Consider the following 279,340-nt stretch of genomic DNA (forward strand, 5'->3'; position numbering starts at 1 on the left):
GGTTTATCTATCCTGGCTGTCCTGGAACTGGCTTTGTAGGCTGGCCTCGAATTCACCGAGGTCCATCTGCCTCTGCTTCTCAAGTACTGGAATTTAAGGTGTCCACCATTAGCTCCTGGGCTGATTTTTCTTTCTTACTATTTAAAAAATTTTTCTTATTTCTTCCAATAGTATCCCTTTCCTAGACATCAATTGTAAAACTCAACATTATTTTATGCCTCACATCTTAAAAAGCAGTTATACTTGTGATTTTTTTTTTCTTTTTGTTTTTTCTAGACAAGGTTTCTCTGTAGCTTTGGAGTCTGTCCTGGAACTCACTCTGTAGACCAGGCTGGCTTCGAACTCACAGAGATCCACCTGCCTCTATCTCCGGAGTGTTAGGATTAAAGAAAGGCATGCACCATCACCGCCCAGTGTGATGCATTTTCTTAGCCCTGGAATTTTTAATTTACATTTATTGAAAGCTTGGATTTGTCTGCAGTGTAAATTTTTATCTCACCCTTGGGCATTCATACAAAGGAAAATGGAAAATAATAACATAATAATGGAACACCTACAACTTCACATTCAGAGGCTTTTTTATTTATTTATTTTTTTAAAGAGGCTTGTGTAGTCCAGGATGGCTTGGAATATGATATGTAACCAAGAATGACATTGAAATTCTGGTCCTCCCTACTTCCACTTTCTGAGTGTTGGGATTACGGACGGACACGTACCACCTTCCTTGCCAGAGTGTTTGGGTCACACTCAGTTTCTTTTACACACCAGCAAATCACTCTGCCAACTGAGCCACGGCCCCACCCCCAAGCCCAGTTCTCAGCAATTTATAGTTTCCCCTTGGGTGGATGTTCACATGGTAAGTCTTTAGTGGTGCAGCATTTCCCAAGCGGCTAAAGATAGCCCTCCTCTCCCTCTGGAATGTTCTTTCAAGCCTCTGGCATCCATTTTCCAAGGTTTAGTGCTCTTGAGCAGGTATGACAAACACAGTGTGGTTACTACCTAAGAGCTACAGCAAAGCACCCCAGTTTAATAGATGCCAAAGAGCCAAAAGAAAGAAAGGAAAGGGGGACACGCTAGGCTCAAGCCTGTGCCCAGTCTTGTTATCAGGGTACCTATCTAAATACCATAATCACTATGCGTGGCATTTATTTTTCTTTTTTAAAATTCTTACTTTAAATCCTATTTTTGGTTTGTTTTTCGAGACAGGGTTTCTCTGGCTGTTTTCAAGCTCAGAGATTCAATTCCTCTGCATCCAGAGTGCTGGAATTAAAGGTGTTCGCCACCATGCCTGGCTTTTAGATCTTTTCGCCTCAGGCAGGCTGTGACTGAGTTTGGTTTTCTGAGCTGGATCAAACGATGCTCCGGCTTCAGCCTGCCCAGTGCTGGGATGACACTGAACGTCTTCTTAAAATGATGCTCTTGAGCTGACAAGAAAGTCAACATGGTCTCAAGACCAACACGAGCAAAAGCTGATGATCCTCCAAGAGGCAGCTGAACATGGAGCACGGCGGCCTCGTGGGTGCCACTGTACCATAAGAAACAACACGAAGGTCTTTCTCAAAGTTAGAAGTCTAATAGCAAGTCCCTGTGTGAGGCAGGAACCCCTACGTTGGCAACTAAGAGGTTTTAAAGAGATGCCACTCAAGTGTTCTGCAAATGAAATTATTGGCAAACTAGGTGCCCGTTTAAGCTCTCTCTCTCTCTCTCTCTCTCTCTCTCTCTCTCTCTCTCTTTCTCTCTCCCTCTCTCCCTCTCTCCCTCTCCCTCTCTCTCTGCCTCTTCTTGTCCTTTTGAATATCTGAATTCATAACCTCGAACTGTTTTTAATACTTTTGCCTGAAATCCTTGTTTTAGTCACTTTTGAAAGCTTTAGCGCTCCTCTTCCTAAAACCAACATGGCAAGAATTTCCAAGTGCTCTGGGGTTGACAAGCACCCAGCACCAGAAGGAGCAACACACACCTCCCTGGTGAGCTCCCTTGCAATAGAGGCCTTGGGGAATTTCCACAGAGACAGTTCCAAGAGAAATAAACTGTGGTCAGATACTTAAAACAAATCAGGGAAGAAATGCCAAGAATCAGGGAGGCAGACACAGGAATTAAGGAAATTAAAAATATCATGCCAAGCAGTTCAATGTCTGAGTAATAAAGGATCTAAAAAGGAGAAAACAGGATATATGAGAAAAGAAAATGAATGGCTATGGATTTAATTATAAAATAAATGCAACAAAAACTTTCAGAATTAAATGAGATTTTCAGACTAAATAGTGGCTTCTAGCTACCACAGTGAAAGAAAAATAATCATACCAAAGACACATCTTTCTGTAATCTCAGAACAAGGGAGGAAAACAGAGGGTCTTAAAATCTTTCTTTTTTTTAATATTTTACATATGAAGAGCAGGGGGTTTTTTATATTTATTTATTATGTATACAATATTCTGTCTGTATGTCTGCAGGCCAGAAGAGGGCACCAGACGTCATTACAGATGGTTGTGAGCCACCATGTGGTTGCCGGGAATTGAACTCAGGACCTTTGGAAGAACAGGCAATGCTCTTAACCACTGAGCCATCTCTCCAGCCCCTTAAAATCTTTCAAAAGGGGAATACAAATGGAACAGAAAAGAAAATGGCACCCCAACATGGCAGTGGCTCTTTTAAAAGCAACAATTTCCAAGGGCTGGAGAGATGCTCAACAGGTAAGAGCTGCTCTTTCAGAGGATGCAGATTAGTTCCCAACACCCACATGGTGCCTCACAACCATCTGCAACTCCAGTTTCAGGGGATCTGACACCCTCTTTTGGCCTTACAGGTACTGCACACGCATGCACATACATACACAGAAGCAAACATGCCCACACATATACATAAAATAAATACTTTTACCTGGGCAAAATGATTATTAGCCTAGAATTCTATAACATCTCAAGTATTGATGAAAATGAGAGGAAACGGGCTGGAGTCATATCCCTGTAATATCACCACATAGGAGAGAATGGATAAGAGAATCACTTGAGGCCAGAAGATCAAATCAGCACCACCTGCCCTGACTAGATTAGGAGGAAGTACACCCTATGATGAACAGTTCCCAGGCAAGTATCTGACAGCTTAGATATTTGAAAGCTGTTTTGGTGGTTTTCTAAAGCCATTACAAAACACTATGACCAAGGCAACTTATAAAAGAAAGCATTTAATGTTTGGGCTGTGGTGTAAAAGATATGTTACATTGTTTGTGTTGTGAAATACTGCTTTAACTACGTAAAGGTGTGTTACATTTGCTTAACTATGTAAAGATGTGTTACATTTGTTTAATTCTGTAAAGATGTTACTGTTTTATCTTGCCTGCATAAGGAACCTAATTGGTCTAATAAAAAGCTGAATGGCCAGTACTTAGGCAGAGGAGGCATAGGCAGGGCTGGCCAGCAGAGAGAATAAGTAAGAGGAGGAATCCAGGCTCCAGAGAGTGAAGAAAGAACGAGTAATAAGCCAGGGGTCAGTCAGGCAACTGCCAGACAGAGAGACATGGAAGAAGCCAGAAAAGTAAGACATACAGAATGAAAGAAAGTTTAAAAAAATCCCAATGGCAAAACATAGTGGAAACAGAATAAAGTAAGTTATACGAGCTAGTGGGACAAGCATAAGACTGAACATTCAGAGTTCGAGACCAGCCTGGTCTACAAGAGCTAGTTCCAGGACAGGGTCCAAAACCACAGAGAAACCCTGTCTTGAAAAACCAAAAAAAAAAAAAAAGGACCGAACATTCATAATTGATAAGTCTTTGTGTCATGATTTGAGTGACCCAAAAGGAAGCCTGCTACAGGAGTCTCACAGTTCCAGAGGGTGAAAATGACAATCATGGCAGGGAGCATGGCAACAAGCTAACTAGATCCTATGTCTGGCCCACAAGCATAAGGCAGAGATAAGGAGAGAGCTAAGTGGGAATGGCTGGGTTTTTTAAACTGCAAAGCTCACCCCCAGTGATATATCTCCTCTAACGAGGCCAAACCTTCAAATAATTCCCAAAGAGTTCACCAACTGGAGACCAAGACTTAAAATACATGAGCCAGTTTTGCCAAGAAGAAAACAAGCTCCAAGTGTAGTGTTTTCAGTGCCCAACATTCTCTTAGGAATAGATTGGTGCTGCCCAGAGCAATCGTGTCTCATGTCAACAGAACCCTAAGTTATTTAAATGCCATATTCTACAGTTCTTTAAAGTGATTGAAGACTGCCTATCTATGCAGAATACAATTTATATGTATCTAAAGAACCTGATTATTCTAACTATAAGTATGACAAACATGAATGACTATTGACCTATAATTATTAATACCTATATAGCTTAAAGACTAAGACTTCCTACTAGAATATTAGATAATCCTAAACAACTGTGCAGCAAATGAGGACAATGACCTCAAAATGTAAATAATGTGGAGCCGGGCGGTGGTGGTGCACGCCTTTAATCCCAGCACTCGAGAGGCAGAGGCAGGCGGATCTCTGTGAATTCGAGACCAGCCTGGTCTACAAGAGCTAGTTCCAGGACAGGCTCCAAAACCACAGAGAAACCCTGTCTCAAAACACCAAAAAAAAATGTAAATAATGTATAAGTATCTTGATCAGAGGTAGAAATGTATAATGCAACATGATAAATATATCCTAAAATTGTATCAATAAACAAACTGTCTTAAGCAGAGGTAGAAACATGCATGCACACAATATGACAAAATAACTTTGCATAGGTGTACAAATATTGTAGACAGCCGGGCGGTGGTGGCGCACGCCTTTAATCCCAGCACTTGGGAGGCAGAGGCAGGCGGATCTCTGTGAGTTCGAGACCAGCCTGGTCTACAGAGCTAGTTCCAGGACAGGCTCCAAAGCCACAGAGAAACCCTGTCTCGAAAAACAAAAAAAAAAAAAATTGTAGACAGAAATAGGAGCAGATTTATATAACAAATATAATTTGAATTTATATTAACATATAAGAATCTATACCAATGTAAATTGTCTATAAATAATAGCTCAGAAGTATTCACTCTATTACTCACTATTATTTTTAATGTGAGTAAACTCACACTAATCTACATATTATCCCATCCAATTTCCTATTTTTTCCCCAAAGGAGATCCATGTGCCTACATAATTTCCATCCCAACCCCCAACCTTATACCAGTAATAATCAATCCCTAATTGATGTCCCTAACCCTGAAGACAAACTTTGTTGGGAGAAGGGACGTCATCTTCTAGAATTACTTCCAGCTGTCATGGGGCAATGTTCTTTCTATGGGATCCTGTAAAATGAAAAGATAGTGAAGTTTTAGGATTACTGTCTTGTATAATTTTGCAAATAGTCTCTGAGTTTTGATAGGGTTTTTCTGAAGTTCTTATTTGAAGTTCCGGCCAGAATGTTGTAAGAAGGTACACCATTTCAGCTAACTAAGTTGGAGTCACTTTGAGAAGCTGGTACCCAAAACCGATCTTAAAGTAGTGCTATCAGCATCATGATGTCATATCAACCAGGTAGAACCATTGTTGTGGGGCCCCATCTTCTTCCCGGAAACTTGGGCACCAAATGTAGAGGATTGCATAAGTATTCCCACACTAGCTCAGAATGGAGTATAATAAAAGGTTCTTTATTTAGGGATAGACTCATAGATCATCAGTCCTCTGTATGAGTGTGGAACAGGAACCAAATCCAGCAGCCAAGCAAGAGAGCACACACTTCTACATCTGTTTTTATAGTACCTAAGACCACGCCCAAAGTGGGCCAGCATCTCAAAGGCCATTGGCTGAAGAAGTTCCCCCAGCAGCATAACTTGAGGAAAATGTTACCTTATTAGAAATAATAAGGCTAATTTGTAAAAAATTTTAAATTGCAATGATGTATTGTTTTTCTTTATTGTTATTTTATGTGTATAAGTGTTTTGCCTGCATCTGTGTCTATGTACCATGTGAATGCAGTGCCTATGAAGGCCAGAAGAGGGCGTTGGATCACCTGAGGCTGGAGTTACACACAGTTGTGAACTGCTCTGTGAGTACTAGGAATTGAACCCAGGTCCTCTAGAAGAGCAATCAGGGCGCTTAGGGACTGAGTCCTCTCTCCAGCCCCAAAACTTAAAGCTTTAGTCTTTCAGACATAGGAATAAAAAAAAAAGTTATTGAGTAGGAAAAACATTTGCAGATAATAGATCTGATAAAGAACCACCTCTGCCTCCCAAGTGTTGCGACGGGATTAAAGGCGTGTGCCACCACCGCCCACTTAGGAAAGTTATTAATGTCATAAAAAGGCATCATGGTGGGCCTCTAAGGAGCACTCATGCCCTAGAAGGTTTTAGCAGGTCGCCTCTTATAGGTTTCAGAGATGGGAGGAGGCTGATGAGTAACCTATGGTATGACTTACAGTCAGGTCGTCTCTGATTCCTGGGCAGCATGGGTGGTGGGGAAGGTTCGGTCCTTTAGTTAATGTGTGCCCATCCTATGGGAAATGGAGTGGTTTGAATGAGAAGACCCCATAGGCTTATGTATCTGAATGCTTGGTCCCCAGTTGGTGGAGCTGTTTGGGGAGGATTAGGAGGTGTGGCCTTGTTGGAAGAGCTGTGTCGGCCAGGCGGTGGTGGCAGTGCACGCCTTTAATCCCAGCACTTGGGAGGCAGAGGCAGGCGGATCTCTGTGAGTTCAAGGCCAGCCTGGTCTACAAGAGCTAGTTCCAGGACAGGGACCAAAAAGCTACGGAGAAACCCTGTCTCGAAAATAAAAAAAAAAAGAGAGAGAGATGTGTCACTGGGGGTGGGATTTGAGGTTTCGAAAACTCACACCTTTCCCAGTTAGCTATCTCTCTGCCTCCTACGTGTGGACCAGATGCAAGTTCTCAGCTGTTGCTGCAGCGCCATGCCTGCCCTGTTTCCATGCTCCCCACTGAGATGATCATGGACTCCAAGCCTCTGAAACTGTAGTCAGGCCCCAGTAAACTCTTTCTCCTGTAAGCTGCCTTGGTTATTATGACTCTTCACAGCAATGGAAACATAGTTTAAGACAGGAGGTGTCACTTACAGCCCCTGATAGCTTAGAGTCCTTGTTAAACTTGCTTTCAGGAAATTAGGGTTTCAGAGTCACAGACAGTCACGGTATTGTGCCTGCCATTTCTTTCACAGAATCTGTGAGAACAGAGACAGAAAGAGGCTGCTGCAGGTGACCGTGATCTGAATATCCCTTAGTCCAAATCAACACACAAATGTTCACAGTACTATTTAGAATATCCCCAAATTGGACATATTGTCTGTCTACCGAGACATGGGTAAATCATATAATGTGGCATATCCATACAATGGAATGTTACTTGGCATCAAAGAGGAATGAATTATTATTTGTACATGCTAGAGCATAGGCGAGCCTTGCTGAGTTAAAAAAAAAAGTCCCAAGTGGTCATATATTTATGATAAATTTACATAAAATTAAATATTCATAATACATGAGAACGGGGATGGTAATAGTTATGGAAGGGAAGGGTAATTGGAAGTGATGGCTAAGAGAGAGACCATGAAAAGTGTTTTAAAATCAATTATGGTGATGGGTACACAGCTCTAAACAGTCCTTCCTTCCTCTTTGAGGTCTTTCCTCTCGCAGTCAGGCAGCCCTCACCATTAAGGCTTCAGCAGATGTGAGATCCAACCTGAACAAGGGCCAGGCTGTCCGAGGACTGATGGGAAGGTTTTCTTAAGGCAAAATGCGAGTGCAAGCTCCTTGGCATTTAAACTGCCATGGAGTCCTCAGCAGATAAAACTGGGCTGTCCACTACAGAAGAAAAATTTTATGCCCAAATCCGTGGGTCCCCACAAAAGGCAACAAAGGAGCCGGGCGGTGGTGGCGCACGCCTTTAATCCCAGCACTTGGGAGGCAGAGGCAGGCGGATCTCTGTGAGTTCGAGACCAGCCTGGTCTACAAGAGCTAGTGCCAGGACAGGCTCCAAAGCCACAGAGAAACCCTGTCTCGAAAAAACAAACAAACAAAAAAAAGCCAACAAAGGAGACAGAGTCCCATATGTGAAAGCAAAGAGCCTTTATTTTAATCAAGTTTGCACACTCAGTCTCTCCGCATGTCCAACATATTGGAATATCCGGAGAGCCCCAAGCTCAATTAGAATTGGGTTTTTATAGTAGTAAAGTGGGGGTGAGGGGTCTCTGAGGTCCAGGACCCCTGATTGGCTGACATTTGTCTAGGGGTGTCCTGGTGAAGTGCTGGCAGGTGTTTCTATCTACAGTGCTTGGAATGCCAGGAATTTCCTTTGAATGGTCTGCTCTTGAGTGGGGGTCAGGTAATCTTGGCCTGCAAGGCAACATCTCAGGGTAAACTATTGAGATTCCAGACTCCATTTAAATTTATCGATGGCCAGAGTCCCAGGTGATAATGTTTGGAGGAAGTAAAGAACTTTCTTTCTGCCCAGACTTAGATTATCATGGCTGGCTCTCACAGAAAACACACAAACAAAAAAAGGAATAGTCGGACCCGGGTAGTGGTGGTGCACGCCTTTAATCCCAGCACTCAGGAGGCTGGCAGATCTCTGTGAGTTCAAGGCCAGGCCAGCCTGGTCTACAAGAGCTAGTTCCAGGACAGGAACCAAAGCTACAGAAACCCTGCTGAAAATCAAAAATCAAAAAAAAAAAAAAAAAAGGAATAGTCGGATGAAATTTAAAAGAACCAGCTGCACAGTCAAAGTGCTGCAGTCATCACGGGTGCATCTCTTGCAGATATGAGGCCAAGAGGGAGCAGAAACCAGAACTTAGAAAAGCTCAGCTTGAGCAGGCTCTCGGAGCTGCCAAGGATGCAAAAAAGGGCTAAGCAGACATCAAATCAGACAGCGCCAAAGCAGAAGGCTGATGCCAGGAAGATCTAGGCTCCTCGAGTTGGAGGAAAATGTTAATTAGGTAAACCAGTTTCAAATAAAGATCCATCAGTGACTAAAATACAAAAACTAACAAACAAGTTTTGAGAACATAATTATTCCACTGAACACTACTCAGCTCAAAATAACATTTATAAATTCCTAATCATTCAAACACTGCTTGCTGATGGAAGCCAGAAAATGATACAGTAAAATGAGGAAGAGAGAGATGTGGAGCGAAGGAGAAAAAGAGAGGGAGGGGTAATGTGGTGTCCTGGCAAAGATGAGGTCTCTTGTAAAATCGTGCCTGGGGTTGGGGAGATGGCTCAGTGGATAAAGCTCTTTCTGTGCAAACACAAGGGCTTGAGTTCAGATCCCCATGACCCACATAATAAGCCATATGCTGTAACCCCAGTGCTGGGGCCTCAGAGGGAAGGGAATCCCGGGCCCTCGGTGGCCAGCCAGTCTAGCCAAAGCAACAAGCTGCAGCCTCAGTAACAGAGTGGAAGAGTCAATATGGTGGTGGCGTATGCCTTTAATACCAGCGCTCAGGTGGAAGACACAGACAGATCTCTAAGATCTTGAGGCCAACCTGATCTACATAGTGACTTTCTAGGCCAGCCAGGACTACCTATACAAAGAACCTGCCTCAAAAAAAGAAAAAAGGGGGGGTGGAGAGATGGCTCAGAGGTTAAGAGCATTGCCTGCTCTTCCAAAGGTCCTGAGTTCAATTCCTGGCAACCACATGGTGGCTCACAGCCATCTGTAATGAAGTCTGGTGCCCTCTTCTGGCCTGCAGACATACACACAGACAGAATATTGTACACATAATAAATAAATATTTAAAAAAAAAAAGAAAAAAGGGAGATTAGATGACTCAGCAGTTAGAGTACTGGCTGCTCTTGCAGGGAACCCAGGTTCAATTTCCAGTACCTATGCTGCAGCTCAAAACAGACTGGAACTCCAGTTGCAGGAGATCCAGTACCCTCTTCTGGACATAAATAAATAGGGGCTGGAGAGATGGCTCAACAGCCAAGAGCACCAGCAGCTCTTCCAGAGAACCAGGTTTGATTCCCAGACCCCATATAATAGTTTACAACCTTCGCTGGGTGGTGGTGGCGCACGCCTTTAATCCCAGCACTCAGGAGGCAGAGGAAGGTGGATCTCTGAGAGTTCAAGGCCAGCCTGGTCTACGGAGCAAGTTCAGGACAGGCTCCAAAGCTACAGAGAAACCCTTTCTCAAAAAACAAAACAAAAAATAGTTTACAACCTTCAAAACACCAGACCCAGGGAATCCTATGCCCTCTTCTGGCTGCCAAAGGCACTTGCATGGTGCACAGACAGACAAGGAGGCAAAACACTCACACACATAAATAATAAATCTTTCTAATTTTCTAGGCATTTGCTTTTCTATGTTCATTTTATTGTAACTGAATTTTTGTTTGGTTGGTCTTATGCACTGCTGAGGATCAAGCCCAGAGTCTTGTGCAGGCTGAGCAAGAACTCTGCCAGCTGAGATAAAACCACAACCCTATTACATAAATCTTTAAAAAAATAAAAATAAAGTTGTATATGTTTATGATACACAGCTCAAATGATATGTCTCAAAGATATATACATTGAGGATAGCAAAATAATAATAATAATAATAATAATAAATGGCTAAAATGAACATTGCCTTATGTTGCGGGAGGTCCTCCCGCTCCTTCAGCCAATAGCCGTTGAGATACCAGCCCATTGGGGTGTGGTCTCTCTCCCTTTAAAAAAGCGGCCACTTCCCTCTCCTCTCTCTTGGCTTCCTGCTCTGCTTCCGGTGACTAGACTCCTTCCTGATTGCGCAGAGGGCTGTTGTCTGGGACCATGATCTGTAAGTTTTTTCCCCTTTAAATAAATACCATCCTATTAATCATAATTCCAAACTGGTGTGGGATTGTTTGTGACTTACGCCTTCATCTGGCGCCAAAACATTTGGTATTAGAACTCCCCCTTCCCACAGCTCGCTCGGCTGCCTGCTGCCAGCTTGGTTTGGCACGAGCCCTCCCTCAGCTGCGGCCTGTGCCCTGTGTGTGGAGCCAGCAGTTCAATATAAACTATCACGCAGTGGCCTTTCCTGCTGCAATTCTTTATATATTCTCTTTACACGCCTCAGACTGGCTTCAAGTCCCCACACATCCTATCGTTTGCCTCCCCGAGTGGATTTAAACTTCATTTAAACTCCACAGGCCCAGACAGTCTCTGCCCACCTGGTTTGCTCTTTTCTGAGTCGTTTTTAAATCTCCCTTGCAAACGCAGCGCTTAAGTGGCTCGAACCAGAGCGCAAGCGGTTGCAACCCCTTGGGGCAACTCTGTCACGTGGAGGCATATGCGGCTTCCACGGCTTCCTGGTTGCTCTTCTCTACCCCTGGATTCTGGGTTTATGGTTCTGTGTACGGAATTGATTTAATTACATTAACTTTGTTGAGCAACTTGCATTTCCCAGTTTTTAACAAATACTAAGGCAGACACTGAAACAGGACCCCGTTTTTTGTCGGGACTTGGTGACAGCGCCACCTGCTGGATAATAGGTAATATGGCAGTTTTCGTTTCCAACACAAATTTTACTGTTTTGTTTACTAATACAATGGATTATATCATGCAAGGTTTATATGACTATGGGGATAACTTAATTTACTGGTTACTAGGTTTTAGTATTCTTTTGCATATTCTATCATTTAGGAAGATCATGGCACTCCTAAGAACCATACAATCTTTACTAGAAACTCATGCAGGTCAGGAGATTCAGGATTCAAAAGAGACAATAATAAAAAGACTTGAAATGATTGAAAAAATTATTGGAGCTGGTGAACAGAGTAAGAAGGCACAAGGACAGGATACAATGCCACCACCACCTATTAGAACTGGCTTACCCAGGGTTTTAGCGACATCCCCTGTAATTTATTCTGACAAAGCGTCAACTTCTAAAGGCTCAAAGGGAGTCAAAGAAGCTAGATGGACGCCAATAGAAATGAATGATCTAAAAGAAATTAAGCAAGCTGTCGTTAATTATGGCTTGCATTCTGCATTTGTTAAGGAAATGATAAGGACTTGGGCTTCTAATGTCAGAGCCACCCCCCATGATTTCTTTCAGTTAGTGTCTGCAGTTTTAGATGATGGACCTTTCTTGATGTTTGGAATTTATTTCAGAGAAGAATCCAAACATATGGAACAGCAAGGAAGAGCAAAAAGTATGGAGGTTTCCCAAGATCAAATTCTTGGTGTAGGAGCGTATGCTGATCCACAGGTCCAAGCTCTTTATGATGAAGAAGTATTGTCATTATGTCACAAAGCAGCCTTAAATGCTTGGAATAGGATACAAGATCCAGCAAAAAGGGTCGAATCATATACCAGGATTAGGCAAGGACAGAGAGAACCCTTTACTGACTTTTTGCAAAGATTAATTAAGGCTCTGTACATAGGGGTAACAGACCCAGGAGCTAGACGAATACTTCTTGAATATCTAGCTTTTGAGAATGCAAACATAGAATGCAAAAAGATAATTGGGCCTTTAAGGTCTAGATCAGCACCTATGGATGAATGGATTCAGCATACAATCCCATATGGGTCTGCCAGATCCTCTAGCACAAGGTAATGCTGAGATTGATCAATTATTGATTGGAAGTGTGTTGCAGGCCTCAGAATTTCATAAAAAGATCACGTCAATAGTAAAGGCTTAAAGAAAGAGTTTTCCATTACATGGCAACAAGCTAAGGATATTATAAAGAGATGTCTTACTTGTTCTTTCTATAATCAAACACTGTTGCCTGCAGGGAGTAACCCAAAGTGTACTCAAAGGAATGAAATCTGGCAGATGGATGTGTTTTGGTAAATTAAAACATGTACACCACACCATAGTCACGTATTCAGGTTTTCAATGGGCTACTGCCCTGATCTCAGAAAAGGCTGATTCGGTAATCATACATTTATTGGAAGTTATGGCCATCATGGGTATACCTGCACAAATAAAGACAATGGTCCAGCATATGTATCTAAGAAAATTAAACACTTTTTTGATTATTATAATATAAAACACATTACAGGTATATCAAATAATCCTACAGGTCAGGCAGTTATAGAAAGATCAAATTGTACTATAAAGGATATGCTCAACAAACAGAAAGGGATGGAAAATACCCCCAGAAATAGATTGCATAATGCTTTATTAACCTTGAATTTTCTTAACGCTAATGAGAAAGGAACAGTGGCAGAAAGACATTGGATAATGGAAAAGTCTGCTGAACTAAATCAACCAGTTTATTTCAAAGATGTACTGACCTCTCAATGGAAGCCAGGAGATGTGCTACGTTGGGGAAGGGATTTTGCTCTTGTTTCCACAGGAGAAAAAAAAATTGTGGATACCATCAAAATTAATAAAGGTTTGATTTGAAGGGGAGAAACTTCTTGGAAAGGAGAAATAACAGCTCATCCACAATGATGATATTCATACAGGTGGTAAGAAAAATATATAGAATGGGGGCAGGGTTCTGTTCTTATCTCCACAGGAAAGCACTCATCTTTGAAAAATTCAAGGGACCCTGAATGTTTGGATACTGACAGATGGAAAAATACTTGCCCAATAGGGACTATCAAGAAAACTGAATAGGTTATGTAAGTAAAATATACTAAACCATATTTCTAAATTTATAGAGCTGGTTTTGGAGTTGGACTCTGGCTCAGTCCCTCTCTAATTCCAAGCCTGTTGTTAAGAGAAAAACCCAGAGTTTCTGGAGTTTCTGTCTCATGCCAAGAGCCATGATATGGGACAGAAAGAAATATGAGTTTAGAAAACATCTTTGCAGCCGGGCATTGGTGGCGCACGCCTTTAATCCCAGCACTCGGGAGGCAGAGGCAGGCGGATCTCTGTGAGTTCGAGACCAGCCTGGTCTACAGAGCTAGTTAGTTCCAGGACGGGCTCCAAAGCCGCAGAGAAACCCTGTCTTGAAAAACCAAAAAAAAAAAAAAAAAGAAAACATCTTTGCTTTTCTTCATATCTATCATGCCTTTCATTGAATATATGTATGTCTATACATGTCTATATGATTAATGTTTAAGTTTGTGAAACTTAACTTAGTTTTCCTGCAGTGACATTTGAAGTTTCCAGGAAGAAGATGGGGCCCCATAATAACAACTCCACCTGGTTGATATGACGTCATGATACTGATAGCGCTACTACAAGACCCGTTTTGGGTACCAGCTTCACAAGACGATCCCAACTTGGTTAGCTGAAATGGTGCACATCTTGTACAACATTCTGGCCAGACCTCCACAAAATACTCAGAGACTATTTGCAATTTTAAAAGATATTGATCTTGAAATTTAACCATCATTTTACTTTCACAGGATCCCCCAGAAAGAACGTCGCCCCTATGACAGCTGGAAGTAATTCTAGAGGACGACATCCCCTCTCCCAGAAAAGCTTGTCCATGGATTTAGGGACATCATTTAGGGCTTGATTATAATTAGTATATGGTTGAGGGCTGGGGGAGGAATTTTATAAGCTCAGGGATCATTTTGGAAAAAAAAGAAAAAGAGGAATGATGGGATAATAGATTTGTAATTGTGAGTTACTGTTTTTAGACAAATATATTGGTATCAATTCTTGTATATTGATACAAAGTTAAATTATATTGACTATTGTATGCATGCTTCTACCTCTGTTTAAAACATTTTATGTATTGACATATATTGTATTGATATATATTGTATATATTTACCATATTGCAGTGTACATTTCTACCTTTGATTAAGATACTCCTCATTTGTTACACAGTTGTTTATTTTCTTAGTCTTTAAGTTAGATAGATATTGAGAATTATATAGATCAATAGTCATCTAAGTTTGTCATCTATAATTAGACTAATCAGGTTCTTTAGATACATAGAGATTATACTCAGTATAGATAGATAATCTTCAACCTCTTCAAAGAGCTGTAGAAAATGGCCTTTAATCTAACTCAGAGTTTCGTGATAGTGAGACACAATTGCTCCTGGAAGCACCGATCTATTCCTGAAAGAATGTTGAGCACCAAAGATACTTCACCTGGAGCCTCTCTTTTTGGCAGAACTGGCCTTTGGGCAAGGAAATGCCCATACCTCAACCACTGACAGAGATACAGAGCATGCATCAATGGATAAAACAGGACTGTCATATCCTGCCAAGACAGGGTAAGATAGTTTTGAAAAGTTGCTTGCCTTTGAAAATGGTATGTCAGTTATGTTAGGCAATAGCCAAAGTTGGTTGCTTCAACGCTGCAAAAGTGACTTTGGGTGATTGCCCAGGTAGCTAGTTGTCTCTGTGATTTGTTGCATGTTTTGGAAGTTGTTTTACTGAACTTCCTAATTACCCAGGTAACATTATTTCCCTTCTCAGATCTTCGATGGGGTTGAAGATTATATAAATGTAGTTACTTTTCTCTCATGACTTGGCCAAGTTATTTATTATACAAGACCTAAGCTAGTTAGAATAGGATATTTGTACTTATTGTATATAATTTCGTAGTAAGTTTAGAACTCTCTTACTTAAACAAAAGGGGGAGGTGTTGCGGGAGGTCCTTCCGCTCCTTCAGCCAATAGCCATTGAGATACCAGCCCATTGGGGTGTGGTCACTCTCCCTTTAAAAAAGCAGCCACTTCCCTCTCCTCTCTTGGCTTCCTGCTCTGCTTCTGGCGACTAGACTCCTTCCTGATTGCACAGAGGGCTGTTGTCTGAGACGGTGATCTGTAAGTTTTTTCCCCTTTAAATAAATACCATCCTATTAATCATAATTCCAAACTGGTGTGGAATTGTTTGTGACTTACGCCTTCATCAGCCTTACATATGTCTTATTTACGTTTCTGTTGCTGTGAAGAGACCATAACCAAGACAAAGAACATTTCATTGTGAGAGTTTTTATGGTTCAGAGGTTGAGTCCATGAACAACCTAGCAGAGAGAACGGCAGCAGGCAGGCATGGCGCCGGAGCAGTAGATGGGAGCTTACATCTTGTCCACAGCAGCAGGTAGAGACACACACACACATGCTGGGCCTGGCATGGGCTTTTGAAACCTCAAACCCACCCCCAGTGACACACTTCCTCCAACAAAGCCAAACCTCCTAATCCTTTCCAAACAGTTCCACCAACTGGAGACCAAGCATTCGAACATATGAGACTGGGTGGGGGGGGTTGTCATGCAAACCACCACAGTATATATATCTTTAACTTTTTAAATTATATTTACTTATTGTGTATCTTCATATGAGTGAGCCTATGGGGGCTGTTGCCATTTAAATCACACACACACATATGTTTACAATCTATTTAACTGCATATGAGGTTATGGGAACCATTGTCATTCAAACCACCACAATATAGTTAAATTTTAAAATTACATTTATTTTGTTAGTGTGTGCGTATCTGTGAGTGTCCATGTGGTCAAACTCTTTTTGGGAAGGAGTAGGAGGTGTGGCCTTATTGGAGGAAGTGTGTCACTGGGGGTGGCTTTGATGTTTCAAAATCCCATGCCAGGCTCAGTATCTTTATCTGCTGCCTATGGATAAGATGTAAGTTCATAACTCTATATATGTATATATGTATGTATGTGTATGTATATAGTATTGAGGCCCTGTCATATGTATATACACGAATACTGAGACAGTGTCTGGTGTGTTCCAGGCTGGCCTCTGGCTCACTTTGTATCCAAGGATACCCTGGAGCCTCCGGAATGCTGAACTCCTGGTGTGTGCCCATGCCCAGTTTACTCAGGGCCGTAGAGTGAACTCAGAGTTTCCTGCACGCTAAGCAAGCAGTCTATCATTTGAGCAACGCACTCAGCCCCAACCTGACATGTTTTCTTCATTTTTGTGGTCAGGATGTAAGAATATTCTCTTAGCAATCTGGTATAGTGGCACACCTGTGTAATCCCAGCACTCGGGATAGAGAAAAGAGTTTAGGCTAAACTCAGCTACATTGTGAACTCAGGCTCAACCCACTCAGCCACCTTCACACATAATAACCTGTTGCTGTTAACTTCCAGGGCACCTTCACGCCTTCCCTGGAGACCTTGTGAATGCTAAAGCCACTCCCCAATGTAATCCCAGCCTCTGTCCGTCTTTGGAAACCCCTCCCCTGTGTCCTTTGAACCTTGACCCCTCCCCAGGAAAGGTCAAGAACACTCCCACAGGCTATTTAAACTGCTCTCCAGAAAATAAACATGGGTGGGTATTTTGGTGGTGGTGTTTTTTTTGTTTGTTTGGTTGGTTTTCGGTTTTTCAAGACAGGGTTTCTCTGTAGCTTTGGAGCCTGTCTTGTAGACCAGGCTGGCCACGAACTCACAGAGATCCACCTGCCTCTGCCTCCCGAGTGCTGGGATTAAAGGCGTGTGCCACCATCGCCTAACCTAAACACGTGGTTTTCCCTCTTCTTCTCCCACGCTCAAATTGGCAGCTTTCCGTTTCCCCTGGGCCACCCGAGAGCGCAGGTGTCTAATTAAACCTGAATATCTTTTTAATTTGGTCTGATTTTGTCTGATTGGGATTATTTTGCCTTTGTGGAGAGGCACAGTTAGGAAATATTCCTAACACCCACCCCTTCTCACGCGTGGCAGCAGCAACAAATCCGCATTCTGCTTCTGTAGATACATCTATCCTGCACGTTTCGATGGGACAGTCTTACAGAACTGGGCACTTTATTTTTTTTTAATTTTGTTTTTTAATTTATTCATTCATTTATTTATTTATTTATTTATTAAAGATTTCTGCCTCCTCCCTGCCACCGACTCCCATTTCCCTCCTCCTCCCCTAAACTGGGCACTTTATGACTGGATTTTTTTTTTTTTACCTGTTTCCAATTTCCATCCATGCAGCATAAATGGGTACTTCATGCTTTTGGTAAACTATAGCACAAATAATAAAAACCCAGAGACAGATATTGGGGTTCAACCTGAAGATCAGAAAAGCAAAGCGGCCAGCCACTGGCTCTTACCTCTACCTCAAACTGAAATGGCGATCCTGCCTCCAGAAATCCTCAGAATGAGACTGAGTTTGAGACCTGTCTTATCCCATTTTATTATATTCCTCTCTAGTGCTGGATTAAAGGTGTGCACTACCACTGCCCCGTCTCTATGGCTGACTAGTGTGGTTGCTTTGCACTGGCCTTCAGGCAAGCTTTATATTATTATTATTATTATGGATGATGATGATGATGATGATTATGGCAGTGTTTCTCTGTAGCTTTGGAGCCTGTTCCAGAACTAGCTCTTGTAGAGCAGGCTGGCCTCAAACTCACAGAGATCTGCCTGTCTCTTCTTCCCGAGTGCTGGGATTCATGGCATGTGCCACCAGCGCCCGGCTAGCAAGCTTTATTTATTAAAACACAAATAATATACTACTATAGTAAATGAACAATGCATTCTGTAGTTGTATAACATCTTGGTTACTTGTTTATCAACTGATGAACATTTGTCTTTTTTAAAGGATTACATTTATTTATTTGGGGGCCTTTTTTTTCCGTCAGCTTAGTGGCAGTGCTGGAATCTACTGATACTTTTTTTTAATTTTCGAGACAGGGTTTCTCTGTAGTTTTTGGTGCCTGTCCTAGAACTAGCTCTTGTAGGCCAAGCTGGCCTCGAACTCACAGAGATCCGCCCGCCTCTGCCTCCGAAGTGCGGGGATTAAAGGCGTGCGCCACCACCGCCCGGCTAGACGGTCATTCTCTTGGATGACATCTAGGAGTGGCATTACTAAATCACATGTATCTCAGTATTTAACCTTTGATGCAAATGTGGATTTTCCAAAGACGCCACACCATATTACTAAAATGTTAAAAAGTCCTTTAATTTTCTTCAGGACCTACCTGACTCTTACCTTGAGCTCTTGGCCTGTCTTTAGATATACAAGGTAGCTCCCTCCGCTAACAAACACCACTTCCTCTCACAGCTTTGCTAGGTATGCAGTGACTCCATGCTATTTCTCTCTTCTGGGCCATTTTTCTACATTGTTTGCTTGAAAAGCCAGTTACCCTCTACTCCTTAGCAGGCTGTCTTTTGGGCCACCAACCAGCTCCCAAATCACGGCACAGTATTAGTTATGAATGCTTAGCCTAACTTAGGCTCATTTCTTGCTAGCTCTTATAATTTAACCAGTTTCTCTTTAACTATGTTTTGCCTTGGAGCTTTTAACCTTTCTTCCCTTCCCTTCCTTCTTCTTTCTCTTTCTTTCTTCCTGTATATCCTACTGTTCTGCTGTCTCTGTGGCTGGTTGGTGGCTCCCTGTCTTTCTCGCTTGAGCCTAGATCTCTCCTGCTTACTCTGCCCATCAGCCCCACCTATCCCTCTCCTGCCTAGCTACTAGCTGCTGAGCTTTTTTTCCTTCTTTTTTCTTTTCTTTTTTTCTTTTTTTTAAATATTTATTTATTTATTATGTATACAATATTCTGTCTGTGTGTATGCCTGCAGGCCAGGAGAGGGCACCAGACCTCATTACAGATGGTTGTGAGCCACCATGTGGTTGCTGGGAATTGAACTCAGGACCTTTGGAAGAGCAGGCAATGCGCTTAACCTCTGAGCCATCTCTCCAACCCTCATGCAACTTTTTAAAAATTTTTTTAATTGATATTTATTGAGCTCTACATTTTTCTTTGTTCCCTCCCTACTTCTCCCCTCCCCACTTCAACCCTCCCCCAAGGTCCCAATTTACTCAGGAGATCTTGTCTTTCTCTACTTTCTACTTCCCATGTAGATTAGATCTATGTAAGTCTCTCTTAGTGGCTGCATTGTTGTCTAAGTTCTCTGGGATTGTGGTTTGTAGGCTGGCTTTCTTTGCTTTATGTTTAAAAACCACCTATGAGTGAGTACCTGTGATAATTGTCTTTCAGTGTCTGGGTCACCTCACTCAAAATAATGCTTTCTAGCTCCATCCATTTTCCTGCAAAGTTCAAGATGTTTTTTTTTCTGCTGTGTAGTACTCCATTGTGTAAATGTACCACATTTTCATTATCCATTCTTTGGCTGAGGGACATTTAGGTTGTTTCCAGGTTCTGGCTATGACAAACAAAGCTGCTATAAACATAGTTGAGCACATGTTCTTGTGGCACAATTGAGCATCCTTTGGATATATACCGTAAAGTGATATTACTGGTCTTGAGGAAGGTTGTTTCCTAATTTTCTGAGTCGCCACACTGACATCCAAAGGGGCTGTACCAGCTTGTGTTCCCACCAGCAATGCAGGAGTGTTCTCTTTTCCCCACAACCTCTCCAGCATAAGTTGTCATCAGTGTTTTTGATCTTGGCCATTCTTTCAGGTATAAGATGGAATCTCAGAGTTGTTTTGATTTGCATTTCTCTGATGGCTAAGGATGTTGAACATCCTTAAGTGTCTTTCAGCCATTTTAGATTCCTTTGTTGAGAGTTCTCTGTTTAGGTCTGTACTTCATTTTTTTTTAATTAGATTATGTGTTCTTTTGGTGTCCAATTTCTTGAATTCTTTGTATATTTTGGAGATCAGACTTCTGTCTGATGTGAGGTTAGTGAAGATCTTTTCCCATTCTGTAGGCTGTCGTTTTGTCTTGTTGACCGTGTCCTTTGCTTTACAGCTTTTCAGTTTCAGGAGGTCCCATTTAATTTTCTCAGTGTCTGTGCTGCTGGGGTTATATTTAGGAAGTGGTTCCCTGTGCCAATGCGTTCAAGTGTACTACCCATATTCTCTTCTATGAGGTTCAGTGTGGCTGGCTTTATGTTGAGGTCTTTGATCCATTTGGACTTGAGTTTTGTGCATGGTGATAGATATGGGTCTATTTTCATTCTTCTACATGTTGATGTCCGGTTATACCAGCATCACTTGTTAAATATGCTTTCTTTTTATCATTTGATATTTTTTGCTTCTTTGTCAAATATCAGGTGTTCGAAGATGTGTGGATTGATATCCGGGTCTTCTGTTCAGTTCCATTGGTCCTCCTGTCTGTTTTTATGCCAATACCAGGCTGTTTTCAGTACTGTAGCTCTATAGTAGAGTTTGAAGTCGGATTGTGATGCCTCCAGAAGTTCTTTTATTGTACAGGATTGTTTTGGCTATCCTGGGTTTTTTGCTTTTTCCATATGAAATTGAGTACCGTTATTTCGAGGTCTTTAAAGAATTTTTCTGGGATTTTGATAGGCATTGCATTGAATCTGTAACTCTACTTTTCTTATGCAATTACCTTATTCAACTGTGTGCCTGTTTACAAACATTCTACACCAGAAGTATGAAGTCTATGTGGAGGCAGAAAATAGCTCTGCTGTTGTGGTTTATATGCCTACAAGATTCTTACACACAATGCCTCAGTGTTTACTGAAGGAGAATGTTGCCTACTGTTCTGTACCAAAAACAATACAGCTCTGTGTTTGAAAATGAGACCTTTTGCATCTTAGAGCAGGAAGTCTTTTATACAGTCGTTGGAGTTGAATTGTTAATTTCCTCTTCTCTAAGAAGCATAGATTCTATTAAAACATTTTCTTCTTCCTTTCCTACCTTTTTTTTAAAAAAAAAAAAAGTGTGTGGGGGGGTCTTCATTGTGCATCCCTGCCTGGACCAGAACTTGCTCTGTAGACCAGGCTGGCCTCAAACTGACAGATCTGCCTGCCCCTGTTCAGGGATCAAAGGCTTCTATTTTGCTACCATGGTTGTTGACACCATGACTTGTTAGTCTCATGTTATCAAGCCTTGTCACTTCCATTTTGCCCTTTGGGATCAAGTCTTTAAGTAAACAAGGCCAAGAGAGACTGAATAATAAAACCTTGTGCAAAAAGAACCTCAGCTGGGGCTGGAGAGATGGCGCAGACTTAAGAGCACTTGCTGTTCTGGCAGTGGCCCCAATTTGGTTCTCAAAAAGGATACCAACTGACTCAGTGTGAGTGAAGATGCCTTAGGGAAGCTCCCTGCTGAAGATATGGCCTCATGACAACAAAACAGAATTAACTAGCTGAACCCAGAAGAAATGAACTAATGCTTTCAACCACATTTCAGAATGGACTGCTATGTAATAAAGATCATTGAACTGACACAAGACTTAATAATTTCAATAAAATAAATCACCCTAAAACCGGTGGTAGTGGTTGTTATTCCTTTAATCCCAGCACACTGGAGGCAGAGGCAAGCAGATCTCTTTGAGTTCCAGACCAGCCTGGCCTAGAGGTAGTTCCAGGATAGGATAGCCATGGCTACACAGACAAACCCTATCTCCAAAAACAAAAATTACTTTTATGAACTCAAGTTTTGCTTGCATGTATGTCTGAGCACCGTGTACATGCCTGTCTCCATGGGAAGCACAGGAACTGGAGCCAGACAGCTGTGGGTCCTCTGGAAGATGGCTCTTTTTGTGTGTGTGTGTGTGTGTGTGTGTGTGGTTTTTTGAGACAGGGTTTCTCTGTGGCTTTGGAGCCTGTCCTGTCACTAGCTCTTGTAGACCAGGCTGGCCTTGAACTCACAGAGATACGCCTGCCACTGCCTCCTGAGTGCTGGGATTAAAGGCCTGCACCACCACTGCCCGAATGGATTACCTTTTTGTAATTTCCAGACTTCTCACTGAATTGTTTTTTTGTTTTGTTTTGTTTTGTTTTTTATTTAAAAAAAAAAAGTATGAAAAATGTCACAATGAGCCCAAGCATGGTACCACAAGCCTTAAATCGCAGAGCTAAAGAGGCAGAGACAGGTGGATCTCTGTAGAACAGAGCTAGTTCCAGGCCAGGCTCCAAAGCTACAGAGAAACCCTGTCTCAAAAAACAATAACAACAAAAAACAAAAACCCCAAAAAGGTAATTCCCTTTGGTTTTTGTTTTGTTTCTGGGGACAGAATCTGGAGGCTGGAGAGATGGCTCAGCAGTTAAGAGCCTACTTCCAGCCGGGTGGTGGTGGCACATGCCTTTAATCCCAGCACTTGAGAGACAGAGGCAGGTGGATTTCTGTGAGTTCAAGGTTAACCTGGACTACATAGTGAGTTCCAGGACAGTTGGGATTATATAGAGACCCTACCTCCAAAAAACAAAAAATAAATGAAAGAAAAACATAAATTTTTTTTTGCAATTAATATATACTAACAAAAGCAAAATCTAGGCAGAAGGTACAGTTCACTGTGGAACAAGTACTTGGTATATTCAAGATCCCAGCACTATAACACACATAAGTCTTGAAGAAATCCATTCATGCTTTTTAAGAGTTTTACTTTCATCTCATCATCTCTCTCATAACCCTGGTGCTTACACCCATATTAAAATATCTTTAAGCCGGGTGGATCACTGTGAGTTCGAGACCAGCCTGGTCTACAGAGCTAGTTCCAGGACAGGCTCCAAAGCCACAGAGAAACCCTGTCTCGAAAAAAAAAAAAAAACACTTTATTAAGTGCCACCTTTTTTTCTTAAAAGAAAACAACAAGAATAACAACAAAACATGCATGGTAGCACACACCTGTAATCCCTGCATTGGGAGGTGGTGACAGGATTGGGAGCTCAAGCACAGCCTCAGCTACATCATAAGTTCTAGGCCAATCTAAGCAACGTGAGACTTTACACCCAGAAAACAAAATAAAGCCACATATGAAAGTCTAAGATTCATCTCTGCCAACGGATGAGGCTTCTGATGACTTCAGCTTCACATCCCGTGTGCTCTAATGTGGCACTTACTATTATTAAAAAAGTGAGAAAGCCAGGTGTGGAGGCACATACATCTATCTCAGCACTCAGAAGACAGAGGCAGAGGCAGGAGCAACTCTGAGTCAGAGGCCAGCCTGGTCTATATAGTGAGTTCCAGGTCAGAATTAGAGAAACCCTGTCCATTCCGTTCCCCCCACTACACACACATTTTTTTTTTTAAGTAAGGAAGAGGTACTCAGTTGGAGGAGTGCTTGCCTAGCACATAGGAAATCCTAGTGTGATCTTTAACATTCCATAAAACTGGATGTGGCTCACCAGGTGCTGGTGGCACACACCTTTAATCCCAGCACTCAGGAGGTAGAAGCAGGCGGATCTCTGTGAGTTTGAGGCCAGCCTGGTATATAGAGCAAGTTCAGGACAGTCAGGGCTACACAGAGAAGGCCTATCTTGAAAAAAAACAAACAAAACTGGATGTGGTTAAAGGTCATCCTCTGAAATACTTCTCTACTCAGAGAAGTTAACCTCATTTATTTTGATGAGCGCAGTACAAGTGTAATTTCACTTTCCCACTTCATTTTGGTGTCACAGTCTTTAGAGACAACAGCATCATTGCACTTCCAAGGGGCCGGGGAGCTCAGTGGCAGAGCATTTCCCTAGAATGACAACGTTCCTGGGTTTTGTCTCTAAGATTACATAAAAAAAAAACCAAAAACCACCAAACATGAAGGGCCAAGGTCAGAAAGAGCCAACAATAATGATTCTAATTGTCGTACTTCTAAGACGTAAAGTATGATTGGGTTGTAAATAAGTAAGATCTTAACAGAAGAGCCTACGACTCAGGAATGAGAAACTTGAGTCTACAGGAGTGAGCAGAAGTAGCACTGAGGGAACACACAGTGTGCATATCCCATCCCAAAGACAGCCCATTTTATCAGAGAAAGCACACTGCGTTTCCTCGCAGGGATAGGTCCTGTTCCCCTTCTCCAGGGTGACAAGCGCATCTCTTCTCGAGTCCCCAGTTCTCTGTTCTAGCGGTACTTCCCATGCCGGTTAAAGTGTTTGTAGAGATAGCGGATCCGTTTGTTGAGGTTGTGCAGGTCCTCGGCGAACATTCTGCTTCCAACCATTTTCTTCTTTCGGATACAGCGCTGCAATTCATTTCCTCTCCAGCCTCGAAGCCATACCGGGCCCTTGATCAGTTCCTTCGGGTGCTTTTCGAAGTTCCCTGTAATGCGAGAGAAGGTTAAGCTTGCAGAGAAGGGAAGGCAGCCTAGGCCAGCTAAGCCTCCATCCCATGGCTGCAGGTCCCTGAGCAGAGCTTATAGACCAGGCACGCCCGTAATGCTACTAAGAACAGTCTTCGGGGCTCAAGAGATGGCTCTGCGGTAAGAACACTTGTTCCTGCAAAGAGCCCGGGACCCAGCACACACATCTAGAGGTTCACAACTGTGTGCAAGGCCAGTTCTAGGGAGCCTGACATCCTGTACCTGCCGGCTTTGCTTGAATAACACATGGCACACGTACAGTAAAACAGGCAAGCGCGCGCCAGAATGCTTGGGATCAGATACTGACACTACCATCCAGCTCTGGGCACTCAGAACAACGCACAAGTGTGTTATTCCGTCTCATCACCACACAATTCTCTGTAACTTAGACTGGTCTTGTCTGCCTTAGTCCCCAGCTTATGCCACCAGGCCTGGCCTGAACACACTACTATTCTCCAAGCAAATAAAAACAAAGTAGTCAATACAGCCTACCAGTCCTTCTGAAATTAGCAATCAAGTCCTACCCAGGATCCCGATGTTGTCGTAGACACCAAACAGAGCCCTCTTCTCGTTCCAGCGGTCAACCACTCTCGGGGGCGGCAGCGTAAGCCTCACACGGGTCAACAGCGGTACACCTAGGAATGGAAGGGAGAAGAAAGAATCAGCACCGCCTATCAACAAGCAGTTCGCGGGGCGCCTGTCTTATCTGTACCTTAGTCACTTACCCAGAGAGAAGCTTCTGCACGCCAAGGGCATCCAGCCCCACAGGCTCCTACTTGCCACCCAAGGGAGACTCCCTGCCATTAGTCTAGCGCCCGTCTACCTCGACAGGGCCCTGCACTAGCCAGAAAAATGGGGACCAGGTGTAGATTTCAAAGACCAGGTAAAGGACACAGTCTCAGCCGGGGCTCACGCAGGACTGACAGCAGGAGACGCCATCTTGTGCTTTACCCAGCTAGCTTTGGGAGCGGACGCCCCTCGGCTTGCACCGCCCTAGCCACAATCTCCGCCCCCCAAGTTCCGGCCTAGCATGCGCGCCCAGCTCAGACACTTCCGGTTTAGCCAGGGGACGTTTTTAGGGCTGCGGCACATTTTCTTGTCGCAGGGTAGGACAGCTCCAACCCGGAACTCCGTGTCAGTGCAAATAAACCCTCTCCTGTTTCCCTGGGCGTCCTCCACTGTGAGGGAGGTGGAGGATGGGAGCCCGGCGCCGCGACAAGATCCCCTTGCACCTCGCCACACGGTTTTGCTGAGACAGTATACTCTAGCAGTTTAGAGGGCAGGGATTTGAGGTCCGGGGCCTCCCGGAGGGATATCAGGGTCGCCATTCCGGGGACGGGGCACTGTGGAGGAACCGGAGAAAGCGCAGACCCATCTTGCTCCGCCTCCGGTGCTGTGATTGGTCGGCCTCTCCAGCGCGTCACGCTCCGCCTCCTGGCAGCCGTTGAAGTTTGAACTCCGATTCGCGGGCTCTGCGAGCGCGGACTCCTGACTCCGAGGCGGATTTCCGTCCCAGCCTGCCGAGGATTGGCTGGTTTCTCCGCAAGCTTGAAAAACATCTAGCTGTTTGGCGCGGATGGTCCGCTGGTGTTTTCTTCCTTCCTTTTCAGCGGGGTCGATCCCAGTCGAAGGAGCGGCGGGTGAGCGGTGTCCAAGTGTCCAGGTGAGGTATGGTAGGGGTAGGAAGCCGGAAGTGAAGGGCTGAGAAAATCATGTCCGGGACAGGACGCAGCCTTTGCCTGTGTGCAGTCGGTAGCGACGTCTGGTAGGGATGCCCTTGAAATCCAAAGTAGCAGTGAGTGATAGATCAGAAACGGAACGTGTGATGTGGGCAGATCGCATAACCTTGCTACTCACTCAATCCGTCAACTTAGTTGTTTCGTTATGCACCCCGAGCGGCCAAGATTGGAGACTACAGAATAAGTAAACGCTAATGTTCTCTCCTCCTGCATCCTGGAATCCCGTGCCGTAAGGATCGTTTGAATTTAAAATGGAACTAGTAAGGCTGTTTGTACAATTGATTGTCACTTACTGATTCATTAATACTTAAATTTTGTTTTGTTTTGTTGAGCTAGCTCTTGGCAGCCTAGTTACTCACTGCAGCCCCGCCTGGCCTCAAACTCAGCAGTTCTCCTTCCTCAGCCTTCCTAGTGTTGAATTTATAAGCCTGTACCACCACACCTGGCTCTTTCCGAATTTTTTAACCCTGATTCATTTGAGCCCCAGAATAATATCATTTTAGAGATGAAACTGTGAGGACTCAGTGACCTACCTAGTGGCAGAGTAATAACAAGAAATAGATTCTTGTCTGGAGTTGCTTTTATATTGAGGACTGGAGGTCTTATATAGCCCAGATCATGTAGAAGAGGCTGGCCTTGAACTGCATCCTTCTGCCTCCCTAATGCTGGGATACTAGGAATATAAATACAACCGTGTACTACTTTACTTGGATCTGATATTATACCTCACAAGATGTTAGTAGCTTGTTGTAAGACTGAAAAACATATTGTTGAAAGTGGGGGACATAATTGAACCAGATAATTTCTGAGGCAGGGGTTATATAGCTCAGTGGTAAAGTACCTGCCTACCATACCAAAAATGCTAGGTTTAATTCCCAGTACCACCACCACCACCACCACCCCCAAAAAAAAGAAGAAAAGAAAGAAATGCTCTTACTACATAATAAAAACCATAACACTCTTATATTTAAACTTGTGGTTCCAACCTTCTTAATGCTGTATTAAGTGCTCTTTAAACACAGTTCTTCATGTTGTGGTAATTTTCAATCATACAATTATTTCGTTGCTACTTCATAACTGATTTTGCTACTGTTATAAATTATAACGGTGTTTTGATGGTTTTAGGAGACCCCTGTGAAGAGGGTCAAGGCCCACGAGTTGAGAACTTCTGGTTTAGACTGAAGTTTTTGTTGTTTGTCTTCTAGGCCTGTGAACCGATAGAAGGATGTCTCCCCAAAACTTTGAATTCCATCTGCCCTTAGCCCCAGAGGAGTTGCTGAAGAGTAGAGGCGTGAATCAGTATGTTGTTCAGGAGGTGTTGCCCGTCAAGCAGCTTCCATCACAACTTAAAGGTAAGACACCATGGCTGCCAGTGAGCTCCAATAGAGAAACACCCCGTGTGTAATTAGCGTCTCTGTTCTATAGCTCTGACATTCCATCGGGGCAGGGAATATCTTTCCTACTACTCCCTAATTTTATTTCACTTGTTTATTTGTTTGTTTGTTTGTTTAGTAGCTCTGTGTGGGATTCATGATGCAAATGGCTGTCCTCCCTGGATTATTCGAGAAACAGTGTTGCTTAATCTAGTTACTCTAGATTTTTTGGGGGGGGTGGGGTGGGGATGTTTTGTTTTTCTGTTTTGTTTTGTTGTTTTTTTGATTTTTCGATTTTGGCTTCTCTGTGTAACGGTCCTTGCTGTCCTGGAACTCACTTTGTAGACCAGATTGGCCTCGAACTAAGGCATGGACCACCACCACTTGGCTGTATTTTTACCCTTTACCATGGTAAAATTAAGAATTGTAGGCTAGGGACTGGAGAGATGGCTTAGAGGTTAAAAGCACCAACTGTTCTTCTAGAAGACCCAGATTTGATTCCCAGCACCCACATGGCAGTTCACAACTGATTGTAACTTGTGCATGTAGTGCACAGATATGTATGCAGGCAAAACACCAACCTGCATACCATACATGAATAAATTAAAAAATAAAACATGCCGCAGTTGTGGACAGTATTTGACTTGCCTTTTCTTAGGGAGTACTCTTAAATCTAGATCGTGTTTCCAAGAAGTGTAATAAAGGAGAAACATAGCTGTAACAACACACAAAACAGTCATCTGTCACTTAACAAGTGGGAGACATGTTTTGAGAAGCCTGTTGCTAGATGATTCATTATTATGAAACCTCATCATAGAGTATACATGTACAAGTTTTTAAAATGGCATAGTCCACTCAGGAGGCAGAGGTGGGTGGATCTCTGTGAGTTCAATGCCAGCCTGGTCTACAGAGTGAGTTCCAGGACAGGCTCCAAAGCTACACAAAGAAACTCTGTCTCAAAACACCAAAATAAAATAAAATAAAAATGGTGTCATGTACTCCCAAATTACTTGTCTAGTATACACAAAGTCCTAGGTTTCATCCTCACCGCCAGATGAAGCCAGATGTAGTAGTGCACACCTGTAACCCCAGCAGTTGGGGTGAACAGAGCAGGAGGATTGCTGAAAGTTCAAGAGCAGACTACGGCAGAGTAAGACCTTGTCTCCAAAACAACAAGAATATATGAGGCTACTGGTAGAGTAACCCAGCATTAGCATTTTATAGTAAGTTACCAGGAGGAATATACCCTAAATAACAGCTACAGCACTAACTAGCCAGTAACATAGTCTTTTATTGTCAAGAATTATCTACTGTTCATAACCGTCTGTGCCATGCTTTATGGGATTTGAAGTGTAGAGTGAGTGTTTGCACTACACACCTTATAGATGCAAACGTCGCAGTGGCTAAAACGTCACTAGGCAGTAGGAAGTTTTCAGCTCCATTGCAATAGAGGAGGATACTGTATATGTGGCTGTTCACTGGCAGTGTGGCGCCTGTGATTGGATGCACAGTGTAGTTCCTCCTGACGTCTATGAACAACTAAAAACAACGTGTATATTATCGGTCAGACCCCACAGTGCCACTGTACTTCTTGGAATTGGTTCACACTGGGTTGCTTTAGGGAATTACATGTAGACCAAACTGCTGGAGCCAGACCTGGGCTTGTCTCCTCTGCCACCCTGAGCTTGAACAAGTGACCTCCTACTGGAGATGGCAGCTCCTGGATGTAAGGTTCAGAAATGGGAAAAGGCATTTCTGTCTTGTCCTTTTTCTTTTTTCAATTTTTTTCCTAAGTTTTTTGAGACAAGGTCTTAATTTGAGCAGTCTCAAACTGAATACATAGCTAAGGATGATTTTGAACTTCTGCTCTTCCTTGCCTCCTTCTCGTCGCTGGGTTGGTTTCTCCTTTTTCAGGACTGGGGATTGAACCAAGGCCTTGCATATGTCAGATAAGTGCTTCTCTGAGCTACATGGCTGCACCTCCTTTTTGTTTGTATTTTCACATGGTCTTGCTAGTAGCCCAGGCTAGCCTTGAATTCACTTTGTAGCCGAGTGAAGCTTTTGAGTTTTTAATCCTCCTGCCTCAGCCTCTCTAATGACTGGTACTATGGGCCAGGACCAACAGTTAATCTATGTAGTGCCGAGAGTTTGAGTTTTTTTTGTTTGTTTGTTTGGGTTTTTTTTGGTTTTTGGTTTTGGATTTTTGAGACAGAGTTTCTTTTTAGCTTTTGGTTCCTGTCCTGGAACTAGCTCTTGTAGACCAGGCTGTCCTCGAACTCACAGAGATCCACCTGCCTCTGCCTCCCGAGTGCTGGGATTAAAGGCGTGCGCCACCACCGCCCGGCTGAGAGCTTGGGTTTTTATAAACTGTTCTTTCATACTACTAAGAATTACTGATTTCAGCACCAGGCCACGGAAAGTAGAAGGTAAACCTGGAGCATCTTGTGGTGTGAGGAAGTAAGAAAATAAATGCTCACTCTAGCAGCACATGTACAAAGTTGGGGTGACACAGGAAGAAGTGTGCCCCGTGAAACATTGCTGCTTTTTATGACAGAAATGTGGTTCATGTGACTAAAGTCCATGATGTTTGTGTATGAACAGGGAATGAGCCGGGTGTGGTGGTGCACACCTTTAATTCCAGCACTGCAGGAGGCAGAGGAGTGGTCTACAGAGCAAGGAATCCCCAGGACAGCCAGGGAAACACAGAGAAGCCCTGTCTTAAAAAAAAAAACCAAACAACAAAATTATGAAAGGCAAAGATTGAAGATTCAGGAAACATGTCTGCTAAATGCCTTGTACATAGAAATAGAATTTACAAAAAAAAAAATCTGTCTTTCCTCTAAATTAAACAGCATCCTTCATTTTCTAGCATTTCAGTCTGCTTTCCGGGCTCAGGGGCCTCTCGCTATGCTGGAGCACTTTGATACAGTCTACAGCATTTTACAGTAAGTGCTTTTAAACACCTGGTGGCTGTTTCTCTCATTTTTGCATGTTAGTTTTGAAATTCCAAATTATAGGTTCACTGATTATTGGTTCTGGGTACTGACATCCATAGTGAGCATTGATCCAGCTTCCACCGTGTTTATTTGACAATTGTGGGATATTTTCACGTGTTGGATCCTTAGATTTGATCTAGGAGAATGGGCTCTGCAGGCTCCTGTCTCACTCCCACACTTTCTTTCCCTCATAGTCACTTTCGAAGTATAGATCCTGGCCTCAAGGAAGATACCCTGGAATTCCTGATAAAAGGTGTCTGTGGGTCTGGGGGTAGGGGGCTGGAAGGTGCTTGTTGTGTATAGCATTTCCTCCGTTCTCTGAGCCATGTGATGATATCAAGGCTGTTGTGATTCAGTTGGTTTGGCTAAGTCTGGGGACCTCTGGCTTATCCAGGTCTGTAATCTTGGTGGTCGATACAGAGTGATGTGCGATCGCTGTAAGGGCGGACCAACAGAAATTTTCCTGCTTTTGAACCACCTCCCCAAGTAGGGGTGATTCTCCATTGCCTGCGAGGACTTGTCATTGGAATGAAAGTAGGAACAGGCTCTATCTCGATACAGGGGTCAGGGGTCCCAAAGGACTTAGCTGTGTCATGGCCACTGAGAGATGATACACAGATCTTTGGTAATCTGATGGCTACACGTGCTAAGTGTTTAGAAGTCGGGGTACCTGAAGAAAGTCAACGAAACCAACTCCCAGATTCTGCCCCTCACAGTGGTGTCCTGCCACTCCCAGGAACTTCCATCCATCCTGGATGATGCCACTTTGAGTGTATCCGATAGAACTGCCCATCTAAACACCCTCAAGATGAACTGCTACGCCCTGATCCGCCTCTTGGAGTCCTTTGAGAATATGACCAGCCAGACGAGCCTCATCAACCTGGATGTGGGTGGGAGGGTAAGTGAGAATGCCTGGCCATTTTATATTGGTGGGGGAGAAGCCCGGGATTCTAGGATGCTTTATGTCTTGCTTGGGGTTTTAGGAGAGAGTCCCCAAGTACTGGATCCCCTTCCCTGGCGAGTATTTCTTTTGCATCCCAGCACCTGTAATCCTCTATGGCCTTGCCTAACCTTGTCTTGATCCTGGATAGTGTGGGCACACAGACTAGATGATCTTTACTTTCTGATCCACACTCCACCCCACCCCACCCCTGAATGTCTGTATGATCACTTTAGGGTAAGAAGGCCCGGGCCAAGGCAGCCCTTGGCTTTGATTGGGAGGAAGAGAGGCAACCAGTTCTTCAGCTCTTAACACAGCTACTCCAGCTGGATATTCGTCACCTATGGAACCACTCAGTAATTGAAGAAGAATTTGTCAGGTGGGTGGTTAAGATGGCTGGAGATAATCTTAAACTCTGAGGAATGAGGTTCTGGCCTTTTTGCTTTGTTTCGTTTTCTTATTTTTATGAGACACTGTCTCATTGTGCAGCCCATCTGGCCTGGAAGTTTCTATGTAGACCAAACTGGGTTTGAACTCACAGAGGTTCACTGCCTTTACCTCCCAAGTGCTGGGATTAAAGGTATGTGCCACTACAATGAATTTCTCATTGCTAATACCTATATTTGTGGAAATGTATTTACTAAGAATCCCCTAGGTGGATGGTGGCATTATTATAGACACTTTCTATTTTAGTTTTGGGGTGGTGGTTATTCTTGTTGTTTGTGCTTTTAGGGGGGGAGTTGTTTTTTTAGGTTAGTCTTGAAATGTAGCTCAAGTGGTCTTGAACTTACTATTACAGTCCAGGCTAGCCTGGAACTCAGTCTTGCCTCAAACTTCTCAAATGCTGGAATTACAGCCATGAGCTATCACTCTTGACTGGCAATGTTTAAAGTAAGGAAAATATATAGCATGTATGGTGATATGGGTATGAAATTCGAGAGAAGGGTACAGTCAAGGATGACTGTTCCAGGGATGTGGCCAAGCGTTTGGCGAAAAGGAGTTGCTGATAATGGAGGTATAGGGAAGTTGGGGTATTTGGCAGGGAAGATCAGAAGTCCTGCTTTGGACATGCACTTTGAGGTGCTTGTTAGACATCTGAGTAGAATTAGATTCAGCTGTTGAAAGGAAGGCACATGTGGACTAAAGAGACACCTTTGGGGATATGATGGTGGTTAAACCCTTGAAATCGAATGACATCACTAAATCAGGAACTACAAGAGAGCGTAGATCTAAGGACTATATACTAAGGTACACCATGACCAGTAGAGTGAGCTGAGAAGCAGCCAGGGAAGCTGAGATAGGGGTCCATAGTCCAGAAGCCAAATGAAGTGTGTGTTTGAAGGAGAAAGTGACCAGGCATTGTGGTGCATGCCTATATACCAGAACTTAAGAGACTGAAGCAGGTTTGCCAGGAATTCAAGGCGAGTTATGCTGTACTGTGAGCAGCCAAGATTACATAGCAAGACCTTATCTCAAAATATAAGTAGCCAGGCATGGTGGCACACATCTGTAATCCCAGCACTTAGGAAGCAGAGTCAGGTGTCTGAGTTCAAGAGTATCTTGGTTGACAGAGACTTCCTGGTCATCCTGAGACCTGTCTCCAAATAAATAATGGCTGTAGAGGTGGCTCAGTAAAGTAATTACCATGCAATCATGAGGACTTACGATCATCAACACTGATGAGCAACACTCTTGTCAAAAGCCAAACATGGCGCAGTGTTGGGGATGTGGAGACAAGCAGATTTCCGGGATTGAAGACTGCCAGCCTAGCCTATTCAGTGAGCCCCAGGTGAGAGGCCCTGTCTCAAAACTAAGGCAAACAGCTCCTGAGAAATGAAACCCAAGGTTGACCTCTGGTCGCCACATGCACATACAGGGAAACACACACACAGAGAGAGAGAGAGAGAGTAAAATCAAAGTAAATGATCAGTCACAGCAGATGTAAATGAAAAGTCTCTTCAATAAAGATTCAACTGGCCATTTTTAACAATGAGAAGTCTTCAGTAATCCTGCCCTACCATCTTGATCATATGTTCAGGTTTCTTATTGGCATGGTACCTAGCTGAAATTTGATGATCAAAAGGTAAGAATTTCTTCCAGGATTGTTTCCTCCAAAGCGCCTTGATGTGGAAGGTGCTTAGACAGAAAGAGCAGGGCTCTAGAAACCTCAATTCGGACATGGTAGGGACAGAATGAATAAGGGGAGCTGCTGGTGACTCCAGAACTGATTGCTTTCTGTCCATCTCTTTTCTTTTTAGTTTGGTTACTGGCTGTTGCTACCGCCTTTTAGAAAATCCCACCATCAGTCACCAGAAGAACCGCCCCACGAGGGAAGCCATAGCACACCTGCTTGGGGTGGCCTTGGTCCGTTATAATCATATGTTCAGTAAGTTGCCTTTCGCCTGGCGCCTGCTCCCTGCATTGCCCTTTCTGTCTGAATGCCACATGTTGGTGCTTCCCAGGTGCAACTGTGAAGATCACCCAGATGCTGCAGCACTTTGAGCACCTGCCGTCAGTGCTAGTCGCTGCTGTGAGTCTGTGGGCAACAGACTATGGAATGAAGAGCATTGTGGGCGAGATTGTAAGGTGACTCCTGACCCTCCAAGCTTCTGTTTTCTTGGAGGTGTGGGTGGGGTAAAGGAAAGTTAGAGGCCTTTTCTCCATGTGATGTTGGGTTCCTTCATGTTAGCTGCCTGTCTTGGCTTCCCTTATTGGGAACTCAATAATTAACTTTCTTGCCATATCTGTGTTTTCTTCCCTCTCTAGAGAGATTGGGCAGAAGTGTCCACAGGAGCTGAGTCGAGACACAGCAGGGACAAAGAGCTTCGCAGCCTTCCTCACTGAGCTAGCAGAGCGAATCCCTGCTGTCCTTATGTCCAGCATGTGCATTTTGCTAGATCATCTGGATGAAGAGGTGGGCAGTTCAGATTTGTCTAGGCTTTAAGCCCATTTCTGAAGTCTTGTCTCTCTCTCCCTTCGCTTTAACGTGGTTCTGGGTAACAACGCAAGGACTTATACATGCTAATAAGCACATGCTCTAAAAGTTGAAAAATTTGTTTCCTTAAAAAAAAAGTATGAGCTGGAGAGATGGCTTAGCCGTTAAAGGCTAGGCCTACAGCCAAAAATGTAAGAGTTCGGTTCCCAAGCACCCATAGCTGTCTCTCCAGCCAAAAAAAAAAAAAAAAGTGTTTATGATTTTTGTGTGTTTTGCCTGCATGTAAGTTTGTACAGAGAAAAAAGGGCAGAGACTGACATCCAAGGTTATACTTTGGTTCTGCAAACGTTCCATGGTGCATGCATGCGCCCATATAAACACACACATATGCAACATATATGCACAACAAAATAAGAAAGAAAAGACTGGCTCCCAGGTTCCAGAATTATAGGTGTCACCATGCCTAGCCAAGGTGCAGATTAAGGTTGTTTCTTTATTTTTGTTTTTCTAGACAGGGTTTCTCTCTTTGTAGCTTTGTAACCTGTCCTGGAACTTGCTGTAGACCAGGCTGGTCTCGACCTCACAGAGATCTGCTTGTCTCTGTCTCCTGTGTGGTGGGATTAAAGGTGTGCACCACCACCGCCTGACCTCAAGGTTGTTTCTTGAGAAAGAAAGTAGCTTTTAGTTAAAATGAAAGTGTACCCTGGAGTCTGAGACCCAGAGGGCCTAGACTACAAAGTAAGACTGTCCCCAAAATACATTTTCACACAAAGAAGACAGGTTGTCTAGATTTATCACTGTGACAGTTTGTACAGAGAAACTCCCCCCCACCCCCCCACAAGACAGGGTTTCTCAGTAGCTATGGAGCCAGTCTTGGAACTCACTCTGTAGAGCAGATTCGCCTTCCTCTGCCTCCCAAGTGCTGGGATTAAAGGCATGTACTACCCATGCCCAGCGAGAAACCCTTTTATGAATCTTGTTTTTATATCACTTGGTTTTATGCAGTTCTGGTAGAGATGACCATTCTATACCAGTCTAGTGAGAAGAACTCAGCTTTGGTTCGCAGTCCCATCCAGTCCCTGGGCTCGAGCCTCTTGTTCCCATCTGGCTAGCATTGCTTTCTACAGACAATGAGCTTTCTCAACCAACCTGTTCTACTCCTCTAAGTTCTCTTTCCTGGATGCTTGCTTGGCCTCTTCCCAGACTAGTGTTGGGGCTTCCTAGAGAAATGTCGAAGACAGTCTATTCATTGATCGAGTTTTCTTTAACTTCTTTTATGAGACTAGTTTCTGGCTCTTGGCCTAGGCAGAGGGAATCCCCTGCCCTGTTTTCTACCAGGTTGTATAACAGACTTCTTGGCTCCAAAGCTAATTAACCCATATTTTTAAATCTGTGGTCTGCCACATGGCTTGTTACCTCTCCTTTATACTGCCCCACCCATCCTGCTTCCTCCTCGTCTCACTGGTGATTTTTTTCACATGCTTAGCTTCCTTCTCCCAGTTTCTCTCTCTGCCCAGAAGTCCTGCCTAGCTATTGGCCATTCAGCTCTTTATTTAACCAATCAGAAAGTCAGTGTGATCAAATATCCTGCAACATTTTATGGCCTTATAGATAAAGGATAATAAGAAATGTTTCTTGCCAGGCAGTGGGAGCACACGCCTTTAATCCCAGCACTCGGGAGGTAGAGGCAGGCCGATCTCTGTGAGTTTTGAGACCAGCCTGGTCTACAAGAGCTAGTTCCAGGACAGGCTCCAATGCTACAGAGAAACCCTGTCTCAAAAAAAAAAAAGATAGAAAAAATGTTTCTCAAGTTTCTCAAATGTGCCTTGATAGACAGATCTGATTTTCTTTTTAATATTATTTGCCAGGCATGGCACATGTCTTTAATCCCAGCGTCCAGGAGGCAGAGACAGGTGGACCTCTGTGAATTGAGGCCAGTCTGCTCTTCATACTCCTAAGCCAGACAGTGCTTCATAGTGGGACCCTGTCTCGGAAGAAAAACAATTATATTCACTTACTTTGTGTGTGTGTATAGTATGTACAGATGTGGAAGTCGGTTCTCTCCTTGCACTGGTCCTGGGGACTGAACTCAGGTCTTCAGGTCTGGTGGTATCTAAGATTACCCTGAGGCTCTGAGTGTGATATATTTGAAACATAGATGTCTTTCACATTTAGATTTAGTTTCCATCCCTACGATACTATGTATACATAGATAGACAAAAAATACTATGTCCCAAGCATTTCAGACTAGGAATCACAACCCTTTGATTTTGACTCTTATTTACTTTCTGACATTCTCTGAGCCAACAAATCCCCTTGGGATTTTGTATCTTCCTGTTACCCTGGGGATTAACACCTAGGCAATTGGCCAGGAAAGTCAGTTTAGAACAAGCAATCTTCACCTTGACTAAGGGCAGGAGAGTGCGGGAAAGAAATGAAAGCCGTTCCAATTGATGTCTCTCTCAGAACTACGTGATGCGCAATGCTGTGCTGGCAGCCATGGCCGAGATGGTCCTGCAGGTTCTAAAAGGTGACCAACTAGAAGAAACAGCCCGAGAAACCAGAGATCAGTTCCTGGACATCTTGCAAGCTCATGTCCACGACGTCAACTCCTTTGTGCGAAGCCGTGTTTTGCAGCTCTTTACCCGAATTGTCCAACAGAAGGTAAACAACCTTCTCTATGCTAAAACTCTGAATATTTCTCTGTATACTTGGCAAAGTAAAGAGAGAATCTAGCTGAGCACTGTGGCATTGCCCATGATACCAGACTTGGGGAAGTAGAGGTAGGAGGGTCAGTAGTTTGAGGTCATTCTCAGCCACATGGAAAGTTTGAAGACAGCTGAGCTATATGAGACCTTGTCGCAATTTAAAAAAGCAAGGAAAGATGTTTTCCTTTATTTTTATTATGTGTGCATGAGTGTGTTGCTAGCTTGTACTACATATGTACAGTACCTGTGGAGGCTGAAAGGCCTCTTATTCCATGGGTTTGGAGTTACAGACAGTTGTGAGCTGCCATGTGGGTGCTGGGAATTGAACCCAGGTCCTCTAGTTGAGCAGCCAGTGTTCTAAACCTCATCTCTCTAATCCCTGAAAAAGGTGTCTTTTGTTTGTTTGTTTGTTTGTTTGTTTGTTGTTGTTTTGTTTTTTTGTTTTTTATCTTGTTTTTAAATAGACACAGAATCTGGTAACTGCCCCCAAAGAAGAGTCTATCTAGACTTGAGATTTTTACTACCAGTAATAAAGTCTGCCATGGGGGCTGAAGAGATGGCTCAGCGGTTAAGAGCACTAGGTGCTCTTCCAAAGGTCCTGAGTTCAATTCCCAGCAACCACATTGTGGCTTACAACCATCTATAATAGGATCTGATGCCCTCTTCTGACATTCAGGTATATAGGCGAGCACTCATACATACAATATAAATAAATAAAGTGAAATGAAAGTCTTCCCTTTCTAAGGACCAAGGTGCCTGCTCCAGTTAAGGACTGCAGTGTGGTGTTGCTCACATAGTTTATAATCTCACAGAGAAGCTGCTTTACAGTGAGGCTCAGGTTAAACTCACGAGTGTGTCCAACCTTTGGACATTGCAACTTAACACTACCATCTACCAAGTTCATACCCATTACAATAAGAGAAATCACCGCAAAATATCACAGTATTTTAAGTAGGGTTAGGATCTTGTGTTGAGCCACATATATAGCTACCCTCCACTGGAAGTGACCCATAGGCTGTAGTTGGGTGGTGCTGAATTTATGCTGATTCTCCTTCTGCTCATCTAGGTGCTTCCCCTCAACCGTTTCCAGGCAGTGGTGGCCTTAGCCGTGGGACGTCTGGCAGACAAGTCGGTGCTAGTGTGTAAGAATGCCATCCAGCTGCTGGCCAGTTTTCTAGCCAATAATCCCTTTTCCTGCAAGGTAAGTCAACATGGTGCATGCAAAAGAGGAGTGAAACGGAGGCAGAGATGGCATTCTATCACTCAGTGACCTGACACTCATTCTACCTGACAGCTCAGTGATGCTGACCTTGCTGGACCACTGCAGAAGGAGATCCAGAAGTTACAAGACATGAGAGCCCAGAGGCGACCCGCTGCTGCTCGTGAGTATTCAGCTGCCCCAGGAGTCTGAGCTGCTTTTCCCCGAGGTTGGTCACAAAGCCTGAGAGAGACTAAACAAGACTCTCTTACAGCTACAGCACTAGACCCAGAGGAGGAATGGGAAGCCATGTTGCCAGAATTGAAGTCTACCCTGCAGCAGCTTCTAAAGCTTCCCCAGGAAGAGGAAGATCAACAAATCGCTGGAACAGATACTGTGGAAGAGGTGAAAGGACGCATCCGCCAGCTGCTCGCCAAGGCTAGTTACAAGTATGTACAAGATTAGGATGTTCTCTGCAGGTCTGTGCAGGTGAATGTTTCTTTGGGCTGCCAGCTTACAAAAAAAAAAAAGACAGAGACTTATTAATGATGAAAGTTCAGCCGATAGCTTAGGCTGGTTTCTAATTAGCTCTTCTAACTTAAATTAACCCATCTGTTAATTTACTTTCTGCCTCATGGCTTTATTGCCTCATCTCCATATTCCCCATCCTGCTTGCTCTGCATCCGGCTGGCAACTCTGCCTTCTTCCCAGCATCCTCTCTGTCCTGAAAATCCTTCCTAGCTATTGTTGTTCAGCTTTTTAATAAACCAGAGTGACCCATCTTCACAGTGTACAAAAAGATGATTTCACAACAGGCCTGTGAGGATTTAGAGTTAACCTTTGAGAGACTTATGATGAGTCCTTAAAAATGATTAGTACTAAACAGGCAATGGTGGTGCATGCCTTTAATCCCAGCACTCAGGAGGCAGAGAGGTGGATCTCTGTGAGTTCAAGGCCACCTTGGTCTGTGGAGCGAGTTTCTTGGGCAGACAGCTACACAAAGAAACCTTGTTTCAGAAAACAAGAAAAAAAGAAAAAGAGAAAATGATTTGTTCTTAAGTATTGCTGCTCCCAGAGGTGATAGGCATTTTTACTGTAGTAATATCAGACCAAAAGCATAATCCACAACTGCTTTTCTACTTTTTAAAACTACTCCAGAGGCCGGGCGGTGGTGGCGCACGCCTTTAATCCCAGCACTCAGGAGGCAGAGGCAGGCAGATCTCTGTGAGTTCGAGACCAGCCTGGGCTACAAGAGCTAGTTCCAGGACAGGCTCCAAAACCACAGAGAAACCCTGTCTCAAAAAACAAAAAAAAAAAAAAAACTACTCCAGAGCCCAGTCTATGGCACAGGCCTGTAAGCCAAACTACTTGGGAAGCTAAGTCAGGAACAATTACTGAGGCCAACTTAATGAGAGTTTAAAGAATGGGAATGTGTCAGTGGTAGAACACTAGCGTGCACAAGGCTCTAGGTTCAATCCTCAGGGCCCAATAAGCAAAACAAGACAGAAAGTTACTCTCAGGCCTGGAGGTCTAGCCCAGTGCTAAAAAACATTTATTTGGTCCCTAGCACTTCACAGACAACTAAGTGAACCTGGTATTGTGGTGCTTGCTTATAACCCTGGCACTCCGAAGGCAGAAGCAGGAGGTTGCTGCAAATTTAAAGCTAGCAAGGTCTAAACAGCAAGTCTTCCTCACAGCCAGAGCTGTGTAATGAAACTTCATCCAAAAGGTGAAAGGGGATGGAGATGTAGCTCAGCTGCACCTGAGGTGGGTGCTCGATCCCTAGCCCTATATAAACCAAGTGTGGTACCACCTCTTGCTTTTTTGTTTTTCCTGCAAGACTTGGCACCCAGGAGCTTTGGTTTGCTCAGCACATGCTCTACTGCTAAACTGCGCCTCCCAGCCATGGCCTGGCTACACAGATGTTACTATGGGGCAGCAGCACTTGTTTGGAACCCCAGGATTTAGGGAGTCTAAGGCGGGAGGATTAGGATACATAGTGAGTTCATGGTTGTTCTGAGTACATTGTAAAACTCTGTTTCAAGAAAAGAACCTCATTGTGTGGTTATGTCATAAAAGTAACAAAATATCGAAACTCTGTTGACTACAAACACAGTAGGTTTTTACACAGGTGTTTGGAGTAGGCTTTTATATATACATAAATATATATTTATTTATGGGAATGTTCATGGGATATAGCACATGTAAAGATAAAGGACAACTTTGGGGAATCAATTCTAAGTCGTTAAGCTCTGTGGTAGGTACCCTTGCTTGCCAAGCTCTCTGGCTAGCCCTGGGTTTATGATTTTAAAAAGTTTTAAAAAAAAGATCCAACTTCTTTGAAGACTACAGTAAAGGCCTGGAGTTTGGGGCCTGATATCCTAGTAGGTACTGCTCAGCTCTTAAAGCATGAGACATATCCCTTTTCTTTAGGGTACCGCTTGTAGGGGCTGGATGGAATCATAAGGTGGGATCCCTAACAAGGGCTTTGGTGACATTCTTCTGGGTGCTGAATTGGTGACAGACTGGTATTCTTTCAGGCAAGCTATTATTCTCACTAGAGAAGCCACCAGTCACTTCCAGGAGTCCCAACCTTTCAGTCACACAGACCTGGAGGAGAACAGCTTCCTGAATCTCCTGGGAGTTATCTTCAAAGGTAATCCTTTCAGTCAGCAAGCACAGCTTTGGGTTGAAGGAGGCTCGGGGAGGGGTTGACACTGCTGATCTGGAAGGGGAGCAGCTCAGTCATAGGGATCTACTAAGAAACGAACCAAAGTGTGTTAGAATAGGTTCTAATTTTATACCTTCAAATTGTTGAAGGAAATATCCAGGGATGTTGGTAGCCACTGGCCTGTACCTCTCTAATTCCTAGGCTCTGCAGCTCCCACACAGGAGTCTCATGGGGACAGTGTCCCTGTGCTAACTAACAGTAAAGACACTCCCAGTGCGTCCGAGCCTGAAGGACCCCAGAGGGACGATGAGCTGGTGAAGCAGGAGATGTTGGTGCAGTATCTGCGGGATGCCTATAGCTTCTCCCAGAAGGTTACAGAGGCCATCGGCATCATCAGCAAGATGATGTATGAAAACACAAGCACAGGTAAGCCAGGGCTCTTCAGAAGGAATTGGTCGTGGGATTGAGAAATTGTTCCGCCAGCTCGTAGTTATTGATGCCCATACCTTTCTTTCTTTTTTTTTTAATATTTTATTTATTTATTATGTATACAATATTCTGTCTGTGTGTATGTCTGCAGGCCAGAAGAGGGCACCAGGCCCCATTACAGATGGTTGTGAGCCACCATGTGGTTGCTGGGAATTGAACTCAGGACCTTTGGAAAAGCAGGCAATGCTTTTAACCTCTGAGCTAACTCTCCAGCCCCCACACCTTTCTTATTGCTATATTTTTAAGATTTTATTGTTCACGTGTATGAGTATTTTGCCCTCATGCATGTGTATCACATGCATGTTTGGTGCCTGCAGGAAGCCTAAGAGGGAGTCAGATCCTCTGGAACTGGAGTTAGGATTTGTTGAGCCACCACGTGGACACTGGGAATTTGAACAAACAGCGAGTGCTTTTAACCACAGAGCTATCAGTCATCCCCTAGTGCCTGTACCATTAAAAGTCAGGACCACTGGTAGCATTTTGCAGTTTACCTAGTTTAGCCAGTGTCATGAGAAGGCATCGTAGCAGTCATTCTCTGGGACAATGACAGTGACCTCACATCAATGTTACTGTGTTAGCAGGGGTCCCATCTATGGGTGTTGTGATATTTGTCAAGTTGTCAAGTAGATGGGTGACATTTGTATTTGTTCTCAGTGGTGCAGGAGGTGATTGAATTCTTTGTGATGGTATTCCAATTTGGGGTACCTCAGGCCCTGTTTGGGGTTCGCCGCATGCTGCCTCTCATCTGGTCTAAGGAGCCTGGTGTCCGGGACGCTGTACTTAATGCCTACCGCCAACTCTACCTCAGTCCAAAAGGGGACTCAGCCAGGTATATGGGGTTCCTTGTCTTTGTTAACTTTTCTGAGGTCAGCTTCTCAGAGGATTAATCCTAGTATCCTGAAAGATATTTGTCTGGGGGAGTCTGAACTCATGGATGGGTCCATACCAGGCTTAAGGTGGATTTCTGCTGAGGCCTCCTACTCCACGCAGTCATTTAACCCAACAGCTTCCCGGTCATAGTGACCACTGATCTCTGCTGTTCCCACAGAGCCATGGCCCAGGCCTTGATACAGAACCTCTCTCTGTTGTTAGTGGATGCCTCCGTCGGGACCATCCAGTGTCTTGAGGAAATTGTAAGTCTGCTCTGTCCTCTTCTCATTCAGCAGGGTATAATTAGTGGCTGTTTCCTGTGTGCAGAGATCTATTCAGCCCCACAGAGAGATTGAAGATTAGTTGCTTCCCATTCTCGACTTAATTTTCATTTGCTTGCTTGTTTGCTACTGTTTGTTTGGGGCAGTTGTCTCACTGTGTAGTCCAGGCTGGCCTCCAACTCACAGTCCTGCCACCGCTTCCTCGGTGTTGAGATTCCTGTGTGCAGCAGTGCTCAGCTCGCATGCCCAAATTTAAAGACGCCAGTAGTTTGCTTAGAGTAAAAAACCAAAACATGTTTAGAAAAATGTAGCAAGTAAATATTCACCTACCCTTAATCCCAGCACTCACGAGGCAGAGACAGGCGGATCTCTGTGAGTTCGAGGCCAGCCTAATCTACAAGAACTAGTTCCAGGAGAGCCGGGGCTGTTACACAGAGAAACCCTGTCTTGAAAAACAAAACAAAATTCACTTGTAGAATTGGTGGCATAGGTAACAACTGTAATAGCAGTAATAACACATGCTGTTTACTATGTGTTGGGCGCTGTTGTTAACACCACTGGGTGACTCTGGAGTAGAATGGGGTCTGTGAGGGAGGCTTAAGGAGAGGCTCACCTTGCCTGGCTGCAGCAGTTACACTGTATATGGCCAGAAAACATGAGCCTCCGTGCTGTAACAGACCAGAGCTGCTTACGGTAGAGGTCAGGGATGTGCCCCATCACGGTGGTTGGTGCTAGTTAGCAGGGATCATGGAAGTTCCGTGAGATTGAGAGATAGAGAGAGAAGAAGAGAGAGTTTCTGGCAAAAATCACGGAAAGTCCACTCTCCCAGCCCAAGAATGAAGAGTTCTGTGTTCTGTCTCGGAGTCATTACCTACACAAGATAGTCAAGTTGGGAGCATAGGCTGGTGCCTTCAAGTCAAAGGGACCCCTGCTTTTTAATGAGTTGAATTTGCACTGTAGGAAGTGTTGTCCCTGCCAGGCCTGTCTCCTGGTTGCTACTTTTGTTCCTTTCTGTGGAAAAAGAACCTGGGGGAGGCAACTGCCTTGATATTTCCCAGGCTGCCTGATGCTCAAAACTTCTACAGTAGGCAGAGAAGACCTGGAAACAGATGCTGAGGAGACGCCCTGCCTGTCACACAAGCCACCTGAGAGCTGTGGGCAGGGCAGAAGTGCGGCCTGGGGCTCCTGTAGGTGGGCAGGGATGAGAGGACAGGAGTGAGTGGCTGAAATGGATGCACATGTAAAGAAGAAGAAAAAGGACAGTGACCCTCTCAGAGACGGGTTGACCTTGTTCTCACAGTAAGAAAAATTACCAGAAATATCCAGAGTGTAGTCAGAACGGTGGTCCACACAGAACTCAGAAGACCCATTTGAATGTGTTACTTTAGGAAGTGTAGCCTTGAAGAAAGACATGACATAGGAAAATAGAGACTGGAGCGAGAAGTGCCTCCCCACACTCCTTCCTCTTCTGTTTGCCAGCGTTAGTTCCATCCAGATAAGTAGACCAACCGGAGCTGTTATTCTGAAGCTGAGTTCTTTGTCTTTCCTCCTCAGCTGTGTGAGTTTGTGCAGAAGAATGAGATAAAGCCAACAGTGACCCAGCTGCTGTGGGAGCGAGCCACAGAGAAGGTCGCCTGCTCTCCGCTGGAGCGCTGTTCCTCTGTCATGCTTCTTGGCATGATGGCACGGTGAGGCTCAGACCTGGGGAAGGAAAGGAGGGTCTGAGAGGCCTTCCGTCCAGTCACAGCCCATTGAGCTTTCCTGGTCGGCTGCCTGGGTAGAGAGAGCACCCGCCTGTGTAGCAGAAACAGTCACTAACACAAGTGGTCCAGGGACCTGGCCCTGAGTCAGGGCCTTTCTGTAGTGCTCCAGGGCTCTAGGAACCCCAGGGCGGGTTCTGGGGCTTTCCCGCACTGCCCTCGTCTCCCTGGAATCCTGCCCAGGGCTGCCTTTAACTCCGTTTTCCTTTCTCTAGAGGAAAACCAGAAATTGTAGGAAGCAATTTAGACACGCTGGTGAAGGTAGGGCTGGAGGAGAAGTTCCCACAGGACTACAGGCTGGCCCAGCAGGTGTGCCTTGCCATTGCCAACATCTCGGACAGGAGGAAGGTAGGTGATCTGGCATGGCCATGGCTCAGCTGAGAGAGTGGAGAGCCTCTCTATCTGTCTTCCCCACCCTGGCATTTTGTTTTTTTCTCAGCCTTCCCTGGGTGAACGTCAGCCTCCCTTCCGGCTGCCTCGGGAACACAGGTTGTTTGAGCGACTTGGAGAGATGGTCACAAAGGGGTTTGCACATCCAGATCCCCTCTGGATCCCATTCAAAGAGGTGGCCGTGACTCTGACCTACCAACTGGCAGAGAGCCCTGAAGTGATCTGTGCCCAGATGTTACAAGGCTGTGCAAAGCAAGCCTTGGAGAAGCTTGAAAAGAACACCACTGAGGAGGACCCCAGTAAGTGGGCAGAGGTTTGAGTGTTGGGGACGGAGTGGGCAGCCGGCTTCTGTTGTTTCCCTAAAGGGTAAAGAGCCTCAGCCCACGCTCTTGTTTACCCATGTGTCCACCCCACCTCCTGTTCCTACTTTGAGTAGCACATGAGGAAGGAGTAGGAGTTGATGGAACTTTGTGTGCCTTTGCTCTTTCCCTTCCCTCTACATCAGAGGACAGTGTCCCCATGCTCCCCACATTCCTGCTGATGAACCTGCTGTCACTGGCTGGGGACGTGGCCCTACAGCAGCTGGTACACTTGGAACACGCAGTTAGTGGAGAGCTGGGTCGGCGGCGAGTTCTCCAGGAAGAACAGGAGCACAAGACCAAGGACCCCAAGGAGAAGGTGAATGAGTGGCTCGTGTCCCCAAGCGTTTCCCAGATTTTCATAACCTCAGCTCAGGACATTTTCTAGGGAAATCTCTGCTTTATTAGTAAGTGAAGACCCTGCCTCTTTGTTGCTGCTTCCCTGGGGAAGATTAACATCGACAGAGATGGCATGGTCTCCCCATGCTCATCCAGTGGTGGGGTCTAGGATACAGGCTCCATCTGAAGTACTGTTTGTTTGAACACACACAACACCCCCTCTTCTTATCAGCTTGTGTTACTAGTCTGTCACCTGGTGAGATCCTTTGTCCTCTCTGCTAAAGCTTATTTGCTTGTACACAAAGAAGAGAGTCTTGCAGGTGGAGTAAAGTGACCTTGAGCCAAATTTACCATTTAGAGTCAATTATGTTTTCAGAGGAAGAGGTGTAGGGACCTGGTTATTTTCTCCTCCACTCAGGAATTCTTTCTCTTTATGGACATACTTGGCACTTCTGTGGATGGTTTTATAAACCTCATCTTTAGATCTCTTCATGCAAATGAAGTGTTATGCTAGAATCAAAAAATGCTGTCTTGTGAGTAGAGAAATGGAGGTTAAGAGCACTTACTGCACTTGAAGAGAAGCTGAGCAGATGTCAGATTGTACACAGTAACTCGAGCTCCAGGGGAATCTGATGCCCGCTCTGGCCTCCATGTGCATTGCACACATATGCTGTGCCTATATACATGCAGGGTAAAACACTCAAAACCAAAAAAAGTTTGTTTCTTTTTCTCAGAGCAGGGTGAAGTGACATATGCCTTTATCCCTGCTTAGGAGACTGAGGCAGGCAGATCTCTGTGAATTCATGGCCAGCCTGGTCTACATAGAAAGTTTCAGGACAGCCTGGGCTACATAAGAGCCTGTCTCAAGAAAGAAAAGTGATCACCCTGGCTTCTTTCCCTCCAGAGTACAAGCTCTGAAACGACCATGGAGGAGGAGATGGGGCTGGTCGGGGCCACTGCTGATGACACAGAGACAGAGCTAATCCGCGGCATCTGTGAGAAGGAGCTGCTGGACGGTAAGAAGCACTGCTGTGTGCCTTTCTCCCCACTTGTTCCATCTGCCCCAACCCGGAGCTCTTCTTCCAACAGGCAGTCAGGTGCTAGCTGCCTTTGTTCCGCTGCTGCTTAAAGTCTGCAACAACCCTGGCCTCTACAGCAACCCAGACCTCTGTGCGGCTGCTTCGCTGGCCCTTGGCAAGTTCTGCATGATCAGGTAGCCCCGTTGGTCTCAGCTCTAGGAAGATGAGATGACACAGCTCTCCTGCTTCCCTGATGATTTTCTCTCTTTGCCCTCAGTGCCCCGTTCTGTGACTCCCAGCTTCGTCTTCTGTTCACCATGCTTGAAAAGTCTTCACTCCCCACTGTCCGCTCTAATCTCATGGTTGCCACTGGGGATCTGGCTATCCGCTTCCCCAACCTGGTGGATCCCTGGACTCCTCATCTGTATGCCCGGTAAGAGATCTCTCAGACACCTTGAGAGTTCACTCTGCAGTCCATTACTGCAGCGAGCCACAGCTCTTCCCCTGACTCGTGGCAGAGTTCAGTATCTGCTGGCTGTTCACCTTGTACGAACGAGCTCCAAGTGGACACTGGGAACTGAAGTAGCCTTCTGAAATCTGCCTACAAGCCTTCCATTGTCCCTGACTCCAGTCTTCAAATCAGAATAGCCTTCGAGCTGCTTCCAGAACGGCATGCTGTAGAACAATAGATCCTTACATCGGGCCTTCATGTCGGCCTTAAGGTATAAAGGAGTTCTTGATCTCTGACTACAGCTTTTATTCCTAGTCTCCGAGACCCAGCTCAGCAAGTGCGGAGGACAGCGGGGCTGGTGATGACGCACCTGATCCTGAAGGACATGGTGAAAGTGAAGGGGCAGGTGAGCGAGATGGCGGTGCTGCTCATCGACCCTGTGCCTCACATCGCTGCTCTGGCCAAGAATTTCTTCAATGAGCTCTCCCACAAGGTGACAGAAGCAGCTTGGAGCTTTCTGCAGAGGAAGTGGGTGGGTCGCACTTCCCGCCCCCATCTCATCTCTTTGGTCTCTTCTACAGGGCAACGCAATCTATAATCTCCTCCCTGATATCATCAGTCGCCTTTCGGACCCAGAGGGTGGGGTGGAGGAGGAGCCCTTCCACACCATCATGAAGTATGGCTTTCTACATAAACTTACAGGGATGTAGTGTGGTATGGGGGGGTGCAGCACACAGACTGGTTAGGAACCAGACATGCTTTTTATCCCAGCTCTGGTTGGTTGGTTGTTGGCTATGATAGGCTAAGAGTGAACAAGAATGAACCCAGGGCCTTGTGTACGCTAGACAAGCACTCTTGCCACTGTTTTCAGCCCTAAGTGCCCATTTTAGCTGTACCTTCTCCAAAACAGCTTGGCCCATTTGCCTGTTTTTCCCTCTCTGAGAGTGCTAGTACTTGCTTCACAGTTCTCTAGGCTCCCAAATGGGTATGACTCCCAGGTTGTCGACACATAGCAGGAGTCACCAGATAGCAGCTGTTCTTATCTGCATTCTCAGTAAATGGAAGGAGACAAGAGGAATGGGGGGAGGCCTTGGCCACGAGCATTCTTGTAAAGCAAGGACAGAAAAGGTGGGGTGGGGTGAGGTGGATTCTGTATGGTTGAGAACTTTGCTGGCTAGTCACACACTCCCTCCCACCCCCTCTCAGGCAGCTCCTTTCCTACATCACCAAGGACAAACAGACCGAGAGCCTGGTGGAGAAGCTGTGTCAGCGGTTCCGCACAGCCCGGTATGCTGCCGTTTCGGGAGGTCTTTGTGCCTAGAGGGGCTCTTCAGAGGGACCGAGGGAGACTGACGCAGGAGGACATGCGAACCTCACGGTGTCCATTCCTTGTGCAGAACTGAGCGGCAGTACCGGGATCTGGCCTACTGTGTGTCCCAGCTGCCCCTCACAGAGCGAGGCCTCCACAAGATGCTGGACAACTTTGACTGCTTTGGGGATAAGCTGTTAGATGACTCTGTCTTCACTGCTTTTTTGTCAGTCGTGGGTAAACTGCGTCGGTGGGCCAAGCCTGAGGGCAAGGTGAGTGGCATAGGGTCACTGGCCCACTGGGTAAACACAGTCCTACTCTCCTGTGTGCTGTGGGACTCGTACTTCCTGCCTCACTAGCCTCACTACAACCATTTAACCAAGGTGACTTGAGGCCAGATCTCTCTGTCCAATTCCTGGTCCTTTCTCCCGCTCCCGTCCCTTTTTAAAAGGTCATTTTATTTATTTATTTATTTATTTATTTATTATGCATACAATATTCTTTCTACGTGTATGCCTGCAGGCCAGAAGAGGGCACCAGACCTCATTACAGGTGGTTGTGAGCCACCATGTGGTTGCTGGGAATTGAACTCAGGACCTTTGGAAGAGCAGGCAATGTTCTTAACCGCTGAGCCATCTCTCCAGCCCCAAGGTCATTTTTTTTAAAGACTTTTCTTTTCATTTTTTGTGTATTGGTGTTTTGCCTGTGTGTGTGTGTGTGTGTGCGCGTCTGTGTGTGTCTGTGTGAAGGTGCCAGATCCCTGGAACTTGAGTTAAGGAAAGTTGTGAGCTGCCATGTTGGTGCTGGGAACTGAATCCAGGTGTTCTGCAGGAGCAGCAAGTGCCATCTCTCCAGCCCCCAGGAAAAGCCAATTTCTACTTGAGACATTGTCTTTCTGTGTAGCTCTAGCTGACTTAGAATTTGATATGTAGACCAGGCTGGCCTCAAATTCACAGAGATTCCCCTGCCTCTGCCTCCACATGCTTGGCACTAGACTTTTTTAGAGCGGTTTCATGTTTAAAGAAAAACTGAGTAAGTAGAGTTCCTGTTTGCTTCTGTTCCAATCCACGTACGTCCTCTCCCCATCAGCTCCTTGTCCTCAGTGCTGTGGTCTTACAGTCTCCACTAACCTGCATGAGTGGATATGATTGACAGATGAGTACGCAAGGGCCACAGTGTACACTGACACTGGCTTCCCTGGATACAGTGACGTGTCACTACAGGGTCATACTAGACATTCACTGCCCTCCACAGCTCACTCCTGTGGTGCTCTCACCATATACTATATAAACAGATAGAGATGCATGATATAGGTCACTTAGAATAAACATTTCAAGTCTTTCTGTTTCTTTCACGGCTGTTTTTAAACAGGGAGACAATATCTCCAGCCCTGTTTTTAACTTAATTTTCCTCTAGTCTACAATAGATGAATTTGAGCAGAAGCTTCGGGCCTGTCACACCAGAGGCATGGATGGAGTCGAGGAGCTTGAAGCTGGCCAAGGAGGCAGCCAGAGAGCCCTGTCTGCCAAGAAACCCTCTGCCGGTATGAGAGGCAAGCCCACACGGGGCTTCCCACAAGCAGTCTCCACCATCTTTTATGTTTTTCCTTTGTGGTTTGTTTTTGTTTTTTGAAATCCCGTCTCCCTTCCACCTCTAGTCTCAAGGCAACGGCCTCTGGCTTCTGTAGATTCCGACAATGACTTCGTCACGCCCAAGCCTCGACGCACCAACCGCCCTCTACCAAACACTCGGCAACGGAAGTCCAAGAAAAAAGCCAGAGTTACCTTTTCAAGTGATGAGGCCAGCGAGGACGGTATGACTGCCCTCCTGACAGCCTTGGGGTCTCAGTGGGGCTTGCCTGGGTGTAGTCATTCCTCCTGGTAGTGCCACCCCGCTATGCAGCCTGGCTGGCTTCTGCGGTGTGCTTTGCAGCTCTGGTTATGTTTTAAGATTGTTTTGCGCCATCTTGGTGACTCAGTTTTTGTTCCTATGATTCTCTGAATAGAACTTTCAGCAGAGATGACAGAAGAGGAGACACCCAAGAGAACCACCCCCATCCGCAGAGCATCTGCCCGGAGACAGAGGTCCTAGGAGTTGCTTTCACCTATTCCCATCCCTGCCGTGCAGGGTATCTTGTTGGATGCCTTTGAATTCAGTTCCTCCCTTGTAAAAATGTTTGTTGCCTCTTTGTTTTTTAACATGTAAATGGTCTTTGCATTCAGTGTCTTTCTCTGAGAGCCCATCTAATGGCTGCTTTCACTTCACAAGAGATACTTAACTAATCGTCATGTTTTTTAAGAATAAATGTTTTTATATACTTTTAAGTATTTTGTCCTCTGCTGGTCTCTGTTTCATCTTTCACCTTCGCCCAGGTTCAGGCAGCAGATTGAGGGTTACCAGTCCAGAGAGAAGATAAGGAAGCCCAGGTACCCTCAGGCTGTCTCTGGATCTTCATGATCCGCATTGCTTCATCTTGCACAACTAGTGAGAGATTCCACTGTAGAGAATTACATGGTCTAGGTTCGTATAAGCACCTCTCAGTACCCAAGACAACATTTGACAATACCCAGAGACCTATTCCTGTCACGGCCTTGTGGGGCATGGAATAAGCACTCTTTCAACAAAAGCCTTGGGAGGGGGGTGTTGACTAACATCCTTCATGCACAGGACACCCCAACACAGCGTGCCAGCAGTGCCAACTTGAAAAATGCTCTAGACCTAAGGATTGTTTCCTCCATGTGCTCCAACCCAGGAGAGATCATGAGCTGTGCCCCCTCCCCCCAGCTCTGTGGGTGGCAAGGTCTACCTCCCCTGTCCTTCCTTCTCACTATAAAGGGTCTGCAGGAGGTCCAGCCCCTCCCTCGGCTGCAAACCCTGCTGTGTGCTGCCCACCCTCCCCAACTCCTTCATCTGCTGAGTCACTTGGAAAAGGAAGCACACTGATGTTTCTGCTGCCATGACAACAGCACATTGCCTCTGAAACGGTCCCTACCTCTTATGTGTGTGGTGGGGGAACAGTACTGGCAGAGGATAGGCATGAGGAAAAAGGGGAGATGGCTCCTTGGAAACATGCTTTAGGTTAGGGCAGGACTGTGGAGGGGCTCCTGAGACCTGGGGGAATAGGGTCAAAGCCGCTTGTGGAGCCTCTGTTGGAAGAAAGGCAGAAAAAGGACGGGGCTGAAGATGCCTCTGCTCCCAGCAGAGCGCTATGACCACGCTCCCACTCTCCATCGCCCCACCCCCACCCCGTTCTCTAGGCCTGGTCTCTGCTCATGGAAAGCCTGGGCATGGCCCACACAGTTGTCAGTCCTACAGCCTTGGCTCTGGGACCCCAAGGAAGTAGGGCAATCCCAGAAGGGCAAGGAGCCAGGACTAGGACTGTTATTTGGGGTGCAGTCAGCATGCTCCCTGCCTTTTAAGCAAAGGTTATCACCAGGGCAGCTAAACTTAGCAACTAGGCTCTTCAGCTAGAAGAGCAGGGGGCTGGCTGGTCTCATGTTGCACTGGCCTAGTAAAGAGGCCCCAGGATCCCCCTGTCCGGCACCTGTTGATGCGCTCCCAAGCCCTTCCAAGCGCTCAGAACCCGCCCTTTCCACCCTCCCTACCCTTCAGACGAGTGAGAACCCCGGGCTGGGGGCCTGCCTGCCTGTTCTGGCTCAGGGCATAATACCTCCCCTTCTACTTTCCCCCGTCTCTGACCTCACCCGGCGTCCACGAGGGCAGCCAAGGAAGGAGAGAGAGTCCCTGGCTGCAGGGCTAGCAGGCACGTCCCAGGACGGGGAGGGACTTCCGCCCTCACGTCCAGCACTCCACCCTGGGGCTGCAGTGGGTGAAAGGGGCAGTGTCTCAGCCTGGGCGGCAGGTTCCGAGGAAGGACACTATGGAAGGCCTCTTAACCTCCTCCAACCCAACCCACAACCAGGGTACTGTCCTCATCCCGGGGCCCCAACCTAGACCTTAGTTGGGGAACACAGAGGCGTATTTGTGAGTCTTAATGATCAGGTCTCCAGGTTGCAGGGCATCCCGACCTATGGCGTAGGGACCGCCCCTTCAGGCCTCTTCCCTTGCTCTCTCACAGTTCAGTACACAAGCCTGGCCTCTGGCCCAAGAAATGGAAGCCAGGAGGTGGAGGGGAGGTGGAGTGGGGGTGGAACCGCAAATGCGAAGGGCCCCCGCAGGAGGCAAAGCGCCCCTCCCGGGCCTTTTCTTCAGCTCTGCTGCTTTAGTCTATGTCACTACCGAAAAACAACGAGAAGATCCTCAACTTTTCCGCACCCTTTTCAAAAAGGGGAGAGGGTCGATGGTGCAGCTGTGGGCAGACCCACACTTCTGCTCTGTTTCCCCCGTTCCTGCAGCTCCCAAGGTCCTCCCACTTTTTTCCAGCGACAACTTTCAGGTCTCTGGGTCCTGGATGTCCTGGGTGCACACTCCACGTCCTTAAGTCCATAGTCTATATTCCCTCGGTCTTATCCTGGGACCCATCACCAGGTCACCTCCCCAGCGAGGCAATCTCAGTTCCCCTCCCCCTCTCATCCCCGAGCCCACACGTTTGGTGCGTGCACATTTCAAAAACGAGGCGGGTCCAAAGAGAGGGGGTTGGGAGGAAACGAGAGAGGCCCAGCTACTCGCGGCTTTACGGGTGCACGTACCTCAGGCCTCAGCGCCCTTGTGCTGGGACTGGTTGAGCGGGGCGGGAGGCGGGGCGCGCGTCATCATCTCCCCCCCCTGCTCCGGTCTCTATAAATACTGACTGCAGCCCTCCCCGGTGCTCTCTGCTCCTCCCTGTTCTGGAGACAGCCGCTTCTTTTCGTGCAGTGCCAGGTGAAAACCGCGGAGTGGGCCCCAAAAGGCCTGGGACGGTCGGAAACCGGGAAGGGGGTGCGCGCTGTCCGGGTCTGGGAGCGCAGGTGCGAGCTCCGCTGTCCGAGCCGGAGCTCCGCATTGCAGGGGCTGGAGGAAGACGTGATGGGGCGAGCGGCGGGAATGGTGGCGGGTGGGGGGGAGGTCGCCTGGTGCACCAGGCCACGCTGATTTCACTTTCTTCTCCCGCAGCCTCGTTCCAGAGACACGATGGTGAAAGTCGGAGTGAACGGGTGAGTTCGGGGCTGGGCTAGGGTGGGGCTCCGGACCCCACTCCGTTGCGTACGCAGGTCTACCTGACCCGGGGACTTTGCAGTAGTGTCGGGGGGTGGAAAGGTGGCCTTAGCACACAAGGAGACCTCAAGGTCAGCGATCTGACCGGACGAAGGCTCCGGCTCCGCCCTTGCGGGGGATGAGCAGCCGGGAGTCCTCACTAGGAGGACCACCCCACCCCCCACGCGCACGCCTGCTCAGGATCTATCCCCTAATCCCCTGGCTGGGGCTTCTTTCTTTACTTTCGCGCCCTGAGTAGTCACGTGTCTGAGGGGAGCCCCTCCCCCCATCACCCCCTTCCTCCCGTTCGGGTAGCACGGGGATGTATGGTTCGCCCTTCTTGGCGCATCATCTCCCAAGGGCTTGGCTTCCCTTAGGGTAACTGGCCGCCGCCATGTTGCAAACGGGAAGGAAATGAATGAACCACCGTTAGGAAACCATCCTCGGGCCTTCCTCCTTTCTAGCTTGTGACTAACCTTCCCACTCCCTCTTGCCGGGTGGAGTCACCTCTATCCTGTAAGCCAGGTGATGCAAGGCTTCCGTGCTCTCGGGAGAGCTGTCTCCCAAGCCGTCTCGTCTTATTAGCCTCCAAGTAGCCTGATTCTCCTCGGGCATAGGATGCATTTTCTAGATTGTTCTCTGAGAATTTAAGCAGACTTAGGTCCGCTTGTCCTTTTCCCAGCTCCAAAGGTGTGGTAGCGATGGCGTAGTGCGGGGGGGGGGAGGGAGGCGGTGGCTGAGTCATGGTGGTTCCGAAGAGAAAATTTCCACCAGAAAAAGGCTCCGGAGCTGGCAGCCCCTTCCCCCCATAACCTCGACTTCCCAAACCCTATAGGCCAGACTGTAAAGGTCACTAAGTGGATTGGGTGTCTCTGAGCCTGGGGATCCTGCCCTTCTCCCTATTCCATCCTCCAGAAACCAGATCTCCCCACTCCACCCTAATCGGAGGTTAAATTTAGCCGGCTGACCTTTCTGTGTCTGGGGTCTGGGCTCTTCCACCCTGTTGGCCCCTACACACATCTGTTGCTCCTGCTTCTGATTTTTAGCTAGCAAAGACAGGTGCTGGGATTAGGGGTTGGAGAGCCCAGTGGTTTTCTCGGTCTCTTTCCCTTTAGGAGGAGGGACTTGGGGGAAGCAGGTGGGCTGACCCTGTGCTGTTCATTCTGACCTTTAACCTTGCCCTTTGAGCTTGGTGATGCTGAGTGCACAAGTCCTTCCTGTCCAGGGGTGTAGCCTGAAGCCAGGCCAGCCTGGAACAAACTTCCCAGAGCCTGCTGGGTAGTGGGGGTGATGGGTGCCAGGCTTGTGCCCAGACTGGGGTATGGAGGGGGGGTGTTGGACAAGGCTTTGAGCCTGATTTCACCTCTTGGACAGGAAAGAAAGCTCCACTTTATGGCTGTGCTGTAAAAGCCCAACCGGCCCTCAGCTGCTCATGGAAGATAAAATTAGGCCTCGTGGGGCTTCTAAGGATGCATGTGCCCTATATTTGGGTTCTACATCTGAGTATTCTACCAGCTTTATTAAAGGAAATTCTAAACAAAACTTGAATTTCCTGCTTCTTACATTCCAATACTGTGCTGAACCTCCATAGAAAGAGCCGTGCCTTTGTTCTTAGAGCCGCACAGTAGGCTGGGGTTTCTGTGAGCATTCGTTGACCCAGCCTGGCTGGAGACCCCTGACACTCCCCTTGTTCTCTTGCCTCAGATTTGGCCGTATTGGACGCCTGGTTACCAGGGCTGCCTTCACTTCTGGCAAAGTGGACGTTGTTGCCATCAATGACCCTTTCATCGACCTCAACTACATGGTGGGTGCTGCTCCTGCAGGTAACGGGAGGGGGGAACCGTCTGCTGAACCAGTCCCTGATGCCCATGCTTGTTTCCCCAGGTCTACATGTTCCAGTATGACTCCACCCATGGCAAGTTCAAAGGCACAGTTAAGGCTGAGAATGGGAAGCTTGTCATCAATGGGAAGGCCATCACCATCTTCCAGGAGCGAGATCCCGCCAACATCAAATGGGGGGATGCCGGCGCCGAGTATGTTGTGGAGTCTACCGGTGTCTTCACCACCATGGAGAAGGCTGGGGTAGGTGCCTGCTAGGCTAGAGATGAGGGGAACCCTGCAATTTGGTGCCTTAAAAATTAGGAAGAACCGGGTCTGAAACCAACTTTCTCTTACACAGGCCCACTTGAAGGGTGGGGCCAAGAGGGTCATCATCTCCGCCCCTTCTGCCGATGCCCCCATGTTTGTGATGGGTGTGAACCATGACAAGTATGACAATTCCCTCAAGATTGTCAGCAACGCTTCCTGCACCACCAACTGCTTAGCCCCCTTGGCCAAGGTCATCCATGACAACTTTGGCATTGTGGAAGGACTCATGGTATGTAGTTAATTTGTTTCTCTCTCCTGGCGGTGGAGCCTTCTGTGGGTGCCCTGCAAGACCTCACTTACTCCATGTTTTCCAGACAACAGTCCATGCCATCACGGCCACCCAGAAGACTGTGGATGGCCCCTCTGGGAAGCTGTGGCGAGATGGCCGTGGTGCTGCCCAGAACATCATCCCTGCGTCCACTGGCGCTGCCAAGGCTGTGGGAAAAGTCATCCCAGAGCTGAACGGGAAGCTCACAGGCATGGCCTTCCGCGTTCCTACCCCCAATGTGTCCGTCGTGGATCTGACATGCCGCCTGGAGAAAGCTGTATGTCTGCCGTGGGCTGGGGGTTGTCGCTGACTAGCGGTGGGGTTGGGGCTTGTAGTCACCTTGATTTTTGCCCTCAACAGGCCAAGTATGATGACATCAAGAAGGTGGTGAAGCAGGCATCCGAGGGCCCACTAAAGGGCATCCTGGGCTACACTGAGGACCAGGTTGTCTCCTGTGACTTTAACAGTGACTCCCACTCTTCCACCTTCGATGCTGGGGCTGGCATTGCTCTCAATGACAACTTTGTAAAGCTCATTTCCTGGTATGTGGGGATCAGAAACTGGGCAAAGCAATGGCACCCCTGGTAGCCAGCCCAGAGAGTAACTCTTAACTGACTGTCCTCCCAATGTGCTCCAGGTACGACAATGAATTCGGCTACAGCAACAGAGTGGTGGACCTCATGGCCTACATGGCCTCCAAGGAGTAAGAAGCCCGCCCTGGACCACCCATCCCAGCAAGGACACAGCAAGAGAGAGGTCCTCGGCTGCTGAGCAGTCCCTGTCCTAACCCTTAACACTGAGCATCTCCCTCACAGTTTCCATCCCAGACCCCCAGAATAGCAGGAGGGGGCTTAGGGAGCCCTACTCTCTTGAATACCATCAATAAAGTTCATTGCACCCCTCTTCCTTTGGTGTTCTAAAGACAGGGTCGGGGGAGGGAGGCAATGTTGGGAAAGTTTCCGTCTTATTTGTGCATATGGCTGTCGCTTGTCATAGTCCAGGTGGCCCTTCCTGAGGTGTCTGGCACAGTTATGGGTAGGGCTTGACAATGGAACCATAGGGTAGGGTCTGGCCCGAGTTTCAGGGCTGTGTGTGCCTTTTATCAGCAAAGGTCAGTTGTACCTGGCTCTCCAGACATTAGATTAGGTGAAATTGGAAGGGTGCCCAATACAGTAAGAATGTATCAGTCAGGGGAGCCTGACACAGCTGAGCTGGATATTCGCCAGGAGTCTCATGACGCCCCCTGGTGGACACTTGAGGGTGCTTTGGTTCTAAGGCAGTGAGTGGCTTGTATCTAGCACCTCATTTCCTTTAATGAAGATCTCAACATCAGGCCTCTGGTGGGACAGTGGTGGCCCATACCTTTAATCCCAACAATCCCAGCACTGGAGTGGCGGAGGCAGGAGAATCTCTGAGTTCAAGGGTATCCTGTGCTGTTAGCAAAAACCTTGTCTCAAAAAAAGTGCTTAAAACAACACGAAGTGCTCAATAAATATCCTTCATTAGTTGAAGATTCCACGGCCTCTCCCGAGACGTCCTGACTGTCCCCTGCTTTCCAACGTCAAGAACGTCTTGACCTGTGGGTTTTGTGAGACCCTCCCTCAGCTGATCCCTAGAGAGAAGGTGTGTCCAACCACACTTGCGTGCAGGCCAGGCCGGGCTTCACCTTCGCCTCTGAGCAGAGTCTGCCTCCTGGACCCCCTCTCAGCTCAGGCACGAGTTCACTTCCCAAGGCCAGGTGCCCTGCCTCCCTCTGAGGCCTTACTGGTAAAGTAGAGCCTCCTCCAGATGTACAGGATGCACGAGCCCTCAGCAACTCCCAGATGAACCTGCTTCACAAAAGTGCCTGGGCCAGTTAGCACCAGTACCAAAGTCCAAGATGCCCCAGGAGAACAGGCAGGTCCCAGAATCGCATTTCTTACAAAATGGGGAAGGGAGGATCACAAGTGGTCTGGCAGCATTTCAAAGGTGGACAAGTAGCAAACAGCCCCAAGTGAAGGCAGGAGTGTCCCCACTGAGAGAGCTGTCCAGGAAGGGTGGGGTCAAGCCTAGCTCCAGATACCCCGGGAACTCTGGGGAGGAGGCAGCTCAGGGCCAGGCTTCATGCAGCAGCACAAGACAGTCCTCTGCACACCCCACCCCTGCCTCAGTGAGCTCTGGGGAGTCAGGCAGTGACCCCTATCTCATGGAGCTATCAGATGAGACATCGCGATCGGAGTCCTCAGTTTCGCTTGGCGGTGGCGGCGGGTCGCTAACCGGGACCGCAGTGAAAGCAGGAGACTTCCTAGAAAAAAACAGCAGATGTCACCTTGGAGCAAGCAGAAAGCCTAAGGAGGCTTGCACGCTCTCCGGCTCATAGCCTTATCATTTGGGAGGCAGCAGCTGGATGCCAGGCAGGGAAGCAGGGAAGCGGGGTGAGAAGACTCGTCCCTATTCACCTTGATGGGGAACAACTCCCCTCTTAGAGGCTCTGAGAGGCTTGGAGATCAGAAAAGTCTCAGATCACAGCCCGGAGCCCATACTTACTGACACTAGTGCCCAGCCTCTTGTAATGGGGGGGGGGGGGATGGACGGGACACAGATATCTCACTTTTGCCAAGGCTGAACCCAAACTCCTGGGTGCAAGCAATCCTTTTGCCTCAAAAGTAGCTGGGGTGACAAGCAAAGGCCACTGAACCCAGTAAGCACACACACTGTGCCCGGCTTAGTGGAATTCGAGGGAGTGGGCTGGGGTTTTTGATTTCTCTGAGACAGGGTCTCAGTATCCATCCCTTGCTGGCCTGGAACTCTATATAGAGGGGAGACTGGCCTAGTACTTGTGGCAATCCACCTGCCTGGGACACCTGCCTGACTGTGGTTCCGTAGGGTAGGCCTTATCGTTACTGTTGCTTTTTGTTTCCTTTTGTTTGAGACAAGGTTTTGCTACTGCGGTCCAGGTCAGCCTCTTGACAATCTTTCTGCCTCAACCTTCCAAGACGGGGACTGCAGACGTGGGCCACTATGTCTGAGTTACAGATTTATTTTTCTTTTCTTTTTATTGAGCTCTACATTTTTCTCTGCTCCCTTCCCTGCCTCTCCCCTTCAACCCTCCCCCAAGGTCTCCACGCTCCCAATTTACTCAGGAGATCTCGTCTTTTTCTACTTCCCATGTAGATTAGATCTTTGTAAGAAGTCTCTCTTAGTGTCCTCATTGTTGTCCAAGTTCTCTGGGATTGTGGTTTGTAGGCTGGTTTTTCTTTGCTTTATGTTTAAAAACCACCTATGAGTGAGTACATGTGATAATTGATGGGGGGAGATTTATTTTTTATAGAATTTATTTTTGTGTTCATTGGTGTTGGCCTACATGAATGTCTGTGTGAAGGTGTCAGAAGTCCTGCCTGGAACTGGAGTTACTGACAGCTGTGTCATGTGGATGCTGGGAATTGAACCCAAGTCCTCTGAAAGAGGAGTCAGTGCTCTTAACCAGTGACCCCTCTCCAGCTTCCATATTTTTTTAAGTTCTCTCTCTCTCTCTCTCTCTCTCTCTCTCTCTCTCTCTCTCTCTCTCTCTGTGTGTGTGTGTGTGTGTGTGTGTGTGTGTGTGTGTGTGTAAGCGCGCATGCACAAGGCCTCAGACAGGCTACATAAGTACTCTACAACTGAGCTATATCCCCCAAACCCAAATTTACTCGTACATAAGGTCAAGTACACAAATCATGATTTTTGGCTTTGCAGAAAAACCTGCCTCTGTATCTCTTCCTTCCTGGTCAGGTTTTGGCTCTCAGACACTCAGAGTTGGGACACTGGTAGGCTTCATCTGACCACCAGAGCAGGGAGAGGAAGCTATCAATCCGGGCCACGCCTACAGGTGAGCCAGTCACTGGCCACAGGTCATCAGGGCAGCCCCTTACCGGTCCCCCGACTGTGTGATGAGCCGGCGGCAGGTCTCCATCTGCACATCCAGGCCCCGCTTCATGCTGCACATCTCCATGTACTCGTGCAGGTGGCGGTTCATGTCATTTTTGGCTGTGGCCAGCTCCAGCTGCAGTCAAGTAGGGCAGGGCGGGATGAGGAGGTTAGCGAGCCCAGGGCAGACGGGATTAGAGCACCAGCTGGGCCCCTGGATGGGGCAGTCACACAGTGGCAGAAAGCATCAAGTACACCACAACTGCCTGCCTTCCCACTGGGGGGTGGGGCAGCTACTGGCAATCGAACTCCAGACCTTCACTTTGGCTAGGCGAAGGCACAGGCACGCGGGATGGGTGCTCCGCACTCACCCCTTTCCCGGGGATCTCTACTCTCTCTCCCACTCCCAGAGTCAGTTAGATGCCTCAATTCTTTCTAAGGGAGCAATAAGAACATAGCACACTGAGCATGTCCATAGCTCCACCCTCGGCAGCCAAGTCAGAGGACCTTGATTTCAAGGGCAGTTTCATGTAAACCTAAGACCTAAATAGTAAAACCTGGTCTCAAAAAGGGGAAAGAAGCTGAGCATGGTGGTGGAGCATGCCTTTAAGCCCAGCACTCAGGAGGCAGAGGCAGGCAGATCTCTGCGAGTGTGAGGTCAGCCTGGTCTACAGAGCTAGTTTCAGGACAGCCTTAGCTGTTACACAGAGAAACCCTGTCTTGAAAAACCAAAACAAACAAACTAACTAAAACCAAAGAAAGAAAATACTGGGGATGGCGGGGACACAGGACAGGAGTAGCCAGATGTTCAGCGGATAAGGCACCTGCTGCGCAGGCCTGGCAATCTGAATTTGATACCAGGGACCCATAGGGTAGAAGGGCAGAACGAAGGCCATATTGCTCTCTGACCTCCACACATGCACCATGGCATGTGGACACGGACATATAATAATAATAAATTTAATTTTTAAAAAAGCATTTATAGGTGTGGAGAGGCTTGCAGTGTAGCTCAGTTGGCAGTGTGCTTGCCTTTCACGCAACAAAACCAAAGGTTTGGTCCCCAGCACATTAAACTGGACCTGGTGACATGTGTCTGCAATCCCAGCTAGGGAGGTGGAGGCAGGAGGATCAGAAGTTGAGGATCAGCCTGGTCTATAGCAAGTTTGAGGCCAGCTTGAACCACAGGAGAGGCTGTCTCAAAAAACAAAGGAGTCAGGAGATGTACCTCTGGAGAGGAGTTGCCTCCGTTAGCGCTACTTCACTGTGGAGTGGCCCAGAGTCACCGCAGTGGAGCAAGGCTGGCTTGTGTTTAGAGCGTTCAGTCCATTTCGTTCCTCATTCATAACCCACCCCCCACAACAGGAGAGACATTCCACACTGAGTGATTACAAGATCTATCTTGATTTCAGAAGTTTCGCGTGGAACAAATGGGATACCTGCACCAAGAAAAATCTTCCTCCCAGAGCTGCCTCAGCAGCCAATGTTGGAGGCAGAGGAAAAGTGGGCTGAGGCAGAAAAGAATCTAGGCCAGAGACAAATCTGCTGCCTCTTTGTTTTGTGTGCAAAGGCCAGGGGCCAGAAGGGTAGGCCCAAACGCCATGGGGTGATTTGCTTGGCTGCCTGGGAGCCAAAGAAAGGCATGCGAATAAGGAGTGGGGAAGCCACCCGCAACAAATGCAAACGGGCCGGAGGGTGGGAATGGGCAGAAAGAAGGAAACGAGGAACAGGAGCAGACAAAGGGGCAGCCAGGACACTGGCATTCTGGGTCATCTAGTGGACAGCTGGCTTGAAAGGGGTGCTTGTTCCCACAGGAGTCTGTGTACCAGTGAGGAAAATACGATACTCCAGGTCAGAGGTCAGCTGCCCTGTACACACGCGTGCATGCGCGCACATTCTCTCCCTCCCTCCTTCCCCAGGAAGACTGCAGGGGATAAGGCTAGAACCCATTCTTCTAGGCAACGGAAGTGAAGCACAAATGGCCTCTCAACACCCAGGCAGCACTACCAACAACAGCCTCTGTGAGTCCACACTTCACCCTAATTTAAACACTGAAGGGGAAGATGCATATTACAGAGGACGTCTTCAACAGGTCACACACACACACGCACACGCACACACACACGCACGCACACACACACGCACACACACACACGCACACACACATATGCACGCACACACACACGCACACACACACACGCACACACACACATACGCACGCACACACAAACACGCGCGCGCGCACACACACACACACACGCGCGCGCACACATACACGCACACACACATACACACACACACACACACCCCGCAAGTCCAGACTCAGCGTGGGAGATCAGAGCAGTGGAGGTAGATGGGAGAGATGGGAGGAGCCAGGGCCATGGGAGAAAACTCCAACCTATCATGAGTTTACCATCCAGTAACCGGGCTGCTCTTCCTCAGTAACAGGGATCAAGGGTCACAAAGATAAGCTACTACAGATACCCCAGGAGCAGCCCTGCCTCAAAGCCACCAAGTGAGCTTTCTTCACCTTTCTTCCAGGAGAGGACAGAAGTCCCACAGCTTAGAAACAGCTCCAGATCCATGTTTCCCCTTCAGATTTTTTTTTTCTAAGACAAGGATTATGTAGCCCAGGCTGGCCTCAGACTTGTTACGTAGCTGAGGATGATGCGCGTGGACCTCTGGTCATGCCCCTGCCTCCCAAGTGCTTGGACTACAGGCTCGCACTACCACATCCGGTTCCATGTGGTGCTGGGATTAAACTCAGGTTTCACACGGTTAGAGTCCCAGCCCAGGAGGCTCTTGTTTGTCTCACCAGGTCATGTTGACAACTAGGCATCTGTGGCCCAAGGGCAGCCCCAGTCACTGTGCTCAGAGCCCTACCTGGCTGAAGGCCTGGAATCCTGAAAAGGTTGGCATAAGTCAGGGAGGGAGGGCAGGGAAGGGGAAGGAGGAGGCAGGCAGTAGGAGGAGTATACAGGAGTAACCTGTCCCCACACAAACCTCAGCTAGGGGCAGAACACTGGCTGGGCCTCTGAAACTCAGAATTTCCCTCGTTTGCTTAGGAGAGTACGACCATTTGACATGCGCTGGGACATGAGAACACAGGAAAGTAACTTCCAAAGTTCATTCTCAGAAGGCACCCTATAGGCATGGGAATGCCCCAGAGGACCTCCACGGAGGCTGGACGCACACGTCTCCAGCCTCATTCATAGAGAAGCCCCACCCGAGGCTCCTCTGCCAGGGACCTCCTCTCTACAAACCTACCTCAGCAGGCCAGTCCAACCCCTACTCTATCACCATTTATAAAGGACTCCCCAAGGCTCAAGACCAAAAGAGAGATTCCCCCAGGAGCTCAAGGCTGAGCAGGAGCTCCTCTGAGCAGTACAGGACTTAGGGTGTTCCCAGTCAACAGTGCAGTGCGACACACCAGGCTGCCAGACCCTGCCCTATGCGCCACGTGTCTCACTCTATCTGATCGTCCTACTAACCCAGCCTGCAGGGAGAGACATCCGTCTCCATCTGACAAATCAAGAGGCAGGCCCAAGCTTAGCATGGCAGCAAGCATCTGTAACTCCTGCACTCAGCAGGCTGAGGCAGGAGAATTGCCTCCAGTTTGATACCAGCTTGGCAGCACAGAAAGACCCTGTATGGGAACCTAGAGAGGTGGCTCAGTAGTGAAGAGCACTCCCTGCTCTTGCAGAGGACTTAAATTTGTTTTCCAGCACCCATGTCAGGCTCGCGGTCACCTGTGAACTCCAGCTCCAGGGGGGCTGAGGCCTTCTTCTGACCTCCAGGGGCGCACGCACACACACACACACACACACACACAAACACACAAACAGTAATAAAAAAAGACACTTAGAAAAGAGGAGAGAGAGAACAAGTGTGTGCACGCATGTGTGTGAGAGCCTGTATCAAAGAACTAAAAAGGAACAAGAGCTGGCTAGCTAGTACACCTCACCCAGCAAAGCGCTTATCTGATGAGCTGAGACCTGAGTGGATCCAAAGCCTGTGTGAGAAAAGCTAGACAGTGCAGTGCACACTGTAATCCTGCAGGAGGCACAGACAGGTGGAGTCTAGAGTCTAGAGCTCCCTAGCCAGCCTGCATAGCCTACTCGGGAAGTTCCAGACCAGCAAGAGACCATCTCAATTTTTTTTTTTGTCTTTTAAAGTTAACCACACCTGGGCTGGAGAGACAACTCAGAGGTTAAGAGCACTGGCTGCTCTTTCAGGGGTCCTAGTTCAGTTCCAGGCAACCACATGGGGGCTCCGAACCACCTATAGTGAGATCTGGCGCCCTCTTCTGGCCTGCAGCCATACATGCAGGCAGAACTGTATACATAATAAATAAATCTTAAACAAAAAAAGGACAATGGCACGGGGTTTTGATCCTACTTCATGTTCTGGCTTTGTGGGAGCCTAGCCAGTTTGGATGTTCACCTTCCTAGACATGGACAGAGGAGGGAGGACCTTGGACTTTCCACAGGGCAGGGAACCCTGACTGCTCTTTGGACTGGAGAGGGAGGGGGAGAGGAGTGGGGGGAGGGGAAGAAGGGTGGGAGGTGGGGGAGGGAAATGGGAGGCTGGGAGGAGGCTGAAACTTTTTTTTCTTTTTCTCAATAAAATTAAAAAAAAAAAAAGCTAACCACACCTAAAGCACAACATTAGGTTTGTCTTCTGGTCTCTACACACATGTGTGTGCACATCTGCATGCCCCCCCACACACACATTGCAAAGCTGAAATGTTGTAGCTCACACCCATAATCCTAGCAAATGGGGATTGGGGGCAGAAGGACCAGGAGTTGGAGACCAACCTAGACTACAAGACAAGAACTTATAAATAAATACATAAATAATGAAAGAGGTACTCAAAAAGAACAAGGGAGCCAGGAGTGGGGGTGCACACCTTTAATCCCAGACCCAGGAGGCAGAGGCAGGTGGGTCACTGAGTTCGAGGTCAGCCTGGTCTGCAGAGGGAGTTCAAGGACAGCCAGAACAACAGAGAAACCCTATCACAGCCCGCCCCAAAATTAAGAAAGAATAAGGGGCTGGTGAGTGATGGCTCAGCAGGTAAAGGCATAAGCCACCAAGTCTGACAACCTAAACTTGATCCCTGAGACCCACACGGTAGAAGGAGAGAACTCACTTCCTCAAGATGTCTCCTCCTCTGACCTCCACACACACCCACTGGCAAACACATACATGAGTGTAAAGTGATCAGAAAAGAAGGAAGGAAGACAAAAGATCTGTTCCAAGTGGTGATGGAGCCAAGACTTGAACCCACATCTGCCTCTAGAGCCTGAGGTCTCAAGGGTCCAGCAGAACTACCACAACTGGGGGTTTGCACGCCGCCTGTCAGCAGTGGAGGGGTCCTGGTTGTGGGGTCTAGCAGGGACGAGGCCAGCAGCACACCTACAGCCTGGCTTGTGAGCCCCAGGAACGGAGCCCCCACTGCCGACACCCTTACCATCCCTACAGCCTGGCTTGTGAGTCCCAGGAACGGAGCCCCCACTGCCGACACCCTTACCTCTATCTGGTCAATGGTCTCTTGATATTCCTTCTCCCGGGTTTTGAACAGGGATTCAGTATCCTTAATCACCTTCTCCAGACTATCTTCCTGCTGCTGCTGGAGAAAGAGAAGTGGGGGGCAGCCAGCCAGGGAGGGACAGGAGCGGGGCATTCCATGGGCCAAGGAGGGAAGAGAGAAAGTCTGGTTAGAGGAGAAGAAGAGAGAGAAGGATACAGAGGGGAGTGGGGAGGAGCCGAGGGAAGAGGAAAGCCACACTGGGGACATAGCATGAGGCGAGGCAGGGAGGGAGACAATGTGGCAGGACACAGAGGCAGAGCCTGAGGGGCCTAAGGCCAGAAGGGGAGGAGGTTACCTCTCCCTGGGCCTCTGTGGCTGCCATGGCATAGCCTGAGAAATCCTCCCAAAGCAGCAAGGTCTCCTCAGTCTCCTCCCAAGTCAGGCTGTCACAGTCGTCCTCAAAATCATACTCCCTCCTAGAGACAGGGAACCTGGGTGTCAAGGGCACTGGGGCCTCTGAGCGGGCGGGCACAGGGCACTAGGGGAGCTCCGGCCTCGGGGGACTGAGGACATCTGGTAAGGGCAGCTGGGATGGACCTGCTGGCTGGCTTCAGGGGCCTGGGAGAGGCCTGGGGTATATGTGATGAGGGCAGCTTCTGGTGTGGGCAGCTGGGATGGCCCTGCGGGACTCACAGCTGGCTGAGCATGCGCTGCATCTCCTCGTTGATGCTGAGGGCTGTGCTCTCCTCCTCGTCCCCCTCGGGCTGGCGGGGGGGCCCATCACTCTCCGACAGGGAGGTGTCCTCCTCCACAGCGGCCTTGCGCTCCCGCTTCCGCCCCCCCATGGACGGGACCTTGATGGGAGACAAGTGTAGAGACTACAGAGGCGAGGCCGGGTGCATGAGGAGAGGGTGGGCAGGGAGGCCGCAGGGTGGCGCAGGGCCAGCAGGAAGGGAGGGGTAGACAGAGAAGACACACAGTTACATGACAGGAACAGAAACAGGACAGTCACCGAGACATGGACAGACACACAGACAGGGCAGGGCTGCGGACAAAGAAGGAAGGAGAAACAGAACAGAGCAGTAAGCTAAGGAGAGAAATGGCTTGTGGTGACTACATTGTGTTTAATGGGGGCTGGAGAGATGGCTCAGCAGTTACGAGCACTGGATGCTCTTCCAGAGGACCCAGGTTCAATTCCCAGCAGCCACATGGCGGCTCAGAGCCCTCCATAACTCCAGTTCCAAGGGATCCACTGCCCTCTTCTGGCATCCTGGGGCACTAGGCACTCCCCTGGTGCACAGACATGGAGGGAAAAGACCCATACACATACAGTAAGTCTTTACAAAAAGAGAAGAGGGGTTTAATGGCTACAGAGGAATTGGGTTTGCTTAGTTTTGTAGTCTTTCTCATGAAAGGACTCCAGGGAAAACAGTCTGGGTTTCGAGGAAAATGCTGAGGTTTACTACGGAGAACTTGAATCACATCCAGATCCGAAGGGCCAGTGGGTGAAGGAAAGGGAAGAAAAACCAACGAGGAGGAGACTAAAGACGGGAGGAGCAGGGAAAGCAGAAAGAGGACATCTAGCTGAAGAGCCTAGTGGTTCAAAACTCAGGGTGGGGCGGCTTAGAGACGGGACCAGGACAATAAGCTTGCGTGAGTTCACACTAACCAGCTTCTTCTATGGAGAAAGCAAGAGAAAAGATGAGAGGAACAGAGAGGAGAGAAGCAGACAGAGGAGGGGGGAGGGGGAGATGGCGTTAGAGACGGCTTCCGAAATCTCTCTCCTGAGGCTGTCCCTTGCCCCCCAACCTAGTCCCACCAAGGGCCCCAGGGGCCAAGATGTGTCCCAGCGGTGAAGGGTCGCAGGGCCTGAGATTCAGGCCAGCTTTGACAGAGGCCTCTCTGCCTGCCCAGCCCCTAGGAGCCGTGGCCTTCAGGCCTCTCACCTGGAACATCTGGATCATATCCTCACAGTTGCGCTGCTGAGCCAAGTCACATAGCTTGGCCGTGATGTCAATTCGGCGACAGATGTCCATGTCGACCTTCATGGCCTTTTCCTGGATCTTGGTGTCTAGCTCTGTCAGGTTCTGTACCAGGAACACAGGGAAGGAAGTGTGAGGAGATGCTCAGCACCCTCAGCTGGGACAGATAAGACCTCAGCAGGATCTTTGTCCTTTGTGGCACACCACTGCCCCCTCCTCCACAAAGTCCCTGACCTGCTGGACCAGCGTCCCTTTCCCCGGGGACCCATCCTACACCGTGCATGTCCACAGGGCAGCTCATGATAATAGCCCCTAAGGCAGTACAGACATGGGAGGGCTAGGCTGAGGCTGGGATGAGTGGGGCCTCCCTTGAACCAACCACGGTTTTCTCTCCTACAGAAACGTAAGCTCCCACAGATGAAAGACACCACTGGGGTAAGAGTGACAGCCAGGTGGTGTGCACACCTTTAATCCCAGTACAAAGACAAGCAGATCTCTGTGAGTTCGAGGCCAGCCTGGTCTATAGAGCGAGTTCCAGGACAACCAGGGCTATTATACAGAGAAACTCTGTCTCAAACAAAACAAAACAAAAAAGAGTGGAGAAAGTACTGGCAGATGACACTCATCTGAGCACCAGCCAGGGCACTATCCTCATCAAGGTAACCCTGAACAGTCTTTCCTTCTGCTTTCCATTCCTCAGATGAGGTCAGAGAGGAGGTACAGGGAAGGAGGAGGAGGAGGCTCAGGGCCACAGAACTAGCAAGTGGCAGAACTTGGAAAGGAGCCTAGGCAGCTGGCTTCAGATTTGTGCACATTCTTTTGTTCTGTTTTGATGCTGACCTTGAACCCCTCATCCTTCTGACAGTTCTGTCTCCACCTCTCAAATGCTAGGGTTACAGGTATGAGCCACCAGAGAGCACAGAGTTGTGCTCTCATTAACTCCTTAACAACCTCTTGTAACGGCGAGGCCACCCACCCTGCTTGTGACGCGACAACAGCTTCTTTGTCTGCTGGAAGAAGACAGTGACAAAGAGCAGAACCCTGAAAGGGTGGGAAAGTGAGGGGAGAAGGTGGCACACGGGACACCGACCACCAACGGGCAGGGGTGGCAGGCCACCGGAGGGTCCCTGAGAGCCGAGAGGCAAGTCTGCACTCACGTTACTCATGAGGCCCTTGAAGACCACCAGCTCGGCTTTCAGCTGCTCCACCTTCATGGCCAGCTCCTCTTGGCAGGCATCAGCCTCTTGGGCCTCCTACAGCCAGGAGGAAAGGGGGGGCACGATGTCAATGTGGGAAAGTATGGGAGGGGCAGGGCTCAGGCTCAGTGGTGCTGTGGGGAAGCAGGGGCTGCAGGGTGGCCGCCCTCACCTCCTGGAGCTCGTTTACTCGCTCCTGCAGCTGGATCCGCACTGTGTACTCCTCTTCCCACCTGACAGACATGGGGAAGGGGGAGAGAACAGACCTGGAGTCCCTCCTGCCACTCCAGCTCCTGTCCCCCCCCCCCCCCCAGGCCCAGATCAGACCCCAGGTCTAGCTCCCTGGATGGGAATTCGTGGAGACGAGAATACATGGGCCGCCAGCCAGTGGACAGCTGCAGCTGCTGGGTGGCTCCATACTTCCTGGCAAGGGCCGAGCTCACCAACTGTCTGGCCAGAACCTCCGGACCGTGTACCAGGAACTATATTTAAGAACAACTGCCACCACTTTGGCTCTCTGCAGTACCCATCCCCACGTGGGCCCAGTTCCGCCAGCTGCCTGGCTGGACTCATCCCCCCTCCTCCTGCCCACACCAGTCTACCATGTCCCCCGCCTCAGCCCAGTCTCCCACCTTCAGTGGCACAGATCCGGTCTCCCGTTCCTGCCCGCACAGAACAGAGCTTGCTAGCCTGCTGCCCTGCCTCCTGGGTACCACTTAAACCTGTGAAGCATCTGCAGGACACAGGCAGGATCAAGAGCTGCTCAGCAGTCTTGTGGGGGACAAAGTCTTTCCCCACCCAGCCCCTTGAAGTGAGCTACAAGAAGGTCACAGGGCTGGCGTGATGTCCTCCCAGCAGTGTGAAAGAAGTGGCTATCAGAAGCTAGGGGTGGCTAAGTAGTCACACCCAAGGGGCAGGGAACCAGAGGGTACGAAGGCCCCCATAAACAGCATAGCATCTCTCAAGCCTGGGTTCAAACCAGAGATCAACAGGAGCTTGGAAGACACACTTGCCATGGGGCAGAGTCTGCGGGGCATTACCCAGGGCTAAGTGCACGTTCCATCCTGTCATAGAGATGGAAGGTGGGGCGGGGTTTGGCTCTGTAGATTTAGAACCCGAGGTTGGCTGAGTCAGTGGCCGGGCTAAGCCTCAGTGCGTGAGCTCATCACTTCCGGCTGTTTTCCGCATAGAATCCTTCTGGCCTCAGAAAGGAGGGCAAGGGAGCTGAAGGAGAAGGCTCAGCATAAGAGGAGAGGGAAGGGAGCAGCGGAGGAGAGCCTCTGCAGTCTGTGGCCCTTCACGCCTCTCCTTGCCCCTCACCCTCTCAGGTTCCATGTCTCTGCTCTCACAGCCACAGCCGCACTGCAGTGTCCCTAATAATAACTCCGCAGCAGCTGCCCCTCCCAGCTGGCTGGGGGAAGAGGCGGCCAGCCCAGCACCACCCTGCTGACCATGCGGCTCAGCTCTTGTCCTCCCTCAGCCCCTATCCCCTTCCCCGCCAGCCCGCATCTGCTTCTGCTTTCGTCCTAGTGATGACAGACTGACAGCCTTATGCCATACACTTTCTTAGATGAGACCTTCATCTTTGCTGGGCCTCGGTTTCTTCATCTATAACATGCAGGTATGGGAAGGGGCCTCCCGTGCGCCCAGAGTCTGTGCGTCTCTGGAGGAAGCCCACCGGACTGACAAGAAGTTAAAACCCTGGCCAAGACGCATCAGGGAGCGCCAGAAATCCTATTTAATAAGGAACTCAATAAATCCAAGTAAGACATGCGAGCGTTAGGCAGGATGCTGAGTAATGAGCTGGACCACACAGGAGAGATCTGAAAACGACTCATCTGGGCGCTCAGGAGAGTTCTCCTTGCTCTCCACCCAGACACAAATGCGTGCAGTCAGACGGCCATCCAACTCTTGCCTTTTTCTTTCTTTCTTTTTTTGCAAGGTTCCCATAACTTGGGTAGAATTTGGGCAATTTCTGTACATCCTGCATTTACCAGAGGCCTCACTTGCAAATAAACCCTATCTCTGCATTAAAGAGAAAAAGTGAGGGTCTCCTCTTGTCTTGGAAAAACTGAACCCCAGGAAAAGGACACACAGGCAGAGGAGCTAAAAACAGGACTTGGGGTGAGGCTTCCCGCCTGCCCTGTCTAGAACTCGAGCTTCCCAAGCTGTCCAGGCTGAAGATGCGGAGCCCAGTGTTGCTATAATGAGCCCCGAAGGAAGGCAGGGGCTGGGGCAGAAGGCTGTCGCATACCTCGCAAGTGTAGCCACGGGGCCCTGCACGTCTAAGCAATGTGCTGCAGGGCAATGAGACAATCAGTCCCCAAGGGATAACTCTGCTGCCCTGAACAGCTGCACCAAGGACAAACAGCCTCTGTTTTAAAAGCTGCCCTGGGGAAGAGCAGCTGTTCCTAGGATTATGGCAGAACCCTAGAAATACCAGTGTTCCATTCTGGGTTAAGCTCTATGGGGTTAGAGGCAGGCACAGCCTAGTTCTGGGTGGTACTTAGATGCTGGGGCAACTAAAAGCCCAAAGACGGGCCAAAGTCATGGACACCAGTGTGAGGGCTGAACTTCAGAGAGCCTGCTGCTGCATGTAACTGGGTGGATGCTCACAGGTTACCAAGCCCTGAAGGTCATCCCAGACCCAGCACTGTGTTCTCAGGGCCTCCAGATGGTCCCCACACACAGCTGACCAAGAACAATCCCTGCCACGTTGGCCTGCACAAGTAGTGCAGGCTAACCCCAAAAGGGTCATATTAGATAAGAAACTGGATAAGCCTAGGTCTCTCTAGCTGCCATCTCCTTCCTCCTCAGTCACAGCCTGGTCAGTCTTCCAAGCACTCGCTCTGCCTGTGATCCCGTCCTATGGCCTGGTTACCAGCCACCCAGTGAATCCTCCTGGTATACAGTCAACATTCCAATGTGACATCCCTTCCTCCTAACTCTTGTGCTAACCTGTTGGGGGCGGGGTTCCTCTCTGAAAGCCAAACCTTTACCCTCTGAATACACTGGGCTGGCCCTGAGACACCCTTATTACTGTAGGGTGTGCCCATGTTCCCCAACTTTTTTTTATTCCATCCCCCTGCTGGCTCTCTGTTCCCGATTTTTCTGAGATGACCTCTCTACCAGCCCTATGACGACAGCCATCCCTTCTTGTCCTAGGACAGTCTGTGCCCCTTCCTTCTCTCTTTTCCTGTCTGTTTGGTCCAAGCAATCAATGCCTTTAGGCTCTGGAGCCCCTGAATCTCTCATACGGAACCAAGGTGAGACCTGGTTTTGCCTTATGGGAAAAGTCCTGGGCAGATGATCCCTTCCTCACTACCACCTTCCGGTTTCACTTACTCTTCCTCCAAAATTAAAACTACATCCCTCGCCTCAAGTGTGGAGTTTATATTCTGAAACTGTCCCAAGGTCTGAGGCTGGCCAGACAAGACCCACAGAGGTGAAGCTCTCTCGGCTCTGTCTCCCTTTCAGACAACACAACACCCCACAGTTAGCAGAGTCATGCAAACACTGCAGCCTGCATGAGACAGGGAGACGTGCCAGAAGGAAGAAAAGTAGCAGATCCCAAGGTCCTTCTAGAATGCTTCTAGTCAGGAGTCTGATGGGAACTGTCTGTGGACTGCAGCCCCTGCATCCAATTCCTTCCAAGCTCCTCGCTCTCACAGCAGGAACTTCACTCTTGTTGCCATGACTGTTGGGCCCCCAGTTCCCGGGTCTGGGACACCCCCCCCCCAACTCCCTGCCCTTTCGTGTCTATATGTGGCATGTCGTGAACCCTGTCCCTACTTTTCAGATCCCTACCTCCGCTTGTATTCGTCCCGCTCCCGCTTCACTTTGGCCAGCACGTTGTACAGTGCGCGTATCTCAGGGGTGATGGTGTCGATCTGAACGCCCACCCCGTCGGGGTGTACCCACGACAGGCCAGGCCCTTGTACCAGCGTGGGTTCCAGTCCCGGTCCAAGCCGGCGGGCGTGTGAGAAGGACCAGATAGTGCCGGGCATGAAACGGGTCGACGAGGAGAAGGAGGTGGAGGTAGAGGTGGAGGTGGAGGATGATGTGTGGCAGGCCGCAGAGGATGCGAGGGGTCCGGCTGGCGAGCGGGCGGGGGAGCCCAGCACCCGCGCTGACGGGGGGCACACAGCAGCCGGCCGGGAGCTCAGGGGCAGCCCCAGGGGCCGGATCGGGCTGATGAAGCCGGTCTGTACCGCCTGGTCGCGGCGGGCCAGGCCCCGCCTGCCCTGCTTACCCTCCTCCAGAGCCTGCTGCAGCTGCTTCTCCAGCAGCCGGTTCCGGCGCTCTAGCTCGTGTACCTTGGCTAGGAAGCAGCGAAATCGGAGGTTCAGGGTCTTGAGTACATTGATGTTGGAGCCCAGGTCGTTGCGGAGAGCCATGGCTGCAGGGGGCGCCGGACCAGGCCCGGGAGGCGAATAGGCAGTGGGACCCGCCGAGGCAAGCGGAGGCGGGGGCAGGTCCCCTCCCCCGGCAAAGTGGTCACCTCCCAGGGGGTCCCCCAGCGGCCCGGGCAAGCCCTGCTGCTCCTGCTGTAGGAGGAAGAGATTAGGACCGAATAACGGATTCATGGCTGCGCCTACTGCTGGGAGATGGAGACCAGTGCAGCAGAGGGAGAGGATAAGAGCCAATAAGGCGCCTGCGGGATACAATCAGCCAATCAGACAGGCCGGTAGGAGGGCAGAGGTTATGAGGGCGGGACCAGCGGAAGCCAATGAAAGGCCCTCACTAGAGGTTTAGCCCTGGACCTTTCCGGGTCTGAGTCTGGGCGGGCGTGGAGTCAACACTAGAAGGAAGCCTGACTAGCACTTCCCTAGGGAGCTGGCCACAGCCTAAGATTTCACCTCTGGTACCCAGTAGACACCAGCAGCGGAAGATCGTCTTCCCTACATCCCTGCTGTCTTCTTCTCCCCAGTAACCCTGGATATGATTCTTTGGCTTTTCCTCCGGGAGACCAAGAAATACAAGCAGCCTATCATTGACCTATATAGACCTATGATTCAAGCAATGCCCAGCTGTTTCCCTCTCAAGAGACTCCCAGGCCCACAAGCTGCCAATACCCAGCACCTTAAAAAACACAACAGTGACTAGTGGAGAAAATATGTATATTAAATTTCATATGTATGCACGGTAGGGAGGCCATCACTGCAGAAGGATTTAAGAGTCTGCTTTGCAAGTCCATCTAAGACAACAGTGGCTGGCTGCTGCCCTTTGTCACAGATTTCCTCCTTTTTGCTGGTGGGGGCCTGGTGGAACTGTGGGGGGACCCAGTGGGGACTGAGGGTCCCTTGGGGGCACCATCCTCTTTTAGGGAAGCAGCTCTCTTGGCAGGCTGTCCTGGAAACTGTTGCTTTCCTTTTTCAATCGCTTTGGTTATCCCAAGGGATTGACTGCAGTCCTTAAGCCTTGGGGCCATGGAATTCTCAGAGGGTGGCGGCACAGCAGGTGAGTCCACACCGTTGGGAGGGGCTGTGTGCTTTGAGAGAGCAGCTTCCTTGGAGGACTTTGGCTTAGGTCCTCTTCGCTTTTGTTTCCTCTTCCCACCAGGCTGACCACTCTCCTGGGGCCTGGCAGACACTTGGGCTTTTGGGACAGAAGGGACAGTGGATTTTGAGCTTGGCCCTTTGGAGGTGCCATTCATCTTGTGGAAGGGCTTTCTGGAACGCTGCTGTTTCCCCAGCTGCTGCTTTGGTGCCCCACCAGCTCTCTTGGCTGGCTGACTACTGTTCTCAGACGTGGGGGGGACTTGATCCTTCAGCTCAGGCTCCGTAGGGGTAGCTGCTGCTGTGTTTCCTGAGGTAAAAATTAGAGATGGTTTGATCATTAAGAAACAGGGAGGTTGTTGGGTAGTGGTGGCGCACGCCTTTAATCCCAGCACTTGGGAAGCAGAGGCAGGTGGATCCCAGGGGTTCTTGTTGCAGACAGTTTAACTTAAAAAAAAGAAACAAGGAAGGAAAGAGTGAAGTGAGGTGTGTGTGTGTGTATGGCAGGGGTTATGAAGTGCTATTCTTAGGAGCTCCTGGCAACTGATGGCTGCTGGGGATGGAGTCTGGCTCCAGGAGATGGCCTCATACCATCCATATATAGTCAACACTAAATGGATTCAGGGGAGAGAAGGTGGTGAGGAAAGAATTAAAGACTTGATCTAAAACACATTATACAAATAAAAAAATATTTTTTAAAATAGTCTTTTTGGCCGGGCGGTGGTGGCGCACGCCTTTAATCCCAGCACTCGGGAGGCAGAGGCAGGCGGATCTCTGTGAGTTCGAGGCCAGCCTGGTCTACAAGAGCTAGTTCCAGGACAGGAACCAAAAGCTACAGAGAAACCCTGTCTCGAAAAAAATCAAAAAAAAAAAAAAATAGTCTTTTTAAAAGTAGGGGTGGGCCCAGCAGGTGTTTTTACCTGCTGGCAAGCCTACGTTGGGTCAGGAGCCACACAGTGGGAAACAGAGAACTCACAGAAATTATTCTGACCTCCACAGGTGTTCTGTTGCATGCACATGCCCACACATATATCCACACACAAAATAAATAAATAAATCATAAGTAAGTAAGGTGGAGAACAGAGGCCAATGGCTGAAGTGAGCTCCAGCTTCCCCACATGCTCAGGGGCACACCTCCTCCACACAGGCATCAACTGTGCACACCACACAGGCATCAACCCGTGCACACCACACAGGCATCACACCGTGCACACCACACAGGCATCAACCCGTGCACACCACACAGGCATCACACCGTGCACACCACACAGGCATCACACCGCACACCACACAGGCATCAACTGTGCACACCACACAGGCATCAACTGTGCACACCACACAGGCATCAACCGTGCACACCACACAGGCATCAACTGTGCACACCACACAGGCATCACACCGTGCACACCACACAGGCATCAACTGTGCACACCACACAGGCATCACACCGTGCACACCACACAGGCATCAACTGTGCACACCACACAGGCATCACACCGTGCACACCACACAGGCATCACACCGTGCACACCACACAGGCATCAACTGTGCACACCACACAGGCATCAACTGTGCACACCACACAGGCATCAACTGTGCACACCACACAGGCATCAACTGTGCACACCACACAGGCATCAACTGTGCACACCACACAGGCATCAACTGTGCACACCACACAGGCATCAACTGTGCACACCACACAGGCATCAACTGTGCACACCACACAGGCATCAACTGTGCACACCACACAGGCATCAACTGTGCACACCACTCAGGCATCACACCACACACCACACAGGCATCACACCACACACCACACAGGCATCAACCCGTGCACACCACACAGGCATCACACCGTGCACACCACACAGGCATCAACCTGTGCACACCACACAGGCATCACACCACACACCACACAGGCATCAACCCGTGCACACCACACAGGCACCACACCGTGCACACCACACAGGCATCAACCCGTGCACACCACACAGGCACCACACCGTGCACACCACACAGGCATCAACCTGTGCACACCACACAGGCATCACACCACACACCACACAGGCATCACACCGTGCACATCACACAGGCACCACACCGTGCACACCACACAGGCATCACACCGTGCACACCACACAGGCATCAACTGTGCACACCACACAGGCATCACACCGTGCACACCACACAGGCATCACACCGTGCACACCACACAGGCACCATACCACACACCACACAGGCACCACACCACACAGGCACCACACCGTGCACACCACACAGGCACCACACACCACACAGGCACCACACCGTGCACACCACACAGGCACCACACCACACAGGCACCACACCGTGCACACCACACAGGCATCAACCTGTGCACACCACACAGGCACCACACCGCACACCACATAGGCACTACACCGTGCACACCACACACACGTACTAAGGAAAGACAGAAGAGCAAAGGAGATGATGGGAAAAGCAGAGCGAATTAATTACCTGCGTGGGGCTGGGGAACAGAATTGGAAAACTTCTTGAATTTGGCAATAAAAAAACCATCCATGTTGTGAGTGTGAGGGTAGAAGCGTCGGGTGGAACGCAGCGTCGGGTGAAAGCGCCTTTCTCGAAAGCGGGTAAAACCTTCCTGGCCGAAGTCCAGGCCAGTGGGCACCAGTCGCACATTCCTCTTTTTCAAGGCGTAGTCTACCACCCACTCGTTCTCCTCCACCTGGACGAGGGGAGACAAAGGAGTGGAGTTGGATCCAGATCTGAGACGCTTGCTCTCAGAGGCAAACAGCCTTCCTTCCCACCCAATCTCGGCTAATCTGCCCCTGCAGAGATCTCACCGTAATGGAACAGGTACAGTAGACCAGGTAGCCCCCGGTCTTGGAGGCCGCATTGACAGAGTCAATAGCACTGAGCAGCAGTTCCTTCTGAAGGTGGGCACAGCGTAGGACATCCTTCTCATCCTGCCCAAGAGAACAGGAGTGGAGACTCCATATAACAGCCTCAGGGAGGGACCTGCTGCCTACGGGTGTTCTGACTTCAACACCCCAGCCCACAAGATCAGCCAAGGCCCCTCACCTTGTTTGTCTTCACTGCAGGGTCCTTGGAGATGACTCCTGTGCCACTGCAGGGAGCATCCAGCAGCACTCGGTCAAAGCCCCCCACCACCTGGGGAAAGGAAAGGTCAACCCGGTGCTTGCTGCAAAGGGCACTACCAACTTCCCGAGGACAGCACTAAAACACAGCAACATTGCCAAGGGCAACATAACCCGAAGCCTCAGGAAGACAAGAGGCCCACCTTGGGGAACTGGCGTCCGTCGTAGTGGCTGATGATGGTGTTGGTGACGCCCAAGCGATGCAGGTTGCCCACGACACTCTTGAGTCGCTCAGCACTGACATCATTGGCAAGGATCACTCCAGTGTTCTTCATCAGCTGAGCTGTGGGCAGGAGAGGGGAGCACTAGGGCTCAGCAGCAGCTCCCCTACCTCACACTTGCTACCTACCCTCCAGCACAGAGCCTGCAGGCCAACTCCCCTCTGCTTATCCAGCCTGTCCAGTGGGGACCACACCCACCCACAGGGCTTCCACTTTTGCTGACCAGCTTTCTGGCCCTACATATAAAATTACTTTTATTTCTTTCCTTTTCTAAGTAAGGTTCTTCTATAGCCACGGCCTGCCTTGACCTTCTAGTGTTCTTGGAGTACAGGATTACAGACTTACAGTACCACACCCAGCTCAGAGTGCCAAGGGCTTCTACAGGCATTATGTTCACCTTTTAAAGCCAACCATGGTAAGAACGATGTTACCAAAATTACTATCCAAGTCAGCCAAGGTCAGCTAAAGGGTTAAAAAACAGAGCTGAAAGCCGGGCGGTGGTGGCGCACGCCTTTAATCCCAGCACTCGGGAGGCAGAGGCAGGCGGATCTCTGTGAGTTCGAGACCAGCCTGGTCTACAAGAGCTAGTTCCAGGATAGGCTCCAAAACCACAGAGAAAAAACAGAGCTGAAACCGGAGCCTAAATCCCAGAAAACACCATGAACCCTATATTCTTTCTTTCTTTTTTAAAAAAATATTTATTTATTTATTTGTTATATATACAATAGTCTATCTGTGTGTATGCCTGCAGGCCAGAAGAGGGCACCAGACCTTATTACAGAACGGTTGTGAGCCACCATGTGGTTGCTGGGAATTGAACTCAGGACCTTTGGAAGAGCAGGCAATGCTCTTAACCACTGAGCTATCTCTCCAGCCCCCCCTATATTCTTTCTAAAGCGCAGTCAGATGACACCCACCCAGCCTGCCCTTTCCATACCTATGTAGCTGGTCTTCCCTCCAGGAGCACAACACATGTCTAAGATCCGCTCATGCTCCTGAGGCGCCAGGGCCATGACAGGTAACATGCTTGAGGCTCCCTGAAGCATATAGTGCCCGGCCAGATACTCGGGAGTAGCTCCTGTAAAAGAGGACCTCTGTGGAATGTGCTGGCACAGGGATGCAGAGCAAGGGCTACTGCCGGGGACACTTACCAATGGGCACCGAAGAGTCATAGACCACAAGTCCAGACTTTGACCACTTTCCCAAGGGATCCAGATTAACTCCACGATTGATTAGAGCCTGAAAAAAAGAACGAAGATGTCAAAACCATATATTCTACCCAAAACCAGTCAGGCATGAGAACCTGTCCACGCAGGTCCATGTCACTGCAACGCCAAGCACGCCCACTCAACAACCAGCAGACTCTCTCCTCAGACCATCCAGTGCCTTATAAAGACTGGACAGAGAAAGGGACGATTGCTAGCTATTCTAGTCCTCAGCCTTCAAGTCCCTTTGTTTTGAGACAGGGTATTGCGATGTAGCCTGAGCTATCCTGCCTCAGCTTCGCAAGTGCTGGCATTTACAGGTGTAAACTACCAGATCTAGCCACACAGCCCAGTTGGGGATTGCTGTGGAATAATTCTTCTGTACACTGTGAAAATTTGTTGCTGTGATTGGTTTAATAAAGCAGCTGACCAGCCAAGAGTTGAACAGGATAAAGTTAAAGTTAGGCAGGAAAGCCATTGAGAATGCTGGGAAGAGCAGGCGGAGTCTGAGGAGGCTGAAGCAGGAGGAGGGAGAAGCAAGATGGACATGCTGTACTGAGAAAAGGCACCAAGCCATGTGGCAAAGAATAGGTAAGAACTATGGGTTGGGGGGCTGGAGAGATGGCTCAGTGGTTAAGAGCATTGCCTGCTCTTCCAAAGGTCCTGAGCTCAATTCCCGGCATGGTGGCTCACAACCATCTGTAAAGAGATCTGGTGCCCTCTTCTGGACTGCAGATATGCACAGACAATATTGTGTACATAATAAATAAATAAATATTAAAAAAAAAAGAACTATGGGTTAATTTAAAAGTAAGAGTTAACTAGTAGGGCTGGAGAGATGGCTCAGAGGTTAAGAGCATTGCCTGCTCTTCCAAAGGTCCTGAGTTCAATTCCTAGCAACCACATGAGGTCTGGTGCCCTCTTCTGGCCTGCAGGCATACAGACAGAATATTGTATACATAATAAATAAAAGAGTTAACTAGTAATATTAAGCCTCCGTGTCTATTTGAGAGCTGCTGGTAGGACAGAAACTTCCGCTTACAGGGACTGTGGCTAGGACTTGTGACTGCTAAAGCAGAGGGCTCTAGCACAAGCCACATCCCCAGCCCCTCTGCCCCATTCCCGTTTTTTTTTTTTTTGGTTTTTTGAGTCAGGGTTTCTCTGTGGTTTTGGAGCCTGCCCTGGAACTAGCTCTTGTAGACCAGGCTGGTCTCGAACTCACAGAGATCCGCCTGCCTCTGCCTCCCCAGTGCTGGGATTAAAGGCGTGCGCCACCACCACCTGGCTTCCCACTCCCATTTTTTAACTCCAGGTTTCTAACTCAGTCAAGTACATTCCAAATAAGCAGACTACTGTCTTCTGTTAAATAACAGCTACAGTATGCATCACTGGAGAGATGGCTCAGCAACCATGCTGTTAAAGAGGACCAGGATTCAATCCCAGCATCCACATGTGGCTCACACCAACATTCCTTAATTCACATGGTGCACGTTCATAAATAAAATAAATCTTCAAAACGAATAAACAGTATACAAGATAACACTGATTCTGGAAGACTAAAATTGTATGGCTGTGTTTTACTGGGGGCTTCTTGTGGCCTCCTCCATCCCTTATAAGGCAGCAGTTCATCCTGACACAGATGTCTCAGCCCAGTCACAGGGAGCAGAGGTGGCAAAGACAAGGCCCTGCTCTACATGGCCTAGGCCCTTAGACCCGAGACAGAGAGCAGGTTCTTCTAGCCCACTTGCTGGGGCCAGGTGAGCAAAAGCTGGTCCAGTCCTGAATTAAACGACACTGACTCCTCACCTGAGCAAGGTCTCTGCGACGAGTTTTCAAGGTGTTGGTCCGAAGGGTGACTGGCCGGGGCACCTCATTGGCTTCTAAGAACTCTATCAACTGCAATGGAGACAGTGTTTGGGGACTGGGTCAAGAGAGCCACGGGTAGAGTTGGGGGTGGGGTCCTAGATGCCTTCACACCCTACAAATGTGAGAAAAGCAGAAGGAAGAGACTGGCAGGCGGGTACCTCAGACAGAGGGAAGATCTCCATGAGTTTGCCCAGCAGGAAGTCTCCATATGAATAGTAAGTGGCCAGATCCTTCTGAAGCTGATTCAGATACTCAGAACGAGACCGTCCTTCTTCCCGCTGAGCCCCAAAATTCCGAAGCACCTCCACTATATCCTGGATCCGCTTGTGAACTCCTTGCAGGTCTGGAGCCTGGGCATGTGGGCCCATTAAGGAAATGTTGCCTCAAGTGGTAGGCCTAAGAAACCCTCTTCTGGTGCCTTCCTCCTCCAACCCTCACTCTGCACTCCAAGGATATCCTGCTCCACTTCCCCAGCAGGGGGCAGCACAAAGGCTTCCTCATCCTCCACATTGATCTGCAAATCCCCCTCTGCTCTGCCAGCCTTTGGGGGACCGGACTCAGGGGGAACATCATCTTCCTCTTCATCCGTCTCCTCCTCACTCCACTGACCCCTAGAAACAAGCCAGGAACAGAGGTTCAAGCCAAAACAGATACCCTCCTTCCTCACCTCAAATCTCTTCCGCCCAGCTGCTGCCAAACTCACCCAGCAGCAGCCTCCCGCGACTTCTGCTTCAGAGCGGCTCTTTCGATGGGCAGCAACTGCAAGGAGAGAAGGGCTGAGGCGAAGGCTCCCTTGTCATCCTGCCTCACTCGTCTTTCCCATAATCTAACTGCAAGGAGAGAAGGGCTGAGGCGAAGGCTCCCTTGTCATCCTGCCTCACTCGTCCTTCCCATAATCTAACTGCAAGGAGAGAAGGGCTGAGGCGAAGGCTCCCTTGTCATCCTGCCTCACTCGTCCTTCCCATAATCTAACTGCAAGGAGAGAAGGGCTAAGGCGAAGGCTCCCTTGTCATCCTGCCTCACTCGTCCTTCCCATAATCTAACTGCAAGGAGGGAAGGGCTAAGGCGAAGGCTCCCTTGTCATCCTGCCTCACTCGTCCTTCCCATAATCTAACACTCTCTCAGAAGCAAACAGAGAAGCTAAGGACACAAGTAAGCTCTGACAGAGAATCTATGTTACGTGTATTTCCTCTCGTTTTCCATTCTTCTGAATAAACACATCCTAGTCATATAATCGCTGGTACCACAGAAAACAAACCTTTACCCTCATTATATACCACCTCCCTACCAATAAATATAAATAAATAAAAAGAAATCTTTTTTTCTCTGACAGGATCTTACTATACATCCAGGCTGCTCTTGAACCCCTGGGCGACTGGCCTGTCCCATCTGGATGGGAAACTTCTTTTCCGTGCTGGGTTCAACTATCATGGCCTCACATGTCAGGTGAGTGCTTTTACTACTTCAGCCCTGCAACAACTGCTTCATTAAAAATGAGCATTCAATGGGGCTGGAGAGATGGCTCAATGGTTAAGAGAACGGGCTGCTCTTCTAGAGATCCTGAGTTCAATTCCCAGCACCCACATGGTGGTTCCCAGCCATCTCATCACTGTCATGAGATTCAGTGCCCTCTTTCTGGTGTGCAGATGTACATGCAGACAAGAACATACATACATAAAATAAGTAAATAAATTTTTTAAAAATATTATTTAGTATGTATACAATATTCTGTCTGTGTATATGCCTGCAGGCCAGAAGAGGGCACCAAACCCCATTACAGATGGCTGTAAGCCACAATGTGGTTGCTGGGAATTGAACTCAGGACCTTTGGAAGAGCAGGCAATGCTCTTAACCTCTGAGCCATCTCTCCAGCCCATAGTAAATAAATCTTTAAAAAAAAAAAAAAGAGCACTCAAGCTGGGCAGTAGTGGTGCACACCTTTAATCTCAACACTTGGGAGGCAGAGGCAGGCAGATCTCTGAGTTCAAGGCCAGCATGGTCTACAGAGCCAGCTGAGGCTACCCAGAGAAACCCTGCCTCAAAAAACCGAAAGAACCTTCAAGGACAGCAGGATAGCACTCATCCCCAAATTAATTAAGTAAATAAAAAGTGAGTAAGTAAAGAGAGACAGCTTGGTGGAAGAACTCCTGGAAAGCTGTTCTCTGACCGCCACATGTGTGCTTTGGCGTGTGTAGACGTCTGCACTCACACACTCACAAGTAGATAAAATTTAAAAAATACTTAGGGTCAGCGGGCAAAAGCACTTGCTGCCAAGCCTGGCAACTTCAGTTCAGTCCCGGGGACCCAAATGGTGGAAGGAGAGAACAGACCCCAAATTATTCTCCAACCTCCACATTCACAGTATGTATGTGCATATATACACTAAATAAATGTCTAAAAAACTTCAAAATGTGTGCATGTATTTACACTCAGCAGGATATCCAAGTATCTACCGCCTTACATCTTCATCTGCCAAGATCCCTCTCTTTAATCCCATCATTCAGAAAGCAGAGGCAGGTGGATCTCTGAGTTAAGGGGCTAGCCTGTACTACACAGTAAGACCCTATCTCAAACAAACAAAAAGATCTGAGAACACACAGAAGTGATTCTCACCTTTCCCTCTTCATCCTCCGAGCCAGAGTCCGCTCCATAGTCATCCACCATATCGGCATCACTGTCCTCAGAGCCCCAAAGGTCCCCCTGGTTTGCCACAGTCTCCTCCTCAGATTCTTCCTCCTCATCCCCATCACTGTTTTCAGCTGGTGCTGGGCGCTTCTTACCTCGAGCCTGAACTGCTCCTGAGAACAGTAAAGTGTTTGACACATCCTGAGCAGATGGCTGCCACACTCCCTGTCCCACACTTCTGGAGCCTGTCGTTATAGCCCTGAGAATGACCTTTGGGGGCTGGAGAGCACAAACTAACCTTGTCCCGGACCCAAGTTCAGTTCCCAGAACCCACATGTGACAATTCACCACGACCTGCATCTCCATCTCCAGTAGAATCAGCATCATGTGCACACACCCACACCCTCCCTCCCACCCACACACGTAATTAACAAATAATAGAAACAGAAATAGGACTGGAGGGAAGGCTCCGCGGTTAAGAGCAGCTGTTGCTCTCGCAAAGGACCCAGGTTTGGTTCCTAGCACTCACATGGTGGTCCACAACTACTGTAATTCTAGGGGGATCTGATACCTTCTTCTGACCGCCATGCGCATCAGGATACATGCGATACACACTTATACATGCAGGCAAAACACTCATGCACATAAGATAAATTGAGTTTTTTTTTTTAAATAGTAAGATAAAAAGCAATCTTAACCAGGCATGGCAAGACACACCTTTAATCCCAGTACTAGGGAGGCAGAGGCAGAAGATCTTTTTAAGTTCGAGGCCAGCCTGGTCTACAGAATGAGCCCAAGGACAGTCAAGGCTACAAAAGGAGATTCTGCCTCAAACAAACAAAAAATAGATTTTATATTAAAAAACAAAACAAAAAAAAGCTTTTTGTTCTTCCTTCCATTCTAGAAATCCTAGCCTATCTAGGGTCCAGAATGTTCTTCACACAGCAACTGATTCTGTTTTCACTGACCTTTCGATAGCGCTCCAGGCAATGTTTCGATTCTAGGAGACTTATTTGGCTTAGAGACTTCAACAGACCTGGATCGCCTTTTGGCTGCCCTGTAGATACAGAAAGTGAAGACATGGGAACACGCCTCTAGGTTCTGCTACCTCCCACCTTAACAAGGAGACATGGCAACGCACAACTGGCCCTCTTCATCCATGTACCAAGCAGCTCCAATTTCTGCTAAGCCTGGGCATCCAACACTCACCTTTTCCGAGCACGACTAGACAGCCTCTTGAAATTCTCATCGCCAGCTGTTAAAAAGGAGCAGATTAGGAGTTTAAGAGAAACACACAAAAAGGAAGCACAAATGTAACTAGGAAGAGGGCTGCTACACTAACTAAGGTGTTACAGACAGAATTAGTGATGTGGCTCAGTGGTAGAGTGTGCTCTTGGCAGGTACAGGCCCCGGGGTTCACCCAGTGACAGGAAAGAAAGACACAGGGCTACAAAGTATAGTCAGTGTGCAACACTCTGTAACACTTTCCTGGGAGTTAAGGGGAGATATGGAGGCGGGGCTGATGGGACAGCTTGGGCCAAGAATGGGAAAAACCCCGGGTTCCATTCCATAGCCTCCAGTAAAGGGGGGGGGGGAGGTGTAGAGGCGATGAAGAGGTCATCTACCTGACTGTTCAGCAACCAAATCAAACCAAAAGGGACATTCTGATGACAGCAGAACCTCAAAACCTTTTCTCTGCCCTTTCCTTTATTCTCAGCTCATTCAGTTATCAACTACAGCGGAGTTTTGCTAATGTTATTATATATATATACACACACACACACACTCTACAAGAAATTGCAGCGCTTTCCATTGTGTGTGAGACACCCAACTCCTCAGCATCCATTTCCTAACGAAGCCTCTCTCCCAGAATTCCAAGATCTAACAAGCGATACCATGCGTCCATGGACCATGGAGTTGAGGATCTCTTTCATGGGGCTGTGACTGGCCAATGCTTCAATAAACTACACTTTCCATTCAAAACCGGACACCAGCTCCCTACGCAGTCTTTTCTCCCAAGCAGTGTTTCACTACACAGCACTCAGACCCCTGCTTTTCATCCCTTCTTCCAGACAATTCATGACTGGCCTGTCCCGTTTCCAACTCCTGCTTGCTAAAACCAGGCTCGGCAAAACCTTTCTAAATTCTTCATGAGAGCCCCCTTTCTGGAAACGGAGAACGGAACCTCTCCTCGCACACCCGGGTACCCGTGCCCCAGTGGCATCTACCCTATCTTCCAACACGGATGACTTCTGTCCTAACAACTCACATCTACGCAGCAGGTGAAGGCGGACGCGCAAACGGGTCGAGGTTATGATACAAAATGGACCAGGGGCCAGGCGGGGTCAGGGAGCTACGACCCTCACCTGCAGGCAGGAACCTAACCAGTTCGGTCTCTGCACCCTTCTGTTTCCGGGCTTTTCGGCCAGGTCCACGCTTCTCCTTCTTCGTAGGGTCCAACTTACGCCCCATGGTGCTAAAGCAAAGAAAAACGGGGGAGGGCAGCGTTGTGGATACTGAAAGGGGAACGCAGGCCACAGGCTCGGCGATATTGCCCGGGAAGGAGACCCGCCCGGCCCAGAGCCATGCTCGCGACCCCTGATGGGCCCCCTCAAGGCACCCCCACCAAACCCTGGCACCGCGCCCCTCTCGGTGCGCCCAGGTCGAAACTCTTTCCCGGGATACCGCACAAGCACCTGAAGCCTCCGCCTGGCTAACCTGGCTCCCGGAGACTAAGCGGCTCCAGCAAAGGCCCTCTCCACGTGCACTCGGGGAAGAGGTCCCAGACAGCGAGCCGACAAAGTGTACTGCGCACGCGCAAAGGTCCTCCGGGCAGCGCACCGCCTTTTCCGGCAGGGGCGCCGGAACGGACCAAGTTTAGGAACACACGCGTCACCGGCTCCAGCGGTTCAGGGAGGGAAACGTGCGGCAGCCTGCTCCTATTCGCTCCGCCCTCCCGCCGACGTCGGCTTCCCACCGAGGGTTCCAGTTTAGGACGCCCGAGGCCGCCAAGCTTCTGTCTAGAACCGCAGCACGACCCCTTGCCCTGGCATCCTGCGGATTGTCTTAGATCTCAAGATCGCGAGGTTCCACACTCCTGCTCCCAGGTTTTGATTAGAACCGCTTTCCTTAAGGAAGCTAATCTTCCCCTCTTCATTTAGCCAGAAATACGTACTCGCCCTCCTCCAAAGCAGTACTAGATAAGAGTAAAGAACTTTCCAGGCGGCTAAGCCTGACAACCAGAGTTCATTACTGGACACACTCATATTGTGGACGTCGGGAACTAACTTCTGCAAATTGCCCTTTGACCTCCACGTGTACAGTAGTCCTCCCCACAATTGTATGTAATACAAAAAGGTTATGAACAGTAAGTTGGGTGTGGTGGTGGACTCCTTTAACGTTAACCCAACTCTCTCGAAACAGAATTTGAGGGCAGCCTCAAACACACCTCCTTAGTGCCCACTCAAGAGGCAGACAGGCAGTTCTTAGTTCAATGCCAGCCTGTCCAAAAAAAAAAAAAGCAGGTGGTGGCTCACATCCACTAGGCACTAGGGAGGGAGAGGCAGGCGGATCTCTGAGATCGAAGCTACAGAGTTCCAGGATAGGCCCAAAAGCTACAGAGAAACCCTGCCTCAAAAATCAAACACAAGCCGGGCGGTGGTGGCGCACGCCTTTAATCCCAGCACTCGGGAGGCAGAGGCAGGCGGATCTCTGTGAGTTCGAGGCCAGCCTGGTCTACAAGAGCTAGTTCCAGGACAGGAACCAAAAGCTATGGAGAAACCCTGTCTCGAAAAATCAAAAAAAAAAAAAAAAAAAACACACAAAATGTGCGTGCATTTGTATTACACATTCCCATATAGAATGCTTCCCTAGCACTTAGGTGGTCATGTTGGCCTTATTTCACAACTACCAGGCAGGTAACTATTGCATGGAGGACTCTGCGGGAATGCATTTGCTCCAGGTTAGAGGCTACAAAGGGACGGTGCAGCAGCCTCTTGTTCTCTATAATAGCAGCACCTGGCACCCACTCACCCACACTGAACCAGATCACTAAAATACAAGGAAACTTTTATTTTCAATTCTCATGAAGAAATTTGTTGTGGTTTTTTTTTTATGCTTTTGGTTCTTTTCCTTTTTTTTCTTTTTTCTTTTTTTTTTCCAACTTTATTTTAGCCGCTCAGTGGCTGGAGCCGCTGGGTTCCTGGTATTAAAAAGATGCCAACAGAGGTAGCTGTGTCTCGCCCAGGGGCCCGGCCCACTCTGAATACCCCCCAAAAGGAGAAAACACAAAGTAAACCAACAAAATAATAAAACCAAAAAGAGGAAGAAATTCAGATCATTTTCTTCAAGCCTGGCAGAACCCACAACAGTTTGTAACAGGTGCGCGGTGGGGAGAAGCCAGGGTCCAGAAGGCAGCCAGCCTGCAGCTCCTTGCACATGGCGCCGCGCTATTGCTGCTTGTCTCTCCAGCAGGAAGGGCACCATTGCCCCTCACTCCCTCCCTGCCCATAGTGCACAGGGCTGTTCCTTTACAACTCAGAAGATGGGCAGAAGGAAGGCGAGGATCTCTCCGGCCCCCCAGGGGGCAGCCGGGACAAGAGAAAGTGAGGAAGGTCACTGCTCAGTGGTGGAAGTGGGATCATCGCTGGGTCTTCACTGCTGTTGGGCTACCTAGAAGGATAAACAGCCAAGAGTCAGAACACAGAACCGAGGTAGGAAAGCCAAGGACACAAGCAAAGAGCTGCAACTAAGAAATTGGTCCTACCTGCTGTGGGGGAGGTTCTGGTGCCCTGTTTGCCAGACGGCTGAGAATGTTCCGCTCTGACATCTGTAACCTCACAGCAACTGGGGGGATTCGGGCAATGGTAGCTGGGAGTCGAGTCACATCTGCTTTCATGTCACTCAACAATTCTTCCAACTGTTTCAGGACTGCAGAGGGGAAATAAAAGGGAGGGGAGGCCGTGAGCTGTGGTCGTCAAGGGCACAGTTCTAAGCACTGGCTGCTCCCCAGCATACACCAGGATATGCTATTGCCTCTTGACACTCACTTAACCGGCCTGGCCCAGATCCCTACTCTTCATATTCTAGTTCCAGTTGGCTTTTGTGGCCCAGGCTAGGCCTGGAACTTGAGTTCAGGTGAGATTCCTGCCTTGTCTCCTAAGTACCTGGGGCTCTAAGCATAAGCCACCACAGTTGGCTGATTCTGATCTGTTTAGTGCATCCTTTCTATTCTCTCCGTTTTTTTTTTTTAAAGGTTTGCCTCAAACTCACCCTGGCCAAGCCTGACCATGATTTCCTCATCCTCTTGCCTGTGCCTCTCTGTGCTGGATGACAGGTGAATGCCAACACAGAGCTTTATTTCTTACAGCTTTTCTTCTCAGCATCAGGTATCAAACAGCTAACGCCTATGATCTCCTCTTTTACACGCATGCTTTTCTACTTTCTGGATGTCTCCTACCACCTTTATGACACCCATCCGTTCATATTTTACCCTCTACCCCTCATAATGTTTTACTGTAATCAGAAACACAATACTGAAAGGGGTCTAGAATTTGAAGGGATCTAAAAATCAACTGAAGTCACCTCTAAAATATCCCAGGTGACACTATTATTCTCAAGAACCCGAATATACTAAGAGTTCAAAGAGCAAACTGTTATCCTTGATTGCCGCAAAAAAAAGATCCTCAGTAAGAAGTTATGGATGTTGGGGACGGAAGAGTAGAGAGGGAGGCTGAAGGAGCAGGAGGCAGGGGAGCCACTGGCGACCTTTGTGTAAGACTGCATTGGCTGGCTTATTTCCTGCCATCGACTCCTTGGAGAGGTGCTGGTGACTTTCTGCCAAACACTCCACCTCAGCAAAACGAGTGTTAAGGGCCATAGATGGGTGAGAGGGGTCTTCTGACATGTTTAGGTAAGCTGCTCTTCGAAGCTGCTCCTCGATCACCAAGGCTTGCTCCAAGAGCTGCACGGGAGGGAAAAGAAAGAGGGGTTGGACTAATTGCCACTTTCTCACTGACGGGCCTCTCAGGTGAACTTGCGGCTCCTCAGCACTACCCCTTTCCCACGTTGGATCACGGCACACCATCTCCTTCCCATTAGAGGCCCACACGTTTTACAATTCCTTATTCTTTAGAACCTCATAGAGAAGTAATAAAAACTCAACTTAGAAAAATAAAATAAAGTTGGGTGGTAGTGGTTCATGCATTCAAGAGGCAGAGGCACGTGGATCTCTGTGAGTTCAAGGCCAGCCTTGTCTACAGAGTGAGTTCCAGGACAACCAGAGCTATTAGAAAGAGAAACCCTATCATGAACAATCAAAAACCAAAAAAGAAAAAAATAAAACCATAGGTAATCCCCCTGCTAGAGAAAATGTTAACTTTTTGAGAATTTTCTTCCAATATCTTCCTATGTATACATCTTTTACAGCAGTTAAGTCATATATTGATGACCATGCACATTTAAGTTATATACCAGGCACTTCCTTTGCTCCTCAAAACCATAGGATGACTAGTTTCACTTTCAATTTTTTGTTGTTGTTCTTTGACAATGGGTGGTGATGGCGGCACACACCTTTAATCCCAGCAATTGGGAAACAGAGGCAGATGGAGCTCTGTGAGTTCAAGGCTAGCCTAGTCTGCAGCAGAGCTAGTTAGAAGGCAGACAGGACTACAAAGAGAAACCCTGCCTAAAAAAAAAAAGTTTGTTCTCTGACAGGGTTTCAGGTAGACTAGGGTAGCCTTAAACTCACTAGATAGCCTAGGATGACTGCACTCCTGATCCTCTTACCTCTACTCCCCGAATGCTAGGGTTACAGGAATGTGCACCATTTCTGGTTTGAGGGGACAAGAGGTCAATGAAACAGAATACTGCTGTGTTGCCCAGACTGGTCTTGAAATTGCAACCCTGGGGCTGGAGAAATGGCACAGCACTGAAGAGGGCTTGCTAGACAATCACAAGAGCTGGAGTTCAGATCTCAGCATGTGGCCCGAGCTCTCAGACAGGGAAGATCACTGGAACTTGCTGGCCCCAAGTTCAGGTAGAGACTGTCTCAAAGTAAGAGGGCAGTGTGAGAGAGCATCAGATGCCTGTGCTAGATGCTGGGACACTTGGAGGCACACAAATACATTACAAGTAAGTAAATCTTAAATTGCTTCTCAAATACCTGGGAGCAGATGGGCCTGCAGGCAAAAACCAGCACCACCATTACCACACCTTGTTTTTTGAGGCAGGGTCTCGTTCTGTAGCTCTGGGTAGCCCTAGAACTCACTTGCAAATCAGGCTGGCCTCAAACTGGCCACGATCCATTCTCCCAGGTGCTGGGATTAAGGAAAAAATAGTTTTGTGGCACAGTAATCTATCCTATGCAGATAGGAACTGTACCAATCAGGTTATCTGGATCTCAGAAACAAACAAACAGCAAAGTTTCATAAACCCAAGACTGGCCATGAATTCATGATGTAGCAGATGACAACCTTACATTGGCTAGCCTGGAACTCACAGAATTACACCTGCTTCTGCCTAAGAAATTTTTTTGTTTTTGTTTTTTTTTGAGATAGTGTTTCTCTGTAGCTTTGTGGCCTGTCCTGGAACTAGCTCTTGTAGACCAGGCTGGCCTCAAACTCAGAGAGATCTGTCTACCTCTGCCTCCTGAGTGCTGGGATTAAAGGCATGCGCCACCATCGCCTAGTGAATGTTAGTTCTTAAATTACAAAACGTATCCATTGTTTGAAAGTTCTTTCCCTAGTACTCAAGATCAAGCTCATGGCCCAGTAAAGTGCTGTGTGACTAAGCTACATCCATACCCAGCCTTATATACTGTTTTGCTGTTGCTGCTGTCAAGCAGGTTGGTTTTTATTGTTTTATTTTTGTTTCAAAGGCAGGGTTCCTCCCGCTTTAGCCTCCTAAGCACTAGAATTACAGGTAGGAGCTCCCAACATGCTGTTCCTGTTGGTTCTTACACAGACCCACTAGGGATAAAGGATGTTATAAGAATGGGCCTATTTACATATGACTTGTGTTAGTCAAGATGTACGAATTTATGCCCAAATAGACATCTACTTCTAGTCTATATACCACACCAACTTACTCCCCCACCTCAGGTTATAAGCATTCCAAATGTTTAGTCTTGCCTTTTAGGAAGGGTTGTTTAAGATAGAGCCAACTGTGACCAAACTTAGCTAAGGATAACACTAAACTCCTGATTCTCCTACCTCCACCATCCAAATACCGAGATGACAAGCATGCATCGCTGTAGTTCTTTTTTTTTTTTTTTGATTTTCGAGACAGGGTTTCTCCTTAGCTTTTTGGTTCCTGTCCTGGAACTATCTCTTGTAGACCAGGCTGGCCTCGAACTCACAGAGACCTCCCCTGCCTCTGCCTCCCGAGTGTTGGGATTAAAGAAGTGCACCACCACCACCTGGCTCCGCTGTACATCTTTTTAAGTTGTCTTAGTTTGCCCTGTACTTAAACTCCTGCCTCAAATTTCTGAGTGCTAGCTAGGTGGCAGGCATGTGTCAACACCCCTAACTACTGCCACTCTTTTCAAACTCAAGTGATGTCCACAGTAGCAGGCAGTACTGCTATGCAGGTGACGGATGTCCCTCAATGTGCCTCACACTGAGGATGTGGGCAGTGGTAAGGAAGGTAGCTGAAGGGTATCAATTGTGAGAAATGCTAAGCAGCTTTCCTCAAACTGAACACCTCTCTGCTCTCACAGGAGCACCTCTCTCTGACTCTAACTGAACACCTCTCTGCTCTCACAGGAGCACCTCTCTCACTGACTCTAACTGAATATCTGTCTGCTCTCATAGGAGCACCTCTCTCACTAACTCTAACTGAACATCTGTCTGCTCTCACAGGAGCACCTCTCTCACTGATTCAAGGTCAGTCAGCTACTTTTGGGTCTTACTATGTACACCAGACTCAGCACTCACCAGTTGCTCATGGCAAGCTTTGGTATAGCCCAAGAGTTAAGAATTAAGTTTTGTTATAGATAAATGGCTGTGGGGAAATTAAAAAATAAGAATACATGCTTTCTTTTGAAAATTACCTGTAATTCCCATCTCAGCATCCACAAGTAGAATTGGAACTAACTATGTGTCCCTATTCCCACTGCTTTCAATGCCAAAGCTGTGGATTCACAACAGAAGCCATTAGGCCCACTAAGCATTACTCGCTCTCTCTGCCCTTTCCTCTCTCCCTCTATTTTTTTAGATTTCCAAGACAGGGTTTCTCTGTGTCTTGAAACTTGCTTTGTAGATCAGACTGGCCTCAAACTCACAGGGATTCACCTGCCTCTGCCTCCTGCGTGCTGGGATTAAAGGTGTGTGCCACCACTACCCAGCTCTCTCTGGCACTTTGACAGAAAAGTTTTGCTAACCCCACAGTAAATCACAAAGTCCAGAAACCCTTTGATGTTATTTTCTTCCCTTTAACCGTCACATGTCCACAGTCAGCATCACAGGTCAAGCTCTTAATATCTCATAACTATATAATTACAATCTTGTCAATGTGTTCATTTCCCTTGGTCCTATCCAAAGACCTTCAATGGTTGCCTATGAACTAGAGGAATAAAATCCATACTCTGTTTCTGGTACAAAGACCCACTGGCCTTCTGGTATGATGCCTACTGTCCTCTAATTCCTAACCTCTTTCTAACCTATCTCCCACCACTACTCAACGCAAATCTATAAGTCCCTCTGCTCCTACTCAATAATCTCTATTATATATATCAAAACTTTTATAGTCATTCATGAGCTACCTCCCCAACTGCCCTGTAGAACTTCCTTAGGGCATTAAGTAGCCTCTTCCCCCTAACACACAATGTCATCTATGTGAAACTAAATGCTGGAAAAACAAACACATTGCTTATCTCTTCTTATGTCTCTGTGCAATTCATTGCTTAGTATATAACACCTAAAGGCATACAATTATTAGTATAATTTTTTTCTTTCAAGATTAATTTATCACATATACAGTGTTCTGCATACAGGAATTCCTGCATGCCAGAAGAGGGCACTAGATCTCATTATAGATGGTTGTGAGCCACCCCGTGGTTGCTGGGAATTGAACTCAGGACCTCTTAAACCCTGAGCCACCTCTTCAGGCCTAATAAACATTTTCTTTTCCCTCAAATACACTCAACTTAGGAGAACTGCATCTTATTTCCATGGTATCCTATTTGATATCTACATACAAGATATACCAATAAATAGTTGCTAAATACTTGAATGAGGCTGTCTTAGTGGAATATTGAAAACAGGGTTCACCCTGTATCTTCTCTTTGCACTCAGCTTTCCGTTTGTCCACACAGAAAAAAGAGACCCCAGTCTACCCACAGCCCTACTTCCTCAGGGATCCAATTCAATCCCTTCCTAACTTTGCTGAACCCCTGAACCTATAGAATTCGGCACCAAACCCACTGAACTAGTCTGTGTCACTCATTAGGTACAGCTACAACTCTTGTACAAATCATTAACTTCAACTCTGTATATGTCTCCTTTGTTGGTATTTGTTTGAGGCAGGGTCTGTGTAACATTGGTTGGCCTGGATAAAGCTCGCTATGTTGACTAGGTTGGCATCAAACTCACAGAGACCTGCATGTCTCACTCAGCCTCCAAGTCTATGTATCTTGATCCCTGTGTCAAGTCATGACTACAAAAGACAAAATATAGGGCTGGGAAGACGGCTAGGTTAAAAGCACTGGCTGCTCCTGCAGAAAACCCAGTGCAGTTACCAGCAAGGACAGGGTGGTCACTACCTTCTGTCAATCCCAGGGGATTTGATGCCCTCTTCTAACCTCTGTAGACATCAGGCACAGAAACAGTACACAAACATGCATACATATAACATAAAAATAAGTATCCTGGGGCGGGGGTGGCACAAGTGGTTGAAAGAATGGACCTTACAGAACCTTCAGTCTCATTTGTCCCATCCTGCTCACCTTGAATCTTCGAGCTAGAAATTTATTCTTGATCTCTAGAAAATTGCCACGGTTCATTTCACCCTTGAAAGGCTCATTGAGGATGGCATACCGTGGGTCATTCTGGATATCCTGCCATCGGGCATAGCCATGGCTAGTGGAAAAGTGCTCAGGAAAAACAAAGGAAATAAGAGTCTCAAGCTAAAGCCTTAAGATCCCAGCACCTAGACACAGTCTTGACTCAGGCAAGGATACTTTATAATGCCAGCTAGCAGCCAGTAGTCATGTCGGCGGTGCCAGATCTCGTAGGTCTTCTTAGTGACTGTGGCTGCACGCTCCTCATTCTGCCAAAGCGAGTGCAACTCTGAGAAGGAATCGAGAGGAAGGTTAGAGAGTGGAGAAGGCAAACACCCATGAGAATTAAAACCACTGAGGTGTGCAAGAAAGGTGGAGCGCACTATCGTCCATATACTAAGTCCCAGAGTAACCAGGGCTACATAGTGAGACCCTGTTCCAAAAAACACGAAAACAAAAGCAAACAAACAAACAGTTATTCTTGTCCTGTCCTCCCCCATCCATCTTGGTATGGTCTAGTTCTAGCTCCCTAACACAGAACCAAGAGATGTTCATAGCATGTCCCCACCACACACTGACTTCACCTCAGGTCCCCGTTCCCATACCAGTAAAACCCCCATCTGCGATGTTGAACATGAAGCGCTGTTTGACATTTTTCTTCTGCTTCTCATCACTGAGATCCTTGGGGGTTTCTCCATTCTGAAGCATTACCTCCTTTTTCTCTTCTTCCTCTTTCTTCTCTTCTACACGATACCACAAAGGCAAATGTCAGGACTACAGCCCTTGTATGCTGTATCTGTCTACATCCACCTCCACACTCAGGTCTCCCAGACCCAGAAGAAGTGTCACCAGCCAGTTCTCTAACAAGTCATTTATCTTAGAATAAAATGTCTATAGTAATAGGTAATGAGGTGAGGGTGGGTTACGATTGTTTCTGGTTTTAGTACAAATTTAGTCCAAGTAATAATCAGCTTCTCAGAGGTTAAGATGGCTCAAAGGTTAAGAGCACTGGCTGCTCTTCCAGCGGTCCTGAGTTCAATTCCCAGCAAACACATGGTGGCTCCGAACCACCTATAGTGAGATCTGGTGCCCTCTTCTGGCCTGCAGCCATACATGTAGGCAGAACACTGTATACATAATAAATAAACACTATATACATAATAAAAAAATAAATCATAAGAAAAAAAATCAGCTTCTCTACACACTGACCTTTATCTTCCACCACGATAGGGGTCAGGTCTATTGCAGACTTTTCCTCCACCTTCTCCGCCTCAGCAGAGCCTAAAGAAGAAGGCACTGAGAACACCCTAAAAAAGACAACTCCACTCTGACCCCCATAAAACTTGGACAGTGTTACACATCTATACTGCTATAAATAGAGTTTCAAAGATGTCAGAGGCTGGGGATAATTTAGAAGCAAGGGTCAAGGGTCCCAGGTCTATCACTTCTTCCTGATACTCCAAAAACGTAGAAAAGTCTAGAACTACACAGCAACCTGGAGTGCTTGTAAACATATATATAAATATGTATACCTTTGGGCTCCGTCTCCATAGGCTCCTCTGTTCTCTCCTTCACCTCTGCCTTCTCCACTTTCTCCTCTCCCTCAAGAGGCTCAGCAGGAGCCTTATCATCCTCGGAGGCAGGGGCAGGGGCGGAGGCAGGGGCAGGGGCAGGGGCAGCAGGCTGTGCACACTTCAAAGGAACAGAAGACAGAAGGTGAAGCAAATGGGCCTGAATCTCAAGAGCCATCTGACGTTAGCAGAGCATCCAGTCACCCCATCTCTCACCTCCACAGTCACCTCAGGGGCTGTAGATTTCGCCTCCTTTTCTCCTTCTGCGTTCTCTTCTTCCTTAAGGCTATTTTCCTCTATTTTTATCCCATCCTCTGCAGACCAATAGAAGACAGTCAATTAGGGAGGTCTCAGGATCAGAGGTCAGGCTGTTTGTCTCTTTCTAAATTGTCCTCTCGTGCCTTTAAGAGCCAGCCCTATTCTTAGGACAGCCCTCCTAAACTGAGAGGGAAATTGCTGTGTGTCCGGCCAGACTACCCTGTTAAGACTGAGCACAGGGGAGTAGAAAAAGGCACAGGACAAAGTTTTTAAAAAAGGACAGAAATGACATAACAGGCCGACTTACCAGCAGGTGGTGCAGGTGCAGGAGTATTGGGTTGTGTGTCCCCTGGTGTGGAAGGTGTAGGAGTCTTTGGAGAGGGTGACCCTGGCTGCGACATTTTCTTGTTTTCCTCTACTTCAGCCAGTTCGGGCATGCTCCAGCGCCCATTCACGTGTTCAAACTCCTGCACCTATAGCAAAGGATGGCAAGTTAAAGACTCCTTCCAGCTGCAGATTACTTTCCTATTGGCCCCCAATTTCTCTAGAAATCCTTAAAAATGAAAACAGGCTTGGCACTTACCTTCTTGCGAATCAAGGACATGACACCAATTCTAGTAAGAACGTGCTGCCGAGACAGGCCTTCACGGGGGACGCCATCGGCAAAGGTTTCTGCCCCATCTGCCCCAGGCTCACATAAATGCCGCATGAAGAGTGACACATAAGCCCTGTAGGAAGTCAAACAGAGAGCCCGTCAGACACTGGGGGGCCATAAACATGGCTCCATCTCAAGGTAAGGCCCTGTAATGTCCTGGAATGCTGATCTCCAGATCCACACTATAACCCAAAATCTCTTTCAGGGAAGCCAGGAACACAACTCTCATGATTAACAGCTTCACTTAGCAACACCCCTTTCCTTGCACAACATGGGTTAGGCCCTGGCTCCAACTGGTATGCCCAGCCCTGAACTTACTTAAATTCTTTCTCTGACTTGCCTCGAAGATCTCTCACAAGCCACTGAGTGGTAAAAGCATCCTGAGGTGGCATGCCATATCGCATAATTGCATTAAGAAATGCTTTTCGCTGACGAGCATTAAAACCAAGTACCTAAGGAGAAAGAACCACCATAAGAGAAAGCAAGCCTCTTCCCACCAAAGACCCACTGAATGACATTTTCTCGCCCCCTTTCATCCCACTAAAGGATCTACGGTACTTACTTCAATATTTCCACCAACACGAGCCAGCAGAGGAGGTAATGGTTTATCTTTATCATTCCGCAGGCCCTTGCGACTGGGCCTGCGGGGAGCTGTAAGCAGAAACGATGGATGAGTGACACTGATGACAGTAAACACTTGCAACAGCTACAGAACTGGCAAGATGGCACCACTCTCACCTTCTGATCGTTCATCAAAGTCTTCATCACCTTCCTCTGAGGCCACTGAGTAATCGGACTGGTTGTCGGACTGGTCGTCCTGCCAATCTGGAGGGAGAGAGGGCAGATGAGCGGGGCCCACTGCTCTAGTAGAACGGCCCGTGGGTGGGGGGCGGGGCCGGCCACACACACCTCGGTCCTCCTGTGAGCCATCATTGTAGTTGACCTGTTTACGGATTCTTTTTCCTTTGCCCAGATTTCGGGCTAGATCTTCTTGCTGCTGCTCATAATGGTGCCGCAGCAATTTCTCCCAGTAGTCAGGATCCACACTTTCTTCCTGTTTTATGATTTCCCGTTCTACCTCCTCTTCCTCCTGGGGCAGAGGGAGGGCCAGGACTCAGGGGTGCTGAAGTCAGCACCACCAGCTACCCCTGGTCCTCACAGTTCCCATTCTGATAGCTCCTTTGCATGGCTGATTTGTAAACCCTCGGTGTGCCTGCTTGGACCTAAAAACTTGGAAGAAATTTAACAGACAGGAGAGAGCTCCTCAAAGGTTATGTGTAGATTAGCAGTTAGCCTGATTAAAGAAAAATATAACAAGGAGAACTATTCTGACGAGACAAAAGACACTGTGCAGCTTCTATCCCTTCCTACTGGCAACATCCAAAAGCAGGAGAACAAAGAGAGGAAGGTTACACCTTAGCCGGCAGGATGGAGGCTTCCAAACACTGCAAGAGATCTTCAAAGCATAAACAGACCAGAAAACAATCTGGTCTTAATTAACCACATAAAAGTATCAACTGTTTGAGAAATTTAAAAAACAAAAAAACAAAGTCGCGCGAGTGCACATACACACACTTCCTCACATGCATATATACAGAAACACACTTAAGTATCTTCTAAAGGTCGCCAGATTGTTTTTGTTTTGTTTTGTTCTTTGAGCAGGGTTTCTCTGTGTAGTCCTGGCTGGCCTTGCACTCATAGTCATCTATGTACCTCTACCTCCTGAGTGCTGGGGATTAAAGGCTTGTGCCACAACTGCCCAGCTTGGCTCTCTACGTCTTATTACCCAAGTTACTTTCCCCCTTAGACACTTCAGAAATACTGATTAAATACAAATCCTGGGCTGAGGATACTTGCTTAGCAAACACAAGGCCCTAGGTGTGACCCCAGCAATGCATAAGTCATGCAGAGCAGCATGTGCCTCTAACACTAGCCTTGAGAAATCAGAGTTCAAGATCAACTTCAACTACATAGTGAATTCAAAGCCAGCTTGGAATATATGAGACCATGTCTCAAAAAAAGCAAAATCCAAGTCCCTCAAGACAAAGTAAAACCATTATTCATAGCCTAAGTACAAACAACCTACATGTCAGAGTTGACCCTGGGACGCATATGGAAGGAGAGAACCAACTCTTTGCGTCTCTGTCCTACACACACACACAAACTCTCTCTCTCTCATATAAATGTACAAAGAAATAACCTAAATCCCTATGCAACTAAATTATAGAATAGGGTGGTCATCCCTAATGAAAGAAAACAAAATCTAAGATAACTGCCTTTAAAATTTTTAGTTCCAAATTTTTAATTTTATGTATATTCTTTGGCTGCATGTAAGTCTGTGTGCCACAATCACACCTGGAACCCAAGGAGACTAGAAGACAGCATCAGAGCCTGGTAAGACAGATAGACACACACACCCATATGTATGCATACAACACACATACCCATATGTACATATATATATATATATGTATACAACACGCACGCATGCACACACGCGCAGTCAAAGTGAAAACAATTGTCCCAGAAGAGAACTAGACAGGACAGGGTGGAAGAGATATTTTTTTCTTTTAAAATTTGAGCCACGTTGCTCAATGGCTTGGATAAGCAGTCCGTGGTGTGACCGAAAAGTGGTGGAATCTCCATGGAATAGAGACCTAATGGGAAGAAGTCAGATCACTGAAAGCATAACGAGACATTAAGACAGCAGCCTTTTCTCTTTTGGATCCTCCCTTTTTCTTCTTCTTTTTGGTTTTTCGAGACAGGGTTTCTCTGCGAAACAGTCCTGACTGTCCTGGAACTAGCTCTTGTAGACAAGGCTGTCCTCAAACTCACAGGACCCACCTACCTCTGCCTCCTGAGTGCTGGGATTAAAGGTGTGCGCCACCACCGCCTACCTTTCTGCTTTTCCCTGCCCTCGAGCAGTTTCCTCAGTGCAGCCACCCTGCTAGGATAGACGCGTTGCCCATAAGCAACAGTACCTACTATCCACTAAAGCTGCTGAAATGTGGAAGACAAAATAAGCTTTCTTAAACTCCTCTTCCCTTCCAATCTGACTTTTGAGATACACTCTAACTTTGTAGTGCTGAGATGCCAACTCCCTACTAGACCAGGATGGCCTTGAACTGAAGAGATGTTTGTTTCTGCCTCTTAAATGCTAGGGGTTAACGGCATGTGCCACCGCTGCCCAGCATTAATATTTATGTATTAAATTGATCACCACACACCTATAATCTCAGCGCTCAGGAAATCTGAGGCAGAAGAACTGAGCCTGAGGCCAGCCCGGAATTGAATTTCAGGTCAGAGTGGGCTATATAATGAGGCCTGGCCATTAAAATAAAATTTTATGCCTAATAGTACAAGTCTTAGCCAATACAGAAGCTGAGGCAAGAGAACCAAAAGTTCAAGGCCAGTTTGGGCAACAACTTATAGAGGGGCTAGGGATATGGCTTGGTTGGTAAAGTGCTTGCCTTGCATGCACCAATTCTTAGACTCAATTCTCAGCACCATATACAACCAGGTGTGATGACAGATGCCTATAATCCCAGCACCTGGGAGGCAGAGGCAAAGGGGTCAGAAGTTCAACATCATCCCTGGCTGCCTAAATTCTATCTTGGGCTACACAAGACCCTGCCTCAGGAGGACAGTGGTAGTGCACACCTTTAATCCCAGCATTTGGGAGGCAGAGACAGGCAGATATTTATGAGTTTGAGGCTAGGCTGGTTTACAGCCAGTATGAGTTCTAGGACAGCTAGGGCTACAGTAAAACCCTGTCTCAACAAAAACAAACAACCCTGTCCCCAGAAATATTTTTAAAGTACATAGTACTATGTATAATGAATATACATAATAAAACATTTAAAAGAAGGGACTGGAGAAATGATTCAGCCGTTAAGAGCACTGGCTGTTCTTCAAGAGGTCCTGAGTTCAATTCCCAGCAACCACATAGTGGCTCACAACCATCTGTAATGAGATCTGGTGCCCTCTTCTGGCCTGCAGGCATATATAAAGACAGAACACTGAATACATAATAAATAAATTTTTTAAAAATATTAAAAGAAAACAAAAATTCTTTTAGTATGGTATATAACTCAGTAGCAGATTAACTACTTAGCCCCAGGTTCCATCTTCAACAACCCCACCAAAACAGTCTAAAAAGAAATACCCAGGTGTGATAGTTGATGCCTTTAACCAACACTTGGAGGCAGAGGCAGGCACTCTGTGAATTCCAGGCCAGAGCTACATAATGGGACCCTGTCTCCAAAACAACAACAACAACAACAAAAAAAACAGAAAATAAAAATAATGAACAGAACACATATAATTGCATATATGTGTGTAAGTATCCTTACATATACTTGCATAGGTCACCCCCTAACACGTGCTCTGCTAGGCAATTTCACTCTCTGCCACTGAAAGGAGTAAGATTTCCTTCCTATCAAAAAGCAGTTTTTGGTTGAATTTACTGCTGATTTATATAAAATTTCCCCACCGGTTACACATAAACCATGACTAGAAGCAATATCCCAAGAACAAGCTGGAAAGAAAGCACAGTGCGCAGTGCTTTTTCACGAGGGCAGAGGTCATAGTCAACCCCAGCACCACATGAACAGGACACAGCAGTTGCACACCTGGCACAGGTCCATCATCCCAGCACTTAGAAGGTAGAGGCAGGAGGATCCGAAGCTCAAGATCATCCTTGACTACAGGATGAGTTCCAGGATAGCCTGAGATATATGGGACCCTGTGGTTAACATGTGTAATCTTACATTTGGGAGGCTAAGGTAAAAAGGCCATGAGTTTAAGACCAGGCTGCGCTACACAGGGAGATCCTGTCTCGAAAAAAACATAGCCAAAGTAAAACTGGGAAGCAGTGGCACACACCTTTAATCCCAGCACTTGGAAGGCAGAGGCAGTTGGATCTCTCTAAGTTTGAGGCTAGCCTGGTCTACAGAGTTCCAGGAAAGGCTCCAAGAATAGCCAGGGCTGTTTGTTGCAGAGAAAGCCTGTCTCAAGGGTGGGAGGGTGAACAACCCAAAACTAACATATCAGGCAGAACTGATCTTAGTTCTACAAAACTCACTAAAAAAAAAAAAAAAGCCCACAATAATCCTGCTAATCAAGATCTGATAGACAGGGGTAGGGCTATGAGTCAGATGGACAGAAAGCTAGCCTAGTATGCAAGAAGCTTTGGGTTCAATCTCCATCACCACACACACAAGGCCTGGTGGCCCATGCATGGAGGCAGGTTATTTTCAGTACATAGGAAGGTCAGGCCAGTCAGGATACCCAAGACCCTGCCTCTAAGATAAAACAAACAACACATACACAAAATATTAATAATAATAATAAAAATTCTGCTAGATAATCAGACATGATATGGTAGCCAGCACATGCTTATAATGCCAGCTCCTGGGAGGTAGATGCAGGAGGATCAGGAATTCAAAATCAGTTTAAGCTATAGAGTTCAAAGTCAGTCTAGGTTTCAGCTAAAATAACACCCAAGCCTGTAACCGTAGCAACTGGGAGGTGTATGGAGGAGGAACAAACAGCAAGACTTTGTTTAAAAAACAAAGGAGAAAAACGCTATACTACCAGAATGCAGCAAGAGCGTTATTCTGATGAGAAAGCATGGTAAAGACATCAAAAACCCATGCCAACTTAACCCTGAGCCAAGTGGTTTAAAGAGAACCAGCAAAGAAATCAACATTTTAAAATTACTTAAAGGATGAAATATATTACAAAAACTCCACACATTCTCTTTTGGGAGTTTTTACTTCTTAGTGTAAGACCAAGGAGGAAAAAGGAAAAACAAAAAGAATTCTTACTTTGAGAAAACAGCTACCTAATAAAGTATGTATCTCATCTGCTTTTTCCAAGGTAGCATTCCAAGATTTATGTGGAGAATTAATAAGCTACATAAAAGTAAGACTCTAGGAGAGCACATAATGGCTATGTGAAATCCGACTGTGGAGCTCCCGACAGTCAAGGCGAAGATGATAATGGAAACTGAGCAGGTGACATTCTTTTCTGTTATTTCAAGTACCATCCTGATCTCAATTCCAATTTTTAGACCAATAACCAAGAACAGCATTGCCTTGGACTCATACTCACCCCCATTTCTTCTTCCCGTACCACATACTGGGCCACTTTAAATGAACTCAAATATTCATTCATGCCCTGCAATTCTGTGTCTTCGGTCTCATCCTGGTTGCGATCCAGCAGTCGTTCAATGGCCTTGTCATCATAATGGATAACACTGCTATCTTCTCCCTCTTTGTTGTCTCCTCCTATGAAGAACCAGGGGGCCACAACCCTAAAGTCAATTCAGGTGCTGCAGAAGAAAAACAGCTCCTAGCCAGGCTGTGGTGGTGTACGCCTTTAATCCCAACATTCGGGAGGCAGAGGCAAGCAGATCTCTGTGAATTCAAGGCCAGCCTGGTCTACAAAGTGAGTTCCAGGACACGCTCCAAAGCTACAAAAAGAAACCCTATTTTGAAAAACCAAAGAAAAAAGGAAGGAAGGAAAAGAGAGAGAAAAGAAAAACCAGTTCCCTGTGGCACGATTAATAAAAAACCAGACACAGAAATTGGGGTTCAACCTGAAGACCAGAAAAGTAAAACAGTCAAACACTGGCTCTTACCTCTACTTCAGTCTGAAATGGCGATCCTGCCTTCATGGTTCTCAGAATAAGACTGAGACTGAGAACTGTCTCCTCCCGTTTTGCAATCCTCTCTAATTCTGGAATTAAGGGCATGCACCACTACCGCCTGGTTTCTATGGCAAATAAGTGTGGCTACTGGGATTAAAGGTGTATGTCATTGCTACCTGTAAAACTGGCCAGTGTAGCTGTTTTACTTTTCTGATCCTCAGGCAAACTTTAGTTATTATAATACAAATGAAATGCTACTACAGTTCCCATGGGACCCTTGCTATCAAAAATACTTCTCTACCCTCTAGGAAGCCAAGTTCCACTTAAAATTTAAGATCCTGATCAACTCACCTCCGTCTGTCGCTTCATCCTTGAATAGTTCCTCAGTGCCAAATTTGAGGATGTCATCAAGCTCCTGTTTGGACATTGAGCCAGTCTTGGAGCCTAGCCCAGGCCGCACCACTAAATGTGTCAGCATCATCTTCTTCTTTGCCACCTGCGTAATGCGCTCCTCCACTGAAGCACGAGTCACAAAGCGGTAGATCATCACCTTCTTATTTTGCCCAATACGGTGGGCTCTACTAAAGGCCTGGATTTGATCAAACAAAATCAGCAATCTTATGTCCTACCGTCTTTCACAGAAATCAGAGACGATACTAGTCAGAAGCTGAAGCTAGTCTTCACATAACATTTCTTTCTGCACCTCTCCCTCCAGATACCACCTCTCATTACATCACCCAAAAGAGGACTATAACTAATCCCAATTCTCAGATGACATTCGAAAAAAAAAAAAGAAAATAAGAAAAAAGTCAAAGTCAAGTATTAAATTTTAAATAACAGAACATTTCCTGGAGGGCAGGTAGGGGCTGCTGGGACCTCCTAGAGTTTCTCTACTCACCTGAATGTCATTATGGGGGTTCCAGTCAGAATCATATATGATAACTGTGTCAGCAGTGGCCAGATTGATCCCAAGGCCTCCAGCTCGAGTGGAGAGCAAGAAGCAGAACTGTTGAGCACCCGGTGCTAAGAAACAGAAAACACTATGAGTTCTCTCCTGAATTACAACAAATAAGTAGAGAAGGAAGGTAAGAAACAGCCTTTAAAAAACACCAAACGATTGTCATAAACAAGGTACCCTGAAGGATACTGAAATCAGCATCAAAATCTATAGTCAAAATGACATTAGCATAAAAAATATCTGCTGTAATTTATTTATAATCAGCTGGAAAGGAGTAACACCATACAATAGGGCTCACACAGGAGATTTACTGGAAGAGGAGTGAGAAGAGACAGAGAGGAGGCAGAGAAGGGAACAAAGAAGAAATAACTGACCAGAAATTCAAGCACTAATATCATAAAGGAAGGGGTAGGGGATGAAAAGTCAGTTAAGAAGTTTCCTATCTAACCATGGTGTAAAGAGTAGGATCTAGGGGCTGGAGAGATGGCTCAGTGGTTAAGAGCACTGGCTGCTCTTCCAGAGGTCCTGAGTTCAATTCCCAGCAACCACATGGTGGCACACAACCATCTATAATGAGATCTGGTGACCTCTTCTGGTCTGTAGGCATACATGCAGACAGAATACTGTATATATAATAAATAAATCTTTAAAAAAAAAAAGAGTAGGATCTACCCTTGGATCTCAGTGTGCACCTGGGACTGGATCCTCAAACAGAAAAAGAACATTAAGAGAAAAACTGGTGACACTCAGGATCTATAGTTCTTTGACAGTATGACTCAATATTAACTTCCTACAACAGTCACATAAATTCTTTGATTTTTGTTTTGTTGAGTTTTTGGGGTTTTTTCATTTGTTTTTTTGAGACAGAGTCTCATGTAGATCAGACTGGTCTTGAACTCTCTAGACAGCTGAGGATAACTGAACTTCCTGTTTTCACCTGCCTCTGCTTCCCAACCATACTTTAAGTAGTGCTGGGAATGGAATCCAGGGCCTCATGAAGGTTGGGCAAACATTCTAACAATTGAGTTACATCCCCAAACAGCCCCTCCCACCTCTGTTTTGTGTGCATTTGTGTGCCAGTATATGTGAGTGTACTCTTCAGCACCTACATGGAGGTCAGAGGACAAAGCTAGTCTTCCCCTTCCACTATGTGACTCCTAGACATAGAAACTCAGGTAAACAAGCTTGGCACCTTTACCTACTGAATCATCTCACTGGCCTTTTATAAAAGTATTTTTAAATTACACTTATTTTGTATATATACATGCATGTGCACATATGTATAGTCAGAGGACATCTTGCAGAAGTTGGTTATTTCTACCCATGTGGGTACCAGGATAGAAATCAGAGAGACATGCTTGGTAGCAAGTACCTTCGCCTGCTAGCCATCTCACTGGCCCTTTTCCCCCACTTCTAGACAGGGCTTATATACTACATGTAGCCCAGATATCCTTGAATTATTTTTAAATATTTTTACTATTATTTATTTATTTATTTATGTACTTGTTTGTTTACTTTTGGTTTTTGAGACAAGGTTTCTCTGTAGCTTTGCAGCCTGTCCTAGAACTAGCACTCGTAGACCAGGTTGGCCTCAAACTGCCAGTCCAGATCTGCCTGTCTCTGCCTCCTGAGTACTAAAGGATTAGTACTGAGGATTAAAGGGTGCACCACCATTGCCCAGCTATTTTTTTATATGCATGTTTTCCCTTTGTATGTCTGTGTACAGCATATGTGCACTGCCTGGAGAAACCACAAAAGGATGCTGAATGCCCCGAAACTGGAGTTAGAGAGTTGTGAGCTGCCACACGGGTGCTGAGAAATCAAACCCAGGTCTTCTGGAAGAACAGCCAATGCTCTTTATCAAGTGCTGAGATTACATGCATATGCCACCAAGCACTGGAAGTTGTTATTATTAAGAGCAGCAGGTTAATTCTGTATTGTTTTACAACTTTTAAGTCTAAAATATTTTACATAACCAGGACAGCCAAAGACCCTGTCTCAAAAAATAAAAAAGTTTGGGGAAGGGGTAGTTGCATCTACTGAGATAGAGAAGTCTACCACATATTTGAGCTTCAACAAATCTGACCCTTGGGGCTAGAGATAAAGAGCACTCTCGGCTCTCACAGAGGACCTAGGTTCAGTTCTTATCAGGTAGCTCATAACTCCAGACACCTCTTCAGGCACCTGTACATACATGCTACATATACAGACAAGTAGGTACATAAACATATACATAAATAAAAATAAATTGAAAAATAAAACTAATCTATCCCTTCTTTCAGTCTTGGGATATAATTAATAGAGAAAAGACTCCAAGGGGAAGGTAAGAAAATAGAGCTAATCCAATTCTTTCTTCAAAAGCTTTCCTCCTCCATATCAATTGACCAAGACCCAAAAGAACTACTGAGAAAACAGGTGCACAAGAATAAGCTGGCTTCACAGTTAAGAGAACTGGCTGTTCTCCCAGAGGATCTGGGTTCAATCCCAGCATCCACATGGCAGTTCACAAACAGCTATAACTCCAGTTCAAGGGGATCCAATGCCTTCTTCTGGCCTCTACAGGTACTACATACCTGTGGTACACAGACACACATGCAGATAAAACACCCACACACAAAATAAAATCTTAAAAAACAAACCAGTGGGGGGCCAGTGAGATGGCTCAGCAGGCAAAGATGCTTTGATATCTGTGTTCAATTCCAAGGACCCATATGGTAGAAGGGGAGAACCAATTCCTGTAAGTTTTCCTGTACTCCCACATCTGTGCCATGGTACACAAGTGTGCAGACGCAGTTGTAAGCGCACATGAATGCATGTACACATTACAGAAAATAAAGTGATCACTCCAGAGATACAAGAAAAATGACTGAGACTGGACGGGTACATGCCTTTAATCCTAGCACTTAGTTAAAGGCAGTTTCATCTCTGCATTTGAGTCCAGCCTGGTCTACAGAGTTTCAGACCAGCAAAGGATACACAGTAAGACTCTGTTGCTCTTACAGAGAGAGGACTTGGGTTCAATTCCCAGCACCGAGATGGTAGCTCACAACTGTCTGTAACTTTAGTATCTAGGCACACACATGGTGTACATACTTACATGCAGGCAAAACACTCACACACAAAAAGTAATCTCTGTTGTTTTTGGGGAGGTTCTGAGAGAAAGGATTTCGACATAATCTACCTGTTTTGAAACTCACTATGTAAACCACCTGGCCTGGTACTCAAGAGATCTGCCTCCCGGGTGCTGGAATTAAAGGCATGTGCCACCACCACCCAGCAAACATATATGGTGGCACATGCCTTTATTCCCAGCACTTGGGAGGCAGAGGCAGGCAGATCTCTGTGAGGTCAAGGCCAGCCTGGTCTACAAGAGCTAGTTTCAGGACAGGCTCCAAAGCTACAGAGAAACCCTGTCTCAAAAAGCCAAAAAAGAAAGAAAGAAAGAAAGAAAGAAAGAAAGAAAGAAAGAAAGAAAGAAAGAAAGAAAGAAAGAAAGAAGTTAGCAAGAAAGAAAGAAGGGAGGCGAAGAAAAAGAAGAAAAGAAAATGATTGCTTGGAAATAAGCCATTCCTCTCATACCATTGAAGCGATCAATAGCCTCCTGACGCATATTCCCAGTGATCCCACCATCAATGCGTTCATATTTATAACCTTCATGTTCTAAAAAATCCTCTAGCAAGTCCAACATCTTGGTCATCTGTAAAAGGAACAGCTGAATTAATTATAGAGCTGGTAGGTGATAATCCCTCTTCTCAGTCACTAGGGCTGTCCCACCACTGTCTCTGCACTTCCCACATACCTGGGAAAAGATGAGTACACGATGCCCTCCCTCCTTAAGGTTCTTAAGCATCTTCTGTAGCAGCAACAATTTCCCAGACGCTCTGATTAGGGCACTACCATCATACATGCCATTAGGCATCTTAGGGGCTTCCTGATGACAGAAGCAAAGGAAAGTATATTGAAAGAAAGCTCACAAGGAGGAGTTAGCAATCGAGGGAAAACAAAGAGGTGGTTCATCTTACCATTGCCGCCACAGGGAAGAGGTAAGGGTGGTTGCAGCACTTCTTAAGATCCATTACCACATTCAGTAAGGAAACCTGGTTGCCACCACCTCGAGCATTAAGTGCTTCAAAATTCCGCGTGAGAATATACTTGTAGTACTTTCTATATGAACAAGACGCAAGGACAGGTTGGACTCAAGGCTTTAAATGACTGCTGCAACCCAACAGCCTGAGCTCATCTTTCGGCACTCCTCCCTGTGGGGCTAAGTAACAAGCACTAGCCACACCATTATCATGTTAGACACAGGAAGGTATAACTAAGAACTACAAATGCCAGCTCCCAGGAATCAGGTTTCTTCAGGCCCTGCTTGCTCCTGTCATCAGATGCCTAGAGGTTACATGGGAGAAACCCTTGGCAAAATGGCAGTGTCTAACTGGATTACAAGACTGAATTTGGGCTTCCACACTTCACACTCACTTCTGCATAGGGCTCAGCTCCACGCGCACAATCAGTTCTGTCTTGGATGGCATATTCTTGAATACATCAGCTTTGAGCCGCCGCAACATGTGAGGCCCCAGCATGTCATGTAGTTTTTTAATCTGGTCCTCTTTAGCAATGTCAGCAAACTCCTCCAAGAAGCCTTCCAAATTGCTTCAGAAAAAGAAAAAAAATAGAGTTATCGGTGAGAGAGAAACGAAGAAATGAAAATAATAGAGGAGATGGGCACCAAGAAGAATTGAGGCAGAACCATGGACTGACTATGATAAACACACTTACTGGAATCTCTCAGGGGTGAGAAAGTTGAGCAGATGAAACAATTCCTCCAGATTGTTTTGTAATGGAGTCCCAGTTAGCAACAGCTTGTGCTGTAGTGAGTAACCATTCAAAACTCGGAAGAACTGGTGAAGAGAGATGAAATCAAGAAATCAGGGTACCAATATACCTCGACAAAATCCCAAGCTGTCTTACTGTTTGGTGAAATGAGTCTCTCAGCCCACGGCCAGCCACAATCTTAAAGGCCTGGCCACAGAAGTGCTACCACAGGTAAGGAAGGAAACAAAGTCCATTTTTCCTTTCTTCTTTACTTAGGTTTTGTTCAAAGAGATGATGCTCCCAAAGACTAAATCTGGAGACTATCACCTCCCTACCTACTTACCTTAGATTGATTATTCTTCAGACGATGGGCTTCATCCACAATGAGGCAGGCCCAATCAATAGAACCTAAGATGGCCATATCAATGGTGATCAATTCATAGGAGGTCAGTAAAACATGAAATTTCACAGATGCTTCTTTCTGCAAAAGATGAGTTGGTTATTCATTACTGTCCACTCCTCCAGTGTCAGCACATCCAGGGACAGGTGAGCTTTCCCTGGTCCCAGAGCTATTGTTTTTTGCCTTACCCAGAGATCAGGTGAGGCAGCAAACTAAGCCCAAAGCACTGAATCCCTCTCACACACTACCCTCTTCCTCCCCCACTGAAATACCTTCATTCGGGAGGCCTTCTTGCCACCACGAATGGCATTGTCTTCAAAGGAAAACTCATTCTCCCTGATGATAGCACGGCTGTCCTTGTCACCCACATAGGTTACCACGTACATATCAGGAGCCCACATCTCAAACTCTCGCTCCCAGTTGATGATGGTAGAAAGAGGAGCACTAACTAAGAAGGGGCCTTTGGAATGACCCTAGGAGGAAGAAAGCAGGCAGAATCAGAACTAAGAGAACCATCATCTTAAACCCCAGACTCACATCTCTCCCTGACCCTCAGTCAAACTGAGGCCTGACACCTGCACCACTGCCCCCACCCATCATTCTCATTACAAAAGATATCTGATCCTCTTTCCAAAAAGCAACGGCTCACCTTGACCTTTAAAGTCACACTCTTCCACCAAGACTTTCCCTACCACTAAGTCCAAACACAATTCTGTTTACCTCAAAACGCATGCATTCCCCATTCCCCAGGACAGCAGATATACTAAGTCTACCATGGCTCCATTCCCATAATATTTCCGCCGTAGGATCTAGAGAGATGGTTCACTGGTTAAGAATACTGGCTGCTCTTGCAGAGGACCCCTGTTCAGATCCCAGGACCCATATGATGGCTCACAGTCTGTAACTCCAGCTTTAAGAGATCTGACAATCCTCTTCTGGCCTCCACAGGCACTGCACACAGGTGGTGTACAGACATGAATGAGTGAAATGAAATTCATGCCCTGGCAATGCTGAACTTGTCCATATTGGGTTTCATGGTCTAAGTTGATAAGGGCGACTGACCAGGTCTCTTCCTCAAGAGGGCACCAGATCTCATTACAGATGGTTGTAAGCCATCATGTTGTTGCTGGGAATTGAACTCAGGACCTTTGGAAGAGCAGGCAGTGCTCTTAACTGCTGAGCCATCTCTCCAGCACAGATATACTAAAGGTACAACACCCACGCAAATAAAATTTTTTTAAAAAATGTTAAGGAAAAATTTTCCATTGCAGACCTATATCTTCTTATCCCTGAGCAGTGTTCAAAGTCAGACTCCCTTCTTCCCTTCCTCTCCTCAAAGTATAAGAAAAGAATACAGCCACAAAATCCCCACACTAAAAACTAACATCTCTGCTGTCCTCACCTCCTTGTAGAGGGAGTAGAGAAAGACTGCTGTCTGCACAGTCTTCCCAAGGCCCATCTCATCAGCCAAGATGGTATCAGTGCCCTGAGCCCATGAGAAGCGGAGCCAGTTTAAGCCTTCCATTTGGTAGGGGTGCAGGGTTCCACCTGTGGCATCCAGGTACTCCGGCTGTCGTTCATACTTCACTGTTGGCTGCAGGACGAGAAAGAAGACAAGAGCTGGTAAAGAATTCCCTTTTTCCCATAAGACAGCAGCTACTTCCTCCTTTACATGGCCTCACTAGATATTTTTTCCCCAAGAGCTAAAAGAAAACAACAGCAACAAAAACCCTTAATGAAGCCAGGCATGGTAGCACCTGCCTGTATTCTAGTACTTCAGAGGCTGAGACATAAGAACTGGGTTCAAGCCAAATGGTGGTGGCGCACGCCTTTAAATCCCAGCACTCAGAAGGCAGAGGTAGGCGGATCTCTGTGAGTTGAAGGCCAGCCTGGTCTACCAGAGCTAGTTCCAGGACAAGCTCCAAAGCTACAGAGAAACCCTGTCTCAAAAAAAAAAAAAAAAAGAGGACTGAGTTCAATATGAAAAGCAGGGCTGGAGATATGGTGAGCAGTTAAGAGCACTGGTTGCTCCTCCAAGACCCAGGTTCAACTCCCAGCACTCACATGGCAGCTCACAACTGTAATTCCAAGATCTGACACCCTCACACAGACTTACATGCAGGCCAAACACCAATACTATTAAAAGAATAAATTATTAAAAAATACTAGTAACAAAAACTCACTACCCATACACTAATTCCATTAGATCTGCCAGATAAGGAGGTGTGATGGCTGTACACTTCAGCAATCAAAGAACTTGGGAGGTGGAAACAGGAAGATCAGGAGTTCAAGGCCAGCCTCAGCTATAAGAGACCCTGCCTTTCTCAAATAAATAAACCCTTAGCCGGCAGATGGTGGCGCACGCCTTTAATCCCAGCGCTTGGGAGGAAGAAACAGGTGGATCTCTGTGAGTTCGAGACCAGCCTGGTCTACAGAGCTAATTCCAGGACAGTCTCCAAAGCCATAGAGAAACCCTGTCTCGAAAAACAAAATAAATAAATAAATAAATAAATAAATAAACCCTTGTGTATAAGATCACTCCCTAGATAATATTTGCCCTCACACACAATATCCCTTTTGTGGGTTTTTTTTTCTGATAGTGAAGAAAGAAATCCCAGCGTATTCTGGTTTATAGACCTGTGCAGAGGCAGGATATTAAGCCTCTAGAACACCAGAGCTAGAGCCATCTGCAGACCATGAGACTATAGCTGGCAAGACTTCTGCCACCCAACAAATGATGCCCTTCCTCTTCCACCCCAACTCACATCAACAGTTGGAGTCTCCGGAGGCCTCTCCAGTTTCCGAAGCTTTACCTTCTTGAGCTTCTTTCCCGGCCGTCCTTCCTCACCCCTCATTAACTCCCTGGGAATGAGAACATACCACAGCTGCCTAGGGGTCCTTGCAGGAGAGCAGCTCTACTCTTCTCTCCAATCACCTACCTGTGATTCCAGTAGCTCTGCTTGAACAGGTCATAGTCCTGTATCTCCACATCCTCACTCTCCCAAGATGCCTGGTCATAGGGTAAGTCTCGCCACTTGATTAAGTAGTGAACATGGCCCTTCTTGTCCACACTACAAGGTCAATAAAGAAAAACTCCTCAGAGCCAGAAAGCAACTTTCCTCACCTCTTCAGTCAGCTCTTAAAACGCTGGCAAAATCATTCTAAATGTGCAGAATCTACAGGTCCTCAGAGCCTCAATGATATCTGTCTTTGTACCACTAATCTCTAATTTATACTCTCCCTATAGGCCAAATTCCAGGACTCAGTCACTGAATTATAGAATGTCTCCTGAGCTTAAGTCAGGGGCAATGTCCACTCTTAACCCCGTTAGTAAGAGCCACTCCTCCATGGGCACACTACCTCCGTGGAGCCAAAGTAGTACCTGTGGTTGAGGATTCGGTGGATCATCATCCATTCCGGTTTTATTCCATAGCGATAGAAGCGCTCTTCCATTTCTGCAAACTTAGGGTCCTTGTTCTTTCGCTTTCGGCTCTTTTCTTCATCTCCACCAAAGTCCCCAGAAGGTGGCTCATCCATATCATTCTTCCGCTGATAGTTTCGGAACATCACCTGACAGTGCAGCTCCAGCTGGGAACAGAAAGAGAAAGTAAACCATCCTGCATCTCTATCTAGTCTCCTATTAAAAGGCTGTTTTCTCACTACTTCTGCAGTGTCACCCCACATGGACAGCCTGTCCCAGGCTTACCTGCAATTCTGATACCCAGGAACAGTGCCAGTAAGACATGCCTTGCCATTTCACAAAGAACTGCCTCTCTGGCCGCCCCTCCAAAGGTTTGGGAGAGGGAGTATTAGGATCAGCATCTGGAGGCCGAGGCACTGGAGTGGGAGATGGTGGCTGGCCCCACTTCCAAATTAGGATCTTCTGCACTTTGCCCTTAAGAGCTGGACACTGAAAAAGAGACCACTTTATCTCACTTTAAAACCACAGAGAGATGTATGAAATTTCCCAAGAATTAATAAACATTAATGTTTATGGGTGGATGGGTAAGAGCACTTGCTGCACAAGCAAGAGAACATGAGTTCAAATGGCCAGCATTTGGAGAGATTAAACTTGCTGGTCTTCCAGAGGAACCAGATTTGATTCCCAGCATTCACGTGTGGCTAACAATCACTTCAGTTCCAGGGGATCTGACGCCCTCTTCTGTCACATGGCATACACACACACACACACACACACACACAGCGAAACGCCCATCATAAACAAGTCACCAGCACCCACATTGACAGCCATACATAGTCATGCACTCCAGTACCAGGGGAGCAGAAACAGGAAGGATCCCAGGAGCTTGGTGGCTGCCAGCTAGGCTTATCAAGATTCTTTTCAAAGGAATAAGTGGAATAATAGAGTAGAACACTGCAGCTCTCCTGACAGGCAGAGGCCTGGATCCCTACACACACACACACACACACACACACACTGACTTTTTTTTTCTTTTCAGATAATTCTTAACTGTAGAGCCCTAGCTGGCCTCAAATTCAATATATAGACCAGACTGACCTTAAACTCAGAGTTCTGACTGTCTCTGCTAGAATTAAAAGATTGTACCATTACACCCAGAAAATAAAAATTAAAAACTATAGGGAGTCTGGTGACCTAAGTCCTTTATACCAGCACTGGGAAGGCAGAGGTAGGTAGATCTCTGTTCATTGAAGATCAGTCTATCTGTTTTACAGTGGGCTTCAGGTCAGCCACGGCTATAAAGTGGGACCCTAACAGAAAAAACTTTCTAAATAATTAAAAACAAATTAACAGTCAATCCCACAACTTTAATCTTGTCATTAAGTCATTAAGACCTCATGTCAAATAAACTCTAAACCCATGACCCTCCCTAGGTAAAAAACTCTAGAATTTTCTCTCCCTTTCTGGATATCACAGAGCCTTAAAAATAAACAAACAAACAAACAAATAAATAATAAAAAGCCAAGGGCCTGGTGGTGGCAGCTTATGCCTTTAACCGGAGCACTTGAGGGGAAGAGGCAGGCCAATTTTTAAATTCGAGGCCAGCCTGGTCTACAGAATGAGTTCCAGGATAGCCAGAGCTGTTACAAAGAGAAACCCTGTCTCAAAAAAACAAAAACAAAAAAACCCAAAACCAAACAAACAAACAAACAAAAAGGCCAAGAAACCATACTTTAAACAATAACCCAGAATAGCTGGGCAGAGAAAAGTCACAGAACTAGAGTCAAGCAATTCCCCATCTTAAGCAACCTAAATGCAGTAAATGGGCTCTCGAAAAGTCTATGTCATCAAGAATTGAGGTAAGACATTAGGACTGAAATGAAGCTGGGCATAGTAATCTGAGCTTTACTCCTGATACTCAGGAAGATGAGGTAGGACAGTATGAGTTCAAGGCCAGCTTGGGATACGTAATGAGGTCCTTGTCTCAAAAATAAAAGTTTAATGCAGCACTTGTGTACCAGAGCCAAGTTATGGGGCCAAACTAGGCTCTCATCAACAGAAGAATGAAGAAAATGTAGCATCATTTATACAATGCCATTCTTTTAGCTATAAAGAATAAAGTTATGTCATTTACAGGAAAATGGGTAAAAATGGCAATCATATAGTCAAATTAAGTCAGTCTTAGAAAAACAAGTTTTCGCCGGGCGGTGGTGGTGCACACCTTTAATCCCAGCACTCAGGAGGCAGAGGCAGGCGGATCTCTGTGAGTTGAAGGCCAGCCTGGTCTACCAGAGCTAGTTCCAGGACAGGCTCCAAAGCTACAGAGAAACCCTGTCTCGAAAAACCAAAAAAAAAGAAAGAAAGAAAGACAAGTAAGTTTTCTCTAATCTTTGAATCCTAAACTTAGAGGTACATAAAATCCTGTATGTACAGAGGACACAACAGTAGACACAATCCTATTAAAGAGGAACAAAGGACTGAGGGGTGGGAAGGGGAAGAAACTTCAGTGCAGCAGGCAGGCAAGGGGCAGTGGCAGGCAGATCTGAGTTCAAGGCCAGCCAAGTCTCCATAGTTAAGTTCCAGGACAGGCAAGACATATAAAAACCCCTTCTCAAAACAACAATAAACAAAACAGGGTCCTGCAAGAGTATCAGTGCTCTTTATCATTCTCTCCAGCTCCCAAAATTAAAGTTTTTAAAGACAGGATCCTGTGTAGGGTTCATACCTATCATCCAGCACTCAGGAGACACCACGAATCCAAGGCCAGCTTGAGCTACACATAGTGAGTTCAAGGCCAGCTTGGACTACATCACTTCAAAATACCACCAAAACAAAACAAAAAAACAGGAATGATTACTCTAAACAAACTAGAACAGTACTTCATCCTGCTTCAGAGGACTATCAACCAAGACACTATCTCTTCTCTTCAGTTAATTTCACAGGAAATGGGGTCCCAAGACTAACTGAGAAAAGAAATTCCTGCCTCAGCTAGAAAATGTGTAGCAGGGGCTGGAGAGATGGCTCAGCGGTTAAGAGCATTGCCTGTTCTTCCAGAGGTCCTGAGTTCAATTCCCAGCAACCACATGGTGGCTCACAACCATCTGTAGTGAGGTGAGGTCTGGTGCCCTCTTCCAGCCTGCCGGCATACATGCAAACAGAATATTGTATACATAATAAAGAGATAAATATTTAAAAAAAAAAAAGAAAATGTGTAGCAGGTCTCCAATAACCTCTCCCCAACCTCAGTCTCACCATGCTTACAGAGAGCAAACCCTTGTGAGATATATGATACTGCTCCCACATCCCACCTTCACTGAAGTCACTTACAGTACAACGGGGACAGAGCCATTCGCCATTTGGGATCTCTGGCAGTGGGGGGTTCAGGCAGTGGATATGGTAGGAAGAAGGGCAGGTGTCACAGCATAGCAGCTCCCCGCCATCTTTGCAGACTCGACAGAACTCCATATGGTGGTCATCTTCCTCTTCTGGGTCTCCTCCAACTTCCTCAAGAATCTCCTCACCCTCAGAATTGTCCTCTTTAGCTTCCCACTGGATGCCCTCCTTCTCCTACAATAAAAAACCAGAGATCAGATTATTACCACCCCCACCCCCTCCCCAAGCCAGAACCTACTCCATTGTTCCTTTAGATGTTTCCCAAAGCCAAGGACACTGCCATTTCTATTTCTACTTAGGCTTAAAGAAGCTTATCACCCCACCCTTTTCCTTAGGGGTACCCAGGGGCCACAGCAGCCAGGTACTCACACAATGTGGGCAGCTCCACTTGCCCTCGGGGGCCTTCTCCATGTCTGGGTCCAGGCACACCATATGGTAGGCTCGGGGGCAGGTATCACACAGGATGATCTCACCGCCTTGCTGGCACACCTCGCAATAGTCCTGGTGGTCTGTCTCATAACCATCCACAGCAGTCACCTCCTCCTCGCCTGGGCAAGGAAGAGGGAAAGCCCAATTATTAGAACAAAACCACCTCCCCCCAACCCTGATCTCCTAAGGGAGATTCTTCCATGGCCATTCATTCCCACCTTGTCCCATCACACATAAGTACAGAAAAGAAACACACCTTTCTTTTTCTTTTTAGTGGTCCGGAGTTTCTTGCGGCTCCGACTACTGCGGCTGGTAGAACCATCCGAAACAGAGTAGCTATTGATGCTGGCATCATCGAAGTCAGATTCCACATCTAAATCATCATCCTCACTCTGAAAAAAATGAGAAAAGAATAAAGTTAAAAGTCCAAGCCCAGGAAAGAATGGAAAGAACCCCAGCAAGAACTGTACAGAAGGAGCCTAGTCACACCTGTCTAAGGCAGTAAACCCCCCATTCTTACGTACCAGACAGAAAGTAACATCCTTTCCACCACACAACTCCCTCCTTCCCCAGTGGGATGGATCAGGTGCTCACCGAGGATCTCTTACGCTTGGAGCCGAAACCTCCCAACTTGATTTTCAGAGGAGCTACCTTCTTGGGTTTAGGCTTCTTGGCATCAGGCACTCGAGGGCTGCCTTTGGGCTTCCTCCGAGCGTTAGGACCTACAGTCAAGATACAGCCAAAAATGTGCATCGTAAGGCAAGTGATGGGAGAACAAAGTCTTCACCTAAGCTTGCTCTACTCTACCTTATCTTCTAAATCTGAGGCTTACTCCTGCCTCTTGCCGCCTACCTTAGGGGCAATACAGCATTCCTATGCTGTCTTTTGTTTCCCAAGCCCACCCTGAACTCTTCATTAAATTCCTTTTCACCTTTGCCCTCCTTGGTCTTGGCCTTGCGAATAGGCACCTCCACAGGCGGAGGGGGAGGTGCAACTTCAGTAGCAGTCACCATGCTTTCCACCACAGCCACAGCTGCTGCAGCTGCAGCAGCCACTGAAGCTCCAGAGCTGCCTTTGAAGGGGTTGTTGGTACTGAACTCCCTCCACTTTGCACCCAAGACCATCATCATCTTGGAGACAGCAATCTTGGGATTTTTAGCAGCAATTAGGGGTCTGGTAAAGAAATGAACAAGAATAAGATGGACAAGAGTAAGAAAGATGGCCATGTATAAAAATAAAAGAGAAAAGGAGACAAAAAGAAATTCTAAAAGGAATCTTCTCCCTTTCCATTCCCTAAGATCCTCCTGACTTACCGGACAAACTGGCTGAAGGCCTTATAGTTGGTGAGGGTACGGTAATCTTCCTCTGAGAAAACATGGTCAATGTCTTCCATGCCCCAGTCTTCCAAAAGCTGGGCAGATGATTTCGGCTCCTGCAGAGAGAACACAGTCAAGGACCTGCCTCCTACTACTGTCCACACTTGCTAAGAGAATGTGAGTTGAAACTATGGCTTGCAAGAGCAGGGTAAAAGAGGGCTAGGATGAAATAATCACAACTATATGGAGAGATTGTGTTCTGAGGGCAGGATCTGGGAACAAGGGACAGGCACTAGCAGGAAAGAGGACAGGACAGCAGTCTTGGCACCTTTGAGTCATCGTCATCATCCTCTTCTTCTTCCTCCTCCTTCCGCTTGGACTTGCTCTTCTTTTCTTTCTTAGGTCCGAGCTTCTTCTTCTTCTTCTTGCCAGGAGTGTAGTCGCTGCCCTCACTGTCTGATCGCAGAGCCACCTCCTCCTCCTCCTCCACAAACTCTGGCCCTTCCCCAGAGCTGTCCCCCAGCTGCCGGCATAAGAGTAAACGCTGGAGCAAGGAAGGGGGAGAGGGAGACAGACACACATGCTACACACATGCTGACCTCAGGATAGTCCTGCAGCTCATTCCAGAACCTGACCCACAGCTCCAGAAGGAGAAACACCCTCAGGCCCACAATGGCTCTCGGAGTACCTCCTTCTTCCTTCCTCTCACTCCCCAGAACACTCAGTCACCCACTTACCTCCTTCTTTTGGCGCTTGCTCTTAGGGATTTTAGGGTCTCGAGGTTTCTTAGGCTTTTTCTTCTTCTTAAGCTTTGGAGTCTCCGCTTCTGACAAATCTTCTTCTGGGTCTTCTTCATTTTCTACATGCATTTGGCAAAGTGGGGCAGACGGGGAAAAGAGCAATGGCAGAAGGTTAAGGATCTAATTCAGAGGGTTAGACTGTCTCTGCCCATTTCTCATCCCAGACTCTCCTAAAGAGAACAGAAAGGAGCTGACAGCCAGCACAGAGACAGACAGGGAGAGCTGGCTAGCCCTGAAACAAACCTGCCAGGCTAGAGCAGGCCCACCTCGGCAGCTGTCCAGGCCCCTACCTCCTCTCCTCACCACAGAACTGCCTATAGAATTGGATCCAGGTCTCCCACAAAGTGGCCAAACGGCCCATACAACAGAGGCAAGGGAAGACTAACCAGAGGCACTGAACACAAACTCAGTTCTCACCACATCACCCCAGATCAAATACCAGGTTCAGGGTCTGAGAAATTACACCCTTACCAAACCCCTTTGAGATTATCACTGCTCAGAACCACCAGAATCTCCCCAGTCCAGATTCAGTTTCCAGTTCAACTTCATACCCATTCCCAGTTTCCTTTCTCCATCTCTAGTTCTACTGTTTCTTTCCAGCTTTCTCCTGGGTCAGGCGACTCTTCTCCCTAGGGGCCCCGGAATCAGCCCAGCTGTCACCATCTCCCCTTCCCAACCCCCCTCCCATCTGGCTCCACCTCCTTCCCTGGCTAGAAGCACACACAAAGCCTGGGTAACACAGGGGCTCCTGGGCAAGAATAGGTAGAAAGGGGCACAGAGGGAAATGGCTAGGAGGTAGCATTCTTTGTACCAGACATGTACACCAGCTACCAGTTCCCTCCTCCCTCTTTTCGCTCTCTTCCCAAGCCACCCCCGCCCAAGAAGGGGGGAGTAGGAAAGAGAGGAGAGAGAAGGGAGTGCCTCACCCACTGAAGAGAAGGAAAATGGCTCCTGACCGCAGAAGCCAGCCCAGGGCACCTAGTGCCAACATAGGACAGACAGGAAGTGGCGGGGAGGGGGTGGAGCCGACAGAAGTACACAGAGCAAAGAGTACCCTCAAAGAAAACTTCTCAAATTATTACCTGGCCCTAGGTCCAAAGCCAATGATCTCTACTACCTACTCAAGCACGGCACCGTTTGTAAGTGTTCACCCTAAAGCTCCAGGCAAGCAAACCAAGACAGCATGAAGAAGGATACTATTTGAAGGACTGTACTCAATCTTTTTGGGGGTTTTTTTTTGGTTTTTTGTTTTGTTTTGTTTTGTTTTTTGCGAGACAGGGTTTCTCTGTGGTTTTTTTAAGACATTACAACTAAGAAATAAGAAGGACTCAGTGGAGGCTATCAAGCTATATAACCTTTTTCCCTTGAAGGTACCTAAAAGCTTTAGCCTGAGGAATGAAGCCTACAACCAGTCTCAAAGTTCAGATCCCCAACAAAAATCCTATCCAATATATGGAAATCATGTTCAGACCCCAAAAAAGTAGTAGGACCAAGAGAATAGCGGCAAAAAAAAAAAAAGTTCCCTTTAATCCCACACATACTCTTAGCTCATGAGCCCCAGAAGTAGCCCTAAAATGATCCTGGCTCTTCCCTTCTGGAGTAAGGCAGCACAAGCCTCTGGTGTGCACTCATCCCAGGGTCCAGACCGCTTAGAAGGTCCCTCTCACTCTCAATCATTGTCTTGGAGGCTCCTCCCCTAAGACCCTCACACTACCCTCATCAGCCACATTTCCCTTCTTCATCTTTGCCTATAGAGAAGGGAGACAAGGACAAATTCATGGAAGCTGAGCAGATACCTTTCCATCCATACACAACCCTCAAACTCCTCAGGCAAATCACACGCCGAAATGATAAGCAACACGCTGTGTGAGATTGAGGGAGATTTGGGAAAGGGGCAGATTGGGTGTGTCAAGTGGAAAAACTGGGTCATGCTACACATTGGGGCAGAGTTCACACTGAGAGCCTGCAGCGCTCACACTAGACTCGGGATAGCAGAGGACTAATTTGGGGACCAACACCAGTGGGACAGCTCTCTCATCTCGCCCTCACAAAGAACAGGCCTCCTCCTCCCCGCCACCATCCCAGAAAGACGCAGAAATGTGCAGCCTTATGCCTCAGCGATGTGATGAAAATCTAAGTCTCTTATCCCAGTGGCCAAAGATATGAAGACTATCAGCTCTTGCTGAGAGTGGTGGCGCAGGCCTTTAATCCCAGCACTCGGCAGGCAGAGGCAGGCGGTGTCTGTGAGTTCGAGGACAGAGCTAGTTCCAGGACAGGCTCCAAAGCTACAGAGAAACCCTGTCTCGAAAGATTAAAAAACAAACAAACAAAAAAACAGCTCTCTTAAATGGTCTCATACTGAAGTGAAGAATTCCAAGTTAGAAAATGTCAAATTTGCTGGGCAGTGGTGGCAAACACCTTTAATCTCAGTACTCGTGAGGCAGAGACAGGTTGATCTCTTTGAGTTTGAGGCCAGCCCAACCTACAAAGTTAATTCCAGGACAGCCAGAGCTACACATAGTGAGACCCTGTCTTGAAAGAAAAAAAAAAAAAAAGGAAAAGGCAAATTTGAAAAGCTTTTCTTCTGGAAACCTCAAATTCCAGTTGGATCTAAGGAAAAGGCACAAGTAGAAACCATGTCATAAAAAAACAAAAACAGGCCAGACTGTGGTGGTGAATGTCTTTAATCCCAGCACTTGGGAGGCAGGGGCAGGTGGATCTCTGAGAGTTCGAGACCAGCCTGGTCTACAGAGCAGATGTCAGGACTACTACACTGAGAAAATCAGAAACAACAACAACAAAAAACCAGGACCACCAGACTCGAGAATGATGCAGCTGTGTGTATAAAGAAATGGTACTAGTGGAGAGAGGCTTGCTTTTTTTTTTTAATTTAAATTTTAATTTTTGAAGTGAACAGAGAGTCAAATAAAACAATAGGTATCTTAACTAAGGGGCTCTGAATAAGTAGACAAGTGGAAGACATCCACTTAAAAGCATGACATCAACCATCACTTGAGGACAGGCACTCAGGCAGGCTAGTTATAACTATACGGGTTTGGCCAGTCCAGGGAGCCACCCCAAAACACTGATAGTGCAAACCCTAACACACCCACACAAACACCTCACACCACAAAGCCAGACCCCAAACTACCTCAGAGTGGCCGAAGCCTCTGGGGAAGAGGCCAGGCTTATGTCCACACCAGGGAAAAGGAGTCCCTTCTCTCTGCCTCTCCTCACTAGTCTACTGCATTCTCCCTTTAACCCTCCCCATCCTTTCCCCACTTAAAAAATTCCAATAATCTGCCTAGCTCAAAGTTCTCTAGATCCGATAAGGAGCGAGATTCAAACTTCACACTCTTGAAACAGCGCAAAAAACCGGTAACTGATTACAAGCTAAAAATAATCGGACAGAGAACAACCAACACTCCCCACTTTCTTTTCTCGAGAACAACCGCGGGATCACAGGCGCCTGGCAGGGCTCTTACAACAGAAATCTTAACGCACCCCATGTCACCAGCAGAGTCTCCAAGAGTCCCGGCCACCTGCATTCCTAAGAACCTGCACCAGGTACTGCCTGCTAACCCAGAGAGCTCCCTCAACTGGGAACTGCGGAGTATTCCAGACGGCCTTGAGTACAGCCAGCTTATATCTGGGTCCGTGGTGCCCAAGAGGCACATGGCTTCCACCCCCCCAACCCCCCCCCCACACACACACACGAGCTCCGCAGAAGAGAACCACTCCCTTCGGATGCCCTCCACCCTGGGCTCTGCACACAGGAGACAAGCAACGCACTCAGACTAAAGTCTCTAGAAAGATCAAACACCTCCTTCCTGCCCTGGGCCCTCTGGGAAGATGTTACCTGGATGGGGTGGGGGCAGGCTGTTGTTCAGAAGTGCATCCATATCCTCCTCCTCACTGCCCGCTGAGCAGGGGGACGGGGAGCCCAGGCCCGACGCCATCCCCTTCCGCTCCCCGGCCAGGGAATTGGCCCAGCTGCTCCTGCCTGCGGCCTGGGGCCCTCTACACTGGCCCGAGTCACTGTGCGGGGGAGGGGGGAGAACAGTGAGTGACGCGCAGTCCCCCTCCCCCACCCGCTCTTTCCGCCCCCCTGGCCCTGCCACCCTAGCCGAGCACCCGAATCACTCAGGCTGAACTTAGTTCCACACTCTTCGGGGACAGCCTGTGAGCAAGCTCCCCAGCAGAAGCCCCCAAGAAGAGGGAGCGATGCCCCCGAGGTCAGGCTGGTGCATGGCGGGGAGGGGGACAAGCTGGGCAAGACTAAGCCAGGAGTGACTGGGGAGGGGGTCCGAGAGGCGAGGCGCAGCGGGGGTCAGGGGAGGCGGCCGGCGCTCGGGGACACAAGGTCACTTGGGAGTGGGGGGGCGCCTCTCTGAGCCCGGGGAGGGGCCAGTCCCCAGACAGGGCAGCTCTCCAAAGGCTGTCCTCTGGGACAACTCAGGTTCTCTTCCGGAACAGCGGGGACCAGGGGGCGTGGAGGCTCGGGCGCTCCGGGGTCCCCAGGAGTCGGGACGCCGGCGGAAAGCGAGCTCCCACCGAGAAGGGGGCCGGGCCACGTGTCCCGGGGGGCTAGTGAGAAAAGGGCGAGGGGCGGGCGCCCGGCATTGTGAGAGGCCGAGCCCGGGAGAGGGGCGCGGGGAGCACGACTCCCTCAGGGTAGGGCGACGCCTGAGGGCAACCCGGACGCCTCAGGAGAGAAGGAACAGGGTCGGCTCCCTGGCCGGGGGACGGCCAGCGGGCCCCGGGACGCCTGAGGAAGGGACAGGTGAAGGAACGACCCCCTGGATGAGGTCGGGCTGTGAGAGACGTCTCTCCCAGAGCCTCGCGCTCTCCTCACCCTAGAGACGCCTCAGGTCGCGCTGGGTCTCGCCGGTGTCACTCCCGCTCCGGCTCCTCCTCACAGCGGCCGAAGGGGGGAAAATGGCTCCGGCTCCGGCGTCGCCTCTTAAAGGGCCCGAAACACCGGCCGGGAAATCCCACCGCACAGGCCCCGCCCCCCCGGACAGCCCATAATAACCTCAACCAACTCCAACCCCCCCTCCACTACCGCCACCCTCCTCCCTAGGTCTCCCGGGCAACCCCCGCCCCCTCGTCGCTCAGGCAACCATTGGCCACGCCCCCGTCGAGCGCGCGCGCGCGTCACCCGGGCAACCGCCCACCTCCTGGCCATCCCATAATACACACGGACACCCCACATACACACACCCCGCCCCCAACACTCCATGCATATATATGCCCGGGGGCTACTGACATATATTGCAGACCTTTTACAAACTAAACCTGCTCCCCACCTCAGATATCCCATAATAACCACTCTTTGCCAACTTCTTCACTCTTGGCCCTACTGCTAACATCCCATAATAACTCGTTACCCCTCCCTCCCCTTGGCCATCCCATAATAAGCACCCCTCCCAGAACTTCAGCCTCATATCCCATAATACTCAACCCCATCCCCCACTAACATCCCATAATAACCACCCTTCATCCACCCCCAGTTTGATATCCCATGATTGTCAGAAACTCACCCACCCCACACTACAACAACGGACACTCGGCCTCCTCCCACACACATCCCGTAATAATGTCTCCCACTTTCTATACTGATACCCTATAATAGCCAATCCCCTAGAGCTGCCCTCAGTCTGCACACCAGGGTCTAGATTCTAGATGCTCATACCCCAGCCTTTCTGGTCTCTTCCTAGCTCCATGGCCCATAAATCATACTCCTCCCTATCAAAGAGATACTAATGACCAGCAGCTCTACTGTCAGTCACCCCACAAATGGACATCTAAATCTCCTCCCCCCAACAGTGGGGAACTGTCCCATCATTTACTCCATCTACTCGGACATCCCATAATTGCAAGAAGCCCATGATACCATAATACTCCCAACACAACCCAGTGCCACATCCCATAATACTTCTGCTGTACTCCACCGTCTCACGCAGGTCTTCTGGCCAGACATCCCATAATATTCACAACCTCCCCCATCTCTAGAAGTTGTCAGTCTCTTCCAACACCCAAGAGCAGAGAGGGTGTGGCAAACTTCTAACTGCCCTGTCCCCGCCCCTATTAGTACACACCTTATTCCCTTTCTGGGCAAAAGGAGTATTCTGGCCAGAAGGCTCCCAACCATCAGGACCTGGGGTTCCCTAGCTCACCATTTCCAGACTCTCAGGAACACAGAGCCAATCTAGAGCCCCATCCAAGCCAATCAAAATCCAGGTATATTCTAGATGCTTACCTCCAGCTCTGAAATTTTGTGTAAAATCAAATAAAGAATATGCTGACTAGATGAAAAACTTGCATGAACTTTAACTGACCCAGAATATCTCATACTAATTATAAACCCCCATCCAAAAACTATTTCTCAACATTCCAGCAGTTTCCACGGCCTCTCTCAAGCCCAGGCAGCCTCTATGGATAGATATGCCATCATACCCACGTGAACTGAGGATGCTCCATAGTACCTTGCTCTCTCTCGACTCCCATCCCTCATGGTCATCCATTCAAACATACCTTGGACAGAGTACCTAGCAAGGCACAGAGCTGGCATGACTGAGAAAGACAAAGACACAGGTGCCTTCCTGCAAGAAACAAACGGCTGGGGATGGTGTCACATGCCTGTAATCCCAGCACGCAGAAGGCAAGATGATCAAGAGTTTAAGGCCACACTCTCCTACATATGAGCTCAAGGCCAGCCTGGGCTTCAGTAAAAACAAGTATCAAAAAATATTATCAACACCCATGCTCTAACCAACTGCGCTAACAAGGCACCAATAAATAAATAATTTTAAAAGAAGCATTAGGGGCTGGAGAGATGGCTCAGGGGTTAAGAGCACTGGCTGCTCTTTCAGAGAGCTCGGGTTCAATTCCCAGCACCCACACAGCAGCTCACAACTGTCTGTATTCCAGTTCCAGGGTACCTGACACCCTCACACCAATTAAATAAAAAAGAAGCATTAAACTACCAAAGAGACCATGATACAATATAAAAATATTTGGCCAAAGAATCACTGCTGATCAGCATTTCCCAATGTCCTGTCATAGAGAATTGAACAAATCCTAACTGCCCCCAGGAGAGAGATCACATCCCCATATAGGTCTAGGGAGATGGCCCCAGGGCACTGGTTCCCAACCTTCTACTTTAATACAGTTCCTCATGCTGTGGTGACCCCCAACCATAAAATTAATTTCGTTGCTACTTCATAACTGTAATTTTACTACAGTTATGAGTCATACTGTAAATACCTGTGTTTTCCAATGATCTTAGGCGACCCCTGTGAAAGGGTCATTCAGACTCCCCAAAGGGGTCACTACCCACAGGTTGAGAACCACTAATCTAGAGGATTTACAAGAGGTTTGTCAAAACAATCTGCTGAGCCTGATGATGCATGCCTTCGAACCGTGCACTCTTGAGGCAGAGGCAAGAAGATCCTGAGTTTGCAGCCATTCTGAGCTAAATTGGCGACTGTCTCAAAACAGCAGCAAAGGTATCAGCTAGAACTGGAGCTGTCGCTTGCTGGGAAAGGCTTGCCTAGGACATGCAAGGAGGAAAGAGGAGAGGCCAGGCTGGTCCCACTTGCTAAAGGATTTTGATTGGTAAGTGGCATTCATCCATGCTCCCAATGCTGAAATGCCATAATGTTATCATATTTCCTGAAGCACATCACTGTGTGGCACACATGCTACCCTCATTCATCTACTTGTTTGCTTGGAGTTATTTTGGTTTTGTTTTTAGTTATTAGGGTGTGTGTGTGTGTGTGTGTGTGTGTGTGTCTGTATGAGGCAGAGGTTGAAGGGGGATTATCAGATCCCCTAGAGCTGGAGTCACAGACAGTTATAAGTTGCCTGAGGTGGGTGCTGGAAATTGAACCTGGGTCCTCTGCAAGAATATCATGTGCTCTTAACCACTGAGCCATCTTTCAAACCCATTAAACCATTTTGTTTGTTTTCCAAGACAGGGTTTCTCTGTGTAGTCTAGGCTGTCCTGGAACTCACTCTGTAGACCAGGTTGGTTTTGAACTCAGAGATCTGCCTGCCTCTGCTCCTGAGTGCTGGGACGAAAGGTGTTTGACCCATACCCAACTGCCTCTTATTTTTCTTTTGAGATAGGTTCTCTCTTTATAGTCTCGAATCACCCTCCTGCTCTGTTTCCCAAATCCTAGGATTACAGGGATTATAAGTAGGGACCACTACACAAAGCTTTCTTTTTTAAATATGTGTGGGAGTATTTTTATCTGCACATATGCCCCTCTTATCATGTTAGTGCCTTGCACCCATGGAGGCCACAGGAGGGCACCAGATCCTTTGGAACTGGAGTTACGGGAGGTTGTAAACCACCATGTGGATGCTGGGAATGGAACCCAAGACCTCTGGAAGAGCAGCCAGTGCTCTTAACCCCTGAACCATCTCTCCAGCCCCTACCTTGATTTTTGAATACTAAATTCTGTTGATGTTCAGTGTCCTACATTTTTTTTCAGTCACTCCCCAATTGTATATCCTGAAGCCTCATAATACCACCAATTGCTTCCATCCTCATTTTGTTCGGACCCGATTCTCCACTTCACACACAGAATTAAATACATACATACACACACACAGAGAAGAGACAGACAGACAGACATGGCGTGGTAGAGGGTGTTTCTAACACCAGCACTTGGAAAGCAGAAGCGAGTTAGTCTCTGAGTTCCAGGACAACCACTTTTCCCTCTTCCTGGGTTCCAGAAACTATGGCTGTCAGAGAAAAACCAAAATCCCAGCTCCGCTGCCTAGCCGAGCTTTCCCTATAGCCGGAGCGAAGGTGTCTTCCTCAGCTCTGATCTGCCTGTTTCAGGAAGACCAAAGATCTGTGGAAGCTGGACAGGTTGAACAGGAACCGGAACTTCGCACAGGAAGAGGCCTTCCTGATCCGAAGTGAGCTGGCAGGCCCTCGTGCTATCTCTCCTTGTGTGGCTCATCTCACTCCCTAGAAAAGGGGCCCCAACACATAACACTCTCCGTGAAATTCAAAGGACTGGGTTAGTGAGTGCTGGAGAAGCGGGGAAGGCTCTACTCTGACAAAGGCATCTCCTTGCTCCCAGACTACCAGTGCTACCTTCTTTCCATCAGATCCTGTTGGAAATACTTAAAATCCATTTAAGTATTTTCTCACCTCAAGACTGTGTTTACCGTGGTGCACTGGCCCGTTCCCTGCACCCCACAGGCTTCCATAGTCTCTCTCATTCACGCTTCCATTTATTTATTTATTTATTTATTTATTTATTTATTTATTTATTTATTTATTATGCATGCAGTGTTCTGCCTGCATGTATATGCCAGAAGAGGGGACCAGATCTCATTACAGATGGTTGTGAGCCACCACGTGATCACTGGGAATTTAACTCAGAACCTTTGGAAGAGCAGTCAGCGCTCTTAACCTCTGAACCATCTCTCCAGTCCCTGGCTTTGGGGTTTCATTTTTGTTTTTTGAGGCAGGGTTTCTCTGTGTAGCTCTAGCTGCCCTGGAACTGGCTCTGTAGACCAGGCTGGCCTCGAACTCAGAGCTCAAGAAATCCGCTGCCTCGGGAGGCAGAGGCAGGCGGATCTCTGTGAGTTCGAGACCAGCCTGGTCTACAGAGCTAGTTCCAGGACAGGCTCCAAAGCCACAGAGAAACCCTGTCTCAAAAAACCAAAAAAAAGAAAGAAAGAAAGAAAGAAAGAAATCCGCTGCCTCTGCACTCCTGAGTGCTAAAGGTGTGCGCTAACACTGCTCAGCTAGGATATGGCTCTTTTAAGACACTGTAATGTATGTATCCCTCCTTTCAGGAAAGCTGTTCCTTCCTACATAGTGCTGCTGGATACCTATTAGGTCCTCTTCTAATCCTGTTTTCTTCCATCTACCATGTCTCTGGGCCTCAAATTCAGTTGTGTGATAAATATCTCCAACTTCCTCAGATCCTACCTCTCCTATGTACGCCACATCACCACATACGGGGGAATATAAACCAGGGAGGGTTTACAAGTAGGTAGTCACAGACTCTTGCCTATGCCTTAGCTATTGATATCATTCATCAGCCACACCCATGCTGCCCCTGCAGATTCTACCCACTTACCCCTTTGCTTCTCTCACTCCCCACCTCTCCCTGACACCATCACAAGAAGATGCAAATCCCTCTCTATCTTTTAGTTGAATCTTTCTTTTTAGATTTTTATTTTATGTGCATGAGTGTTTGTGCACATGTATGTACGTATGTGCACCATGTGCATGCCCAGTGTGTGAAGAGAACAGAAGAGAGTGTCATAGCCCCTGGAACTGGAGTTATGGGCAGCTGAGCCACCTTGAGGGTGCTGGGAACCGAACCCGGGTCACCAGCAAGAGTGGTTTAACTGCTGAGCCAAATCTCCACCTCCACTTCCTGTCTTTTGAATGCCAGAGAGGTGTAGGGTATGTTTTTGTGCTGCTGCTGTGGTCCTCCTGCTTCTGTGCCTCCCCTCCCTGCTCTGCCCCATCCTCACCTCCTTGATCAATTATAAATAAGCCACTAACATGATTGGCCCACAGAGACTAAGGATGGTATAATCTCCTAATGAATGCACCCAAGGGGGCAGCCTCTCTAGCCAGTTATCTAGAATTGTTTCCACCCTATGGTATACAAGAACCCAGAATAACACCCTGAGGAGGGTATCCTGGAGCGTTTAGCACACAGTCCTCTCCTCACACCTCTGCCCAGAGATCCCAGGGGCTAGTGTTCTGCCCTGGCAGAATGAGAATTTGGGAAGACTAGACAGCTAGACAGGATGCAGCCCGTACGGGGCTTGTGGAGGGACATTTGTCCTTCAGGAGCCCACCCAGCCTCTACATTTTCGGCGTCCACACGTCTGTGTTCAACCCCCTTCATAAGACATAGTCCCCAGGCTATAGGTGGCACAGGTGGAAGGGAGTGCTTGAGCCAAGTAGCAGGGAGCTCTTCCAGCGCTACCCTGCAAACCCTGTACTCCGCAACCCCCAAGATGTGAAGAGGACCCAGGTGTCCTAGGCTTTGGCTCGATGGAGCCTGCCCTTGGGGCCTCTTCCAACAGCTGTCACCAAAGAAACCTCTCTATCCAGTTACTCCTGCCAGGCCTCAGGTCTGGCTCCAGGGCTCACCCCACCCTCCCCAGCTTCTTCCCTCCCTCTTCCTTCCTTTCCTTCCCCCTCCCTGCCCTCCCCTGAGCTTTACCTACCCAGGACAGCCCCACCCAGCTGTGCTAGGTCCATCCCATAATACTTCCCCTCCCTAGCCCCCACCCCTCCCCGAAGAGAGGCGGCCATCCCATAATAGCCACCCACAAGAGACATTCCGCGGTGACCGCCCCCTCCCTGCAGAGCTGCTGGGAGCAGCCATCCCATAATAGCCGGCCGCCTGTTTTACTGGTTACGGCTGTGGAGGGAGGTGGAGAGGAAATGGAGGGGCGGGGGAGGGGAGACCCAAGGGCCCCCACTTCGTGGACCCGAGGGAGGAAAGGGAGGAGAGTGGCATGAGAATTTGGGGGTCAAAGGTGACATGCAGGTGGGAACCACTGGCCACCATAACCTTGCTATGAGGCTTTCTCCCCATTATCCAGGAGTTACATTTTCCCCTCCACAGTCCGGAGGTGGCTGCTAGACAGGGGAGATGCCTAGGATGGGCTGAGGTGCCCAGTATGGAGGGGGGGAGTGGCTGTTGGTGTGTGTGGGTGAAGAGTGTAGAGAGATGAATTTCAGGTGTTCCCATTGGGCTCTTGGAGGGAGGCTGACCTTAGAACCACCGGTGAGAGAGTAAGGGGTGAACTGGCAGGGGGGGGTTGGAGAAGAGCTCCTCAGGCCCTCCCAATTCTGCACCACCATCCCATAATAATCCCCCAGCCCCCTCCCCCTCCCACACACGACATCCCATAATATCTTCTGGAGAAGCAGTCCCCGCAGTAGGTACAAAGAGCTATCCCATAATAAGCTCCCCCACCCCCACTCATCACCCCCCAACTTGGCCCCCCCTCAGTCACATGCAGCCGGTGCCATCCCCCGCTGCTCCCCCCTCTGGCCACCGAAGGCCTTGCCAGCCCATAATACTCTTGCCTCTGGTCGCAGGAGGCCTCCAGCCCATAATACTCCCTTCCACCACCACCCCCCCTTCCCGCCCCGCACCCCTTCCTCCCGCCTCCAGTTGGAGCCGGGCCTCACCAGCCCATAATATTCCCCAGTCTCCTAAGGCTGTTCCAGCCCATAATACTCTCCCTGTCTCCTAAGGCCTCTCCATCCCATAATACTGCCAGACGCCTGACCTGTGGGCCAAACCCCAGCCCGTTCCACACATCGAGGCTGTGTCAGCGCTGCTGGTCTCCCTCCCGGTCCCTCCTCCCTCCCTGGGTCGGAGCTTTCCCTCCAGGGCTGGCGCTGCCCTCAGGGCCACGGGCCCCTCTCCCAGCCCCACCCTGTGCCTGCCTGGCCCTTACTTCCCCTCCAGCCTTCTCCCCGGCCCTTTCTCCACCGTTGACTCTTCCTTCTCTTCTCCCTCCTCTGCCTTTCATGCACTTCTCCACCTCCATATTAGTCCATAGGATTGGACATCAGCCTCATGGGGAGAGAGTGCCCCCAGAGGGCAATGGGCCAGTCGCTGCCCCAAGGCTGCCTGCTTGACCCAGCACCATGGAAACGTGCCCAGCCTGCCTATCGCTCGTTTCCCTGCCTCTAGTTCTGTTGAGTAGCAGGGCTCATCTGGACGATGCACCTGGTCTCCTTGCTGGCTTTCAGAAGAGTCCCGCCAGCAAGCCCAAAACCCTACCGAAGAGCCTGATGCTTGAAGGAGCTCCCGTTTATGAGATTCTAAAGTGCCTCTCAAATTGCATTGGCCCTCAAACACCCAATAAGTAGATACTATGAGCCCCATTTCACAGGGCTGGAAACAGAGGCTCACAGCGGTTAACTGGTCAATGTCACATTGCTAAGAAGTGACAGCTGACATTGCTAGCCAGGTCTGTTTGATTCCAAAGTCCTGGAAGCCTTTGGTTTTCTCAAAACCCAGCAGGAGAAACTTTTCTTTCCAGTTCTTGAAGAGTTCTGGAAAGCACCGTGGGACAACTGTCTTAGCTTCTGGTCTGTCTCCAGGGCCTGCTGAAAAAGAAGAAAAGCCCAAGTGAGGTTTACCTCTCTCTCCTCTCCCAGTCCTCACGGAACTCCGGTTCGCAACCCTTGCAGGCCTTTTCTGGGAGACAGTGCGGGGCCAAAACGGAAGCAGCTCCGCCATCCTTTGGGATGCTCACCTCCGTCCTGAGTCTCCTGAACTGTTTCTCAAGACTGCTACCTGCATCCCAACTCTCCCGGCCATCCATCCGCTAGAGGAGACGGAGCTGGAGGAACTTAAGAACTGAGGAATTATCCCCTCCTGCTGAGTTAGGGGATGTAAGAGTACTTACTGTCACAGAAATGAATGTATCTCAGCCTTGGGGAGAGCATCACAGCCAACTGCAGGAAGTCTAGGCCATTCTGTGTGCCACTGACAAAGACCAGCTACTGTGGCAAGGATGTGTTGGGTCCAGGTCTCAGCCCTCATTCAGCCACACAGTGTGTAGTGCACGGGTCCAAAGCAAGCATAAAGCTTCAGGGGAGCTGGGAAATGGTCCAGGGTGGGGAGAAAGATCTGGGAAGAGCAATGCAGAGATAATCATTGCAGGTGGGACAGCTAGGTGGTTCGTGAGAGGAGGGAGGAAAGAGGAGGTAAGGAGACCGAGGATGGAAGCACGACAGAACTTCCCAGGGAGACGCAAACACACATCTACTCACCCCAGATAAGGAGCCCCGGACAGAACAAAGTGTGGATGCCACCAAAGTCCAACTTGGTGAACCTCTGAGTTTTATTGGGGTTACTTATAGGAATATGGGTGAGAGGTTACTTAGAGGAGCAGATGTGACTCAAAGACAGCTGCATCACCAAAGCCCACCCCAGCCTGGGTGACAGCTCCCAAAGCTGGGGACCTGGAGCCCACTGCACAGCCTGCAGGCGGCTCAGCAGCTTGGAGAGCATCCCTTCAAGTGATGACTTAGTAGGTCTAAACCTCTTCAGCTGATTTCTGTTTCTTTCAGGCAGCTAGCCTGATCTGAGGGTCTTTAGAACTTGGCTCCCCTTAGTCCCTCTCAGCTTTTTATTGCTTACTGTGAGGGGCCTCGTGAACCTGATCAGTTTTAGGGACTTCCTGAAACTCTTTTGTGCTGTTGACTTTCCTGCTTAAGGAGTCCCCCCCCCCCCAAGGTGGACTGTTTCAGTCTCAGAGAAAACTGTTACACAATGAGATATAATAGAGATAAGAGGTATTATGGGCCAGGAAGGTGGCTGGAGGGAAAGCAGCTGGGAATGTCATTGGTTGCGTGATTGAGGGAGGGGGTGGCAGTTTTCCTAAGTCTGGAAGTAGAGTGAGAGTTTGGGAAACTGAGCCACTTCCTGGTTGTGTGACCTTCAGACCTCAGGTTCTCCATTTCCTCTGTGAAATGGGCCAATCATTATACTAACTAAATAAGATGAGGCACCCTAGAAAAGCAGGGCGGGGCAGTGGTGGAGACGAGGCGGCGAGAGGAGCTTTGTGAGTTCAAGGTCATCCTGCTCTACGGCGTGAGTTCCAGGACAACTGTAAAGAAAAACCCTTTCTTGACAAAATAAAAGCACAGTGGAGCGCATACGTGATCTTAACATTTCAGAAACTGAGACAGGAATATTGAGAGCTCAAAGACAGTCTGGGACATGCGAGAGCCTGTCTCAAAAAAGCAAGCCAGGTGTGCAGTGGTGCTTAGCTTTAATCCCAGCACTCCAGAAACAGAGGCAGGCAGATCTCTGTGAGCTAGAGGCCAGCCTGGTCACATAGTGAGTACCAGGATAGCCAGGGCTAAGCAGAGAGATCTGGGATCTTGTCTCAAAAAAGAAGAAATAAGAAAGAAAGAAAGAAAGAAAGAAAGAAAGAAAGAAAGAAAGAAAGAAAGAGAGAAAGAAGAAAGAAGAAAAGAAAAATTAGAGGCATTATATATAAACATTATATTGGGGCTGGAGAGATGGCTCAGAGGTTAAGAGCACTGACTGCTCTTCCAGAGGTCCTGAGTTCAATTCCCAGCAACCACATGGTGGCTCACAGCCATCTAGAATGAGATCTGGTGCCCTCTTCTGGCATGTTGTATACATAATAAATAAATCTAAAAAAATAAATAAATAAACATTATATTGAAATCCTGGTGTACAAAATATTTATTTGCTTGTATATTTATTGAGAGACAGGGTCCTTCCTTCCTTCCTTCCTTCCTTCCTTCCTTCCTTCCTTCCTTCCTTCCTTCCTTCCTTTTTTCTTGTTTGTTTTTCAAGACAGGGTTTTTCTGTGTAGCCTAGCTGTCCTGGTACTCACTCTGTAGACCAGACTGGCCTCAAACTCAGAGATTGCCCGCTTCTGCCTCTTGAATGCTGGGATTAAAGGCCTGCCTCCCAATGCCGGATTTGGATCTTTTCTTTTTTGTCCAGGCTGGCCTTGAATTCTAAATTCTCCTACCACAGGCCCCAGAGTAGTTTGGAGCCTCAGGTGTCTGTCGACACTTCTGTCATGGAAATAACAGTTTATTTTGTGGGGGAGGGAGCAGGGATACTTTGTTTCTACCTTTAACTCATTCTTTTTTCCATACTGGAGGTTGAACTCAAGTCTTTACACTACACATGCTTGGAAAAAAAATATCTTTAACCCCCTGTTTATTTTGAGACAGGGTCTCACTCACTTGCCCGGGCTGGCCTTGAACAAAAGATCCCCCTGCCTCAATCTCCTGAGTAGCTAAGATTACAAGCCTGTACCAACATACCTGACGATTGTTCTTATTTTCTGGGAAATTTTTCTCTTCTTTCTCCTTGGAATGCCCCTTGATGTTAAATGGGGCAGGCCCAGAGAGCATGGGCGTGCTGATTGGACTGGGGTGGGGGGTGGGGACACTAATGGCAGCCACCTGGGCTTTCTTCAATTTCCACAGCCTGTTACTTATCCAGTGTTGTTCATTCCCTCTGCCTATAATACCTTTTTATTTTGTTTTGTTTCTCAAGACAGGGTTTCTATGTGTTACCCTGTCTTGTCCTGGAACTCTCTGTAGACCAGGCTGGCCTCAAACTGGCAGAGATCCCCCAGCATCTGCATCCTGAGTGCTGAGATTAAAGGTGTGTGCCACCACCACCGGCTACAGTACCTCTTTTATCTAGTCTTGCCTCTGTTCTCACGGTGGTGAAATGTGTAGGAACAGTTCTGGATCTGACACCATAGGTTCCAGGCTAGAGACAACCTGCTTCTGTTTACTTCTTCCAGGGACCTGACCACACTTCCCCGTACTGCAGCCCTTCCTACAGCTCGCTCTCTTTTTTAGAGTCTCCCAGCCTGATTTCCCTACAGTTCTCGCCAGGCGGACAGTGGTGGTGCACACCTTTAATCCAATCCCAGCACTCAGAAGGCAGAGGCAAACAGATCTCTGTGAGTTAGGGGCCAGCTTGGGCTACAGAGAGAGTACCAGGACAGGCTCCAAAGCTACAGTGAGAAGCCGGTTTCAAAAAACAAGAAAACAGGGGCTGGAGAGATGGCTCAGCGGTTAAGAGCATTGCCTGCTCTTCCAAAGGTCATGAGTTCAATTCCTGGCAATCACATGGTGGCTCACAGCCATCTGTAATGAGGTCTGCTGCCCTCTTCTGGTCTGCAGACACACACAGACAGAATATTGCATAAATAAATAAATAAATAAATAAATAAATAAATATTTTTTAAAAAAAGAAAAAGTCATTAAAAAAAACAAAAAAAAACCCAAAACAAACAAACAAAAAAGTATGTCTGTGGGCAAACCTCCCTGGGCACCTTTCAGGGCCCCCCATCTCAGTTAACCGCCAGTACCTTCCCTGCTTTCCTTTACCTCCCGTCTTCCATTAGAGTTACTGCTCATCTGTAGATGGCCAAGGACGTCACAAGGTCCGACTGGTCATTCAGTGAGTCTTTATTGAGTGCTTCCTCTGTACCAGGCACTGTTCTAGATGCCAATGAATACATCAATGAACCAACCAACCAAATCCTTGCTCCCCGGCCAGGGAGCTTACAATCTACCTGGGAGATGGAGGAAGAGAGGGAATGCATACAAACACTGGAATAAGTTACACGGTCCATGGGGTGATGCATGCTGTTTTAATTACTCTAGAGTCTGCTCAGTACCTGAATATGAAAGTACTCATATTGTCAATGTATTTGCTCTTGATTTAGCTTTATAGTGCTAAATCACAGCTAGTGACTTGCAGGTGCTGGCCTCAAATGCATGCTTCTCCAGCCTCAGTATCCACAGAGCTGGGGTTATAGGCATGCACACCAGACTAAGACTCAGAGGCATAGGCCCCCACAGCGCAGCTGGAAACTTTGTGGGGTTTTTTGTTTGTTTGTTTGTTTTGTTTTGAGACAGTCTCTTATGTATCCCAGAGTTGAGAACAACCTAGAACTCCTGAGCTTCCTGTCTCCGCTTCTTTCTTTCTTTTTTTTTTTATTCTTTCTTCCTCTCTTTCAGACAGGGTCTTTATGTAGCCCTGACTGTCTGGAACTCTTTTTTTTTTTTTTAAGATTTTATTTATTATGTATACAACATTCTGCCTCAATGTATGCCCGCACGCCAGAGGAGGGCGCCAGATCTCAGTACAGATGGTTGTGAGCCACCATGTGGTTGCTGGGAATTGAACTCAGGACCTCTGGAAGAGCAGCCAGTGCTCTTAACCTCTGAGCCATCTCTCCAGCCCCTGGAACTCTTTTTATGTAGATGAGGCTGGCCTGAAACTCACAGAGAGGTGCCTATCTCTGCTGCCCCAGTGCTGGGATTAAAGGGGCATGCCACCAGGACCCCATTCCTTGAGTACTGGAATTACAAGCATACAACACCAAGCCAGGCTTATGTGGTGCTGAGTTTCAAACCTGGAACTTCGTGCGTGCAAGGCAAGAGGCAAGCACTCTACCAATTGAGCTACATCCACAGACTCCACACCCTTACCCCCAAGACTTTTGACGATTCTGTTTAACTCTGTTTGGGTAGCAGTTTCCGAGATTCAGCCGAGCAGGGCTGATGCTGCTCATATTATCCTCTCAGGAAGAGCACAGACCTTGAATCCAGAGGAGCAAGGGACAGATGTTAACAGCGGGCCTCTGTAGAGCAGCTGGTGGTAAGGGCCTGGTGGGACTCCCATCCACCTGGACTAATACTAGCCTATCATTGAGGAAGCAAGGTTAGTTCCCTGGTTTGGCCACCAGAGGTCATCTTACCCTTGTGAATCACCAACCGAAACCCTTGTAAAGACACAAAAGGCCCAAATCCCGTAACTGAAACAGAAGCACTTGGGAAATCTCTCTGTAGTGGGAGACACAGGGTCACAGTGCGTAAAGGACACATACGTGACCACAGTTCTCAACGTCAGGATCTAAAACTGTCACAGAACCAACTCTGCTACTTGGGTAAAGAGGGAAGAAAACCATTTTGCTGCCTGCTCTGCTTGCTGAGAGCTCTTCCTGTGTTCCTGTCCCCCTTACTTCCCTGTACAGTCTTCTCTCCTGCTGAGCACTATGTCTTTTCCTTCCTCAGAAATGCTCCACCCTGGCCCTGCATTTGTGTGTTTGGCTGTACACCCGACCTCCAACCCTCACTCCCCACCTTCTTAAGAACCACAATTAGCAATTAGCTAATCAATGCCCTCTTCCCAGAGTCAAAAAAACAACATCCTAGAGGAAGTTAGAATGTGAACTCTAATACTTCAGAGCAAGTGATGTCAAAGTGTGATCCAGAGCTTTCTGAAGAAGTCCTTGAGGTCAAAACTATGTTTGTAACACTAACACGTCCCCTGTTCTTCTAATGCTGGTTCTCGCCCCAGTTTATACAGAAGCTTCCAGAAGGTTTATGAAATGTGATGACATCACTGCTCTTGGCTAAATGGAGTATGTCCCTCTGTATTGTTTAACACGTTTAACATGTTTCAAAAACATAAGAAAAAAGAAAAAACAAAAGCTCTCTGGTCTCTCAATTTTTGCATAAAGGGATTGGAGACTCAACAGTTTGAGGACTGATGCTTGATTTAAAAAATGTTAAAACTAGCTGGGCGATGATGGCGCATGCCTTTAATCCCAGCACTCGGGAGGCAGAGGCAGGCGGATCTCTGTGAGTTCGAGACCAGCCTGGTCTACAGAGCTAGTTCCAGGACAGGCTCCAAAGCCATAGAGAAACCCTGTCTCGAAAAACCAAAAAAAAAAAAAAAAGTTAAGACTTAGGGAGGGAGAGAGGAATGAGAGAAGTGAGGAGAGGGGAGGAGAGCAGAGCAGGGGGAGGGGAAAAGAAGAGAGGGAGGGAAGATGAAGGGGCAAGGAAGAGGGGAAGGGAGGGAAAGGGAGAGGGACAGGGTATGGAGAGAACGAGTGAGGAGGGGTGAAGCAGAGTGGGGGTTGTTGTATTTTCAAATAAAAATTCCATAAAATATTGACTGCAGCTGAGCATGGTGTACATACATATAATCCCAGCCCTGAGCGCTGAAGCAGGAGGATCAAGAGTTTAAGGCCAAGTCTGGCAGTGGTGATGCATGTCATTAATCCAAGGATGCAGAGGCAGGCAGATCTCTGTGAGTTTGAGGCCAGCCTGATCTGCAGAGTGAGTTCCAGGACAGCCGGTGCTACACAAAGATACCCTGTCTCAAAAACAAAAACAAACAAACGAATAAAATAGACCAAAAAAAATTAAGGCCAAAGCTGGTTTTAGTGGCACACACTTAAATCCCAGCACTTCTGTGACAGAGGCAAGCAGATCTCTGTGAGTTCAAGGCCAACCCGGTCTGCAGATTGAGTTCCAGGATAGCCAGGGAAACAGAGAGAACCACTGTCTCAAAAGAAAAAAAAAAGAATTCAAGGCCAGCCTCTACTACACACCAAGTTCAAGGTCAGCAGCACAGTCTATGGGGGTGGGGTGGGGAATGAGGCTGAATACTAAAGGCACAGAATGGAAGAGGCCCAGACAGTGGCAGAAGGAGAAAATGTGCCGAGAAAGGGGCAAAGAACCAGGATTTGAGAGGGACTCAACCCATAGCTCTGCTCTGCCCCCACCACCTCATACTGGGTGTCAAGTCTAAACTGTTACAGGTCACAAAAGAGGTCAGTGCATATCAGATAAACCTGTGTATTCTGCCTCCCACCTGCGCAGGGAAGCCAAGTGCATGTGAGGGCAGGTGGCGAGGCACTCACGGCCCTCAAGTCAGCACAGAAGGCCACATGGGGACTGGGGGCATGGTGTCCCTGGCCCTCACGTCAGCACAGAAGGCAGCAGGTGGGGCTGGGATGGGGTTCAGTGGGAATGAGGTGGCCCAGCATGTGCAGACAGTGGGTTCTAGGTCCCACCACCAACCCTGAGTTTTGTATTTGAAGATGGATGGATTTCTGTGTAGTTGATTCACCAAGGTCAGGGAATCTTCAGTTCTCAGACTGATGACCTAAATCCAGGAGATCCAGCTTCTCTTCCATGTATCAGCTCTTAGCCGTGGGCATACTCACCACATGGCTTCCTACTTACTGGAGCGGACTTTCTCTGAATAAAAACCAGAGCTAACACTGTCACCAGCAACACTCTGGCTTTCCTGCCCTTGCTTACACACTTATCTCCTTCTGCACACTAGGACTGCAGTTGCTTCAGAGTCCAAGTCCCCAGCCCACCTCGCTGAAATGTACACCCTAAGGGAGGCCTGAGAATACACTGTCACGCTGTGTCCTTTCAGAGGGCTGAATCCTGGGGGCTCTGGGTGATGTGTGTTTCCAGATTGCCAGGCTGGAGTAACCCCTGACTGGTGGCGTCCTGCCCGGTGTTTTGGGTGGTTTCTGAGGGTGGTTCGGTGAGCACCCCTCGAGCTCCATTGGTAGTCAGAGGCCTCGTCTGGAGCGCGGTGCCCAGGTTGCGAAGGGTGTTTCGGAAACCCTCGGCACTGAAGTAGTACACCAGCGGATCCAGCACGCAGTTGGCACCGGCCAGCAGCACCATTACCATCAGCACACCGCGCACCTGATCGCGGGCCTCAAGGCTGGATTCCACCAGGTTGGCCCGCAGCAGCCCGTACACAGCCAACGTGGCGTTGTAGGGCACGAAGCACAGCAGGAAGATGATGAGGTTGATCAGAAGGAGGCGCACGGTCTTCTGGCGCCGATGGCTTTGAGTGGCGTCAGGCCTCGCCAGCGTCCAGAAGACCCGGCCCGACGAATAGACGACAGCCGCCAAGGGCAGCAGAAAACCCAGGGTCTCAGCCAGCAGCAGCAGCGGCAGCAGCCCGCCCTTCCACAGCTGATCGCTGAAACTCTCGAAGCACAGGCTCACGGTGCTGTTCTCGTACCTGCAGGAGGACGGGCTGTGCACGCGGGCGGCGGGCACTGCGCACAGCAGGATGAGCGCCCAGACGCCTAGGCAGACCCGCCGCGCCACGTGGGGCCGCCGCAGGTGGCGCAGTCGCAGCGGGTGCACGATGGCCGCGTAGCGGTCCACGTTGATGAGCATCAGAAAGATACAGCTGCCGTACATGTTCATCTGGAAGATGGCGCCCGACGTCTGGCACAGGAAGTCCGGGAAGGGCCAGTGGTGCCGTGCATAGTAGGAGAGGCGCAGGGGCAGTGACAGGGTGAAGAGCAGGTCGCTGGCTGCCAGGTTACACATGTACACGCTCACCACCGAGTTTATGCGCAGCACACGCAGGAAGACCCATAGAGCCAGAGCATTGAGAGGGAGACCAGTCGCCAACACCAGGCTGTAGACCACCATATGCAGACGGTGCGTGCCCCGATAGTCACGGCACTGGGGCACAGGGCTGTTGGTAGAAGAGGCATTGACTGAAGAATTGGCAAACATCGTGTCCAAGTGGGAAGAGAAACTAGGCTGAGGCATCATGGGGAATGCTAAGGTACGAGCATGGCTTTCACCTCCAGGGTGGTAGCCTGGTGGCTATGCAGAGTCTGTCCCAAAGCAAGCAGAGGCAAGACATGGGAGTGGAGTCTATGACCTCAGGGGCAGATGACTGGCCAAGGCTGGAAGCCTTTGGTACTACAACTTCAGCAGTGGAGACCTGGAATAGGAAGGCAAGGCAAACATAAAGTTAGTAGAGATAGAACCGTCCTCTAAATACTTAGCTAACAGGACTGTCCCCTCTGGGTCCTTTCTCAGCCTCAGGGCTCTTCGCTCCACCTTCTCCATCCTTCTGCCAGAATGACTTTATAGCGCCCCTCTGTCGTCAGTGTCCTGCCCAGGTCCTGCAGTCACCGGTCCCAGACAGGCTATGCTTGAGTGCTGGCTTTGTCACTTGCCTTGCTTTGTGACCCCAGAGATGGCATTCTCTCTGAATTTCACTTTCCTTATCTGGGTGCATTGTGAAGGAGTCTGAGTGCCTTCTACTTCAAGACGTTGTTTGGACATTAAGTAAGATGAAAATGCTTCCATCGCTGTTCTTAGAACCTGCCTTCCCTCCTGCTCTTAAATGCTTACCGAATCCTTAGAAGGTTCCAGCCTGCTCCAGCAGCGAACAACAAAACAAAGACCTTGTCCCACCCACCTACTTCACAGTCCATTAGAGGAAGACTACCAACAAACAGCACGAATAGGTCTAACCAGCGGGAGAAGGGTTGCTGCGCACTTCCGCTGGGCCGGGGGCTGGGTTGGTGCCCTGCTATCTAGGGATAAAGTTCAGACTCTCAAGTCCAGCACAATCCCAGTTCTGTCCATTGTATTCGCCTGTCCCTTGTGGGCAGGCTTTGGTCAGAGAGACCAGCTGGATTCAGTTTGACTGGCCTAACCCTGCATTTCTTCATCTACAAAATGAGAATAAGAATGTACCCGTGTACTGCAAGGCAGTTGCCAGCAGCCCTGGTCAGAGGCACATTCAGAGCACTTTAGCGTTCCAGTCAGAAAGGTGGGGGAAGGCTCCAAGGCAGTGGTTCTCAGCCTTCCTAATGCTGCAGCCCTTTAATACAGTTCCTCATTTGTGGCGACCCCCAACCATAACATTATCTCGTTGCTACTTGATAACTGTAATTTTGCTACTGCTATGAATGTAAATATCTCATATGCAGGATACAATATGTTACCCCCAAAGGAGACACAACCCACAGGTCCAGAACTGCAGCCCCAAGAACTGTGAGCCCTCCTTACTAAGCCATGGTACACTCCCTACCAGAGAACCAATTGGTGCACCACAGAGAGCCGAGAGGTAGATAATGGACAAGATAGGGCCTTAGGGCCCCACCTCCCTCATAGGCAAGAGGCCACAGGAGCCACCTCCCCATCGCTGCCTCATACTCAGGTGTGTGTGTGTTAGAATAAATATAACTTGATCTTTACCTTTTTTTTTTGAGACAGGGTCTCATGTAGCCTAAGCTGGCATTAAACTTGATGTGAAGTTGAGGCTGGCCTTGAACTCTTGAGCCTCTTGCCCCAGCCTTCCAAGTGCTAGGGTTACAGGTGTGTGCCACCATCCTTAGCTCCAGTTTCACTTTTTACATTTTATTTGACTTCTCTTCCTGGAGCCATGGTCTGACTATGCTGCCCAGGCCGTGTGGCCTGAGTTCCAGGGTTGAAGTGTTCTGCCTCAGCTGGGAATGCAGGTGTCTCCCACTGCACCCGATTCTAACATCATTTTATTTCATTTAAAAATAGTTATTTTTTAAAATTTTATGATTATGAGCACTCTGCTTCAATGCATGGATGTGAATCTCATGTGTGCCCGGTGCCTTTGGAGGCTAGAACTTTCTCATCAGGCTCTTTAGACCTGGAGTGGCAGAGGCTGTGAGCAGCCATGTGGGTTGGGGTAACTAAACCACAGTCCTCTGCAAGAGTGACAAGTGCTTTCATCTTGTCATCGTTCTGGGGTTTGGTTTGGTTTTATACAGGATTTTTCTGTGTAGCTCTGGCTGTCCTGGGACAGAATCTCTCTTTAACCCCATGTGGTCTGGAACTCACTATGTAGACCAAGTTGGCCTCGAACTCACAGAGATCCTCCTGCCTCTCTGCCTCCCATGTACTAGGATTAAAGGCGTGCACCACCTGGCTCTCCAAGTCCTTGTTATTACTGTTTTAATTATGTGTATTTGTGTGTGGTGGTGTGTGTGGGGGGGGCGTGCATATGAGTGCAGTGACGGAGGAGGCCAGAATCCAGGATCTCCTGGGGCTGAAGTTACAGGCAGTTGTGCTGGGAGCAAAAGTTGGGACCTCTGGAAGAGCAGCAAGTACCCTGAGTACTTGCTGAGCCGTTCGCTATCCCTTAATATTATTTTAAAGAGGGTATAACATCATGCTGTTAATATATGTCTTACCACAAATCATTTCCAGAAACGAATTTTTTTTTATTATGTCCAACAGTGCTATACTCATAAAGCAATACTCCCTGCCTCACCCCTTCCCCGGTCTCTGGTACCCTCTTTCCTACTTTATGTCCCTGAATTGTCTGTTCTAGATACCTCACAGGAGTGGAGCGATACAGTGTTTGCCCAGTGTCTGGCTTTTCCATCCATCCTTCCACGCATGCAGCCACACTGTAGCGTGTGATGGTAAGGGGTGGAACCCAGGGCCTTATAAACTCTAAGTACACCCACATGTGATGGTACACACCTACAATCTAGTGCTCGGAAGACTGAGCCAGGAGGAACGGGAGTTCAAGGTCATCCTCCTCACACTCGTAATCCCGGGGTTTAGGAAGATTGCCAAGAGTTCAGCCTAGGTTACCAAGTGAAACTTTGTCTCAAACCAGCTAAACAGATCACATCTAGCTACTAGGGATGCTGAGGCAGGATTGCCACTTGAATACAGGAGGTTAAAAACAGCAGTGGAAACACAACAGGACCTCATCTCAGAAAAAAAAAAAGCTTCTGTCTTGAATATTTATACGACTTTTCCCTTGTCATTAGTCCCTCAAAAAGTGCAGTGTGGAAGCACTGGTCTGGGATGGTGGTACTCACCGCTCTCAAAGAGCAGGAAGGTCCCAAATTCAAGGTCACCCTGGGCTCTAGAGGAAGACCCTACATCGTGAGTTCAAGGCCAGTCTCGTTTCACGACAGCCAGAGCTACGTAGAGAGACCCTGTCTAAAACAAAACAACAAACAAAGATCTTTTTTTTTTTCCAGGCTGGCCTCGAACTCGTGATCCTCCTGCCTCTGCCTCCTTCAGCAAATCCTACCGGCGTGCGCCACCACAACCGGCAAAGATCTTTTTAAAAAAAGAATTTGGTGCTCTTCAAGAGGACCAATTCCCAGCACCCACATGCAGCTCACGAATGTAACTCCAGTTTCAAGATATCAAACGCCTTCTCTGGTTTCCATGGGCACTGTACACATGTGGTACACAGACATACATGCAGCCAAAACTCCATTCATACAAAATAAAAATAAATATTCTTTAAATGTTTTTTTTTTTTTAAAGTAGGGTGTGGGCACAGGCCTGTAATTCCAGAGGCTGAGGCAGGACAATAGACTGGGCCGAGATAAGGAAATGAGATAAGGCTTATATAATATATAATATGTGGGATTATATAGGGAAGCCCTTTTCCCTTTTACAAAACACAAATGCAGAAGGGTTCAGTGCATACACACACACTCAAAGAGAAAGTGGAACAAAAACAACAATAAAAATCTATTTATAGCCGGGCGATGGTGGCACACGCCTTTAATCCCAGCACTCGGGAGGCAAAGGCAGGTGGATCTCTGTGGGTTTGAGACCAGCCTGGTCTACAAGAGCTAGTTCCAGGACAGGCTCCAAAGCCACAGCAAAACCCTGTCTTGAAAAACCAAAAAAAAAAAAAATCTATTTATATTGTATTACATGGGTTATAAGCAACCTAGAGATAGGTGGTTTGGGGGAAGCAGGGGAGGACACAGGGTCTCAGGTGACCTAGACTGCTCTAAGACTAAGTAGCCGAGGGTGGCTTTGAACTCCTGCTCCTCCAGTTTCCATCTCCCAAGTGCTGGGGTTACAGGCATGTAGTATCTGACCTGAGGTTAGAGACAGGTACTTTGAGGTATATAGGACAATATGTATAGGATTTATGCCTCCAAAAATGTTGGCAACTGACGAGGTCTGAGATACTAGTACCCCACAGATACAGATACTAGTACCAAGTCAGATGCAAGCACACCGAACAGCAAAGGACCTTGTCCCTCTGCCCTGCTTATGGCAAGCCAGCAACTTCTGCACATACATTGTGTTTGCAGGCCTCTGCCTTGGCAGCTGGCATTTCTTCAGCCTGGAATGTTCTTCCTCCCCTTTGCTACCCAATAAACCTGGTCATTTTACATGAGGCCGTGTGACCTCTTTCGTGGCTCTGTCTTCCTCTGCAGGGCAGCTGTGGTCAAGTCCCTTCCTTTGGGCTACCCGGGGTCCACAGACACCTCAGCTGTTCCTACACGCACGGTGACAGCTAGTTCTTAGTCCCTCTCCTTAGGCTCTGAGCAGGAGGGGCTTCAGGAGGAGGCTGACATCTTTGCCAGCTCAGCATCTACACCAGTACAAGTGGAGCGGGAAGAAATCAGCCACTCCAGCAGCCAGGCCAAGCATGTTGTCTCTAGTCCTCCCCACGGTTCTTTGAGGTAGGTGTTTGTCTTCATTGTTATAGGAAAGAAAACAAAAGCTGGTCTCCGAGGAATAAAGGCAGGACCCAAATCTTGGACCGCCCAGCTCCAAAGTTCAAAACCGTACATTGCAGCTCCCAACAAGAATGAAGGAGGGTTTGTGGATGGGTACTGCCTAGACTGGTCTTTTATAATTGCCCGTATGAAATCTATGCCCATGGGTAACATATCATTTCCTCATTTGTCTGATTGGTATTCGTTTTAATACCCACTTCCTTTTGAATCCTCTCAGCACACTGGCTGCACACACCCATCTCTTTCACACACACACAGAAATGCCTTTTTACAATCTTCCCCTGAGTACTGAAGCACTTAAGCAAGGAGCAGTGGTACATTCCTGAAGTCCCAGCTACTCAGGAGGCTGAGACAGGAGGAGCCCAGGAGCGAGGGCCAGCCTGAGCCAAAAGGGACACCTAGTCTCCAAAAGAGAAAAGCCTTTTAGCTGGCTGCTTTTAAGTGCTTTTAACCCACCTGCTGTTTTGTGTATTTATCCCCCCTCCCCAACTAGATGGCAAAGCCCGAGGGTGAGGATCACATTCTTAAAACACACACTTCAGTGCTGCACCTACGTTCCCTGAGTGAATCTCTCTGGCCACCTGGAAGGAAAATGGTTTCCATCCCACAATTAGCTTATTCTCGGTGCTTCTATAACCACCAAATTGTTTACCATGCTTCTGCCTCTGCTCTTTACTGACTCACAGGACACCAGGTCTCTGCCCAGGCCTAACAGTTTCATTAAGAGACCTGGGGAGATGGCAAGTGAAGACTTGGACCGCTCTTATGGGGGACCAGGGTTCACTTGCAAGCTCTCATTGTCGGGTGACTCACAACCTGGAACTCCAGCTCCAGGGACTCCGATACCTCTGGCCCCTCAGGCACCTGCACGTACCCACATATAGACACGAGCATATATATCATTTCAAAAATCAGTGGCGGGCGGTGGTGGCGCACGCCTTTAATCCCAGCACTTGGGAGGCAGAGGCAGGCGGATCTCTGTGAGTTCGAGACCAGCCTGGTCTACAGAGCTAGTTCCAGGACAGGCTCCAAAGCCACAGAGAAACCCTGTGTCGAAAAACAAAAACAACAACAACAAAAAAAAATCAGTGGGGCTGGAGAGATGGCTTAGTGGTTAAGAGCACTGGCTGCTCTTTCAGGGGACCAAGGTTCAATTCTCAGCACCCACATGGCAGCTAAAATTGTCTATAACTCCAGTTCTGGGGGATCTGACACCCTCATACAGACATACATGTGGGCAAAACAACAATGCACTCAAAATAAAATAAATCACTACAAAATTAACAAAAACGAAAAAATTTCAAAAATTCAGTAACAGTTTGTAAGCAAAACAGCAAGAACTATCATTTTGTAACCAAAATCTTACCATTTTACTTGTAAAATCAAGAACTCCTACAATTAGGAAGAACATTCTAGATACTGAGTGCAGGAATACATTCTTTTCTGGGAATTTCAAGTCTGTCTGTTAAAACAAATTATAAAGCTTAAGTAGATCAAAATGTGAAAGAATCTTTGAACAGCTACTTAAAGGGATCCCTTAAAAAAGGAAACGGCGATGGTCTCATTACCCTATTTCAAAGAGAAGTTCTTGGGTTTCTTTATGGTGGAGACTCTGTGAAAAAGCTCCCTTCCAACAGACAGAAAGGCCAAGCTGCTAAGGCCCCTGCCTGGCCCCTTACCCTGTTCCCCTCATTCCCTGAGCTCTGCCCAGGCTCCTGGCTCAGGAACTGTAAGGGCCCAGTGCCAGGCCAGATGGCAAAAATGGGAAAAACTGCCAAAGAGGAGTGTGGAAAGAGGGATGTAGGTGTGGGGGAGAAGTAGCACAGACCCTCTCCCCAATTCTGCCTTGAAGAAGAGGCTAGGCTGGGGGGAGGCGGAGATGGAAAAAAAATCTAAGTAGCAGTTACCTCCAAAAAGAAGGAAGAGTGATGTTTCATTTCTCCGGCTAGGAGGGGGCCACAGAGGCCTACACAGCTTGGTGACACGGACACTCACTGATGTCACATAGGCACACCGTGACACACATTTCCATACACAGACACACGGAGGCATGCATACATTAGCATCCAAATCAGTGTCTGTGTACAGGCTGTTACACTTGCAGAGCCACGTGGGCCAGAGAGAAAGAGGAGTCCTGGCCCCTGCCTTAGGGAAAATCTTTAACGAGCACAGAGAGCAAGGTTTCTTCATAAGCGCATGCTCATACAGATGTATGCAAAAAATATCTCGGCCCACAGGCATGGAGGACCAGAGAAACCACAGTCAACATAGAGGAACCAGGGGCACCATGCTTTCCACCCTCATGCTGCTCAAATCAGAGCAGGCCAGTGGCTCAAGGCGTCCCTGTCCATCTGGGGCCCTTGTTCCTTACCTCCTCAGGACCTCTGGAACCTGTTCCATTGCCCTCTGAGCTGGGCTGGGTGCTGCTCTTAGCTGAGATAAGGGCGAGGGGCAGGGCTATTTTCTGTCACAGGCAGGAAGTAAAAGCCAAGAGTAAAGTGGGCAGGAGGCTAGCTCATGATCAGCCCTCCACGCGGCCCCCCTGCTCTGCCTGAGGGGGCCATCCTCCCCAGCCTGTAGCCGACAAAGCGATGCGGAAGGTCTCTGCTGCCAGCAAATTCAGCAGTGACAGGAAGAGTCTGCCCACCACCGGCACTTTGCTCCCCCACCTTGCCTCTCTCCCATGTGCCACAGACAGCTTGCTCGGTGACTCCTGTTACCAATTCACATCTTTCTGCCTTCTCCAAGGGGCCAAAATTCAGGTCTTTGTGCTGACAATTACCTCTGGGGTAATCTCAGTTCATTTCTCAGCCCAAACACAGGAAATAGCACTCCTTTCCCTAAGTGTCTAAATTGCCCCTTTGACACTTCCTCTGCTTCTGTTCAAGCACTGCCAAGCAGGTGCACCTCACCCCTGACAGGCCTGGGAGCAAGGGTGACATCATGTGCAGTCACTAAGCTCCCCACAGGGCCCCTGGGTTTGCCGAGAACCCTGTCTTAGACTTGTTAGTTCTGCCCCGGTCTCAGGTGTGCTGGTTTATACCTGTAATGCCAGCACTTGGGCGGCAGAAAGCAGGAAGGTCACCACAGGTCCCAGGCCTGGTCTACATAACCAGGTTCAGATCAGGCAAGAAAACCCTGTCCGCCGGGGTGTGCATACTTTTCTATGTAGTGAGTTCTGGGCAGCAGAATTACACGGTAAGACTTGCTGTCAAAACAAAATTAAAGCAAAAGTTTTGGCCTTCCTGTGCACAGTTTAAAGCTGCCGGTCAGCTTCTCCTGAGACTGAGGGCCAGGGCAATGGTTTGGAGAGTTCAGAGTGAGGTCACCCAGCCTAGAAGAAGATAGAGTCTGGGGTCACCAGAAAGAGAAAGGAGAACTCCTGTGGCCCAGTAGCTATTCCTGCAGGCCCAGGAATCCTGCCCCATCCGTCACTGGGGTCCTGTCTTCTCCCTACTCAGAACAGCCCTGCTTGTCCTCTCTCCCCCAGTCTTTCTTTCTCTCCCTGCCCTTCTAACATGGTCCTCAGATTCAGTCTCCCTCCTGGGCTCAGCAATTTCCCTTCCTTTTTTTGGGGAGTTTTTCTATAGCTTTTGGAGCCTCTCTTGGGACTAGCTCTTGTAGACCAGGCTGGCCTCGAACTCACAGAGATCCGCCTGCCTTTGCTTCCTGAGCGCTGGGATTAAAGGCGCCCGGCCGCAATTTCCCTTCCTATACCTGTCTAGCCCCCTTCAGTGGGGTTTCCCTTTTCCCTCTCCTCCCTCCTTTCTTCCTTTCTCCTTGAGATAGGATCTCACAGCATATCTCTGGCTGGCTTGGAATACACGACAATCCTTCAGCCTCAGGCTCCAGAGTGCTGGGACTATGATCAGCCTTCACAAGGCTTTTCTGGGAAAGCCAGAAGTCACAGGTGACCCAGAGTCCAGTAATTGGTTTCCCCGATGTGTAGATGACAGCTTACCTACCTGTCCCTCCACCCTACCTCCCAAAGCTGGAAAAACAGGAAAGTAAGTTCCAACCCCCCCAAAAGTCACTGCCATAGGCTCGCACCATGCTGATCTCTGCCCTGTGTACATCTTACCCTCGCTTCAAGCCTGACAGGTCCTGCCTCTTCTGAGTAAGCTCCCGGAGCCTTTTAGGCTGGGTGACCTTACCCTGAACCTCCATCACACCACTGGCCTCAGAGGCCCACGCCCTTTGTTTCTGATGCTGGGGATGAACCCAGGGCCTAGTGCACACTAGACAAGCACTTTGCCTCCTAGCTACGCCAATATCCTCATCAGCTCTCCCCCCTTCTGCTATGTCCTCCTTGGTTTTATTATTATTATTATGGGGCACATACTGGGGGGAGGGGGTGGGGAGAGCCAATGGCACAGACTGAGCTGGCCTCTGGTATCTCTGGTTGTTTGAGAGGTGAGGGCCACTGTCATATTCCTTGCCTCCATTTCCCCCAGGGCTGTGACTTCAGCTTATCATAAACGAAGAGTTCTGGAAGTCTTTGAGTCCCTTTCTTTTCACTGAGCCCCTTAAAACTGTAGGCAGTAGGCAGGCAGTGGCCTGCACGAGGATGGCAAAGGTCCCAGACAGCCTTCCACAGGTTCTCCACATGCACAAGAGCGCATTTCCTCCCTCTTTGTGCTACTCATGAGCCATAGTCTGTCAAAGCGGTGGGGACAGAGAGACCAGATGGCCCAGCACCCTTCCATTTCAGCATGTCAGGTCGGGGCAGCGCTTCCTCACGACCCATTAAGACAGGCCTGGGAGGGCTGGGGGTAGCTCGGTGGCAGATAGGTTACTGGCATTCACAAAGTCCCGGGCTTAACCTCGGGCACAACAAAAAATAGATGAAGTAGATCTGAGCGTCGTGGCACATTCGTGTAGTTGAAACTATCCGGAAAGCTGATAGGATAGGGATCATCTGAGGTTAGGAGTTAAAGACCATCCCAGAAAGCATGAGACTTCGGGCTGGGCAGTGGTGGTATATGCCTTTAATTCCAGCATTTGGGAGGCAGAGGCAGGTGGATCTCTGTGAGTTCAAAGCCAGCCTGGTCTACAAGAGCTATTTGCAGGACAGCTAGGTCTGTTACACAGAGAAACACTGTCTTGAAAATACAAACACACAGACCAGAAGAAAGCATGAGACTTCATTCCCCAAAAGGGTCAGTCAGGAGAGCAGGGATGCAGCTCCTCAGTTGGTGGGGTATTTACCCAGCGTGCTCTGGGTTATGCAGCTCCTCAGTTGGTGGGGTATTTACCTAGCGTGCTCTGGGTTAAGCAGCTCCTCAGTTGGTGGGGTATTTACCCAGCGTGCTCTGGGTTATGCAGCTCCTCAGTTAGTGGGGTATTTACCTAGCGTGCTCTGGGTTAAGCAGCTCCTCAGTTGGTGGGGTATTTACCTAGCGTGCTCTGGGTTAAGCAGCTCCTCAGTTGGTGGGGTATTTACCCAGCGTGCTCTGGGTTAAGCAGCTCCTCAGTTGGTGGGGTATTTACCCAGCGTGCTCTGGGTTAAGCAGCTCCTCAGTTGGTGGGGTATTTACCCAGCATGCTCTGGGTTCAACCCTGGCACTTGCAGAAACCTGCTGTGGTGGTCCGTGCCTGGAATCCCAGACTCCAGAGGGAGAGGAATCAGGAGTTCAAAGACCGCCTTGGCTATGTTTAGATTTTGAGGCCAGCCTGGGCTACATCTCAAAAGCGGGGGGGGGGGGGGGGTTAGGGGCACTCAGTGGTAGGACAAGTGCTTAGCTTATAGTCATTCTATCCCAGCATCAAATAACCAAATAAAACACACCTTGGTGACCCGGGGAGGGCCGTCTTTCCCGGCCAGATCTTTAGCTAACTTTAATCAGTTCAGCTCAGTGTCTTCCAGGTTAGGACCCAGTCCTGCAGGATGAGTGGGTGTGAGGGGAGCGGATCTCAGAGAGCTCTCCTCAGAGAGCTCTCCTCAGGGAGCTCAGGGTCAGCATGAAAGCAGGAGCCTAACGATTTAGGGGAGGACCCTAAGGTGGTTCACAGTGGGGCTTCAGGCCTTCGGGTGTGCCAGGCAGGTTGGCTGCCTCTTCAGGCCCCCTGTGGAAAGATCTGTCCCCCGGCGGGGGGGAGGGCAGCTCCTTTTGCCCTCTCGCCTTATCCAAAAGGGTTCCTCAAAGCCTACGGCCCACCCGTATTCTCCATCCTCACCAATGTCCCCCACTTCTGGTGAGACCCCGCTTGTCACACCCCCATACCTGTGTTCTGCCGCTCTTCCTCTGCCGCTGCCCCAAGACTGCTTCCGCTGACACTCTGACACTCTGGGCTGGGCTGAGCTGTGCCGGTAGGACCTGCTCCTGGGCGGGCCTGACACACCCACCCCACAGATCTCAGTCCATCCAGGCCAGCTCCGTGCACTCTTCCAAACCCACAGAGTGGGAGTGGAGAAAAGCCTTGACCACAGACACCTCAGCAAACGGGTCCGAGACGCGAGTCCCAAGAGCTGATGAAAACCCAGCCCTACCTCTAGTCATCCCGACTATGGCTCACAGACTTGCAGTTTCCGGGAACTCCAGGTGGCACACCCACCCCCAATGCCTGATGACTAACACCCTCCCCCCACCCATGCTACTCTCACCTGTCTCCTCCCTGCCTGCTCTCTTCCTCTCTTGGGTCAGGTAGGTGGTTTACTTCATGTGGCTCGTGGTTGCATCTTCCGCTGCCTAGGGCCCACGGGCATGCCAAGTGTTCTCCCTCCATGCCAGCACACACCCAGTTCCTCCTTAGCAGTGGCCTGTCTGGATGCTTCCTCCTCTCCCTCTGCTGTCTCAGGCTGGGAGCTCCTGGAGGCAGGGAGCCTAGGGTGGTTCCTGTCTGCATCTTTGGGCTGAGCATAGCCCCTTGCTACATGATCAAAGGCCGTGTTTTTGGAGGTCTCTGGAAAAGGTATTATGGTTACATGAGTTTGGCAAACACTAGGCAAAAAGCAGCATTAGCATAGTGCTGAATGGGAAGCCAGGATTGACCGGCCACTCCAGCTGGCTGAGGGTGCATAAGGAGAGCCTTATTCTAATTGTCTTGTTTCCTTTGTGAGGATTAAATCCAGGATGGCCCACGCAGGTCAGCAGGCGCTCTTCCACCAAGCCACACCCAGATTTACTATTTTGGGCACATTTCAACTTTCCTTTTTTGAGACAGGTCTCATTATGTATCTCTGACTAGCTTAGAACTCACTCTGTAGACCAGGCTGGCCTTGAACTCACAGAGATCCTCCAGCCTCTGCTTCCTGGGTGCTGGTGTTACAGAGGTGTACACCACCATGACTGGCAATCTCTTGATTTTTTTTTCTTAAAGAAATTTTATGCTCCAGAAAACCACAATTGGGCACAACCGATGCTGATGTGCCCAGCCCCAATGGATACACCGACAATACACTTCCTGCACCTAAGGTTCAGGAAACGTCTCCGAAAAGGGGCGGAAAGAACCAGAGAACAGGAAGTCCAATGTGAGAACGTGTCTCTTAGAAAAGACAAGGAAACTTCACCCATGGTACCTCAGCAATATGGCTGCCTAAACAAGGTCTGAACAATGACAACACTAGTACCCGCTAATGTGGAAGGGGGACGACCACCAGCAGTCCCACCTCTAGACAAAGAACTGCTGGCCGCTAATGACGGCTGAGAGAGGGAGAATTCGTCTTTCCCAGGGATGAACCCTTAATTAACTTAACCAATACGAAATGGTCAACCCTGAAACTATGTATACACAAGCACCACTAAAGCAGATTGTGTGTGTGTGTGTGTGTGTGTGTGTGTGTGTGTGTGAGAGAGAGAGAGAGAGAGAGAGAGAGAGAGAGAAACAGTGAAAGAAGAAGAAACCATTAACTTGAGAGGGAGTGAGGAGAGAACGTGGCAGGAATTGGAGAGAGGAGCAGGAAGGGGAGAAATTAAATTTTAACTAAAATAAAAAATAATTTTTTACATATGTGTATCCTTGAGTGTGCCTATGTGTGCAAGGTACATGCAGGTGCTTGTGAAGGCTGGATGATAGCACTAGACCTTTGGAAATTGGAGTCACCAGACATGGGTGCTGGGAACCAAGTCTGGGATTTCTGCGAGAGCAGGAAGTTTCCTTAACCATTGAGCCTTCTTTTTTTCTTTTTCCTCTGATTTTGTTGTTCTGGTTTTTTGAGACAAGGTCTCTCTAATATATAGCTCTGGCTGTCCTGGAACTTGCTTTGTAGGCCAGGCTGAGTTCAAACTCACAGAGATCTGCCTGCCTCTGCCTCCTGAGTGCTGGAAAACAAGGGGTGTGCCACCACCTCCTGGCTTGAGAATGTTTTTATTATGAAGGTGTAGATGTGTGTGTGTGTGTGTGTTTGGGAGATGCATGTAGGCAATATGCAATCACGCCGTGGTACCTGTGTCAACACTGTGCAGTTGGCTCTCTCCTTCCACCTCTTAACATGGTTCTGGGGATTGAATTTAAGGCACCAGCCTGTCAGCAAATGCTTTTATTTGCTAAGCAATCTCTCTAGTCCCCCACAATTATCACCCCTTTTTGGGAAACAGGGTCTCATGTAGCCCAAGTTGACCTCAAACTATGCAGCCACGGATGACCCTGATCCACTTCCCATGGATCACCACGCCCGATTGAACCCAGGGCCTTGTCCATGCTAGGCAAGCACTCTGCCAAGGGAGCTACATCCCCAACCCTGAGTTCTGTTTCCTGTTAACTAAAATGCTGCTAATGACGGGTAGCCTATCGAAGAGACGCTACACGTGCTTTCTCGAGCTGCACTGCTTCGTGAGTGTCCAAATTCTTCCAGGCCAGTGCCAAAGTGCCACTTCAAGGTGCTTCAGCATCGAGACCATCTGGCAAGGCTTGTACGCTTGTGGCTTCTGAGCTCCAGGATGTAGCTTCAGTCTCCTCGCTCCTCATAGAGGGAAGTGCAAGATAAGTCACACTTTCTGGGGTTGATACAATCTCAGGCTTCAGTCTTCAGAATCCCATATTCACATGGGAGCTTGTGGAGCCCAGAGTTTCAGAGACGAAGGCCAGCATACCTTCTCAATCCCTGCTGCTTCTCTTGGTGCAGGATGCTTCCTCAGAGCTGTCCCCAGGAGGTTCTCATTCGCAGGTGGAGCCCTCCCAACGGGAGGGAGTCTGGAGGTGGGTGGTGGATTCCTAGGGGATGAGGTGGCAGGTGGCGGTGCTGAGGGCGGGGACCACACTAAATAGAGCACATGGGCTGGAGATAAACACTTTATTCGAAGGTATTCTTCAAGGCACGTGGAGCACCCATCACGGACCTCTCTGGGACTGCTGTCCCAACCCGAGGAAAATGTGAGAAGTCAGGTAAGAGACCTGTGAGGGGCACCTGGACTCCTACTGATAGATGTGGTCTAAGAGCGATGGAGGAAGTGGAAAGGTCGGGCTGGGGCGGGGACAGCACAGACCCCCCCGGCTCATCCAAAGTGGCCTAGAGCCAAAGTGTTAAATTCTTGGTTCCACCGAAGGATAATCTCCTCGCTTTTAGCCAGGCTCAGCATCTCGTAGTTCTCGTTCAACATACATCTCATGCGGAACACCTACAAAAGGATGGTGTGTACGTACGTACATATGTACGTACATGCGTACGTACGAGAGCACGAGGTGAGGAGCGGTCAGAGCCAGGGCAGGTGGTACATGGCAGAAAGGGACACAGACAGGGTTTCAATGGTTCACCTTCCTTTAAGACAGAGGAGGCCTAAACTCAGAGAGGAAGTAAGTACTGTAGGCTACCTACTGAGCAAGGCTGGGAGGCCAGACTGAAACTCAGCATCCCGTCTTCCGGCCAGCCAAGGGCTTCCCACTGGGTCCTCTTGGGCCCATCCCTCTTATCTGTACTGGCTCCCCTTGCCTGCTCCTGCCTGAGAGGACCGGGCTCTCTCCAGACTAGGAAGAGGAGGAGGCACTGTCTGGAGGTTTCTGCCTCAGAGAAGCAGACAGGGAGCTGTTTCCACAACCCAGCTCCTGGAAGAGAGGGCTCAGACCAGACCCTCCCAGGAGCACTAAGGGGCTACTAAGGGTCGAGGACAGGGTCGGAGCTCACCTTTTGGTTCTGGCTTTTCATCAGGCACTGTTGACTTTTGAAGGAACAGTAGTTTGGATACTGGACATAGTTTGTGTCACAAATCTGAACCGGGAGCCAGGGAGAGGGACAGAGTATCAAAACCCTGACAGGACACCAGTCTCTAGATTAAGGGTCATGGCAGTCCTGGGTGGGCCAGGGCCCTAGAGAAGAAAGCCTTGTGGAGCTGGGGTGTACCCCACTGTGCTTTTTGTCTTCTTCCACCTCAGTCCTGGGTCCTTGAAAACAGTCAGGAGGGAGGGGAACTAGGGGTGTCTTATTGGTCAGCTTCCTGGGGATACAGAAGGAGGTAGCTAGGGGTCCAGCACATGAGTGGTCAAGGGCTTGCTTAGTATACAAAAGTCCTAGGTGCCATGCCTAGCAATGCACATGCACGCGCGCATACACACACACACACACACACACACACACACACACACAGAGATGAGAGTATAGAACATAGGAAGGTGACCCAGTTAATAGTCCAATGATCAGGAGGCCTGAGGGGGAAGGGCACAAAGACCTCTGATGACAGACAGTGATCAACCATTCCCCTGCGGCCCTTGCCTGCTGTCAAACCAAGGAGTGGGCTTGGGACTGGCTCTCAGCCACGATAGGTCATCAACAACTCAGAGGTGGCAGCTTAGGGGGAAGGGGAAATCCGCTGGTATCACTGATGGGGAAAGCACTGGACAAGATGGGAAGAGGGCTTCAGGAGGCGAGTTCCTCAGGGCCGGGCAGAGTCTAGGCTTTCCCTGTGGCCGTGAGTGAACTCTGGCTTGCAGTAGGACGTGACTTGACCAATGCCACTCAGCAAACCATGGGTAGAGTTGGGGTCAGAACTTCTATCTATCTCGCCTCCACGTCTGGAGCTTCCTCACTGCACGGGGTTCCTACTGCTTTGTTGAGTGTGACCCTGATTTACTGTGGGGAGGGTCTGTTAAAGAATGGCAGGAAGCCACTAAGGACCGGGTCTCAGAGCCAGGGCCCCAAGTTCTGGCTTTCCAGAATAAGTTCATAGGGAGAACCAGGAGTGCCTGAGGGGGACAAGGTTGAAGGAAAGTGTCTGACCTTTGTGGGGAGATCCCCTTCCTGGAAGCTAAGGAATTCAGCCCTGAGCCAGTTGGAGACTCGGTAATCTTCGCAGCCCTTCATGGCAAGCCGGTTACACCAGAAGTCCGAGCTGAGCCCTCCATACATATCTAGCCCGCCAAAGCGCCCTTTTTCTGGGATCTTTGCCTGTGGACATGAGACACATGAGAGGCACAGGCCTCTCTACCCCCAGACCTCCTTCCCATGGTCCCTCCAGCCTTCCCTGCTGCAGGTCTCCCGGCCGAGGTACCTGGTTGCCGGTGGATATGCTCTGGGCTGAGAGGAAGGGGCTGATGAAGGGTATCTTGTGGGAAGCACCACACCGCTGCCGCAGCACGGTGCTCTCAGAGTGGCACTGCTCCAGCTTCAGGGAGCAGAAGGCACAGAGGGGACAGGCAGGTGTGTGTCGCCGGCCAAGATTGTCACAGACCTGGGACAGGAGTTTGAGTGAGAGGCTGAGTCTTGGCAGGTCACCCTCTCCCCTGAATCAACCCTCCAGAGCTCACAGCATGATGGGCGATGCTTTTTGGCCTAAGGCCTTTTGCTCATCCTTCCTAAGACTCCCTCGGGGACCTCCCCTCAGTTCTCTTGGGATGGTTTCCCAGCTCCTAAGTAAACTTCATCTGCAGGTGGAGCCCCCATTTTAATACCAGCTCTGGTTTCTTCCCCAAGCTCCAAATTCTCCTTGCCAAGTAACTCACAGGCATCTGACATGGGGGAAGGGAATCCACCCTTGCTTAAACAAGGATCATAACTCTCCTCTCTGTTCCATTAGTGATTGTGCTAGCAATATTTGCAGAGGTCACAGTGCTGGCCAGCAGAGGTAGGAGTGTCACAAGACCTGCCTGAGGTACTTGGCAAGACACTGCCTAAAAAAAAAAAAGAAAGAAAGAAAGAAAGAAAGAAAGAGGGCTGGAGAGATGGCTCAGTGGTTGGGAGCATTGCCTGCTCTTCCAGAGGTCCTGAGTTCAATTCCCGGCAACCACATGGTGGCTCACAGCCATCTGTAATGAGGTCTGGTGCCCTCTTCTGGCCTGCAGGCATACACACAGACAGAATATTGTATGCATAATAAATAAATAAATATTTTAAAAAAAAGAAAGAAAGAAAGAAAGAAAAAGAAAAAAAAACATTCAGGGATTTACCCTCTTAGAAGGCGGAGGTAGGAGGATGAGGAATTTCAAAATCTTCAAGTTCTAGACCAGCTTGGCCTATAGAGATCCTTTCCAGCTTGGCCTACAGAGGTCCTTTCTTTAAAAACAAAACAAACAAACAAAAACCAGCCAGGCATGGTGGCACACGTCTTTAACCCCAGCATCCTGGTGACACCAATAAGTGGATCTCTGAGTTCCTGGCCAGCCTGGTCTACATAGTGAGACCAAACACCAAAGGCACGCCATTAATCCCACAAGTACTAACAGATGACACCGGCACTTACTCACGAGGAGAGCGAGGCTCCATGTGGTTAGGGACATTGCTCAGAGTTGGACATGGATCCAGGTCTTTCCATCTCTCAGACCCGCTCGCTCTCCATCACATGCCTAGTTCCTTTCGGAGTGGGGTTACCCATCTCCTAGCTGTGCTGGTCCTGAGTGTTCCTCAGCACAACCAGAAACATCTGCTCAGGTGCACCTTCATCCCACCATCACCCAAGGGGCAGCCTGAAACAAGGCGTGGGCTCCTTTTCAGTCCCTGCTCACCCTGCAGCAGCAGGACCCTGACCCCCTGCAGTGTTAAATGTCTCCAGTAGCAGCAGGACTTTCCACGTTAGTACCCTATCTGTTTGACTTTGTCTTCTGATACCATGTGCTCAGGAAAATGGACTCTGCTCCCTTATCCAAGCACACTACCCTGAGTCTATGACCTCTGAACTTACGTTTCTAAAAAAAAAAAATCTCTCTCCAGCACACCCTCTTATAATACTGCTGACTCCACGTAATCCTCCCACGTCAGGCTCAAGTTCCTTCCAGCCAGAGAACGTGTTCATCCTGAGCTCTTCGTGAACTTCTAGGTCCTGCTTGCTGCAGAGCCTTGTGCATACTATCCTCCCTACCAAGAACCCGCCACTGGGCTCCTCCTTGTGCCTTAACTCCCTTCAGGTCTCAGTTTAAACCCCAGTTCCCTGAAGAACATTCTCCGATCACCGCCATCGTGCATGTTGGCGACACCAGCTGCTCTCTCGGCATTCTCTTCTCGTCCCCATAACAGTGCTGACCTCCCAATGCCCAGCTAGGCCTGGCACCAGGTCCTCGGATGTGAAAGCTCTCTCCCACTGAGCACACCCTTTTTCTCCCCAACTAGTTTCCAAGAGAGCAAGCATTGAATCCTCTTTGTATCCTGCTAGCATCCCAAGTGTCAAGCAGACATTTGGTGCCCAATCAGTGTTAGCCGAAGACACAGAAGAATGAGTGGTAGATTGGCTCAGTGGTTGTTTGCTGAATTGTAGTGTTTCAAAACCAAGGAACCGTGTGTGGTAGGGTGCACCAGCACACCCAACTACTGCCTACTTCCGAGGCCGAGAGAGTATCACTTGAGCCTCAGACAACACCAGCGACAAAAAAGGGACCCTTAAAAGCACATATCTTTCTGGGACTGGACTTGCTAAATGTGGAAGAAATGTGGAACTGGGACCATTTTACAGATTCCCTGAAATGCCGTGGTGGTAATCTTGGTTGTCAACTTGACCAGACCTAACATCAACTAAGAGGCAAGCCTGTGGGCATTTCTTTGAGGGATTTCCTTGACCAGACTCTTTGAAGTGGGAAGAGCTGAAGGGAGGGTGGTAACCCAGATAAAAGGGCGAAAGGAGAAAGCAGATTTCCGTTTTGGCTCCTTGCCTTCGCCTCGCCCTCAAGTCCATCTATCCTGTTGCTATCAAAGATGCATTCCTTCACTAATCTCAGAATCTACGTCTTTGGGATTCCAACGTAGATTGAAGACCACCTGCTCCCCAGGAACCTTCTTCCCAGGCTTTAGTACCTGGTTGGGATTGTCAAGACATCCAGCCTCGTGGATTGAGCTACCACCAGACTGTTGGACTCTCTAGTGTGAGAAAGCCGTGGCTGGACCACTCAGATCATATCATGTAAGCCAATCCAATACAACCCCTTCGGATGTGCTCATTTTCTGGGTTCTGTTCGTTGAGAGGACCCTGATACAGACTATGGCACCAGTCCCCAGGATGACAACTATCCCCCTGGTGGCAGGCACCACTGTGGAAACTGCAGTGTGTTTTCCTTACTTGAGTTTCCGTTCCTGTCCATGCCTCTGGTGAACTCACCCGTGGACTTACAGAGTGCCTGATCCACCACCATGGTATTCCACAGCTTTGCTTGTAGTTAAGGAACTCACTTCTAAGCCAAGTAAGGGGTCAGTGGGCCCCCGCTCACGGAATTCACCAGTTCCCACCATCCTGAAGAGAGCTGGCTTGGCAGAATGGTAGAATGGGCTTTTCACTTTTTCAATTTTGTTTTATGTGTATGGATGTTTGTGTGCATGCATGTCTGTTCACCACGTGTGTGCTTGGTGCTCTTGGAGGCCAAAAGAGGGTGTCAGATCCCCCTGGAGCTCGAGTTACAGATGGTTGTGAATCACCATACGGGTGTTTAGAAATAAACCTGATTCCTTTGGAAGGGCAACTGGTACCCTTAACCACTGAGCCCATTGCTCCAGCCCTTGGAATGGAATTTTTTTTTTGGGGGGGGGGAGTTTTGAGACAGCTCTGGCTGTCCTGGAACTCAATAGACCAGGCTGACCTCCAACTCACAGAGATCCACCTGCCTTTGCCTCTTGAATGCTGGGATTAAAGGTGTGCACCACCACTGCCTGGCTTCGAATGGCTTTTAATAAGACAGTTACAGCGCCAATCAGATGGGAGCAGCGTAAAGCGCTGGGGTCGTGCTTTCTGGAAGACTGCATATGCTTTGAATCAACCTCCAGTACACACTATGACTTCTTCCATAGCCAGGGTTCAGGGTCTAGGAATCAAGGAGTGGAAATGAGGGCGGCACCACTACTCTCACCTCTAGTGACCTAGGAACTTATTTCCTTCCTGTTCCTTGGACTCTTGGCTCTGCTAGCCAGGAGTTGTGGCTCCATAGGGGAGCATTCCTGCCAGGAGTCACAAACATTACATTTCAGTAGACGCTAAGACACCTCCCCCCCCCACGCCGCCACTTTGGGGAACAAGTCCCAAGCTAAGAAAGGAACAGATATTAGGAGGGTGATTGATCCAGTCTACCAAGGGGAAGCTGAATTCTTTCTTCACAATGGAGATAAGATCAAGTCTGAAGTGCAGAAGACATTTTAGGGTCTTCCTTATGCTGAGACCCTTTAATACAGTTCCTCATGTCGTGGTGACCCCTAACCGTAAAATTTTTTGTTGTGACTTCATAACTGTAATTTTGCTCCTGTTACAATTCATAAAGTAAGTGTCTGATATGCAATCCCTGCAAGGCACCGACCCACATGTTGAGAACTGCGGCTTTAGGGCGTCCTCTCGGTGCTACCACGCCCTGTCCTGCGATCAAGGACAATGGGAAACAACCACCCAATCCAGGCTGGGGGACAGGATCCCAACCCTTCATGGACAGAGGAATGGGTCACCCCTCCATTCAAGGCGCTTTCTGAGGGGAGGAGGCACAGAACGAGTAGTAGAAGTTAGCAGTACCACCAGCTAAGGCCCTGTGACCAGTCACGGAAATGAGGACTGTAACTGATGTCTTCCCGTCCTGTTTTGTTAAGGATATGTTTGTGCATATATACACACATAGTAAGCAGACATTTGTGTTTTCTTTCCTCTATTTCTTTATCATGTAATGCAACATCCATTGAGATAATATTAGTGCTTAGGTGTTGTAAATATATATTATCCTTTGTAAATTATGGGACACTGGAAGATGAAGCATTCCTCAAGGGATTTTGCCACCTCTTCTTAATGTGTTTAGTTATATGTGGGGTGGTTAGAGCACATGTAGGCAGAAATATAATCTTGTCGTTTTCATGTGGAGATTAAGCACGACAGAGAAGATTGGGTGTCCACTGACAAGGGCTGAGTTTCTCATGGTTAATCTTGGTTGTCAACTGGACTGGGTTTGAAATCAACTAAAAACAGCCACTGGGAACTTCTATGAGGGATTTTTTTGGACCAGATCATTTGAAGGGGGAAGATTGATTCTAAATTTGGCTGCACCGGGCACTCGTAGGCCAGACAGTAGGGAGAGGGGAGAAGGGAGCTCCGCTTCTGGCCTGTTTGCTTTCATGCTCGCCGGCAAATCCAGCTACCATGCGGAGGTGGCATTCCTTTACTGATATCAGAACCAGTGTCTTCAGGCTTCCAGTGGAGATGGAAGACCAGCAGGTCTGCAGGAATCCTCAGGCCTCCAGTGCCAGTCTGGAACCGCTGAGTGCGTCAGGCCGCACAGATTAAGCAACTACCAGATTCCGAGCCTCTCCAGCCATTTGTTGGACTATGTAGACTGTATCACGTAAGCAAATCTAATAAATGCCCTTTTAATATACACTCATTCTTTCAGTTCTGTTTCTCTAGAGAATCCTAATACAAATGGTTTCTGTTATGTATCGGTTTTGGTACTGGAGACTGAACCTAGGGTCTTCCGCATGCTAGGCAACTGTTCTACCACTGAGCTTCATCTGAGACTGGGTCTCACTAAGCCGTGTTCATTCTGCTGCCTGTTCCACAGAGTGAACTTGTGACTCTATTGCTTCAGCCTTGTGAGCAGCTGGGACTACAGCCTGCACCACCAGAGTCAACAGGAATACATTCTGTGAACCTTCTGGAAGGAAAAAGAGCACAGCTAGGTACTGAAGATGCTGACTAGGATTCAAGGGATGGTTTACAGCCTAACTACTTCAAGGGCTGAAGGATGCATTCCAGCCCAGATTGGCTTCCAGACCAGGTCTTGAACCTTCTTCCTCCGTGGCAGCTGGAGATGTCCTTCCAAGGAATCTCTTTAAGCTACCCCTCACGCTTTCCTTGCCCAGCCCCTCACCCATGGCTCACACAGTACCAGGCCCATGGAATGTCCAGTGGCATGTATCCATTAAATAGCATGGTGGACATACCGAATCCCCGAAGCCAAGGATCTCCTCCTCCATGTAGTTCCAGGCCTTGGCTGTGGGAGTCATGGTGCAGGTATTCTCCATAATGGAATAGCATAGCACCATCATGGTCTCCGTGTGGGGCAGCTGCAGGAGGCTGCAAGAAGACAGTACAGACTGGTGGGGATGGGCTAGAGGGGTGGGGCAGAAAAGCCACATCCTCTCTTCCCCGCCGCCAAGCAGTTGGGCTTTGGTGACAAGCATTCAGCATGCTTAGCAGAGGACCTCCATCCTGCAGCCGGAGAGGACCTTGGACCAACTGCCTACTTTATACAAATGAGGAACTGAAGTCCAACATGGAGAAACAGTGGCTGGAGAGATGGCTCAGTGGTGAAGAGCAGTCGCTGCTCTTCCAGAAGACCCAAGTTTGGTCCCCAGCACCCACTCTTGTAGCTCACAACCACCCATTTACTGTAGTCCCAGGGGATCCGACGCCCTCTTCTGACCTCCATGGACACCTGCACGCATGTGCATAACAGAACACATACACACAGACACACACACACACACACACCTAAGTAACAATAAATATTAAAGAACAACAACAACAACAAAATGGAGAAATAACTTTCTGAAGGCTTTAGTGCTAATCAAGGCCAGAGATAAGACCAGAACCCAGGGTGGGGCTTAAAACAAGGATGGGCACAGAACAGGAGGGGCCCCGCCACTGCTAGCTTTGCCTGAAGCCTAAGCAGGTCTGAGAGGGTCTGGAGACCAAAGCTGGTAAGTGGGCTTCGCAATTCCAAAGATGGCAGCAGGGATGGCAGGGCCCATGAAGAAGTCACAATTTCCTGTACCTGCCAGTGCTTGGGCTTCTCCAGGAGTTATCGCTCAGTTCATTCATTGCATCCATTTCTTGGGCTGACCGAATTAGCTCCTGGATGTTCTCCATCATCAGTGGAGGAGAGTCCACTTCTCGGACCCGGGGAGTAAAGGAGGACGAAGGGTTAAAAGACAGCGATTCAGACTGAAACTTGGGCTCTGAGTCCGACTGCAGGTTGGACGCTGACTCCAGGCCTTCCTCTGTCCCCTGCCCCTCTTCCTGTTTGGCTTCTTCCTCCTCTTCCTCCTCCTCCTGCTCTTCCTGCTCCTGCACTTCCTCTTGCTTGTGCTCCTGCATTTGCTCCTGCTTGCGCTGCTCCTGGACCTGCTTGCGGCTGCCCAGCTCCTTGCCCCCCAGTGACAGGGACGACTGCAGCAGCTCCTCCACGTTATTGTTGAGGCGCTCGGGCCACGGCTGATAGGCCTGGCGCTCCGTGGCTGCAGCAAGGTGTAGAGGAGGCCAAGAGAAGAGAAGAGCAAAGATCAGATTTCCTTCCCCTGGAGAAACCATGTTTATCTGTGCCACCACGGCAGTGCAGGCCTGTAATCTTATCACCCGGGAGGTGGAGACAGGGGAGGACTTCAAGTCTAGCCTCAGCTACAGATGGAATCAAGGCTAGACAAGGCTGGGGACCCTATCTAAAAACAGTATCAGCACAAGTTGTGTGTGTTTGTTTTGTTTTTTAATCAAGAAATTGGGGGGGGGGGATGAAATTGGGGCTAGAGGGTAATTGCTAAAGTGCTTGCAAGAATGGAAACCTGAGTTCAACTCTCAGAGGATACATAAAGTCTGGGTATGGGGGGCTGGAGAGATGGCTCAGTGGTTAAGAGCACTGCCTGCCCTTCCTAAGGTCCTGAGTTCAATTCCCAGCAACCACATGGTGGCTCGCAACCATCTGTAATGATATCTGGTGCCCTCTTCTGGCCTGCAGGCATACATGCAGACAGAATACCAAGAATACTGTATACATAATAAATAAATAGATTTAAAAAAAAAAGTCTGGATATGGCAACAAGTGCCTACAGTCTGTGTTGGGAAGGTGTGGACACAAGGATGCTGAGGATTTACAGGCTGTCAGTGAGCTCCAAGCTTCTTTCTATTAATTAATTTTTATTTTTTGTTTTCTTTTTTTATTTATTTATTTATTTACTTATTATGTATACAATATTCTGTCTGTGTGCCTGTAGGCCAGAAGAGGGCACCAGACCCCATTACAGATGGTTGTGAGCCACCATATGGTTGCTGGGAATTGAACTCAGGACCATTGGAAGAGCAGGCAATGCTCTTAACCACTGAGCCATCTCTCCAGCCCCCTATTTTTGTTTTCTTGAGACAGGGTTTCTCTCCGTATCCCTAGCTGTCCTGGAACTCGCTCTGTAGAACAGGTTGGCCTCAGAGATCCACCTGCCTCTGCCTCCTGAGTACTGGGATTAAAGGCGTGCACTACCCCCGCCCAGCAAGTAATTATTTCTTTGAGACAAAGTCTTGCTATGTAGTCTTGGTTGATCTAGAATTCAGAGTTCCATCTACTTCGCATGTGCTGAGACTAAAGACCTGTGACACCATGCCCAGCAGCTCGGAGTTTCTTTTTCCTTCATTCTTTCTTTTTCTTTTAATGTGTCTATTTTTTTATAATTTATTTTTATTTTATATACATTGGTGTTTTGCCTGCATGTATGCATGGATGAAGGTGTTGGATCTCCTGGAACTGGAGTTATAGACTGTTGGTTTTTTTTATTTTTTGCTTTTTTTGAGACAGAGTTTCTGTTTGCATAGCCCTGGCTGTCCTGGAACTCTCTCTGTAGATAAGGCTGGCCTTGAACTCAAAGAGATTCACCTGGCTCTGTCTCCCAAGTGTTGGGATTAAAGGTTTGTACCAACACCACCTGGAGTTACAGACAGCTGTGAGCTGCCATGTAGGTGCTGAGAATTGAACCCAGGTCCTCTGCAAGATCAGCCAGTGTTCTTAGCCATGGAGTCATTTTGCTAGTCACAGATTCCAAGTTTCATGAAAGAACCAGTCTCAAAAACTAAGGTGGTCTAAGCTGGACATGATGGTATACGCCTTTAACCCCAGCACTCTGGAGATTGAGGCAGATCTTTGTTGAGTTCTAGGCTAGCCTGGTCTACACAGTGAGTTCCATGCCAGCATGGGCTACACAGTCACACTCAGTCTCAAAATAAATGTGGTCACCGAGGAAGACCCTCAGTGCTGACCTATGATTTCCACGCACATGCACATGCGCGCACAGGCACGCGTGAACACATTTGCATATACAATCAATAAATGTCAAAAGATATCACCATAACAAATGTGTTGGTGGTGTCGCCTTCCCACTTGCCTTACAAGTAAGTGTGCTTGTTCCCTAGAACAAATGTTCCCTTTACTCATCTAGAGAAGACCATGTATTCTAAGGAACTAGCAACTAATTCCTTCTTACTTGAACGAGGGGGATACTAGGAATCAAACCCAGAGCCTCATACATGCTAAGTACATGGCCTACCATTGAGCTATGCTTCCAGTCCAAATACTCTCTAAAATAAAGATATTAATTTACCAAAGGCCTAGAAGGCTTTTATTTTTATTTTCATTTTATGTGTATGAATATATGTCCAGGCACCATATTCATGCAGTGCCAGTGGAGGCCAGAAGAGGGCGATGGATCTCCCAGGACTGCCATGTGAGGGCTGGGAATTGAGCCCAGGTTCTCAGGAGAGCATGCAATGCTATTAACTGGAGATCTCTATGAGTTTGAGGCCAAACTGTCTTTGGAATTAGGAAAACCAGATTCAGACAAAGACCTTAAGTAACAGTGGAAGAAACTCTAGGACGAGAGAGCCTTGATTTATTTCAAGCAAAGCAAAAGCTTCTCCCTTCCCCAATACCGAAATCCCAGCCCTGGGAACTGTGGTTTCCCCACACTGGGAAGGCTCACCTGAGACATGGGAGGCCATGGCAGAAGTCATGGTGGTGGGAGGGACATCTGCCGGAGAGTCTAACTCCTTCAGAGTGTTGGGTGACAGGATGGAGACGGGCTGGGAGCATCGGACCCTCTGCAAGGGAAGAAGAAAGATGGGAACACCTTTTCCCCAAAAGCAGCCATCCCTGCTCCAGGGGGATCCCTCAGACCCCTTCCAAGCAAGTAACAACTCCCGCAGCTCCCGGGTAAGAGGAAGGAACACAGTTCCTCTAAGGGGCCTCCAATCCTAAGAAAGGGCGTTTGTTCAGGCCTGGTGCCAGCCTTCACTCTTTCTCAGTGGACTTGAATGGAAACAACAGAAGGGCCTCTTCCTGAATCCCTTCTCTCCTTTACTCACGGGAACTCGTGTGAGCACCAGAGGAGAGTAGTCACCTTGGCAAACTGACAGGGAGCACGAACTAATGATGCCCTTCCTCAACTTCCCACCTCTACCTTGGTTCTGGATCACCAGACTGAACCTTTTCTCACCTTGGCGTAGTAGACATGGTTGGAGCAACGATACTGTGCAAACTGGCAGAAGGACTCAAACCAGGAAGCATACGGGAGGTCAGAGCAGACAGCACCTGAGGGAGGACAGCAGCCGTGGAGAGAGGTTACAGGAAAGCCAGGGCTGGAGCAAGATCTCCACGAGCAGAGATAAGGAGCTGTCAGCCATATCCTTCCCCTGCCTCCTCTATGACCACGAAACTTTTGCCTTGTTGAGCCTAGTTGGTCCCTGGGTGTCTAGAGTTCCCACTGGTCTGGCCCTCACCATCTGGTACCAATCCATGGTTTTCATATTGGTCCAACTGGACGAGAGTGGGGTTCCGGCAGCCGTGGGTTGCACGGAGGCGGCAGGTAGTCTCTGCTTTCCAGGTTGGGGTCAGGAGGGCGAAGAAGCGTTCATATTCAGTCGATGAGAGAGGGCTGCCCGGAGTGGAGGCCGATAAATCGTCAGCTGGAAGAGGTGTTACGGGCAGGAGCCGCACTGCAGGGAAGGGGGACAGACAAGAATGGACCGTACCCCAAAACATACTCCGCGTCCAGTGGCCAGACCCAGACTAGTAGACTTCTCATGAATTAAGAATTGGTAGGTAGCTGTGTGTGAGAGAGGAGGTCAGGCCGTCTTGGGTGATGTCTGATGACTATAGTGTCCCCAGAAGCTTCTAGGGACAAGAAATTAAGATCCAACCTTTCCCAAGATATGGAGTGGTTCAGTTCGACCACATGAAGACAGAACCAATGAAAAAGGGTTCTTAGGAGGAAGGGACCTGAAGCCCTTTTGGGAGCATAAGGAAGCCCCAGGGAAGATCCACCCGCGTTTTCAGACCATGGCACGTCAGCCCTAGCCTCTCACCTTCCAGAAGCAGCAGAAGGAAGCCTGCAGCTAGTTTCATCATGGCCCGGAAGATCCACCCGCGTTTTCACACCGAAGCGACCTCCAACGGGCCAAGCCTCGGAGAGCTGTGGGTCACGGGCTGCTAACGCGGGTGCGGGGAGGCGCGCTACATCCGCTACGTCACAAAAGGTGAGGGCGGGGCCGGGGCACGAGGTAAACTCCCGTGAGCTGCACCAGTTTCGGGTCTTGGTCCGAAGGCAGGAGCCGCAGGCCTTCCAGTCCTTCTTAACCGAGTAAGCCCTCTGTTCCTCGGTACTGCTTTCTTTGAATTTATCTTTGCGCTGCCGGGAATTGAGCCTAGACCCTTGCTTCTCCTACCAGAGCTAAAGCCCCAGCCCTGCGTCCCACTTTCAGCCACTTAGGCCTAGACCTCCTCTACAGATACAGAACGTGGGCTTAGGGAAGCAATGCTGTACAGAGACCTAGTCGTTGAGTACTGGCAGCACTCTGGACAGCAGAGCTGGAAGGTCTGAAACAAAAGCCGGGACGACCTAGTAGGTAAGAAGTTGGGCAGTGGTGGCGCACACCTTTAATCCCAGCAGAGACAGAGGCAGCTGAATCTTTGAGTCTGAGGCTAGCCTGGTCTACAGAGTGAGTTCCAGGACAGCCAGGGCTGTTATATAGAGAAACTGTTTGGGGTTGCGGGAGGAGACGGACAAGTCCAAAGTTAAAATGAACACACGTGTAAGAATGGTTCAGCGGCCCAAGGGACTTACTTTTTCCAAGAGGGAGGGGACCAACACAATTCATTGGGGGATGGGGAGAAAATACTAGTTTTATATTTATTTGTACTTAAAAGAAATCAAGCTAACACTATCACAGCACACACGTGTAACGCAAATACATGATTTATTGGAATCAGGTGAAAAGTGTTTCACGGAGAGCATAATTACAAAGTTCTGAGTCCCCCGATGCAGGTGGAGAAGCTGTGGGCACCACAGGACAAGTACCATTTTGGGTTTCATGTCTTGTCCTGCTTCTGGCAAGCCATCCTCCTGCCTCTCATCCAATCCAGAGGATGGAAAAAGAAAGCTTATCACATGTAGGGAAATCGTTTCTACAATAAACACAGCAGGCTAGCATGGAGAGCTTTTATTTACCTACCCCAATTCCTTTTACATGTGAGTTATCTGTTCCACCTTGGCCCGCTCCCATTCAAAGTCAGGAGAAATCCCCGGGTCACATAGGAAGTGGCAATCACTCAACTAGGGCAGAGCCCAAATGATCTAGAAGATCCCTCACCAAAGAAGTTTATCCTACCGAGCCCCGGGAGGGGAAGGGAAGGAAGGTTTAGGAGACCGGAAGAGCGCCCCACTCCACTGCCCCAGTCCTTAAATACAAAGCAAGGGGAATGAAGAGGACCCTCCCTCTGAAATACAGCACCAACCTCACCACGGAGGCAAAAGGACAGCGAGTGGGATTACTTCCCTCTGAAGGAGAGTGGAAGGAGAGCACATACCGTTAATGGCTGTGGCACCCTCCCTACTGGGGTTTGGATGCAGCCTCAGCACCAGGAGTGGGGAGGGGGGAGAAGGGATGACGGTACTGCACTGTCGACATCTCCCTGGACCCCCAGAGCCCCAGAAGAGGCGATCCTCTCTGTCACTAGCCCGGGTTAGGGGGATTCGGAAGAAATCTGGGATGGAATCCAAGGAAACCTATTTCTTCTTTCGTTCTTGGGAGCAGCGTGGGCAAAACCTAAAGAGCGACAAAGAAGAGCAGGGCAAGCCAAAAGTAAGTGAAGCCTGTGTGCGCTCTTTTGCTCAGCTCTGGGACAGTCTGTCCAGCTCCTGCCACGGCTCTGTGACTTACCATTTCCCTCGAGGCTTGGTTGTCAGTCCCACACAGGCGAAGTGGAACCACTCGATGGAACACTGGAAAAGGCAGATGGAACACAGCGGTCAAGGGCCTGAGCAGGGTGGAGGAGAGAGGAGCCACCTGCAGACTCCTAAGAGGAGCCCTTCATTCCAGCCTTCTGGAAACTTCCCGCAAGTCTCAAGGCAGCCCAGTCCAACCACTGTTCCATTCTGCAGTGCCTCTCTCCAATGAAATCACCTCCTGCTATTTCCGCCCTCACGCCCCTCCGAGCTCCTCCCCCAATCCTGAGGCAAATGGTTCTCACGTCTGGGTTGTCACAGCCAATCATCTCTCCATAGGAGACCTGGTGACAAAGGCAATATGTGGGTTCGTTGGGATCCACAGGCATATCCAACACATCAGAGGGGTGGACACTGCCAAAGGTCACTGAGGGCATCCCATACTCAGGGCTTCTGCGTGCCAAGAGGAAGACAAATGTCACCTGCAGGAAGGGAAGCTACAACCTGAGCTCTGAGGTGGCAGGAGATCATGGTGAAGCAAATGGCGTATGCCGTCTTCTCCATCCAGCAGACACCAAAGTGACATACAGAGTTACTGGCACAGAAGACAGGGAAGGTGGCAAGAGGCAGTACCGGCTGGGAGGTGGGTGTGCTCTGGTATACTCACGTGCGCACAAGTTTTAACTTCTTCTGGGCAGCCTTGGGGGCTTCTTCGTCTGAGTTTTTCCCTTTGGAACGGGCACGGGCAGCTTTTTTCTCCTTTTGAGTCCGGCCTTCTAGGAAGAAAGGGTAAGCCAGAAGGCAGAGACAAAGAGATAGGTTAAGTCCTCTTTGTTCTGTTCCAGGCGGTGCTGCTCCGTCATAGCTGAAGTTGGCCTCTTCTCCCTCCGAGTCCTTGCCCGCATCTCACAGCCCCGCCCCCCTCCTCACTCTTTTTGCCTTTGCTGGAAGAGCTGTCATAGTCACTTGACTCGATCTGTTTCTCTTTCAGATCAGCCTCAAAGCGGGCCAGGTCTGTGTCCAGCCGCCGAATGTGTTTGTCCACCTACGGGGGAGAAGGGGAGAGGTACAAGGCTGGTTCCAGGGAAAGGAAACAGCTAAGGCAGACTGATGAATCTCCCAGACCCCAAACAGATCCCAACACGGCTGCAGGAGGGGTCTACGGCCTGAGGATTAGATGGGAGAGAGGTGGGAAGCCATGAACAGGGCCATACCATCTCATAGGTCTGCATGGCCAGCTGCACCTTGTCGTCACCAAATTCCTTGCACTTGCCATAGGCCTCCTGGATCTGTCTGAGAAGGGCCAATTTTTCCTCGGAGCTCAGGCTGCGGGCGCTACTCATATATTCAGTGGCCAACTTGTCAATTTCAGCCTTCAGGTCTACAATAGAGACAGAGGCCTGGGTCACAATGGCCCCTGGTGCCTAGATGAAACATACGTCTTCCTCTTGTTCTTTGGACCTTTTTCATTGGCCATCAAAACCTTCCAAATGAATGTACTGAACGTTCACAGGTAGCGTGCCTTGTATTCAGGAAATGCAACACTGAAATTATTTGGACCATTTTTGGTTTGAGACAGTGTCAGTATGCAGCTTAGACTGGCCTTGAACTTGGGATATCCTCTTGCCTCTGATTCCCTAGCACTGCCAGTACAAACATGCGCCACCGTGTCTGGCTGAGACTGTCTTAAGGTGACTTCGAGGTGCAGAAAACATGGCTGCCAGAGATGGAACTGAGACTACCGAAAGGCACTGTGGGATTCTCAGCCGTGTACGTGTTAACATGAAGCGCATTTCTGAGGATGGTTCACGATGCTTCTTTGCAGGCTTGCTTGCTGCTTGCCTCCTGAGTTTGGTTCCAAAGGCCACCTTGTTTCTTGTCTTAACCACATCCCTCAAAGACCTGACTGGGCCGGTCACTTACTGGTGCTGTGGCCTCCAGAGTTCTCTCTCTCTGACATAGGATCTTGCCCAGGTTGGCCTCGAATTTATGATCGTCCTGCCTAAGCCGCCATAGTGCTGGGTCTGAAATTTTAACATCAGGTCCTAATTCCTCCAAGAAATGCTGCTTCTGCATCCTTACCACCTTACTTTTTTCTTTCTCCTTTTTTGAGTACCAAGTCTCATTCTGTAGCTCAAGATGTCTTAGAATGTATGGACTATGTAGTCCAAGCTGGTCTCAAACAAAAGCAAATCCTCCTGCCTCAGCCTCCTGAATATTGAGATTACAGGTCTGAGCCACCGTATCCAACTTGCTCATCTTACTTTGCTCATCAGGTGTAACTTATAATTCTTGTCATTATTTTTCTGTTTGTTCATCTCAGATATTGCTCGAAACACCTTAATTCTAGAGGGCTGGTAACATCCCAGAACACGGGCTTGAAGGTGTCTACTCCCTACCCTTAGGTAGGGCTCATACAAATATCAGTGGGAAGAGGCAGAAGGCTGTACACAGTGCAGCCCCAGACAACAGGGAGCATCTGGGAACATGCTATGCTCACACTTCACTGTACTCCAGGCTCTTAGAAGAAGTGGGAAAAGCATACAATTCCATAATCTCCAGCTGGTCTCTGAGCATGGACTCAAGAAAAAGAATTTCAATACAAGGAAATCCAGCTGATTCTCAGCTTCTAGCAGGCAGTTGTCAGTGGCAGATGTCCAGGATGTTAGGTAATAGTCACTTTCCATGAAAACACTTAGCCAGAGCAACTTAAGACATGGCTTCACATATCCTAGCCCGTTACGTCTTTGAACATGGCTACATAGAATGGAATGTGAGACTTACACATTCTGCAGTAGGTACAGGGGCCCCTTCAACACGAACCTTAAATCTAGAGCAGACCAACCTGAGCACTGCCTTCCTTAGGCTCCAAATGGAAAACTCAGTGTAGCCAAATCTGCTCCACGTCCAAGGCCTGAGATAATATCTAACGCATCTATGAGAGGAAGAATACGGTACAGAGCTCCTGATGGTAACTGATGCCTTTTGTTTTCTTTCTCTTGCTTTCATTATTATTGGCTAGTTTATTTATTTATTCATTCATGCATTCAGAGAAAAGCCCAGGCAACCTTAAACTGGGTGTGTACCTGAGAAGGATGACCTTAAGATTTTTTATTTGTTGTTTTCCCGAGACAGGGTTTTTCTGTAGCTTTGGAGCTTGTAGTGGAACTTGTTTTTGTAGACCAGGCTGGCCTCAAACTCATAGAGATCCCCCTGCCTCTGCCTCTTGAGTGCTGGGATTAAAGGATTGCACCACCACTGCTCAGCTAGATTTTCCCCCCCAAAACAAGGTCTCACTATGTAGTCCTAGCTGGCCTGGTACTGGAATTCAGTATGGAGACCAGGCTGGTCTTGAACTCATAAAGATCTACCTGCCTGTGCTACTATGCCTGGTTCTTCCTTTTTCTCTTAAGAGCTTCTCACAAAGTTCCTTTCAACCAACATGAACTGTAGTCTGAAGCCCTGTGTGTTTTATGATATCATGAAAATGCAGTGAGACATAACTTGTGTTCATCATGCACAGGTAACACAAATGGTAAACATGCTAGGGCTGGTGTCTTGAATTTTTGAGGAAGTACAAAAATCGTAACATCTCTGAACCTTATTTACATATTTATTTTCTCTGCATAATTTGTACGTGCACAATGGCTTACAGGTGGTGGTCAACTATGTGGGTCCTGGGATAGGAGCTGGGCTGCCAGGCTTGGCAGCAAACACCTTTCTGCGCTGAGCTTTCTGTCAGCTCAGCGTCTCTAACTTCTTGAAACATTGTGCCAATACTCCATCTGATGTAGAAAAGCAGAAATGAGAGGACCATTATCGTCTTTCAAGAATTCCATAAAAGACAGGCTGGAGAGGTGGCTCAGTGGTTAGGAGCACTGGCTGCTCTTGTAGAGGACCTGGGTTCAGTTCCCACCACCCACATGGTGGCTTATAACTATCCTTAACTCCAGTTCCAGGATAGCTGATACTGTCTTCTGACCTCGTTGTGTACCAGGAACATACATAGAGGCAGAACAAACTCTCTCTCTTAAGTCCCAGTCCTCCAGACTGCAGCAGGTGGTAAGGTAAGAGAAAGCAGGAAAAGCAATGATGACCAACAAGAGCCTGTTACTCTATACATACCCTCCGTCCTCTGGTCTAGGTCTCTCATGAGCTGAAAGTTTCTCTGTAATTCAAACGGGAGGTTTTCAATACCTGCAAAGACAGAGAAATACAGTTTCTAGACTACACAGGTCTTGGGAAGTGCTCTACCACTGAGTTATATCCCTGGCCCTAGAGCTCCTTTTAAAATAAAGTTTAAGCTGGAAGTGGCAGGAAACAGACGAAGTAGGAACTCAAGTCAGCCTCAGCCACATAGGGAATTTGAAGTCAGTCTGGGTTACATATGATATGGTTTGTTTTGTTTTTTCGAGACAGCCCTTAGCTATCTTGGAATTCACTGTGTAGACCAGGTTGGCCTCAAACTCACAGAAGTCCAACTACGTCTGCCTCCTGAGTGCTAGGGTTAAAGGTATGAGCCACCACACCTGGCTTAAGATACTGTTTAAAAAGACAAACCAAAATAGGACAAGTAACAAAATAAACAATAGACAAAAGTAAAGTTCAGGGGCTGGAGGGATGGGATGCTCAGTGGGTAAGAGCACCACTGGCTGTTCTTCCGGAGGACCAGAGTTTGGTTTGCAGCATCCATGTTTACAAGTGCCTATGATTTCAGCTCTGGGGGGGAAGACAGTGCTTCTGGCTTACAAAGTTATGTGCATTTACGTGTGTACACAAAGACAACACCCACACAGATGCATAATTAAAAATTATGCATTTTTCCCTCATTTGAAACTGGATTTTTTTTTCTTTTGGTGACAGGGTCTCTGTAGCCTAGGCCGGCCTCAAACTTGTCTAGCAGGCCAGGATGACCAACAGTGAATTTCTGATTCTTTGTCTATCTACCTTCCAAGTGTCCTGTGTCAATATGCCAGGCTTATAGTGTTGGGGGTCAAACCCAGGGTCTCCTGCACGCGAGGTAGGCACATCCCAGCCCTGAAATGATGGACTTACTTATGAGGGATTCCTTTGCCCTTTCTCAAAAGAGAAGACTTGCCTCTCTTTTTCAATACCTTGTTTCTGTATAGCCACCCCATGCCCTTCATCTTTGGGGACATTCTACACACCAGTTTTCCCTTTGTCTTCAGTTTCTGCCTCCATCTTCTTTGCCCTCGGCGTTCGAGAGCGACCCTAGCTCCTTTGGCACTCGTCACGCACACTGCCTTCCAGGAACTCATCATGGCTTGTGCCCTGCACTTCCCCCCTGGCTTATCTCACTCGGTCACACTCCCCCTGCTTGCTCTGCTCCGGCCTTCCACAGTGCCTCACCTTCCCCCGAGCTCCCCGAGAGCTCACCTACTCAGTTTCTGCTTATTCTTCAAAGTTCAGCCCAGAACCCAACTTAGCCAGACTCTGATAGGCTGTCAAGGTAGTCTAGCGAATACTTTTAGTAGTTATTCAACCATAATTAAATAAAATAGGGACTCCGTGTCTGTCTCCCTAACCTTCCAGGGCTGCAGCAAGTTTTAATTTCCCTCATGTTTAGAACTGTCATGTATATAAAGTGCCCAGCAGATACTTGAAGAAAATAATAAAATACATTATTAGCCAAGCCTCCCCATAGAAGCAAAATCTCTTCCTATTACTTTACCTCATTCTTCCCCCTTTAGTGGTGGTGGATACTGAACCTCAAACCCAGGGGCTTGCACTGGCTAGGCAAGTGTTCTACTGTTAGATTTTTTTTTTTTAAGGGATGGTCTCATTATGTAGCCTTGGCTGGCCTAGATCTCACTATATAGACCAGGCTGGTCTCAAAGTCTGAGAGCTCCCAAAATGCTGGAATTAAAAACACGTGCCACAGCCGGGCGGTGGTGGCGCACGCCTTTAATCCCAGCACTTGGGAGGCAGAGGCAGGTGGATCTCTGTGAGTTCGAGACCAGCCTGGTCTACAAGAGCTAGTTCCAGGATAGGCTCCAAAACCACAGAGGAACCCTGTCTCAAAAAAAAACACCAAAAAATAAATAAATAAATAAAAATAAATAAAAACACATGCCACCACACCCACCCACACTTTTAAAGTGTTTCCATGAAGCCAACTCAAACGTTTCTACTATCTAATCTACATGGGAAGTAGAAAAAGACAAGATTTCCTGAGTAAATTGGGAGCATGGGGACCTTGGGAGAGGGTTGAAGAGAAGGGGAGAGGCAGGGAGGGGAGCAGAGAAAAATGTAGAGCTCAATAAGAATCAAAAAAATTTTAAAAAAAGTTTCTACTAAGTCAGGCATGGTGTCACATGCTAATAATCTTAGCACTGGGAAGATGGAAAGTGGACCTGGAGTTCAAGGTCATCCTCAGCTATGTCTCAAGTTTGAGATCAACCTGGGCGACATTAGACACTGGAAAAACAACAAAAAGGTTTTGAGACAGGGTTTCCTCTGTAGCTTTGAGGCCTGTCCTGGAACTAGCTCTTGTAGAACTCACAGAGATCGGCCTGCCTCTGCCTCTGCCTCCCAAGTGCTGGGATTAAAGGCGTGCGCCACCACCGCCCGGCTGTTGCACGTGTTTTTAATCCCAGCATTTTGGGAGCTCTCAGACTTTGAGACCAGTGCTAGGATTAATGGCGTGTGCCACCACTGCCTGGCTCAAAAAGGTGCTTCTACTGTCTGAACTTCTCCAGTCTGCCGACATCAAGTCACGAGGATTACTTTAAGTCACCAACAGATTGCCAAATCAAACGACCCATCTTTTGTCTTCTTCTAAAGAAAATCTGAGGCAGCTGGTACTATCTTCTCATTCAAGTGACTTACTTCCTCCTAGTATTGCAAATATTAAATCATAGACCTTCTGGTAACGTCAACACTGGTCTTGTATCCTTTAAATACTGTTTTCTTGAGATTTTGTTTCTCTTAGTTCCTCACTGTCTTTTCCCTGAATAATCTTTGTCATAGACTTTATGCCTATGTCTAAGGCAAAAAATAAATACATTGTTATGACGCCTGAATCGCCTACCCTGCTGATATGGTTTATCTTATTTTCCAAGCAGAACAATTTACCTTGATTTTTTCTAGTCTCTTAATCACGAAGTCATTCAATCAATCTCGTCATGTTTAATATCTAAAACTTCATGGCTTGCATTTCTGACTTGGACTGTTGCCATAAACTGATCAGTTACTTTCCTTTATTAAAAACACTCTATTTTAAGCTTCAAACACCTTAGTTTTGCATAAAAGACTGTTTAATCCACTTCCAGTTTATTTCTCACTTTCCAGTCTCTCAACACACACTTCATTTTATGAGAACTGGATTTTGTTCAAGTAAAGCACCCCAGTTTAATAACTCAAGCGGTCGTTTCACTCTGTCGACCTTAGTTTCATGAGAAGCCACTGTGGAGACATAATGACTGAAGGAGACAAGCTGTTCCAAATGGCAGCGAATGACAATGGCCCCGCATAACTTGGGAGAAAAATAAATCTATCCCGAGGCCAGGGACCCTGAAGAACAGAATCAGAAAATACTTTCCCTGCTACCCCTAATCCTTCAAAACACAGTTCTGAGCCTACCGGACAGCCCAGCCCTTCCCTCGTCTACAATATTAGCGAGGCCTCTATTGCCACTGCCCCGCCCCCTCCTTCTTCACCCTCGAATAAATCCTCCCACGGAAACCTTTCCCAACTGTGAGCTTCAGGCCACTAGGACCTCAAAGCCAAAGACTCTGTCAACCCGGACCCCCCACACCACTCTGTGACCCATGACCCCCTTCTTCAGTCAGCTCTTACTGTCCAGATAATGTTCCAAATACATCCCAGCAGCCATCTTGAAGCAAAACAAAGCAACTTCCGATCCGCCCCGGAAGTGACTAAAACAAGACAGGCACTATTCCATTATCAGATTACAGCCTTTCCGTATTTAAAAGAACTTCCGCCCTTACTAAAGTATTGCCCCAGAGACATCCGCCCGACATTGAACGGTCGCCCACAGCGAGGCTGCTTTAGCCTGCTTCCGCCCTTAAGACGCCAGCACGTTACAGACAGGTATGACATCACGCGAGGTCGCCATTTTGCATTCCCTAGCAAACTTTTCTCCCCTTCAAACAAGCATGTTTGATAAATGGGGAAGAAACAGCTGTCTAGAATTATATTCTATAAACACCCCCTTTCAGCCAGTAGGGGACCTAGCTATTTTGCTTTGCTTATTTTGAATTTGGTAATCAAAGCTGAAGCAGGTATGATCTCTGAGGCAAATACTTTCTTCCGAAGTTGTCAGGCTTTGTAAAGGATTTCCTTATGTAGCCCTGGCCATCTTCAAACTCAGGTATCTGCCTGTCTCTCTGCCTCGCGAATGCTGGGATTAAAGGCATTTGCCACCACACCTAGCTAAGGTTCCTGTTTTATATACTCAACGTACTTTTACTTAGAACACAACACGCACTGGTTTTGCAGTTGTGCTGTTAACGGGAGATCCCACGTTTTTGTTTTGTATTTTATGTATGATGTTAACATGATTCTGAAAGAACTGGGTCATTAAGTTTTATGACAGCTAGACCACCTAGACGTCACCCATCCCCTTGTTAAAACTAGCATCCATTGTACAAAAGCCAGAGCTTGGCAGGCTGCTACCTTAGGGAAACAAACTCAAATCCCATAATGTAATAGTGGCGATAGATTCTTCAAGATAGTTGGTCACCTCTAGTTCATGCGTCTTTCACAGTAATTACACCACACAGCATTTTTTTTTTAGGATAAAATTTTAGCTTCCTTAGAGCAAATATGTAAAAAAAAATGGTGGCTCACTACCGAGCAGATGCTAACGCACCAGGAGTAGGATGTGGACTCCATTCTAATTATAAGAGCATGCTATTGGGATAACTGAAGCTCTGCCCACTCCTCTCTATACAGTGAGTAGCAGTAGGCAACATTATCACTGGGTGAGAGTGGGAATGGACATTCACCCACAAAGGTATTTATTCCCATTCTTGTGATGAAAACAGGGCTGACAGAGACTCAGCAGTCAGCGAGAGAAGGAAAAGCATCAAGAAGCTAAGCAACAATGGCAAGCTGAGAACTGTCCTAGAGGCCTAGTCACAAGCTGAGTGGAACTCCCTTCTCCACAGCACTAGGTAATGACTGTGGGTCAGTTCTCAGGTCTGAGAACTTCTGTCAACTTTCTCAGTACTGTATCAGACTTAATCTTCATGAAGCCGTCTTGGAAATTAGGCCGAATCCTTTCATGGTGGACTGTGAGGAGCCTTGGTCATGCTCTGTCCAGTACAACTGTCTTCCACTGTGAGGTGAGCATGATAACCACCATGTTATGGAAGCTCACTGCATTTTGCATTCTCTTCAGTCCTAAGCCCAGTAGCTGGCTATGGTTTCCTTCACTGGAAACCTCTGGTCTTAGGCACTGCAGTCTAATAACACATGTGTATGTACACATGCCCAGTAGAATTTGGACAATAGGGAAGGCACAATTAATGCAGGTCCTTTGAAGAGGCCGTACTTCCCTCACCCCACCCCTGTTTTTGATGGTGTGGAGGACAAAGGGTAAGGAATATAAGCTGTTTTGTTAAACAAAACCTTGCTCTCACATATGTAGGCAATGCAATCCCAATGGCAGAATTTATACACAAATGTTCCTAAACCTAAAATGGCTGGAGAGTCACATGGAGGCTTATCACACAAGCATTCATTCTTCACACATTCGTTTCCGTCCTTAAATACTGTCCTAGTATCTCCCCAAACAGTCTTTTCCCATGCTAGCTTACATCAGTAGCTCACTGCTCTCATCCTTAAACATGAATTTATTTCTATACAATGTTCTAAAAACACCCCTTAGTTTGTACATAAGATTTTTTTCATTTTTAAATTGCTTTATAACAACTGTATAATTCCTGATTATTTTAATTTTCTTTTCTCTGAAATCTGCCATGATTAAAAAAATTAAAAGGTAAAAGAAAATCAAAATGCCATGGCCAGAGGACAAAGTGGAGAAAAATAAGACAAAAATAAAACATCAATATGAAAATTCTGAGATAATGCATTTATAAACACAGAAATGGTTACAACAAAGATGGCCGTGATGAGCAGGTATATATATATATATATTTATATATATATATATATTTATATATAAATCCATGTCCGGCATCTGACCGTGGCACCTAGGGAGCTAAGTCCAGTCCTTGTATGTGCCCTGACTTCTCCCTTCTCTGCAATACCCTGGCTGGGGTTTTACAAAGAACATAGCTCCCATAGCTCCTTGGACTGGTGTGGTGAGGCAACGTATATAGGCCCTTGGTTGGCAGAGAAGGAGGCTGCAAGGAAAAATCATAACCCACACTCTTATAACCACCCTTGATCACCTGGAGAGTCTCTGGCACCTTGGTGACTATGTATTGCCTACTGGCCTCCTTACAAATAAAAAGGAAGTCACCACCCAATATGAAGTGAGACCATGTAAGGGAAAGAAAATGGCTCACAGGGGTCAGGCCACGTGCAAAACCTGTTCTTTTACAGGTAAGCATAGAACGGAAGGTTGGTTGCATTTAGAGCTTCCTTCTGTATTATCTGGGAGGACCAGCCGCTAGCCTTCTATCGGCCCCAACTTTGAGGATGAGAAGAGAGGAAGGTAAGTGCCCACACTGGACAAGATGTGAGGCCAGAGCAGATCCTCTCTCAAGCACCAACCCCCAGTCTTAAAGCTCTGCTTGGATGGGGCTGTTGGATAACACTATCAGCTCAGGATCCCTTTGTCAATCAGGAGCAGCTGAGATTAAGGATGGTTATCTTGCGAAGGAAGCCATGCCTGAGGACCAAGGAGCTGGAGACAGGACTTGTCAAGGAAGAAGAGAACTTTCCCACCAAGAGGAGTTGACAAAGGAGGGACCAGAACTTCTTCTCCCTCTTTCCAGTGGATGGCAGTACGGATCTCTAAGAGCTGGCCAGGTGCTCCACCTGGATGGTGCTGGTGGTGACAGTGAGGCAGATGTCTTTATGATGCTCTGCCGTCTTATAGGGGGTCAGGTCAAAGGAACACTGGGGTGGAGGGTTCGGGTTGCTGTCCCCACCACCCCCACCCTGGGGAGCTCCCCCAGGTGACTGGAAGTGTGGTGGTTGTGGTGGTGGAGGCTGTTGCTGCTGCTGCTGCTGTGATGCCTGGGAAGCCTGGGCCTGGGCCTGAGCCTGAGCCTGGGCCTGGGCCTGGGCCTGGGCCTGGGCCTGAGCCTGGGCCACTGCTGCTGCTGCCGCCGCCGCTTGCACTTGTTGCTGAAGATCAGGAGGGTTGTGTTTGCGCATGTGTTTCATAAGATATGTTTCCTGAGAAAGACAGCAAAAAGAAGTTAAAATGAAAGGAAGGGAAAGACATGAACTGCAACTACCACCATGCACCCTCACTCTGTCATGTCTATAAAGGGATGTTCTGGAGCCGGACCCTCACTGTCATGTCTATAAAGGGATGCTCTGGAGCCGGACCCTCACTCTGTCATGTCTATAAAGGGATGTTCTGGAGCCGGACCCTCACTGTCATGTCTATAAAGGGATGCTCTGGAGCCGGACCCTCACTGTCATGTCTATAAAGGGATGTTCTGGAGCCGGACCCTCACTCTGTCATGTCTATAAAGGGATGTTCTGGAGCCGGACCCTCACTGTCATGTCTATAAAGGGATGCTCTGGAGCCGGACCCTCACTGTCATGTCTATAAAGGGATGCTTTAAAGCTGGACCTTTAAAAATCACCATGGACACCGAGCTGGTAGAGAAAGTTATTTTTCTCAAAGGTCTCCTTAGTAAAGCCATTTGATAATCTTGTTCTAGAATCTCATAAAAAATATCCGAAACCTTTTTTCATCACAAAACCTTGCCTTATATGTCTAGAATAAAGAATCACTGCTTATGGTGCTAGTTATCTCTAAATACTGACTCTAATAAGTGAGAGCAGGGGCAAGCACATGTGGAGCTATTCACAAAAGATTTCCATCAAAAAGGGACTCAGACATGGGAAAAGAAAATACCAAGCACTTACCGATGTGTATGCCCGACTACAGATTGTGCAGGTATACACCTTGGCGTGCTTCACCGTATGTGTAGATAAGTGAGCCTCTAGTGAGGCTGCATCTGTGTACGCTCGGTGACAATTGTGGCACTTGAAGGGTTTGTCTTTGTTGTGCTGCCTTCTGTGAGACTGCAAACAAATGAGAGAAACCAAAATGAATACTGTTCCTTCCTTGGCCTTTATGGAGAGAGAGCCCTGAGGTAAGCACAGGATATCCTAGCTTCCCGTTCTATAAGGCAGTAGAGCTGCTTTGAGTGAAACTGCCAAGGGAGGAACTGTATCTCACAAGGCATACAACCAAGGTTCTAAAAGTTACAGTGACTTACACCTACCTGGTCTTCCTCTTCCAGTGGCTCTTAAAGTGAGGTTTGGGATTCCCCGACCCTTTACAGGGCCTCACAGAATAAAAACTCTTCAAAATAATAAGACAAGGACCGAGAAGAAGGGTCAGCAGGTGGAGCGTTTGCTGTGCATTAAGAACCCTGCTTGAGATCCTAAGTATCCACGGAAGGGCTGGATGTGATGGGGTGTTGTGCCGGGGCAGGAATGAGGTTCCCAAAGGTTTACTGGTCTAGGCAACTATGGTGAACTCTAGCTGTGGTAAAGAACAGTCTCAAGAAGGTACAGACCCTCAAGTGTTACCTATGCTCAGGCACAAATAACCATATCTACACACGTAAAATATAAGTGTTTGCCTTTGCACTCTTGTTCTTTCATATTATAGACTATCAGATGAAAGAACATGTTCACTTTTAGCCAAGCAACAGATTGAAACTTGCAAAAATCCTGGGCATAACAGCACATACCTACAATCCTAGCACTTAAAAGGCTGAAGAGTTAGGATGGTAGGTCCCAACGCCAGCCTGAGTTACACAACACACCATTTAAGTATAAAAAATCAGGTGGGTCCCAGCACTCGGGAGGCAGAGGCAGGCGGATCTCTGTGAGTTCAAGACCAGCCTGGTCTACAGAGCTAGTTCCAGGACAGGCTCCAAAGCCACAGAGAAACCCTGTCTTAAAAAACCAAAAAAAAAAAAAAAAATCAGGTGGGTGGTGGTGGCACAAGTCTTTAATCCCAGCACTTGGGAGGCAGAGGCAGGTTAATCTCTGTGGGTTTGAGAGCAGCCTGGTCTACAGAGTGAATTCCAGGAGAGGCTCCAAAGCTACACAGAGATACCCTGTCTTGAAAAACTAAAACCAAACCAAAACCAAAACACAAAACAAACAAAAAAAATCACAAGGGTTGGGTATGTTGCTCAGTGGTAGAGGTGCTTGCCTAGAGTGGGCTGTGGAAAAGAAAACTTGTAAAATGTGAAATAGTACCATTTTCCCATTAAGTTCCTTTAGTGGGATTTGGGAATAATTGTGTTCTATTAATGCTAACATGTAATTGGTTTATATATTGTGATTGCTTTTTTGTTTTCTGAGAGGTTTTCATGGAGCTCAGGTTGTCACCGGATTTTAAACATTTTTATGTGCATATTTGTAGGGACGCCTGGGCAGTCAGAGGGCACTGGGTTCCCTGGAGTTGGAGTTACATGTTGTAGAACGATCCTCTTGTACAGTATGAATATGTATTACTCTCAATGGCTAGTAAAAGCTGATTGGCCAAAAAAAAAAAAAAAAAAGCTGATTGGCCAACAAATAGGCAAAAAGTATAGGCTTGGTGATCAAATTGAGGATACAAGGAAGAAAGAGGAGTGGAGTTAGAGAGCCAATGGGGGATAGAGAAGTAATGAACAAGCCCCTAGTTTTTCAAAAAATTTCTGGGTGTATGTTCAGGTGTACATGCATGTGGAGGCCAGTGACAACTTTGGAATCATTACTCAGGAGCCACCCACCTTGTTTTCTCAGAGATGGTCTCTCATTGGTCTGGGGCTAGCCAATTTGGTTAAGTTGGCTGTTTGGAGAGCTCCAAAGAGCTGCCTTTGTCCACTTTCCCAGTGCTGGGATAACAAGCACATACCAAAACTACTAGTTTCTGTTTTTTGAAAGTAGGTTCTAGGGATCAATTTCACACCTTCATGTTTGTGGCAAGCACTTTATTATCTGTTGGGGAGCTAACTCCCCAACCCTTTTATTTTTTTTTTTAAATTGAGACACTATTATTAAGTTGCCAGAACTGATCTGAACACATTTTGTACCATAGGCAGGCTTTGAACTTTGGATACTCTGCCTTTGCCTTCCAAACAGCTGGGATCAAAGGCTAGCAGACCCAGCTTCATCTCAGTAATTTTAAAGAGAATTTAGTTCTCCGCCAAATGTCAGTCCCAAGTCTTAAACCCAAGGTCGTATGTGGAAACCAGATACTCACCTGTAGATTGGAGAGTTGTGTAAAGGCCTTCTCACAGCCTGGGTGTGCACATTTGTACGGCCTATCACCGGTGTGGATTCTGCACAGAAGAGAGTAAGGACGTCAGCAAAGGTCACAAAGACCAGCTCTGCACCAGACCACAGGCTCTTCAGGTTTGCCTCCTGAGGAACCTGCATGAGGTACTAGCTTTAGCTCCTCTGACCTGGAGTGGTTTTAGTGCCTGATTTCTGGTTATTGCCTGTAGCACTCAGCTCAAGGAGAGCCTCATTGTGCTGGTAGAAGAGCGACTGAGGCCTCAGCATCTAGGATACAGGTCATGATTTGGTACATATATCTGCTCCTACAGTAACCATCCCGTGGTGAATATTCAGAAATAAAAAGTAACTACAATTGTAAGAAAAAAGAAAAATACACAACATTTCCTCCTTGGTCCCCACCCTACAGACAGAAACTGTGCCTTCAACCTTGAGCATCACAGTCAGAGATAGTTCTGAAATCAAAGGACAGGTTATAATGACTGTTGAAAGTAGAAGAGACATTAGTGGAAACTCATGGAAATTCCTAGGGATTCCCCCACCTCTCCTACCCCCCTGCAATCCAAGCCCCCGATGACAGGAAATCCTGAAGTTAGAATCAATCTAACCTCTTCCCCAACACCACAGGACCCTATATTTACTAAGACAAGCCCAGATGTGAGGATGCACCAATATCTGTTTCTTTTCAAGGACTTCAGAACTGTCTCTACGATCAAAGTCTCAAATATACGATGACAGCAAACTCCTCAAGGCTGTGTCTGACCACTTTTGGGTAAGAACATCACATCCACAAGAAGCAGGGTGAAGATAGCCAACTGCCAGGAGTCTGGACTCCACTTCGTCTTGAGACATCACTGAAGGAAACCATCAGCTCTTCGAGTGTCAGACCCCCTTCTCCTTAGAGACTCCGTATTGATGGATTCGATGCAAGCATCCTATTTATGAAGCAGGAGCTTCTTTAGTCTGTTCCCAGTTCTTGTTGAATGTTTAGTTCAGTTTCCCTTTGTGCTCTACTCTTGGCAGCCCTTGGAATCTTGCTTGTTGCTGTTGAGTGTATCCAGGCCGATGCCAACTAAAATCTGATCATATCTCCCACTCATAACTGGTGTCTTGAGGCTAGAGGTAGGTCTTCTAAAACCAAATGTCTCTGTTTCAGCACCAAAGAAGAAATCTGGTAAGATGTGTGCTTGGTATTTTCAGGGAGAAAAGTGAAGGAAATCGTCTTCTTTGTTTCGAGTTTCTCTCTGTCTTTAATCAATCAAGAAATACAATCTCTGTGTCTTTTTGATAGTTTGTGCTCCAGAAAGGCTCTCAGCATCCACTTCTTTTCTGTTGCGGTCACATTCTCCTCCAGCCAGGTCTCACTCCCGCCCCCCGCATGCGGGTGGTTGTATGTGTCCGGGGCGGGGGTGGGGAGGGCATGCCAGCGGGGCGGGATCAGTAGCCCGCCCCTCTCCCTTACCGTGTGTGCTGCTGGAGGTGGGAGAGCTGGCGGAAGGCCTTCTGGCAGTAGGAACAGTTGTAGGGCTTGGCCCCCGAGTGGATACGGAGGTGCTGAGCCAGGTAGGAGGTGTTGGCGAAGGTCTTGGAGCAGTGTGGGCACTTGTGGGGCTTGATGGTCTCCGTGTGCATCTTGGAGTGGATCCTGCCGGAGAGGAGAGGAGGGAAGGGGGGAGGAGGAAGCAGTTCGACACCACGGGTTCAGCGCTCTGCTGGGTGAAATGATGTTGCTTGACGGATGAGAGCACCCCCTCCTCCCTCCTCCCAATAAAGCTCCGGCTGGAGAGGCTAATGAAGAGGACACCCACGTCTAGGTTGTTGCTGACTGCAAGTCGGTGGCTAGAATGCAGTGAGATGATGAAGAGCTGCAACCCACGGCTCTCGGTAACCTTACAGTATTCGGTCTTGTCAACCCTCGGCCTTTTCCTAAGGCTGCACACTCACCACAGTTACCCTGTTTCCAAATAGCAATTTGAACATAGGCCAATACCGCCTGTTCCCCTGGACCTGAAGTTGAATGCACACCATGGCTCTGAACTGAAGCATATAGTAAAAGCAGGGTCTGCTCTGTAGAGGATTTCCAAACAGACACAGAGAGAAACCACAAAAATCGTTCCAGAGTTGGGGACTGGAAATAACAATTTTCAAGGCCCCCCCACTGCTAGGATACAGTTTAATTTTCAGACAGTAACAAGAGAGATTAAGATTTCAAAAGGCAAAAGAGAGAACAGTTGGCACAGGCCACATGGTCTTGGGTGTTTTGTAGCCAGGTGAGTGAGGGGAGGAGCAACCTTACCGGGTGTGTTGCTGCAGATGGGAGAGCTGGCGGAAGGATTTCTCACAGAAGTTACAACTATAGGGCTTGGCCCCCGAGTGGATACGGATGTGCTGGGCCAGGTAGGAGCTGTTGGCGAAGGTCTTGGAGCAGTGCGGGCACTTGTGGGGCTTGGTCTCGGTGTGTGACTTGGAGTGGATCTGCATCTCCGACTTTGAGTAGAAGGTCAGTGAGCACATCCGGCACCTGGCCAAGCAAGGGTAACATTAGAGCTTTCCACCAGGAGGCGCTGCTGAGCCTCACAATCCTGCCAAGAGACTTCTACCTGACCCCATGTAGTGTTCCAACTACATAGTGAGGCTTATAAAAGCTTTTCCTTATTCCTCTTTTCTTTTCTTTTCAAAGAAAGGGTCTCATGCAGCTCAAGCTGGCCTTGAAATCATTATGTAGCTCAGGCTGGCCTTCAACTCATGACCCTCTTATTTCTTACCTCCCCAAACTGGGATTATAGCTATGTGCCTCCATGCCCAGCCTAACAGTGCCGAGCACTCAGAAATACCCAATAAGACAGGTAGATATTATGATCTGTGGTTCTCAACCTTCCTAATGCTGTGGCCCTTTAATACAGTTAGTTCCTCATACTGTGGTATCTTCCAACCATAAAATTATTTCATTGCTACTTCATAACTGAAATTTTGCTACTGCTATGAATCGTAATGTAAATATCTGTTTTCCGATGGTCTTAGGCGACCCCTGTGAAAGGGTTGTTCGGGTTGTGTGACCCCCAGAGGGGACACAACCCAGAGGTTGGCATTCACTGATGTAGACTTTATTGGCACAGCTAAGGTTTCAAACCTTTCACGGTACTCCTAGCACTCCATGTTGGTCTCATGACATTCTCAAGCCCCTCCCCGCCATGCAATAAAGAAGGAAAACAGCATCTGCAGACAACTGGCTTCTTAGTGATTTCCCCTACTTCCTTATTATAGTGACTGCTAAAGAGATGGAGATGGAAAGTACCAGAATTTCCTAATCCATATCTGGTCTCTATCTTGTAGCTGATGTTTCATTAATCACCTGCCTCTGCCCCCAGCCTCAAGCCAATCAAATGAGAACCACTTTTAAAACAAGCCAAGGAAACGGTTAGTACTGGATTATAATCCTTAAACCTTAACAAGAATAAAAGAATTGAAAAGCAATGACCGCAATGCTACACCTTTCTTTTCCTTAGCACATGAAGCCAATGCTGGCACCTGAATAGAATCTGACTGGTCACCTGAACCAGTGGGTCACTCCTGCTCTGACACTACACAACAATATCAGATGAGCCCCATCCCCTTAGACTTTACTGAGTAACAGTTATTTATACATGAGTTAGGAACAGCTTTGCCATGGCACACTCTGAGTTAGCAGAAAAGGAGGTGGCCTGGAAGCCAGGCCACTAGGGTAAGCTGCTCTTCTCTTCACCTTATCTTTGTAAATCAAAGGGTATGGGATAATGATTCTTGCATTCTTTTCAGAAGAATTTTGAAAATAGCTGAGACCAAGACTAGAACAAATTCCCTCTGAGAAAATGGTATTGCTGTTATGGTCTCTGTACTAATGCTTTCACTAAAACTCTAGTAACTGATAACCAATTTTCATTCTCTACTTACTGTATGTAAGTCTGAAGAAAAGACTCCCAGTTTATCAGTCATTGGCTATAGACTGAGACACCCAAACATTGCAGGAAAGATCATCATGGTCAAAAGTAAACTGTCAATGGGGAATCTAGATACCTGGGCTCTAATCCAACAGAGTTAGTTACAGGTTGCCTGTTAACCTAGACTGCAGTCCTCTATTCTTTAAAATAAAGATATTAATTTTGCCTCTAGAAGGGCCAGCAAGCACCCAGGACCACCAAAGGTAAGCTAAATGTTCTTTATTAATAAAATGGCATTATTGCTAACAACCTCAGTTTAGATGGGAGAGCCAATGACAACACAAATGTTTTATAAAGACTGCAGTTAACAATTGGACATAATTCCACTTATAAGACACAAGTGCAAAGTAAGTTCCTTAGATAACTAAAATTTTGCAGATTTTACAGTGTTGGGGCTTGAACCTAGGCCTTGCCACATACCAAGTGCTCTACTACTGAATTGTATCCTCGGCCCCAAGACATTTTAATTCAAGTATTAAATTTAATTCATATATTTTAATTCAAATCCCATCACCCTTGAAGTTCATTATGAAAAAGAAAATGATCCTGGCACTCGGGAGACTGAGGCAGGTCTGTGATGGGCTTGTATTCTAGCCTGAGCTACAGTGAGAGCCCTGTGTTGAGGAATCAGAAGAATATCTTCAAAGCTTTAATTAGAGAAGAATCTTGAGAAACTTAACTGAAAATAGACTGGCAAACTGGGTACAATGGTACATGCCTGTAACCCCAGCACTCAAGAAGTAGAAGGCAGGACAATCCAGAGTTCAAGGCCAGCCTGGGCTGCATGTGACCCTGTCTCAAAACAAAAGAAAAGACTGGCAACAGAATAACAAGTCTAAAAAGATCCTACGGCCTAACGGGAATGCCAGTGACAATGGTCAGGAGGCCATCATGAGGCAGCTTGAGAATGACAGGACAGGGGAGGTACTTTCAAGCACCTTTGTTTCTACTCAGAATAACCTGGCAGGTACTCTCCTAATTCTATAAAAAGAAACCCCCAAAGCTCCAAAAACAATTTGTCAAAGGGCAAGCTATTCACTATAATACCACAATGTTAAGCTAACACCATGGCCTAGAACTAGAAATATACATGCAGAGGCTGAATATCTATCTACCAGGTGAAGGCACTGATCTCAGGTGACCATTAAAGTACAGGCTTTGCCACCCTAATCCAAAAACCTAAAAATCTGAAATCCTCTAAAACTTCCTAAGCAGTGACATCACACTGTAAGTGGAAAATTCTATATGTTACTTTATGATACAGATGGAAGTCAAAACACAGGCTCACTAAAAATACTATGTAAAATTACCATTAGACTACCTATATATAATTTGAAACAAATTAACGTCTTTCTCTTATTTAAAGCTTGAACATGATTTTACTAAAGTTTAAAAGAAAAACTGCAGGGAAGGCAAGCTTTAAAAAAGCTTGGCAGATGTCTAAAGGAGGAAGACAAAAAAGAAGAAAGCCGTATCTTTGGAGTTAGGCATGAAGGTTCAGCTACAGGAGGGTCTAGCAGTTACATGGGTCGGAGAAACTTCAGAGAAAGAGTGAGCAAGTCCAGAGTGTTAGGGAGAGCCCTCCTAGGCTTGAGCCACTATCTGGAGAGGAAATGTCACACCGACTAAGACCAGCTGACAGACCCAACATCCCACAGCAGCCCCACAGCAGCTAACTGGTTTTGGCTTGAGAGGCTACGTAGACCAGGTTGGCACTGAACTGATCCTCCTGCCTCAGCGTACTGAGTACTGAGATTGCTGGTGTGCTCCAGGTACCACATCCAGCTTAACAAATTTCCATGATCAGACTTGGGCGCCATCCCCAAGGTATCTCATTATGTATGTGCAAATATTCCAAAATTTGAAAAAAAGACAGTCTTGACCACTTCTCGACAAGGAATATTTAACCTGTGTTTAAAAACTGGAAGTCCTAGGAAGTCAAATAAGTACTTTACTGTAGGGTGCTGAGTAGTTAGCTGATTCAGGACAGTTTTGGCAGTGGGAAGGGAACACTAGCCCGCACATCATTTGGTCCACTGCTTCAATGGACACCACGTACATCAGATACAGTGAGAATGGTATGCAATATAATGGCTGGGATTCAACAGTCACTTTGAATTATTATACCAGTTTTTTTCCTAAGATGCTGAAAACAATTTAAATGTTCAGATTTCTCCTCAAAATATTTTCACACAGTAGATCTGACTGACCTTCCCATTTATGTAAATGGGAATAAAGACTTCGAGCTAAGTTGACTTGTCCATAGCAACAGCACCCAATTCCTCCAATACCCAGCCATGCTACTGACAACTGGGAAGAAGTAGTTGACGTACAATACACAAAAATCAGGATTATTTTTTTTAAGTTCAACTGCACAGTAAGAAAGTCAGGATTCTTTGTGATTTGGAAGATTCCTCTGGATTTTAGAATTTTAAGTTTCTGATGGAATGTTTTTCAACTAGGACATAATTAGTCAGAGTTCAACTTCAGGGTTCCTTTTAAGAAGTATAGGGGCGTTCAAGAATTTCAAAAACACAGAAGGTCAGAAGGTCCTAGAAGGCGTCCTTCCAACTATGTACTCACAATTCTTTATATACATATACATGTATATATTCATACAGAGTTGGGGAACTTAGCATGGAGAAAAAAAATTAGCTTGGCAGAACTGAGGACCCTCGTCAACCAGAAGGGTTGCCTCCACTACTTCAACATGGAATATAAATGCATCTCATGTCACAATGACCTCACTTTAAGCAAATACATTTTTAAAAAAAAATCCAGGTATCTACACAATCAAGTAATAAGGGATTTTCATTTCAACTGATATAATAAAAGAATGCCTTTAAATGAATCAAACTTGTCAGGTACCTTTATAATATGGTATGATGTAAACATTTTCCAGGAACACTTATTGTATAAAGTGGGGTACACCTGTAATAATAAAGCTACAATGAACTTCTGAATTACAGCTGGAATTCTGCAGTGCTCAATACATTCTGCATAGCAACACCGCCCTCTTTTTCACGTAGAAAGAGGTATTTAAACAGTGTACTTGTGGATACTTTCAATAGAACTATACAATTCAAGTAGATAATGCTACGTAATGATTAACTCTAATCTTTCTGACCTTCCCAACATGTTAAAAATTATCTATACTCCCAACAAATGGGAGGCATACAAAGAATTCTCCCCATTTTACAGATGAGGAAACTGAGGCGCAGAGAGGGGAAAAGGACTTGCCCAGGGTCACACAGCAAGTTCGTGGTGGAGCCGGGAACTGAATCCATGAGCCCAAGGCTCTGTCCATTTCCTGTGCCGCAGTTCCCTTCGCTCCTAAAATGGGAACAACATTGCCCATCTCGGTACACTAAGGACAGAACCAGTCTCCCAGCCATGCAAATCTGCCCCTGTCTATATACATCAAGGCTGTGATAATAATTAAACCCATTCTGTACATCGGGACCAAGTGTCCAAAACCCACTAGGGACCCTGAAAGTTCTCAGGGAGATTAAAGTTATTTCCCTTTCTAAGGGCAAGGAGTTTCTCTGTACACAGGGCCACGTGCCAATATGCACATGCTTTTGTGGAACAACAACGTGAGAGAAAGTGGAGGATCAAAATGACTTCCAGGAGTTAGAAAGGGAGCAAACAAGTCACTTCATAAGTGTGCTATTCCTCCCACCCCAAACCATGCAGGGGCCAATGGATTGCACAGGGTAAGATGCTTACCAGAGAGATTTCTTGGAAAATAAGAAACAGAAAGGGAAAAGGGGGGAGCTGCAGACATTGTCTGGAGCCCAGTTGGAAGCCTTATTGCAAGAGAGAAACTCTCCTGTCATTCAAAAATCAGTTAAGAATCATGACGTCTGAGTTTTAAAGGGAGGGTGGGCATGGAAGAAGGGGCTAAGCAGCTAAAGTGCCAGGAGCTCCACCTTCCTATCACAGGATACCTGGACATGCAAGTGGCTCTCAGGTGGACAGCTGCTGAGCAGAGCCTGACTTGGGACAGGACCCAAAGAAGATAGGGGAAGCTTGAAACAGTGGCCCTCAACCCATCCTGCCCCTGCTTTGATTCCTACCTGTAGGTCTTGCCATCTTTGTGATGGTCATCGTCGTCATCAGGGGCAAGGACATAAGGGTCATTCATCTCAGGAAGCCCTGATTCCAGCATCCGCTTCTTCTTGCGGCCCCGAGGAGGTTTAGGAGGAGCCACATTGCCACCTCCACCACCACCTCCGCCTCCTTCCTCAGCTAGGGTTGATGCTACCTTCTTGGAGAGGTCAGGGACCACCTGTAGGGCTTGTGAGCCAGGGGGAAGAGCTGAGACAATCATGGGAGCCGATATAGGGAAGGTCTGAGCTGATGACGCTGTGGTCACAAGAGAGCCTGAGGGGGATGTGATTACCAAACCAGGACCTAGGATTGGGAGAAAAAGGAGATAGGGTCATGCTGTTCACCTCTGACCTAATCTATTTCATTTCCCCCAGATAGTGTCTAATCAATCCCTCACCACCACCCTCCAGCCCATTACTATTCAGGAAATCCCAAACCCTGTACAAAAATAATAGTTTGCTAACCCCTGTCCCCAGACCCCTGGTAACAGTGAGATTTACCCCTTGATTGACTCCCTTCTCTTCTCCACCTCTGAGAACAGGAGACTCCTTGATTCAGAGAAGGAAAGAATGTCACCTCCTCAAAGGCAGGGACCGCATCTTCTACTTCTTTGTATCCCCCACAATGCCTAGCACATTGCTAGGCACACAGTAGGCACTTAATAAAAATCTGATTGAGGAATTAAACACATACCCCACTCCCCATGTCCGCAGAGCCCTCCAGACTGGGGTCCTGATCGTGAGAGATCAACACCTCAGATTGGAGAGAAGCAAGGGCGCTTACCCGCTGTCATCAGTCCTGTAGATGGCACAGGGACCACAGTAATGTTCTGGGTAACAGATGCCTGACTGTGTGGGGTCAGCTGCTCTGACTTGGACTCTGTGTCCATGCTAATGCCAGAGGACAGGGACACTGAGGCAGGCACTGTCAGCAAAGTGGGATAGTGAGGTGGCGCCAGTCCACAGCCCTTTTCTGGCAATAGCTGATCCTTCATCTTGTTGATGAACATTGTGTTTTCAATCTAAAAGAAAAGGAGGGGGAAGAGGAGTACCCTCTTCAGACTGAGCAGGCCTGATTTTTGTCTGTTCCCTAAGGATGTTTTGTTGCCTTCTCCTTGGAGATCAGGGAACAAGGGGCTGATATCTGCGCTTCTGGATTGGAGTCAGACCCAGACACTATGGGACTCTCAGTGATAGCGGACTCAGTGAAACAAGGTGTGTTTTACTTTGCTTCAGCCTCCATACAGTTAAGAACATCATGAAGAACTTACTTCACAGAGCTGAAATAAATACTGGGAAGAACAAAACAAACACCACTTACCTGCCCTGAGACTGTGGGGATAGAAGGCCAGAAGTACGGGTTAGAATTGAAGTGAGACTCTTCCATTCTACCTGAAAAGAGATAGACCACCACCTCACACCTGGGAATAACTACTGAATGCTAGTAATGGAGAAGAGCAGTTGATGGAATTCGGGTCTCTGGCACCTGACCATGTAGCGGGGAATTAACAGTCAGGACCTCACATCTAGACCAGACAAAATGGCACTGGGCTATTAATCTCAGCCCTCAGGACACTGCAGGCTGAGGCCAGTGTGACTACTTATTGAAACATTCTCTAAAAGCAATATATGAACAGAAAGGACCACTGAGCAGTATGGCCCACCCCAAACACAATTTTTAATATTTATGACAAAATCTATGCACATCTCTGAGCCACAAAATGTTTGCCAAACTTCAAAAGGCCAGAATTGGTACTTTACTTTGAAGAGAAACGAAGCTGTGAAAACGAGATGCACCAGGACCACACACAGCCCATCAGTTACGAGCTTGAAAACAGTCATGTTATCTTTCACTGTTCCCTTTCCTTAAATCCATTTTCCTCGATTTTTTTTTCCTATTTCTAATCAACAAATCTATGAGCTACAATTCTACATAGCTTGGAAAGGTTTTAGGCTGGCAGAAGCCCAAACAATCTGAACAGCCCAAGCTGGCATCAAACTGGTGATCCTCCTACTTTGGCCTCCTGTCTATCTAGGATTATAGGTCGGCATGCACCACCACACCTGGCCTATAATCAATACTGGAATAACGCCACACAAATCTCACCAAGACTAAAGAATAGGATATCTCGCTGGGTTACATACACGAAGGGCTGAGCAGAAAGAACCAAGGAATTACCAGTCTAAAAAATTATAAAGGAATATGTATGTGTACACACACACACACACACACACACAGAGTGTATACTCACATGTGCAGGTGTGGTTGGAGGCCAGAAGAGAGAATTGGATCCCCTGGAGCTAGAGTTATAGGTGGTTGTGAGCCACTCAATAAAGTACTGGGAACTGAACTTGGATCCACTAGAAGACAGCACTCTTCAAACACAGACCACCAGTTTTAAAAAGGGGTTCTGGCTAGGTGTGGTGGTGCATGCCTTTAATCCCTGCACTTAAGAGGGGAGATTTCCAGTTAGCTTCAGGTTAGTCAGGGCTAAATAGTGAGGCCCTGAAAGAGTTCTGGGGTCTGAAGAGATAGACCAGCAGGTAAGGGTTAAGAGCACTTGCTGTTCCAGCCAACACCCTCTTCTGGCTTCTGCAAGGACCCTGAATGCATATGTGCATACATACATGCAAACACATGTACTCTCATGTACAAATAATAAAATGAGCCAGGTGGTGACGGAGCATGCCTTTTATCCCAGCACTTGGAAGGCAGAGGCAGCCAGATCTCTGAGTTCGAGGTCAGCCTAGTCTACAGAGTGAGTTCCAAGACTACATAGAAACCTTTTCTCGGGAAAGGAAAGATGGATGGATGGATGGATGGATGGATGGATGGATGGATGGATGGACGATAAACAGACAGATAGATTAGATAAAATAAGGTGAAAAATCAAGAGGGTTGGAGAGATAGCTCAGCAAGCATGAGCAGCTGAGTAGGTGGGTAGTGGTCCACCTGTAACCCAAGCACTCATGAGCTGGAGTCAGGGACTGACTGGGCAGCCAGACCATCAGAAGAAGTAATTCTGAGTTCAACCAAGAGACCCTGCCTCAATTTATATGGTGGAGAGTGATCCAGAAAGACACTCCAACTCATCACAGACACAAACACACACACACACACCTCATGGTATGCATGCATATGCACACAGACCTCTGCGAGTTTCAAGGAACAGAAAAAGGAACAACAGGAATAAACACTGCCACCAAAGAATAAACATTTTAAAGAGAAGAAAATGTTAATTACCCTAATTTGATTGTTAGAATCCATGTATCAAATTATCACATTGTCCTCCATAAATACGTCCAATTAGTAAGTGTCAATTAAAAAACAACAAAAGACACTGTGCTGAGTCAAGAGCAACCAGCTTTCAGGAGAGGAGGGGCTGTGAGCAGAAGCTGAGCTGCTTCCAGTGAGGACATGCTGGGGCTGACAGCAAACACCAGCCTTAAGGGAGACAGAAGCCAGTATGCCAACTCCAGAGAGTGGGAAAGACTTCCAACAAACAAGTCCAGGCAGGAAAAACAGTGGGTTTTTTTCTTAAGACAGGATCTCTATGTAACCCGGGCTGATCTGAAACTTGAAATGTAGGCCAGGTTGGCCTAGAATTCAGATTTACCTGCCTCTGCCTCCTTAATGTTGGAATAAAAAGTGTGTGCCAGCTGGGCGGTGGCGGCGCACGCCTTTAATCCCAGCACTCAGGAGGCAGAGGCAGGCGGATCTCTGTGAGTTCGAGACCAGCCTGGTCTACAAGAGCTAGTTCCAGAACAGGCTCCAAAACCACAGAGAAACCCTGACTAGAAAAACCAAAAAAAAAGTGTGTGCCACCATACCCACCTTTCTCTGATTTTTAATAATTTTAAGGCTTTATTTTTACTTATGTGTATAAATACTTGCTTGAACATATGTGTGCATCATGTGCATGCAGTGGCCTCAGAGGCCAATTCCCTTGGGAACAGAGTTACAGCTGGTTTTAAGCTGCCATACGGGTGCCGGAAATCAAACCCAAGTCCTCTGAAAGAGCAGCCAGTGCTCTTAACTGCTGGGTGATCTCTCTAGTCTAACCCCCTCCACAACCTGAGACAGGGTTTCTCTGTGTAACCTGGCTGTCTTGGTACTCACCCTCTAGACCAGGCTGGCCTTGAAGTGAGAGATTACACCCAACTCCCTTTTCAACTTTTTTTTTAAAGGATTTATTTATTTATTATGTATACAGTGTTCTGTCTGCATGTGTGCCTACAGACCAGAAGAGGGCACCAGATCTCATTACAGATGGTTGTAAGCCACCATGTGGTTGCTGGGAATTGAACTCAGGACCTCCGGAAGAACAGCCAGTGCTCTTAACCTCTGAGCCATCTCTCCAGCCCCCTTTTCAACTTTTAATTAAAAAACAAAACAAAACTTTTGAGACAGAATCTGATGTAGTAGTCCAGGCTGGCCTGGAACTCACCAACAATCTTCCTGTCCTAACATCCTAAGAGCCACCATGACTGGTTCAGCATACGGACTATTCTAGTAGGCAGCGTCCTCAGTCTCCCCTCACTTCCTATCCTCATGTTTACATTGAGTACAGGCACACACAGGTCACAGTGCACAAGTGGAGGCCACAGACAACCTGTGAGAGTTACATGGGTTACAGGAATCCGTCACCAGAGTTGGTAGCAAGCGCTTTGCTCTCTAAGGTCAAATCCACACAAGGAATGAACTGTACTTCAGCCAAGGAAAGGAATGCACCAAATCTGTTGCTGACAGCTTCACACAAGTAAGGATCAACACTAAATGACCAAGCAACTCCAGGTAAATCTGGTCCTGAGTTACAAAAGTCACTCTAGGCATCCCTAAGGGATTGGTTCCAAGACTCTTTCCCAACGGACACCGAAAGTACACGTTCAAGTCCCTTTAAATTATTTAAAATTTCATTTCTGTCTGTATAAGTGTGCATATGCATTCACATGCATGCCACATGTATGAAGGTGAAGGGGTATCTTATGAGAGTTATTATTTCTCTCTTTCCATGATGGGAATCCCAGGTATTGAAAGCAAGTTGTCAGACTTGGCAGCACATTTACATCCAATGAGCCATTCTTCAGTCCCTTTTTTAAAATGACAGAGCTGGCTGGCGGACATTTCATCCCAGCGTCAGGCCTACCTCAAGCTCCTGGACCAGTTTGCAGAGTGAAGGGCCAGCAAATGTCTCGGAACTGCCCCCATTTGCTCCAGCAGCCGCTGTCTCGTGCCCTCCTGTTCTTAGCGTGCTGGAATCTCTACTGTGGCACTCTTACCGTGCTTAGTTAAAGACAACTGTCCCTTACGGGAGCAAAGAGGAGCAGGTTGCCTTGATAAACATGAGAAGGCCAGAATGCCCGTGAGGAGAGTGATGCTCAAACAGGCCAGCACCGCAGTGATTGCCGCACAATAAAGCGGTTTAGATTGAGGATTTGGGGGAAAGAGGACATTTGACGAGGCTCTGACTGGGTCACTTGCTTTTAGGCTTCCTAGAACCCAGTATCTGAGAATTGAGAGTTGATTTTCTTTTAGTCCCTGGCCCTGTTCTTCCATAACTGCCCCATCCCTTCTGAACTCTGAGCTTAAAGGCTTGGATTGTACCAGATGTTGCAGGGGCCAAAGACAGCACAGAATACTGCCTTTTCCTAAGGAGCCCCCCCTCAAAATGACGGAGATGACAAGAAAGAGAAATGACTCCCACATGTTCTCTGACCTCCACATGTATACTATGGCATGCACATGCCCCTGCACTCTCACACACATCACACACACAAAATAAACCAATATTGAAGACATGTATTGGTAACATCATATATACTTTAAACATCTCTACAGATTACTTATAACTACCAAACAATGCAAATATAACATACATGGCTGTTGTACCATATTTGTTAGGAATCAGTCCTAACAGTTCAGAAGAGACAATCATCTCAGGCAAACCCACACAGCACACCAGCAACAATGTAACACTTCTTATTCAATCTACAGATAGGGAGGCTAATCTGGCTAAACTTTTTTGGGGCAGTGATCATGTATTCTACACTGATGTCTTCTCACTGACCTTGACATCGCTCAAACATTATTTTGTACTGATTTGAATATAGTAGGCTCAGGGGCTGGAGAGAGAGCTCACAGGTTAAGAGGTCTGAGTTCAATTCCCAGTAACCACATGGTGGTTCACAACCATCCATAATGAGATCTGGTGCCCTCTTCTGGCATGTAGGCATACATGCTGGCAGAACACTGCCTACAAAATGAATATATAAATAATAAAAATAACTTTAAAAAATATAGTGGGCTCAATATGTATAAAATTTCAAAAAAGATACTAGAAGCTCAAACGTTAACCATAACCTTTTTCTTTCTCCTCTTCCACTGAAGAGAAATAAAACAGAAGTTACTAGGAGTGGTTGTGCACATCTTTAACCCCAGCACTCGGGAGGCAGAGGCAGGCAGATCTCTGAATTCTAGGGCAGCTTGGTCTACAGAGTGAGTTCTAGGACTTCCAGGGCTATTACACTGAGAAACCTTGTCTCAAAAAAATTGAACAAAACAAAAAGCTAGTGGGACAAGCCTAAGCTACAGGCCAAGCTTTCATAATTAACAATAGTCTCCCTGTTGTTTTTTGTGAGCTGGCGGCCCAAAGAAAAGTCCAACTATAGTGGTGTACACCTTCAATCTCAGCACTTGAGAGGAGAGGCAGGCAAATCTCTGGTCTACAGAGAGAGTCCCAGAACAGTCTGGAAACACAAAAACACTTTCTTGAAGAAACAAAACAAAACAGAAAACAGGTACTGGATGTCAGTATATATGTGTGCACGTGCAACAGTGCCCGCGGAGAGGGCAGAGGACAGCTCTCTCCTTCTATCTGACATGTGTGCAACAGTGCCCGCGGAGAGGGCAGAGGACAGCTCTCTCCTTCTATCTGACATGTGTGCAACAGTGCCCGCAGAGAGGGCAGAGGACAGCTCTCTCCTTCTATCTGACATGTGTGCAACAGTGCCCGCGGAGAGGGCAGAGGACAGCTCTCTCCTATCTGACATGTGTGCAACAGTGCCCGCGGAGAGGGCAGAGGACAGCTCTCTCCTTCTATCTGACATGTGTGCAACAGTGCCCGCGCAGAGGGCAGAGGACAGCTCTCTCCTTCTATCTGACATGTGTGCAACAGTGCCCGCGGAGAGGGCAGAGGACAGCTCTCTCCTTCTATCTGACATGTGTGCAACAGTGCCCGCGCAGAGGGCAGAGGACAGCTCTCTCCTTCTATCTGACATGTGTACAACAGTGCCCGCGGAGAGGGCAGAGGACAGCTCTCTCCTTCTATCTGACATGTGTGCAACAGTGCCCGCGGAGAGGGCAGAGGACAGCTCTCTCCTTCTATCTGACATGTGTACAACAGTGCCCGCGGAGAGGGCAGAGGACAGCTCTCTCCTTCTATCTGACATGTGTGCAACAGTGCCCGCGGAGAGGGCAGAGGACAGCTCTCTCCTATCTGACATGTGTGCAAAGAGGACAGCTCTCTCCTTCTATCTGACATGTGTTCTGGAAACCAAACTCAGTCTCCAGGCTGACTGGAAAGTACCTTTACCTGGCTGAACCAGTACTCAGGAAAGTGACAGAAAGACCTTACAGTGTATAGCATATACAGGCCTCTACTTTAATTACAAATGCTGCTGGGATTAAAGACATGTATCATCAGTCCTGACAAATCTAAATAGCATGAATTATTATTTTGATTTGGGGGGGGGATGCTGTGTGTGTGTGTGTTTAACAATTTTCTTTTCTTGCCGGGCGATGGTGGCGCACGCCTTTAATCCCAGCACTCGGGAGGCAGAGGCAGGCGGATTTCTGTGAGTTCGAGACCAGCCTGGTCTACAGAGCTAGTTCCAGGACAGGCTCCAAAGCCAGCCACAGAGAAACCCTGTCTCGAAAAACCAAAAAAAAAAAAAAAAAAAAAAAAAAAATTTTCTTTTCTTGGCTAGGAATGGTGACGCAGGCCTTTAATCCCAGCACTCACAAGGTAGGTGGATCTCTGTGAGTTTGAGGCCAGTAGGGCTACACAGTAAGTCCCTAATTAAAAATTCTTTTCTTCACATTTTATTTCTATTCTGTGTGGGAAGGCATGTTCATACTACCATACATACAGTGGAGGACAGAGGACAACCTGCAGGAGTTGGTTCTTCCTTTCCACTATGTGGTTTCTGGAGGCTGAACTCAAGTTATCAGGCTTGGCAGGACTGCCTTCACCCACAGAGCCAACTGACTGGACGGCCTTGTTTTGTTTCTTGTTTTTTTTTTTTTTTTTTGAGATAATACCTCCCGTGACCCAGACTGGCCTCTACTTCCCAAATGCCACTGGGATTAAAGACGCGCACCACCAAGCCCAGCTTCTGCTCTTTCATTCTTTCTTTTTTTTTTTTTTTTGGTTTTTTTTTTTTTTTTTTGAGACAGGGTTTCTCTGTGGTTTTGGAGCCTGTCCTGGAACTAGTTCTTGTAGACCAGGCTGGTCTCAAACTCACAGAGATCCGCCTGCCTCTGCCTCCCGAGTGCTGGGATTAAAGGCGTGTGCCACCACCACCCCGCTTCTGCTCTTTCAAATAAGGAATCTGGAGAACAAGGAACTAAACCCAGGCAGCGAAGAACAGGTTAAGGAAAAAGGCTCTGCTAGATGAGGGAGTACATTTCCGTGATACCAAACACTTGGGGGGGGGGGCCAGAAACCAGAATCAAGAGTTACAAGTCATCCTCAACTACACAGTAAATTTAAAGTCAATCTGAGCTCTAAAAGACCAGTCTCAAAAAACAAAAACAACAACAAAAGCAATTGACTGTGGCGGCTCACACCTAGGGTCCCAGTCCTCCAGAGGATGAGGGAGTCCAGCTGCCATGAGTTTGAGGTCCATGAGGCCCACCTCTAGCTGAGGTGCTATTATTAGCAGTTAATGGCTGCTGGAATAAGGGGAGCCATTTTTCTTCAGTAAGTAGTCCTACACTCATGTTCATGCAAACAACCTTAATTAAATGCAGCAATTAAAAAAGACAGGAAGTAGGAACAAAGAAGGGCTTCAAAGGGAAGGGAATAAGAAAGGGTAATGGGGGATGAACATGAACAATATACATTACATACATGTATGAAGTTGTCAAAGAAAAAAATTATATTAAACAAACCAGGAAGCTGCGAGTGGTGGTACATGCCTTTAATCCCACCACTCAGACATAGAGGCAGGCAGGTCTCTGAGCTGGAGGCCAGCCAGGTCTACAGAGCTAGTTCCAGGACAGCCAGGGCTATAGAGAAACACTGTCTCAAAAAACCAATCAAACAACCAAACAAAAGAGGAATTAGAGAGATGGCTCTGTGGTTAAAAGCACATTTGTTCTTGCAGGACTCAGGTTCAGTTCTCAGCACCCATGCATCAGCACACAACCTCCTTTACATCCAGTTCTAGGGCTCTTTTCAACACTGCAGACAAATGGTTCACATACATACGTACCAGCAAAACACCAAGACACACAATTTTTTTTTTTTTTGGTTTTTCGAGACAGGGTTTCTTGGTGGCTTTGGAGCCTGTCCTGGAACTAGCTCTGTAGACCAGGCTGGTCTCGAACTCACAGAGATCCACCTGCCTCTGCCTCCCGAGTGCTGGGATTAAAGGCGTGCGCCACCACCGCCCGGCTGCTTTATAATTTTGAAATAGGGTTTCTTTATGTAGCCCTGGCTGGCCTAGAACTCATTATGTAGACCAGAATGACCATAAACTCATAGAGATCCACTTGCCTCTGCTTCCTAAGTGCTGGGATTAAAGCTGTGAGCAACCATACTAGACAAAGTTATTGATATCAGCAAATTGATATGTAGCTCAAGATCATATTCTCATGAAATTTCACTTACATACCAACACAATTCACTCTGGAGCAGAGTGTGATGGCACATGCTTATGCGCACAGCACTTGTGGGAGGCAGAGATCAGGGATCAGGAGTTCAAGGCCATCCTCTTCCTTTGCTACACAAAGGTCAGTCTGGGATACAGGAGACTGCTATCTCACAAAACAAACAGCCAAGGACTAGAAAGATGGCTCAGCAGTAAGGGTACTTGCTGCTATGCCTGACAATCTGAGTTTGACCCCATATTCCTACATAGTAAGATGAGAGAACTGACAAACTACATGTTGGCTTCTGCACATGCACAGCAGCACACCCAGGTCCACAGACGTACAGTTATTAAAAATTAAACAAACCCACCACCTTAATCCCAGCACTCGAAGGATCTCTGAGTTCAAGGCCAGCCTGGTCTACAGAGCCAGTTCCAGGATGGCCAGGGCTGTTACACAGAGAAACCCTGTCCTGTAAAAACAAAAAACAAAACAAACCTACAAGAACCTATAATCCAAGCATAGATGACATAATCAAGTCACAAGAAGTTGCCCAAATACCTCAGCTCTTCTCTTATAGCAATGCCTTCTGCTTCCAGTCATTCAACTATGTCTCATGAGGTGTACCCTATGAGCAATTGATTGAGGTAGAGAAAAAGAGAGTCTGGTTTACTGATGGTTCTAAATCCTATGCAGGGAGCACCGAGAAGTAGACAGTTGCATTACAACCCCTTTCTGGGACAACCTGAAGGCAATTCTTCACTGTAGGTAGAAGACATGGTCATGGGCTGTAGCCAATGGACCAGCTGAATGGTCAGGGACTTGGAAAAAGCATGAAAGACATATGGGAAGATGTATGTGAGTAGATCTCTCCAAATAAGTGAAGGAAGTGAAAATACTGTGCGATGAGCAAATGCTCATCAAAAGGTGACTTCAGCCGAGACGTCTAATAATCAAGTAGATGGGATGACCCATTCTGTGGACAGCAAGCTCCCCCCTTACCACCATCCCTGTCACTGCCCAATGGACCCAAGAACAAAGTTGCCAAGGTGGCAGAGATAGAAGTTATGCATGGGCTTGACCACATGGTCTTCCACTCACTGCTGACCTGGCTATAGCTGCTACTCACCAAAGGCACCACTCCTGGGACTATGAGCCAGCAAGCTGGTGGCAGGATGACTATGTCAGAGCACTTTCTTTTGTTTTTTATAAATCTATTTATTTGTTTGTTTATTATGTGTACAGTATTCTACCTGCACACCAGAAGAGGGCACCAGATCTTACTATAGATGTTGTGAGCCACCACGTGGTTGCTGGGAATTGAACTCAGAACCTCAGGAAGAGCAGCCAGTGCTCTTAACCTCTGAGCCATCTCTCCAGCCCCTCAGAGCACTTTCTTCATGCAAAGAAAACCTCTTTGTCCTTACTGGAACAGACACTTACTCGGTCATCAATTTGCCTTTCGTGCTTCTGAACAAAGTATCGTCTGTGGACTTACAGAGTGCCTCGTCTACCGTCATGGTACTCTACACAGCACTGTTTCTGAACAAGGAACTCAACTTCCTGCCAGAGAACTGTGACAGTGGGCTCACATTCACGGGATCCACTGGTCTACCATGTTCCCCACCATGCTGAGGAGCAGATTAAATGGTGGAATGGCCTTTTAGAGACACAGTTAAGCACCAATTAGGAGGCTAATTAGGAAGAGGAAGCAAGAAAAGAAGTTCATGGTTGGGGGCAAGAAAGATGGCTTGATGGTTAAGAGCTTATATTGCTTTTACAGAGGACCCAAGTTTGGTTCCTAGCACTCATGGTAGGTAGCTCACAACTGCCTCTAAATCCAGCTCCGGGGTGTATTTTGTTAGTGTGTACAATTCCTCTGGCCTAAGTACTTACATACACATAACCACAAACACATAATTAAAAAAAAAAATTCAAGGCCACCCTAGTTTACATAACAGGTTTGAAGTCAGCCTGGGATACCTGAGACCCTACCTCAAAAGAGTAAATTAAAAACAATAATTAAGCCGGGCGGTGGTGGCGCACGCCTTTAATCCCAGCACTCGGGAGGCAGAGGCAGGCGGATCTCTGTGAATTCGAGGCCAGCCTGGTCTAGAAAAGCTAGTTCCAGGACAGGAACCAAAAGCTACAGAGAAACCCTGTCTCGAAAATCCAAAAAAAAAAAAACCAATAATTAAAAACAGGGCTGGAGATGTATAGCTCAGTAGGCAGAGTACTTGCATAGCAGGCGGGAAGCCTGTGCTGGATCCCAGCACTATCAACTAGGTGTGGCAGAATATACCTGTAATTCCAGAGCTTGGAAATTCAAAGGAGGAACAGAAGGTCAAGGTCATCGTGATTCTAAACAGCCCGGCCAGCCTGGGCTAGGTGAAACCTTGTCTCAAACAAAACAAAAACCCCTATTTTTTGAAGTAACAGAGCCAGGGCGGAAGAGATGACTCAGAAACTAAGAGTACTTGTTCTTACAAAAGCCCCAGGTCCAGTTCCTAGTTCCTACACAGTAGTTTGACCATCCATACCCCATCTTCTGATACACCAGGCACACACATGGTACAAATACATGCGTGTGGGCAAAATACTCATATATATTAAATAACTTTTTTGTTTTTGTTTTCTGAGACAGGATTTCTCTTGTGTAGGCCTGGTTGTCCTAGAACGCACTCTAAAGACCAGGCTGGTCTCAAGCTCGTAGAGATTCTACTATCTCCACCTTCCAAGTGCTGGGACTTCAGTATGGAGCCTGTCCTGGAACTAGCTCAGCACACCAGGCTGGCCTTAAACTCACAGTCTGCCTATACCTCATGAGTGATGGAATTAAAGGTGTGCGCCACCACTGCATGGCAAATGCTTTTTAACTAAACAAAACAAACAAACAAACAAAAATATTAAAGTAACAGAGGTCAGAGAGTAATGGCATTTACTGCCAAGCCTGATAACTTGAGTTCAGTCCCTAGGACTCACATAGTAGAGTGAACAATCACAGAATATGCTGAACTGCATGTGTGCTCTATGGTGCAGCCCCTCTCCATGAAAAAAAATGTGATAAACTTTAAAAAGTAAATAAATAAAACCCCCAACCAATCAGTCATCCTGGCACGGGCCTTTAATCCCAGTATTGGGGAGGCAGAGGCAAGAGAGTCTCTTATTTTGAGTTCAAGGCCAGCTTAGTCTCCACATTTCCAGCCAAGGATCCATGGTAAGACATTTGCAATAAATAGGACAGCCCAAAATCAGGCACATAAGAACTACTGCTCACAAAGAATAAATAGTTGTAAAATGACAGGTAAGGAAAATGCTATCATTTGTGAGACACAGTAGCTCTGCCTATGATCTAAGCACTTGAGAGACTGAGACTGGAGAACTGTTATGTGAGTTAGAGCTGGGCTCCTGCCCTGCCTAGTTCCATGCCAATCTAGGTACCAAATGTAACCCTGTCTCAAAAACTACAGACGAGGTAACATGTTTTAGCAGATGAAGGTGCTTGCTGCCAAGGCCAATAACCTTAGTTCCATCCCCAGAACAAACATGGGAAGGAAAAGAATCAACTCCTCTGTGCTGTTCTGACCTCTGCGCGCATGCTATGTCTCACATTTGTGTGTGTGCGCGTATGCGCACACACACAGACACACACAATACATATATAAAAAAAAGCTATCTATGCTATCCTTCTCCTGGTAAGTTATCCTAAATCCATGTATTCCTTGGCTTGAGGTCAGCTGGAAAGCCATGAATGAAGGTAATGGCTACAGTACAATGCAAATGGTGCCCCAGAGCCACAACACTCAAATTCTAGTTGACCTGGCATTTTAGCACTCACTTTCCCTCCTCATCTATCACAGAGGAAATCTCCCCAAGCTGTGCAACATTCCAACAACCTAAAGAAGTCACTGATAGAATGGGGGCCACCTCGACACAGAGTATCTCCACCAGTTTTAATTGTACTGATGCATTTAAAACAAAAAAGTAGAGGGTGGTGGTGCACGCCTTTGATCCCAGCACTAGGGAGGCTGAGGCAGGCAAATCTCTGAGTTTGAGGTCAACCTGGTCTACAAAGTGAGTTCCAGGACAACCATGACTGTTACACTGAGAAACCGTGTCCTTGAATAACAAAAATGAAAATAAATAAAAACAAAAACAGAATACAGCTTAGTGTGGTAGCTTTTGAAGCCTTTAATCTCCATCACTCAGGAGACAAAAGCAGGAGGATCTTGGTAAGTTTAAAACTAGCCTAGTCTGCTGGGCGATGGTGGCGCACGCCTTTAATCCCAGCACTCGGGAGGCAGAGGCAGGCGGATCTCTGTGAGTTCGAGACCAGCCTGGTCTACAAGAGCTAGTTCCAGGACAGGCTCCAAAGCCATAGTGAAACCCTGTCTCGGAAAAAAAAAAAAAAAAACTAGCCTAGTCTATGAAGTGAGGCCTCATTCATAGATAGATAATTAGATATATACATACATACAAATAAATAAAGAGCAGGAGGGATTGCTCAGTAGTTAAAAGCATTAGATACCCTTGCTTAGGTTCAAATTTCAGCATTCACATGGCAGCTCAAAACCATCTGTAACTCCAGTTTCAGGAGATTCAATGCCCTCTTCTGGCCCCCAGGGCCACTAGGCATGTACAAGGTGCACAGCTATACATGCCAGCAAAACAACCATGCACACTAAAAAAATGAAAGGAAGAAAAAAAAGAGTTAGGTGTGGTGGTGCATGCTGCAATCCAGGGTTCCGGAAGTTGGGGCAGGGAGATTATGATTTCAGACCAATCTGAAGCTGTCAAGCTGACTCAGCAGACAAAGGTGATTGCCACCAAGCCTAATAACCTGAATTTGATCCTCCGAACATGCAGGGGAGAAGAAAAAACTGACATCCACAGGTTGTTACCTGACCACTATCCTTGCACCATGACATACGCACCCATAAACATATTCTTCCACTCCCTACCACTACTCCTATATGCAAAAGACCAATCTACAGTGAGACCATGTCTCAAAAAAAAAAAAAGAAAGAAAGAATTTGAAAAGAACTGGCTTTACTTTAGAATGTGGAAGAAAGTAGAAGACTTCTTTTATAACCCCAGAGAACAAGGAAAAGTAATTAACAAGAAAGCCTCCAGATTAAAGGAGCTTCAACTCTGCTACTCTATTAAGCTTCAACTATTTTGTTAATAAGAAAGGAAGTCTAAGTCCAGGGAAAGTAAGTAAAAACAAAACAAAAACAAAAACCCCAAGCCGGACGGTGGTGGCGCACACCTTTAATCCCAGCACTCAAGAGGCAGGTGGATCTCTGTGAGTGTGAGGCCAGCCTGCTCTACAAGAGCTAGTTCCAGGACAGGCTCTAGAAATACAGTGAAACCTTGTCTCGGAAAAAAAAATCCAAAACTATCATGATTGAATTAGAACTTTTCTTTCCAGTATTCAACTCAGTCTGGTGATTGGTCAGTAGGGGAAGGGCTTACCCAGCATGCGTAAAGTCCTGGGTTTGATGCCCAGCACTACATAAACCTAGGTGAGGTAAAATTGCTGACCCCAGCATTCAGGTGGAAGCAAAAAGCAAAAGCTCAAGGTATTGCTCAGCTACAAAGTGAGTTTGAGGTCATCTTAGGCAACATAACAGACTATTTTTTTTTCCAGGATAGGGTTTCTCTATTGATAATCACTCTGTAGACCAGGCTGGCCTATAGTTTAAAAGATTTGCCTACCTCTGTCTCCGAGTGCTGGGATTAAAAGTATGTGCCACCACCTCCAGACAAGACCCATTTCAGCCAGGCAGTGGTGGAGTACAATACCACTACAGAGTAACCGTGTCTCTTGAAAAACAACAACAAAAAAAAAACAAAAAACAAAAAAGAAAAAGAAAAAAGACCCCGCCTTTAAAAATCAAGTATAAAAAGAGAGCTGTGGGGACAGCTCAGCAGAGAAGGCAGACTGCGAGCAGGCCTAATGACTTGAGTTCAATCCTCAGAATCAGACAGGAGAGTCAACTCCCTCAAGTTGTTCTGATCTCAATATGATTTCAATGTACACAAAATAGATATAAAATATAAGCTCAAAAAAGAATTCAAAAGATTCCTTATTTCAACAGGAGACGCTACCAAAGGGGCAAGCACTCCTGCACTAAAGCTTTCTCCCTCCACCCACTATCTGCAGTGCTTCCGACCATCCGAAGGGCAAGGTGTCGTGGCCTTCAAAACTCAGATTTTACGGCCAAGGTGAGGACCAAGAGTTTCCGGTCCTTGCTATTTTTTATCTTCTGTGTGTGTTTATGAAGGTGCACACGTTGATGCCTGTGAAGAGAGGCCAGAGGACAACCTCAGGTGTCATTACTCAGGTGCCACCCACTCTATTTTTGGACGCTGGGTGTCTCACTGACCAAGGCCTCACCAATTCTGCTGCGCCGACTAGCCAGTAAACCCCAGAGATCCACCTCTCTCTGCCTCCCCAGTGCTAGGCCTACCATGCCCAGCTTTCTTACACAGATTCTGGGGATCAAACCCAGGTCTTTATGCTTGTATGACAAGCACTTTACTAACTGAATTACAGCCCTCTGTATTGCTTTTAAAGACGTATTTATTTTAGGTACATAGGCGTTTCACCTGCACACCAGAAGCGGGCACAGGAGCCCATGGGCTACAGCTACAGTTGCCAGCTGTCATGTGGGCACTGGGAATTGAACTTAGGACAGAAGAGCCACCACTGTTCTTAACTGCTGAACCATCTCTCAAGCCCCTACTGGGTTTTTGTTTGTTGGCTGGTTTTTCAAGACAGGGTTTCTCTGTAGCTTTAGAGCCTGCCCTGAACTCGCTCTGTAAACCAGGCTGGCCTCGAACTCTCACAGATATCCACCTGCCTCTGCGCCCCCACCCCCCATGCTGGGATTAAAGGCTAAAGAACCTTACTTCCTGTCATGCATAATGGCATATGCCTGACAGTCCCAGCACCTGGGTAGCAGATGCAGAAGGCTCACCTCAAGTCTGAGGTCAATCTGGTTTACTTAGGGAGTTCCATGCTAGCCAATGCTACATAACAAAATCTTGTCTCCAAAAACTAAAATACATTATTTACCATCAGGTCTCATATTTTGATTTTCCCTGACTACTACTAGGACATCATATAATTTTATCCCTTTTCTTTCAAACTAAGATAGAAGCGGTGTTCCCCCGAAACTTCCCCTGACACCTCAGATTCAAACAATCCCATTTACTGTCTCATCATCCAAGAGACAAGCCAACACTCCACTAGCCACCAAGAGTGGGAAATGCTCTCCACACTCGGCTCTTCTTGTTTCTGGAGGCTACACCATAAAGACGATCCTTGCCATCGGCGTCCTTATGTCTCCACAGCAGACAAAATGCAAGTCCACTCGTGGTCTCACCTGGTCATTTCACTCCTGATGAGAATCAGTGGCAACGGAAGGCGGCAAAGGTACAGTGTTGCCTTTTTATACAAAAACTTTCCGGGCACCATAATAAATAGAAAAGGCACTTTTTTTTTGGTCTAACAGCAAACACCAGTACCACAAGTGTTGATCACTCCAATAATTCTGTCACATTGTTAAGGAAAAAAAACAAAACCAAACGAACAAAAAAAAAAAAATCACATTTGACTATGATCCCACCTCCTCCCAAATCATTAACCCAAGATCGTCTTACCCTCTCTCTCTCTTCCTCCTGCCGTCTTATTCCTTCTCCTTTCCAGGGCTCCTGAACTTTCTGGAAACAAATTCTCTAGGTTACAGAGGCCAGTAAGCGGAGGCCACCAGAGAACTGCACAGAACCTCAAAAGTTCTTTGACTGTCAGCAATCTAGAAAGCAGGCAGCTTCCCCAGCAACAATCCAAGGATGGAAGGACAGGCGCCCAGTGCCACCCACTACGTGGATAGAAGGGAAATAAAACCAGTTCCCCAAAACTAAGATGAATGCTATCACCAGCATTTGGGTTTCACTCCTAGGCTCGGACACTTAGTCTTCATTCCTCAGGGCTAAGAGTAACAGGGAGTCAGAGAACGGAGGACATGAAGGAGGCTCCTGCTCCTGAGAAGTGGTTCAGAGAGCAACGCTGAGGGTAGGGGGATGCCCAAGCCCTTGTGTCAGGCACAGTGCCAAGTTCAGGCCCAGCCACTTCCTCTGGCCTCGCCCACCCACTCCACTTCTGTGGGGACTTCGCCCCCTGCCTACCCAAGGCCTTGTGCCAAGTAGTACCTCCTTCAACCTTCAGTGGTCTCTAGACTGGAGACCCCCAGCTGTCCCCCTAAAACCTTCGCACCCCTGAGACACCCAACTGGGTCCTTCCTCCCGATGTCAACTCCCACTCCGTCCTCAAAGGCAGGTCTTTGGGACGTCCCTCCTTCACCCCTCCAGGGAGCTGAACTCTGCCACCCACCAGACAGGCACCCGCCCCCTAAACCCCCCCATTCCTCCTCATCGCCCGCTCCTCCACAACCACTTCCGGTTCCGGGACAGACACACTTGCAGTCACATCGTGGACCACCCCCCCACCCCGCCCGCCCGCTCGCCCAAGGAAAAGGGGAGGGGGAGGAGCGAGGAGCTTGGCGCGCGCCGACTGCAGCGGAGCGAGACTCACCCGGCGGCGGCGGCGGCGGCGGCGGCGCCAGCGCCTGAGCCAGCGCGCGGGAGGGGCGGCGTTTGCAGGGAATGGAGGGAGCCGAGGGAGTGGGAGGACCCGCGGGGCGCGGGACGGGGAACGAAAGGCGGGGTGCGCGGGCATGCACTGCAGGCGCCAGACGGATCTCCACACTCGCAGAGCTGCGCGCGAGACACCCGCGGGGCGGGGGCGCGAGGCAGTGTGTGGCCCCCCGCCCTCCCGCCCTCCCGCCTGAACACTCACCCGGAAGTGGTGCTGCGGCTCGTGCTCCCGGGAACCCCGATTCCTCCACGCCCACCTTCCCCCCCCCCAGCCTCAGTGAGGAGTCATTTCGCGGAGAAGGCGGGAGAGCCGGAAACGAAAAAGGGGGGGAGGGAGGGAAATAGCAAAGGGAGGGTGGTAGCAGGAAAGGGGGGGGGGAGAGAAAGTTCAAAGGCCGAGTCACTTCCGGGAGCGCCTAGAATACATCCGGCGCTGCTAAGGGCTCCGGGATCCTGAGGGCAGAAGTTACGACAAGTAAGGGCGGAAGTGGCTCCTTCCCAGGAGCGTGCGGAGCGTTCGGTAGATGTGACCGCCCCAGCGGAAGTGAAGGCGGGTTCTGTTATCTGAAGCTGAGCATTCGAAGAGCGGTCCCGGGCTTCCGGAAGAGACTTCTGGGGAAGTGGGAGCTGATCAGGTTCATGAATTATGCATCAAGGCAGTAAAGACAGTTTAGGTTCTCCCTTTTCTAGGTTTATTTTTATTTGTGTGTATAAATCCGTGTAGGTGTGTGCGGGTGCGCTCAGCAGCCCCCTGGCGTTACAGACAGCTTTGAGCTTCCCTGCCTAGGTGCTGAACCGAACCTCTGGTCCTCCGGTAGAGCAACAAGCACTCCTTACTGCTGAGCCGTCCCTTCGGTCCCCCGTAGAGATGGTACGGATTCTTAAAAGACAGGGGTCACGGTTCATTTCTGGGTGTAATCGGCTGTGTAGGAAGTTAATTGACTTTTTTTTTCTTGAATCTTCACGAGGGTCCCTTTGCTGAGCTAGGGTGGGGAATGCCTCAGTGCTTTGAATAATAGTCAAGAAAAGGTAAGAATGTGTCCATAGTTGTTTGAGATCCCTGAAAATTCAACCGTCTTCCTGTGAACTCTCTTATCTTTGCTTTGGTCTTTTCTTGTTGCCTCCACCCACACTACACTCAGGCGTACCTCCTGCCAGCTCCATCAGGGCTAGGACTTTGAATTGCTCCCTGTTAAGTATCAACAGATCCCAGAACTTAAGCTGTTGAGTAAACGTTTGTTGTGTAAATGCGCAATTGATTATGAACTACTCCAGGAGATCTTCCCCTATTGCTTCAACCCAAAGTTTCATTTAAAATTTTGTAGCATTTACAGCGTGTCTTTATCTTTGTTTTTTTTTTTCAAGACAGGGTTTCTCTGTGTAGCCCTGGCTGTCCTGGAATTCTATCCTTAGTCCAGGCTGGCTTTGAACTCACAGAAATCCACCTGCTTCTGCCTCTCAAGTGCTGGGATTGAAGGCGTGCACCACCACTGCCCGCCCAGCAACGTCTTCGTCTTTGAAACAGGATCTTGCGCAGATACGGTTCATGCTGACCTTGAATCCTAATCCACTTTCTAAATGGATTTCTAATCTATGTGATGGAATTTCAAGCCTCCCTTAGTCTATAGTTTATACTGTTAATTTTAACTAATTTGTATATCTGGTTCTCTATATCTGGTGAGATTGTCAGGGAAGAAACTGTTCACACTAGATACTTAAAAGTATCTAGTTAAATGCCGGGCGGTGGTGGCGCAAGCCTTTAATCCCAGCACTCGGGAGGCAGAGGCAGGCGGATCTCTGTGAGTTCGAGACCAGCCTGGTCTACAGAGCTAGTTCCAGGACAGGCTCCAAAGCCACAGAGAAACCCTGTCTCGAAAAAACCAAAAAAAAAAAAAAGTATCTAGTTAAGTGTTAAGTCACCTATGTTACCACTGTTGAGAGGATCAGCTTCCTTCTATCCTATCTTGTACCCTCCCTAAGCTGCTAAACTGCTGGCCTGTAACAGTTCCGAGGTGGGATGGGACAATGGGATAACTTCCTGAATGCTTGCTTATATCCCATCTGCTTCCTTCACTAACCTGCTAGGCTCTGAGATGCCCTACTCTCTAAAGGCTATAAATGTTACTAATTTTCTTTGTTCTACAGGTTCTTGTGGGTCTCCTGTACCAGCTTCCTCTGCTTCAGTTGGGTGGTGTGATTAAAGGACATGATTACCAGAAATCCATCTCAGTACCAAACCTGGAACGAATCTTTAATATTTAAGACAATATATTTATTTATTTAGTAAATCTATGTAGCCACAAGGCCAAACAGCATGATCTGGCTAGAGTCTCTGAGCTTAGGTCTGTTTTGGATAATGCAGAATTGAGTTTCCTCAGTGAGAAAGCAAAATTACTCTAACAAGTAACTACAATCTTATTCTACAGATAGTTAAAGTGAGACTAAGTGACTCTTCCCCCCTCCAAAGTCACAGCCAGCAATAATAAACCATACCTTAATATACTAGTTAGTTAGTTTGTTAGGTAGTCTCACTATGTAGCTTTAGCTTAGCCTGGGATCAGGTTGACCAGGCGGTCTTGTCTACTTTTTGAAACAGAATCTCTTGTAGCCTAGGCTGGCCACAAACTTGCCAGGATAACTTTGAACCCCCAATCCTGCTGCCTTCAGCTCTCTCAGTGCTGGATTACAGACATGAGCCACCACACCTTTTATTTGTTTTGGTTTGAATTTTGTGTATTTGCGGTGTAAGTGGAGGCCAGAGGTCATTATCAAATGTCTTCTTTAATCCCTGTGCTCATTTTTTGAGGTGGGGTCTCTAAGTTAACCACCACCTAAAGCTCACCAATTCAACCACATCCACTGGTCATTGAGCCCCCCCCCCCACACACACACACACAGTGCTGGAGTTACAGATCTGAGCCATCAGATTCACATCTCCCCAGCAACATTGTGGTGGTGGTGTCTGCCTGTTTGGTGTTTTTGAGTTGGCCTCACTAAGCTCACACTGATCTCAAATTTACCACGTTGGTAAAATGACCTTGAACTCCTAATTGCCCAAGCGCTGGGATTAGGGGCGAGCCACCACGCAGTGTTTCTTCCTGTTTATCACGATATTGAGCCCAACACTCAGTCTGTGTTGATTTCAGTGGCAAATTAACAGGATAAGAGTTTAAGTGGCGCCGGGCGGTGGTGGCGCACGCCTTTAATCCCAGCACTCGGGAGGCAGAGGCAGGTGGATCTCTGTGAGTTCGAGGCCAGCCTGGTCTACAAGAGCTAGTGCCAGGACAGGCTCCAAAGCTACAGAGAAACCCTGTCTCGAAAAAAAAAAAAAAAAAAAAAAAAGTTTAAGTGGCCCAGTTGTCATGTACCTGTAATCCCAGCTTTCAAGAAGCTGTGTCAGGATTAAGAATTACAGGTAGGTGAGGCAGAGGTGGCACACACCTTTAATCCCAGCACTTGGGAGGTAGAGACAGGCAGATTTCTGAGTTCGAGGCCACTGTGGTTTACAGAGGGAGTTCCAGGAAAGACCCCAAAGCTATGATAATTCCTGTCCCAAAAAGGCAAAAAAAAAAAGTTATAGGCAGGCCAGCCTGAGTTGTGTAGAAAAGACTCTGCCTCCAAAAGAGAAGGTGAAAGGAAAAAGGTAGAAGGGAGGAGAGGAAAAGAATGGAAACAAAATAATAATTCCCCAAAGTCCTGGTTCTCCAGCTCTGCCTCCTGTACACATTCAAGCCCTCGTGCCTCGGGCAGCCCCTCCTGCCTTTGCTGTAAGGAGCAACTTTTAAGTCCTTGGAACAAAGCTTTGATGCAGTAAATCTGGGAAATGGTGGGGAGAAGGGCTGTTAATTTTAGCCTGGGTTCTCCAGCTGGCACAGTTTCCATCTTGAATCATTTCCACACCCTGATCTCTGCTAGGAGATCCCTCCTCCCAAGGGCTTCCCCATCCCCTTCTTTGGTATGTGCCCAATGGTAAGCATTCCAGAAGTATGCCCGGGAGAACCTTGGCTGAGTCATTTGATGTACCCCTCAACAAAGAGTTTGGTGATAGGAGAGTCGACACCTCCGGTCAGGCTTGTGACATGTAGACTTGACAAAATTTTCAAAAGAGCAGCTTGGCCCTTGTTTGCTTTCCCCTCTATAACTCTGTTACCCACAGCCTCGAGGACTTGAGGACCCGAGTCACTGAGTTTTAGGAAAGGAAAATTCAGGTGTGCTCCCCAGACCCCATATGGTGTCATGGTTAGCACCGACCCAGTCCAGCACAACTCGAGGCAATCCACACATCCGGATTGTCATTCTCCCATCTTTCAGCCTCCTGCCTTTCCATGGGGAGAGGACATTGAGGGAAGAGAACAGGTGAAATTTCCAGTATCTTTAATGGTGTGTTTAATTTATTTAAATTTAGGAGAACTGCAGTCTAATCAGAGAGCAATTAATTCCTTCATTAGGGGACTTCATGTGTGCCTTTTGCATATGGATGAGCCACAGGGTCACACTGTCCCTCTAAAGAGTTGTTGAAGGTGAGAGCCCCAGGAGCCCTCCAAACAGTTCCTTGCCCTTTGGCACCAAATGCTCTTCCCCCCACCCCCCACTCTCTTCTGGCAAGGGCTCCCAGCCCTGTGGGGAAAGCTGCAAAGATTAAGGAGGCTTCCTTCACCTTCCCCAGAGCCCTTCCCTAGCCCAGCCTGTCAGCACCTCACCCTGCACCTTCAGTTTCCTCCAGCTCAGCTCCCTCTGGGTTCTCTGGGTGCACTGTGACAGCCCTCCTCAGAAGCCTGGACCTCTCACCTCTGCTGGTTGCTTCATTATTCTGGCCTGGGGCTGCTTTTCTCTGGAGCAGTCTGTCCTAAACACTGTCGTCCTGAGAAATACATTCCTTCCTCTCCACACTCGTGTGCTTTAGGGGTTCAGACACACTTCCCTCAATAGGCGGTACAGCTCCCCAGCATCTAAAGCACACCTACCAACACACAGGCACACATACACTTCCTATTTATATCAAAGATAAAACTCATGGAGGCAGGTACAGTCCAGGCAGCCCACACTGCCCTCTTGGATACTATATTGCCACCTACTTCCCTGTGGTTGCCCATTTCCAGGGAGCAGGTGAGGCACAGATGGGGGTGGGGGGAGCAAGACCTAGGTGGTTACCATAGCAACTGAGCCTCGCAACAGCTGAAAAGCTGATGTGTGGGCTTTACTAGAGCTGCTGAAGAGCCAAACCTAGAATCAGGACCTCAGAGGTGACTGATCCCAGCTGGGCAGCCTGTGTTCCCTCCCCAGACACACCCCTTGATTCCACCCCCACACCCCAGTGAATGCCTTTCTCAGGATGGAAAAGCTAATGAGCTAACCACACAGGGCATCTGGTGCAGCATAGCTTTTGGCGGGCAGCTGTAGGTAGAGGCATGTTAAGAAGCAAGGATGAAAGTAAGCCAAGTAGAGAGCCCTCTCTCCTGGGGCTCACCCAATCTTTTTTTTTTTCCCCTCCTCTCCATCTTTCTCTCCTTTGACCCTTTATCCTCTGCCTTAGCTGTCTTGCCCAGCGTGGTGACTCATGCCTATAATTCCAGCACTCAGGAGGCAAGGTGGGAGGATCTAGTACTGGCCAGCCTGGACTAGAGAGTGAGAGACCCTGTCTCCCATCCATCAGCCGCATTTCTGGCTTGTCCCATTGCCTGTCCTAAGAAATGTTCCCCTTTACTCTGTCTCTTTTCTCTTGGTCTCTCTTGACCTTCGCTAAGAAGGAACAAGCAAGCCACACTCCTGATTCCAGTGTCTCCTGCAAGGCCCTCCCTCCTCTGGACCCTTCAGCTCCTCCCGTTCTGTCCCAAGTTAAGACATCCATCAGGCTCCAGCTTCAGGTAGAGCAGGCCAGGTGACAGTCTAGTCTGAAGAAGTTCCCGGTCTCCCCTTTGTTTACTATTCTTCCTGCCAGTCCTCGTGGAGGGGCGGGGAAGGGGGTTATAAGGCAAAATGGGACTTAATTATCTTGCAAAGGCTTTATTTGAAAATTTTGAAACTTACATCCCACAAGATTATCACCACAAGAAGAAAGAGATAATACAAAAATATATATCACAGCATAGGAGCCAGGTTAGAGGAAGAAGGGAGGTGGAAAAAAACGAGAAAGAAGGGAAGAACCTGAGGAGAGGATAAGAGGGAGAGGAAGGAAAGGGAAGAGGGGGACATGAGGGGACCCAGGAAGAGAAGGGTGGATGTGGAGGCAGAGCTCCCAATGGCCTTGAACCAGCTGGCTTCAGTCCCTGGCAGCCTAGGTACAGTTAAGGAGGGCTTAAGGAAAGGTGGGGAAAGGAGGACCTGTTGGGGGGCTCTGAATTCCATAGACACATACACACAAACAGCCAGGACAGACAAGACAAGGAACTTGGGAGGGAAGGGAGGACATGGGAGTCCCTTCTCGTGTAGTGCAGCAGGTGACTCCCAACCCCATATTTCAGATGGATGACAGAATTTAGCAATTGGGCCTCAGTACCTCCATTCCGATGGGGGAGCCCTCAAAGTCAGTGCCCTTGGAATGGGATAGAAGGACAGTGAGACATGGAATGAGACGGGGCCATAGCAGACGGCACTAGGAGCCCCTAACTCACCTCCCACCCACCTCTAGGGCAGCATGCAAGGGCCACAGAGACTAGACCAGTGGGTGTTGAGGCAGTGAGCACACTGTGCCGTGGAATGGTCTGAGATGGCACAGAAAATGCAAAGGGAGTGGGACATGGGCAACAAGAGGGAGAGCTAGGAGCCAGCTGAGCAGACATGGGTGGGGAGCGGGCAGAAGAGCAGCGTGGAGAGCGTGATTGCTGAGCATGACTGTGGAGGCCTGGGAGGGCGGAGGTCAATGTGCAAGGCTTTCATGTGAATGTGCAAGGGTGAGAATGGGGGACCCCAACCACTGGAGGGCAAACAACTGGACTTGCCCATGGGGTCAGTGAGTGGTCCAGGCGGTGTGCAAGAGCAGGAGCTGGGAGCCCCCCACCATGGCCCCAGTTCCCCACGGTTGCCCCACCCTAAGTGGATGGTGGCTATGCCGGCCGCTTGGCCTCCCGCTTGGCAGCACCCCAACATGGGGGAGCATCACAGATTCACCAGAGGAATCCTGAGAGGAAGAGGGAAAGGGCATAGTCAGGAACCAAGGAGCAGGCTGAAGCGGGAGGAAGAGTTCACGACAGAGGGCACTTAGGGTGAAGAGGGCAGAGCTAAAATTAAGGGTTGCAAGAGACTAGGACATGGGGTAGGAAAGGGTCCCCTTCCCCTGGGGAGGCCTGCGAGCCAGATCAGGAAGGAGATTCACGGACTGCAGTAGGGAAGCCACCAACCCCAGAAAGACCCACTAAAGGTCTGGAGACCTAAATTGCCTTCCCTCACCCTCCCATCCCATTGGCCCCTGCCCTCACCGGTTCAACTGGAAGGCTGGAGCCCCCTTGGGTTGGGGCATCCCAGGCCGGGGTCCCCCTCGGGGCTCCTCATGGTCAGGGGTGGGGGTAGGTGAGTCCCCGAAGGCCCCCAGCACAGTGACTCCAGCAGGGGATAAGTCTGTCAGTGGTTGCTGGCTCTCCTCCTGCCTCAGGGCACCTTGCTGCCCTGAGGGCCTGCGCCGCTTCTGGCTGCGGTCCCAGCTTGTGCATCAGAAGGAAAGAGATCCTTAGGCCAGCACCTCTGGTCAACCCAGCTTCTCCTCCTTCCCACTCTCCACAGTACAGAAACTGTCCTCTGAGCCCATGTCCCCATCAAACTATTCCTTCTGCTTCCCTCCAAACCAGTTTTGGAGAACCACAGGCTTCATGCCTCCTCCCCGCAGTACAAAGCCCCTTCAAACTGCCCCTTGTCACACTAATGCCCAGAGGAGCCCTTTCTCTCCTCTGCAGCTTCCTGGCAGACATTTAGTTCAATTTCAAAGTCAGCTACTGACTTGGGCACCTGAGTGTAATGATTCTCTCAGTAAAGAGTGAAGGACTATGTGACCTGCTATTAAATGTGTACAAAGTTCTCTACTTCCTCCTGGACAGGAGCCCTAAGACAGGGTTCTGCGACCTGGTTCAGTTTTCTCTGTCTTGGAGAAGTGAGAGACTGGAGAGCCTCCCGCTACCCTTGCATTTTTCTGGAGGAATCTGCACTGGTTTCTCTTGGTTCTCCACTCCAGTTAGTTTTTTTCAAGCTCTTCCCGTCCCCCGTGATTTCCTACTCCCGTGTAACTGCTGTCCTTGCCCTTGCCCTCTGTCTGGCCTTTCCCAGCCTTCCGCCATCTCCCCCAACTTACCAGAACTTGAAGATGATGCCTGTAGCCACAAGAACAATGATGATGGATATGGTGATTGTGACATAAAGCTGGGGGTCCACACCTGATAAAGACGGAAGACAGCTGTTGGGAGGCCTGAGGCAGGGTCAAAGTGGGGTGTGGCTGAGGACTGCCACGGGACTCTGCCTCGGGTCTACTTCTCTGGACTCTCCCTCTTCTCCTATCAACTTCCTCCGGAGCCCTCAGCTCTTCTACATTCCCAAACATTACATGTACCAAACACCAATCACCATATATGTGATGAGGCCCAAGGTCAGAGAGAACTATCCTCCTGTGTGTGTATAGAAATGGAGGTAGAGGTATCAGATGATCTTCCCTGGCCCAACCCTATGCCACCATCCAGCACAGTATGTGCTAACACACGGCCTGGCAGCGACCTTCCTCCTCCGTGGCTTCCCTCTGCCTGGAACACCCATTCTGTTTTATCTCACACGGCAGTTGTTTGATCTGCCTGATCCCCAGGGTGAAACAGTCTCTCACTTCTCTGTTTTTCTAACAACACGCTGTACGTGCTTCTCTTAGGGTGTTTATTATGTTGACTCATCACCACATGTTTGCACATCTGTCTTCAACAGTGGACCCAAACTCCTTCAGAGTGCGGGAGGCATCTCCACCTCTGCACGCACCCTTGCCAAAGACACTCACAGATGAGGCCTCCCTCCCCATCCCTCACATCCCTCCCAGCCTTGCTCACTCACCTTCTCCACGCCCTCCAAACAGGAAGGGCCTCAAGGTAGCAGGTGTTTCCCCAAGGATGAGCCCATCTCCATCATCCCGCATTGAGTCTGAGTTGGGGTGCGGGGTAGCCAGCCCATGTGGGGCTGCAAAACCATAGTCCAGGGGCAGAAATCCAGGATTGACAGAGTTGGGGTCCCCTCCATCCTCCCTGGAGACTGTGGGACCCCACACAATAGCCCAGGGGTACTGAGATGAGGGAGGCCCTTCCTCAAAGCCTGATGGGGTGGCAGGAGGTGCAGTGCCTGGCAGAACTTGCCGACGTGATCTTGGGACCCGTGGGGATCGGCTTGGTGGAGGAGCCCGCTCCCAAACACACACATGGCGAGGGGCTGAGGGGCCACCCCGGACACAGGGGGGACGGGCTGGGGCTGGTGGGGACCGAGGGGAGGAGCCCTGAACCGGCGGTGAGAGGGGTAGCAGCAGCAGTGGCCAGAGAGGGAGGAGCTGGGACAGCAGCGGAGCAGGCCTATATAAGAAGGGAGAAAAAGCAGGTGAGCCCTCGGCCACTGTGGGCTCATGTGTGAAAATGGTAGACTCACTCCAAAATCCTGGGTACCTCCCTCCAGGTTTCTCTGCTAAAGTAAGTGTGTGTCCCTGACTTCATTTCGTCTCTTTCTAGGGGGCCAGTCCTCCAGAGGCCCCAAGTTGGTCCAGTCCCCCCAGGGAAAGTGGTCTCCAAGCTCCCTCTGCTGGGCCAAACTTACCACATTCTGCACTCCGTATCTGAGGTCTTCCTCAGCTGTGACCCAGATTTTCGGCCTTTACTGGAGGAAAAATGAGGGTGTCACAGCCCAACCTACCCTGTGTCCTTTCCCAGCTCATCCATCCACCAGTTCTGCCTCTTCGTGCCCCACCCCCTGCCCAGTTATCAGCCACACTGCTGCTTCCCAATATCCACTGCTTCTTAGCATCCTTTTAGGGGAAAGCTCCCTACAGTAGCCCCCAGTCCCACCTACAACACCCCAGATGGGTCCCTGCTACCTCCTGGCCTCAGTGTCTGTCTACTCCTGCCTCTTTGGCTTCCTTCCTTCTCACTTCCTCTGCCCACAGCTTCAGGCTTCTTGGATCTTAATTTAGAGCCAAGAACCTTGTGATTCCCTGAGCACCTACCGCTAGGGAGGGAGTTTGAGAGTGGGGGAGGGAAGGGGAGTCAATCTTAGTGAGTGTGAGGGGGGTGCTAGAAGCCCCCTCACCTCTTGTAGTGCTGGGCACTTCTCTGGTGATGAAGCCCGGAAGCTACCTGCCTTTTCAGAAAAATGGGAGAAAATGGTAGGTGGGAGAAAACTAGAGAACATGATTTTTGCTCTTGGTGTTTAACCACCCAAGCACATAGGTGCGTTCTGAAAGAAGGTGGAGCTCGAAGGAAGCCACCCCCTCAGCTGCTTCTTCTGGGCAAAGTCCTAGGAGAGTCTAGATGGTTGGTTCCAAAGGGAAGTGCACAGTCTCCAAACTGAGGGTGGCGAGTCCCAGGGGGTTATGGTCTCTAGAGAGAAGGAGCATGTGACGCCCTGAGTCTTCTGGATTCCTAGTCTATATGGGCATGTGGAACGCTCAGGAAGAAGCCAGGGAAGGGACTAGGGTAGTGGACAACAGGGGTGAGAGGTGTGGGGCGCAGAGGGAAAAGGCTGGCCAAGAGTCGGAAGGAGGGTGAACAGCAGCTGGGAAGAGATGGAGGGGGAACAGGGGCTCCACATCTCAGAGGGCGCTAAAGGGAGAAGAGGGCAGGAGGAGAAAGTGAGGAGGATGGAGGGGTCTGATCAGGACAGAAGCAAAGAGAGTAGAAGGGAAAAGAAAAGATGGAGATCAGAGAGGAGGAGAAAGTCACTGAGATAGAAAAGAAAATGGTGTTGAAGGCGAAATCAGAAAAGGAAGAGACGGAACGGAGTGGTGGGGGGATGGAACAGCAAAGATGGAGGAGTTAGGAATTGTTTCTTGAAATTTAAAGGGATATGGAGACAGTGCTGGAGGCCAGGTGAAAGCGAAGGGAAGGATAAGAGATAGGCCTGGGGGCTCGGTGAGAAAAGGTTAGAGAAGGGGGGAAAGAAATGGTAGGAGAACCAGTGGAGCGGATAAAGGCTCAGAGACACCAGTGGTCCGCGGACTCCAGGATCCACCTGCCCCTTCGCCTGCTACATCCCACCACCACCAATGTCAACTCCAGCCCCTTCACACACACCCCGTACCCCTTGGTCACCCCCTCCAGGAAGTCCGCAGTCCCCGAGCTGGTGCGCCACCCCACCCCCTTCGCGCTCCTCACCGACCTGTTGTGCGCAGAAGACGAACCGGGGGTGGGGTGGGGGAACAGGGCCCCATCCCTAGCAGAACCCCCAAGCCCGCCAATCCCACAGGCCTGCACTCCCTCCACAGGGCTGGAAAGCAGCGCGAGTAGGGAAAACGAGGCAAAGATGTGCCATGGGATTCGGAGGGAGCACCCAGAGCGGAAAGGGGACCTGAGGCAGGAGGATGCCCGAATCCGCAGGATGAGCTAAAGGCGGGATGAAGGCAGCCGCGGAGACGCTGATTGCTGCACCAGGAGGGTAGGATGGAGTCGGGACAGCGAAGGGATGGAGGGCACAGTGGAAAAGGAGCTCTTCGTGTCTGGAGCCGAAAGAGGGACCAGAACAGGAGGGGCGGGCGGCGAAGGGCGCGGAGCTGGCACTGGGGAGGGCAGGGCCCGCTCTCTCCGGGTGGGGGCGTAGGGTCCCCCCTCGCTCACCTGCATGCCTGGCGTAGCAGCGCGACGACTGCAGGCGCTCGGGGCTGCGCGGAGCTGGGGGGTCGCAGAAGCGGGTGGGGCGCCAGGCATGGTCGGGAGGTTTGCCTGGCAGCAAGGCGCTGGAGCCGGAGGGGGGCGGGCGCCCGGGGCGCGGGGCGGCGGCGGCGGCTGTGGCGGCGGGAGATGCTCGCTTCGGCTGGGCTCGGCTGGGCTCGGCCGGGCTCGGCTGGGTTCGGCGGACGCCTAGGACCGCTTGGTCTCCGCCTCTCCTCTTCACGTCTGTAGGCCACGCACAGTTTAACCCGTCACTTGCCAGACTGCGAGCTCAGCTTTTGTCCCAGGTGCAAGCAAGGTTGAGGAGGGCAGCAGCGACTGGGGGGCGGGGGCGGGCGGAGACCTCCAGTTCTTCGGGATGTGATGGCTCAACAGACCCCATGATTTCTAACCCCCCTAGCAGTTCTGAATTTCTGAGTCAGCCAGACATTTGAGTTCCCAACTCTGGCCAGGGTGGAAAGGGATGGGAGTTCAAGACCATGGATGAGAGAATCGATGGTGTAGGAGAGAAAATTGCACACACAAGTTAGGGTGTCCCAGCAGCTTACTCCCCTTATTTCATTTTGGTCCTGATGTATAATTCAATTTCTCTGAAGCAACCCAGTCCTTACGCGGTTCGAGATCCAAGGGTATTAAAATATCCAAACCACTTAACAAGGATGTAGGTCCCCATCTCTAGGTATCTCCGATTTTTCTTTCCTAGGATTTCTGTGTCTCGGCTGCAGTGCGGCTGACATATGTTCCTAGAAGGAGGCAATAGAAACCTGCCTCGGGGTTCTGCACCTGCTAGTCCCTGTAGAAGCTTTTCCTTGGCCGTTCACAAATGCCCCACGCCAGTCTCACTTAGATCCAGTCTTCTGAGAGGCCTTCCCTAATCTCTTAAAAACAAAAAAAAAACTCCCCTGACGTGGGCCATGGATATGGCTCAGGGGGCAAGGGAGGTACTTTGCCACCAAGCCTGACTACCTGAGTTCTAGCCCCAGGACTCAGATGGTGGAGGAAGACTCATTTGAGCTGTCTTCAGACCTCTGAACGAGCGTGCGAGAGACACACACACACACACACACACTAAAGATACGCAATTTTAAAAATTCCTCTGACCCATTCTTCTCCCTAGCTTCCCCCCCAGCTCCTAGGAAACCACACTCTCCTAGTTTCCCTCCAGCCTCCCTGCTGTTGTTTATAAGTCCTGCTGAGCTCTGACTTCTTAAGTGTTGGAGCCTTGTAGGGCTTAGTCCTTGGCCTTCTCTTTCCACATTCTTTGTCCAGTGATCTCATCCAGTCCCAGGGCTTAAATACTCTGTAAATGTCAGTGAGTCCTGAATTTATTTCCATAGCACCAGACTCATTTGTCCAACCGCCCACTTGACATAGCCACTCCGATGTCTAATAGCCATGCAAACCTAATGTGACTCAAACAGATGCCTGGAACTACCCCACCCCCAATTCACTCCTGTCCAGGGCTCTCTGAGACATGACAACTCCTTGCTCAAGCTAAAAGCTGTTTTGGTTTCCAGTTCCTTCCCTGTATCTGCATCACCAGCAAGTGCCACAGCCTCCACTCTCAGCGCATGTCCTCCCTCACCCCGTTCATCTTTGCTGTCCTGACCCGAGCTGCATGGCACGCCTGGAATCACGGGAGCTTCTTAGACGCGCCTTCATTTCTGTGCTCATTTACAGTAACCTAGAATATTTTAAAACATAAAAGCTCTTCCTTTTTAAACTATCCGAGGGCTGCTGGGATGGTTCAGCAGGTTTCCAAGCCTAACAACCTGAGTTTGGGTGGGAGGAGAGAACCAACTCCGACAGAGTTGTCCTCTGACTGCCATTGTCCAGCATGTGCACATGCGTGCGCACACACACATACTGAATAAATACAATGTAAAATCCACCAGCGTGTATGCCCTCATATGCAATGCTTCGACCAGATCAGACTTCTTGATGTTCCAGAACACCAGAAGCCATTTCCTCAGAATCCCTATACTTTGGGTCCCTCTCCCACCAATGCTGCACTGATGTCTCTGTTTTTACCTGGTTGGCTCTTTCTTGACTTTCTGATCTCTGCCCCAGGGGTCTCCACTGCATCCCTGTCTCATCATCTTTCCAGAGTCATTCCTTCCTGGTGTGGTTCTGTATGTTTGCTGTTTAGTGACATCCCACATACACTTGAGAGCAAACATCTCGTTTGTCATCTTCACCCTACATCCTGGTTGCAGTGCTTTGTCACATGGGAAAGCTTCCATCTTCATTACTCGGTGAACATGGTCTGGGACCAACCCCGCGCTCTCTGAGCCCCCTTCACTCTCCATCGCCCCCATTCCCTCATCTCTGTGCTCTCTCTGCTCTCACACACACCCCTCCCTGCCATCCTCCTCCTTCTGCCCTGTCATTACTCTGGCTCTCCCGCCTCTAGGAAGGAAGCCTGCTGTTGAGAGACCAGCATCTGCGCGCAGTTACTCTCCTTCTTGCCTGTCCCTGACAGCCTTTCATTCCAAGTCAAAACAGCGGTGAGTCACTGAGGTATCCAATCAGTGTCTCCCAGTGGCAAGAGAAAGACAGCGCACGTCTGATGAAAACACAGCTATCTGACCACGTGAGGGAGCTTGCACAGTTCCTGCCGCCTCCTAGGCTCCCGGGGAGCCTGTCATAGGCTCTCAGGGATGCATTGGAACCTGGTGAGGTCTGTATTTATCAAATGAGTGTCAGTTCACGGTAATGCCTTGCACGTGAAGCTTTGCCTCGTGATCAATTATTTTTAGTATTTTTTATTCCTTTCAATAAATGTTTGTTTGTATGAGACAGTGTCTTATATGATCTGGCCTGGCCTGAATTCACTACATCTTGAACTCCTGACTTCCTGTCTCCATTTCCTGAAGTGTTGGAGATTAGGAGAACGCAGCATCCCAACCCGGACATCAGCAAATGTTTTTTGAACATAACTACAACCTGGGTAGGGCACTGGACCAGGGCATACAGTGAAAAGCAACAAAGTCACCATGGTCTTTAGTAAGGAGACAATGAGCTATCATGTGATAGGCTCAGGGTATGAGTCATTGGTGGAGCACGTGCTTGGCATGTGCAAGGCTCTGGTTCTTTATTGCTATTTCTTTACTTAGACAGTGTTCCCAGTGCTTATCTGATGGATCTCTTTCCCCAGGCTGGCTTTGAACTCACAATCCTCCTACCCCAGCATCCCGAGTACCAGTATTATAGGACTGCATCACCATGACCAGTCAGATTTCCATGTTTTCCTTTTTAAAAAAATTATGTGTATGTCTACCCTAGCATACATGTGTAGGTCAGAGGCCAGCTTACAGAAGTGGTCTTCTCTTTCTCTCATGTGGGTCCCAGGGATCAAACTCAGGTCAACAGGCTTCATGGCAGGTGCCATTACCCCCGAACCACTAGCTGGATTCTTATTTCTATGCTTCCTTTTCTCAAATGCCTCCCCTCTCTCTCTCTGCTTATAGTCTTGCTGCATTATTTTAAAAAACAAAAACAGAGGGGGGAGGGGGCAGGAAGAAGGGGAGAGGGGAGGTAGGAAGGGGGATGGGGATGTATAGCTCAATTAAATACAACAAAGTATTAAAAAAAATTCTAGAAAAAAAAAGAAAAGAGAAAGCTGGGTGGTAGTCATTCACACCTTGAATCCCAGTACTTGGAAGACAGAAGCAGGTGGATTTCTGCAAGTCTGAGGCCAGCCTGGTCTACAGAACGAGTTCTGGGACAGCCAGGACACAGAGAAACCCTATCTGAGAAAGGAAGAAAGGAAGGAAGGAGGGAGGGAGGGAGGGAGGGAGGGAGGGAGGGAGGGAGGGAGGGAGGGAGAAGGAAAGAAAACAGGAGCAGACAGAGTAATCTTACTCATCACCCCCCATCTTCTTGCACCACCGCCCTTTGGAGTACCCTGTCACCACCCAAAGTTGTCTTTGCGGCAACTGTCCCACCCTATCCTGAAACCTTCCCATCCTCCTCTCTACTTGGCTATCGGCAGCAGTGTGCAGGCATGTTGAACTTCCTGTAGGCCCATATTTCTGTATGGCACAAGAGCCATTAGCCCAGTCTGAGCTGATCACACAACTCTGCAGACAAGCTGTCTCTGCATAACAATAGCAAGGATGTACTTGTTAGAAATGTAGATCTCCTGAGGAGAGGTGTTAACTGAAACTGGTCAGGATGTTTGGTGCTTCCTTCCTTTGTAATTTGGAGGATGTCCTATAGAGATGCTAATTTATGGCCTACCTGACTGCTAGCATACAGGTAGTTGTGGAAGTAACTGGGGCCCTTGCACCTGGTTGCCTAGGAGACAACCTAATGTGTTTTCCCGCTCTATTGATGTGATGATTTATAAGGTGTTTGGTGGCTAAACGAAAGAACTTTGGAGAGAGATCTTGCCCTTGAAGGATGACCTTGTAAGCTGTGTCTGTTTATTCCTCGAGACTCCACGACTCCGTTCCAGTCCAGTTAGGGAATCTGTGTTGGACCCACGCGGGCTTCAACAACTTCCTCAGACAGATCCTCCTCACCTACCTTCCTCTGCTTCCCGTTATGGGGGAGGGGGGGGCTTTCTCCAAAGATGGCCTCTACTCCCCGGCTCCCCCATTTCTCCCCTTCTCTTCCTCGCCTACAGATTCGCAAGGGTTTACATTTGTAAACCACTGCCTGTTGTTTTGGAGATAGAGTCTCACTACGTAGCCCTGGCAGGTCTGGAACGGCCCAGGTAGACCAGATTGGCCTCAAATTTGCAATGATCTTCCTGCCTCTGCCTTACAGATACTGAGATTACAGGCGAGAGCACCATGCCCCACTCTGTAATTCATATTCTTTGTAAATTAAGCTTGTAAAAATAGCAGGTTTCTTTATGGTATTTTCACATAGTTCATTTTGGTTGGTTCTCCTCCCATCTACCCACCCGCTCTTGCCCCTCTGGTACCTTTCTGCCCCCTTCTGCTTTCATATCTCCTGTCCTATTATTCTCCCCTCCCCCTCACTTAAAGCCTTCTTTTCCCTGTCTTAGGGACCATTTCTAGTTTCCTAGCGTTTACCCACATCCACTCCCACCACGTGCACTTATTTAACAGTTAGCAGCTAAGATCCCCATCTGAAAGGGAGCGTGCAGCATCCGTCTTTGGAGCCAGAGTTATCTCAATTAATATAGTATTTTCCAGTTCCAGCGATTTCCCTGCAAACGCAACACTTTCATTTTTCTTTGTGGCAGAATGAGATTCCACTGTCTATATGTACCACATTTTCGTGACCCATCGTCTATTAATAGACATCCTGGTTGACTCCATCTTCTCAGTATTGTAAAAACAGCAACCATGAACACGACCGAGCAAGTGTCTGTAGCAGGACACAGAATCTTTTGGGTATATGCCGAAGATGGTAGCTCTAATTCTGTTGTTCTGAGAAGCCTCCACATTGATTCATACAGCGCCTGCTCTAGTTCATGCTCCTACCAACAATGAAGAAGGCTTCCTTTTTCCTCACATTATTGCCAACATTTGTTGCCATTTTCTTTTTAAATAAAACCCATTTTGACAGGGGTGAGAGAAACTTATGAGATCTGGGGACTGAACTCAGTTCTTCAAGTGTGGCAACAAGCACCTTTACCCATTTAGCAATCTCACCACTGCCCTATGCATACATGGAGGTGCAGGGGCCGATGCCCACACGCGGAAGACAGAGCAGGTTTTTTGATGCCCTCCTCTTTCCCTCTCCTCATTACCTTGAGACAGGGGCTTCTCACTGAACCAGAAGCTCATCATTTCAGCTAGACTGGCTGGTCAGAAAGCTCTGTGTCTCCCCTTCCTACATCCCATTCCCGCCCCACCAGGGTTACAAGCATACATCGTCATACCTAGCTTTTATGTGGATGCTGGGGATTTGAACTTAGGCCCTCAGGCTTGCAAAACAAGTCATCTTACCCACTGAACCATCTCCTTCAGTACTTTAAAGATATTTATTGTCCAGGGCTGGAGAGATGGCTCAGCAGTTGGGAGCACTGACTGCTCTTTCAGAGGATTTGTGTTCAATTCCCAGCACCCACACAGTGTCTCACAACTGTCTGTAAGTCCAGTTCCAGGGGACCTGACACCCTCACGCAGACACACATGATGCACCAGTGCACATTAAGTAAATAAATAAATAGTTAAAATATTTATTGACTAATTTTACTTCTTTTTATATAAAGAATTATTTTCTTAAATTAATAAAATTATTTCTAATGATATTCTGGTATATTCCTAGATTAGTGCCTAGCTCAATCATCATCAGAGAGGCTTCCTCCAGCAGCTGATGGGAGCAGATGCAGAGACCCACAACCAAACATTAGGTAAAGAGAGAGAGTTCAAATTGGAGATCTCCATCAGGTACCCCCCTAGGAGTTGGGTGATTCTCACCAATCCCTGAGGAAGGATTATAGGAGCCAGAGGGATTGAGGAGACTGCAAGAATATGACCCACAGAATCCACCAAGCAGGGCTCCTAAGAGTTCAGAGACTGAAGTGGCCATCACGGAGCCTGCATAGGTCTGTGCTAAGTCCTCTGTATAGATGCTGTGGTTGTTGGCTTAGTGTTTCTGTGGGACTCCTGACATTGGGAGTGGTGGTGTCTCAGACCCTTTTGCCTGCTCTTGGGACCCTTTTCCTCCTAGTGGGTTGTGTCACCCAACCCTGGTATCAGGATTTGTGCCTAGCCTTATTGTAACTTGTTATGCTGTGTTCCATTGATCCCTAGAAGGCCTGTTCTTTTCTGAAGGGAGCTGAGGAGGAGTGGATCTGGAGGAGAGGGGATGGAGGGGGGGGCTGGGAGGAGTACAAAGAGGGGAAACTGCAGTTAGGATGTATTTTATGAGAGATAATAATTTTTAAAAAAGATTTATTTATTTATTATGCATACAGTGTTCTGCCTGCAGGCTGGAAGAGGGCACCAGACCTCATGGTTGTGATGCCACCATGTGCTTGCTGGGAATTGAACTCAGGGCCTTTGGGAGAGCAGTCAGTGCTCTTAACCTCTGAGTCATCTCTCCAGCCCGAGAAAAATTAATTTTTAAAAAATTTTAAAAATAAAGAGCACTGGCTGCTCTTCCAGAGGTCCTGAGTTCAATTCCCAGCAACCACATGGTGGCTCACAACCCCCTGTAATGTGATCTGGTGCCCTCTTCTGGCCTGCAGCCAGACATACAGCCACAACACTGTATACATAATAAATAAACAAACAAGCAAGCAAATAAATAAATCTTGTAAATAAATTATTCCTTCTGGGCTGGAGAGATGGCTCAGAGGTTAGGAGCACTGCCTGTTCTTCCGAAGGTCCTAAGTTCAATTCCCAGCAACCACATGGTGGCTCACAACCATCTGTAATGAGATCTGGTGCAGAATACAGTATATATAATAAATAAATAAATCTTTAAAAAATAACTAAATAAAATAAATTATTCCTTCTATGTGAATAATTTGCCTGTATATACATCTGTGTAAGGCAGGAAAGGGCATGAATCCTTATGAACTGGAGTTGCAGATGGTTGGGAGCCACACACGTGTGCTGGGAATCAAACCTCGGTCCTTTGGAAGAACAAATCCTCTTAACTACTGAGCCATCTCTCAAGCCTCCCCTGTACTTCTTTTGATATTCAGCTCTTTGGTGCCCTTATTGATGGACGTGTGTGTGTGTGTGTGTGTGTGTGTGTGTGTGTGTGTGTGTGTGTTTAATTTAACTCAAGACCTCTGGAAGAGCAGCCATGCTCTTTATTTTATTATTTTTAAATATTTATTTACTTATTATGTATACAATATTCTGTCTGTATGTCTGCAGGCCAGAAGAGGGCACCAGATCTCATTACAGATGGTTGTGAGCCACCATGTGGTTGTCGGGAATTGAACTCAGGACCTTTGGAAGAGCAGGCAATGCTCTTAACCGCTGAGCCATCTCTCCAGCCCCCCGTGATCTTTATTTTTAAAATTTTTTTAAAAATTTATTCTTCTCAGGCTGGAGAGATCTCAGCGGTTAACAGCAGTTATTTATATATGAAATAGAATGGACAAGGATTTTCTCTGATTCTATCAGACAAAATTCTGTTTTATTTGTTTTGGTTTTTGTGGGGGCTTTGTTGTTTTTGTTTTTTGGGTTTTTTTTTTTTAAACAGGGTTTCTTTGTAGCTTTGGAACCTGTCCTGAAACTTGCTCTGTAGACCAAGCTGGCCTGGAACTCACAGAGATCCACCCGTCTCTGCCTCTCAAGTCCTGGGATTAAAGGTATGCGCCACTACTGCCTTACTGTACAGAAGCTTTTATATGTTCCATAATCCCATTTCTAAGTTCTTAGTGCTATCTTCTGTGCTATTGAGATCCTTTTTGGAGTTCTCTTGCTTGTGCTGATAACCTGAAGTGTTTTCCCTGAGCTTTTCTTCAGTGGGGGTCAGTGTTTCCAGGTTCAGTAGGTCACTGATCCAGTCTGAATTGATTTTTGTGCAGAGTGAGAGACATGGGCCTGACCCCACCCTTCTGCAGGTGGACATCCAGCCTGACCCCACCCTTCTGCAGGTGGATGTCCAGTCTGACTTCACCGTTGTGTAGGTGAATGTCCAGCCTGACCTCATCCAGGTTGATGTTCAGTTTTGCCAATATCATTTGTTGAAAAGGCTATTGCTTTTTTCAAAAAAACAAAAACAAAAACAAAAAAAAACAAGGGGCTGGAGAGATGGCTCAGTGGTTAAGAGCATTGCCTGCTCTTCCTAAAATCGTGAGTTCAATTCCTGGCAACCACATGGTGCTCACAACCATCTGTAATGAGGTCTGGTGCCCTCTTCTGGCCCGCAGACATGCACACAGACAGAATATTGTGCACATAATAAATAAACAAACAAACAAACAAATAAATAAATAAGGCGGGCGGTAGTGGCACACACCTTTAATCCCAGCACTTGGGAGGCAGAGGCAGGCAGATCTCTGAGTTCGAGGCCAGCCTGGTCTACAAGAGATAGTTCCAGGACAGGAACCAAAAGCTACGGAGAAACCCTGTCTCGAAAATCCAAGATAAATAAATAAATAATAAAAATAAATAAATAAATAAATATTTTTTTTAAAAAAGCAAGCCAGATGAGGTGACATGACACATGCTTTTAATCCTAGCACTTGGGAGGAAAAGGCAGATGGATTTCTGACTTCTATGACAGGCAGGGCTATACAGAGAAATCCTGTCAAAAAACAAACAAAACACACACACACACACACACACACACACACACCTAAGTTTCCGTAGCTCATGGTTTATCTCTGGGTCTTTATTGGGTTCCACTGTTCTACGTGTTGTTTTACTCCAGTACCGTGCTGTCCTTGTCACTATGGCTCCATAGTACAGTTTTGAATCAGGCAATGTAATGCCTCTGACTCTGTTTCTTCTGATTAGAGCTACTTTGGCTGCCCATGGTCTTTTGAATTTCAATGAGAATCATAGGATTTTTTTCAAGTTCCGTGAACTATGTCCCTGGAATTTTGATGAGGATTGCATTGAATCTGTAGATTGCTTTTCACAGAATATGCAATCTACCAATCCAGAGCAGGGAAAGTGTTTTCATTGTCTAGTTTCCTCTTCAATTTCTTTTTCCAATGTCATAAAGTTTTTCTTGTTTTCTTTCTTTCTTTCTTTTTTTTAAATATTTATTTATTTATTACATACACAATATTCTGTCTGCGTGCGTGCCTGCAGGCCAGAAGAGGACACCAGACCTCACCAAAGATAGTTGTGAGCCACCATGTGGTTGCTGGGAATTGAACTCAGGACCTTTAGAAAAGTAGGCAATGCTCCCAACCGCTGAGCCATCTCTCCAGCCCCTCATAAAGTTTTTCTTATAAGGATTTTTTTGTTTTGGTTTTTTCAAGACAGGGTTTCTTTGAGCCTGTTCTGGAACTCACTCTGTAGACCAGACTGACCTTGAACTCACGGGGGATCTGCTTGCCTCTGCTTCCCGAGGGCTGGGATTAAAGGTGTGTGCCACCACTGCCCAACTCTTTTTGTTTTATTTTGTTTTTTCGAGACAGGGTTTCTCTGTGGCTTTGGAGCCTGTCCTGGAACTAGCTCTGTAGACCAGGCTGGTCTCGAACTCACAGAGATCCGCCTGCCTCTGCCTCCCGAGTGCTGGGATTAAAGGCGTGCGCCACCACCGCCCGGCCAGTGACCAAGTCTTATAGGCAGATTCGTCTCTCAGGGGCTGGAGAGATGGCCTCAGGCTCAGTGGTTAAGAGCATTGTCTGTTCTTCCAGAGGTCCTGAGTTCAATTCCCGGCAATCACATGGTGGGTCACAACCATCTGTAATAAGGTCTGGTACCCATTTCTGGCATGCAGACATACACACAGACAGAACACTGTATATATAATAAATAAATAAATATTTAAAAAAAAAGATTCGTCTCTCAGCTGGAAGGTGGTGGCGCACACCCTTAATCCCAGCACTCGGGAGGCAGAGGCAGGCGGATCTCTGTGAGTTCGAGACCAGCTCTGGTCTACAGAGCTAATTCCAGGACAGGCTTCAAAGCCACAGAGAAACCCTGTCTCGAAAAACCAAAAAAATAAATAAATAAAACATCTGCAAAGGCTTAAAAACAAAATAAAATGTATATAGACCGCTGCAGAAAAATATAGTAAACTCTTTAAGAGAAAATAAAATAATATAAAAAGGGTAAGCCACATACAGATGAAAAATACACAGAAAGTCTGGATCCTATGTGTTGTTAGCTTTAAATGGTTTGATTGCTGATGAGTGACCAATAGCTGCTGAGAGACACTGGGTGTAGAAACTGCTGAATTAAACCAACCTAAATGTTTTTAAAGTGTCTTAACTTCAAAATGGAAGTAAAAAATATATATATATATATATATTACATTCAGGAAGAGATTATGCTTTTGTTCCACTGAAAACAAAAGGCTGTGGATTTATTCAAGGTTTCTGGAGATCAGATTTGATCAGGGGAGACCCCTGAAAGTCCTGGCTATAGACATAAAGAAATAAACCTAAAGAGACTTCAAGACAAGTGGTGTCAAGCACAAAACAAAACAAAAAAAAATCATCTTTCACTGGCTTGTGTACAACACACAGTCCATACTTGTGTTAACGCAGATACGTATGTTACCTTTGAAAGTTTGTGTGTTTTTAGAGCAAGGGGATAAGACACCAATAAAAACGAATGGCCCAGATGAGCCAGCCTCTCAGAGAGCCTCTGTTGCAGTTTCCTCGAAGTTCTGCATCCAGAACAGCTTCAAGATTGCTCACAGACTGTTCTAGCCAGTCCCAGAGAAAAGTCTTGTGCTTTCCCATCGCAGAGAGCCTGGACAGCAAATGTCATGGCTAGTTTTTCCAGGACATGACCATTATTCCATTTTTTTCAGGGTCCCCCCCCAAAGATGTCATCACCCCCAGACAATAGAAAGCAGTCTAGAGAACATGATGCCCACATCTTCTGAACTCTGCCAAGACAAGGTAGGACAGTTCTTTAAAATTCCTGCTTCACAGAACAGTCTGTCAGATATTCTAGGCTGTAGAGCAAAGATGGATACCCCAATGTTACAGAAGAACCTTAGGGTGACTGTCTATGCAGTTAGATGTCTCTGTAAAGTCTATAGTTTTGGAAGTTGCCTTCTCTGCACTTCTGTTAAGTAATATTTTTTCCTTCTTGGGTCTCTGGTGGTGACTGAAGACTAGATAACTATGGTTTTACAGTTTCCTTTGATGTGGGATTCCCCTGTGTATACTGTGAATACATTCTATTACCATTGGCTAATTAGGAAGCTGCTGTTTCCTATGGCAGGGAAGAGCGAGGTGGGCAAATGAAACCGAATGCAGGGAGAAAGAAGGCAGAATCAGGCAGATGCCATCTAGCTGCCGAAGGAAAAATATGCCAGAACCTTACCGGTAGGCCATAGTTTCATGGTAATGCATAGATTAATAGAAATGGGTTAACCTGAGCTAATAGTCCAAGTAATGTTGTAACTAATATAGTTTCTGTATGATTATTTGGGTCTGGGCAGCTGGGGAACGAAAGAACAGTCTTCCTTTACACCTGTTACCAAATTCAAAGAAGAAGCTTACATAGGTGATATAAAGTTTATAAGGCTGAGAAATATAAAAACTTAAGTTTTTTATCTAAAAAAGATGTTTTAAAGTCTAAAAAGAACTTTAGGATAGTAATAAGTAATACAAGTTATGACAAAAATGGTTTAAATATAAAACTTTTGACTAAGATGAATAGATAATGAAGTATTTTCTCTAAATTTGCCAAATTCAAATGTACTGGGCACTATAAATGTAATTCTTACCCGATAATTGTTCTTATTGTATATTGTTTTATTGTGTTAGAGTTAAAACCTTTCTTTTTTATTTGGCCAAAAATGCAGAAATGTTGTGGACTATTCCTTTACACTGTGTGAAGATGTGTCACTGTGACTGGTTTAATAAAAAGATAAATGGCCAATATCCAGGGAGGAGGTATAGCAGGAACCTCTGGACAGAGAAAGCTCTGGGAAGGAGGAAGGCAGAGTCACCAGCCAGATGAAGAGGAGAGGTAAAAGTCATGAGTCGGCGGCAGCACATAGATGAATAGAAATGGGTTGATTTAAGTTGTAAGAGCTGGCGGGGGCCGGGCGATGGTGGGGCACGCCTTTAATCCCAGCACTCGGGAGGCAGAGGCAGGCGGATCTCTGTGAGTTCGAGACCAGCATGGTCTACAGAGCTAGTTCCAGGACAGGCTCCAAAGCCACAGAGAAACCCTGTCTCGAAAAACCAAAAAAAAAAAAAAAAAAAGAGCTGGCGGGGCAGGGCGGTGGTGGCGCACACCTTTAATCCCAGCACTTGGGAGGCAGAGACAGGCGAATCTCTGTGGATTTGATGCCAGCCTGGTCTACAGAGAAAGTTCCAGGTCAGCCAGGACTGTTTCACAGACAAACCCTGTCTTGAAGAAGAAGAAAAAAAAAGAGCTGGTGGCACAAGACAATTCTATAGTCTGAGCTTTTATAATAAGTCTCTGTGTTATTTTTTGTGAGTTGTTGGCCAAAACAAAATCTGTCTACACCACAGGAAGGTGTAGCCCCTCTGAGCCTCACCTCTTCTTTTGACACATTCACTAGGTGAATCCTTGAATCCCCACACTCGGGAGGCAGAGACAGGTAGATCATTTTACTTGGCAACTGGCAACCTTTAGAAGATTGTATTTATTTATTATGTAAATAGTGTTCTGTCTGTGTGTATGCCTGCCTGGCAGAAAAGGACACCAGATCTCATTATATAGATGGTTGTGAGCCACCATGTGGTTGCTGGGAATTGAACTCAGGTCCTTTGGGAGAGCAGTCAGTGCTCTTAACCTCTGAGCCATCTCTCCAGCTCCCTAGAAAGACATTCTTTACCATATTTTTTTGACAATCTACTCTTCTGGTTGTTCCCACCTCTGCCCCCTAGGTGTCATTTCTGGCTCCTCATCTCCCATCAAATGTCTTGGTCAAACTTATGCCGCGGGTCATTCCCCAGGAGGTCATTTAGTTTCTAGGTTCTAAATAGAATTTTTTTCTGATAGCTTTCCAAATGATCTGTCATTTGGCTTCATCTAGTCTTTCTGTCCAACTATCTATTTACTACTTTGTAAACACTTCCTCTTTTAAAAAATTGTCTTTTACTTTTTTAAAAGATTTGTTTTTATTATTTGAAATTATTTGTATGGAGTTGGTAGTGATGGTGCACGCCTTTAATCTCAGCACTTGGGAAGCAGAGGCAGGTGGATCTCTGTGAGCTGAAGGTCAGCCTGGTCTACAGAGTGAGCTCCAGGACAGTCAGGGCTATGTAGAGATAGCCTGTTGAAAAATAAAGAAATATAAGTTAATTATGTGTCTGTGTTGTCTGGATATGTGCACCTGAGTTTAGGTCCCCAGTGAGGCTGGAGGAGGCAAATCTTCACAGCTGGACTAATAGGTGGAAAACTGTTTAAAAAAAAGAGGGGGGAGGGAATAAAAGGATTGCTTGTTACTCTTGCAATTCCCAGCATACATGGCTGCTCACCATCATCTGTACCACCAGTCCCGGGGGTCCCACTTCTGGCCTCCATGGACACTAGGCACAAATGACACCTGTGACCCATAGACAATACATGCAGACCACACTCATACAGAGAAAATAGATATAAATTAAAAATAACCCAAACTGATCTTGAGTTCTTTTCTTAATGATGTGTTTATTGTATTTTATGAGTTTCACCTGAATGGATGTATAATCATCACATGTGTGCCTTGTCCCTGCAGAAGCCAGAAGAGATCAACGGATTCCCTGGGATGGGCATACAGAGGGTGGCTCTCCACTATTTATGTTATGGGAACCAAACCTGCATCCTCTGCTAGATCAGTAAGTGCTCCTGACTGCTGAGCCAGCTCTGCAGCCCCAACCTTAAACACTTTGTTTTGTTTTGTTGTTTTTTTTTTGAGAGAGGGTTACCCTGTGTGACCCTGGCTGTCCTAAAACTCGATTTGTAGACCATACTGGCCTCAAACTCACAGATATCTGCCTGTCCCCGCCTCCCCAGTGCTGGGATTAAAGGCGTGAGCTACCACCACTCAACTATCTTGTACTCTTGATTCTCCTGACTCAATTTATTGAATGCTAACATTATAGCTATACTGCTTAACTTCATTTTGTAAAACTGAAACCCTGTACCCATTAAACAACAATCCCCTCCCCAGTGCTAATTGTCCCAGGCAACTCTCCCATTCTATCATCTGGCCCTATGATTTTAACTGCTCTAAGAAATATGTGTCTGCTTCTGTATAATTTTTTATGCCATATGTTTAAAGGTTTTTACATCTTATTTTATTTGTGAGTATATGTATATGTGTGTGGTTGGTATGAAAAGTGAGTGCAGCTGCCCTCCAGAGTCCAGTAGAACAGACTGGTCTCCAACTCACAGAGGTCCACCTGCTCCTGCTTTCCAAGTGCTAGGACTAAAAGTATGCACCAAACATGCTTTTATAGATACTTGACATTATATATATTTGAAATTACATGGTATTATATGGTATAAAAGTCAGGACATGGCTGGTGGCGCATGCCTTTAATCCTAACATTTGGGAGGCAGAGGCAGGCAGATCTCTGTGAGTTCAAGGCCAGCCTGGTCTACTCAGAGCTCCAGGACAACCAGGACTACATAGAGACTCTGTCTCAAACACCAAAAAAAGAGAGGAAAAGTCAGTAAACAAGATACCATTATACATGTTAGGTATAAATAGCCTTGCTTTCTTGTTGAGATAGGACCTACATAAGCCAGGCTGGTCTCTAATTTGCTACTTGAACTCCTGATCATCCTCCCATCACTTCCCAGATACTGGGGTTATAGGCGATGCCACCAGACTCATCTTACATGCATAAGCATACTGTCTCGGTTTACTTATTGTCAAGCAACATCCATATATGTGACAACTTATGTGACCTTCTAGAATGCTTATTTTCACTTCATATAACATTTTCAAAATTCACTTATTTTTTTATGAAGCTGGAGTTCGTTTTTTTCTTTTGAATTTTTTGAGATAGCGTTTCTCTGCATACCTTTGGAGCTTGTCCTAGAACTGATTCTGAAGATTAGGCTAGCCTCGAACTCACAGAGATCCACCTGCCTCTGACTCCTCGGTGCTGGGATTAAAAGCACCACCACCACCGCCCAGCTAAAATAAGCTATTCTTAATGTTCTGGAGCATCTAGTACTCGTTTGTGTTGATTCTGATTGGTCCCCCGCAGGGCACAGTCTGTGGTTTTTCCTGGCTATTGTAAGGATGAGGCCTAGTCCCAGTATTGTTAGTCTGTAGCCTGTTATGGCTGCCCTGATGTTAAGTTAGGCCTCTTCAGGGACGATCATGTATCCCATGCTGGCCTCGTCACGTATGTAGTTGAGTGTGACCTTGACTTCTTTTTAAGATTTATTCCATCCATCCATGTATTGTGTGTGTGTGTTTGCTTGTGCAGGTATGTGACAGAGAGAGGGAAAGAGAGCACAGGTGTGCGCCTGCCACTGAGCATGTGTGAAAGACATAAGACTACTTTTTGAGGGAGCCAGTTCTCTCCTTCTACTTTGTTTTGAGATGAGGTTTCTCTGTGAAACAACCAGGCTGGCCTTGAACTCACAGAGATCCTCCAGCGTGTGCCTGCTCCACCCCTACAAGTACTGGCATTAAAGGTGTGTGCCACCACTGTTCCTAGCCGTCTTAGTGTCTGAAGACAAGGTCTCTCACTGAATCTGGAAATCACTGATGGGGCAAGACTAGTTGGCCAGCAAGTCCCAGGTGTTAGGATTCAGGCACTATGTTGGCCTGCCCTAGCTTCTGGAAGGATGTACGCAAATCTACACACAGGTGCAAAGGTCCCTTTAAGAGACAACCTCCCCCTACTCCCTCTCTCTCTCCCCCCTCCCCCTCTCTTCCCCACCATTCTTCTTAACAGGCAAGTTTCTCCCTCTCCTCTCTTCTCTCTCCCTCTCTGTGTCTCTCCCTTCCCTCCCTCCACTGCTACCCTCCCAACACCTTCTTCTCAATAAATTTCACACTCACATTCTCTCTGAATGGTGTATTCTGTCACCTGCTGTGGCTTGTGCCTAGCCTGCTATGAGATACTGCAAATGTCCCTCTGGCGCCATATCTCAACACCAGGGATGTTGCCTCTGCCTCCTCAGCATGAGATTGCAAATGTGTACCTCCTAGCTAGGCTAGTTCCCCAGGGTGGCTGGAGAACCCAACTCAGGGCCTCATATTTGCTTGGCAAACACTACCAACTGAGCTGGTCCCCCAGTCCCTGATTGCTTGTTTGAGAAAGGGTCTCAAATATTCAAGGCTGGCCAAGAATTTACTAAGTAGCTGAGGATGACCTTGAATTTCTGATCCTCTGCTCTACTTCCTGAGTGCTGTGATTATTAGCATTGGATAAGAGTCTAGGTTCTATTCAAAGCTGGGGGCTTCACTCTGCTAAGCCAGCACTCTCCTGAGTGGGCTATGTTCCCAGTCCCTACACACGTCTGCTTGCTTGTCTGTCTGTTTTTGAGACAGGATTTCTCCGAGTAGCCCTAGCTGTCCTGGAATTAGCTCTGTAGACCAGGCTGGCATCAAACTCACAGAGATCTGCCTGCCTCTGCCTTCCAAGTGCTGGGATTAAAGGCATGTGCCACCAATGCTCATAACCACTTCTTTTTGATATTGAAATTTCCTATTATGGATTTGGGTTATCTTTTCATTGATATAGGCCTTCTTTGTTTTGTACAATTTGTTTATTTATATGTATGTATACCCATACATTTCAGAGTGCCTATAGAAACCTTGTCCCGAAAAATTAAAACAAAGTTCAAGGCCAGTCTAGGCCACATGAGTTCCTACCTCAAAATATAAATGAACAATGAATAGAATGTTTACTACAAATTAAGGAAGACTGTTTTAATTTGCTACAACTTCTGACATGTAGGGATGTTTAATTCAATGTTTGTTTTCTTTTTAGTTTATCTCTTGTTTTTTAAAGATTTATGTTTACTTTTTATTTATATGTGTATATGTGTGTATCTGCCTGAGTTTATGTGTGCCACATGCATGCAGGTGCCTGCAGAAGTCAGTAGAGGGCATCAGATCCCTTGGAACCGGCAGTTGTGAGCCAGCTGATACAGGTGCCAGGAACTAAACTCTGGTCCTCTGGCTCACAACCATCTGTAAAAAGGCCTGGTGCCCTCTTCTGGCCTGCAAACATGCACACAGACAGAATATTGTATACATAATAAATAAATATTTTTTTTTTAAAAAAAGCTTTGAATGTAGTTCAAAAGACGGCATCCCACCCAATTATATGTCTCATTCCTCACCAGTAGGGGGCAGTATAATGACCATTATAAAAATTACTTCCTTGTTTGTTTTATATATATATTTGGTCTCTCTGTCGCAGGTAATGCAGTGTAGGTGTGTGGGTTCACACAGGCCCATGGAATGAAGACTCAGAGACACCTTGAGAATGAACTTAACCTTTGCAGCCACAGGGGTCCCCAGTCTCTGTGGACTGAAGCCATTTCCCTTAGCCCTATGACAATTTTAAAATAAAGTGTAATGTTTACACTTTAGCTAGTGGATTTCCATATCAAAACAAACTGAAGTTTCTAAAAATACAATGCCAGGTGCAAATACCTGATTCATGAGGTACCTTGGTTTTCTGGGTTTCCTCTGACCAAGTTTTGCATAGGCTTTGTATCCATGGGAAACTCTCAGACAAGATTCACATAGGGCAACAAAAGGTATCCTTTGTAACACAAAGGATGGATTAGGGCTGTGTGATAGATAACACAGGAGCTAGGCCAGGTGTGGTCCAGCAGGGGGGGGTGCTCATGGCTAGCGGTTACTTCCTGACTCTCTGCCGCCATGCCGTTGTAAATTTCTGTCACAGGTCTCACTGTGTTGTGCTGGTTGTTCTGGAACTCGCTCTGAGTCAGGAAACAACTAAATTTGAGGGCAATCTGGGACAGTTATGTTGAAAAACAGAACGTTTAACAGCTAGTCGCCTCATTATCCGTGTAGATGAGTCTCTTTGTTGTGTCCCAATCAACATTCGGTGTTTCCAGGCTTTAATTTTAGCAGCTCTGGTGTGGACAATGCTACTTATTGTGGCTGGAATTTGCATTTCCATCACTGCAAATGAAATTGAGGAAGTTTTCTCCTGTTTGTTGACCTTGCAGATTTCTTTTGTGAAGTCTTGGTTCAAACCTCTAGTTCACGTTTGTAACTTTATTGTTAAGGCTTTCGGTTTTGTTTTTCTTGTTCCTGTGTGGTTCTTTATGCATCCTGGACACATCTTTAAATAAGGATAAGTATACTGAAGCATTATCTTTCCTTTCTCTTTGCAGCACAGGGGATTGGACCTGGGGCCTCATCCTGATCACATCTTGTTTTTGTTAGCCATGTGTCTGTGTGTGCGCTGTATGTGCCTGCCAGAAAACAACCTTGGGTGTCACCCCTCAGGAGCCATCCACCTGTTTTAAGGTCTCTCATTGGGCTAAAGCTTGCCAGTTCTGCTAGCCCTAACTGGTCAGGGAACTCCGGGGATCTCCCTGTCTCCATCTCCAAAACTAGGGTTACGAATCCATGCTACTGTGCCCAGCATTGTTTCACGTGGGTACCGGGAATTGATAAAGTCAATACATGCGTGTGTGGAAGCACTCTACTGGCTGGGCCATCTCCCTAGTCCCAGATTCTTCTTCACAGTGGTGGTCCTCCTTAGTCAGGGTCATGCATAGTCCAGCTGGCCTCAAACACTAGGTATCCAAGACGATCCTCCCGTCCCAGTCTCCTGAGTGCTGGGATTACAGTCTTGTACCACCAAACGATTTATGTAGTACCAGGGATTGATCCCAGTGCTTTGTAAATATTAGGCAAACACTCTACTAACTGACCTATATCCCCATCTGGTGGCTTGTCTTTTGATGAACAAATGTTGCCCAATGTATCAGTCTTTTCACCTAATAGTTGGAATGAGTATTAAATGCTCCTCACTTGCATTTATACCAGACTAGAATCCAGAAGCAGAGGAAGAGGGCTGGAGGATTCCTGGCCAGGAAGGACTACAGATAGAGACAACCTGTTTCAAAGAGCAAAAATAAATACTTCTCTGTCTTGAATTCATGGGTATATTCTTCTAAATTATATCCTAAAACCTTTTCTATTTACTCTATAATGGACTGGGAATAGATTTGTGGTAAGGATTCAATTTTATCTTTCTCATATATATCCAGTTCTCAGAATCAGTGAGAAGTACATTATTTCTTTTCTGCACGAAAGGGCACAGAGTCACAAAGTCATCTATATTTGTGGATCTGATCTGGGCTACTATGATCCAGTGTCCATCTGTCTTTATGAATATAAATAGTATGCTTTCTTTTTTTGTTGTTGTTTTTGAGACAGGGTCTCTCTGTGTAGCCCTGACTGTCCTGGAATTGGCTCTGTAGAATACATTAGCCTCCTGAGTGTTGGGATTGTATGCACCACCACCACCCAGCAATGCTTTCTCTTTGTACTGGAGACTGAACTAGGGCCTCACATAAGTTAAGCATGTAGCCTACCACCGAACTATACTACGGTCTTGTATGTCATAGTAAATGTCTTGGTATCTGATAAAGCTAGTGTTTATATCTTGGTCCTCTTTCAGAATATCTCCTTGGGAACAAGTGAGATGGCTCAGTGGGTAAAGGCACTTGGTGCCAAGCCTGACGAGTTGAGTCTAAGCACATGGTGGAAGGAGAGAACCAGCTACTGAAAGCTGTTGTCTAACTTGTACAAATCCATTGTGGTACGTGTGCACTAACACATGCACAAGTAAATGCAAGTTTAAAATATTCTTGACTTTCTATTTATTTCCATGTACCTTTGTAGACGGAGGCTGCTCGTTTGTTCCCAGCCACCCAGACCCAGAATAATCACACAGAAGCTGTATTATTACAACACTGGTTGGTCTATTAGCTCACACTTCTTATTGGCTAGCGCTTATATCTTAAATTAACACATTTCTATTAATCTGTGTATCGCCACAATTTGTGGCCTACTGGTAAGGTTCCATCCAGTGTCTCCTATAGTGGCTACCTGGCTTCTCTGGCTCCACCTACTCTCTCCTCCTGATTGGAATTCCCACTTACCCTAAGTGGTTATTGGCTGTGCTACAATAGGTCCAAAGTAGCTTCATTATTAACCAACGGTGTTCATAGCATACAGGCGGGAATCCCACATCATCTCACACCGTAGGCTGGCCATGAACTCAGAATGATCCTACCTTGACAAATGTTGGTATGATAGTCATGAGTCATCATGTCTGGCTTCAGACAGTCCTGATACCTCCAGTTTTCACACTTCAGGATTCATATTTTGCTGATAGCTTTGGTATCAGTTAATAAGTGATGCTGACTTACAATAGTTTCTAATAATTTGATCTTTGTCTAATTTTATCAAAATATTTCTGGAAATTTTTTTATAAAATTTAAATGATCTGCACTCTTTCTAGGTGTCGGCCTAACCTTTAATGGCTGAACCACCCTCTCCAGCCCATGAGGCACAATTTTAAAATTTTGTACAATTTATTTTTACGTTATTATTTTGGATTTTTCTTCCTGAACTTGTAATCCTTTTTCAGTCCCTCAACTCTTGGATTTATAGGTGTAATTCTGACTGTAATGTCATTTTCTTTTTAAGGTTTTAGGTTGGTGTGGTAGTAAATGCTTTAAATCCCAGAACTTGGAGGCAGAGGCAAGTTGATCTATAAGATTTAAGCCAGCCTGATCTACCAAATGAGTTCCTGGACAGCCGGGCTGTTATACTGTTACACACACACACACACACACACACACACACAAAATTGTATAAGGACTGGGGAGATGGCTCAGAGGTTAAGAGCAGTGGCTGCTCTTCCAGAGGACCTGAGTTCAATTTCCAGCAACAACATGCTTACTCACAGCCATCTGTAATGAGATCTGGTGCCCTCTTCTGGTGTGCATGTAGAACACTGTATACATAATAAATCTTTAAAAAAATTTTATGAGACCAGACCAGCCTGGTCTACAGAGCAAGTTCCAGGACAGCTAAGGCTACACAGAAAAAACTTGTCCTGAAGAAAAAAAAATTGCACGTGTATTAGTATTTTGCCTGCATGTGTGTATGTACATCAAGTGCGTGTATGTACATTATGTGTGTCTATGTACATCATGTGCACGTGGTGCCTGTGGAGGCCAGAGGAGGGAGTATTGTATTTTTTTTTTAAAGATTTATTTATTTATACAACATTCTGCCTCGATGTATGCCCACACGTAAGAACAGGGCGCCAGATCTCAGTACAGATGGTTGTGAGCCACTATGTGGTTGCTGGGAATTGAACTCAGGACCTCTGGAAAGAGCATCCAGCGCTCTTAACCTCTGAGCCATCTCTCCAGCCCCAGAGGAGGGAGTGTTGACTGAGTTTTCTGTCCTGCCTGGTTCCCACAGTCGTCAAGTCCCAAAGAAACACACAGAGGTCTACATTAATCATAAACTGATGATTAATGTACCCTATTAGCTCAGGCTTCTTATTAACTCTTATAACTTATATTAACCCATAATTCTTGTCTGTGTTTGCCACGTGGTTTGGTACTGTTTTCAGCGAAGCAGTCACTTCTTGTTTGCTCTGTGTCTGTGTGACATCTGCAGACTGAAACTTCCCTCTTCCCTGCATTCTTGTTGCCCCGCCTATACTTCCTGCCTGGCTACTGGCCAATTACCATTTATTTAAAATACAAGTGACAGGGTACAGACCATTGTCCTACAGCCAGGGGGCATCAAAACCCTCTGGAACTGGAGTTAGACAGCTCTGCTGTCATATTGGTGCTGGGACAGAACCCAGGAACTCTGCAAGAACAGAGAGTGCTCTTAACCACTGAGCCATATCTCCAATCCCCATGATATCATTCTTAAAACTCTTTTTCTTTTACACCTTGCATCTAATCCACTTGCAAATAATGTTCCCTCCACTTTTAAATTCAGAGTCTGGCTATTCATTTCTACTGCTTCTGCTTGGTCCACATCATTGTCATTGTTCACCCAAACACTGTAGTTGATCTGTTTGTCTGTATAGATATCACAACAGTAGTTTAAAATTTTTGTAACAGCCATGTGTAGTTACACAACTTTAATCTCAGCACTACGGAGGCTAAAGCCGGTGGATTTCTGTGAGTTAAGAGGATAGCCCACTCTACATAATGAGTTCCAGGACAGGCAGAGCTACAAAGTGAGACCCTCAAAAAAAAAAAATAAAAAAAGACCCCATAATATTATCTGGAGATAAATCTGTGGGGTTCTTTTCTTTCAAAAACTACTTACTTGTTGGGTGGTGGTGGCGGCACATGCCTTTAATCCCAGCACTCGAGAGGCAGAGGCAGGCAGACCTCTGGAAGTTCGAGGCCAGCCTGGTCTACAAGAGCTAGTTCCAGGACAACCTCTAAAAAAACCTAGAGAAACCCTGCATCTAAAAACAAAAAAACAAAAACAACGGGTGGTGGTAGCACAGGCCTTTGATTCCAGCACTTGGGAGGCAGAGGCAGGCGGATCTCTGGGAGTTCAAGGCCAGCCTGGTCTACAAGAGCTAGTTCTAGGATGGGCACCAAAGCTACAGAGAAACCCTGTCTCGAAAAACAAAAAACAAAAACAAACAAAATCTACTTACTTCCCTTTAATCCCAGCACTTGGGAAACAGAGGCAGGCAATCAGTGTAAACTCAAGGCCAGCCTGGTCTGCAAAGCAAGTTCCAGGACAGCAAGGGCTGTTACACAGAGAAACCCTGTCTCAAGAAAGGAAAAAAACAAAAAACAAAACTAACCAACCAAACACTACATACTTTCATTTTGCTTCTCATAAGTGTATATATGTACACCACATGTATGTCTGGTGCCTCGTGGCCCATTCAATTACCTGAAACTATAGTTACAGGTGCCTATAGGTGCTGGTAATCAAACCCAGGTCTTCTCCAAGAACAAGTGTTTTTAAATTCTGAATCAGCTCTCTAGCCTTGGGATTACTTTCTTGATTAATGATTTATGTGGTAGGGCCTAGCCCACTGTGGGTGATACCAGCACTGGGCAAGTAGTCCAGGAAGGGTGCAAGAAAGGTGTTGAATGTGAGCCCTGAAACCAGCATCCTCACGGTGTCTGCTCATCTGGACACTAAAGCCAAATAAATTCTTTCCTCCTCAAGTTGTTTTGATTCCGAGGCCAGCTTGAGCTACAGTGTGAGAGACCCTGTTAAAAAAAATTCTTAATCTCGGGTGGTGGTGCACGCCTTTAATCCCAGCACTCGGGACGCAAGGCAGGTGGATTCCTGAGTTACAGGCCAGCATCTACATAGGAAATTTACATAGGAAATTTCAGGATAGCCAGAACTACTACATAGTGAGAGTGTGTCTCAAAATAGACAAGCAAAATCCTTACAGAAATCCTAGAAGGCAAAGCCAGATGTACTGGTACACATCTGTAATCCCATCACTCGAGAGGCAAGGCACAAGAATAGAAAGTTCATAGAATCACCTTGTACCTTGAGAGAGTGTCAGAGACCTAGATACAGGCTTTCAAAGTAACCTGTGAGACAAAGGAACATAGGATCCAAGTAAATGCGTGTCTGATTCCAGCACTTCCCTAAAGAATGCGAGGCATTACATGTTTGTAATCTAGCACTTGGGAGGCTAAGATAGTATCTTAGGTTCAAAGGCAGTCTGGGCTACAAAGTGAGTTCCAGGCCAGTGTGGGTTATATATTGATCTGAGAGTGTTGGGGAGAGGGAGAGAAAAGGATTAGGACAGAAGGCAACAGGAAGGAGAAATGAGAAGTAATCTGATTCTTGATTCGCCTTAACCCACCTGTTCAAAAACAACTTGAAAGCCAGGCAGTGGTGGGGCACGCCTTTAATCCCAGCATTCGGGAGGCAGAGGCAGGCGGATCTCTGTGAGTTCGAGGCCAGCCTGGTATACAAGAGCTTGTTCCAGGACAGGTTCCAAAGCTACAGAGAAACCGTGTATCGAAATTCAAACGCTCAAAATATAACTTAATGATTACATGTGGTAACCATAACCAAAAGTCTGGTCACGCAGTACAGCTCAGAAAATTTAAGGAAAGAAAACCTGACCAGGAACTTGCTATGTAGCTGAGGCTGGTTTTGAACTCCCGATCCCCCTGCCTCTCTACCTCACAAATGCAAGGATGAGGAGGCATTTGCCACCAATCCTGGCTCCTTTACCTTTTTATTATTTTTTTTATTTTTTATTTTTTTTGTTTTTCGAGACAGGGTTTCTCTGTGGCTTTGGAGCCTGTCCTGGAACTAGCTCTGTAGACCAGAGCTGGTCTCAAACTCATAAAGATCCACCTGCCTCTGCCTCCCGAGTACTGGGATTAAAGGCATACGCCACCATCGCCCGGCTCCCGCTCCTTTACCTTTTAAAAGTTTTTTTTTCTTAAAAACACGAGCGGTTGGGGCTGGAGAGATGGCTCAGCGGTTAAGAGCATTGTCTGCTCTTCCAAAGGTCCTGAGTTCAATTCCCAGCAACCACATGGTGGCTCACAACCATCTGTAATGAGGTCTGGTGCCTTCTTCAGGCTTGCACACAGACAGAATATTGTATGTATAATAAGTAAATAAATATTTTTTGAAAAAAAACCGAGTGGTTGAACTACCCAAACTATGACTACCGCTAATTTCGTCACATTTTCCTCCTCTCTCCGTATATATTGCGTCTTCTCGCCTGCCACTGAAGCTCAAGTCGCCGCAGAGACTTCGTGCCGCCTTCTCCCCTCCTGCAGCACTCGGGCGGCCCGCGATCCAGGATCTCCCCCGAGCTGAGGTTTCCTCAGCGCCCCGCGTACACCGCTCTGGCACCCATAAATCTTATCAACAGAGCGGAAGAGCGCACGTCCCGGGCCATCGGAAAGCGGAAGCAGGCCACAGCCGCCGGAAACCCGCCTCCCGAAAGCGGAAGTACGGCCATAGAAGCTCGCCAGAGACGCGGGCGGCTAGAGCGACCCTGCGGGCGGCCGCAGGAAAGGCTGGGAGCAGCTGCCGGAGGTGACGGAACGGCCGCCCCGCCCCTTGCGCTGGAAGACGAGGCTTCCAGGTAGCCGCCACAGTCTGTTCCAGGGTACGACCCGGCCTTGGGCGCGGACCCGCCGTTCCGGGGCTGCCGCTTTAAGGGAGGGTGGAGCCACTAGTGAGGAGCGTGGAGGTGAGGTCACGTGGTTGCGGCACGTGCAGGACACGAGTTCAGAGCTGGGGGTGCGTCGTCGTTGGGGTTGACACCATGTGCCACCGCTTCCCTCACCGCCTCTTCTGTTTGGGGGCTCAATGGGGTGCACGTGGTGGGGCTTGGGATTAGGCCCCGGATTGGGGGACAGGGTGGGCGTGGCGGACTTTAAGGAACCCTAGAGCTGAGTTTTAGACCCCTTGACCTGATTTCTCAGTGCGTTTGTGGCTTAGTGCCTCGGGAGTGCATGCAGTTCCCTGCCCTTGAGCTGAGCAGGTCCTGCCAGCGCCCAGGGACCTTTAGCTTCACGTTCCTCTTTCCTTGCAGCTCCAGACAACTTGAAGCCAGAGCCCCGCACCTCGGTGCAGCCATGAGTGCGGAGGTGAAGGTGACAGGGCAGAACCAGGAGCAGTTTCTGCTCCTGGCCAAGTCGGCCAAGGGGGCAGCGCTGGCCACACTCATCCATCAGGTGTTGGAGGCCCCTGGTGTCTACGTGTTTGGGGAACTGCTGGATATGCCCAATGTTAGAGAGGTGGGTTGCTTGTGTGGGGAGTCCATGGAGAACCTTGGGCCCGAAGTTTCTTCTAAGCGTGGGCCTGTTTTGTAATCAGTAACCACGCAGGTGAACAGGGTACTGATAATTAACCTTCAATCAAATAAAGGTTTTGCGCTTCTCTTTGGAGACTGGAGATCTGTAAACTTAATGCCCCTCCCTCTGTACACACACTTTTTGCGATGGGGTTTCACTGTGAAGGCTTGACTAGTGTCAGTCACAGCCTGGCTTGACGTTGGACTTGTGACAATCTTCCTGCCTGTGCCTTGTGCAGAATTTAAATCTTTTGTATTTAAAAACGTGGAACACTTCTCGAACTTGAGTGTCATGTACCACCACCCAGCTGGATTTTTAAGTTTTAGGCAAAAGAGCAGGTCATTCAGAATGCTACTTGTAAGTTCCAGCTTTTCCACCAGTGTGATACCTTTTAATAATGTCACCAGCAGGGTGGTGGTGGTGCACACCTTTAATCCCAGCACTCAGGAGTCAGAGGAAGGTGAGTTCGAGGCCAGCCTGGTCTACAGAGTGAGTTTTAGGACTGCCTGGGCTGTTTCACAAAGAAGCCCCGTCTCAATAAACAAAACAAAAACAAAAATCATGTCACCTTGATCAGAGAAACCATATTAAAAGGCTCAGTTTTCTCTTAAAAATGGTGACAAGAAGCTGGAACATAACTCCACTGATAGAATGCTTGCCTACTTACTGTGCATGGGACCTCAGGGTTCATTTCAGAACTTGGGGTGCTAAGGCAAGGGCATCACAAATTTTAGGCCAACCTGGGCAACTTAGACTCCACCTCAAAAAGGAGTAGGGATGTAGCTCAGTGAAAGAGCCTTGTCTGTAGTATGCGAGGCTCTCTAGGGTTGAATTCTCAGAACTGCAAAAAGGAAAAACTATGCCGGGTGGTGGTGATGCATGCCTCAATCCCAGCACTTGGGAGGCAGAGGCAGATAGATCTCTGTGAGTTCAAGGCCAGCCCTGATCTACAGAGTGAGTTCCAGGACAGACACTAAAGCTACACAGAGAAACCCTGTATCTTGAGAGGAGAGAGAGAGAGAGGAAAAGCCTAAGAAGCAGTGTTCTTCACAGTTACAGAAGTAAAATTGTGGGAAAGTCTAAAATCTCCTAAAAATAGAATAAATATATTATCATGTTACCTCCCCAAGTGTCCCATATACTAATTCATTTAAGGTAGATAATGAGTAAATCACTCTGAACATAGCAGAGAACCACTCACAGAAATGACCGAGCAAACAGATTGCCTATGCTGTGGCCCCAGCCTGTGTCCTGAGAGGCTAATAGCAGGGTGTGGCTAAACCGAGCTGAGTTTTAGAAGGCCTGTGGTTGAACCGGAGGAAGTAATGGTTTTTGGTTGCTGTTCCATAGATAACTGGCTATCTTTTGTTCCTGATTTTATCTACAGTGAACTAAGTTGAGGAAACAGTTCCCAGTTGCCTAACGGTGTTTAGTATTCTGCAAAGTGCAAGCTACCAGGCTTGCCCTTCAAGCTTGTATTCAGTTAAAGAGATCAGATAAGTGGATGAAGATGGGCAAGTCGGTTATTTAGCAAGCTTTTACTTCGAGGGCCACGGTTCTGCTGCATCCTTGTAGGCCAGCAGATGCTGGGGCTGTAGCCTTGTTAAAAGGTACTGTTCAGTGAGATCCTGCAGGGATGGCGTGCCAGAGTGAGCGAGGGGCGGTATGAAACACTAGTGGATGATGTACGACCCTCTCACTGAGGACGGTCTGAAACAGGCCACAAATCTGTGACCTCTGGGGGCCAAAATAGAGTAATTTATAATGTCTGATGTCTGCGTGTGATCCTCTGAACACTGAATGTTTTCAACCCTGATTTAGGGTAAGAATTCAATGTGTAGTAGCATGTGAAAGGGCTAGAGGTGGAGTGAGTGAGACTGTAGAGCAAGGGTGTATGTTTGGAGACGTAGAGAAAGCCTCTTGGTGGACCAGGATAGGTTTTTTTTGAAGGACGGGGTCAACAAGTTGAGTTCAAAATAGGTCCTTCCTGTCACTTCCCTTATGTTCTTGCAGTTGGCAGAGAGCGACTTTGCCTCCACCTTCCGGCTGCTGACAGTGTTTGCCTATGGGACCTATGCTGACTACTTAGGTAACTAGGGGCTGGAGCCGTCATGCTGTGGGGGCAGGAGAAGGGTGGCTTCTGGAGAGACCTGGAAGAAACTCCTGGGGTGCCCTACTTAGATGCCATAAGTGAGCTGGGCAGCCTAAGATCGTGATGGTGCAGAAAACTTGGAAGAAACTGCTAATAATAAGACTTCTGGGCTTCTGTTCCTTTCCTAGCTGAAGCCAGGAATCTTCCCCCACTTACCGAGGCTCAGAAGAATAAGCTTCGACATCTCTCAGTTGTCACTCTGGCTGCCAAAGTCAAGGTAAGTGACAGTCCTGAAGCCTGCCATCCTATTGTCTGTTCCTGGGAGAGCCATTGACCTCCCTCTGGCTCGGTCAGTACCAATTCTCCATTACTGCAGTCAGTTAGGGGTGATAGTCTCTCAGTGTGGACCTGAGTTCTAAGTTATCATCTCTTGTGTTTGGTGTCAAACTAGCCACCAGGACACCGTCCTGTTTATCGCCATATAGAGTTCTAGGGCTCAGAGCTGGAGATGGGGTTCTTGTTCCGTGAAGCAAGCACCAGGCTTCTGTTTGCTAAACTAAGACGTGTGTATCTCAGAAGTATCCCTGTGGTCGCAGCCTTTTGTCACAGTACATCATGTCTGCCTAGTCATCTCTCCCACTTGCTCACTAGAATTGAGCCCTGGTGATTTTTGCTGGAGTCAGGCTCATAGTTGTGGATGCCTTGACTAAGTCTGTGTGCTAAGCACAGTAACTCCAGACCCCTCCTTTGATCCTCTGATGTAATACAATACCCTTAGCTACTGCCAAAGAATTGGCACCAGGAAGATGTCATACTCTGGCTGTGCTGTAGGAGGTGAGGGCTAGTAGGAGAGCATCTGTCATGTGTTTTAAGAGGGTCTTTTTTTGAGTCTGGTGTCGTGTCTCATGTCACCTGAGCACTTAGGAGGCTGAGGCAGAAGGATTAGTGTGAGATCAAGTCTAGCCTGGACTACATAGTGAGTTCCAAGCCAGCCTGGGCTGTAGCATGAGAACCTGTGTCAAAATACCAGAAAAGAAAAGAAAGTGAAAAGGGTATTCTTTTCTGCTGATGTTCTTGGGATGGTACCACGTCTTGCTTTAGAACTAACTTTTTCTAGGAAATGGTTTAAGGATAGGAGATGAAGGCAGGTGGGACTCAGCCTTGTGGGGAAAGTGGGGAAAAGAGGAGAGGATTATGGAAAGACCTTCTCTGCTTTGAACCCTCGTCTGCTCCTGGCTCCAGTGCATCCCATATGCAGTGTTGCTTGAAGCTCTTGCCCTTCGGAACGTGCGCCAACTGGAAGACCTTGTGATTGAGGCTGTGTATGCTGATGTCCTTCGTGGCTCCCTGGATCAGCGCAATCAGCGGCTAGAGGTTGACTACAGTATTGGGCGGGACATCCAGCGCCAGGACCTCAGTGCCATTGCCCGAACCCTGCAGGAGTGGTGAGAACTTGTCAGGCCTTGACTGCTTCCTTATACAAGAAGGAGAGCGCAGGGCTGGGCTACAGAGGGTTAGCCCAAGAGGAGAAAAAGAGACCAGCACTTTCCTCCAGAGGCTTCCGAGGAAACAAGCTTGACAGGGATGCTGGGTGCTAAGAGGCAGGATTGTTGGGGCAGTAATTGGGGAAGGGAATGGGAGTGGTGCTCTTGAGGTTTCTTAATGGGAGGCTTAATCGCTGTCAGAGGCTGAATTTAGTACAATAGCACATAGCACCATGGGTTATGGGTCTCTGTCTCCTTTTCTTTTTTTGTATCCCTGTCTAAATATATTATGATCTCACTGTGTATCCCAAAATCCTCTGCCTCTTCTTCCCAGTATTGAGATTACAAGCATGCACCGTTGCACACCACCGTGGCTGGCACTCCTGTTTCGTGTGTGGTTACTACCCTTATCTTTTTGTTGTTGTTGTTGGAATTTTAGTTTATCATTTTTAGCTGTGTGTGTGTAGTAGAGGGGTGGGTGTGCAGATGAGTGCAGGTGCTCACAGGGCCAGAGGTGTCAGATCCCCTGGAATTGGTGGTTGTGAGTCACCCGGTGTGGGTGCTGGGAATCGACGCAGGTTCTCTAGAAGAACAATACATGTTCTTTATCACTGAGCCATTTCTCCAACACCCCCGGTCCCACCCACATTGTATGTATCACTCAACTTTCTTATCCAACTCCAGGGTTTTTGCTGATGAGAATCTGTCGGAGCTGCTCCCCAGGTGTCCTGGTGAGGGCTCCCAGCCTAGGCCAGGGTTTCGAGTCCCCCTCAGAAGCTTGCTCTTGAGTTTCTTTATTGAGTCTGTGATCACAGCCCTCTTCTGCTGACACCTTTCATCTGCCATGGTTCCCACAGGTGCGTGGGCTGTGAGGTTGTGCTGTCCGGCATCGAGGAGCAAGTCAGCCGTGCCAACCAGCACAAGGAGCAGCAGCTGGGCCTGAAGCAGCAGATCGAGAGTGAGGTAAGCAGGCAGGACTCCTGGCTTGTGCACAGGGGCTGGGATGTGGATAATCAGGACCTGTCAGGTTCTGGAACCTGCTTTGCTATCCTCATTCCTTTCATCCTGATAGGTTGCCAACCTTAAAAAAACCATTAAAGTTACAACAGCAGCAGCAGCTGCGGCCACTTCTCAGGATCCTGAGCAGCACCTGACAGAGCTGAGAGAACCAGCTTCTGGCACCAACCAGCGCCAGCCCAGCAAGAAAGCTTCAAAGGGCAAGGGGTGAGCCCGTGTGGGGAGCTGCTTGTTTCTGGGTACCTCACTCTTACCTTGGGGACCTCAGCCTGGCTGCTCCACTTGCTTTAGTCATTTGCATGGGGTTGGGAGTGGGGGTGTCCTCCAGGAATTAGGGGATCCCTTGCATCCCCTCTCTCTCTCTTCCCCTTGCCAGACTCCGAGGGAGCGCCAAGATTTGGTCCAAGTCGAACTGAAAGGACTTGTTTCTTCCTTGGGAATGTGGGGTCCCAGCTGCCTACCTGCCTACCCCTTAGGAGTCCTCAGAGAGCCTTCCTGTGCCCCTGGCCAGCTGATAATCCTAGCTCATGACTTTTCATCTCCTCCACCCCCAAGCATAAGCCACACCCTCTGTAGGGAGAAGGCCAGTACAGGTCACGTTTGGTTGGTACTTCTGTGTTCCATTTCCTCTTCCTGCCACGCTTGCTGTCATCTTCACTCACACTGTTGGTGCCCATTTCCCATGTCATTGAGCAGGTTGGCAGGCCTATGGAGGGTGCTGGCTCTTCACCACCCACAGGTGTTCTCTACCACGCCTACTCCTGCATGCCTAATCTGCAGTTCCTCCTCCCTCCCTGTGCCTATTGGGCTGCATCTGAAAAGCCATGGGGAAGGGTGTCCTCCACCTTCATCCCAGCCTTAGAGTTCTGGGAGTGGCCGACGCTTTGGTCCCAGAAGCCATCACACTACAGTTGTTTCTTGTCCTCCCTTGTCTCCTTGGGTCTGGGAGTACTGCTTCAGCGACCCCAGAGCCTGAGAACAGCTATTTTTGAGAAGTTAAGAAATGGTTCTTTGTTAACTAATCATCTTAGGAAACCCAATGGAAATCCTGGAAAGATTTATATCTCTTCTTGTGATTTTGGAGGGGAAGAGAATATAGATTGTATATTTAAAAAAAGGTATATATGAATAGGTCTATATATAACATGACACAGAAATAAATCTATGAGGAATCTGTGTACAAAAATGCCGGGAACTGGGCCTCTTCTGTCTTTGATGTTTGTTAACAGGGAGAAGACTAATCCCCAGCCCCTCTAAAGCCGAGTGCTGGAAAGTGAGAGGAACCAGATACTGTTTGCAGACTCCTGGCTAGCAGCCGGGAGGCAGACCCTGGGCAGGTTGCTCCTACCTCAGCCCATGCTCAGAAGTAATGGGCGCCTACTGAGCACCACCATGTCCTAACAGTGGAGCTGAGGACTGACCACCACTGTCCCTACGCCCAAGGACCCGCAGTGTAGGTACTGAGCACCACCATGCCCTAACAGTGAGGCTGCAGACTGACCACCACTGTCCCTACGCTCATGGACCTGCAGTGCAGTCTGTTCCTTTCACCTCAGAATCACAAGGGGAGGTGTTGGTAGTGAACTTGAATTTTCACATTGAAAACACATAAAACTATTAGCTTTGTTGGTCTTTGGCCCTTTTATTTCCCAAGAAGTATGGCAGGAGGTCGGCCTAGAAGCACTGCTTGCTTCCTAGAGGTGGGGGTGCAGTTGAAGGTGGGCGGTTGAACCCTCACTCGAGTGTGAAGTGCTGTCTTTGAAGGGCCTAGTGGGTCTAGGTAACTGGGTCTGTGCTGTTCTCTAGCTGGGGATTTAGAATGAATTTTCTTTTTTTTTTTTTCCCTTGTTTTGGACAGCATCTCTGTATGTAACCCTGGCTGTCTTGGAACTCCTGTGTTGAGCAGGCTGGCCTAGACTCACAGAGATCCACCTGCCTCCGTCCCCAGAATGCTAAGAATAAAGACAGGTGTCATCCTGTCTGACTACAGACAAATTGCTCTTACTGCTTAAACTAGCAGTCGCTGGGCCGGACAGTAGGGGCACAGTCCTTTTGTTTTTGTTTGTTTAGGGGTAGTTATTGTTGAGACAAGTCTTGTGCATTTCAGGCTAGCCTTGAATGGCCTTGAATTTAGAGGCCTCCTGCCTCCAGCTGAGTGCTGGAATTCCGTGTGTTCACCACTCTCGGTTTCTCAGCTTCGCCCTAGATAAGCAAGCTGCTTGACTCTCTTGCTTCTGAAATAAACCTTTTTTGTCCCAGACCCTCTAGTGTACGGAAGGTGCTGGTTTCTGGTGTTCTGAGCCTGTCCTCTGACCTCTACCCATGCCCCGGCTTTTCCCTTGGAACTTAGTTGTCTCCTTTCGTGGAGGCCGGTTCCAGACCACTGCTTCTGCATTCAACATTAACAGCTCTGAAGTGCCAAGACAGCTTTGAACTGCTGGGAAGCGGGGAGGGAGGGGGGACAGGGTGGGGGTGAGGAGGAGACACGGACACTACACGCACCATTCCTGTCCCTCAGGACACAGTAGTGCAGCGTGGATCTGAGGCACTGAGAGCTCCTGTTTTAAATCATAAGGGAAGGAAATGATTGCTAGGCTCAGTTTTGTTTCTTTCTGTTTTGTTGTGTTGAGACAGCATTCCTCTGTGTAGCCCTGGCTGTCTTTGGATCTCTGTAGACCAGCCTGGCCTCAAATTCACAGAGACCTCCTTGCCTCAGCCTCCCAGGTGCTGAATTAAAGGTGGGTTATTATGCCTCTTGAGGGCTTGGTTTTTAATCATGAAATTTGTTCAAAGGTTAAGGATTCCATGTGCTCACGGTACATGGAGTCCTCAACAAGCATGCCACCTACCCGAATACTCACATGTACTGACCCCTCCTGTGCTGCAGCCCTAAGTCATGAAAGTTCAGAGTTCACATACATGAAACATGGCAAATGAGTATGCCAGAGGCTGGAGGGAGACATGGCTGAGTGGATAACATCTCTGCTCTGCAAGCTTGAGGGGCTGGGTTCAGACGCCCAGAATCCACTGTAGACCCTGGGGGGGGGTGACTGCAACCCAGTGCTTCCGGGAGACGGGCCCTGAAGACTACCCTGACGCTTGTGGGCCAGCTAGCCAGGCATTCACTGGGGGAAGGAGGCAGAAGCTCTGTCAAGAAACCCACTTTCAAATGAGGTGGAAGGTCAGGACTGACACCTGTCACCTAAGGCTGCCCTTTGACCTCCCAGACTCTCAGACCTAGCAGGTGAAGCCAGGCAGGTGTGGTGGTACATCCTTTTTCCAGCTTGGGAGGCTGAGGCAGGAGGCTCTCAAATTCAAAGCTAGTCTGAGCTACATGTTAAGGTCCTCAAAAAAATACAAGAGCTGGAGCTGTATAGCTCCTTGCTAGGGTATTTACTGCTCCCAAGACTGATTTTGATCCCTAGCGCTACCGCCCTGTGTGGTAAGTACCCATTCCCTTGAGCTGGAAAAGAGGGCTCAACATGTAAGGGTCTCTTGCCTCCAGGTCTGATAAAACCATGAGTTCACGCTGGGCGGTGGTGGCACACACCTTTAATCCCAGCACTTGGGAGGAAGAAGCAGGTGGATCTCTGACTTTGAGGCCAGCCTGGTCTATAAGAGCTAGTTCCAGGACAGCTAGGGCTACACAGAGAACCAGACTTGAAAAAAAAAAGTTCGATCCCTGGACCCCGTGTGTGTGTGAAACAGAAGTTCTTGAAGGCAAATGGTAAGTACAGATTAGACCATGCCTAGTCTGTTTTTCCTTTGCTTGTTATATTTGTAGTTTTAAATTTTTAATGTATAAAAGTGTTTGCATTTGTGTCTGTGTATCAAGGGGGTGGGGGCTGCAGAGGGCATCAGATCCCCTGGAACTGGATTTACTTAAGGTTCTGAGCTACCATGTGGATGCTGGGAATCAAACCTGAGTCCTCTGCAAGAGCAGCCTGTGCTGTTGCTTGGGAGTCATCTCTTCAAGCTCTAAAAACCTTGAAATTTTAAAAATGAAATAGAAATTAGCTCACAGAGTAGTGGGTTTGCATGGGCTTTTTCATCCTCAGCTCTGCTTCTACTCCGTGTTATGGAGATTACTCCCCAGCCCACCCTCTGCTCAGTTTAGTTTGTTTTGGTTTTTGGAACCGGGGTTTCACGTAGCCCAGTTTTGGCCCAGAACATCACTGTGAAGCTGAAGGTGACCTTGAATTCTTGGGATTACAGGCTTGCACCATCACGCACACCTACGGGATCTTGCTACTTAGTAGAGACGCCCTGTGTACTATTTATTGAATGCGTTAGAGATCAGACATTCACAGAGGCTGGAGAGATGGCTCAGTTGTTGAGAGTACATAATTCTCTTGCACTGAACCCTAGTTGTATTCCCAGCCTCCAAAGTAGATGGCTTACAACTGTCTCTAACTTGAGCTCCGTTAAGATTTGATTGGCATCTGCATTCCCTTGAACATACCCATACACAGATATACACATATCCACAGTAAAAAGAACTCAAGAAAATCCCATGAAATCCATACATAAGAAGGCTACTAAAGGGGCTGGAGAGATGGCTCAGAGGTTAAGAGCACTGACTGCTCTTCAGGATATCCTGAGTTCAATTCCCAGCAATCACATGGTGGCTCACAACCATCTGTAATGAGATCTGGTGCCCTCTTCTGGCCTGCAGGTGTACATGGAAGCTGAACACTGTACATAATAAATCTTAGGGGGAAAGAAGGCTACTAAAACTCATAGTGGTAGGGAAAGTTTTTTCTACTTAGGTGAACTTAGTCTAACATCGGTGGGTAGAAGAGAGTTCAGGGATGTATATAAATTCAAGCACTGCTGCTCTGCAACAAATCAGCCTGAACTAGAGGCTTAAGGCAGCCTGCTAGCTGGGCACGGTGGTGCACGCCTGCAATCTCAACATTTGTGATGCTGAGGTAGAGTTGCTGCAAGTCTGAATTCCAGGCTACCAAGAACTGTATAGCAAGTCCCTGTGACAAATCCCCAGCATATTGTGTTTGGTTGTATGGTAAGAATCTGGGTAGAGCTGAGCTGAGTTCTCACTTCAAGGTTTCTCACAAGGCTACATTTTAGGTCTGAGCCATTGGGCTGAGTGTAACTCGCTGGTGGTGCACTTGCCTGGCATGGGTTCGATCCCCCCTTCCCACGAAAGGAAAGAGTATTCAGTAAGGCCATGGTTCTCTCAAATGTGGTTGACTTGCTTCTGACTCAGTGGTCAGCAGAAATCACCTCATGGGTGTTATCAGGGCACTGAGCAATGGTTAGTGGCCACTCAGGTAGCCACTGATCATCGTAAGAACCAGAAAGACTGCACCAGCAGGATGAAGTCACCAAGAATGACAACAGATCATTTCCACCACTGAGTCATGCAGCCTATGCCCGAGAGGGGGGGAGCTTTTTACACAGGGTGACCTGGCAGAAAGCAGGGAGCCTTGGTAGCCATGATGTAAATTGCCTACCAAAGGCAGTATTTCTGTGGACTTCCAGCTGCAAAATCCCTGTGCAAGCCAGGCAGTGGCAGCACACAGCTCTAATACCAGCACTTAGGAGGCAGAGGCAGGCAGACCTCAACATACATTTAAAATATAGCAATAGCCAGATGATTGTAGCACATGCCTTTAATCCCAACACTCTGGAAGCAGAGGCAGGCAGACCTCTGAGTTTAAGACCAGCCTGGTCTACAGAGTGAGTTCAAGGGCAACCAGGTCTACCTAGAGAAACCCTGTCTCAAAAACAAAAATTCCGGGCTGGAGAGATGGCTCAGAGGTTAAGAGCACTGGCTGCTCTTCCAGAGGTCCTGAGTTCAATTCCCAGCAACCACATGGTGGCTCACAACCATCTGTACTGACATCTGGTGCCCTCCTCTGGCATGTGGGCAGAGGCAGAATGTTTATACATAATAAATAAATAAATCTTTAAAAAAAATTCCTGTGCCAATTCCTGTAAGTTTAAAGGGGACTTTGAGATGTCTTAGTGGGTAAACCTCCCTCAAGTTATCCTCTGACTTCATACACACGTGTACTTGATATGAACATGCCTACACATGTCCACATGCACTAAATATGTAAGAATCTCTAGATCAGGTCTAAGCTGGGAAGTCCTGGGTATGAAGCCCTCTTGCCCAGATGAATGGCAACGTGGACTGACTGCGACCTGGTATTGAGGACTCTGGAGGACAGGTAAAGGCCCAGCCACCACCGGGAGGGATTAGCAAAGGTTAAACTGAGGGCACGGAGCGTGAGCAAGACAGAGCTTATCTTCTGATGTTCTCAAGTGTGTGGTTATAAACTGAAGGTTTGTGAGCTAAGAAGTGTTGGATGAGCTGAAAAGCGGTTGACAGAGAAAGCCCCATCTTGCCTGGGGTTAAAAAGAAACCTAACAAGGACATGGCTTTGATACCAACTAAAAGCTAGGGTAGGAGTGAACTTAGGAGGAGGAAGGCACCATGCTAGGAAGAAGAGCAGGGCCAGTTCCTGGATACAGGAGTGTTAGCCTGTACCTCCTGCTTGGCCAAACCTGAGATGTGTGGGGCAGGATATACAGGGTGGCTTTTTGTTGTCGTTGATGTTTGTTTGTTTGTTTTGTCAGACTGTTGGTAAATATTGACTGAAAAGCCTGAGGTAGTAGAAAATGTCTGTTAAATTAGGCACTCTAGGCATTGGAGTTTGGGGTGATTTTTTTTTTTTTTTTGTCTCTTTGCCTGAATCTATTTTCTGGAGCTGGATCTATGGTTTGGTGGTTAAAAGCACTTGTTGCTTTTGCCAAGGACCCAGGTTTGGTTCCCAGCATCCACATAGCATCTAACAACCCCCTGTAACTCCAGTTCCCTTCTTCTGGCCACTGTGGGTACTGCGTGCACATGGTGCACAGACATACATGCAGGCAAAATACCCATAGACTTAAAATTAAATACATCTATCTGCCGGGCAGCGGTGGTGCAGGCCTTTAATTCCAGCACTCAGGAGGCAGAGGCAGGCGGATCTTTGTGAGTTCGAGGCCAGTATGGTCTACAGAGCCAATTCCAGGACAGGCATCAAAGATACACAGAGAAACCCTATCTCAAAAAAACCAAAAATGAATGAATGAATGAATGAATGAATGAATGGACGAATACATCTTTGGGGTCAGTAGGTTCATCAATCTGTCATTCTGCTGTCATTATTGGACTTAGAAGCCCAGCCTGTGCTCCAGCAAGGCAGGCTTAGCAGCTGTACTCAGTAAGCTAGTTAAAAGAACTAAATTCATAGTGGAAAAGAAAAAAGGCTTATTCAGTGTGGCCACACCGGGAAAAGGGACAAAGAGACCCAGTGCCCTGCCCTGTTCAGTGAGATTAAGGTTTGAGTGGAGGGCCAGAGTCACACCTATCTAAGCAGTCTAGGACAGCATGTGGTCAGACCACCACTGTCTCTTCTGTGGTCTGACAAGTTGTGAATCTCTTTCCAGGAAAGCAGTCTCCCTTCTGGCTGTGTTAGCCTCTCAAATTCTCCTTACCAGCATGAAGTTTATGGGGAAACCTGGGAGGCAGGCAGATCTCTGAGTTCGAGGCCAGTCTTGTCTACAAAGGGAGTTACAGGACACTCAAGGCTGTTACACAGAGAAACCCTGTCCTGAAGAGAGAGAAAAAGAAAGGAAAAAGTTTACAGAAGGATGTTCATTTTTTCAATTGATAGCCAAAACAGGGGACCCAAAGGTCTCTTTAGTGTCCTCAACCCTGCCAGGCAGGTCACACTCACAGGTGGAATGCAGGGACCAAGTATGAGGGTCTCAGGAAAGTGTTAGCAGAGAGAACCTAGGTTCAGTATTCCATCATAGCTTTCTCCTTCATTGTTGCCAGACCTGGACTCCAAAGCAGCCTGAACGTGAGGTGTGCGTGAGGGGCAGACTGAAATGGCTCTGCCCTAGAGCCTCTCCTGCAGATTTGATTTCCCTAGGCTGTCTCTGGAGGCCATGACAGTACAGCATGGTGCAAGGGTGTGTGCACACAAACATGCACCCTCACTCACACCTGTAGAGGGAGCACCTACACTCCGCGCTCCCAGGACTGGGGTAGGGGTCTTGAGTACAAGTCTAGAATTGGTTACACAGCCTGGCCTATATGGAGACCCTGCTTCAAAACCAACCAGTTTCCTTCCCCACCCACTTCTCTCGCTGTATGTTTACCTCAAATTGTGATTCTTGCCTTTTTTTTTTCCTTGTGGTACTAGAAGTTGAGCCAGAGCTCTAGTCATGCTAGGCAAACTCTTAGGGTTACATCTTAAGGTGGGCGTAGAATAAACTACTTGATTGTAATCTTCCCTAGAACTCAGCATTAATCTTCAGTCTGTGGAGTTTCATTATTTGTAGTATTTTATTCTTGTCCTTAGAAATAGGTGTGTCAGCTAACCATAAAAGAAGGTGTCAGGCAGTGGCGGCACACACATTTAAGCCCAGCGGATCTCTGAATTCGAGGCCAGCCTGGTCTGCAGAGTGAGTTCCAGGACAGCCAGGGCTACACAGAGAAACCGTTTCTAAAAATAACAGCAAAAAAGAAGATAAAGGGACCTGTGTGATGGTAACATACCTCCATAGTTCACTAAGGTGATAAACAAATCCTAAGGAGATAGTGATAAGTTTGTCTTCTGGACGGCTTGGTAAACCATATTCCTTAGGCTGTATGAAGCCCACTGCCTTGCCTGGTTGTGTGTGTGTGTGTGCACGCGTGCACATATGTGTGTTTTGGGGAGGTGGTATAGGTCAAAGGACAACTTTGGGTATTGCTCCTCAGGCACCATCCGTGGTTTTTTTTTATTTTTATTTTTTTTTTTAATTTTTTGGTTTTTCGAGACAGGGTTTCTCTGTGGCTTTGGAGCCTGTCCTGGAACTAGCTCTGTAGACCAGGCTGGTCTCGAACTCACAGAGATCCGCCTGCCTCTGCCTCTGCCTCCCGAGTGCTGGGATTAAAGGCGTGCGCCACCACCGCCCGGTTATCCGTAGTTTTTGATTTTGTTTTTTGGTGGCATTCACTAGCTAGGGACTTACCAAGTGGCCTAGACTGGCTGGCCAGTGAACCCCAGGAGTCCTGTGTCTCCTCCTCCCCAGCACAGGATCACAAGTTTGTATGGCCATTGGCTTTTGTTTTGTTTTTTTTAAGTACAGGTTCTGGGAATTAAACTCAGGTTTTACACATGGAGCTCTCTGCCCAATTCTACACTGCATTTTTTTTATAAATAAAATTTTAACATAATTATGTCTCATTTATTTAGATGTTTGCTTAATGTTGCTTTTGTGTTACAGTATCAAAGTTGAGTGTTGGGAGAGATATTGGGCCTATAAAGCCCAAGATATTTATTATCTGGCCACAGAAGAAGCTTGCCGATCCCTACCTACAACCACTAAATATATGTATAAAGAGAGGTATTGAAATAACACAGAGGAATTTAGTGAAAAAAAAATCAATACATTACTTTCAGTATTCAGTAATGCAGGCCTGTAATCCCGACACTTGGGAGGCAGAGGCAGGAATATCGTAGCCTCAGCTCCATAATGTGACCCTGACTTAAATAACAAAATAAGGAGCTGGAAAAAGGGCTCAGCCACTAAAGACTATGCTCACAACCCAATGTCAAAAGTAAGAAAAGTAAATCTTAAAAAAAAAAAAATATGGAGCTGGGCAGTGGTGGCATAAGCCTTTAATCCCAGCACTTGGGAGGCAGAGTCAGGTAGATCTCAGTGAGTTCAAGGCCAACCTGGTCAACAAAGAGAATTTCAGGACAACCAGGACACAGAGAAACCCTGTTTGGGGAAGGAAAACAAAAAGAATACTAAAGAACATTCAAATGAACCTGAACAATTCTGGAAAACAGTAACAGGAGTTACAAATGCAGTGACAGAAGTAAGTCACCTACCTGCACATTCCAATTCAAACAGAATGCAGCTATTTGCTAGTTCCAAAAATCCCACAGTGGGCTAAAAGTAAGACTAGGGAGAATACACCATCAGACACTAAATAAAATAAGTTAAATCGGGACTGGCCAGATGGCTCAACTAATAAACGTCTTCTGTCGAATCTGATGTCCGGTTTGATCCCCAGGACTCCTGAAAGTTATCTTCTGACACACACACACGCATGCACGTCCATGAGCACACATACAGAAAATAAATGCAAAAAATTTTAATTAAGGGCCAGGAGAGATGACTCAGGTTAATGAATGAAAATGAGGACATGGCTGATGCTAGGTCTGGCTGAGACAGGTTTTATCGTAGATATGACGGAAGAGTTCAGCCAGAGGTATCTGGAAGGGTCCTGACTGAGCGGCCCTGAGAGGTGGGGGTGGTGGACCAAGAGAGGAGCCAAGAAGCCAAGAGAGACTGCAGTTGATAGAGAACTCAGAAACTGGGGGGGGGCGGGGGGCGGGGTGAAGATGGTGGGAGGAGCCACAGGTCCTGAGTGAGATTTGTACCAGGTTTCTTTGGGACCTGACAGGGTACTGGCTGTTCTGCCAAGGATTTGGGCTCAGTTCCAAGCACCCACTTGGCAGCTCCAGGGCAACCTGATGCCCTCTCTTGGTCTCCACAGCACCAGCCATCACACATGTAGTACATAGACTTACATTCAGACAAAATACCCGTATACACATAAAGTATTAAAATAATTCTTTTTTTTTTCAGTAAAAAAGAAATGGTTGTAATATCGGTTAACAGTTAAAAGGGGGGCATTACATAATGATGAAACCGTTTTCTAAGGAAACACTCTCTGGAAATGTAACTTATGTCTATAACTATAGAGCTTCAAGCCATGGGAAGATAGATTAAGAGACATGGATAGCCACAAATACAGTTGAAGGCATCTGTTGTGCAGGGGCTTCTGAGTCGACCCAGAACACACCCAGACACCAGATTCTCAGCACAAAGGAGCATTGCCCAGAGGGACAGGAGGTGGGAGGGGGGCGGGTGTGAGGTGGGGGGAGATTGGAGGGGGCTCCCTCTGGATCCTCAGGCCAAGACAGTGGCAAGTGTCTGTGCAAGAGTGATTTTTTGGCTTTGGTTTTTCGAGACAGGGTTTCCCTGTGTAGCCCTGGCTGTCCTGGAACTTGCTCTGTAGACAAGGCTGGCCCCCAACTAGTAAAGATTTGCCTGCCTCTGTCTCTGCTGGGATTAAAGGCATGTGCCACCAGTGTCCAGCTGCAGCAGTGGTTAAGGAGAAAATGGGAAGTCTGTGTTGGTATGAGTTGGTAAGCTCTGATTGGACAGGTCAGTCAGTATAGCCAAATAATGAATTTTGATAGTTGGACCTTGGTGTTTTAGTCGGGCATAAGGAAGTGGTCAAATAAGGGAATAGATCTTGGTGGCTAGCTTTAGGGATGTGATCTAACAGTTTAGAGGGAGAAGAGGAGAGGGCACCATGTTGGCCATGCTCAGATCTGTTAGAGAGCCCTTCATGTAACAGCTTCGGCTGTTGACTTGACACAAACTAGAGAAGCGGGCAGAGGGACCCTCAACTGAAGAATCACCTATGGCTGTAGCTGTGAGGTGTTTTCTTAATTGCTAGTTGATTTAGGAAGGCCGGTCACACTGTGGGTGGCACCCCTAGGGGTGTGTCTGGGCTGTATCAGAAAGGCAGCTGAGCAAGCCTGGGCACAAACCCTGTTCTCCCACAGTCTCCGTTTCAGTTCCTGCCTCCAGGTTCCTGCTTGATCTTCTGCTTCGACTTCCCCTCGATGGTGAACTCTAACCTGTAAGCTGAAACAAACCTGGTCCTTCCCCAAGTTGCTATAGGTCAAAGTATTTATCACAAAAAGAAATAAATAGTCCCAAACCTCAATAACCAGCAAGTAAGTAAACAGGAAGATAGAGAACCAAACAATTCCACCAACTAGCAGGGTCGAGGTGACACATAGCAAACCTCTGAGGCTGGAAAGATGCTCAGCAGAGACTAGGGTTCCGTTCTCAGCACACACATGGCACTCAGAATTGTCTGTAACTCCAGTTCCAGGAGATCTGATGTTCCCTTCTGGTCTCCATGGGCACCAGGCACACACATGGTTCCCAGACATACACGTAGAAAAATGCCTGATGTAGGAGGGTCATCTGTCTATGTGTTACTTTCATTGGTTAATAAAGAAACTGCCGGGGCTGGAGAAATGGCTCAGAGGTTAAGAGCATGGCCTGCAGGCATACACACAGACCTCATTACAGATGGTTGTGAGCCACCATGTGGTTGCTGGGAATTGAACTCAGGACCTTTGGAAGAGCAGGCAATGCTCTTAACCACTCCAGTCCCATAAATAAGTATTTTTTAAAAAAAAAATAAAAAAATAAAGAAACTGCCTTGGCCTTTTGATAGGCCAGCCCTTAGGTGGGTGGAGTAGACAGAACAGAATTCTGGGAGGAAGAAAGCAGAGTCAGTCAGACGCCATGCTTCTCCTACCCAAGACGGACGGTGGTTAGACTCATGCCGGTAAGCCACAGTCAAGTGGCAATACAGATATTAGAAATGGGTTAGATCAATATGTGATAGTTAGCCAATAAGGGACTGGAGATAATGGGCCAGGCAGTGGTTTTTTTTTTTATTTTTATTTTTTGGATTTTTCGAGACAGGGTTTCTCTGTAGCTTTTGGTTCCTGTCCTGGAACTAGCTCTTGTAGACCAGGCTGGCCTCAAACTCACAGAGATCCGCCTGTCTCTGCCTCCCGAGTGCTGGGATTAAAGGCGTGCGCCACCACCGCCCGGCCAGGCAGTGTTTAAATGAATACAATTTGTGTGTTGTTATTTCGAGTGTTAAGCTAGCCGTGAGGGAGCTGGGCGGGACGAAAAGCAGGCCTGCTCGCCTCATCACTACAAATGCCCATATCTCAACAAATTTAAAATAAATGACACAGAGCTAGAATGTAACTTAGTTGACACAGTGCTTACTTAGAATGCACCAAACTCTGGGCTCAGTCACCAGCACCGTATAAAACTGGGAACACACACACCTGTAATTCCAGCACTCAGCCAAGAAGGCAGAAGGATCAGAATTTTAAGGTCACCCTTCTTGCTTAGAGAGTGCAAGGCCAGCCTGGGCTATGTGATACTCCGTGTCTAAATAAATAATGAACAGGACCGGGAATGTAGCTTAGTTCTAGAGTGCACGGCAGGACAGGCTGATGACGCCGTAATCTCAGTACTCACCAGGAGCGGGTACCAGATTGCCACATATCTGAGGTCAGCCTGCGCTATAGAATGAGACCCTCGCAAAAAACAAGTTAGAAAGCAGTAGAGGGCTCACCTAGCATGCACAAGTCGGTGGGTTCTACCCAGTGCTGTAAAACAAATGCCGAAGTAAGAGCTCTCCTGGTGACACGTGACTAGCAGAATCCTAGCTTTGGGAGGATTTGTAGTTCAAGGCTAATCTGGGCTGCATAGTGAGACCCTGTTTCAAAACAACAAAAAATTCTTCTTTATTATGTCTCTCTCTCTCTCTCTCTCTCTCTCTCTCTCTCTCTCTCTCTCTCTCTCTCTCTCTGTGTGTGTGTGTGTGTGTGTGTGTGCCCCAAAAGGCCAGAAGATGCTGGATGCCCTGGAGCTGGAGTTATAAGCAGTTAGTTGTGAGTCACTCGGTGTGGGTGCTGGCATCTGAACAATGGGTCCCTGCCATGACTTCTGAACTTTGGTCCTCCACCAAAGCAGCAAGTGCTCTTAACTCCAGAGCCATCCCTCCAGCCCCCAGGCCTTGAGCTTTTGATTTTCCTGCTTCTGCCTTCAGAGTAGCTGAGAGCACAGTCTTTCAATTCTGGAACTGTTCTGTAGACCATAAATTAAGTCCCCTTTATACTGGGGATCAGCTGGTTCCTTCCTGCTGCATTCTCTGTCAGTTGGCATTTGTCCTTATCGAAAATTCAGGATGGAAATTATATATATAACATTTATGCTGGGTTGGAATCAGGGCCTCGTACAAAGCAGGAAAGCTCTCTGCCGACTGAACTCTACCCGTAGCCCCAGGACTTCTTTCCCTAAATTCCCCAATAAGAGCAGCTTCACTTTCTCCCACCAAACCATTTTCCACCTTGTTGTCGCCTTGACCTCATGCTCTCTGCCCATCTTTTAGGGCCCCGGCTGCAGCCCCATAACACTTTTCTGGCCCCTCATCGCCTCTCTTCCTTCAGCCCCCTTTGCCACTTGGCCAGCCTCCTGGCTAGGGGACACTGCCACTGCTGTCATTGAAGACAGCGGCACAGAACCTGCAGCCCCTCCATGTGGCAGGGAATAGGCAAGAAAATGGACGGATGCTGATGCTGGGATCCTTGCCGGGCGGTGGTGGCACACGCCTTTAACCCCAGCACTCGGGAGGCAGAGGCAGGCAGATCTCTATGAGTTCAAGGCCAGCCTGGTCTACAGAGCTAGTTCCAGGACAGCTAGGGCTACACAAAGAAACCCTGTTTTGAAACACAAAAACCAAAAAAAGAAGAAGGGCTACTCCACACCCATCCAAGATGTGGCTCCTTCAGGACGAAGAGTGTTAAAGGGCAGAGGAATGGCAAGGAGCTCTGAACACTAACTCACCCATCTCAGGGGCACCCACAGGGCCTTAAGCAGCCAGGGCCAACAGCATTGGCAGGGCAGATCCTTCAAGGTGCTTTCTCTCAGGCAGGGCCAGCTCTGTCTCCACCACCGTTTCTTCCTAAGGATGAAATGGCAGTGTGGAAAGTCTGTTTCCACATTGATCTATTCTCTGGCCCCAGCCGGGGGGCTCATTGCTTTGACCTCCCAGAACCTACGATACCATACTTTCCCCATCTTTATCCCCTCCCCACACAGCATGACTCATCTCTTGCCCTTCCTACCCACCATATAATATAAAAGAGCAAGAGGTAGTTGGGTGTGGAAGTACGTGCTTCTCATCTCAGCTACACAGGGAAACTGAGGTAGGAGGGCAAGTTAAAGGCTTCCTAGTAAGAACTTGCCTCGAAAAAGACAGCAAAATGGACTGGAGATGTAGCTTAACAGGAGTGTTGTCTAGTGCCACAATCACGTACACACAAAGGCTGGGCATTGTCTCACGTCCATAATCTCAGCACTTCACAGGCTAAGGTGACGGTGACAGAATTGGCAAGTTCAAGGCCAGCCTGGGCTACACAGCAAACCCCTATCTAAAACAACCAAAACCAAACCCGAACTCCCAACTAACACAAAACAAAATGGCAAGAGGTAAAGGCTTCTCTGCTCTCGCCCCTAGCTTAACAGGAAGTGCCTAAGTGAAGGGCTCCTTGCCCTTGCTGCTCCCTCAGACCTGGAGCTCAAGAGCGGGACTCTTGACATGTGTGATTAAGTAGACTTAAAATAAACGAGCTGAGCTGGGAGTGGTGGCTCACATCTTTAACCCCAGCGTTGGGGAGGCTGAGCAGGCAGATCTGTGAGTTCAAGGCCAGCCTGGGCTACAGACCAAGTTCCAGGACAGCCAGGGCTGTAGAGAGAGAACCTGTCTCAAAAAACAAAAAACAAACAAACAAAAAATAAAAATAAAATAGCAAGATAAATGAATTCTGTACTGACATCACAGATTTAATTTAGTTTCGTTTCTTTGGAGATATTACATAGCCTGGGCTGGTATGCAGTCATTACAGTATGTAGCCCAGGCTGGTCATGAATTCACTGTTCTTCCTCAGCCTCCTGAAGGAAGGTGTTGGGGTTAGAGGCATATGTCACCATGCCTGGAATTACTGTGATCCTCCTCCAGCTTGGTTCCCTAATTCTCCAGGTAACAGCATCTATACGACTTGGACGCGGAATGAAGGAAGATGAGAAAGGACCAAACCAGGGACCATTACCGTAGGAGAGAGAAAAGAATCCAAACCACAGAGGAGCAGAACCTAAATGTTGGCTTGCACGTGGCAATGCAGGAAGGGCTGAGACATGGGGGAGGCCAAAGACGACGACGGTTCCCAGCCGGGAGAATGGATGGTTAGCGGCCAAGTCCCAGCCAAGAGGACGATTTCCAGTTTGTGTCTGAAATGTTAGGCACACTGAGGCAAGTGGGGCTCAGGGAGCACGGAAACAGCTGAAGGTAATAGAAATCCCAGAAGCAGGACCCAGCTCCGCGTCAGCTAAGTGTGCCGACGTCCACGCAGTTCTGAGGCGGGACTCCATGAACCCAAGCCTCTAGTGTGATGCCAGGAACCAGTGCAAAGATACAAGAGCCCACTTAGCATCGTGGCTCCTGAGTGGTTTTGCTCATTACTGACTTATACTTTTCTGGAGGTGGGGCCAGACCTGAGTGTGTCTACCCTGTCTGGGCTGAGAGGGGAGTTGTCGAAGTGAGGCTGAGCCCAGACGGAGAGTTAGCAATGCCAGCATTCCTCAGGAGGGTCACTTTTCTTTTTTCTCTTTCTCTTGAGAAAGTGTCTCTTAACCGGGTGTGATGGCGCATGCCTTTAATCCCAGCACAAGGAAGGCAGAACCAACTTCTGAGTTCAAAGGTATAAGGCTATTCTGATTTACAGAGAAAGAGTTCCAGGACAGCCAGGGCTACACAGAGAAACCATCTGGGGGGAGGGGGATGTGAAAGAGACAGAGACTGATTCTTTGCATAGCTCTGGCTGTCCTGGAACTCATTTTGTAAACCAGGCTGGCCTCAAACTTGCAGAGATCCTCCTGCCTCTGCCTCCCCAGTGCTGGGATTAAAGGCTTGGGCCACCACTTCGCGGCTCTTCAGCTCACCTCACTGTGATCTCAGAGGTCAGGTGCTGGGGGGGGGGAGGGACCCAGAATGGTTAGTTCCTCTCCTGGCACCTTGTGTTCTACAATATGTCCCTGCCAAGCACTACAATCACATGGCCCAGGCTGAAGCAAGGTGATCATGACCCAGCCTAGAGCAGGGACCAGGGGAAAACAGTTCTTTAAGGCTGAGGCTGTAGTGCAGTGGTAGGACACTTGACTAGTCTATGTGAGAAAGCCCTACAGAAACAAAACAGTTCATCTATGTACCTAAAAACCAGGACGGGAATGAGAGTGTGAAACACTGGTTGTGGCATGTGGATAGAAGTCCTTGCCCAGCTCTACTTCATCCGGAACTACACTCAAAAGCTGCACGTGGTAGCTCAAGTCTGGAATTCTAGCACCTGGGAGGGTCAGAAGTTCAAGGTCATCTTCAGCCCTGTAGTGAGTTCAAGGCCAGCCTGAGCTACGAGATCCCTTTCCCACAAAACAAAGGAATGGAGAGGACTCCGAAGAACAACACAGGAATGTGGACACCAGAAAGAGGCCAGGTATGAAGCACATCCTAAGACAGAACTACGTAATTGAGGCCCAGGTAAGTGCGAAGCTTGCTCAAGACCAGGTTAGAGGTGGACTGGCCCTGGAACAGAGCCTCTGGTCTTCAGCCCTAGCTACCCACGAGAGCCTCTTCTACACCCAGGAACTATGTGCCTCCCCGCCCATCTCAGAGTTTATACTTACAGGGCTGGACTTTTGAGTTTCTACCTACCAGCTTCACAACCCAGGCGACGCTGCTGCCCCTGCAAGCACGCATGCTCCCCAACCCTCTAACCAAGGGGAGTACCTATTCTGGGCTAGAAGTCAGGGCCTGAATGCTAGGCTCGATTTCATCTCTCTGCTTCTTGGTCAACTAGACAATCCCTTATTCACTGAATCTATCAGTCAAAGGAAATCCTTTCTTCTTTGAGAGGGCCCAGAACCTTAAGGTCTTTTTACCTTTTTTTGTTTTTGCTTTGTTTTCTGAGACAGGGTTCTCACTATGTAACCTTAGGTGGCCTCACCTGTGGAGACCCACCTGTTTCTGCCTCCGGATGCTGAGATTAAAGGCATTCACCACCACCATGCCTGGCTTAATAGGCTTTTTTTTTTTTTTTGATTTTCGAGACAGGGTTTCTCCGTAGCTTTTTGGTTCCTGTCCTGGAACTAGCTCTTGTAGACCAGGCTGGCCTCGAACTCACAGAGATCCACCTGCCTCTGCCTCCCGTGTGCTGGGATTAAAGGCGTGCGCCACCACCACCCGGCTCAATAGGCTTTTATCAGCAGAAAAATAACAGTATAGAAGAAACCTGAACTGCCTCCAGGCACAGTGGTACATGCCTGTAATCCTACCACCTGAGAGGCAGAGGCAGGAGGATCAGGAATTTAAGATCATTCTTAGCTACAGCCAATCTGGGGCTCATGATACCCTGTCTGCAGGGGGGTAAAAAAAGGGAGAAACGGAACCTGGCTCGGGGACATAGCTCAGTGGCAAAGTGCTTGCCTAACACGCAGGAGGGACAGAGTGACCCATTTGGCTGCAAAGTAAGAGGGAACACGCTGAGAAATGTGAGCTCTCCTGTCCTCCAGGCTGCTCTGGTTCCAGCCTTCTCCACTTCTCTCTCCCTGGCTCAAATTCTCAGCATCTGGGGCTTGATGGGTTCGAGGGATGCTGACTCCTCCTCCCCTCTCCAAGACTTTTTTTGAGAGGTTACCTGTGCAGGTGTCTGCCCAAAGGGTGGGCTGGCCAACCCCGGGGGCTACACCCTGCACCCTAACTCAACCTGGAGTGAAGTTACAGTCAGATACAGGGGAGAGGGCAGGCTAGGCGGGTTTGGCTGTTCCTTTTTTCCTCTTGCCCCCGCTCCCCAGGAGCTGTTCACTGTGACTGCAGAACAGCCGTGGTGGTTTGACTGAGAACGGCCAGCACAGGTTCATATATTCGGATGTTTGGTTCCCAGCTGGGATGGAGTTCAGGAAGGACTAGGTGTGTGGCTTTCAAAAGCCCCAGCCTTTCCCAGTTGCTCAGTCTCCTACTTGCAGATCAGATGAGCGCTCAGCTTCTGTTACACCATGCCTGCCCGCCCGCCATGCCATCCCCACCATGATGGTTATGGACACACCTTGAAACTGCGAGTAAGCCCCCAATTAAATGCTTTCTTTTATAAGCTGCCTTGGTCAGTGTTTCAAAAGAAACCCTAAGACAGCTGGGCCACATGTGGAGCCAAGAGGGAAGGTAAGAAAGTGTCTGGGACACGGGAGGGTGAGCTGAGGGAAAAGATAAAAGTACAGCCAGAATCTTATTTTTTCATTCTCCTTTATTCCATAAACACCTAGTTACAAGTTGCACAAATCATTTATTTTTATAAAGGCAGAGAAGGGTATAGGAAGGTGTCTTTTTGTGATGTGGGGTGGGAGAAGGGACAAAGAGTTGGGAATAGTCCGCTCCCTCCACAGCCCTCACAGGACGATGGCATCTGCAGTGGGGCTCTGAAGAGCAGGTGGGCAAGGGTCCAGGGGAGCTGAGGGATGGTGATCCCTAAACCCAGAGCTTGCACCCCAAAACCTTCAAAGTGTGGCAGGGGCTCAAGGAAGATGAGGTGGCTTGGAGATGGAGCAGTAAAATGAAAACTCAAGTTAGTGGAGTCAAGATGGGTGGGGTCATCATGGTGAGGGGAGAAAAGACGGAAAAAGGAGGTGGGGGCAGTAAAAGGTTCTCCCTGAGACCCCCAGGGAGAGGTGGGGGCCAGCTTGCCTGTTAATTTAATATTAAATTGGGATGAAGTTGGGAAGGACAACGTTATTTCACGGGATGATCTCTCAGCCTCTCAGCCTGTACCTGAGGAAGAAAAGATGAGCCTGTTAGAGGGAGAAAAGACACAGAAGCCTGGGGTCGGAGCTACTCTTCCAGACACTCAGAGAACCAGTTTCTCTTCCCATGACAGCTGAGCTACTCTACCCAAGGCATGACTAGCTGGAAGCCCAGAAGGCACACAGGTCAGTCACCCTTCTATTCCTCCCTCTCAGGCACTTACAAGAGAGACGGAGAGCCTGGGGCCTTCACCAGTCATAGCGGCGGGACTGTCGGGAGGGGGAGTCCTCGGGTCCCTGGATAGCCAGGCGGGGAGGCCCCTCGCCCCTTCGTCCTCCACCCGCAGATGCCTCATGCCGTCGAAACTCCAGAGGACGCTGCTGTCTGAATCGGGACGTCTCCCTTCGCCATTCATCATCAAAGGCCGCGGCCTCACCTAAGGCAGACACAGCGCAGGCATGGAGGGGCTGTGAGCCACAGCCTTCCAACATCAGAAATCGGGGCAAAGGCAGAGATCACGCATGTGAGAACAGGGGTAGGGAGCCATTTTGGCACAACCACTGGACAAAGACCGCGGGAGTTATAGGCACCACAGCAACTTAATGAAACCACACTAATCTGAGAGAGATGAAGTAAAGGCTGGAAAAAGAAAAATCACTGATCCAGGTACGGAACGGCACGACACCATCAACACCTGACTTCAGTCACAGCATCTGCCTCCTCCTTAGCAACACCTGACTCAACCCTGAAGCAGGCAACAAGGCCTAAGCATAGGGCTCACTCACAACTCTGCCTGAGAGATACCTGCGGGGTGGAGAGACAGCCCACAGGAACTAGACTCACTTTCGTCCAGGTTGATGTAGTCCTGCCGTTCTTCCTGGTCCCCTGTGCGGTGATTTCGGGAGCGCTGGAGGATGTGAGCCCTGTCCCGAATGTGATGGCCGATGGACATCTGCTCCAGACCACTGTCTGAGTCCCGGACAGTCCTCCTTGTCTCCCGGATCTGGGATGAGGTGGACACGGCACATTTAACTCCCCACCCAAAGCCCCAGCTACACCACCCCGACCCACTCCTGAAAAGAGATATCAGGGTTTCTGTGGATGCCACTCAACCCTACTTCCTGTGAGATAGGGGAGTTCCTCACTCACCCCGCCTGGGGCAGAGCGCATCTCAGATGTCTCCTGGTAAACTTTAGGGGCTCCGTCCCCAGTGTTGGAGTAGGAGATGACGGTGGAGGAAGAAAAGGTCTGGCAGTTGCCTCCCGCGGCCATGTGTTCCTGAGGAAGAAAGCGGAGTGGTCAGGCTGATGAGGGGAAGCTACTCTGCAGAAGGGAGCTCCCTTCTGCTGCCTTGTTCTTGCCACATCTTTCTTAAACTATGTGAGAACATGAGAATCAGAACTTGCCCAATTCTTCACTGCTCCACACTAAACATACTTAACCATGCACAGGGATGAGAGCAGACCCACGACCCCGGGGCTCAGGCTCAATTGGCTCATCCACCCCAGCCTCTTCACTAGTGTACTTCTCTCCCTCCTGCCTCAAAGGATGCCAGGGACAGTGGCTGCCACTGAGGCCCAGGAAGACAACGGAGCAAGAGTCATACCATGTTCCCAATCATGTCGTTCATCATCCCAAACATGTCCATGAAGCCACCAGACTGAGGGGAGAGAAGACAGTCAGGAAAGCAAAGTTAGATGTGGTGACGCTGTTTTGGAACGGCCACCCAGCTCTGACTCCAGGCCCTTTCTCTCCTATATACCTAGTCAGAATACTCAACCCCCTCCTCAGGCTCTGTGGCTGCTATGATCCTTCTCTGCTCGTTTCCTTATCTTTGGGGAAGTGAACCCAAATTAATGATTTAAAACCTTTAACATTCTAACACAGAATCGTGAAAGTGTCCCAAACTCTATTCCCTGGCCCTTCGGATGCATCTTCTCCTTAAGAGAATGCTGCACAGTTGCATTTCCCGTGGCTAACACCCAGGAGCCAGGATTACCTTGCTCCATGAGGTTTTTTTTTTCTTTTTGGTTTTTTTGAGACAGGGCTGAGATTAAAGGTGTGTGCCACCACCACCCTGCAGATTCCTTTGCGTGTGTGTGTGAACATTTTATTGTTTTTACATGTATGGGTGGTTTCTGCATGCGTATCTGTGCACTACATTCATGCAATGCATGGTAGGGGACAGAAGATGCCATTGGATCCCCTGGGACCGGAGATAAGACAGCTGTGAGCTGCCATGGAGTGCTGGGAATTGAACCCTGGTCGTCTGGAAGAGCAACCAGATGCTCTTAACTCGACCATCTCTCCAGCCCTAGCTCCAGGATTTAAACCCAATGGGCTCTGAATGTGTCAACTCTCCAAAGAGAATATTTTGAGACCATCCCTGAGACTACTCCAGAGGGGACACATTTGGAAACAACGTCTAAGACTGTAGTGACTGAGATACAGAGGAACAGGAACATAAGGACTCACCATTCCCAACATCCCAAAGGGAGAGACAGCCCCAGCCTACACGAACACAAGAGGAACACAAGTTAGAACAACGTTCTGCTTTAAACAGCAAGCAAGGCCCGTGTCCCCCACTTCCTCCTCATCCTTCCCTCAAAAGGAGCCACAAGTCCCCTTCCCCAGACTCCTGACCCCACTCCTCAGCAGAACAACGTTCTGCTTTAAACAGCAAGCAAGGCCCGTGTCCCCCACTTCCTCCTCATCCTTCCCTCAAAAGGAGTCACAAGTCCCTTTCCCCAGACTCCTGACCCCACTCCTCAGCCTCCCACACCGGTCATTTCCTTTGCTGGTTGCAGGACAAGAACAGCAGCATGCTTTAATAAGCACCCTGCATCTCCTGTCTGTTCCAACTGTTACCTGCATCCTGCGGCTGGCGGGCCTGGTTGCTGGCATGTTACCATCTGTGATGCTAAGAAAGGGGCTATAGCCAAAGCCACCTGACAACATGCGGCTCATGTGCTGGCGGTGAATGGCGAAGGGGTCCCTGTGGAGCAAGCATACACTATAGATGGCCAAAAGACCAAGCTGTCAACACCCAGCCTTCCCCGGCTCCCCCAAACCAGTCAGGGGCACACAGTGGCACAGATGCCAACTTCCCTCTAATTGAGAGCTGCGGCTTGGTATCCAGCTAGTTCGAACCGGTTCCAGACGGGAACCCGGAGGTCTGTCTGAACTGCTCAGACCTGAAGCAGGGAGTGGGGTGAGTGTTCAGCACTTGGGGGAGGGAATTCTCACATCAGGAACATGGGATCGTCAGGCTCCACGTCCCTCATGAAGCGGAACATCCTGATCTCAGCTCCAGGGGGCTCCACGCTGCGAAGACACGGAGGCTGAGTTCCATGCAGGCGCCCGGGTTTCTGCACACCGGCTCAGGGTGGCTACTCTTAAAGCTGTCTCTTACACACACTGTCACTGAGCCCTCCAAACTCCAGGGAGACCCTTCAGCTGCTGGGCCATACCACCTCTTAGTCCTGAGAGCGAGCGGCTCCCAAGCCCATCTCGCGGGTCATGGAATTTTTCCCAAGGCTCTCGGTGTTGCCCCCCCACCCCCGCCCGCCATCCTCTTCCCCGAGCCATGGTCAGCTCCTCCTCCGACGCCAGGCTCGACGAGAATCCCGAACGGCGGCCCGCCGCCCCATTAATGACCCCAGCTACTCCGCCTTCTGCAGGCGCCGGCCTCTGCCAGACCTGCCCGGCCGGCCTCACTGTCCACCGAGCCGGTCGGCGACTACCCCAGCCCGTGCCTCCCGCCGGGCGAGCCGGAGAGGGAGGTCCGCTCTGGGGCTCGCCACCCTGCAAACCGCGCAGGCCGCGGCGCCCCAGCCTCACCGGTCCCCGACTCGGGCTCAGCGGCCCATCCGGCCGGCCTCTTCTCGGGGCGCTGCAGGAGCAGGGTCGCGGCCCGGGACGCAGGGATTGGTCCGCGCGGGAGCTTCTCGCCTCCCGCACCGCCTCCTGCCTCAGCTGCCACCTCCGTACCCCCGCCCTCGGCCCGCGGAGCCGAACCTCGGCCAGACCAGGACGGAAGTGACGTCACGGCGGGCAGCCCCCGGGGCGGGCCGCAGGAGCCCCGCCCACCGGCATGAGAGGGGGCGGGCGGCGCGCGCGACGGAGCCCGGGAGGGCGGGTCCTCTGGGGCGGGGGAGGGGGTGTGCGGGGGAAGGGAGGCCTCATTAAGCTGGCTGGGGGGTGGGATCCAGGGACAGGAAGAGGCTCGGGCGAAGGTGGGGGAGGGCGGAGCGGATCAGGAGGGACGGGCTAAACGCAGCGTGGGGGCAGGGTGTGCCGCACCTTCTGGGGGGCGGTGAGGCCGTCTGTGGGCGACCGGTGGGACGGATCCCCGTGGGGACCTTTAAACACACTGGAGGAGGGGTGCTTAACTGGGGAGTGCGGGGGCCAGGCCTCTGGAGAGACGCTCCGGCGGGCGGGGTCCTCGCAGTGACGCGGAGAAGGAGGAGGAGGAGGTGACAGTTTAGCTCAGGTCTAGTTCAGGAAAAGGGAATCCAGGTTGGGGGACTGGCCGCCAGAGGGCGCTCCGGGGCCAGCCTGGAACTTCAGCGCCTTAGGATACGGTGTCGGCTTAGGCTTCTGAACCCCTCGACCTGTCTGGGAAGGGCGAGCCTGAGCAATCGCCGTAGTCCAGAAGTCTGTGGTTTTTTTTGTTGTGGCGTTGTTGTTGTTGTTGTTTTGGTGCTCAGGGATCCAACCTAGGGCCTCGTGCGTGCCAAGCATGTGCTCTACCGGTACGCTACAGTCCAGCCCGTTTTCTCTAGCTCTTATGTTTCCAAAACTTTCTTTTCTCTAAGCAGGTAGATAGGTCAAGAGACTGAAGTTTAGAAGAATAAAGGAATGGAAAGTTAAATTAAGCAGAATCACCCAGGGGCGGAGCTACAAAGTAAGCCCAAGAGGCCTGACGCCAAAGCCAAAGACTGATATTTTGACATACTAATTGTCCTGCACAGAGTCTTCCTGAGCCTGACCCTTTGGGTCAGAGGATCTGAACCGTTTTAGGTAGACTTTGACCCGCAGAGATCCGAATTCAAAACTCTTCTTTACTCTGGCTGACAGCCCACATTGGTACCGTGTGGAACCTGGTCCAAAGAGAAAGGTTTATTCTCCAACAATTCCCTGCGGGGGAAGGGTCCATGGTTATTCAGGAAACGATTGGGAGCAATTTCTTTCCATGTGATCATTACTAAGTGGAAAAGATAGGGTTCTCAGGAGGAACAGGGATATCATTAAGGTATGCTGGCAGATTGGAAAAGCGAAACCAAAAGAATAGAAGAAAATTTGTTTTTAATTGATCTGTGAGTTCAAGGCCAGCCTCGTCTACAGAGAGAGTTCCAGGATAGCCAAGGCTACACAGAGATCCTGTCTCAAAAACGAACAAAAACAGTGTTTGCTGCTATTGCAGAAGAACTCATCATGGTCGCAGAGTTCCCACTCCACAGGATTGCACACCCTCTCCAGGCCTCCAAGGGTGCTCACACACCTGGCATTCCGACACACACATATACCTTATATCTCAAAAAGAGCAGTTACTGCTCTTGCAGACACCTAGTACAATTCCCAGGACCCACATCTTGACTCAACAACCACCAGTAAAACTCCAGTTCCGGGCTATGCAATGCCCTCTTCTGGCCTCTGTGGAACACGCATGGTATGCATACATACAAACATATAGGCAAAATACTCATGTGCAAAAATAAAAATAAGTTTGATTATTTTTTTTAAAAGTTACTTTAACGAATGTTCTGCCACCTAGACTTAAATAAAGAGATGCCACATCAGCTCTCTTTGCTGTGGTCTCCTTTCCAAGCAAGTCCCCCTCTGGGACAGGGTCACCGCGTGGCTCTGGGACGGCCATCGAAGCAAGTTCTTCGCTGCCTGACCAACCAGCCGGTATTTAATGCGCTTGTCCCGTGCTAGGAGAGTGTATTAAACACAAAGCTAAGTAAGATGGTCTCTGCCTGCCACCTTGATGTGTAGAGTGTCTTAGGCTCCTTGCTGT

At 47.9% G+C, this 279,340-nt stretch overlaps 13 protein-coding genes, 1 long non-coding RNA gene and 2 other non-coding genes across 60 annotated transcripts; 4 read left to right on the forward strand and 12 right to left on the reverse strand.

The window, feature by feature from the left end:
- Positions 1-23,970: 23,970 nt before the first annotated feature.
- Mrpl51 (mitochondrial ribosomal protein L51) lies at positions 23,971-25,820 on the reverse strand. Its single transcript, XM_075982737.1, has 3 exons — positions 25,489-25,820; positions 25,288-25,398; positions 23,971-24,723 (listed from the first exon to the last, which is right to left on the reverse strand). The coding sequence occupies exons 1-3, from the start codon at positions 25,565-25,567 to the stop codon at positions 24,527-24,529; spliced, it is 387 nt and encodes a 128-aa protein (XP_075838852.1). The 5' UTR covers positions 25,568-25,820; the 3' UTR covers positions 23,971-24,526.
- Positions 25,821-26,170: 350 nt separating this feature from the next.
- On the forward strand, positions 26,171-50,914 carry Ncapd2 (non-SMC condensin I complex subunit D2). Of its 3 annotated transcripts, none has more exons than XM_075982725.1 (31): positions 26,171-26,426; positions 27,708-27,854; positions 30,745-30,820; positions 31,066-31,124; positions 31,588-31,769; positions 32,048-32,190; positions 34,070-34,197; positions 34,274-34,397; positions 34,578-34,725; positions 37,213-37,410; positions 38,521-38,655; positions 38,749-38,836; positions 38,927-39,101; positions 41,193-41,308; positions 41,525-41,749; positions 42,467-42,641; positions 42,861-42,945; positions 44,518-44,651; positions 44,939-45,071; positions 45,163-45,412; positions 45,619-45,791; positions 46,716-46,827; positions 46,901-47,024; positions 47,108-47,263; positions 47,597-47,774; positions 47,863-47,957; positions 48,488-48,568; positions 48,679-48,862; positions 50,007-50,133; positions 50,248-50,403; positions 50,596-50,914. In XM_075982725.1, the coding sequence occupies exons 2-31, from the start codon at positions 27,728-27,730 to the stop codon at positions 50,679-50,681; spliced, it is 4,173 nt and encodes a 1,390-aa protein (XP_075838840.1). In that variant the 5' UTR covers positions 26,171-26,426; positions 27,708-27,727; the 3' UTR covers positions 50,682-50,914. The 3 variants fall into 3 exon arrangements, with proteins under 3 accessions (XP_075838840.1, XP_075838841.1, XP_075838842.1); XM_075982726.1 differs by lacking the exon at positions 26,171-26,426 and adding an exon at positions 26,507-26,528; XM_075982727.1 differs by lacking the exons at positions 26,171-26,426; positions 27,708-27,854; positions 30,745-30,820 and having other exon boundaries at positions 31,608-31,769.
- LOC142856625 (small nucleolar RNA U85) lies at positions 31,194-31,510 on the forward strand. Its single transcript, XR_012911672.1, has one exon. It is a non-coding gene; the product is annotated as a small nucleolar RNA U85 (small nucleolar RNA).
- LOC142856015 (uncharacterized) lies at positions 50,908-52,442 on the reverse strand. 2 transcript variants are annotated; one of them, XR_012911579.1, is made up of 3 exons: positions 52,290-52,442; positions 51,583-51,736; positions 50,908-51,071 (listed from the first exon to the last, which is right to left on the reverse strand). It is a non-coding gene; the product is annotated as an uncharacterized LOC142856015 (long non-coding RNA). The 2 variants fall into 2 exon arrangements; XR_012911578.1 differs by having other exon boundaries at positions 50,908-51,087.
- Position 52,443: 1 nt separating this feature from the next.
- Positions 52,444-57,042, forward strand: Gapdh (glyceraldehyde-3-phosphate dehydrogenase). 4 transcript variants are annotated; one of them, XM_075982735.1, is made up of 8 exons: positions 52,444-53,411; positions 53,643-53,683; positions 55,428-55,527; positions 55,608-55,805; positions 55,903-56,100; positions 56,186-56,416; positions 56,500-56,681; positions 56,777-57,042. In XM_075982735.1, exons 2-8 carry the CDS (start codon positions 53,661-53,663, stop codon positions 56,844-56,846), a joined length of 1,002 nt encoding a protein of 333 aa, XP_075838850.1. In that variant the 5' UTR covers positions 52,444-53,411; positions 53,643-53,660; the 3' UTR covers positions 56,847-57,042. The 4 variants fall into 4 exon arrangements, with proteins under 4 accessions (XP_075838850.1, XP_075838851.1, XP_075838849.1 ...); XM_075982736.1 differs by having other exon boundaries at positions 52,444-52,513; XM_075982734.1 differs by having other exon boundaries at positions 53,363-53,497.
- A 438-nt stretch (positions 57,043-57,480) lies between these two features.
- Positions 57,481-73,352, reverse strand: Iffo1 (intermediate filament family orphan 1). 4 transcript variants are annotated; one of them, XM_075982732.1, is made up of 10 exons: positions 72,537-73,351; positions 68,902-68,962; positions 68,691-68,786; positions 67,498-67,638; positions 67,221-67,229; positions 66,245-66,429; positions 65,907-66,027; positions 65,552-65,647; positions 60,030-60,160; positions 57,481-58,423 (listed from the first exon to the last, which is right to left on the reverse strand). In XM_075982732.1, exons 1-10 carry the CDS (start codon positions 73,313-73,315, stop codon positions 58,318-58,320), a joined length of 1,725 nt encoding a protein of 574 aa, XP_075838847.1. In that variant the 5' UTR covers positions 73,316-73,351; the 3' UTR covers positions 57,481-58,317. The 4 variants fall into 4 exon arrangements, with proteins under 4 accessions (XP_075838847.1, XP_075838846.1, XP_075838844.1 ...); XM_075982731.1 differs by lacking the exon at positions 67,221-67,229 and having other exon boundaries at positions 57,481-58,419; positions 65,552-65,650; positions 66,245-66,405; positions 72,537-73,352; XM_075982729.1 differs by lacking the exon at positions 67,221-67,229 and having other exon boundaries at positions 66,245-66,405.
- Positions 73,353-73,833: 481 nt separating this feature from the next.
- On the reverse strand, positions 73,834-86,117 carry Nop2 (NOP2 nucleolar protein). Its single transcript, XM_075982739.1, has 16 exons — positions 86,027-86,117; positions 85,675-85,784; positions 84,518-84,563; positions 84,277-84,365; positions 83,297-83,481; positions 81,387-81,442; positions 81,140-81,294; positions 80,842-81,041; positions 80,624-80,713; positions 78,764-78,851; positions 78,550-78,690; positions 77,535-77,674; positions 77,315-77,404; positions 77,077-77,199; positions 76,730-76,958; positions 73,834-74,537 (listed from the first exon to the last, which is right to left on the reverse strand). Exons 2-16 carry the CDS (start codon positions 85,778-85,780, stop codon positions 73,927-73,929), a joined length of 2,349 nt encoding a protein of 782 aa, XP_075838854.1. The 5' UTR covers positions 85,781-85,784; positions 86,027-86,117; the 3' UTR covers positions 73,834-73,926.
- Positions 86,118-87,364: 1,247 nt separating this feature from the next.
- Chd4 (chromodomain helicase DNA binding protein 4) lies at positions 87,365-124,152 on the reverse strand. 10 transcript variants are annotated; one of them, XM_075982744.1, is made up of 40 exons: positions 123,828-124,152; positions 122,832-123,010; positions 118,910-119,031; positions 118,501-118,695; positions 118,170-118,288; positions 117,788-118,029; positions 117,451-117,578; positions 117,113-117,248; positions 116,797-116,975; positions 116,362-116,601; positions 113,320-113,523; positions 112,996-113,201; positions 112,553-112,684; positions 112,379-112,475; positions 111,016-111,207; positions 109,886-110,086; positions 109,557-109,694; positions 109,178-109,299; positions 108,878-109,051; positions 108,421-108,562; positions 108,198-108,329; positions 107,978-108,095; positions 104,339-104,463; positions 103,792-104,029; positions 102,903-103,078; positions 97,698-97,878; positions 97,527-97,613; positions 97,351-97,439; positions 97,107-97,240; positions 96,717-96,861; positions 96,441-96,606; positions 96,092-96,189; positions 95,837-95,996; positions 95,514-95,585; positions 94,910-95,047; positions 94,485-94,593; positions 94,251-94,383; positions 89,075-89,270; positions 88,074-88,237; positions 87,365-87,979 (listed from the first exon to the last, which is right to left on the reverse strand). In XM_075982744.1, the coding sequence occupies exons 2-40, from the start codon at positions 122,929-122,931 to the stop codon at positions 87,962-87,964; spliced, it is 5,748 nt and encodes a 1,915-aa protein (XP_075838859.1). In that variant the 5' UTR covers positions 122,932-123,010; positions 123,828-124,152; the 3' UTR covers positions 87,365-87,961. The 10 variants fall into 10 exon arrangements, with proteins under 10 accessions (XP_075838859.1, XP_075838861.1, XP_075838865.1 ...); XM_075982746.1 differs by having other exon boundaries at positions 97,698-97,875; positions 123,828-124,062; XM_075982750.1 differs by having other exon boundaries at positions 116,797-116,936; positions 123,828-123,994.
- Positions 96,262-96,397, reverse strand: LOC142856618 (small Cajal body-specific RNA 11). The gene has a single exon (XR_012911666.1).
- A 14,014-nt stretch (positions 124,153-138,166) lies between the features above and the next one.
- On the reverse strand, positions 138,167-152,133 carry Lpar5 (lysophosphatidic acid receptor 5). 2 transcript variants are annotated; one of them, XM_075982751.1, is made up of 2 exons: positions 151,873-152,133; positions 138,167-141,087 (listed from the first exon to the last, which is right to left on the reverse strand). In XM_075982751.1, exon 2 carries the CDS (start codon positions 140,910-140,912, stop codon positions 139,755-139,757), a length of 1,158 nt encoding a protein of 385 aa, XP_075838866.1. In that variant the 5' UTR covers positions 140,913-141,087; positions 151,873-152,133; the 3' UTR covers positions 138,167-139,754. The 2 variants fall into 2 exon arrangements, with proteins under 2 accessions (XP_075838866.1, XP_075838867.1); XM_075982752.1 differs by lacking the exon at positions 151,873-152,133 and adding an exon at positions 148,020-148,441.
- Positions 152,134-154,160: 2,027 nt separating this feature from the next.
- Acrbp (acrosin binding protein) lies at positions 154,161-168,828 on the reverse strand. The gene is made up of 10 exons (XM_075982777.1): positions 168,079-168,828; positions 167,494-167,709; positions 167,211-167,305; positions 166,698-166,815; positions 163,736-164,198; positions 162,903-163,035; positions 157,069-157,248; positions 156,798-156,965; positions 155,709-155,792; positions 154,161-155,205 (listed from the first exon to the last, which is right to left on the reverse strand). The coding sequence occupies exons 1-10, from the start codon at positions 168,119-168,121 to the stop codon at positions 155,083-155,085; spliced, it is 1,623 nt and encodes a 540-aa protein (XP_075838892.1). The 5' UTR covers positions 168,122-168,828; the 3' UTR covers positions 154,161-155,082.
- A 124-nt stretch (positions 168,829-168,952) lies between these two features.
- Ing4 (inhibitor of growth family member 4) lies at positions 168,953-177,874 on the reverse strand. Of its 3 annotated transcripts, none has more exons than XM_075982776.1 (8): positions 177,756-177,874; positions 174,063-174,134; positions 171,152-171,318; positions 170,877-170,982; positions 170,605-170,710; positions 170,243-170,390; positions 169,933-169,994; positions 168,953-169,818 (listed from the first exon to the last, which is right to left on the reverse strand). In XM_075982776.1, the coding sequence occupies exons 1-8, from the start codon at positions 177,790-177,792 to the stop codon at positions 169,779-169,781; spliced, it is 738 nt and encodes a 245-aa protein (XP_075838891.1). In that variant the 5' UTR covers positions 177,793-177,874; the 3' UTR covers positions 168,953-169,778. The 3 variants fall into 3 exon arrangements, with proteins under 3 accessions (XP_075838891.1, XP_075838888.1, XP_075838889.1); XM_075982773.1 differs by having other exon boundaries at positions 170,605-170,713; positions 170,868-170,982; XM_075982774.1 differs by having other exon boundaries at positions 170,868-170,982; positions 177,756-177,873.
- Positions 177,875-179,994: 2,120 nt separating this feature from the next.
- Positions 179,995-211,353, reverse strand: Znf384 (zinc finger protein 384). 18 transcript variants are annotated; one of them, XM_075982770.1, is made up of 13 exons: positions 211,203-211,350; positions 210,008-210,067; positions 196,586-196,639; positions 193,787-193,857; positions 193,250-193,487; positions 192,967-193,014; positions 192,433-192,769; positions 191,594-191,686; positions 186,673-186,897; positions 185,839-186,021; positions 184,342-184,420; positions 181,998-182,156; positions 179,995-181,292 (listed from the first exon to the last, which is right to left on the reverse strand). In XM_075982770.1, exons 4-13 carry the CDS (start codon positions 193,850-193,852, stop codon positions 180,906-180,908), a joined length of 1,815 nt encoding a protein of 604 aa, XP_075838885.1. In that variant the 5' UTR covers positions 193,853-193,857; positions 196,586-196,639; positions 210,008-210,067; positions 211,203-211,350; the 3' UTR covers positions 179,995-180,905. The 18 variants fall into 18 exon arrangements, with proteins under 18 accessions (XP_075838885.1, XP_075838883.1, XP_075838876.1 ...); XM_075982768.1 differs by lacking the exon at positions 211,203-211,350 and adding an exon at positions 210,939-211,194; XM_075982761.1 differs by lacking the exons at positions 196,586-196,639; positions 211,203-211,350 and adding an exon at positions 210,533-210,752 and having other exon boundaries at positions 179,995-181,169; positions 181,200-181,292.
- Positions 211,354-216,987: 5,634 nt separating this feature from the next.
- Pianp (PILR alpha associated neural protein) lies at positions 216,988-223,069 on the reverse strand. Of its 2 annotated transcripts, none has more exons than XM_075982786.1 (6): positions 222,772-223,069; positions 220,760-220,819; positions 220,016-220,521; positions 219,279-219,360; positions 218,416-218,637; positions 216,988-218,117 (listed from the first exon to the last, which is right to left on the reverse strand). In XM_075982786.1, the coding sequence occupies exons 2-6, from the start codon at positions 220,762-220,764 to the stop codon at positions 218,096-218,098; spliced, it is 837 nt and encodes a 278-aa protein (XP_075838901.1). In that variant the 5' UTR covers positions 220,765-220,819; positions 222,772-223,069; the 3' UTR covers positions 216,988-218,095. The 2 variants fall into 2 exon arrangements, with proteins under 2 accessions (XP_075838901.1, XP_075838899.1); XM_075982784.1 differs by lacking the exon at positions 222,772-223,069 and adding an exon at positions 221,249-222,715.
- Cops7a (COP9 signalosome subunit 7A) lies at positions 222,311-256,044 on the forward strand. 6 transcript variants are annotated; one of them, XM_075982778.1, is made up of 12 exons: positions 222,311-222,592; positions 234,211-234,301; positions 235,216-235,382; positions 237,106-237,205; positions 248,120-248,476; positions 248,930-249,134; positions 251,205-251,280; positions 251,472-251,560; positions 252,526-252,728; positions 253,625-253,730; positions 253,840-253,991; positions 254,161-256,044. In XM_075982778.1, the coding sequence occupies exons 3-12, from the start codon at positions 235,370-235,372 to the stop codon at positions 254,198-254,200; spliced, it is 1,341 nt and encodes a 446-aa protein (XP_075838893.1). In that variant the 5' UTR covers positions 222,311-222,592; positions 234,211-234,301; positions 235,216-235,369; the 3' UTR covers positions 254,201-256,044. The 6 variants fall into 6 exon arrangements, with proteins under 6 accessions (XP_075838893.1, XP_075838894.1, XP_075838896.1 ...); XM_075982779.1 differs by having other exon boundaries at positions 222,335-222,592; positions 255,014-256,044; XM_075982781.1 differs by lacking the exons at positions 222,311-222,592; positions 234,211-234,301; positions 235,216-235,382; positions 237,106-237,205 and having other exon boundaries at positions 248,345-248,500.
- A 16,762-nt stretch (positions 256,045-272,806) lies between these two features.
- Positions 272,807-277,338, reverse strand: Mlf2 (myeloid leukemia factor 2). Its single transcript, XM_075982787.1, has 9 exons — positions 277,159-277,338; positions 276,565-276,642; positions 276,187-276,313; positions 275,794-275,829; positions 274,925-274,978; positions 274,468-274,596; positions 274,162-274,321; positions 273,542-273,754; positions 272,807-273,345 (listed from the first exon to the last, which is right to left on the reverse strand). The coding sequence occupies exons 2-8, from the start codon at positions 276,612-276,614 to the stop codon at positions 273,567-273,569; spliced, it is 744 nt and encodes a 247-aa protein (XP_075838902.1). The 5' UTR covers positions 276,615-276,642; positions 277,159-277,338; the 3' UTR covers positions 272,807-273,345; positions 273,542-273,566.
- Between the last annotated feature and the right edge of the window lie 2,002 nt (positions 277,339-279,340).

This window comes from Microtus pennsylvanicus, chromosome 8, assembly GCF_037038515.1.
Source record: "Microtus pennsylvanicus isolate mMicPen1 chromosome 8, mMicPen1.hap1, whole genome shotgun sequence".
NCBI lineage: Eukaryota > Metazoa > Chordata > Mammalia > Rodentia > Cricetidae > Microtus > Microtus pennsylvanicus.

Bases quoted from the DNA above. Each gene is read 5' to 3' on its own strand.
- Mrpl51 (XM_075982737.1), bottom strand. From the start codon at position 25,567: ATGGCAGGGAGTCTCCCTTGGGTGGCAAGTAGGAGCCTGTGGGGCTGG. The intron at 25,399-25,488 runs GTAAGTGACTAA...TTCCATTCCTAG, and splicing joins GTGCAGAAGCTTCTCTCTGG to GTGTACCGCTGTTGACCCGT. The intron at 24,724-25,287 runs GTAGGACTTGAT...CTCGCATTACAG, and splicing joins CGACAACATCGGGATCCTGG to GGAACTTCGAAAAGCACCCG.
- Ncapd2 (XM_075982725.1), top strand. From the start codon at position 27,728: ATGTCTCCCCAAAACTTTGAATTCCATCTGCCCTTAGCCCCAGAGGAG. The intron at 47,264-47,596 runs GTAAGAGATCTC...TTTTATTCCTAG, and splicing joins ACTCCTCATCTGTATGCCCG to TCTCCGAGACCCAGCTCAGC. The intron at 48,863-50,006 runs GTGAGTGGCATA...ATTTTCCTCTAG, and splicing joins GGGCCAAGCCTGAGGGCAAG to TCTACAATAGATGAATTTGA.
- Gapdh (XM_075982733.1), top strand. From the start codon at position 55,014: ATGGGTGCCAGGCTTGTGCCCAGACTGGG. The intron at 56,101-56,185 runs GTATGTAGTTAA...CATGTTTTCCAG, and splicing joins GCATTGTGGAAGGACTCATG to ACAACAGTCCATGCCATCAC. The intron at 56,417-56,499 runs GTATGTCTGCCG...TGCCCTCAACAG, and splicing joins CATGCCGCCTGGAGAAAGCT to GCCAAGTATGATGACATCAA.
- Iffo1 (XM_075982732.1), bottom strand. From the start codon at position 73,315: ATGAATCCGTTATTCGGTCCTAATCTCTTCCTCCTACAGCAGGAGCAG. The intron at 68,787-68,901 runs GTGAGGGCGGCC...TCCTGGCTGTAG, and splicing joins GAGTAAACGAGCTCCAGGAG to GAGGCCCAAGAGGCTGATGC. The intron at 67,639-68,690 runs GTGAGTGCAGAC...TTCCTGGTACAG, and splicing joins TCAAGGGCCTCATGAGTAAC to AACCTGACAGAGCTAGACAC.
- Nop2 (XM_075982739.1), bottom strand. From the start codon at position 85,780: ATGGGGCGTAAGTTGGACCCTACGAAGAAGGAGAAGCGTGGACCTGGC. The intron at 78,852-80,623 runs GTGAGGAGTCAG...TCTTTTTTTCAG, and splicing joins GTCGCAGAGACCTTGCTCAG to GCTCTAATCAATCGTGGAGT. The intron at 77,200-77,314 runs GTGAGGGGCCTT...TCTCTTGGGCAG, and splicing joins CTGCAGTGAAGACAAACAAG to GATGAGAAGGATGTCCTACG.
- Chd4 (XM_075982740.1), bottom strand. From the start codon at position 122,931: ATGGCGTCGGGCCTGGGCTCCCCGTCCCCCTGCTCAGCGGGCAGTGAG. The intron at 118,289-118,500 runs GTGCCAAGACTG...TTCTCTCTGCAG, and splicing joins ATGATGACGATGACTCAAAG to GAGCCGAAATCATCTGCCCA. The intron at 96,607-96,716 runs GTAAGTGCCAAG...CCTTTGCTATAG, and splicing joins TGTCCTTGATTCGCAAGAAG to GTGCAGGAGTTTGAACACGT.
- Lpar5 (XM_075982751.1), bottom strand. From the start codon at position 140,912: ATGATGCCTCAGCCTAGTTTCTCTTCCCACTTGGACACGATGTTTGCC.
- Acrbp (XM_075982777.1), bottom strand. From the start codon at position 168,121: ATGATGAAACTAGCTGCAGGCTTCCTTCTGCTGCTTCTGGAAG. The intron at 167,306-167,493 runs GTGAGGGCCAGA...GTCCTCCCTCAG, and splicing joins CCATGGATTGGTACCAGATG to GTGCTGTCTGCTCTGACCTC. The intron at 156,966-157,068 runs GTACCTCGGCCG...TCATGTCCACAG, and splicing joins GCATATCCACCGGCAACCAG to GCAAAGATCCCAGAAAAAGG.
- Ing4 (XM_075982773.1), bottom strand. From the start codon at position 177,792: ATGGCTGCTGGGATGTATTTGGAACATTATCTGGACA. The intron at 170,391-170,604 runs GTGAGTATACCA...CTTGGCACGCAG, and splicing joins AAGTTAAAACTTGTGCGCAC to AAGCCCTGAGTATGGGATGC. The intron at 169,995-170,242 runs GTGAGAACCATT...TGCCTTTTCCAG, and splicing joins TTGGCTGTGACAACCCAGAC to TGTTCCATCGAGTGGTTCCA.
- Znf384 (XM_075982754.1), bottom strand. From the start codon at position 193,852: ATGGAAGAGTCTCACTTCAATTCTAACCCGTACTTCTGGCCTTCTATC. The intron at 192,770-192,966 runs GTAAATCTCACT...TCCCAATCCTAG, and splicing joins AGAAGGGAGTCAATCAAGGG to GTCCTGGTTTGGTAATCACA. The intron at 191,687-192,432 runs GTAGGAATCAAA...TTCCCATTTTAG, and splicing joins AAAGATGGCAAGACCTACAG to GAGCGAAGGGAACTGCGGCA.
- Pianp (XM_075982786.1), bottom strand. The intron at 218,638-219,278 runs GTAAGTTGGGGG...CTGATGCACAAG, and splicing joins GGCATCATCTTCAAGTTCTG to CTGGGACCGCAGCCAGAAGC. The intron at 218,118-218,415 runs GTGAGGGCAGGG...TCTTCCTCTCAG, and splicing joins CCAGCCTTCCAGTTGAACCG to GATTCCTCTGGTGAATCTGT.
- Cops7a (XM_075982778.1), top strand. The intron at 251,561-252,525 runs GTAAGTGACAGT...TCCTGGCTCCAG, and splicing joins CTCTGGCTGCCAAAGTCAAG to TGCATCCCATATGCAGTGTT. The intron at 252,729-253,624 runs GTGAGAACTTGT...TGGTTCCCACAG, and splicing joins GCCCGAACCCTGCAGGAGTG to GTGCGTGGGCTGTGAGGTTG.
- Mlf2 (XM_075982787.1), bottom strand. From the start codon at position 276,614: ATGTTCCGCTTCATGAGGGACGTGGAGCCTGACGATCCCATGTTCCTG. The intron at 274,597-274,924 runs GTATGACTCTTG...TTTCTTCCTCAG, and splicing joins ACGACATGATTGGGAACATG to GAACACATGGCCGCGGGAGG. The intron at 273,755-274,161 runs GTGAGTCTAGTT...TGTCTGCCTTAG, and splicing joins CTACATCAACCTGGACGAAA to GTGAGGCCGCGGCCTTTGAT.